Source organism: Pseudophryne corroboree, chromosome 9 (genome assembly GCF_028390025.1).
Source record: "Pseudophryne corroboree isolate aPseCor3 chromosome 9, aPseCor3.hap2, whole genome shotgun sequence".
Classification (NCBI taxonomy): domain Eukaryota; kingdom Metazoa; phylum Chordata; class Amphibia; order Anura; family Myobatrachidae; genus Pseudophryne; species Pseudophryne corroboree.
The window spans coordinates 160,805,732-161,094,089 of NC_086452.1; the positions used below are offsets into that span (position 1 = coordinate 160,805,732).

The window sequence follows — 288,358 nt, forward strand, 5'->3', positions numbered from 1 at the left end:
GCCAGTGTACATTTATTTTCACTGCACCCCAGTTATTTTTACAGCATACAAGACAGGGCCAGTGTACATTTATTTTAACAGCAGCACCCCAGATTTTTTTACAGCATACAAGATAGGGCCACAGTACATTTATTTTCACTGCACCCCAGATTGTTTACAGCATATAAGACAGGGCCAGTGTACATTTACTTTAAAAGCAGCACCCCAGATTTTTTACAGCATACAAGACAGGGCCAGTGTACATTTATTGGCACTGCACCCCAGATTTTTTACAGCCAGCACTCTTGTATTTTCACAGCATTCAGGAGGACAGTGCCCCTGCCCTCTGTACAACACAGTGAAAGCCAGGACAGAAACACCCATGTACAGCTGCAGAACCGCTAACAGCACATGAAACACCAGTGACAGCCATGACAGCACCCCTAATAGCACAGGTACACCGATCTGAGAACCGATCCCGCTCATTTCAAATTTAAATACAGCTGGGTGGGTGGGCTGTGGGTGAGTCACATCTCCTTTTTTTCCCTTTTTGTTCAAACTGAAATCTAAATTGCAGTCTAAATAAAAACACAGCCAGTATTTGTGGGGTATATGCAGAAGCAGCCAGTATTTACACTACACAGAAAATATATATATAAAAAAAAATATATATATATATATGTATGTATGTATGTATGTATGTATGTATGTATGTATGTATGTATGTGCTCCCCTTGCATGGCAATATGGTTTGTTCCAGACACAAGTTACTTGCTTTTTTTGCTTTACTTACAAACATGAATCAGGCCCAAAATGTGTATGTGTGCCTGTATGCAGAGTTGCACGTATTACTGCATTAGACCGTCCCTATTCAAATTCCTGGTCACATCATTGTTAGTGCGCATTAGCTCCAGCCATATCCTTGCTGCAAAAAATGTGTCTGAAAACAGTAATATTTATTTATATGCTCAACTCTGCATAACCACAATTCTACTGACAGGCCATCACTGAATTTAACCTACAGTACTGTATGTTCGAAATAGACGCACAAAAGTGTTGAAATATGACTTTTTTACATTACAAAATGGAGTCATACAAACGAGGCTATAACCATTGGGTGATGGCGGGATGCATGGACTACAGTATCATTAAAGAAAAATAAAGGAACTTTTGTAATATCTTTGCATGATTTTATTATCTTGTGCCAACTACATATGTATATAATTTTTTGCTTATTCCTTCTGGGATTCTGATAGCGCCTAATGCTCCCTTACATGAGCTCAATGCCTACATCTGCAAGGAATTAAATACTGATTTGTACTAAGACTACTTACTGAGTACAGTACCCCGCCTACAGAGCATACTTATTATATTTGGTAGAACAAAGATGGTGTACCATGGGCTGCACAGCGTGTAATGATTATTTCTGATTACTTTTGTGCTATATTGGTTTACAAAATGTTATGTTGTTGATTGTTATTTAGCATGTTAATGAGATTAAGTTTCTTAAATGAAAATAAATCTGTGTGCAATCTTTAGTACAAGTATTTAACAGTGTTAATATCATGGCTTCTGTGAATTTTGTTATAGGAAAATGTTTTTATTTCTTGGTTATACTTTGTGAGTGGATTATTACTGATATCAGTTCTAAGTAGTTAAATAGACATTGTTATATTGTCTACACTTTTATAAACAGTCAAAGCCTGATTCAGAGATGTACGTGATCTCCGATGGTGGGGCACCCCAAGCCGCAGCCTGATTGACAGGGTACTGATGTTTGGGGGGTGGCAGGTGGGACATGCCCCCGTTTTTTTTTTGAGCCCCGTTTTTTTTTTGAGTGCTGAGACATCATCGGACACAGATTACCTGGCCCCAGCAGTGTGAACAGCCCGGCCATCACGCAAATGATCCAACGCTGAGTCTTTGGACGTAACAGCAGAACACACAAGCATGCAGGAGTCATCTATTTACACAAGACACCTTCAGCTGCTTTTGCATATTTTTGTACAGCAACTGCATCCAAAGAATTAGCTAGAAATGCAGAGATTGATAAAGGGTGAGAGAGAGATGGAAAGAGACAGAAGGCCTGAAGGATAGAATGCTCTTTGGAGAAATCTGTCCATTCAATGTGATTTCTTTTTTCTTTCCCGTGTGTTTGCCTTCTTTCTACTGGATTATGGTTGATCAAGACTGAAACTGTAGGTTAGTAATTATATGGAGATTTTTTTTTTGTTTGGTGGCAAGCACAAATTACAGTATTACTTATGGGTATCTTATTATATATTTAGAAACTTGGACCACATTATTTACTTCCAAGGTCACCTGATGGATTAATCTACTCTTGGTAGCTTTGAAGGCCTCAGGAATAGTTACAAAGCCCAGAAATGGCTGAAGCCTTATTCCCCACAGGGTGAATTGGCTCCTGGCCACAGAGAGACATACACATTGCCTCCAGATTGGGCAGTATGCTTGATAGCTGGCCTACCACCTAGATATGCATTGAGGCCTCCTGTCACTTTGCCACATATCCCTCCATCAGCTGCTAAAACCTTGTAACAGTGTTTTTACTCTAACTTACCAATGTCAGCATCAGTCCTTGCAAATAGAGTCTGTGGCTCTAGCCTAGTCATTGCGTGGTTGCTCAACATCCCTACTCAGGCACAGAGCTTTCTGCAAGAGGCACCATTAATTGAGCAGCTCAGAATACCCAGTAGCTTTAGCCACTCTGCCCAATTCTGTTCTTGAGCCTCCCCTAACTTCATCTGGAACACTGCTTCAGCTGACTTTCACATCAACTAGTCCTCTGCTTCATTAAGGCTGGCATAATATCCTGGCAATCATGAAACAAGGCTCCTGCTCCATACAGGACTCCACAGCACACTGGTCCTCACACCTTCTTGGCAGACTGTCACATTTTTCTGTTATATTTTGTTCTATTAATTTCAATGTGTATGATACTTCTACAAATTGCTTATCCTGCTCACTGTAACCTCTGTAGATGGCTGCCCTACCTGGTACCTTCATGAGTTAAATTACCAACATAAGATAATATAGATTCAGTAGGTATCTTCTTGTTAGTTGCTGTTCATATTTATCCAGTGTGAGTCCTGTCTGTACTATGGCCTCATTCCGAGTTGATCGCACGCTGCCGATTTTCGCAGCGCAACGATCAGGTTACTACTACGCATGCGTATCCGCCACAATGCGCATGCGCGTCGTACGGGTACAAACAGCATTGTTGCTGTGCAATGCTTCTAGCAATGATTCCATTCGCACAGCTGTTCGCAAGAAGATTGACAAAAAGAGGGCGTTTATGGTTGTCAACTGACCGTTTACTGGGACTGGTAGGGAAAACGCAGCATTTGCAGGGCGGGTGTCCGACGTCAATTCCAGTACCATACAGGCTGAAGTGATTGCAAGGGCTGAGTAAGTTCAGACCTACTCAGAAACTTTTTCGCTCCGCTCCGCTGCACATGCGATCGCACACTTGCAAAGCAAAAATACACTCCCTGTGGGCAGCGATTATACGTTTGCATGGCTATAAAAAGTAGCTAGTGAGCGATCAACTCGGAATGAGTGCCCGTATGCACTTCTTATGTACTGTGTACATTTTAATAACCTGTGAGATGCAGACATACTGTAGTTGAGATCCCAGCAAGTCTGACCATTTGTTTTAAAGCGGCAGTAGTTCAAAAGGCTAAAACAAACCTATATTAGATATTCCATGAAAAGTAACATCGCTTATGGCCACTACTGAGACGTTGGATAAATTATCCTTATGGTGATCCTAGGATGACTGTTCTGATAAGCAGCAGTCCTGACAAATGCTAAAAGCTCTACTTATTATTATGCCATTGATGAATGCAGCAAAAGAATAGTTTGCTGAGTTCTGTCCCGGCAGTGTTACAGCACCTTTGGTCATAAGTGTGAGTGGAGTGATCCGAAGGAGTCTGCACTCTGAAAACTCTTTCCATAGTTACAGTAGCTATCAGAGTCATACTCCAAAAAATTTATTTTTCTACAAAAGTGCACACACAAGACAAACTGCACCTGCTCATCGTATGTTTCCACACTGCCTACTTTGGGGTTTATAGATGTGGCATCAATTATTTCAAACTGTACTTTTATGTCAGCATGTTTGATCATACAATTATAATTAACATGTACTTAGCAAGTAACATTTTTTTGAACAAAACAAATTAGGGAACTTTGAGGAAGACATTATGGAGACATCCCACGTAAAACTCTAAATAGACTTCACAGATGAGTGTCCTTCAAAGGGTCAGTCTCTTACTGCATGTGCCGTGCATGTGGAACCATCTGCTCCTGAGAACAAAACATTTAATACTCTCATAAACTCTTACAGAAGATTTGCTTGTATAAAATCCTTTTAATAATTGTGGAAACCATATTTAGCCTTAACTGTTTAAAGCCCCCTATCCCATCCAGCCTAAGAGTAGACCTTAGACAGTGGTGGCATTCACTATAATGTCCCACCCTTGTGCTTATCAAAAATGTTGCATATATATCACCCTTAATTTTGATTTTCCACCTAAATTTGTTTTCAGCATTGCACATAGTCTGTGTCCAGTTAAATGTATGCATATTGGACCGGATTCATGTTTGTAAGTAAACCAAAAAAAAGCAAGTACTGTAACTTTGTGTCTGAAACAAACCAGGTTGCCATGCAAAGGGAGCAAGTTACTACACTTACATTTTTTTCTGTGCAGGGTGAATACTCGCTGCTTTTGCATGTAGCCCACAGATTTTAGGCAGCTTTATTTTTATGCTGCAATTTAGATTTCAATTTGAACACCCCACACCCCAAGGCTGACTTTATAGTTAGCAGTCAGCGAGGGTGGACTGGTACATGTTGCTATGTGGGGGGCTGCAGCTGAGCTACGCTTGGTTGAGATTGTGGCTGGGAGAATATGCTGTAGAATATGCTCCCGGGATCACAGGCAGCCGGCCACTGATTTCAAACCTGCTGCAGCTGTCTGGGATTAACCAGCCCCTTTACCCAGTAGTACTTTGCTTTACAGTGGCTGCCTGTGCCCCCCGGCCACCAATAAGATGCACTCCTTTCCAGGCTGCCCACTCCTCTTCTGTCTCCCATTCTTCTTCCCTCTATCCCACAGTATCCTCTACTCTCCTCTCAGTCCAATTCTTAGATCACCTCCTATTTTCTCAACCCCTCTACTCTGTACCCATGGATGGCTTCCTCCATCAGCTCCAGAAAGTGGAACCAGGTAAGTGCTGTGGCTTGAGGGGCAACACTGCTAAAGTTCTGGGGGTGGGGGGTCAGCAGTGGTGTATCCAGAATAAAATGACTGGGCGGGGTGGGGGGCGGAGACACGCATGCTCCTGGAAAAGTGAGTGCCTTCACAATAAGGGGAGTGGCCTCAAAGGGAATGCCATATCCACGAGCTATGCCCTCATTTTCGTCACGCTTCATCACCCACTCCCCTTATGCCAGCCTCCTCACCCACTTCCCAGCTCATGCCAACCTTTTCCTCCTCAGTCCCCATCCAATCCCCTCAGCAGTCACAGCCATGCTCCTCTTCCCAGAATCTGGGCTCCAAGTGACCGGTTTCTCTTCCCCCTCCTGGCACACAGCAATGCTCAGCTCCTCCCTTTAGTCTTAACTAGGGGTCTATTTACTAAGCCTTGTATGGAGATAAAGTCACTGGAGATATAGCACCAGCCAATCAGCTCCTAACTGTCATTTTTCAAACACAGCATGTAACATGACAGTTAGGAACCGATTGGCTGGTACTTTATCTCCAGCAACTTTATCTCCATCCAAAGCTTAGTAAATAGACCCCTAAGACTGCTTTTCTGAAAACAGGGAGAAGCAGTTGGTGACGCCGGGGATTGGGTGACCTGGGGATGCAGTGGGTGATGCCAGGGAATGGGTGACTGGGGGAGGCAGTGGGTGACATAGAGGATGATGGGTAGAGGCAGTGGGTGTCATGGAGAGGGTAACAGGAGTGAGAGGTGATGGAGAAAGATAGTAGGAGACAGAGAGGCAGTGGGTGACTGATTTTATTGACTGGCAACAAAGAAACATGAGAAACAAGACCCACAGAGAATATTATTGTCATCTAGGTGAATACAGAATAAAACATCAGAGGAGCATCTACTGAGGCAAGGGAAAAGTGACTTTGTTTGCATGAAGCCACAGAACCATGATTTAGTGGTCTGTTCATGAAACAGTGAAAAGAGCGGAGAAATAAGCCTGTGGAGAAGTTGCCCATGGTAACCAATCAGCTGCTCTACACAATTGTATAGTATGCAAATTATAAATGTTACTTCAATGCTGATTGGCTGTCATGGGCAACTACTCCACTGGCTCACTTCTCCACACTTTTCACTGCTTCATGAATAGACCCATTGACCCCTTATGCTAAGGTGAGAAACCGTAGTGCTAATGCGAGGATCAGGAAGCTGTTATGCCCACTCTTTTTACTCCAACTGCATCAACTGTTATTACTATCTGCACCTGCATTAGTCCCATACTAGATGAAAGGCAACCGCCTGAGACAAGATTCCCTTCTCTATATGTATGAATCAGAATCGCACAGAACTCAAGCTTCATGCCTATGACACTAGCACAAGACAGAGCTGTTCTGTGCGATTGCATTGTCATTCCCCAGTTTCCACTCTGAAATGCCCCTTTCATGGCAAGACATATTTGTCAAAGATTTCTCCAACTCAAAATAGAATGGTCATGCCAGGGCTTAGGTTTCCTGGAGTCTTTTGGCTCGACTCAATGTCTTCTGTCTTCTGTTGCCTCTTCTGGTCTTTAGTCTTAAGACAACTTTAATCTTCTTCCCGCAGGCTTGCATACTCTGTGCGCTGCCTTCCATGCCTCTTCCACATATGCTCCCCCTCCACTGTTGTATTGACTTTTTGCTGCTCATGCAGACTAATTAATAGGCAGACCTATCCTATGCCCAGGGACGGCCCTGAATAATAGGCATAAGTTGAGTTCATAGTAAACCACAAAATATAACCAAATAACAAGTAGTAATTTACTTTATTCTTCATGGACATACAGTGTGTGGATTGTTAAACAAATATGTAATTTACAGGTATTTACAGAATGTAAGCATCATTATGTTTCTTGTCTAGCAACAGTATGGGCAATCACAGTATTTTTATGGGGGAGTTTCCATAACACACACACACACACACACACACACACACACACACACACACACACACACACACACACACACACACACACACATATATGTTACAAATTTATCACACACACACTCTCCATCCTCACTCACCAAGCACCAACTGCATGAACCAGGCACCATTCATTAGGCTGCAGGAAAAAACTGCTATTCGTGGGTTCCCCCGGACGGGGCAGGGCCAATAAGACATCATTCCTTTGGAATCACGTCTCATTGGCCCCTCCACATCGACACGCAAATTTTGCATTTTCCTGAGAGGGGGCAGGGATTAACAACAGTGGCCGATGTATAAAAAGAAAATGTCAGTCAGGGTGGGTTTCTGGATATTCAGATCCCCCCATCCCCCGCGTACACCACTGAACAGTTATTCATATAGTGCACACATATTACACAATGCTCTACATATTTTTATTTCAGAACTCAATTAATCTATAGCGCCAGTATATTAATCCAGATAAATCAGGTGGTGGAGAAAATTATGTTGCTGGTGAAAGTTAGGATGTAGGAGGGTTTAGTTAGGCTGCAGGATGATTTAGTTAGGCTGCGGGAGAGATTATTTAGGCTGTGAGTGGGAGTTAGGCTGTAGAAGGGCATAGTTAGGCTGCGTGTGGTTGTTAGGCTGTGGGAGGGCTTTGTTAGGCTGCGTAAGGGCTTAGTTAGGCTGCGGGTTGGAGTTACATCAGGTGGTGGAGAAAGTTAGGTTGCTGGTGGGAGTTAGGCTGTGGGAGGGTTTAGTTAGGCTGTGGGAGGGTTTATGTAGGCTGCGGGTGGTTGTTAGGCTGCAGGAGGGCTTTTGTTAGGCTGCGTAAGGCCTTAGTTAGGCTGCATAAGGGCTTAGTTAGATTGCAGGAGGATTTAGGCTATGGAAGGGCTCAATTAGGCTGCATGGGTGAGTCAGGCTGCGTGGGGGAGGTGGGCTGAGGGAGGTTTAGGTGCTGTGGGGAGGGGGGAGTTAGACTACAGGAAGGCTGCAGGGTAGAATTAGGTTGCGAGGGGTGAGTCAGGATGCCACTGATACCACTGCCATCGAAGCCACCAATAATCCGGCAAAAACAGGTAATCCAGAGCACTGGCAGGGCCGGTGCTAGGGTGTTTGGTGTCCCCCTGCAAACTATAAATTTGTGCCCTCCCATACTTTACAAAGGGACAGCATGCGTCAAAAAAGGGATGTGGTCTCACAAAGAAGGGCACTGACATACTATAGTACCCCCATTTAAAACGCCCCCAGTAGTGGCGCTGCTTACACATAACACCCTTGTTATAGCACAGCTTACACATAACGCCCTAGTAGTGGTGCCGCTTACACATAACAACCCCAGTAGTAGCGCCGCTTACACATAACAACCCCAGTAGTAGCGCCGCTTACACATAACAACCCCAGTAATAGCGCCGCTTACACATAACGACCCCAGTAGTAGTGCCGCTTACACCAAACGCCCAAGTAGTAGTGCCGCTTACACGTAACGCCCACAGTAGTAGTGCAGCTTACACGTAACGCCCACAGTAGTAGTAGTAGCTTACGCATGACGACCCCAGTAGCAGAGCAGCTTACACGTAGTGACCCCAGTAGTAGCGCATCTTATGCATTACGCCCCCAGTAGTAGCACAGCTTACATGTAATGCTCCAGTAGTAGCGCAGCTTACACATAAAGCCCATAGAAATGCAGTTTTTTCACATCCCCCCAGGCACACATACATGAATACACACACACACATACATACACATACACACACACACACACACACACACGCAGACTCTCTCACTCACTCTCCCTTCACTTACTTATCACAGTCTGGATGGCAGGATCTGGAGCAGCATGTCCTACTCTGTGGTATTGCAGTCTGCTGGTCCCGTGTAGCTCCTCCCCTCTACCCATGTAGCTCCACCCCTCTACCCATGTAACTCCACCCCTTTTGTCCAATCGGTTACTGTCACAGGAGGAGGCTTTAAGCTGTCGGCGCCGCTGCCTGACATACAGTGACAGGGACCGTAGCCACCAGCAGCAGAGGGACAGGTGCAGCAGTGGGGATGCAGAGCAGGGAGAGCGCCTCTCCAGCCTGGCACCTACCTGCCCTGCATCTCTTTGCTGAGCTGGTAGCTCCGGGCCTGTGGCACAGTGCTGGAACCAACTGTGCCGGATTATTGGTGTTGTACCTGTATTGTCTTATATTAACCATTTCCTTTATAAATAATGCGCCCATTACTTGATATAATGGAGAACCATGAAGTTTAGACTTATTATGCTCAATTAAATAAACAAAATTGTTCACATTTACTGCAACCTTTTCATCTCATGTTTGCTGCTACTTACAGTATTCCTAGACCCTTTAGTATGGGAGCACAGTTTTTTTTATCTTGCAGATAAACTCAGGCATGCCATTTTAACATTGTGTTGAAACTTCCACCCAAGCTAAACTTCTCAGGAGAGAGATAAATTAAGTGGGCCTGGGGGACACACAGGACTGACCAGCTGCAGACAGCTTATTCCAGCTGGGAAACCACTTGGAACAAACACAATTTTATTTTTCACAAATTATTTATTTCTGTTATGGCAGAAAATCTGAGGCAGGACAGTTGGGGGTAAAGTACTGAACTGCAACATTCTAACCATGGAAGTACTAACTGCTTATACCGCTGCGTTTCTTTAACATTTTAAAAATTGTGCTTATTAATGGGTCAGTGTCTGGGCAGCTAAGTACGCAATGCAACACAGTAGATGGAATAAAAGTCACTGATTAGGGACCATGTGTTTTATGTTAACCTTTGCTTCTAAAGTGCTTTCTCTATTAATTTTGTATACTTGTTATATTTAATAAAACCACAGTTGTGCTGTATTTAATTACTAATACACAATACTGAAACCTAAAGAATCACTATCTTTTAACTGTTTCCCTGCCAGAGAAGTTTAGTTCAACAATATCTGAAAAGTAGACTGGGGGTTGCAGTTTCCAAACAGCTGGAGAGCTCTGATCTACTAAGTCTAAACTTCTGAAAATAGAGGTTGATGCTATAACTAAACTACCACTTAATAAGAACAAATTGATACCCAGGGCTATCTTAACGAATTGGCTATTGAAATCAATAGAACATTTCCATGCATTAAAAATAATAAATTAAATAGAGGAGTGTGTCTACCCCAGATTCCAGCAACGTGGGATCCCCTGCTGGATCATAACCAGTTATGACTTCCGAACATTTTGCTGAAACTTATATGGAATGGGAAGGGGGAGACAAAGATTGCCAGCGCTTTCCGAAAACATCTGGGACTTATCAAAGTGTTACCTTGTGGGTAATAAAAATAACCCAAAACCTTCTGCGCCATTTTATAATATATTTGTTTTATTCCAAGGTGATCATTTTCTCATATTCCAAAGAGAAAATTCACTTCATGCAATACAAAGGAAAAAAGGCCATACTGTAAATGTAATCAAAATTAAACATTTTCTTTTTGCAATCTAAAGATAAATGTTTTTACATTTTTTATTCTATAGGGACTTTTTCTAAAGTCCAATGTTCCATATTTGTAATCCAAAAAATAAAGTTCCTTCTTTTAAAACCACTTTACTGGCATGGTCAGATTTCATGCAACTGCGCCGTCCCACCCTGTCCCCCCGTTTTTGATGAGGAGATCCGTTCTGCAGATGTGCATAATATAATGTTTAAATATTAAAAAAAAAATACTTTTTCAACTTTATTAAATAAAATAAATTTTAAAAAACAATGTTGTTAACACTTTTGAAGGGAAAAATCGTCAATTAAGTGGTTAATTCAAAGGGATATGCTTTGTTTTTCAATGGAAAAATTGCTTCCTTGAAACCCAAATTTAATATTTGTAATTCAATTGGAAAATATTTTTATACACTGGAAAATCTTCTGTTTATCCACTAGACATAAAAATAAAACATAAGAACTTCTATCACAGGCACTGTCATGCTATAGTTACAGAGCGATTGGCTGACAGTGTGGGGGATCCCCAGAAACTCCCTGGTTTGATCACACATGAAGGGCCAGATGTAATGATGCTCGAGTTCTGTAGCAGTGCAGGATGCCGGACGAACTTGGAACATTTTTTAAAGGGTCAGTCACTTACAAGGCATAGTTTTACCTTGTAAGTGATTGCCCCTTTAAAAAAAAGTCAGAGTTTATCCGGCATCCCACATGACTGCCGAACTTGGGAGTCACTGCCTCTGGCCCGAAGTCTCTTTTGAAGTGGTGGAAAAACATAATCCAATTCTAATTGATATCAATGGGCAATTAATTTCAATGGTGTTTCTACACGTAACACACCACCTCATTGGAGCAGAAACATCACATGATCATTTATATGTTTCATGGCTCCAGCTCTTCCACTGTCTCCCACTGTCACTGTAAGAGAGGCAGCTCTCACAATGCAAAAAAAATTATAAAAAACCCAGAGAAATGCGGTGAGGGGATTCACAGGCACAGATCTTTCTCACAAGCTCTGTCCTGGGATGCAAATTATAATACATTCATGTTTGCAAATATCTCATTGCAAATGTCAAAATGATCACATCACAATCACATCTGAGATGCAGATTGTGATAAATATGCCCCTAAGACATCAAATGCAGTTCGCCACAGCTGCAAGAACAGTTAGGAGAGAGCCTCATAGCCTCCCAACTGTCTTTTCTACTGTAAGTATCTGGCTGGTACTATAAATCTGCTGGCAGTTAGTAAGTTTTAAAGTGTCTTCCAAATCAGTGAATAGTAAACAATCTGTGAGGTGCTGCAGTTTTAAACCACAATGCAAAATTATCTCTAGTAAATTTAGCCCCTCAACTTTAAAACCAACAACAACAACACAACAACTTAACTTATTAAGTTGCTTATACTAAGAGAATTACAGGTGGTCAGAAATACAGACACATAAATATTACAATACGATGTTGTAATTGTGTCTGGAATCTAAAAAGTTGAGAACTACTGATGTCATTCATAAACAAATTTGAACATTGACCTAACTATGCTCTGTGCACAAAATGGGTTTTGTTAAACAAAAGTATCTAGTCTCGAATAACACTCAAATACAGTCCTACAACGTGAAGCTGCAATTGCTTTGAATAGTTCCAAACACAGTTGAATGTGTCAGGCAAGGCACAATTGAATTATAGTAGCATAACATAATCAGTGAGACATTTTAGCATGGCAAATTTTAGTGGTTTATATTAACCATTTTATACACATAAATCAAAGCATGGATATTTTTATTTCCTGAACCTTTCAGTAGGAATTTATACTATAACTTTGTAAATGTTTTATCTGGCAAGTCTCCTTATCCTAACAATCACCAAGTCTCATTTAAATTCCAAAACATTGAGGAACATTTTATAAAAGTGTTGTAGTGGATAAGTTGATTAATGTTTACAATGGTGTTAACAATTTTAACTTTTTTATATAATGCACAGGTTAAGGGTGTTAAAAAAGTTTTACTTACCTTTGGTAGAAGTCCTCTTTCAGCTGCATTCAGCAAGGCTCCTTTGGTGGCCATAAAGGAGGGAAAAAAGCATGCCGGAACAAAGTGCAGGCTGAGGCACCCTCAGGATCTTCACAATAATATATAATATAAATGTAGAGGTCTTGTACTACAGTGCAAGTCTCTTGCTGCACAATCAACTTTAAGAAGTTAAAGATTTAAAACAACTCTTTAATGTACTTTTTATTTTTAACATTTGTAATATATTTTAAAATAAGTACTAAGGAAGTACCAATAAATAAAAGATTAATGATGAACTACTTCAATAGCTGATGATATTTTACTGCTCTATCAGTATACTATGTACACCTTTCAATGACTCAAACGCCATTAGATTAGGAATTATTTTCAGTATTTACTGAGATGTTTGTCTAGACCTGTTGAAATACGCATACACGGAAAAACATATACAGTGGTGGATTCCCTGAATTTCCCACTAGGCACATGTCTAGTGGCATCCCATGCATGGGGTTGCACATCAGTGCTCTCTTAGGACACTGACCTGATGGGGCCATTCAAAGTCCAGGAGATGCCTCTTTCTTTTTTCTTTTTTTTTGTCATTAGGGCAAAACCAGCCAGGGGAATGGTCTCACAGACAGCTTAATTTGGTGCTGGAGGTGAGTGGAAGAGGTGTGGGCTGTATATTTATTATTTCTGACTGATTATGGGACCTAGGGTTGCAGCGATCATGCTTTGGAAGGTTACAAAGAAATAAAACATACATTCTTTCTCCATGTTTCACCATATTGACCCGTCACTTCAAAACATGTAATTTTTGTCAAGGAAAATCTTTAGAATAGACTTGCAAGGACTAAACCTGTACAGTTTGAGAGGTGAATCCATATACTGTACAAAAAGTCCTAACTCTGAAGCCCCAGTGTAGAGTTCTGCAGGGATGTTTTTCTAAAAAATGTGAAACTTCAAATCTGGAGCAAGTATTGGGAGGTGGAGGGGCAGTCATTAATCCTCCAATATGCCCAAATAAGAGAGTGAAGATGTATAGCCATTGGCTGTGCAAGCTCTGATAAAAGTATAAACCTGCTGGTAGTTGGTGATATGCTGAACCAGTGCTTCCAAGAGCCTGCATGAGAATAGGCTGCATCCAGAATGGGGTATAAATGTGTGTTATGGGTTGCCTTGTTACAGTGCCGTTTCTTGCAGCGGGCGAGCCGTGCAACCGCACGGGGTGCCCGCTGCGGCACTTCTTAAGGACTTTGAACCCCCCTCCCCTCTCCTCCCGAGTGCCCAGCTCGGGGGGCGGGGATTTGTGGAATGACGCTATTGCGCAGTGACGTCACGACGCAATCGCGTCATTCCGCGAAACCCCGCCCCCCGAGCTGGGCACTCGGGAGGAGGGAGAAGGGGGAGCCAAGCCGGCCGGCGGCGGCGCCGCGCAGACGAGGGAGAGGCAGCTGAAGAGCGGGAAGAACCGCTTCAAATGTAAGTCAGTCTCTCTCTCTCTCTCTCTCTCCCTCCCTCCCCCCACCACCTGCCGGAATGTGTAAAATAGGGACACTTGCCTGCCGGAATGTGTAAAATGGGGACGCAGTCTGCTGTAATGTGTAAAATGGGGGCACGTGCCTGCCGTAATGTGTAAAATGGGGGCACGTGCCTGCTGCAATGTGTAAAATGGGGACTCTTGCCTGCCGTACTGTGTAAAATGGGGACGCAGTCTGCCGGAATGTGTAAAATGGGGACTCTTGCCTGCCTTAATGTGTAAAATAGGGACACCTGTCTGCCGGAATGTGTAAAATGGGGGCAAGTGCCTGCCGGAATGTTTAAAATGGGGACTCTTGCCTGCCTTAATGTGTAAAATAGGGACACCTGTCTGCCGGAATGTGTAAAATGGGGGCACGTGCCTGCCGAAATGTGTAAAATGGGGACTCTTGCCTGCCGTAATGTGTAAAATAGGGACACCTGTCTGCCAGAATGTGTAAAATGGGGACTCTTGCCTGCCTTAATGTGTAAAATAAGGACACCTGTCTGCCGGAATGTGTAAAATGGGGACACTTGCCTGCCGGAATGTGTAAAATGGGGACACTTGCCTGCCGGAATGTGTAAAATGGGGACGCAGTCTGCCGTAATGCGTAAAATGGGGGCACGTGCCTGCCGTACTGTGTAAAATGGGGGCACGTGCCTGCCGCAATGTGTAAAATGGGGACACTTTCCTGCCGCAATGTGTAAAATGGGGGCACGTGCCTGCCGCAATGTGTAAAATGGGGACACTTTCCTGCCGCAATGTGTAAAATGGGGACACTTGCCTACCGTGCTGTGTAAAATGGGGACACTTGCCTGCTGTACTGTGTAAAATGGGGACGCAGTCTGCCGTAATGTGTAAAATGGGGGCACGTGCCTGCCGTACTGTGTAAAATTGGGGCACGTGCCTGCCGCAATGTGTAAAATGGGGACACTTTCCTGCCGTACTGTGTAAAATGGGGGCACGTGCCTGCCGCAATGTGTAAAATGGGGACACTTTCCTGCCGCAATGTGTAAAATGGGGACACTTGCCTACCGTGCTGTGTAAAATGGGGACACTTGCCTGCTGTGCTGTGTAAAATGGGGTCGCGTGCCTGCTGTACTGTGTAAAATGAGGACTTTTTTTTTTTTATCCTGTGGTGGCCGTGATGAGATCAGATGAGGCCACGCCCATCTTAACAAAGCCACACCCATTTTAAAGAGGCCACGCCCCCTTGTCGGAAGCGCACTTTTACTCTTTATATCTATGGGGGGGGGGCGTTTTTTTTATGTGAATGGGGGGGGGGCGCGCATTTTTAAATCTCGCACTGGGAGCCAAATTGGCTAGAAACGGCCATGCCTTGTTATTTTGTAGGGCCTGGATGATGGTTCTCACAATTAGAGAGCTAAGTGAATGGAGATTCAAAGGGTGTTGATGATTTCTGTTTCATCACGTGATGTTGTTACCAGGTTAACATATCTTGTTTTTGATCTCAACACAAATCTGAATGATGCTATCGGCTTACTGCATTGAGAGCCAGAGGGAGATGCATCCTGGTGTCTTCCCCTTATAGAAGTATCCTGTGCCACAAGGGTGCCTAGTTTGTGAACAAAGTATTCTACCTCTCAGGGGACATACTGTATGAATGGAAAGAGATATTTTGTGCCAGCACTCAACTAAGTGGGCAGGGAGACTAAAATGTATACCTCCAATCTGAAGCCCATTCTATGTATTAAAACTCAAATTTGTCTTAGGTGAGATAAGAGTAAGATGTAACTGGAGGTCTTGGCCGTTTGCCTGTTGTTCAACTGTTTAATTCTTCTATCTTGTTGTCTTCCTATTATTATATCAATATCAATTATTCGTAGTACTCCAAAATTCTCTATATGTACTATGTCTAACATTACACATTATATTTATTCATTACTTACTTAAAAGAATGCATACAAGTGGATCAGAAGACCTTACAATCAAAATGGAACAGGGAATAAATGTGATATAAGGTACGGGCTCACAAGCAGGTTAAAAGTGTTGTGAGTATAATGCAATAAGTTAGGATAGTGGACTACTATGAGAAATGGGTGTGATATATTATGTTGACATTCATCATGTCAACATGGCTGTAGTGTTGAAATGCTAGGCATGTCAAAATTAATAATGTCGACATTAATATTTTGACATGATTAGAATGTCAACAAAATGACCCCGGTGGGCTAGTGGTGACTTACCTGGTATGGCGGGTCCAGCCTGACTCTCTGCTGCTGGTCTTTGAATAATGTCGGCATTTCACATGTCGACATTAAGATGTTGATGTTGTGAATATGTCATGATGACATAGTCCATGTCCACATTTCACTACATCCCTTGAAAAAACCAAGGATAGTATAATAGAGCAAATTAGAGTTCCAGGTTATTCAAGCCCACCAGATAAATCCAAGTACATGTGAGAAAGTAACATGTGAGGTGGTGAGTAACAGCTGTTAGGACAATGGCCCTCATTCCGAGTTGTTCGCTCTCTAGCTGTTTTTAGCAGCATTGCAAACGCTAGGCCGCCGCCCTCTGGGAGTGTATGTTAGCATAGCAGAATAGCAAACGAAAGATTAGCAGAATTGCTACTAAATAATTCCCTGCAGTTTCTGAGTAGCTCCAGACCTACTCCTAGATTGCGATCACCTCAGTCAGTTTAGTTCCTGGTTTGACGTCACAAACACACCCTGCGTTTGGCCAGCCACTCCCCCGTTTCCCCAGCCACTCCTGCGTTTTTACCTGGCACGCCTGCGTTTTTTAGCACACTCCCTGAAAACGGCCAGTTTCCACCCAGAAACGCCCACTTCCTGTCAATCACACTACGATCACTCGAGCGTTGAAAAAACGTCGCTTGAGCTTGTGTAAATCTACAAAGTTTTGTGTGAAAGTACTTAGCGCATGCGCGCTGCGTACCATGCGCATGCGTATTTTTGCCATTTTTTCACTTGATCGCTGCACTGCGAAAATCGGCAACGAGCGAACAACTCGGAATGACCACCAATAGTAGTGGGATTGTTGGGAGATTGCTTTGAGCTGAGGTTGCATTTGTATTGATTTTGTACAATTATATAAAAAACTGTAAATAAATAATGATATTGCTGCTTATATGCCTTGTAATTATATTTCAGTTTTCAAGTTTATTATCAATTGAATCGTGTTTGTTGAAGTATGTACAGATGGAGCCCTGCTCATCTATGCCTTTAATAGGATTAATTGAGACAGGACAGTCGGACTTAATCCCCTGCTGTAAAGACTTAATCCCCTGCTGTAATGACTTAATCCCCTGATGTATTGTTCTCTGTATTGTATTGCAGATGAGAACAATAGATGAAAGGCTTATGCTAATAAGCCTTGGTGCACCTAGGCGCAGCAGCAGAGAATGCTAGATGAACAAGGCTCCATCTGTAAGAGTATTGTGCAGGGTTATCTGGAAGAAATATCTCTAGATACTGTAATGGGTTTGACACACAATATTCCTAAACACTTACTACCACTGTCCAGCAGAGGTTCACAATTTAGAGTCTCATGTAAAGTTGGATGGAATTTTGCAATACTGTAAACCACAGTTGTAAAATATGCCCCACCCCACATAAAGGTCACGTAGTTGAGCGATTATTTGCTACTGCACATGTACAATAAATTCAGAAAACCCAGATAGCGCACACGTTGCCCTAAGTATATGCAGAAAAGTGATGTTGCGTACAGCTCAGATGGTGTCAGAAATGGAATGACAAAGTGATGAGTGTTCCTGGGCAGTAACTGGGAGATGACCTGAAGTAAATGAAATAAAGTCTGTCTCCAGCGCATGTTATGGGAGTGTCACAGGCATGTTACAGCTCACAGAGATGCAGAAAGTGGGCATCTCAGGGCTTTCACATTCAGACCCATTGTAATCGTACAGGTTTTGGATACCTGCGCTCACCCTCTATTTGGTGTTTGTATGTGAGAAATGATGTATCTCTATGATCTGTAAATACCTTTATAAGTCACAATGCTTAGTATAACAGATGGTACAATAATTCATATATAATTGATGATTTCTCTAACGTCCTAGTGGATGCTGGGGACTCCGTAAGGACCATGGGGAATAGACGGGCTCCGCAGGAGACTGGGCACTCTAAGAAAGATTTAGTACTACTGGTGTGCACTGGCTCCTCCCTCTATGCCCCTCCTCCAGACCTCAGTTAGAATCTGTGCCCGGTCAGAGCTGGGTGCTTTTAGTGGGCTCTCCTGAGCTTGCTAATAAGAAAGTATTTTAGTTAGGTTTTTTATTTTCAGAGAGCTTCTGCTGGCAACAGACTCTCTGCTACGAGGGACTGAGGGGAGAGAAGCAAACCTACTAACTGCGGCTAGGTTGCGCTTCTTAGGCTACTGGACACCATTAGCTCCAGAGGGATCGAACACAGGAACCTAACCTTGTCGTCCGTTCCCGGAGCCGCGCCGCCGTCCCCCTCGCAGAGCCAGAAGACAGAAGCCGGCAGAAGCAAGAAGACATCGAAATCGGCGGCAGAAGACTCCTGTCTTCACATGAGGTAGCGCACAGCACTGCAGCTGTGCGCCATTGCTCCCGCATTACACCCACACACTCCAGTCACTATAGGGTGCAGGGCGCAGGGGGGGGCGCCCTGGGCAGCAATTAAGTACCTCCTGGCAAAAGCAACATATATACAGTTGGACACTGTTATATGCATGAGCCCCCGCCATTAATTTTACACAAAATCGCGGGAGAAGCCCGCCGCTGAGGGGGCGGGGCCTTCTTCCTCAGCACTCACCAGCGCCATTTTCTCTCCACAGATCCGCTGAGAGGAAGCTCCCCAGGCTCTCCCCTGCACGATAGAGAGGGTGTAAAAGAGAGGGGGGCACATAAATTTGGCGTAAAAACAATATATACAGCAGCTACTGGATTAACACTAAGTTACTGTGTGATTCCTGGGTCATATAGCGCTGGGGTGTGTGCTGGCATACTCTCTCTCTGTCTCTCCAAAGGGCCTTGTGGGGGAACTGTCTTCAAATAGAGCATCCCCTGTGTGTGTGGTGTGTCGGTACGTGTGTGTCGACATGTCTGAGGTAAAAGGCTCCCCTAAGGAGGAGATAGAGAAAATATGGCCCTCATTCCGAGTTGTTCGCTCGTTCTTTTTCATCGCATCGCAGTGAAAATCCGCTTAGTACGCATGCGCAAAGTTCGCACTGCGACTGCGCCAAGTAACTTTACTATGAAGAAAGTATTTTTACTCACGGCTTTTTCTTCGCTCCGGCGATCGTAATGTGATTGACAGGAAATGGGTGTTACTGGGCGGAAACACGGCGTTTCAGGGGCGTGTGGCTGAAAACGCTACCGTTTCCGGAAAAAACGCAGGAGTGGCCGGAGAAACGGTGGGAGTGCCTGGGCGAACGCTGGGTGTGTTTGTGACGTCAACCAGGAACGACAAGCACTGAACTGATCGCACAGGCAGAGTAAGTCTGGAGCTACTCTGAAACTGCTAAGTAGTTAGTAATCGCAATATTGCGAATACATCGGTCGCAATTTTAAGAAGCTAAGATTCACTCCCAGTAGGCGGCGGCTTAGCGTGTGTAACTCTGCTAAATTCGCCTTGCGACCGATCAACTCGGAATGAGGGCCTATGTGTGTGAGAGGGTGTCTCCGTCGACAACGCCGACACCTGTTTGGATATGTGTAAGAGCTGAAGTGAATTTATTGCACAAAAGATTAGAGAACAGACAGGAAATCTACCCTTGTCTGTCCCTGTGTCACAGAGACCTTCAGAGTCTCACAATGCTCACTATCCAAAATTATAAACACTGATATCGACACGGAGTTTGACTCCAGTGTCGACTACGATAATGCAAAGTTACAGCCAAGATGGCTGAAAGGTATTCAATATATGATTATTGTAATAAAAGATGATTTGCATATCACTGATGACTCATTTGTCCCTGACACAAGGGTACACATGTTAAGGGGAAGAAAGCTGAGGTAAATTTCCCTCCTCTCATGAGGAAAAAGAGCGGGAAACTCCAGACAAGAGACTGCAGCTTCCCACATAAAATTCTCAAGCAGTATCCTTTCCCCACTAGGGCCAGGATGTGATGGGAATCTTCCCCTAGGGTGTCCCGTTTGCCCAGAAGGTTGCACTAGCTATTCTCAGGGATCCTGCAGATAGCGTGCACATTCTAGTATACTACTCAGACCGGCGATTGTGTCGGCATGGGTTTATAGCGCTGTGGCAGCGTGGACAGGTACCTTATCAGCAGAGATTGAGACCCTAGTATGCATATATATTGTGACAAGAACACTGGGATAGTGTTTGAGGGCAGGTATATTTGTCCCAGGTTCTTGTCTTACATGTTTTAGAAAATGTTAACTTCTAGGAAAAATGCTTTTTGTTTTGTCTGAACCTTTTCAGTTTGCTGTAAAAGCTGGGAAAAGGCTCTGAGAGAGAGATAAGGCGAGTTCTAGACATTGGGCCCAGTTCGGGTCTTTGGCCTCACAGAGGGCTAATCAGGGTTTCAGCTGTGTAAGAGTGATATAGTGCTTCTAACCTGATTAGTATGGGCAGACTGCCTGGGAAGGCTGCAGGATCTGTGTGTGAGAGACACGCTTTCTGATGCAAGTAAGCTATACAGTATGTACTGAAGAACTCTGTGTTTTGTTTAGTGACAGTTAGGAACATCTTATGTTTAGTTAGTGCCGGACAGGCAAGGTATTTTTATTTTGGGGTTTGTTTTATTTTCTGTTTCAATAAAACTGGCCGGGGTCAGTTGTACCAGAAACTGGACTTGTGTTGTTCCTCAGCTGCTGCAGGCTGCCATATTCCCCAGGAAAAGGCACCTTGCACCCCTACAGTGTTACAACTTGGTGGAGTATGCGAGCAGGCCGTTCTGCGCATAAGTGAAAGCAGCAGCTTTGTGAGGCCTGCAGAAAACGGTGGTTTATGCAGATACAGCCCAGTGTGAAGTTACTGAGACTCACCCCTGAGGGTTTGATATATGTCCTGGGTGAAAGCAGCTGCAAAGCCGCCTGAAAAATCTGTCGACATGGAGGATCTGCTTAAAGCCTTGCTGCAAGCTACAGCGGCTCAGCAGGAGGCCAACCGACAGCAGCAGGTGGCAATGGAGGAAAATTGGAGACTACAGCAGGTGGCAATGGAGGAAAATAAGAGACAACAGCAGGCAGTTGTTGATGAACTTTACAGGCAACAGCGTCAGGATAGAGAGGCCTTAACAGAAGTGGTGCAGAGACTTGCAGCTCGGGTTGGAGATGTGGCCGTCAGTGCTCCAACCAGCTCTAGTTCTATACGAGCCAGTCACTTCCTGCAGAAAATGACAGAGGCTGATGATGTGGAGGCCTATCTGACCACGTTTGAAAGGACTGCCGAGCGTGAGAACTGGCCGAAAGCACAGTGGGCCAGTCTGCTGGCACCTTTCCTGTCAGGTGAGCCCCAAAAAGCTTACTTTGATTTAAGCCCTGCTGAGGCTCGGGACTATGATAAACTAAAGACTGAGATCCTGACCCGCCTGGGAGTCACGCTGTCAGTACGAGCACAACGGGTGCACCGTTGGCTGTACGCCATGGAGAAGCCTCCGCGCTCCCAGATGCACGACCTTATTCAGCTAACAAAAAAATGGCTGCAGCCAGAGACATTAACTGGTCCCCAGATGGTGGAAAGAGTCGTCATGGACCGCTACTTGAGATCTTTGCCCATGGTCCTGCGCAAGTGGGTGAGCCATGGAAACCCGGGTACTGCTGACCAATTAGTGGACATGGTAGAGAGGTATTTGGCAGCAGAGGAACTACTGATGACCACCCAGCAACCCATAGGTCCTCGACAGCGCCCTTCAGTAAAGACTGGTAAGACTGTTCCGTGGGAAAACGTTGCTGGGCGGTTAAGAGAACGCAAGGCTGGAGAGACTGTAAACACTGGCCCTGGAAACAGGCCAATGGGGCTAGAACGGTCTATGCTGCCCAAATGGGTTGATAATCGTGTGGTTAAATGTTTTAGGTGTGGTATGCCAGGTCATGTTATTGCCAATTGCCCAGTCACGCAAGAACCCATGCAATGTGATGCTGCCTTTGAATGTCGCAGAATGTCTTTCTTTGCTAGGTTAGCTTGTACTGTGGTACCTTCACCTGAGCTGGAAAAACAAATGTGTGATGTGTTCTTAGAAGGTAACCGGGTAGAGGCCTTGCTAGATTCAGGAAGTTTAATTACCCTCGTGAAAGCTGGGTTAGTGAACCCCTTAAAGGTCCAGCAAATACCTATTGGGGTAACTTGCATACATGGGGATACCCAACATTATGCCACTGCTGAGGTGAATATAGAAACTTGTTGTGGGTCAGCAATGGTTAAAGTGGGACTGGTCCCTACCTTGGTGCATGAGGCCATAATAGGGAGGGATTTTCCTCATTTTTGGAAACTGTGGGAATCACGGTTATCAACAGATGTGAGAAGTAAAAAGCCAGTTGATAATACCGGTGATTTTATGGATGTACGTGGGTCTTCGGAACTTTCTGGCCCTTTGCCTTTTGCTAGTTTGGCTGGGGAAGTGACAGATGGGGAGTCCAGTGAGGACCCTCTTGCCGGGAACAGAGACATAGTAGTTAGAACTGAAAGCGTGCCTGACCTGGAGGTAAAGAAGGATCTGTTTGCGTCTGAACAGTTAAAGGATCCTACCTTAATAAAGGCTAGAGAGAATGTTAAGATTGTTAATGGGGAACCTGTGGTACCAGGTGACAGGGTTACGTATCCCCACATGGCCATCTGTAATGAGCTTTTGTACCACATTGTCAAAAGGGGTGAGGATGTGGTGGAACAGCTGGTAGTTCCCCAGCCTTATCGGAGAACGGTACTAGATTTAGCTCATAGTCACGTTACCGCAGGACATTTAGGGGCAGAAGAAACCACTGAAAGAGTTTTACAAAGGTTCTTTTGGCCAGGGGTTTATAAAGAAGTGTCTGAATATTGTTCTTCCTGTCCTGAATGCCAGTATCATGCCCCTAGACCCCATTTCAGGAGCCCACTAGTTCCCATGCCTATTATAGAGGTCCCGTTTGACAGAATAGCCATGGATCTCGTGGGGCCCTTGTTAAAGTCTGCTCGGGGCCATCAGTATATCCTGGTAATTATGGACTATGCCACTCGATATCCTGAGGCTGTCCCTTTACGCACTATCACAACCAAGGCGATAGCTAGGGAGCTGGTGCAGGTATTTAGTAGAGTGGGAATACCAAAAGAAATTTTGACTGACCAAGGTACTCCATTTATGTCAAGGATCATGAAAGAATTGTGCAAGTTATTTAAGGTCACTCACCTCAGGACGTCCATCTACCATCCCCAAACTGACGGGTTGGTGGAAAGGTTTAATAAAACATTAAAAAGTATGTTAAAAAAGGTTGTTGAGAGAGATGGGAAAAACTGGGATTGTTTGTTGCCCTACTTGTTAATGGCCATCAGAGAAGTCCCTCAGTCCTCTACGGGGTTTTCTCCATTTGATTTGTTGTATGGTAGACACCCCAGAGGGCTGTTGGATATTGCCAAAGAGACGTGGGAAGGACAGCCCACTCCTTATAGAAGCGTTATTGAGCATGTAACACAAATGCAGGATAGGATTGCAGCCGTGGTACCTGTTGTCAGAGAGCACATGGAACAGGCCCAAAGTGCTCAACAGAGGGTCTATAACCGGAGTGCCAAGATACGGGAATTTGCTCCTGGAGATAGAGTTCTTGTTTTGGTACCCACTGTGGAAAGCAAATTCCTAGCTAAATGGCAGGGTCCATTTGAGATTAGGGAAAAAGTGAATGAGGTTAATTACAAAGTATACCAGCCGGGAAAGAGAAAACCCGAACAGATCTACCATGTTAACTTAATCAAACCCTGGAAAGATAGGTTGTCTCTGTCAGCGGAGCCTTGCCCTTCGGTGTCTTCACCCCGGTTGCTTCCCGCAGTGAAGGTGTCAGAGACATTATCAGCTGATCAGAACAATCAGGTTAAAGAATTTCTCATCCAAAATAGGGAGGTATTTTCAGAGCTGCCTGGCCGAACGACCATAATAAAACATGACATTGTCACAGAACCAGGGGTCAGGGTTCATTTAAAGCCATATAGGATTCCTGAAGCTCAGCGAGAAGCTATTTCTAAGGAAGTTAAAACCATGTTAGAACTTGGAGTCATAGAGGAGTCTAACAGTGAGTGGTCCAGTCCCATAGTGCTCATCCCGAAGCCCGACGGTAGCATACGCTTCTGTAATGACTTTCGTAAGTTAAATGAGGTGTCCAAGTTTGACGCATACCCCATGCCCCGTGTGGATGAGCTTGTAGAAAGGCTGGGAACAGCCTGGTTTCTCACCACATTGGACCTGACCAAAGGTTACTGGCAAATACCTTTATCTGATAGCGCCAAAGAAAAAACAGCCTTTTCGGTTCCGGAGGGGCTGTACCAGTATAAGATGTTACCCTTTGGGTTGCATGGGGCTCCAGCAACCTTTCAACGGGCGATGGATAAAATTTTGAGGCCCCATAGAAAATATGCAGCTGCCTATTTGGATGATGTGGTAATTCACAGTACAGACTGGGGGTCCCATTTGGTTAAAGTACAAGCAGTACTGGACTCAATCAGAGAGGCAGGGTTAACTGCTAACCCAAAGAAGTGCTGCCTCGCAATGGAGGAGGTCAAATACTTGGGCTTCACCATAGGCAGAGGTCTGATTAGGCCCCAATTGAATAAAGTTGATGCTATTCAAAACTGGCCTCGTCCAGTGAATAAAAAACAGGTAAGGGCTTTTTTGGGAATTACTGGGTACTATAGACGGTTTATTCCTAATTTTGCGACCACAGCGGTGCCGTTGTCAGACCTTACCAAAGGGAAGCAGTCAAAGGTGGTGAAATGGAACCCTGATGCAGAAAAGGCGTTCCAAGCATTAAAAGTGGCTTTGTGTTCACAACCGGTGTTGATAACACCAGATTTTTCAAAAGAATTTGTGGTACAGACAGATGCCTCAGAGGTAGGGATAGGTGCTGTGCTGTCCCAAACCAGAGATGGGGACGAACACCCTATCATTTATTTGAGTAGGAAACTCAATGAGCATGAAAAAAGGTATGCCATTGTGGAAAAGGAGGCTTTGGCCATTAAGTGGGCACTAGATACCTTGAGATATTACCTCTTGGGTAGACAATTCAGACTAGTGACAGACCATGCCCCTTTAAAATGGATGTATGTAAATAGAGGCAAGAATGCTCGTGTAACTAGATGGTTTCTAGCGTTGCAGGACTTTAAGTTTACTGTCGAACATAGACCGGGAACACAATTGGCCAACGCAGATGCATTGTCTCGCATCTTCTGTTTGGGGGCTACAAGTGTTCCGGCCCCTAGGTCGAAACAGGGGAGGGGGATATGTGACAAGAACACTGGGATAGTGTTTGAGGGCAGGTATATTTGTCCCAGGTTCTTGTCTTACATGTTTTAGAAAATGTTAACTTCTAGGAAAAATGCTTTTTGTTTTGTCTGAACCTTTTCAGTTTGCTGTAAAAGCTGGGAAAAGGCTCTGAGAGAGAGATAAGGCGAGTTCTAGACATTAGGCCCAGTTCGGGTCTTTGGCCTCACAGAGGGCTAATCAGCGTTTCAGCTGTGTAAGAGTGATATAGTGCTTCTAACCTGATTAGTATGGGCAGACTGCCTGGGAAGGCTGCAGGATCTGTGTGTGAGAGACACGCTTTCTGATGCAAGTAAGCTATACAGTATGTACTGAAGAACTCTGTGTTTTGTTTAGTGACAGTTAGGAACATCTTATGTTTAGTTAGTGCCGGACAGGCAAGGTATTTTTATTTTGGGGTTTGTTTTATTTTCTGTTTCAATAAAACTGGCCGGGGTCAGTTGTACCAGAAACTGGACTTGTGTTGTTCCTCAGCTGCTGCAGGCTGCCATATTCCCCAGGAAAAGGCACCTTGCACCCCTACAGTGTTACAATATATATATATATATATATATATATATATATAGAAATATATATATATTAAAGATGCTGTCTTAAGTGATAGGTATATATATATATATATATATATATATATTAAACATGCCCAAAGAGACATGAGTATACTGGGTCCTAGAGTCAAAGCTATGTCGATTTCTGCTTGACGTGTCCTGTAGAATATGCAATGGACAGATGATGCCGACTTAAGAGGCATGTGGAAGGCTGAGGATTGTGTGGAGAAGTGTTCTCGGACCTGGTCTCCACAGCTATAGCTGGTAATTCTGATATTTTGCCTTATATTCCTGCACAGCCTAGGAAAGCACGACATTATCAAATGCAGCTTTTCGAATAAAGAAACAAGAAAGTCCGAGGTGCGTCCTTTCTTGCCAGAGGCGGGGGCAGAGGAAAGAAGCTGCACAACACAGCTAGTTCCTAGGAACAGAAGTCCTCCCCGGCCTCTACAAAAATCCACTGCATGTCGCTGGGGCTCCACAGGCTGAGCTAGACCCGGTGGGGGCACGCCTTCGTAAGTTCAGCCACAAGTGGGTTCACTCCCTGTTAGATCCCTGGGCAATAGATATTGTGTCTCAGGGATACAAGCTGGACTTTGAGAAGATGCCCCCTCACCGACGGCCCTGCCGGCTTCCCCCCACGAGAGGGAAACAGTGTTAACTGCAATTCATAAATTGTATCTTCAACAGGTGGTGGTCAAGGTTCCCCTCCTTCAACAAGGAGGGGGTTATTATTCGACCATGTTGTAGTCCCGAAACCAGACGGTTCGGTCGGACCCATATTGAATTTAAAATCCCTGAATATATACCTGAAAGGGTTCAAGTTCAAGTTGGAATCGCTAAGAGCGGTGATTGCAAGCCTGGAAGGGGGAGATTTTATGGTGACTCGGGACATAAAGGATGCATTCCTTCATGTCCCCATTTATCCACCTCATCAGGCGTACCTCAGAATTGCGGTACGGGATGGTCATTACCAATTTCAAACGTTGCCGTTTGGTCTCTCCACGGCCTTGAGAATATTCACCAAGGTAATGGCGGAAATGATGGTGCTCCTGCGGAAGCAAGGTGTCACTATTATCACGTACTTGGACGATCTCCTCATAAAAGCGAGATCAAGAGAGCAGTTGCTGAACAGCGTATCGCTTTCTCCGGAAGTGAAACGGCAACACGGCTGGATTCTATATATTCCAAAGTCGCAGTTGGTTCTTACAGCTCATCTGCCTCTCCTAGGCATGATCCTAGACACAGACCAGAAAAAGGTTTATCTCCCGATAGAGAGAGCTCAGGAGCTCGTGACACTGGTCAGGAATCTATTAAAACTAAAACAGGTGTCAGTGCATCACTGCACTCGAGTCCTGGGAAGGAGGGTGGCATCATACGAAGCCATTCCCTTCGGCAGGTTCCATACCTTCCAATGGGACTTACAGGACAAGTGGTCCGGATCACATCTTCGGATGCATCGGTTAATCACCCTATCCCCAGAGCAAGGGTGTCTCTCCTGTGGTGACTGCAGAGTGCTCACCTTCTCGAAGGTCGCAGATTCGGCATTTAGGACTGGGTCCTGGTGACCACGGATGCAAGCCTCCGAGGGTGGGGGGCAGTCACACAGGGAAGAAATTTCCAAGGGCTGTGGTCAAGGCAGGAGACTTGCCTTCACATCAATATCCTGGAACTAAGGGCCATATACAACGCCCTAAGTCAAGCGGAGACCCTGCTTCGCGACCAACCGGTTCTGATCCAGTCAGACAATATCACCGCAGTGGCTCATGTAAACCCCCAAGGCGGCACAAGGAGCAGGGTGGCGATGGTAGAAGCCACCAGAATTCTTCGCTGGGCGGAGAATCACGTAAGCACACTGTCAGCAGTGTTCATTTCGGGAGTGGACAACCGGGAAGCAGACTTCCTCAGCAGGCACGACCTCCACCCTGGAGAGTGGGGACTTCACCAAGAAGTCTTCACGCAGATTGCAAATCGACGGGAACTGCCACAGGTGGACACGATGGCGTCCCGCCTCGACAAAAAGCTAAAATGGTATTGCGCCAGGTCAAGGGACCCTCAGGCGATAGCTGTGGACGCACTAGTAACATCGTGGGTGTTCCAGTCGGTCTATGTGTTTCCTCCTCTTCCTCTCATACCAAAGGTGCTGAGAATTGTAAGAAAAAGAGGAGTGAGAACAATACTCATTGTCCGGATTGGCCATGAAGGACTTGGTACCCGGAACTGCAAGAAATGCTCACAGAGGACCCATGGCCTCTGCTTCTCAGACAGGACCTGTTGCAACAAGGGCCCTGTCTGTTCCAAGACTTACCGCGGCTGCGTTTGACGGCATGGCGGTTGAACGCCGGATCCTAGCGGAAAAAGGCATTCCGGATGAAGTTATTCCTACGCTGATAAAGGCTAGGAAGGACGTGACAGCAAAGCATTATCACCGTATATGGCGAAAATATGTTGCTTGGTGTGAGGCCAGGAAGGCCCTACAGAAGAATTCCAGCTGGGTCGATTCCTGCACTTCCTACAGTCAGGAGTGACTATGGGCCTAAAATTAGGGTCCATAAAGGTCCAGATTTCGGCCCTATCCATTTTCTTTCAAAAAGAACTGGCTTCACTGCCTGAGGTTCAGACGTTTGTTAAGGGAGTGCTGCATATTCAGCCCCCTTTTATGCCACCAGTGGCACCTTGGGATCTTAACGTGGTGTTGGGTTTCCTGAAATCCCACTGGTTTGAGCCACTTAAGACTGTGGAGCTAAAGTATCTCACGTGGAAAGTGGTCATGCTGTTGGCCTTAGCTTCGGCTAGGCGTGTGTCAAAATTGGCGGCTTTGTCATGTAAAAGCCCCTATCTGGTTTTCCAGATGGACAGGGCAGAATTACGGACTCGTCCGCAATTTCTGCCAAAGGTGGTGTTATCTTTTCATTTGAACCAACCTATTGTGGTGCCTGCGGCTACTTGTGACTTGGAGGATTCCAAGTTGCTTGACGTAGTCCGGGCTTTGAAGATTTATGTAACCAGAACGGCTAGAGTCAGGAAGACTGACTCGCTGTTTATCCTGTATGCATCCAACAAACTGGGTGCTCCTGCTTCAAAGCAAACTATTGCTCGCTGGATCTGTAACACGATTCAGCAGGCTCATTCTGTGGCTGGATTGCCGCATCCAAAATCAGTGAAAGCCCATTCCACAAGGAAGGTGGGCTCTTCTTGGGCGGCTGCCCGAGGGGTCTCGGCATTACAGCTTTGCCGAGCTGCTACTTGGTCGGGTTCAAACACTTTTGCAAGAGTCTACAAGTTTGATACCCTGGCTGAGGAGGACCTTGTGTTTGCCCATTCGGTGCTGCAGAGTCATCCGCACTCTCCCGCCCGTTTGGGAGCTTTGGTATAATCCCCATGGTCCTTACGGAGTCCCCAGAATCCACTAGGACGTTAGAGAAAATAAGATTTTACTCACCGGTAAATCTATTTCTCGTAGTCCGTAGTGGATGCTGGGCGCCCGTCCCAAGTGCGGACTTTCTGCAATACGTGTATATAGTTATTGCTTAATAAAGGGTTATGTTTTGTTGGCATCCATTGGTTGATGCTCTGTTGTTTGTTCATACTGTTAACTGGGTAAGTTTATCACAAGTTATACGGTGTGATTGGTGTGGCTGGTATGAGTCTTACCCTGGATTCCAAAATCCTTTCCTTGTAATGTCAGCTCTTCCGGGCACAGTTTCCTTAACTGAGGTCTGGAGGAGGGGCATAGAGGGAGGAGCCAGTGCACACCAGTAGTACTAAATCTTTCTTAGAGTGCCCAGTCTCCTGCGGAGCCCGTCTATTCCCCATGGTCCTTACGGAGTCCCCAGCATCCACTACGGACTACGAGAAATAGATTTACCGGTGAGTAAAATCTTATTATTGTGATTACACATAAATGCCCTTATTTGCAAATAGTAACATGCATATTGTGTGAACATCCGATGTATAGGGAAATTAGACACAAGATGAAATAAATTATGGTATTGCCGCTTGATGAATATACACAATAATTGCACACAACCAAGGGCTTGAAAGCATAAAACATTTTCTACAGACAGACGGTACTCTGGATCCAGAACAAACTGATTTTATTGTCACAGCCACCGAATTCATACTGAACCATAACTATGTGTGGTTCAACGACACCTACTACCTGCAGATGACCGGGACCGCTATGGGATCGAGGGTGCGCCAAGTTATGCCAACCTATTCATGGGCAAATGGGAGAAACAGAACATATGGAGAGGGCATGACTTTGGCGCCAGCCTCGTCCTATGGCGGCGCTACATCGATGACATAATTTTCATCTGGAAAGGGACACAGGACTCCCTGAATTCATTCATCCAACACATGAATAACAATGACAGGAATCTCACATTCACAACTCACACTAGCAAGGAGAAGGTTGAATTTCTAGATTTGGAGATCTTCATTAAAGACAATTCATTACAGACAAAAACATTCAGGAAGGATGTGGATGTCAACAGTTACATCCTAGCAACCAGTGGACACCACAACACATGGCTTCAAAACATACCTAAGGGGCAATTCATGAGAATTAGGAGAAATTGCTCAGATGTGGGTGATTTCAAGACACAAGGGAAACAGCTGGGGGACCAATTCTTGGAAAAGAAATACGCCCCCCGAACTGGTAGACAAAGCATTTGCAGAAACATTACACTTAGACAGACAAACACTACTACAGGACAAAACTAAACCTTGAAAAGGTCAAATGGGAAGCTGTTTTTCTGCTGCAGACTGATTACACATATAATGTAATATTATGAATAAATCGCTGCGTATTTTGCACCAGGCACATAAGTGTCTCTGTTGTGTGTCTGTTACTATACTTTGCTTGTGTGACCTTTATATCCATACCACCTCTCCACCCAAGTGTAAAGATCTGTAAGCACAAAATGCTTACCACTTGCCATAGGGGCAGATGAACATACATCCAAAAGGGGAAAAGTCAATGTACGTTGATGTACTGGTGCAATTATTTCTCAGTATAAAAATATACCTTTAATATATATATATATATATATATATATATATTTGTATAATGTTCATATGTCATCTACTATTAATTAATTTATTTGAAAGCTAGTCCAATTACATATTTGTATTTTTCTGTTATATGGACAGATAAGAATTTTGGTGAACATGCACAGTAGAAAAAAACAAGCACAAATTGCGTTTATAGCCAATGATACAGGAGCGCCTTAGATTCCAAGTAAGAAAGAGCCAAGCACTGCTAACAGCTGTTACCAATTCGCCAGCAGATAACAGGACCATTTGGGGATATAGGAGTCATAGCAAGGTGACAATGTGCCATGGGCCGTGCCTGCCCCCTGCATTGTGACATCATAATATCATGGAAAGAGGGCCGGACAGCCTCTAGGACCGGGAAGCTGAGCTCCTAGAGGTGCACAGAGCATCTCTCAGGCAGATCTGCAAGCTAAATACAGGCACCATAGGGCAATGGTGCTGCCCCCAAGTGGCAAACGCAGGATTTCTAGAGGGGGGTTTCCAAATGCAGTCCACAATCTCCCACTCTGCAGAACATTGGAGCAAGTGTGAGAGTCTGAGAGAGAGGTAGAAGTATCTAGTAACGACTCTGGTTATTAATGTAAACATTGGTCTTTTTATACAATGGATACTGTATGGAATACAGTATTTAACACAACAAAGATGGTCTATAGCAGGGGTGGCCAACCAGTCAGAGTCAAAGAGCCAAAAAATCTTGTTAGGTACGTCAAAGAGCCGAAGGCGAGCATGCAAAAATGGGGTGTGGCCTTGTGCTTACTAGGCACCGCCCATGGTATAAAATACATTGAAAAGGCCAAATCCACATAAAATCAATTTTTAAAGCCAGATTCAACATAAAATACATTGAAGAAGTCACTTCAGCATAAAATAATTAAAAAAGCCAGAACCACATAAAATATAATGAAAGACGATTCACATAGTACACTTCAGCTCTCCCATGTGTCATTTCAGCCAGCACCCTGCTGTCTCACTCCAGTCAGCTCCCCCACTTGTCACTCCTGCTAGCATGCTCCTATGTCACTTCATCCAGCTCTCCCATGTGTCACTCCTGCTAGAACCCTTGTGTGTCACTTCAGAGCCCCCCAACTCATGCCATTGTAGCAGCTCCTTATTACCCCTTTCACACCGCGCAAATATCCCGGTATCGACCCGGCATATTGCCGAGTCGACACGGGTTGTTGTGCGGTGTGAATGGGTCATGGTCGAATTCCTTGGTCACCTGACCCGGTAATTCAACCCAGGTTATAAGAAGGGTTATTCCTGGGTTGAATACAGGGTCAGTGGCAGCGTAAAAATGGGTTCCCGGGTCGATGCGACCCAGGACCTGTTTACTACTTAGGGAGAGGCTGCGCGGAGATGAGCTCATCTCCCAGCGCCGCCTCCATCCATGCTGCCCCCCCCTGTAGCTATGGCAACTGACCCAGCAAATTACGCGTTAAGGCACTGCTGTGGAATCCCAACCTTTGTCCAGTTTGATCCAGATAAGGACTCTTTTGCACACTTGGATTTCCAAGGGCTTTACCTGCAAACCACTCCTTTTCAGCACAACCAGCAAGATTATGGAAACCCCTTGAATATCTGCACAGACGAGCAATCATCACCATCTTTATATGGAACTGTGTGAGAGGTACTATTAAGGGTATTACCAGCTGACTGCACAAATAATTCTAAGGAGGAGGAAATCTGCACTTTACTAAGTCCGGGATCACTAAAATAATGGTTGGGTCCTTTCCAGCAATTTGAATCAATATCACCTCAGAGCCAATTCTTATTTTTGATTTTATCTTATTGTATTTTATATTTTAATTGTATGGTTAACTCCTAAATACCTTTATCTTCACGTTTTTAATTCATGTGATAATTATGTTTATTAAAATTTATAACTGATCCAGTGGTAATTGATTTATTGAATGATTGGCGATACAACTCCTAGCGCTGGTAACCCATTGCATATGACCCAGCAAATTGCCAGGTCAGGAAGCCACCTGTTAGGGTCCAATGCCGGATCCCACCCGGGAAGGTCCGTTTCTAATTCCCAGGTGGGATCCTGCATTGGCGATGTGAAAGGGGCTTAAGGATCCTCTGTTTGACGGTGGGTGTTTTATCTCTAGTATCTGGCTCCCTCAGTCCACAGCCCTCGTAGTGCTTCCGCGTGTCTTTCTGGAGTGTAGTGGTTACCAGAACTGTTGTGGTAATGTGACTTCAAGTGTCGGGAGCCACATTTAAAGAAAGAAAGAGCCACATGCGGCTCAAGAGCCACAGGTTGGCCACCGCTGGTCTATAGTATAGGCTGTAGCAAACATTTCAATAATAAATATATACACAAACATAATAGAACCAGTACTGCACTTCCAAGCACACATTCTTCCACCACATGGTAAGGCTCTTGTCTCTTCTTCCTGGTAGCTACTCTCTGGTCCAGTGCACCGATCTAGGAATCAGATCCACACGCACAGCAAACTTGGTAGAAGAAGCTTCATTATGTGGTGGCAGCTTTGTATTGTTGTCATAATTTGAGCCACTTGCCAAAAGGAGGGGGGGGGGGGATTCCGGGCAACCAGAACCCCCCTTGCATTTGCCTATGGCCCCCTCATCACTGTGATCATGGCGGGATCATTTGCGCACTTCAATCAATGGCCCTGAATGATATAGATTTATCATAATGTACACCTTTCCACAAATTAATTTTAAAACCATATCTACATTTCTGAAATTCCATTTGATGGTTGAAGCAATTTGTCATTCTGGAATGGCAAATGGCGTCCATCTATATCACAAGTTTTGCCTCGTTCCCCCCATAGAGGTATGCAAGACAATGTGCAATGGTGTAGAAACACACCACGCTGAACCAAATTCCAAGTCTGTGAAATATATATGTGTGTGTGTGTTTCATGAATCTTTTATGTACAAGATAACATATGTATTTCCTTTCCCTTTGTGTTGCATTTACTGTGCATACAGACTGGAAGTGAGTCGCTGTGTTCTGCTGGGTAGTTTCATTCAATGATTTACCTTATTATCTTAATGAGGACCCCCAGTGTAATCCCCAGTGTTTAACATTTTGTCCGTTTCCATGTGTGCTTTAAGTGGGGATGACATCATGCTTTCTGTAGCCATTGTTCCGTCATCTCATCCAAGCTGTATTGAAGCCAAGCACGAAATGAAGGAAGAATAAAAGAAAAATACATTATTGAGTACAGACATAAAACATACTGTTTCATCACACTTTACACATGATTGGTTAAAATGAAAAATAATTCTTCATTAAGCATTAATGTGTTTATTGTTGTAATGGAACAATTTATAAATGCAGTCTGAGTGTCTTTTGTACTTTTACATAAACAATGGAATTTCATTTGTGTTTTCTCTGACTTAAAACTCATATAGAATTTTAATGGATCCATTTAGACATGGTTATTTATTTATTTATTACCAGTTATTTATATAGCACACACATATTCCGCAGCGCTTTACAGAGAATATTTGGCCATTCACATCGGTCCCTGCCCCAGTGGAGCTTACAATCTATATTCCCTACCACATGTTCACGCGCACACATTCATACTAGGGTTAATTTTGTTGAGATCCAATTAACCTACCAGTATTTACAAACTCTGCACAGGTAGTGTCATGGTTGGAATTGAACCCATGACCTCAGTGCAGTGAGGCAGTAATGCTAACCATTACACCATCCGTACTGCCCAGGTTAATATGACCACTGGGAATATCTTAACTTTACACATTGTATTTAGGTCATTCATTTCATTTAAAGGTATGTATGTCACTTCCGAACAGCCCTCATTCCTGCCCTAGGACAACTGTCTTTTACTTGATCAAAGTGGATCCCTGCTGTATAAACAATGCACTCATGTCAATGTCAATTGTCCCTAATTTCCAGCAACTATTCCAAGAAATGAAATAATGTCCCTCTTTTTAGGTTGACCAGCTGCACATCTATTATGTGTGCATAATGCAATCTAATTTTCTGTTTTTCCTCTGTGTGATGCATTAATGGTTGAAAGACATTACGAAAACATTATACATTTATAATGCTACTATCAAACCTTGGAGTATATGTACTAAAGGTCGATTTTATTTTTGTTTGTTTGATGTTAGACCAATATTTTTTTTTTTTATAATCGCTTTTAATCGATGTTGGGCTTCCAAGGTTAAAACACACATTTACTAGCAGATGCTTTTTATATTAATTTTTAAATGTTAGTAAATGTGTGTTCTAACCCTGGAACCCCAACATCAATTAAAATCGATCTAACATCGAATAAAAACAAACAAAATCGACCTTTAGTAAATATACCCCCTTGTATGCATGTCATGGTATTGTAGTATTGTAATATCTGTATCTAGTGTGCCATACATAATGTATACCTGATGTACAGATCTTGCCCTTTCAAAATTACAATTATCAGTTTACTGGAGGTCTGGAAGACTCAAGCCACAGAGATGTATTGATAATGAGGAATGCAATACATGTAATGTCTGTGGCTACCAACTAAGCATGTTAAGCATGAATTAAAAATGTAGACAGGCATGAGATACTGTATACCATATTTTTACAAACAGTGTTAGGGGTCTATTTAAAAAGATATTTCCATTGGTAGTGAAAAATAACAAATCTTAATGGCATACTATCAATGCAATAAAATAGCAACATTCATGTTCACTCACCTCTTCAGTGTGATGAGTCGCAAAACAATCCATCTTTATAGTAGAGATGTGCGGCGGGCACTTTTCGTGTGTTGGTTCTAATTCCCCGCTCGGGTTTTGGTTTTGGGTTGGTTTTGCCAAAACCACCCTTTCGGGTTTTGGTTTTGGTTTTGGAGCTGGATGATTTTTGAAAAACCCCCCATAAAAAACGCTAAAATCACAGAATTTGGGGGTAATTTTGATCCTACGGTATTATTAACCTCAATAACATTAATTTCCACTCATTTCCAGTCTATTCTGAACACCTCACAATATTGTTTTTAGGCCTAAAAGTTGCCCTGAGGTCGCTGTATGACTAAGCTAAGCGACAAAAGTGTGCGGCACAAACACCTGGCCCATCTAGGAGTGGCATTGCAGTGGCAGACAGGATGGCAGATTTAAAAAAATAGGCCCCAAACAGCACATCATGCAAAGAAGAAAAAGAGGTGCAATGATGGATGACTAAGATAAGCGACACAAGTGTGCGGCACAAACATCTGGCCCATCTAGGAGTGGCACTGCAGTTGCAGACAGGATGGCACTTTAAAAAACTAGGCCCCAAACAGCACAACATGCAAAGAAGAAAAAGAGGTGCAATGAGGTAGCTAGATGACTAAGCTAAGCGACACCAGTGTGTAGCACAAACATGGGACGTGCTGGAATTTGCCCAGATGTAATACACGCACAATATTGGTGGCACTGGATAGTGTACCCCTAAACCAAACACACACACGGCAAAGCCTGTAAAATTAATTTGGATAATAATAACCCTTTTATTTGAAGCTATTATAATAATATGCAGCACAGGCGAGTGTACCCCTACACCACACAGGGGAAACCCTGTAAAAAAAAATTGGATAATAATATAAGTAATGTATATAACCCTTTTATTTGGAGTAAATAATATACAGCACAGGACATCACCACTGGACTTATGGCAGCACAGGACACCACCACTGGACTGAAGCAGGACAACACAGCACCACTGCAATGGACTGGACTTATACAGCAGCACTGGACATATGGCTTCAGAGGACACCACTGTGACTGGTCACTGGACTGACTGATTCACAGGACACTACCACTGGTCTGATGCAGGACAACACAGCAACACTGTAAGGGACTTATTATACAGCAGCACTGGACATATGGCTTCAGAGGACACCACTGTGACTGGTCACTGGACTGACTGATGGCCAGGACACTACCACCGGTCTGATGCAGGACAACACAGCAACACTGTAAGGGACTTATTATACAGCAGCACTGGACATATGGCAGCAGAGGACACCACCAATGTGACTGGTCACTAGACTGACTGATGCACAGGACACTACCACTGGTCTAATGCAGGACAACACATTGACACTGTAAGGGACTTATTATACAGCAGCACTGGACATATGGCAGCAGAGGACACCACTGTGACTGGTCACTGGAGGGACTGATGCACAGGACACTACCACTGGTCTGATGCAGGACAACACAGCAACACTGTAAGGGACTTATTATACAGCAGCACTGGACATATGGCAGCAGAGGACACCACCACTGTGACTGGTCACTGGACTGACTGATGCACAGGACACTACCACTGGTCTGATGCAGGACAACACAGCAACACTGTAAGGGACTTATTATACAGCAGCACTGGACATATGGCTTCAGAGGACACCACTGTGACTGGTCACTGGACTGACTGATGGCCAGGACACTACCACCGGTCTGATGCAGGACAACACAGCAACACTGTAAGGGACTTATTATAAAGCAGCACTGGACATATGGCAGCAGAGGACACCACTGTGACTGGTCACTGGTCTGATTGATGCACAGGACACTACCACTGGTCTGAGGCAGGACAACACAGCAATACTGTAAGGGACTTATTATACAGCAGCACTGGACATATGGCAGCAGAGGACACCGCCACTGTGACTGGTCACTGGACTGACTGATGCACAGGACACTACCACTGGTCTGATGCAGGACAACACAGCAACACTGTAAGGGACTTATTATTCAGCAGCACTGGACATATGGCAGCATAGGACACCACCACTGTGACTGGACTGATGCAGCACAATGCACCACCACTGAACTGATGCAGCACAACACAGCACCCTATACAGCAGCACTGGACATATGGCAGCAGAGGACACAACCACTGTGACTGGACAGATGCAGCACAAGACACGGACACTGAGGACACTGAAAGAACGGAGACACGTCATCTCTCTATACTCTCCAATGCCGGAGGGAAAATGGCGGTGATGCGCGGCTCCTTATATGGTATCCAAACCCCACGAGAATCCAACAGCGGGATGATGACATTTTGCCTTGTTCTGGTTTCTGAGTCAGGCAGAAAAACCCGAGCCTGACTCGGATCCGGGCTTGGAGCGTGAAGTCCTGTAGGGTTTGGTTCTCTGAGAACCGAACCCGCTCATCTCTACTTTATAGGAATGAGAATCGATGAAAAAAAACTATCATTCCTATTGATCGCTCTGACCCGATAGTAGAAAAAAATATTTGTCGATGGGGAAGTATTGATAGTTCCTCACCATCGTTTTGTTGTCTACATTTATGTCTAAATATTCTCTCTAGAAGGCAACAGTGTGGCTGTTGCCAGTGGCTGCTGAAGGTGACAGAGTGAGTGGCAGAACAAAGTCCTCATTAACTTGCAACCATTCTCCTTGGCTTCCTAACATCGATTAGCTAACCTGATTTTTCCTGATCTCAAAAATCAATGTTATATAAACATTGTTTGAGCTCCTTCTATAAAAAAATAAAAAAAATCAATAGAGGAAAGTTTTCAAGTATCGATTCTTCTCCTTAATTCCCCATCCCTACTTCCTGGGACTGGATTCTTGTATTCCAATTTAGTATTCAAATGTTTATGCATAATGGGAATGGGGAAGTGACAGGTGGGGACGTGGAGGAGATGGTGAATCTAGATGTTGGGAAAATGAGGTGGGGAAACAACAGGTCAGGAGGAGGAGGAGATTAGAAAATAACTGGTTAGGAGGAGGCAATGAGGAAGGGACAGGTTGTGAGAAGGAGATGGAGAAGTGAAAGGTCGGGAGGAGGAGGATATGGGAAAGTGACACATTGAGAGGATGAGATGGGAAAATGTCAGGATGGAAGGAGGAGATGGGGATGCAACAGGTCGGGAGGAGATGGGGAAGTTGTAGGTTGGGTGGAGGAGATGGGGAAGCCACAGGTCAGAAGGAGGAGGAGATACTGAAACAACAGGCCTGGAGGAGAAGGAGAGGGGGAAGCGACAGGTCAGATGGAGTAAGAGATAGGGAAGCAACAGGTCTGGAGGAGGAGAAAGGAAAGCAACAAGTTAGGAATAAGTGATGGGGAAGCAACAGATCTAAAGGAATAGATGGGGTAGCAATAGGTCAGGAGCAGGAGGAGATGGGGAAGCAACAGGCCAAGAGGAGAATGAGATTGGGAAACAAAAGGTTGGAAGGAGGAAGAGATGACAAATCGACAGGTCGGGAAGAGGAGGAGATGAGGAAGCTACAGTTTGGGGCAATTGTTAACTTGAATCACTTATATTAGCAAGTAAGGGGAAGGACCAAAATGTAAAGACAAGGAGCTTCACTGCTATTCTCCCCCAATGAGGCTGATTTCAGTTTTGTTTGCTTACCACAGATGGCATTAGAATTTTGCTATAAGATTTGGTAAGTGGAGCTGACCAAAGAAAAGCGGTTTGCTCACTTTCCCAATACTTGTGTACAGGGAAGAGAAAGTACACAGAGACCACAGAGGACATGGCAGCTACATGAATAGTGAGAATGTGTCAAAAAGTTTTCTTTATCATTGATAAATGGCTTTTCACAACTTTTAAAATAGACCTCTTAGTATATTGGTTGGGCAATTTAGGAAGCTTGTGGCTCTATACTATACTATACTATACTATACTATACTATACTATACTATACTTATACTATACTATACTCAGTGGTGGATTTCCCACTAGGCACATGCCTAGGGTCTCCACCTAGCTGGAGGCGGGGGGGAGGGGATTGCACATCAGGCTCCCTTACAGGAGAGACCTGCTAGGCTGCTGGTCAGATGAGGCCATATGATTCTTTTGCCGTTACAACTTATGTTTTTATTTTGCAACTGGTGGAGGGAGGACAACGGGCAGTAAATTGTGGTGCAAGAGGTGATGGAAGAGTAGGGTAGGGGCTGCCTTATCGGCTGGAGGCATCGGGACTGCCCCCGACATGAAGGGGGTAAAGAGGCAGTGACATAAGGGGGAGAGGGGCAACAAATAATGTTGTGCCTTGGGGCGGCCTGACCCCTAACTTCGCCCCTGCCTATACTATACTATACTGTACTGAAGCTCATTCTAAAGTGCAACTATGACACTATGACAGATGGAATGCCATGGACTGCATGCCATGGTTATCAGCAACTCTCTTTAATTCCTTTTGTAATATTTTGGTAGATTATGTCGACATAAATACCTTATCCATCTAATGATCAAGAGCATCAGATAATTGATATAAGATTTTAAGACTGTATCGAAATCTTTATCCAGGTTCTGAGTAATGACATTTCTATTTGAGACACTGGTCTAGGTTTTGAGATGAGAATGTAATAGCCCCTAGTATTTCCATGGTCAAAAAGTGAATACTTTAGATAACATAAATATGCAATAATCTACACCAGCGGTTCTCTGCCAGAGGTATGTATACCACTGGCATTATAATTAAGAAGGCTAGGGATTACCAAGATGTCAACCACAATCTACCACGGTGACATCTGGAGTTGCTTGCATTGGGGCGGCGGTACAACATCACTAACCAATGGAAGAGTCAGAGGTGGGAACAGAAGCTGAAGCATGAAGAGGAGCAAGCAGGCCAGGTACACTAGCTATAACATCAAACAGAAGATAAAAATGAGGATGAAGACAGCCAGGAGGGTTTGAGGCTGGAGACAGCAAATTCTGATCTCCAGAAGCCTGGTAATCTGTGGAGGGTCATAAGGATGTTTTAGGAGATGGTTAGGTGCAATGAATGTCAAAAATGTTTACATCTTTACAGATGTATACCTGCAAAAAAGTGGTTCTTGAAAGCTCCCCATAGTTGCTATATAGTACTTGCCAGAAAAATGGTTGTGAATCCCTTATGTACACCATATACAGTACTGTAGCTATTTTTTATATGATCTTCAGTCTTCTAACATGCCAACATACTTTATTTTATTTAAGCATATTTGAATATTCTTAATGTGTTTTAAATGAATAGCTAACAAATTTTATTCTGCCAAATACATGTCTCCAAGTCTTAATATTATGGTTTACTTATGAATGTATTAGTTATATGGTGTGTACATGGGGCAGATGATTGATGGTTTATGGTCGTCGCTATCCATTTCCTTTATTGATTTAAATATAAATAAATAAATAGCTGACCATTATTAATGCCAAATCAGTGTGTCCGAGTCTTAATTTTATTAAGGTTATTTTAGTGTTAAAATATTACTGCGTGGCTGGTGCAGGGGAAACTCTTCAGTTGATAAGAGGTTAAGTCCTATTAATATTTAAAATATATATATATATATATATATATATATAGTATATCCAATTGTCCGGCACTCCCTCCCGGATTGGAATTATTCTTGCTGCGGTGCCATCTTAAGCTCCATAGAGCTATTGTAGTATGTGCAAATAAGCGGCACTCACCAGGCTTCTTATAAAAAATAAAACGGTCCTTTATTAGATCCTACGTTTCGGGGATACCCCCGTCGTCAGGGACAGCATGAATATAAACACAGTGCCAAAAGACATACATTTATACCCACCCCCAAACGCAATCAAGCAGTCTTACCTATCCCACCTGGAGGACGCCAGCCTTCTGCATCGCGGGTCTTCCCGCCGGTCACACAACCTCGCACGGCCGAACGGAGCCCATGACGTCATTAGGCGGCGCCCTCCGGCGCAGACAGCACACTCTGCGTGGTTGCTATGCAACATACAAACAATCCATGATATTGCATTTGTTATTGCTGTTGCCACTGTTAACATGATTAATCGGATACACTGTATATTTATTAGAGATGAGCGGGTTCGGTTCCTCGGAATCCGAACCCGCCCGAACTTCAGGTTTTTTTACACGGGGCCGAGCGACTCGGATCTTCCCGCCTTGCTCGGTTAACCCGAGCGCGCCCGAACGTCATCATCCCGCTGTCGGATTCTCGCGAGGCTCGTATTCTATCGCGAGACTCGGATTCTATATAAGGAGCCGCGCGTCGCCGCCATTTTCACACGTGCATTGAGATTGATAGGGAGAGGACGTGGCTGGCGTCCTCTCCGTTTAGACTAGAGTACTAGAGAGAGACACAAATTTTGGGGAGCAAATTATTAGGAGGAGTACTACTTGCTGCTGATAGTGTGACCAGTGACCACCAGTTTAATTAATCCGTTCTCTGCCTGAAAAAAAACGATACACAGTGTGACACAGTCACATACCATATCTGTGCTCAGCCCAGTGTGCTGCATCATATGTAATACTGTATATCATTATCTGACTGTGCTGAGTGCTCACTGCTCACACAGCTTAATTGTGGGGGAGACTGGGGAGCAGTTATAGCAGGAGTACATATTTTAAGTACAGTGCACACTTTTGCTGCCAGAGTGCCACTGCCAGTGTGACTGACCAGTGACCACTGACCACCAGTATTGTGATTGTCTGCTGACCACCAGTATATTGTGATTGTCTGCCTGAAAAAGTTAAACACTCGTCGTGTGGTGTTTTTTTTTATAAACGCATTCTGCAGACAGTGTCCAGCAGGTCCGTCATTACATAATATATACCTGTCCGGCTGCAGTACTAGTGTGATATATATATATATATATATATTTTAATTTTATCTCATTATCATCCAGTCTATATTAGCAGCAGACACAGTACGGTAGTCCACGGCTGTTGCTACCTCTGTGTCGGCAGTCGCTGGTCCATCCATAATTGTATACCACCTACCCGTGGTTTTTTTTTCTATCTTCTTGATACTAGTAGCTTACTTTAGGAGTCTGCAGTGCTGACAGACAGTGTCCAGCAGGTCCGTCATTACATAATATATATATACCTGTCCGGCTGCAGTACTAGTGTGATATATATATATATTTTATTTTTATCTCATTATCATCCAGTCTATATTAGCAGCAGACACAGTACGGTAGTCCACGGCTGTAGCTACCTCTGTGTCGGCAGTCGCTGGTCCATCCATAATTGTATACCACCTACCCGTGGTTTTTTTTTCTATCTTCTTGATACTAGTAGCTTACTTTAGGAGTCTGCAGTGCTGACAGACAGTGTCCAGCAGGTCCGTCATTACATAATATATATATACCTGTCCGGCTGCAGTTCTAGTGTGATATATATATATATTTTATTTTTATCTCATTATCATCCAGTCTATATTAGCAGCAGACACAGTACGGTAGTCCACGGCTGTAGCTACCTCTGTGTCGGCAGTCGCTGGTCCATCCATAATTGTATACCACCTACCCGTGGTTTTTTTTTTTATCTTCTTGATACTAGTAGCTTACTTTAGGAGTCTGCAGTGCTGACAGACAGTGTCCAGCAGGTCCGTCATTACATAATATATATATACCTGTCCGGCTGCAGTACTAGTGTGATATATATATATATTTTATTTTTATCTCATTATCATCCAGTCTATATTAGCAGCAGACACAGTACGGTAGTCCACGGCTGTAGCTACCTCTGTGTCGGCAGTCGCTGGTCCATCCATAATTGTATACCACCTACCCGTGGTTTTTTTTTTCTATCTTCTTGATACTAGTAGCTTACTTTAGGAGTCTGCAGTGCTGACAGACAGTGTCCAGCAGGTCCGTCATTACATAATATATATATACCTGTCCGGCTGCAGTACTAGTGTGATATATATATATATTTTATTTTTATCTCATTATCATCCAGTCTATATTAGCAGCAGACACAGTACGGTAGTCCACGGCTGTAGCTACCTCTGTGTCGGCAGTCGCTGGTCCATCCATAATTGTATACCACCTACCCGTGGGTTTTTTTTCTATCTTCTTGATACTAGTAGCTTACTTTAGGAGTCTGCAGTGCTGACAGACAGTGTCCAGCAGGTCCGTCATTACATAATATGTATATACCTGTCCGGCTGCAGTACTAGTGTGATATATATATATATTTTATTTTTATCTCATTATCATCCAGTCTATACAAGCAGCAGACACAGTACGGTAGTCCACGGCTGTAGCTACCTCTGTGTCGGCAGTCGCTGGTCCATCCATAATTGTATACCACCTACCCGTGGTTTTTTTTTTCTATCTTCTTGATACTAGTAGCTTACTTTAGGAGTCTGCAGTGCTGACAGACAGTGTCCAGCAGGTCCGTCATTACATAATATATATATACCTGTCCGGCTGCAGTACTAGTGTGATATATATATATATATTATTTTTATCTCATTATCATCCAGTCTATATTAGCAGCAGACAGTACGGTAGTCCACGGCTGTAGCTACCTCTGTGTCGGCAGTCGCTGGTCCATCCATAATTGTATACCACCTACCCGTGGTTTTTTTTTCTATCTTCTTGATACTAGTAGCTTACTTTAGGAGTCTGCAGTGCTGACAGACAGTGTCCAGCAGGTCCGTCATTACATAATATATATATACCTGTCCGGCTGCAGTACTAGTGTGATATATATATATATATTATTTTTATCTCATTATCATCCAGTCTATATTAGCAGCAGACACAGTACGGTAGTCCACGGCTGTAGCTACTTCTGTGTCGGCAGTCGCTGGTCCATCCATAATTGTATACCACCTACCCGTGGTTTTTTTTTCTATCTTCTTGATACTAGTAGCTTACTTTAGGAGTCTGCAGTGCTGACAGACAGTGTCCAGCAGGTCCGTCATTACATAATATATATATACCTGTCCGGCTGCAGTACTAGTGTGATATATATATATATTTTATTTTTATCTCATTATCATCCAGTCTATATTAGCAACAGACACAGTACGGTAGTCCACGGCTGTAGCTACCTCTGTGTCGGCAGTCGCTGGTCCATCCATAATTGTATACCACCTACCCGTGGGTTTTTTTTCTATCTTCTTGATACTAGTAGCTTACTTTAGGAGTCTGCAGTGCTGACAGACAGTGTCCAGCAGGTCCGTCATTACATAATATATATATACCTGTCCGGCTGCAGTACTAGTGTGATATATATATATATATATATATTTTATTTTTATCTCATTATCATCCAGTCTATATTAGCAGCAGACACAGTACGGTAGTCCACGGCTGTAGCTACCTCTGTGTCGGCAGTCGCTCGTCCATCCATAAGTATACTAGTATCCATCCATCTCCATTGTTTACCTGAGGTGCCTTTTAGTTGTGCCTATTAAAATATGGAGAACAAAAATGTTGAGGTTCCAAAAATAGGGAAAGATCAAGATCCACTTCCACCTCGTGCTGAAGCTGCTGCCACTAGTCATGGCCGAGACGATGAAATGCCAGCAACGTCGTCTGCCAAGGCCGATGCCCAATGTCATAGTACAGAGCATGTAAAATCCAAAACACCAAATATCAGTAAAAAAAAGGACTCAAAAATCTAAAATAAAATTGTCGGAGGAGAAGCGTAAACTTGCCAATATGCCATTTACCACACGGAGTGGCAAGGAACGGCTGAGGCCCTGGCCTATGTTCATGGCTAGTGGTTCAGCTTCACATGAGGATGGAAGCACTCAGCCTCTCGCTAGAAAAAAGAAAAGACTCAAGCTGGCAAAAGCACAGCAAAGAACTGTGCGTTCTTCGAAATCCCAAATCCACAAGGAGAGTCCAATTGTGTCGGTTGCGATGCCTGACCTTCCCAACACTGGACGTGAAGAGCATGCGCCTTCCACCATTTGCACGCCCCCTGCAAGTGCTGGAAGGAGCACCCGCAGTCCAGTTCCTGATAGTCAGATTGAAGATGTCAGTGTTGAAGTACACCAGGATGAGGAGGATATGGGTGTTGCTGGCGCTGGGGAGGAAATTGACAAGGAGGATTCTGATGGTGAGGTGGTTTGTTTAAGTCAGGCACCCGGGGAGACACCTGTTGTCCGTGGGAGGAATATGGCCATTGACATGCCTGGTGAAAATACCAAAAAAATCAGCTCTTCGGTGTGGAAGTATTTCACCAGAAATGCGGACAACATTTGTCAAGCCGTGTGTTGCCTTTGTCAAGCTGTAATAAGTAGGGGTAAGGACGTTAACCACCTCGGAACATCCTCCCTTATACGTCACCTGCAGCGCATTCATAATAAGTCAGTGACAAGTTCAAAAACTTTGGGCGACAGCGGAAGCAGTCCACTGACCAGTAAATCCCTTCCTCTTGTAACCAAGCTCACGCAAACCACCCCACCAACTCCCTCAGTGTCAATTTCCTCCTTCCCCAGGAATGCCAATAGTCCTGCAGGCCATGTCACTGGCAATTCTGACGAGTCCTCTCCTGCCTGGGATTCCTCCGATGCATCCTTGCGTGTAACGCCTACTGCTGCTGGCGCTGCTGTTGTTGCTGCTGGGAGTCGATGGTCATCCCAGAGGGGAAGTCGTAAGCCCACTTTTACTACTTCCACCAAGCAATTGACTGTCCAACAGTCCTTTGCGAGGAAGATGAAATATCACAGCAGTCATCCTGTTGCAAAGCGGATAACTGAGGCCTTGACAACTATGTTGGTGTTAGACGTGCGTCCGGTATCCGCCGTTAGTTCACAGGGAACTAGACAATTTCTTGAGGTAGTGTGCCCCCGTTACCAAATACCATCTAGGTTCCACTTCTCTAGGCAGGCGATACCGAGAATGTACACGGACGTCAGAAAAAGACTCACCAGTGTCCTAAAAAATGCAGTTGTACCCAATGTCCACTTAACCACGGACATGTGGACAAGTGGAGCAGGGCAGGGTCAGGACTATATGACTGTGACAGCCCACTGGGTAGATGTATGGACTCCCGCCGCAAGAACAGCACCGGCGGCACCAGTAGCAGCATCTCGCAAACGCCAACTCTTTCCTAAGCAGGCTACGCTTTGTATCACCGGTTTCCAGAATACGCACACAGCTGAAAACCTCTTACGGCAACTGAAGAAGATCATCGCGGAATGGCTTACCCCAATTGGACTCTCCTGTGGATTTGTGGCATCGGACAACGCCAGCAATATTGTGTGTGCATTAAATATGGGCAAATTTCAGCACGTCCCATGTTTTGCACATACATTGAATTTGGTGGTGCAGAATTTTTTAAAAAACGAGAGGGGCGTGCAAGAGATGCTGTCGGTGGCCAGAAGAATTGCGGGACACTTTCGGCGTACAGGCACCACGTACAGAAGACTGGAGCACCACCAAAAACGCCTGAACCTGCCCTGCCATCATCTGAAGCAAGAAGTGGTAACGAGGTGGAATTCAACCCTATATATGCTTCAGAGGTTGGAGGAGCAGCAAAAGGCCATTCAAGCCTATACAATTGAGCACGATATAGGAGGTGGAATGCACCTGTCTCAAGCGCAGTGGAGAATGATTTCAACGTTGTGCAAGGTTCTGCAACCTTTTGAACTTGCCACACGTGAAGTCAGTTCAGACACTGCCAGCCTGAGTCAGGTCATTCCCCTCATCAGGCTTTTGCAGAAGAAGCTGGAGACATTGAAGGAGGAGCTAACACAGAGCGATTCCGCTAGGCATGTGGGACTTGTGGATGGAGCCCTTAATTCGCTTAACAAGGATTCACGGGTGGTCAATCTGTTGAAATCAGAGCACTACATTTTGGCCACCGTGCTCGATCCTAGATTTAAAACCTACCTTGGATCTCTCTTTCCGGCACACACAAGTCTGCTGGGGTTCAAAGACCTGCTGGTGAGAAAATTGTCAAGTCAAGCGGAACGCGACCTGTCAACATCTCCTCCTTCACATTCTCCCGCAACTGGGGGTGCGAGGAAAAGGCTCAGAATTCCGAGCCCACCCGCTGGCGGTGATGCAGGGCAGTCTGGAGCGACTGCTGATGCTGACATCTGGTCCGGACTGAAGGACCTGACAACGATTACGGACATGTCGTCTACTGTCACTGCATATGATTCTCTCCCCATTGAAAGAATGGTGGAGGATTATATGAGTGACCGCATCCAAGTAGGCACGTCAGACAGTCCGTACTTATACTGGCAGGAAAAAGAGACAATTTGGAGGCCCTTGCACAAACTGGCTTTATTCTACCTAAGTTGCCCTCCCACAAGTGTGTACTCCGAAAGAGTGTTTAGTGCCGCCGCTCACCTTGTCAGCAATCGGCGTACGAGGTTACTTCCAGAAAATGTGGAGAAGATGATGTTCATTAAAATGAATTATAATCAATTCCTCCGTGGAGACATTGACCAGCAGCAATTGCCTCCACAAAGTACACAGGGAGCTGATATGGTGGATTCCAGTGGGGACGAATTGATAATCTGTGAGGAGGGGGATGTACACGGTGATATATCGGAGGATGATGATGAGGTGGACATCTTGCCTCTGTAGAGCCAGTTTGTGCAAGGAGAGATTAATTGCTTCTTTTTTGGTGGGGGTCCAAACCAACCCGTCATTTCAGTCACAGTCGTGTGGCAGACCCTGTCACTGAAATGATGGGTTGGTTAAAGTGTGCATGTCCTGTTTATACAACATAAGGGTGGGTGGGAGGGCCCAAGGACAATTCCATCTTGCACCTCTTTTTTCTTTCATTTTTTTTTGCGTCATGTGCTGTTTGGGGACAATTTTTTTGAAGGGCCATCCTGCGTGACACTGCAGTGCCACTCCTAGATGGGTCAGGTGTTTGTGTCGGCCACTAGGGTCGCTTAGCTTACTCACACAGCTACCTCATTGCGCCTCTTTTTTTCTTTGCGTCATGTGCTGTTTGGGGAGTGTTTTTTGGAAGGGCCATCCTGCGTGACACTGCAGTGCCACTCCTAGATGGGCCAGGTGTTTGTGTCGGCCACTAGGGTCGCTTATCTTACTCACACAGCTACCTCATTGCGCCTCTTTTTTTCTTTGCGTCATGTGCTGTTTGGGGAGTGTTTTTTGGAAGGGCCATCCTGCGTGACACTGCAGTGCCACTCCTAGATGGGCCAGGTGTTTGTGTCGGCCACTAGGGTCGCTTAGCTTACTCACACAGCTACCTCATTGCGCCTCTTTTTTTCTTTGCGTCATGTGCTGTTTGGGGAGTGTTTTTTGGAAGGGCCATCCTGCGTGACACTGCAGTGACACTCCTAGATGGGCCAGGTGTTTGTGTCGGCCACTAGGGTCGCTTAGCTTACTCACACAGCTACCTCATTGCGCCTCTTTTTTTCTTTGCGTCATGTGCTGTTTGGGGAGTGTTTTTTGGAAGGGCCATCCTGCGTGACACTGCAGTGACACTCCTAGATGGGCCAGGTGTTTGTGTCGGCCACTAGGGTCGCTTAGCTTACTCACACAGCTACCTCATTGCGCCTCTTTTTTTCTTTGCGTCATGTGCTGTTTGGGGAGTGTTTTTTGGAAGGGCCATCCTGCGTGACACTGCAGTGCCACTCCTAGATGGGCCAGGTGTTTGTGTCGGCCACTAGGGTCGCTTAGCTTAGTCATCCAGCGACCTCGGTGCAAATTTTAGGACTAAAAATAATATTGTGAGGTGTGAGGTGTTCAGAATAGACTGAAAATGAGTGGAAATTATGGTTTTTGAGGTTAATAATACTTTGGGATCAAAATGACCCCCAAATTCTATGATTTAAGCTGTTTTTTAGTGTTTTTTGAAAAAAACACCCGAATCCAAAACACAACCGAATCCGACAAAAAAAATTCGGTGAGGTTTTGCCAAAACGCGGTCGAACCCAAAACACGGCCGCGGAACCGAACCCAAAACCAAAACACAAAACCCGAAAAATTTCAAGTGCACATCTCTAATATTTATAAGTGTCATTTGCTGTGTTACTTTGTTTTTAACATGGATTGTTTGTATGTTGCATAGCAACCACGCAGAGTGTGCCGTCTGTGCCGGAGGGCGCCACCTGATGACGTCATGGGCTCCGTTCGGCCGTGCGAGGTTGTGTGACCGGCGGGAAGACTGCGATGCAGAAGGCTGGCGCCCTCCAGGTGCGATAGGTAAGACTGCTTGATTGCGTTTGGGGGTGGGTATAAATGTATGTCTTTTGGCACTATGTGTTTATGTTCATGCTGTCCCTGACGACAGGGGTATCCCCGAAACGTAGGATCTAATAAAGGACCATTTTATTTTTTATAAGAAGCCTGGTGAGTGCCGCTTATTTGCACATACTATATATATATATATATATATATATAAAGTGTAAGAATGCCCGGCACTCCCAGTGTACTGTGGCAAAAACCGGGTGCCCTCCGCAGTCGGCAGTAATGCAGGAAAGGAAAAAAGCAGCGGCACTCCGTCGGTATAAACCATCAAATGTGTATTCAAGTCAAGCACATAACAGTGGTCACATACAAAACCAACGTTTCGGGGTCCTGAGACCCCTTTGTGAAGGCGTGGAGTGCTGCTCCTCCATCCTCTGAAGCATATAGAGGGTTGAATTCCACCTCATTACCACCTCTTCCTTCAGATGATGGCAGGGCAGGTTCAGGAGTGTTTGCTGGTGCTCCAGTCTTCGGCACGTGGTGGCTGAATGCCGAAAGTGGCCCGCAATTCTTCGGGCCACCGACAGCATCTCTTGCACGCCCCTGTCGTTTTTTAAATATTTCTGCACCACCAAATTCAATGTATGTGCAAAACATGGGACGTGCTGGAATTTGCCCAGATGTAATGCACGCATAATATTGCTGGCGCTTTCCGATGTCACAAATCCCCAGGAGAGTCCAATTGGGGTAAGCCATTCTGTGATGATGTTCCTCAGTTTCCATAAGAGGTTGTCAGCTGTGTGCCTCTTATGGAAAGCGGTGATACAAAGCGTAGCCTGCCTAGGAACGAGTTGGCGTTTGCGAAATGCTGCTACTGGTGCCGCCGCTGCTGTTCTTGCTGCGGGAGGCAATACATCTACCCAGTGGGCTGTCACAGTCATATAGTCCTGAGTTTGCCCTGCTCCACTTGTCCACATGTCCGTGGTTAAGTGTACATTGGGTACAACTGCATTTTTTAGGACACTCATTTTCTGAGGTCTGTGTACATTTTCGGTATCGCCTGCCTAGAGAAATGGAACCTAGATGGTATTTGGTACCGGGGACACAGTACCTCAATCAAGTCTCTAGTTGCCTGTGAATTAACGGTGGATACCGGAACCACGTTTCTCACCACCCAGGCTGACAAGACCTGAGTTATCCACTTTGCAGCAGGATGACTGCTGTGATATTTCATCTTCCTCGCAAAGGACTGTTGGACAGTCAATTGCTTACTGGAAGTAGTACAAGTGGTCTTCCGACTTCCCCTCTGGGATGCCGATCGACTCCAAGCAGCAACAACAGCAGCACCAGCAGCAGTAGGTGTTACACTCAAGGATGCATCGAAGGAATCCCAGGCAGGAGAGGACTCGTCAGACTTGCCAGTGACATGGCCTGCAGGACTATTGGCTTTCCTGTGTAAGGTGGAAATTGACACTGAGGGAGTTGGTGGTGTGGTTTGCAGGAGCTTGGTTACAAGAGGAAGGGATTTAGTGGTCAGTGGACTGCTTCCGCTGTCATCCAAAGTTTTTGACGTATAAGGGAGGATGTTCCTAGGTGGTTAACGTCCTTACCCCTACTTATTACAGCTTGACAAAGGCAACACACGGCTTGACACCTGTTGTCCGCATTTGTGTTGAAATAATTCCACACCGAAGAGGTGATTTTTTTTTGTATTTTGACCAGGCATGTCAATGGCCATATTCGTCCCACGGACAACAGGTGTCTCCCCGGGTGCCTGACTTAAACAAACCACCTCACCATCAGAATCCTCCTTGTCAATTTCCTCCCCAGCGCCAGCAACACCCATATGCTCATCCTGGTGTACTTCAACAGTGACATCTTCAATTTGACTATCAGGAACTGGACTGCGGGTGCTCCTTCCAGCACTTGCAGGGGGCGTGCAAATGGTGGAAGGCGCAAGCTCTTCCCGTCCAGTGTTGGGAAGGTCAGGCATCGCAACCGACACAATTGGACTCTCCTTGGGGATTTGTGATTTAGAAGAACGCACAGTTCTCTGCTGTGCTTTTGCCAGCTTAAGTCTTTTCATTTTTCTAGCGAGAGGATGAGTGCTTCCATCCTCATGTGAATCTGAACCACTAGCCATGAACATATGCCAGGGCCTCAGCCGTTCCTTGCCACTCCGTGTCGTAAATGGCATATTGGCAAGTTTACGCTTTTCATCAGACGCTTTCAATTTTGATTTTTGGGTCATTTTACTGAACTTTTGTTTTTTGGATTTTACATGCTAATGACATTGGGCATCGGCCTTGGCAGACGACGTTGATGGCATTTCATCGTCTCGGCCATGACTAGTGGCAGCAGCTTCAGCACGAGGTGGAAGTGGATCTTGACCTTTCCCTATTTTAACCTCCACATTTTTGTTCTCCATTTTTTAATGTGTGGAATTATATGCCAGTATCAATAGCAATGGCCTACTACTATATATACTGCACACAACTGAAATGCACCACAGGTATGGATGGATAGTATACTTGACGACACAGAGGTAGGTAGAGCAGTGGCCTTCCGTACCGTACTGCTATATATACTGGTGGTCACTGTCAGCAAACTGCAAAACTAAAACGCACCACAGGTATAGAATCTAGATGGATAGTATACTTGACGACACAGAGGTAGGTAGAGCAGTGGCCTTCCGTACCGTACTGCTATATATACTGGTGGTCACTGTCAGCAACACTCTGCACTGTACTCCTCCTATATAATACTGCTGGTCCCCAGTCCCCACAATAAAGCAGTGTGAGCACAGATATATGCAGCACACTGAGCACAGATATGGAGTGTTTTTCAGGCAGACAACGTATACTGGTGGTCACTGTCAGCAAAACTCTGCACTGTACTCCTCCTATATAATACTGCTGCTCCCCAGTCCCCACAATTAAGCAATAAGCACAAATATTTTTGCATCAAGAATTCAAGATTAATAAACGGAGAGGACGCCAGCCACGTCCTCTCCCTAACATTTCCAATGCACGAGTGAAAATGGCGGCGACGCACGGCTGCTTATATAGAATCCGAATCTCGCGAGAATCCAACAGCGGGATGATGACGTTCGGGCGCGCTCGGGTTAACCGAGCCATACGGGAGAATCCGAGTATGCCTCGGACCCGTGTAAAATGGGTGAAGTTCGGGGGGGTTCAGTTTCGAGGAACCGAACCCACTCATCACTAAGCGGGATATGCATAAAATCACAGACACAAAATAGTACACACACATAGGCATTGCAGCGTCCCACTCAGATTCAGACCCTTAGTCCTGTCACATGCAGTGAGGTAAATGGCTGAGGAGCCACTGACTAGTACCAGAGCCAGATTTACACTCAATGGGGGTCATTCCGAGTTGTTCGCTCGCAAGCTGCTTTTAGCAGCTTTGCACACGCTAAGCCGCCGCCTACTGGGAGTGAATCTTAGCTTATCAAAATTGCGAACGAAAGATTCGCAATATTGCGAAAATACTTCTCTGTGCATTTTCTGAGTAGCTCGAGACTTACTCTGCCAGTGCGATCAGTTCAGTGCTTGTCGTTCCTGGTTTGACGTCACAAACACACCCAGCGTTCGCCCAGACACTCCTCCGTTTCTCCAGCCACTCCCGCGTTTTTCCCAGAAACGGTTGCGTTTTTTCACACACTCCCATAAAACGGCCAGTTTCCGCCCAGAAACACCCACTTCCTGTCAATCACATTACGATCACCAGAACAAAGAAAAAACCTCGTAATGCCGTGAGTAAAAAACCTAACTGCATAGCAAATTTACTTGGCGCAGTCGCACTGCGGACATTGCGCATGCGCATTAGCGACTAATCGCTCCGTTGCGACAAAAAAATAACGAGCGAACAACTCGGAATGACCTCCAATATGCGAGCGCAAGGGTTCATGTGGGCATTGGGGGTCATTCCGAGTTGTTTGCTCGCAAGCTGCTTTTAGCAGATTTGCACACGCTAAGCCGCCGCCTACTGGGAGTGAATCTTAGCATAGTAAAATTGCGAACGAAAGATTCTCAAAATTGCGATTACACACCTCTTAGCAGTTTCTGAGTAGCTTCAAACTTACTCGGCATCTGCGATCAGTTCAGTGCTTGTCGTTCCTGGTTTGACGTCACAAACACATCCAGCATTCGCCCAGACACTCCTCCGTTTCTTCAGCCACTCCCGCGTTTTTCCCAGAAACGGTAGCATTTTTTCGCACACACCCATAAAATGGCCAGTTTCCGCCCAGAAACACCCACTTCCTGTCAATCACATTACGATCACCAGAACGAAGAAAAAAACGTGAGTAAAATTCCTAACTGCATAGCAAATTTACTTGGCGCAGTCGCACTGCGGACATTGCGCATGCGCGACTAATCGCTCCGTTGCGAAAAAAAAATAACGAGCGAACAACTCGGAATGACTCCCATTATACACAGGTGCAGCCTCATATACTGCTGGAAATTTGGTGAGTTTTGATCAGAGATGTGCGGGTAAGGTAGGCAGGGGAGTCACTGCCTCACTTGTCATAAACTTTTTACTCCAAAGTTTTGGCTATAAAAGTGATTAGAATAATACAAAGAAAAATAAGATTTTACTCACCGGTAAATCTATTTCTCGTGGTCCGTAGTGGATGCTGGGTACTCCGTAAGGACCATGGGGAATAGACGGGCTCCGCAGGAGACTGGGCACTCTAAAGAAAGATTTAGGTCTACCTGGTGTGCACTGGCTCCTCCCCCTATGACCCTCCTCCAAGCCTCAGTTAGGACACTGTGCCCGGAAGAGCTGACACAATAAGGAAGGATTTTGAATCCCGGGTAAGACTCATACCAGCCACACCAATCACACCATATAACTCGTGATAGGAACCCCGGTTAATAGTATGATAACAATGGAGCCTCTGAACAGATGGCTCGCAATAACAACCCGATTTTTGTAACAATAACTATTTACAAGTATTGCAGACAATCCGCACTTGGGATGGGCGCCCAGCATCCACTACGGACTACGAGAAATAGATTTACCGGTGAGTAAAATCTTATTTTCTCTGACGTCCTAGTGGATGCTGGGTACTCCGTAAGGACCATGGGGATTATACCAAAGCTCCCAAACGGGCGGGAGAGTGCGGATGACTCTGCAGCACCGAATGAGAGAACTCCAGGTCCTCCTCAGCCAGGGTATCAAATTTATAAAATTTTGCAAACGTGTTTGCCCCTGACCAAGTAGCAGCTCGGCAAAGTTGTAAAGCCGAGACCGCTCGGGCAGCCGCCCAAGATGAGCCCACCTTCCTTGTGGAATGGGCTTTCACATTTTTAGGCTGCGGTAGTCCCACCGTAGAATGCGCCAGCTGAATAGTGCTACAAATCCAGCGCGCGATAGACTGCTTAGAAGCAGGTGCACCCAGCTTGTTGGGTGCATTTAGAACAAACAGCGAGTCAGTTTTCCTGACTCCAGCCGTCCTGGAAACATAAATTTTCAGGGCCCTGACTACGTCCAGAAACTTGGAATCCTCCAAGTCCCTAGTAGCCGCAGGCACCACAATAGGTTGGTTCAAGTGAAAAGCTGACACCACCTTCGGGAGAAACTGAGGACGAGTCCTCAACTCTGCCCTATCCATATGGAAAATCAGATAGGGGCTTTTACAGGACAAAGCCGCCAATTCTGACACCCGTCTGGCTGAAGCCAGAGCCAACAACATAACCACTTTCCACGTGAGATTTTAAATCCACAGTCTTAAGTGGCTCAAACCAATGTGATTTTAGAAATTCCAAGACCACATTGAGATCCCAAGGTGCCACTGGGGGCACAAAAGGAGGCTGAATATGCAGGACTCCCTTGACAAAAGTCTGAACTTCAGGCAGTGAAGCCAGTTCTTTCTGGAAGAAAATCGACAGGGCCGAGATCTGGACCTTAATGGACCCCAATTTGAGGCCCAAAGTCACACCTGCTTGCAGGAAGTGTAAGAAACGACCCAGTTGAAATTCCTCCGTTGGGGCCTTCTTGGCCTCACACCAAGCAACATATTTCCGCCAAATGCGGTGATAATGCTTTGCGGTGACAACCTTCCTGGCTTTGATCAGGGTAGGGATGAATTCCTCCGGAATACCTTTTTCCTTCAGGATCCGGCGTTCAACCGCCATGCCGTCAAACGCAGCCGCGGTAAGTCTTGGAACAGACAGGGTCCCTGCTGCAGCAGGTCTTGTCTGAGCGGCAGAGGCCAAGGGTCCTCTGCAAGCATCTCTCGAAGTTCCGGGTACCAAGTCCTTCTTGGCCAATCCGGAGCCACGAGAATAGTTCTCACTCCTCGCCTTCTTATTATTCTCAGTACCTAGGGTATGAGGGGCAGAGGAGGAAACACATAAACCGACTGGTACACCCACGGTGTCACTAGAGCGTCCACAGCGATCGCCTGAGGGTCCCTTGACCTGGCGCAATACCTTTTTAGCTTTTTGTTTAGGCGGGACGCCATCATGTCCACCTGTGGTTTTTCCCAACGGTTGACCAGCATTCGGAAAACTTCTGGATGAAGTCCCCATTCTCCCGGGTGGAGGTCGTGCCTGCTGAGGAAGTCTGCTTCCCAGTTGTCCACTCCCGGAATGAATACTGCTGTCAGTGCTAACACATGATTCTCTGCCCATCGGAGAATCCTTGTGGCTTCTGCCATTGCCCTCCTGCTTCTTGTGCCGCCCTATCTGTTTACATGGGCGACCGCCGTGATGTTGTCTGACTGGATCAGCACCGGCCGGTTCTGAAGCAGGGGTCTTGCTTGACTTAGGGCATTGTAAATGGCCCTTAGCTCCAGAATATTTATGTGAAGTGAAATCTCCTGATTTGACCATAGTCCTTGGAAATTTCTTCCCTGTGTGACTGCCCCCCAGCCCCGAAGGCTGGCGTCCGTGGTCACCAGGACCCAGTCCTGTATTCCGAATCTGCGGCCCTCTAGTAGATGAGCCGTCTGCAGCCACCACAGCAGCGACACCCTGGTTCTTGCCGATAGGGTTATCCGCTGTTTTATCTGGAGATGGGACCCGGACCATTTGACCAACAGGTCCCACTGGAAAGTCCTTGCGTGGAACCTTCCGAATGGAATTGCCTCGTACGAAGCTACCATTTTTCCCCGGACTCGTGTGCATTGATGTACCGACACCTGTCCCGGTTTTAGGATGTCTCTGACTAGAGATGACAACTCCTCGGCTTTTTCCACTGGAAGAAACACTCTTTTCTGGTCTGTGTCCAGAATCATTCCCAGGAACAGAAGACGTGTTGTCAGGACCAGCTGTGACTTTGGAATATTGAGAATCCAGCCGTGCTGTTGTAGCACGTCCCGAGCAAGTGCTACCCCTACTATCAACTGTTCCTTGGACCTCGCCTTTATCAGGAGATCGTCCAAGTACGGGATAATTGAAACTCCTTTTTTGTAAAGGAGTATCATCATTTCGGCCATTACCTTGGTAAAGACCCTCGGTGCCGTGGATAACCCAAACGGCAGCGTCTGGAACTGATAGTGACAGTCCTGTACCACAAATCTGAGGTACTCCTGGTGAGGAGGGTAAATGGGGACATGTAGGTACGCATCCTTGATGTCCAGGGAGACCATGTAGTCCCCCTCCTCCAGGCTCGCAATAACCGCCCTGAGCGATTCCATCTTGAACTTGAACCTTTTGATATAAGTGTTCAAGGATTTTAAATTTAAGATGGGTCTCACCGAACCGTCCGGTTTCGGTACCACAAACATTGTGGAATAGTAACCCTTTCCTTGCTGAAGGAGGGGTACCTTGACAATCACTTGCTGTGAATACAGTTTTTGAATAGCCACCAACACTGCCTCCCTGGCAGAGGGAGTAGCCGGTAAGGCAGATTTTAGGAAACGGCGGGGGGGAGACGTCTCGAATTCCAGTCTGTACCCCTGAAGTACTACTTGAAGGACCCAGGGATCCACCTGTGAGAGAGCCCACTGTGTGCTGAAATTTTTGAGACGGGCCCCCACCGTACCCGGGTCCGCCTGAGCAGCCCCAGCGTCATGCTGTGGACTTACCGGACGCAGGGGAGGACTTCTGCTCTTGGGAACTAGCTGTGTGTTGCAGCTTTTTTCCTCTACCTTTGCTTCTCGGCAGAAAGGATGAGCCTCTAGCCATCTTGCTTTTCTGGGGCCGAAAGGACTGTACCTGATAATACGGTGCTTTCTTTTGCTGTGGGGCAGCCTGTGGCAAAAAGGTCGATTTCCCAGCAGTAGCTGTGGACACGAGGTCCGAAAGACCATCCCCAAACAGTTCCACCCCCTTATAGGGCAAAACCTCCATGTGCCGCTTTGAGTCGGCATCGCCAGCCCATTGCCGAGTCCATAACCCCCTTCTGGCGGCAATGGACATAGCGCTTATTCTTGATGCCAGCCGGCAAATATCCCTCTGTGCATCACGCATGTATAAGACTGCATCTTTTATATGCTCAATCGTCAGCAAAATATTGTCCCTATCCATGGTATCGATATTATCTGACAGGGAATCTGACCACGCAGCAGCAGCACTGCACATCCAAGCTGATGCAATCGCTGGTCGTAATATAATGCCCGTGTGTGTGTAAATAGCTTTTAGGGTAGTCTCCTGCTTTCTATCAGCAGGTTCCTTCAGGGTGGCCGTATCCGGAGACGGTAGTGCCACCTTCTTTGATAAGCGTGTCAGCGCCTTATCTACCCTAGGGGGTGTTTCCCAACGTGACCTATCCTCTAACGGGAAAGGGTACGCTGCCAATAATCGTTTTGAAATTATCAATTTCTTATCAGGGGAAGTCCACGCTTCCTCACACACCTCATTTAATTCCTCAGATGCAGGAAAAACTACTGGTAGTTTTTTCTCACCAAACATAATACCCTTTTTTGTGGTACCTGGGGTATTATCAGAAATGCGTAAAACATTTTTCATTGCCTCAATCATGTAACGGGTGGACCTATTGGAGGGTACACTTGTCTCATCATCGTCGACACTGGAGTCGGTATCCGTGTCGACGTCTGTATCTGTCACCTGAGTTAGCGGGCGTTTTAAAGCCCCTGATGACATTTGAGACGCTGGAACAGGCACAAGCTGTGTAGCCGGCTGTCCTATGTCGTCAAACCTTTTGTGTAAAGAGTTGACACTTTCACGCAATTCCTTCCATAAGTCCAGCCACACAGGTGTCGACCCCGCAGGGGGTGACATCACATTCACAGGCATTTGCTCCGCCTCCACATCATTTTCCTCCTCATACATGTCGACACAGCAGTACCGACACACAGCAGACACACAGGGAATGCTCTTACAGAAGACAGGACCCCACAAAGCCCTTTGGGGAGACAGAAGGAGAGTATGCCAGCACACACCAGAGCGCTATATATCACAGGGATATCACCTATAGAAGTGTGTTTTCCCTTTATAGCTGCATAAATATAGTTATACTGCGCCTAATTTGTGCCCCCCCTCTCTTTTTTACCCTTTTCTGTAGTGCAGGACTGCAGGGGAGAGCCAGGGAGCTTCCTTCCAGCGAAGCTGTGAGGGAAAAATGGCGCCAGTGTGCTGAGGGAGATGGCTCCGCCCCTTTTTCGGCGGGCTTTCTCCCGCTAATGTAAAAGTTCTGGCAGGGGTTAAAAAGCACCTATATAGCCCCTGGGGATATATATGGTGCCAGTTTGCCAGCCAAGGTGTTAGTATTGCTGCTTAGGGCGCCCCCCCCAGCGCCCTGCACCCATCAGTGACCGCAGTGTGTGGTGTGCATGAGGAGCAATGGCGCACAGCTGCAGTGCTGTGCGCTACCTTGGAGAAGACAGAAGTCTTCAGCCGCCGATTTTCTGGACCACCTTCTTGCTTCTGGCTCTGTAAGGGGGACGGCAGCGCGGCTCCGGGAACGGACGACGAGGTCGGGTCCTGTGTTCGATCCCTCTGGAGCTAATGGTGTCCAGTAGCCTAAGAAGCCCAAGCTACCACCACTTAGGTAGGTTCGCTTCTTCTCCCCTTAGTCCCTCGATGCAGTGAGCCTGTTGCCAGCAGGTCTCACTGAAAATAAAAAACCTAAACTATACTTTCTTTCTAGGAGCTCAGGAGAGCCCCTAGTGTGCATCCAGCTCAGCCGGGCACAGAAATCTAACTGGAGGAGGGTCATAGGGGGAGGAGCCAGTGCACACCAGGTAGACCTAAATCTTTCTTTAGAGTGCCCAGTCTCCTGCGGAGCCCGTCTATTCCCCATGGTCCTTACAGAGTACCCAGCATCCACTAGGACGTCAGAGAAATATTGATATATTTTTCATGCAATTTATATAGTTAAATCCAGACCTATTTTTGAGCAGGAATGGTCTGGAACGCCATTCCTGAAGGTCTTTTGTAAAATTACGTCACCAGAAATGGCATTCCAGAACCTTCTGCGGACTGCCCACAGCTGTTCTATGATGAAGGGGGGGGAGAGCGGGGAGAAGCAGGATGCTGTTGTCCTCTGATGGGTGGGGGAGAGAGGGGGAAGAAGTGAAGTCTGCAAACTGCTGTCCTCCGACAGGGGTGGGGGCGGGGGGTAGATGTCTGGAGAGGGGAAGAGGGGTTGTCAGTGTGCTGGCAACGGGGATTTGTCAGATGGCTGCTGTGTGCTGAGGGCTTTGGGGGCAGTCCTGAAATCTACTGTGTGCTGGTGGGAGGGGGGGTGCTGCTGCTGTGTGCTTACTATACTGTGCACTCCTCCCAGCCTCTGCTATACACACACACCATAAATTTATATAATGATACTTCTGTGCCCTCCCATAAAATTCTATCTATCCATCTATCTATCTATCTATATCTATAGAGTAGATATATAATTTTACAGTGCTATTTTTGAGCTGGAACGCTGTTCCTGAAGGTCTTTTAGAAAATGGCGTCACAAGGAACGGCGTTCCGAATCCTAGGGGTAAATGTATTACCCGTCGTTATGGGGGAGAAATGGTATCAGCGCACTTTATGTGTGCTATACCACTTCTCCCCCATGTAAGATACTGGCGGTGACAGCACATAGCACCGCTGCTCAAATAGGCTCTGCTATCTAAAAGATAGCAGGCCAATATTCTTGGGCAATGTATGACTGACCGTTCCAACACCTACAGCTGTTGATTTCGACAGCTACATGGTGTCGATACCCATACACATCAGCAGGGACAGAGCTGTCCCTGGCTGTAGCGGGTGCCTGCTTCGGACTGCGCTGGGGATCTCTCGTGAGTAACGAGATCCCGCACATGCACAGATGAGCCGGCCAGGAAGGAGACACAGCGCATCAGCACTGAGCTGATGCGTTGTACGCTCAGGGGGGCATCGTCGAAGGGAGGAGCTTTTGCGCGCCCACTTCGGAAGACAAGATATTAATACATCTTGTTGATGTCCCTCCCTGCTTTGCCTCGGTAATGAGGTAAAGCAGGAAGTGTTACAGTGTCACGATGCGTATATCCCATCAAGGGATAAAAAAAAAAAAACAAGTTTATGCACTAATTTATGTCCCGCCGCTTTGAAATCTCCACCCACATTGCCGTCCACATCTACCCCGCCCCCAGTTCCTGAACCTATTTTCCTTTAAAAAATAGCCCTGGTTGTAACTGGAATATACTGGAGTATGACAGGAAAGGCTCTACCTCATCTCACCGCACATCACTGCTTTAGTCATGTCTCTCTCCGGTACCTCACTATTACTCTAGTACCTCACTATTATCACTTGTGTGATCCTAGCTAGGATAGGATTTCTGCTGTGTATTTAGTTTCTGATTTGATTGACCATGGCAATAGACCAAGCATTCCCAACCACGGTCCTCAAGGCACACTAACAGTCCAAGTTTTAGTGATATCCAAGCTTCAGCACAAGTGACTTAATTAGTAGCTCAGTTATTTTGATTTAACCATCTGTGCTGCAGCCTGGATATCACTAAAACCTGCACTGTTGGTGTGCCTTGAGGACCGTGGTTGGGAATGCCTGCAATAGACCAATTAAGTGTACATATGTAGCCCGGCTAAGTAGCTATTGTTATTGTTGATATATATAGATTGTATATTTAATATGGAGCAGGTATTGATAAGTGTGTATGTGGTGGTTTGATTTCACACTGTTGCAAGTCAGAGGAGGAGTGAGTACGGATGAATTTGACCTGCAGCGATGAATGGCTAAAGAAGTTTCTGGAGCCCTTCGTGGGAGAGAAGGGAGCCACGCGCCGGGCAAAGGGGGACTGGTGAGCGAGAACAGAAAAAGAGGATCCACGAGCCACAGGAGGAGCAGCTATAAGAGGCACCCGCAGGCGGCCGGTGAGGAGAGCCGTTGGTCGTTGGTAGAAGAGGAGATCGGGAGACGGAGCGGGTAAGAGCGGAGCCCTGTTCATCCCCGCGGTCATCCAGAAGGGACTGAAGAAGGAGGCAGCCGCCGGTCGGAGATCCGTGACAGAGGTCTCCGTCACACAGCTCTGCCAATACCGCCGGGGAGAAGGGGAGACGGAGAGCGAGCGGAGACAGAGCAGATTACAGAGCGGTGCAGCAGCCCAGCCTGAATTGCCGGAGAGAGAGAGAGAGCAGTGACGCAGGGGGACGAGAAGAAGAAGCGAGTATACACTACGCTACGGACGGAAAGAAGAGTAGGATGGAGTACCGGAGAGGGGACGGTGATTCCGGAGACGGTGACGCTGAAGACACGGCGTTTTGGCAGTGCAGTGGTAAGAAAAACCAGTACGCAGTAATTACCACTGTAGAGAGAGACCCACTCACCGAGGAAGAAACAGCTGGGGGACACAGGGTTTTGATGGAGAGCATTAATTCTGCTCCAGAGGGACAATCAATAATTAGGTAATAATTGTCCGACCCATCATTCACGGAGCAACTGATGTTGAACATCCCATTAAATACCAGAGGGATGTCAGAAAGAGAAAATGACGCATCATCTTATTCCCCTCCTAGCACATTGATAGGATCAGAAGTTTGTAACTGAAAAGGGAGAGCGCCCTATAACCTGTACTGAAGAGTAGGGGGAGCATAGGAAGAGCACAGTATTTCATTCAGTATTAATGAGAAGATAACGCACAGAAGTGAACTCTCACTGCAGACTTTTGATACAATTGATATGTTACAGTAGAGAGAGAGAAGGATATTAAGTTGCAACTTATAGTAAAATCACACAAAGCTAGTTCATTCAGCCTTTGAAGGAGATTTAATGGATACAAGAAAGTGTTATTGAAAGGAAAGATTGACTACTTTGTTCATACTATTGGAAAACTCTATATTACCCTAAGACTCAGCCATTTCAGTTATGTCTAAATAAGGAAGACTCCTGGACTACTATTTAACAAGCTGATGTTGGGACAGGAAAGAGAGAGACCAGTTCCCCCTAACTGCCCGAAAGACTCTAGGAATAGTAAAAGTATAATTGCAGTATTGCAATAATCTGAACTTTGTGTCTTAGCCATTACCTCAATGGGTAGGGAGTGTTATTATTACTAAACTAAAAGTATATTGCATATGCATGATCAGAAAAGTGCACTGAAGTATATAGTATAATATAGCAAGAGTACCCGGGTCACTCAGGCACCTCAGGTGCCCCTTTTTGAGAGGAGTGTGTTTTTGTATATTGCATGCAAGATACAGTATTTGTAAAGTAGAGTTTAAGTAATATAAATTATTCAATTTAACTGTTATGTTTACAATACATTAAAGTACCCTATATATAATACTTACCGTCTATGTTGGGTCATATTGAGGATACCAATCCGAAGACTCTGGAAGGAAGAAGGAACAAGTACTTGATTAAAGGTATTTGCATATTTCATATTATTCCAAAAGCAACTACACTAACTATATACTAGGTTTAGGCTTACTCAAGCGAGCCTTACATATATACTATCTAAAGAGAGAAAGCTTGAGTGGAGGCACAACTATAGCACATAATTACCCTTTGATACTATAGGAGATCAACTCCAACACACTCAGTGTTGAAGGAAGGGTTACAACTGGAGGCACTGCTGAGATCCTAAGATCTCACTACTCAGGAAATAGCAATGGAGAGATTTACTGAGGAAGACATAAGTGATTGGTGTTGTAGGAAAGGGAAAGATCCCAAGAAGTGTTTAGGTCTAGGGGGAAATTTTATAGAGTTTTCTGATGAAGAAATCATAGAGACATTGACAAAGCTATATGGAGTATTTAGACCCAAAATCGTCGACAAGTGGATTGGAGGATTGGGAAGAACTGCGGCTGTATTGATAGAAACAGATAGAGAGTTGGACGCAGAAGTGATACCATCAGTACTGGAAGGAGATGGAGTGTCATGTGGCCTAATACGCAAGATAAGGAAGCTACTAGTGCGCCTGTATCAGCTGCTATCGGCCCTCCACTGAGCAACGCTATTAGAGGTGAAGAAAGTGGTGAAGGGGGAGATGCTCATAATAGTAATGCTAATACGAATGAAACCAACCAGTTTGAAGCTGTCATGGATAGAGTAGTAACCCAACTGGAGAGGTGGCATTACGAAGGAAGTTACCGACGGTTTCGGATATTTTCTGGAATTTCCCCAGTGCCAGTAGGAGAAGAAACATATGAGGCTTGGAAAGAAGCTGCGGTGCAACAAACAGAAGAGTGGCAGTGCCCGGATCGCATCAAAAGACAACGGGTAGTAGTAAGCCTGAGGGGACCAGCAATGGGAATTATACAAGCCGCCAGGCGTAGCAATCCCATGCCACCTTAGATACCTACTTTGAGTCATTAGACTATGCATACGGGACGCTCGAAGATATAGGAGATCTTACTTCCAGACTTCATCATACATTTCAGGAATCAGGGGAGAAGCTGAGCGTATTTTTAATAAGATTAGACAAACTATTATATAAAATAGTAGATAAAGGAGGCATAGCTAAAGAAGATGTTGACAAAAGCAGGATGAAACAACTACTGCGGGGTGCTTCCACTATGGATCCTGTTGCCCAAAAATTGAGGTGTTCAAGTGTTAGGGAACCCTCTCCCACCTTTAATGAATTATTGAAGGAGATAAAGCAGGACGAGGTGTTAATAGACATGAGGGAGAAGGTGGTGAAAAAGGTTAAAGTGGTTATGCCAGTGGCCGAAATCAATACCTTTGAAGATAAAATACTAAAAATGATGGACGAACAAAATAAAAAAATTGAACAGTTTATTACAATGCAAAGTACCAACGCCGCAGTTTCTTCACAAAGGTCTTCTAGTGATAACACTCTAGTGAGGGGCCTAGGTCAAGGAAACAGTAATTATGGGAGAGGATGCTTTAGGTGTGGAAGAACCGGACACAGGGCCTTTGAGTGTAATGCAACAAGAAGTATGAGCCGGAATAATTCTAGAACCACCTCGAATGAGAATCAAGACCGAGATCCAGGGCCGGGAAATGGTCGGGGGCGGTCTGTGGACCCCGCACAGGCCCCCTAGAAGTCAGTAGTTGTGCCATGGGGAATTCCTGGTGGAGTGGAAGATTACCCGAAGGGTTGGTTGGACCCGCTCCATTATTAACAGCAACAATAAATGGGTGTCCCTGCAAAATTTTAATAGACAGCGGTTCTCAAGTCTCTATTATATTCAAAAACTGGTACGACAACAACATCCCTAATATACCCATTCAACCGTTGAGTGGTTTGGTAATATGGGGTTTAAGTGTTGAGAAATACCCATATTTGGGGTATGTACAGGTTACCCTGGAGTTTAATAGAAATGCCCATGATGGAGTAGGATTACAAGTGCCTCTCCTTGCTTTGGTGTGTCCTGAGATTCCCGAAGGGAGGGACGAACCCCCTGCGATAATCGGGACCAACACCAGGATTTATCACATCCTCACTGAATGGCACAAGAAAGAAGATGGACATTCGGCAGCGACTTATTGGGTATCATCTGAAGAGGGAAAAGGGAGTTCTCTTGGATGGGTGGACAAATTCGATTCATGTTTTCAGGGGAGCGATATCGCCCAGGGGGAGAAGTCTCTATTAATTAAAGAACTGGAGTCCAGAAGCCAGGCTTTCTCCAACGGAGAATGGGACCTTGGAAAAGCAAAAGGAGTGGAACACAGCATTAGATTGACAGATGAAGCACCCTTCTGTGAACGATCTCGAAGAATTGCCCCTGCTGACTTCGAAGATGTGAGACAACACCTCAAAGGTCTACTAGAAAATCAAGTAATTATAGAATCTAGAAGTCCCTATGCCTCCCCTATAGTGATTGCTCGAAAGAAAAATGGAAATTTAAGAATGTGCGTCGACTATCGGACGTTAAATTTGAGAACTGTATCGGATCAATACACAGTACCGAAAGTGGATGAAGCGCTTGATTGCTTGCAAGGGAGTTCATGGTTTTCAGTATTGGACCTAAGAAGTGGATTTTATCAAATTCCTATGAGACCAGAAGATCGGGAAAAGACCGCGTTTATATGCCCTCTAGGGTTCTTTGAGTTCATACAAATGCCACAAGGAGTAAAAGGAGCCCCCGCTACTTTCTAGAGGGCAATGGAAAAAATGGTAGGGGACATGAACTACCGTGAGGTCATCGTATACCTAGATGATATTATTGTTTTTGGGGCTACATTACAAGAGCATAATAACCGACTCCTCAAGGTTCTAGAGAGGCTGATGGAAGCAGGACTAAAATTATCCTTGGAGAAATGTCATCTATGCCAGTCCAAGGTGAAATACCTTGGTCATATAGTTAGTAGAGAAGGGGTGGCTACGGACCCTGATAAAGTGGAAGCTGTCAAGAATTGGCCTCGTCCAGCTAAACTCAAAGAGCTGAGATCTTTTTTGGGATTTTGCGGGTATTACCGCCGATTTGTCCCGAGTTACTCTAATATTGCCAAGCCTTTAACGGAACTTACGAAAGGATATCCCACCTCTAACAGGAAGAGGAATATAGGACAGAAGCCGGAAGTACCGGGGGTACTAAGATATAAACTTAGTGAACCTTTTGGAGAGCGATGGACACCCGAGTGTGAGACTGCCTTTGTGACATTAAAACAAAAACTAACTACTGCTCCTGTTTTAGCTTATATCAACCCTGAGCTACCTTACGTTCTGCATATAGATGCATCGCTAGATGGACTAGGAGGAGTTTTGTATCAAATGCATCAAAAAGAATTATAGCCAGTATCTTTCATCAGTAGAGGGCTCACTAGCAGCGAAAGACGATATCCGGTTCACAAATTAGAATTTCTCGCTTTGAAATGGAGTGTAGTTGACAAGTTTCACGACTATCTGTATGGGACGACTTTCGAAGTCCATACGGATAACAATCCATTGACATATGTACAAACAACGGCTAAATTAGACGCAACTGGTCACCGCTGGCTAGCTGCTCTAGCTTTGTATAATTTCTCACTAAAATATCGGCCCGGCGTCAATAACGTAGACGCAGATTCTCTCTCTAGGATCCCAAGTCAGCAACAATCGGAAGAAAGTGAGGATGAAGATGCATGGATTGAAGTACCAGCTGGCGAGGTCAAGAGTATGTGTCACAATATATTTGTGGATGTTACTACTGGGAGCAAATATGTTGGAGCATTAGGTATGATGCCTACAGCATTACCTTTGTCCTATTGTTGGATTAGCCATGTGGAAGTTGAAGGCCTCCCCAGAGTAAAACGGAGCCAATTATGGCTAGAACAACGACATGACCCAGGGATCAAATATGTGGTTCAGGAGAATGTGGATCAAGTCATCACACCTGAGTTGAAGGAAGAAGTCACTTTATTAAGGAGACAAGAGAAGAACTTGATTTTCAAGAAAGGAATCTTGTATCGTTGCATAAAGCAAAGAAACGGGCAACAACGATTTCAATTGGTGTTACCACGGAAGTACCGCTCTTCAGTACTGCATGCTCTGCACGATGAACATGGTCACTTGGGATTCGGGAAAACCCTGAATTTAATAACTGATAGATTTTATTGGCCCAACATGAGGAAAGAGATTCGCAATATTGCCAAACCTGTGGGAATTGCGTTATACGAAAAACCTTACCTGTTAGAACAGCACCATTAGTGACATTTAAAAGCTGTGGACCCATGGACCTTGTTTGTATGGATTATCTTACGCTGGAAGTAGAGCCGGGGAGAAAATGTAACATACTGATAGTAACGGACCACTTTACAAGATACGCCCAAGCGTATGTTACCCCGAATCAGAAATCATCTACTATAGCAGACACTCTGTGGGATAAATTTTTCATCCACTACGGCTTACCCAACAGGTTACATACTGATCAAGGGAGAGACTTTGAAAGCCGATTGATAAAAGAACTGTGTCGAAGTTGTGGGATTGCTAAGTCCAGGACTACCCCCTATCACCCGCAGGGTGACCCGCAGCCTGAAAGGTTCAATCGGACTTTGTTGGACATGTTGGGAACCCTGAATCCATTGAACAAACAACACTGGAAAAAACACATAAATCGTCTGGTCCATGCGTACAATTGTACCCGTAATGAATCAACTGGGTTCTTACCGTACTACCTGATGTTTGGAAGAGAGGCTAAACTCCCTATTGATGTATGTATGGGAACTTCATCTGACGGGTGTCCTTTCAGATCACATATAAAATATGTAGAAAAATTGAGAAAGGAATTAGAGGAAGCTTACATCTTAGCTGAACAAGCTGCCAAGCGGTCAGGAGCAAAGAACAAAGTTTACTATGATCGGAAAGTTCGCGATCAAGTATTATCCCCTGGGGATAGAGTACTATTGAAGCAACTGGGAACATCAAAGAAGTTCAAGATTGCTACTCGTTGGAAAGAAGAACCGTATATAGTGATTGAAAAGTTCGAAAATTTACCTGTGTATAGGATACAACTAGAAAATGGAAAGGGAGCTGTTCTGACACATCATAGACAGAATTTACTCCATATAGGAAGAGAAGTACGGATAGAGAGTCAAAATCTAGTAAGAAAGGAAATCAATTTAGCGGAAAAGGAAACAACAGGTGGCTTGCATAAACAATTATTACAAAATGGAGACATAGAAGATGACCAAGATATGGAAGATGGAAGAAGTTGGGGATATTACTATATTGATCAAGATACTGAGCTCAAAGAAGTTAACGGAGTGAGGAATGATGAAGAGAAACCTAGGCCTTTGGGGATTCAGACAGGGCCCGATCAAGAAATTACTTATACTTTTAACACGGACGATAGTATTTCGGGTAATGAGAGCTGTAGTTTAAGGGGAGGTATGGATACTTATTCTTATTTCCCCAATAGTGAGGAACATACAGAGAGTGAATCTATGAGTAGGCCTCAAAGACAGAGACGACCCCCGTTAATACTCACCTATGATCACCTGGGATCACCACAAACAGTCCCCAGGGTAATACACCCCAATCCTATACTCACCTGGCCCTATTTTGATAGTTATTACCAAATGGTTAGTGACACGCCAGAAAATAATATTTATTCATGGTGATCAAGTTCAAGTGAATTTATCATGATCACCAGGGGGAGAGTGTAGCCCGGCTAAGTAGCTATTGTTATTGTTGATATATATAGATTGTATATTTAATATGGAGCAGGTATTGATAAGTGTGTATGTGGTGGTTTGATTTCACACTGTTGCAAGTCAGAGGAGGAGTGAGTACGGATTAATTTGACCTGCAGCGATGAATGGCTAAAGAAGTTTCTGGAGCCCTTCGTGGGAGAGAAGGGAGCCACGCGCCGGGCAAAGGGGGACTGGTGAGCGAGAACAGAAAAAGAGGATCCACGAGCCGCAGGAGGAGCAGCTATAAGAGGCACCCGCAGGCGGCCGGTGAGGAGAGCCGTTGGTCGTTGGTAGAAGAGGAGATCGGGAGACGGAGCGGGTAAGAGCGGAGCCCTGTTCATCCCCGCGGTCATCCAGAAGGGACTGAAGAAGGAGGCAGCCGCCGGTCGGAGATCCGTGACAGAGGTCTCCGTCACACAGCTCTGCCAATACCGCCGGGGAGAAGGGGAGACGGAGAGCGAGCGGAGACAGAGCAGATTACAGAGCGGTGCAGCAGCCCAGCCTGAATTGCCGGAGAGAGAGAGAGAGCCGTGACGCAGGGGGACGAGAAGAAGAAGCGAGTATACACTACGCTACGGACGGCAAGAAGAGGAGGACGGAGTACCGGAGAGGGGACGGTGATTCCGGAGACGGTGACGCTGAAGACACCGCGTTTTGGCAGTGCAGTGGTAAGAAAAACCAGTACGCAGTAATTACCACTGTAGAGAGAGACCCACTCACCGAGGAAGAAACAGCTGGGGGACACAGGGTTTTGATGGAGAGCATTAATTCTGCTCCAGAGGGACAATCAATAATTAGGTAATAATTGTCCGACCCATCATTCACGGAGCAACTGATGTTGAACATCCCATTAAATACCAGAGGGATGTCAGAAAGAGAAAATGACGCATCATCTTATTCCCCTCCTAGCACATTGATAGGATCAGAAGTTTGTAACTGAAAAGGGGGAGCGCCCTATAACCTGTACTGAAGAGTAGGGGGAGCATAGGAAGAGCACAGTATTTCATTCAGTATTAATGAGAAGATAACGCACAAAAGTGAACTCTCACTGCAGACTTTTGATACAATTGATATGTTACAGTAGAGAGAGAGAAGGATATTAAGTTGCAACTTATAGTAAAATCACACAAAGCTAGTTCATTCAGCCTTTGAAGGAGATTTAATGGATACAAGAAAGTGTTATTGAAAGGAAAGATTGACTACTTTGGTCATACTATTGGAAAACTCTATATTACCCTAAGACTCAGCCATTTCAGTTATGTCTAAATAAGGAAGACTCCTGGACTACTATTTAACAAGCTGATGTTGGGACAGGAAAGAGAGAGACCAGTTCCCCCTAACTGCCCGAAAGACTCTAGGAATAGTAAAAGTATAATTGCAGTATTGCAATAATCTGAACTTTGTGTCTTAGCCATTACCTCAATGGGTAGGGAGTGTTATTATTACTAAACTAAAAGTATATTGCATATGCATGATCAGAAAAGTGCACTGAAGTATATAGTATAATATAGCAAGAGTACCCGGGTCACTCAGGCACCTCAGGTGCCCCTTTTTGAGAGGAGTGTGTTTTTGTATATTGCATGCAAGATACAGTATTTGTAAAGTAGAGTTTAAGTAATATAAATTATTCAATTTAACTGTTATGTTTACAATACATTAAAGTACCCTATATATAATACTTACCGTCTATGTTGGGTCATATTGAGGATACCAATCCGAAGACTCTGGAAGGAAGAAGGAACAAGTACTTGATTAAAGGTATTTGCATATTTCATATTATTCCTAAAGCAACTACACTAACTATATACTAGGTTTAGGCTTACTCAAGCGAGCCTTACATATATACTATCTAAAGAGAGAAAGCTTGAGTGGAGGCACAACTATAGCACATAATTACCCTTTGATACTATAGGAGATCAACTCCAACACACTCAGTGTTGAAGGAAGGGTTACAACTGGAGGCACTGCTGAGATCCTAAGATCTCACTACTCAGGAAATAGCAATGGAGAGATTTACTGAGGAAGACATAAGTGATTGGTGTTGTAGGAAAGGGAAAGATCCCAAGAAGTGTTTAAGTCTAGGGGGAAATTTTATAGAGTTTTCTGATGAAGAAATCATAGAGACATTGACAAAGCTATATGGAGTATTTAGACCCAAAATCGTCGACAAGTGGATTGGAGGATTGGGAAGAACTGCGGCTGTATTGATAGAAACAGATAGAGAGTTGGACGCAGAAGTGATACCATCAGTACTGGAAGGAGATGGAGTGTCATGTGGCCTAATACGCAAGATAAGGAAGCTACTAGTGCGCCTGTATCAGCTGCTATCGGCCCTCCACTGAGCACGCTATTAGAGGTGAAGAGAGTGGTGAAGGGGGAGATGCTCATAATAGTAATGCTAATACGAATGAAACCAACCAGTTTGAAGCTGTCATGGATAGAGTAGTAACCCAACTGGAGAGGTGGCATTACGAAGGAAGTTACCGACGGTTTCGGATATTTTCTGGAATTTCCCCAGTGCCAGTAGGAGAAGAAACATATGAGGCTTGGAAAGAAGCTGCGGTGCAACAAACAGAAGAGTGGCAGTGCCCGGATCGCATCAAAAGACAACGGGTAGTAGTAAGCCTGAGGGGACCAGCAATGGGAATTATACAAGCCGCCAGGCGTAGCAATCCCATGCCACCTTAGATACCTACTTTGAGTCATTAGACTATGCATACGGGACGCTCGAAGATATAGGAGATCTTACTTCCAGACTTCATCATACATTTCAGGAATCAGGGGAGAAGCTGAGCGTATTTTTAATAAGATTAGACAAACTGTTATATAAAATAGTAGATAAAGGAGGCATAGCTAAAGAAGATGTTGACAAAAGCAGGATGAAACAACTACTGCGGGGTGCTTCCACTATGGATCCTGTTGCCCAAAAATTGAGGTGTTCAAGTGTTAGGGAACCCTCTCCCACCTTTAATGAATTATTGAAGGAGATAAAGCAGGACGAGGTGTTAATAGACATGAGGGAGAAGGTGGTGAAAAAGGTTAAAGTGGTTATGCCAGTGGGCGAAATCAATACCTTTGAAGATAAAATACTAAAAATAATGGACGAACAAAATAAAAAAATTGAACAGTTTATTACAATGCAAAGTACCAACGCCGCAGTTTCTTCACAAAGGTCTTCTAGTGATAACACTCTAGTGAGGGGCCTAGGTCGAGGAAATAGTAATTATGGGAGAGGATGCTTTAGGTGTGGAAGAACCGGACACAGGGCCTTTGAGTGTAATGCAACAAGAAGTATGAGCCGGAATAATTCTAGAACCACCTCGAATGAGAATCAAGACCGAGATCCAGGGCCGGGAAACGGTCGGGGGCGGTCTGTGGACCCCGCACAGGCCCCCTAGAAGTCAGTAGTTGTGCCATGGGGAATTCCTGGTGGAGTGGAAGATTACCCGAAGGGTTGGTTGGACCCGCTCCATTATTAACAGCAACAATAAATGGGTGTCCCTGCAAAATTTTAATAGACAGCGGTTCTCAAGTCTCTATTATATTCAAAAACTGGTACGACAACAACATCCCTAATATACCCATTCAACCGTTGAGTGGTTTGGTAATATGGGGTTTAAGTGTTGAGAAATACCCATATTTGGGGTATGTACAGGTTACCCTGGAGTTTAATAGAAATGCCCATGATGGAGTAGGATTACAAGTGCCTCTCCTTGCTTTGGTGTGTCCTGAGATTCCCGAAGGGAGGGACGAACCCCCTGCGATAATCGGGACCAACACCAGGATTTATCACATCCTCACTGAATGGCACAAGAAAGAAGATGGACATTCGGCAGCGACTTATTGGGTATCATCTGAAGAGGGAAAAGGGAGTTCTCTTGGATGGGTGGACAAATTCGATTCATGTTTTCAGGGGAGCGATATCGCCCAGGGGGAGAAGTCTCTATTAATTAAAGAACTGGAGTCCAGAAGCCAGGCTTTCTCCAACGGAGAATGGGACCTTGGAAAAGCAAAAGGAGTGGAACACAGCATTAGATTGACAGATGAAGCACCCTTCTGTGAACGATCTCGAAGAATTGCCCCTGCTGACTTCGAAGATGTGAGACAACACCTCAAAGGTCTACTAGAAAATCAAGTAATTATAGAATCTAGAAGTCCCTATGCCTCCCCTATAGTGATTGCTCGAAAGAAAAATGGAAATTTAAGAATGTGCGTCGACTATCGGACGTTAAATTTGAGAACTGTATCGGATCAATACACAGTACCGAAAGTGGATGAAGCGCTTGATTGCTTGCAAGGGAGTTCATGGTTTTCAGTATTGGACCTAAGAAGTGGATTTTATCAAATTCCTATGAGACCAGAAGATCGGGAAAAGACCGCGTTTATATGCCCTCTAGGGTTCTTTGAGTTCATACAAATGCCACAAGGAGTAAAAGGAGCCCCCGCTACTTTCTAGAGGGCAATGGAAAAAATGGTAGGGGACATGAACTACCGTGAGGTCATCGTATACCTAGATGATATTATTGTTTTTGGCGCTACATTACAAGAGCATAATAACCGACTCCTCAAGGTTCTAGAGAGGCTGATGGAAGCAGGACTAAAATTATCCTTGGAGAAATGTCATCTATGCCAGTCCAAGGTGAAATACCTTGGTCATATAGTTAGTAGAGAAGGGGTGGCTACGGACCCTGATAAAGTGGAAGCTGTCAAGAATTGGCCTCGTCCAGCTAAACTCAAAGAGCTGAGATCTTTTTTGGGATTTTGCGGGTATTACCGCCGATTTGTCCCGAGTTACTCTAATATTGCCAAGCCTTTAACGGAACTTACGAAAGGATATCCCACCTCTAACAGGAAGAGGAATATAGGACAGAAGCCGGAAGTACCGGGGGTACTAAGATATAAACTTAGTGAACCTTTTGGAGAGCGATGGACACCCGAGTGTGAGACTGCCTTTGTGACATTAAAACAAAAACTAACTACTGCTCCTGTTTTAGCTTATATCAACCCTGAGCTACCTTACGTTCTGCATATAGATGCATCGCTAGATGGACTAGGAGGAGTTTTGTATCAAATGCATCAAAAAGAATTATAGCCAGTATCTTTCATCAGTAGAGGGCTCACTAGCAGCGAAAGACGATATCCGGTTCACAAATTAGAATTTCTCGCTTTGAAATGGAGTGTAGTTGACAAGTTTCACGACTATCTGTATGGGACGACTTTCGAAGTCCATACGGATAACAATCCATTGACATATGTACAAACAACGGCTAAATTAGACGCAACTGGTCACCGCTGGCTAGCTGCTCTAGCTTTGTATAATTTCTCACTAAAATATCGGCCCGGCGTCAATAACGTAGACGCAGATTCTCTCTCTAGGATCCCAAGTCAGCAACAATCGGAAGAAAGTGAGGATGAAGATGCATGGATTGAAGTACCAGCTGGCGAGGTCAAGAGTATGTGTCACAATATATTTGTGGATGTTACTACTGGGAGCAAATATGTTGGAGCATTAGGTATGATGCCTACAGCATTACCTTTGTCCTATTGTTGGATTAGCCATGTGGAAGTTGAAGGCCTCCCCAGAGTAAAACGGAGCCAATTATGGCTAGAACAACGACATGACCCAGGGATCAAATATGTGGTTCAGGAGAATGTGGATCAAGTCATCACACCTGAGTTGAAGGAAGAAGTCACTTTATTAAGGAGACAAGAGAAGAACTTGATTTTCAAGAAAGGAATCTTGTATCGTTGCATAAAGCAAAGAAACGGGCAACAACGATTTCAATTGGTGTTACCACGGAAGTACCGCTCTTCAGTACTGCATGCTCTGCACGATGAACATGGTCACTTGGGATTCGGGAAAACCCTGAATTTAATAACTGATAGATTTTATTGGCCCAACATGAGGAAAGAGATTCGCAATATTGCCAAACCTGTGGGAATTGCGTTATACGAAAAACCTTACCTGTTAGAACAGCACCATTAGTGACATTTAAAAGCTGTGGACCCATGGACCTTGTTTGTATGGATTATCTTACGCTGGAAGTAGAGCCGGGGAGAAAATGTAACATACTGATAGTAACGGACCACTTTACAAGATACGCCCAAGCGTATGTTACCCCGAATCAGAAATCATCTACTATAGCAGACACTCTGTGGGATAAATTTTTCATCCACTACGGCTTACCCAACAGGTTACATACTGATCAAGGGAGAGACTTTGAAAGCCGATTGATAAAAGAACTGTGTCGAAGTTGTGGGATTGCTAAGTCCAGGACTACCCCCTATCACCCGCAGGGTGACCCGCAGCCTGAAAGGTTCAATCGGACTTTGTTGGACATGTTGGGAACCCTGAATCCATTGAACAAACAACACTGGAAAAAACACATAAATCGTCTGGTCCATGCGTACAATTGTACCCGTAATGAATCAACTGGGTTCTTACCGTACTACCTGATGTTTGGAAGAGAGGCTAAACTCCCTATTGATGTATGTATGGGAACTTCATCTGACGGGTGTCCTTTCAGATCACATATAAAATATGTAGAAAAATTGAGAAAGGAATTAGAGGAAGCTTACATCTTAGCTGAACAAGCTGCCAAGCGGTCAGGAGCAAAGAACAAAGTTTACTATGATCGGAAAGTTCGCGATCAAGTATTATCCCCTGGGGATAGAGTACTATTGAAGCGACTGGGAACATCAAAGAAGTTCAAGATTGCTACTCGTTGGAAAGAAGAACCGTATATAGTGATTGAAAAGTTCGAAAATTTACCTGTGTATAGGATACAACTAGAAAATGGAAAGGGAGCTGTTCTGACACATCATAGACAGAATTTACTCCATATAGGAAGAGAAGTACGGATAGAGAGTCAAAATCTAGTAAGAAAGGAAATCAATTTAGCGGAAAAGGAAACAACAGGTGGCTTGCATAAACAATTATTACAAAATGGAGACATAGAAGATGACCAAGATATGGAAGATGGAAGAAGTTGGGGATATTACTATATTGATCAAGATACTGAGCTCAAAGAAGTTAACGGAGTGAGGAATGATGAAGAGAAACCTAGGCCTTTGGGGATTCAGACAGGGCCCGATCAAGAAATTACTTATACTTTTAACACGGACGATAGTATTTCGGGTAATGAGAGCTGTAGTTTAAGGGGAGGTATGGATACTTATTCTTATTTCCCCAATAGTGAGGAACATACAGAGAGTGAATCTATGAGTAGGCCTCAAAGACAGAGACGACCCCCGTTAATACTCACCTATGATTACCTGGGATCACCACAAACAGTCCCCAGGGTAATACACCCCAATCCTATACTCACCTGGCCCTATTTTGATAGTTATTACCAAATGGTTAGTGACACGCCAGAAAATAATATTTATTCATGGTGATCAAGTTCAAGTGAATTTATCATGATCACCAGGGGGAGAGTGTAGCCCGGCTAAGTAGCTATTGTTATTGTTGATATATATAGATTGTATATTTAATATGGAGCAGGTATTGATAAGTGTGTATGTGGTGGTTTGATTTCACACTGTTGCAAGTCAGAGGAGGAGTGAGTACGGATTAATTTGACCTGCAGCGATGAATGGCTAAAGAAGTTTCTGGAGCCCTTCGTGGGAGAGAAGGGAGCCACGCGCCGGGCAAAGGGGGACTGGTGAGCGAGAACAGAAAAAGAGGATCCACGAGCCGCAGGAGGAGCAGCTATAAGAGGCACCCGCAGGCGGCCGGTGAGGAGAGCCGTTGGTCGTTGGTAGAAGAGGAGATCGGGAGACGGAGCGGGTAAGAGCGGAGCCCTGTTCATCCCCGAGGTCATCCAGAAGGGACTGAAGAAGGAGGCAGCCGCCGGTTGGAGATCCGTGACAGAGGTCTCCGTCACACAGCTCTGCCAATACCGCCGGGGAGAAGGGGAGACGGAGAGCGAGCGGAGACAGAGCAGATTACAGAGCGGTGCAGCAGCCCAGCCTGAATTGCCGGAGAGAGAGAGAGAGCCGTGACGCAGGGGGACGAGAAGAAGAAGCGAGTATACACTACGCTACGGACGGCAAGAAGAGGAGGACGGAGTACCGGAGAGGGGACGGTGATTCCGGAGACGGTGACGCTGAAGACACCGCGTTTTGGCAGTGCAGTGGTAAGAAAAACCAGTACGCAGTAATTACCACTGTAGAGAGAGACCCACTCACCGAGGAAGAAACAGCTGGGGGACACAGGGTTTTGATGGAGAGCATTAATTCTGCTCCAGAGGGACAATCAATAATTAGGTAATAATTGTCCGACCCATCATTCACGGAGCAACTGATGTTGAACATCCCATTAAATACCAGAGGGATGTCAGAAAGAGAAAATGACGCATCATCTTATTCCCCTCCTAGCACATTGATAGGATCAGAAGTTTGTAACTGAAAATGGGGAGCGCCCTATAACCTGTACTGAAGAGTAGGGGGAGCATAGGAAGAGCACAGTATTTCATTCAGTATTAATGAGAAGATAACGCACAAAAGTGAACTCTCACTGCAGACTTTTGATACAATTGATATGTTACAGTAGAGAGAGAGAAGGATATTAAGTTGCAACTTATAGTAAAATCACACAAAGCTAGTTCATTCAGCCTTTGAAGGAGATTTAATGGATACAAGAAAGTGTTATTGAAAGGAAAGATTGACTACTTTGTTCATACTATTGGAAAACTCTATATTACCCTAAGACTCAGCCATTTCAGTTATGTCTAAATAAGGAAGACTCCTGGACTACTATTTAACAAGCTGATGTTGGGACAGGAAAGAGAGAGACCAGTTCCCCCTAACTGCCCGAAAGACTCTAGGAATAGTAAAAGTATAATTGCAGTATTGCAATAATCTGAACTTTGTGTCTTAGCCATTACCTCAATGGGTAGGGAGTGTTATTATTACTAAACTAAAAGTATATTGCATATGCATGATCAGAAAAGTGCACTGAAGTATATAGTATAATATAGCAAGAGTACCCGGGTCACTCAGGCACCTCAGGTGCCCCTTTTTGAGAGGAGTGTGTTTTTGTATATTGCATGCAAGATACAGTATTTGTAAAGTAGAGTTTAAGTAATATAAATTATTCAATTTAACTGTTATGTTTACAATACATTAAAGTACCCTATATATAATACTTACCGTCTATGTTGGGTCATATTGAGGATACCAATCCGAAGACTCTGGAAGGAAGAAGGAACAAGTACTTGATTAAAGGTATTTGCATATTTCATATTATTCCTAAAGCAACTACACTAACTATATACTAGGTTTAGGCTTACTCAAGCGAGCCTTACATATATACTATCTAAAGAGAGAAAGCTTGAGTGGAGGCACAACTATAGCACATAATTACCCTTTGATACTATAGGAGATCAACTCCAACACACTCAGTGTTGAAGGAAGGGTTACAACTGGAGGCACTGCTGAGATCCTAAGATCTCACTACTCCGGAAATAGCAATGGAGAGATTTACTGAGGAAGACATAAGTGATTGGTGTTGTAGGAAAGGGAAAGATCCCAAGAAGTGTTTAAGTCTAGGGGGAAATTTTATAGAGTTTTCTGATGAAGAAATCATAGAGACATTGACAAAGCTATATGGAGTATTTAGACCCAAAATCGTCGACAAGTGGATTGGAGGATTGGGAAGAACTGCGGCTGTATTGATAGAAACAGATAGAGAGTTGGACGCAGAAGTGATACCATCAGTACTGGAAGGAGATGGAGTGTCATGTGGCCTAATACGCAAGATAAGGAAGCTACTAGTGCGCCTGTATCAGCTGCTATCGGCCCTCCACTGAGCACGCTATTAGAGGTGAAGAGAGTGGTGAAGGGGGAGATGCTCATAATAGTAATGCTAATACGAATGAAACCAACCAGTTTGAAGCTGTCATGGATAGAGTAGTAACCCAACTGGAGAGGTGGCATTACGAAGGAAGTTACCGACGGTTTCGGATATTTTCTGGAATTTCCCCAGTGCCAGTAGGAGAAGAAACATATGAGGCTTGGAAAGAAGCTGCGGTGCAACAAACAGAAGAGTGGCAGTGCCCGGATCGCATCAAAAGACAACGGGTAGTAGTAAGCCTGAGGGGACCAGCAATGGGAATTATACAAGCCGCCAGGCGTAGCAATCCCATGCCACCTTAGATACCTACTTTGAGTCATTAGACTATGCATACGGGACGCTCGAAGATATAGGAGATCTTACTTCCAGACTTCATCATACATTTCAGGAATCAGGGGAGAAGCTGAGCGTATTTTTAATAAGATTAGACAAACTGTTATATAAAATAGTAGATAAAGGAGGCATAGCTAAAGAAGATGTTGACAAAAGCAGGATGAAACAACTACTGCGGGGTGCTTCCACTATGGATCCTGTTGCCCAAAAATTGAGGTGTTCAAGTGTTAGGGAACCCTCTCCCACCTTTAATGAATTATTGAAGGAGATAAAGCAGGACGAGGTGTTAATAGACATGAGGGAGAAGGTGGTGAAAAAGGTTAAAGTGGTTATGCCAGTGGGCGAAATCAATACCTTTGAAGATAAAATACTAAAAATGATGGACGAACAAAATAAAAAAATTGAACAGTTTATTACAATGCAAAGTACCAACGCCGCAGTTTCTTCACAAAGGTCTTCTAGTGATAACACTCTAGTGAGGGGCCTAGGTCGAGGAAATAGTAATTATGGGAGAGGATGCTTTAGGTGTGGAAGAACCGGACACAGGGCCTTTGAGTGTAATGCAACAAGAAGTATGAGCCGGAATAATTCTAGAACCACCTCGAATGAGAATCAAGACCGAGATCCAGGGCCGGGAAACGGTCGGGGGCGGTCTGTGGACCCCGCACAGGCCCCCTAGAAGTCAGTAGTTGTGCCATGGGGAATTCCTGGTGGAGTGGAAGATTACCCGAAGGGTTGGTTGGACCCGCTCCATTATTAACAGCAACAATAAATGGGTGTCCCTGCAAAATTTTAATAGACAGCGGTTCTCAAGTCTCTATTATATTCAAAAACTGGTACGACAACAACATCCCTAATATACCCATTCAACCGTTGAGTGGTTTGGTAATATGGGGTTTAAGTGTTGAGAAATACCCATATTTGGGGTATGTACAGGTTACCCTGGAGTTTAATAGAAATGCCCATGATGGAGTAGGATTACAAGTGCCTCTCCTTGCTTTGGTGTGTCCTGAGATTCCCGAAGGGAGGGACGAACCCCCTGCGATAATCGGGACCAACACCAGGATTTATCACATCCTCACTGAATGGCACAAGAAAGAAGATGGACATTCGGCAGCGACTTATTGGGTATCATCTGAAGAGGGAAAAGGGAGTTCTCTTGGATGGGTGGACAAATTCGATTCATGTTTTCAGGGGAGCGATATCGCCCAGGGGGAGAAGTCTCTATTAATTAAAGAACTGGAGTCCAGAAGCCAGGCTTTCTCCAACGGAGAATGGGACCTTGGAAAAGCAAAAGGAGTGGAACACAGCATTAGATTGACAGATGAAGCACCCTTCTGTGAACGATCTCGAAGAATTGCCCCTGCTGACTTCGAAGATGTGAGACAACACCTCAAAGGTCTACTAGAAAATCAAGTAATTATAGAATCTAGAAGTCCCTATGCCTCCCCTATAGTGATTGCTCGAAAGAAAAATGGAAATTTAAGAATGTGCGTCGACTATCGGACGTTAAATTTGAGAACTGTATCGGATCAATACACAGTACCGAAAGTGGATGAAGCGCTTGATTGCTTGCAAGGGAGTTCATGGTTTTCAGTATTGGACCTAAGAAGTGGATTTTATCAAATTCCTATGAGACCAGAAGATCGGGAAAAGACCGCGTTTATATGCCCCCTAGGGTTCTTTGAGTTCATACAAATGCCACAAGGAGTAAAAGGAGCCCCCGCTACTTTCTAGAGGGCAATGGAAAAAATGGTAGGGGACATGAACTACCGTGAGGTCATCGTATACCTAGATGATATTATTGTTTTTGGCGCTACATTACAAGAGCATAATAACCGACTCCTCAAGGTTCTAGAGAGGCTGATGGAAGCAGGACTAAAATTATCCTTGGAGAAATGTCATCTATGCCAGTCCAAGGTGAAATACCTTGGTCATATAGTTAGTAGAGAAGGGGTGGCTACGGACCCTGATAAAGTGGAAGCTGTCAAGAATTGGCCTCGTCCAGCTAAACTCAAAGAGCTGAGATCTTTTTTGGGATTTTGCGGGTATTACCGCCGATTTGTCCCGAGTTACTCTAATATTGCCAAGCCTTTAACGGAACTTACGAAAGGATATCCCCCCTCTAACAGGAAGAGGAATATAGGACAGAAGCCGGAAGTACCGGGGGTACTAAGATATAAACTTAGTGAACCTTTTGGAGAGCGATGGACACCCGAGTGTGAGACTGCCTTTGTGACATTAAAACAAAAACTAACTACTGCTCCTGTTTTAGCTTATATCAACCCTGAGCTACCTTACGTTCTGCATATAGATGCATCGCTAGATGGACTAGGAGGAGTTTTGTATCAAATGCATCAAAAAGAATTATAGCCAGTATCTTTCATCAGTAGAGGGCTCACTAGCAGCGAAAGACGATATCCGGTTCACAAATTAGAATTTCTCGCTTTGAAATGGAGTGTAGTTGACAAGTTTCACGACTATCTGTATGGGACGACTTTCGAAGTCCATACGGATAACAATCCATTGACATATGTACAAACAACGGCTAAATTAGACGCAACTGGTCACCGCTGGCTAGCTGCTCTAGCTTTGTATAATTTCTCACTAAAATATCGGCCCGGCGTCAATAACGTAGACGCAGATTCTCTCTCTAGGATCCCAAGTCAGCAACAATCGGAAGAAAGTGAGGATGAAGATGCATGGATTGAAGTACCAGCTGGCGAGGTCAAGAGTATGTGTCACAATATATTTGTGGATGTTACTACTGGGAGCAAATATGTTGGAGCATTAGGTATGATGCCTACAGCATTACCTTTGTCCTATTGTTGGATTAGCCATGTGGAAGTTGAAGGCCTCCCCAGAGTAAAACGGAGCCAATTATGGCTAGAACAACGACATGACCCAGGGATCAAATATGTGGTTCAGGAGAATGTGGATCAAGTCATCACACCTGAGTTGAAGGAAGAAGTCACTTTATTAAGGAGACAAGAGAAGAACTTGATTTTCAAGAAAGGAATCTTGTATCGTTGCATAAAGCAAAGAAACGGGCAACAACGATTTCAATTGGTGTTACCACGGAAGTACCGCTCTTCAGTACTGCATGCTCTGCACGATGAACATGGTCACTTGGGATTCGAGAAAACCCTGAATTTAATAACTGATAGATTTTATTGGCCCAACATGAGGAAAGAGATTCGCCAATATTGCCAAACCTGTGGGAATTGCGTTATACGAAAAACCCTACCTGTTAGAACAGCACCATTAGTGACATTTAAAAGCTGTGGACCCATGGACCTTGTTTGTATGGATTATCTTACGCTGGAAGTAGAGCCGGGGAGAAAATGTAACATACTGATAGTAACGGACCACTTTACAAGATACGCCCAAGCGTATGTTACCCCGAATCAGAAATCATCTACTATAGCAGACACTCTGTGGGATAAATTTTTCATCCACTACGGCTTACCCAACAGGTTACATACTGATCAAGGGAGAGACTTTGAAAGCCGATTAATAAAAGAACTGTGTCGAAGTTGTGGGATTGCTAAGTCCAGGACTACCCCCTATCACCCGCAGGGTGACCCGCAGCCTGAAAGGTTCAATCGGACTTTGTTGGACATGTTGGGAACCCTGAATCCATTGAACAAACAACACTGGAAAAAACACATAAATCGTCTGGTCCATGCGTACAATTGTACCCGTAATGAATCAACTGGGTTCTTACCGTACTACCTGATGTTTGGAAGAGAGGCTAAACTCCCTATTGATGTATGTATGGGAACTTCATCTGACGGGTGTCTTTTCAGATCATATATAAAATATGTAGAAAAATTGAGAAAGGAATTAGAGGAAGCTTACATCTTAGCTGAACAAGCTGCCAAGCGGTCAGGAGCAAAGAACAAAGTTTACTATGATCGGAAAGTTCGCGATCAAGTATTATCCCCTGGGGATAGAGTACTATTGAAGCGACTGGGAACATCAAAGAAGTTCAAGATTGCTACTCGTTGGAAAGAAGAACCGTATATAGTGATTGAAAAGTTCGAAAATTTACCTGTGTATAGGATACAACTAGAAAATGGAAAGGGAGCTGTTCTGACACATCATAGACAGAATTTACTCCATATAGGAAGAGAAGTACGGATAGAGAGTCAAAATCTAGTAAGAAAGGAAATCAATTTAGCGGAAAAGGAAACAACAGGTGGCTTGCATAAACAATTATTACAAAATGGAGACATAGAAGATGACCAAGATATGGAAGATGGAAGAAGTTGGGGATATTACTATATTGATCAAGATACTGAGCTCAAAGAAGTTAACGGAGTGAGGAATGATGAAGAGAAACCTAGGCCTTTGGGGATTCAGACAGGGCCCGATCAAGAAATTACTTATACTTTTAACACGGACGATAGTATTTCGGGTAATGAGAGCTGTAGTTTAAGGGGAGGTATGGATACTTATTCTTATTTCCCCAATAGTGAGGAACATACAGAGAGTGAATCTATGAGTAGGCCTCAAAGACAGAGACGACCCCCGTTAATACTCACCTATGATCACCTGGGATCACCACAAACAGTCCCCAGGGTAATACACCCCAATCCTATACTCACCTGGCCCTATTTTGATAGTTATTACCAAATGGTTAGTGACATGCCAGAAAATAATATTTATTCATGGTGATCAAGTTCAAGTGAATTTATCATGATCACCAGGGGGAGAGTGTAGCCCGGCTAAGTAGCTATTGTTATTGTTGATATATATAGATTGTATATTTAATATGGAGCAGGTATTGATAAGTGTGTATGTGGTGGTTTGATTTCACACTGTTGCAAGTCAGAGGAGGAGTGAGTACGGATGAATTTGACCTGCAGCGATGAATGGCTAAAGAAGTTTCTGGAGCCCTTCGTGGGAGAGAAGGGAGCCACGCGCCGGGCAAAGGGGGACTGGTGAGCGAGAACAGAAAAAGAGGATCCACGAGCCGCAGGAGGAGCAGCTATAAGAGGCACCCGCAGGCGGCCGGTGAGGAGAGCCGTTGGTCGTTGGTAGAAGAGGAGATCGGGAGACGGAGCGGGTAAGAGCGGAGCCCTGTTCATCCCCGCGGTCATCCAGAAGGGACTGAAGAAGGAGGCAGCCGCCGGTCGGAGATCCGTGACAGAGGTCTCCGTCACACAGCTCTGCCAATACCGCCGGGGAGAAGGGGAGACGGAGAGCGAGCGGAGACAGAGCAGATTACAGAGCGGTGCAGCAGCCCAGCCTGAATTGCCGGAGAGAGAGAGAGAGCCGTGACGCAGGGGGACGAGAAGAAGAAGCGAGTATACACTACGCTACGGACGGCAAGAAGAGGAGGACGGAGTACCAGAGAGGGGACGGTGATTCCGGAGACGGTGACGCTGAAGACACAGCGTTTTGGCAGTGCAGTGGTAAGAAAAACCAGTACGCAGTAATTACCACTGTAGAGAGAGACCCACTCACCGAGGAAGAAACAGCTGGGGGACACAGGGTTTTGATGGAGAGCATTAATTCTGCTCCAGAGGGACAATCAATAATTAGGTAATAATTGTCCGACCCATCATTCACGGAGCAACTGATGTTGAACATCCCATTAAATACCAGAGGGATGTCAGAAAGAGAAAATGACGCATCATCTTATTCCCCTCCTAGCACATTGATAGGATCAGAAGTTTGTAACTGAAAAGGGGGAGCGCCCTATAACCTGTACTGAAGAGTAGGGGGAGCATAGGAAGAGCACAGTATTTCATTCAGTATTAATGAGAAGATAACGCACAAAAGTGAACTCTCACTGCAGACTTTTGATACAATTGATATGTTACAGTAGAGAGAGAGAAGGATATTAAGTTGCAACTTATAGTAAAATCACACAAAGCTAGTTCATTCAGCCTTTGAAGGAGATTTAATGGATACAAGAAAGTGTTATTGAAAGGAAAGATTGACTACTTTGTTCATACTATTGGAAAACTCTATATTACCCTAAGACTCAGCCATTTCAGTTATGTCTAAATAAGGAAGACTCCTGGACTACTATTTAACAAGCTGATGTTGGGACAGGAAAGAGAGAGACCAGTTCCCCCTAACTGCCCGAAAGACTCTAGGAATAGTAAAAGTATAATTGCAGTATTGCAATAATCTGAACTTTGTGTCTTAGCCATTACCTCAATGGGTAGGGAGTGTTATTATTACTAAACTAAAAGTATATTGCATATGCATGATCAGAAAAGTGCACTGAAGTATATAGTATAATATAGCAAGAGTACCCGGGTCACTCAGGCACCTCAGGTGCCCCTTTTTGAGAGGAGTGTGTTTTTGTATATTGCATGCAAGATACAGTATTTGTAAAGTAGAGTTTAAGTAATATAAATTATTCAATTTAACTGTTATGTTTACAATACATTAAAGTACCCTATATATAATACTTACCGTCTATGTTGGGTCATATTGAGGATACCAATCTGAAGACTCTGGAAGGAAGAAGGAACAAGTACTTGATTAAAGGTATTTGCATATTTCATATTATTCCAAAAGCAACTACACTAACTATATACTAGGTTTAGGCTTACTCAAGCGAGCCTTACATATATACTATCTAAAGAGAGAAAGCTTGAGTGGAGGCACAACTATAGCACATAATTACCCTTTGATACTATAGGAGATCAACTCCAACACACTCAGTGTTGAAGGAAGGGTTACAACTGGAGGCACTGCTGAGATCCTAAGATCTCACTACTCAGGAAATAGCAATGGAGAGATTTACTGAGGAAGACATAAGTGATTGGTGTTGTAGGAAAGGGAAAGATCCCAAGAAGTGCTTAAGTCTAGGGGGAAATTTTATAGAGTTTTCTGATGAAGAAATCATAGAGAAATTGACAAAGCTATATGGAGTATTTAGACCCAAAATCGTCGACAAGTGGATTGGAGGATTGGGAAGAACTGCGGCTGTATTGATAGAAACAGATAGAGAGTTGGACGCAGAAGTGATACCATCAGTACTGGAAGGAGATGGAGTGTCATGTGGCCTAATACGCAAGATAAGGAAGCTACTAGTGCGCCTGTATCAGCTGCTATCGGCCCTCCACTGAGCAACGCTATTAGAGGTGAAGAAAGTGGTGAAGGGGGAGATGCTCATAATAGTAATGCTAATACGAATGAAACCAACCAGTTTGAAGCTGTCATGGATAGAGTAGTAACCCAACTGGAGAGGTGGCATTACGAAGGAAGTTACCGACGGTTTCGGATATTTTCTGGAATTTCCCCAGTGCCAGTAGGAGAAGAAACATATGAGGCTTGGAAAGAAGCTGCGGTGCAACAAACAGAAGAGTGGCAGTGCCCGGATCGCATCAAAAGACAACGGGTAGTAGTAAGCCTGAGGGGACCAGCAATGGGAATTATACAAGCCGCCAGGCGTAGCAATCCCATGCCACCTTAGATACCTACTTTGAGTCATTAGACTATGCATACGTGACGCTCGAAGATATAGGAGATCTTACTTCCAGACTTCATCATACATTTCAGGAATCAGGGGAGAAGCTGAGCGTATTTTTAATAAGATTAGACAAACTATTATATAAAATAGTAGATAAAGGAGGCATAGCTAAAGAAGATGTTGACAAAAGCAGGATGAAACAACTACTGCGGGGTGCTTCCACTATGGATCCTGTTGCCCAAAAATTGAGGTGTTCAAGTGTTAGGGAACCCTCTCCCACCTTTAATGAATTATTGAAGGAGATAAAGCAGGACGAGGTGTTAATAGACATGAGGGAGAAGGTGGTGAAAAAGGTTAAAGTGGTTATGCCAGTGGCCGAAATCAATACCTTTGAAGATAAAATACTAAAAATGATGGACGAACAAAATAAAAAAATTGAACAGTTTATTACAATGCAAAGTACCAACGCCGCAGTTTCTTCACAAAGGTCTTCTAGTGATAACACTCTAGTGAGGGGCCTAGGTCGAGGAAATAGTAATTATGGGAGAGGATGCTTTAGGTGTGGAAGAACCGGACACAGGGCCTTTGAGTGTAATGCAACAAGAAGTATGAGCCGGAATAATTCTAGAACCACCTCGAATGAGAATCAAGACCGAGATCCAGGGCCGGGAAACGGTCGGGGGCGGTCTGTGGACCCCGCACAGGCCCCCTAGAAGTCAGTAGTTGTGCCATGGGGAATTCCTGGTGGAGTGGAAGATTACCCGAAGGGTTGGTTGGACCCGCTCCATTATTAACAGCAACAATAAATGGGTGTCCCTGCAAAATTTTAATAGACAGCGGTTCTCAAGTCTCTATTATATTCAAAAACTGGTACGACAACAACATCCCTAATATACCCATTCAACCGTTGAGTGGTTTGGTAATATGGGGTTTAAGTGTTGAGAAATACCCATATTTGGGGTATGTACAGGTTACCCTGGAGTTTAATAGAAATGCCCATGATGGAGTAGGATTACAAGTGCCTCTCCTTGCTTTGGTGTGTCCTGAGATTCCCGAAGGGAGGGACGAACCCCCTGCGATAATCGGGACCAACACCAGGATTTATCACATCCTCACTGAATGGCACAAGAAAGAAGATGGACATTCGGCAGCGACTTATTGGGTATCATCTGCAGAGGGAAAAGGGAGTTCTCTTGGATGGGTGGACAAATTCGATTCATGTTTTCAGGGGAACGATATCGCCCAGGGGGAGAAGTCTCTATTAATTAAAGAACTGGAGTCCAGAAGCCAGGCTTTCTCCAACGGAGAATGGGACCTTGGAAAAGCAAAAGGAGTGGAACACAGCATTAGATTGACAGATGAAGCACCCTTCTGTGAACGATCTCGAAGAATTGCCCCTGCTGACTTCGAAGATGTGAGACAACACCTCAAAGGTATACTAGAAAATCAAGTAATTATAGAATCTAGAAGTCCCTATGCCTCCCCTATAGTGATTGCTCGAAAGAAAAATGGAAATTTAAGAATGTGCGTCGACTATCGGACGTTAAATTTGAGAACTGTATCGGATCAATACACAGTACCGAAAGTGGATGAAGCGCTTGATTGCTTGCAAGGGAGTTCATGGTTTTCAGTATTGGACCTAAGAAGTGGATTTTATCAAATTCCTATGAGACCAGAAGATCGGGAAAAGACCGCGTTTATATGCCCTCTAGGGTTCTTTGAGTTCATACAAATGCCACAAGGAGTAAAAGGAGCCCCCGCTACTTTCTAGAGGGCAATGGAAAAAATGGTAGGGGACATGAACTACCATGAGGTCATCGTATACCTAGATGATATTATTGTTTTTGGGGCTACATTACAAGAGCATAATAACTGACTCCTCAAGGTTCTAGAGAGGCTGATGGAAGCAGGACTAAAATTATCCTTGGAGAAATGTCATCTATGCCAGTCCAAGGTGAAATACCTTGGTCATATAGTTAGTAGAGAAGGGGTGGCTACGGACCCTGATAAAGTGGAAGCTGTCAAGAATTGGCCTCGTCCAGCTAAACTCAAAGAGCTGAGATCTTTTTTGGGATTTTGCGGGTATTACCGCCGATTTGTCCCGAGTTACTCTAATATTGCCAAGCCTTTAACGGAACTTACGAAAGGATATCCCCCCTCTAACAGGAAGAGGAATATAGGACAGAAGCCGGAAGTACCGGGGGTACTAAGATATAAACTTAGTGAACCTTTTGGAGAGCGATGGACACCCGAGTGTGAGACTGCCTTTGTGACATTAAAACAAAAACTAACTACTGCTCCTGTTTTAGCTTATATCAACCCTGAGCTACCTTACGTTCTGCATATAGATGCATCGCTAGATGGACTAGGAGGAGTTTTGTATCAAATGCATCAAAAAGAATTATAGCCAGTATCTTTCATCAGTAGAGGGCTCACTAGCAGCGAAAGACGATATCCGGTTCACAAATTAGAATTTCTCGCTTTGAAATGGAGTGTAGTTGACAAGTTTCACGACTATCTGTATGGGACGACTTTCGAAGTCCATACGGATAACAATCCATTGACATATGTACAAACAACGGCTAAATTAGACGCAACTGGTCACCGCTGGCTAGCTGCTCTAGCTTTGTATAATTTCTCACTAAAATATCGGCCCGGCGTCAATAACGTAGACGCAGATTCTCTCTCTAGGATCCCAAGTCAGCAACAATCGGAAGAAAGTGAGGATGAAGATGCATGGATTGAAGTACCAGCTGGCGAGGTCAAGAGTATGTGTCACAATATATTTGTGGATGTTACTACTGGGAGCAAATATGTTGGAGCATTAGGTATGATGCCTACAGCATTACCTTTGTCCTATTGTTGGATTAGCCATGTGGAAGTTGAAGGCCTCCCCAGAGTAAAACGGAGCCAATTATGGCTAGAACAACGACATGACCCAGGGATCAAATATGTGGTTCAGGAGAATGTGGATCAAGTCATCACACCTGAGTTGAAGGAAGAAGTCACTTTATTAAGGAGACAAGAGAAGAACTTGATTTTCAAGAAAGGAATCTTGTATCGTTGCATAAAGCAAAGAAACGGGCAACAACGATTTCAATTGGTGTTACCACGGAAGTACCGCTCTTCAGTACTGCATGCTCTGCACGATGAACATGGTCACTTGGGATTCGAGAAAACCCTGAATTTAATAACTGATAGATTTTATTGGCCCAACATGAGGAAAGAGATTCGCCAATATTGCCAAACCTGTGGGAATTGCGTTATACGAAAAACCTTACCTGTTAGAACAGCACCATTAGTGACATTTAAAAGCTGTGGACCCATGGACCTTGTTTGTATGGATTATCTTACGCTGGAAGTAGAGCCGGGGAGAAAATGTAACATACTGATAGTAACGGACCACTTTACAAGATACGCCCAAGCATATGTTACCCCGAATCAGAAATCATCTACTATAGCAGACACTCTGTGGGATAAATTTTTCATCCACTACGGCTTACCCAACAGGTTACATACTGATCAAGGGAGAGACTTTGAAAGCCGATTGATAAAAGAACTGTGTCGAAGTTGTGGGATTGCTAAGTCCAGGACTACCCCCTATCACCCGCAGGGTGACCCGCAGCCTGAAAGGTTCAATCGGACTTTGTTGGACATGTTGGGAACCCTGAATCCATTGAACAAACAACACTGGAAAAAACACATAAATCGTCTGGTCCATGCGTACAATTGTACCCGTAATGAATCAACTGGGTTCTTACCGTACTACCTGATGTTTGGAAGAGAGGCTAAACTCCCTATTGATGTATGTATGGGAACTTCATCTGACGGGTGTCCTTTCAGATCACATATAAAATATGTAGAAAAATTGAGAAAGGAATTAGAGGAAGCTTACATCTTAGCTGAACAAGCTGCCAAGCGGTCAGGAGCAAAGAACAAAGTTTACTATGATCGGAAAGTTCGCGATCAAGTATTATCCCCTGGGGATAGAGTACTATTGAAGCGACTGGGAACATCAAAGAAGTTCAAGATTGCTACTCGTTGGAAAGAAGAACCGTATATAGTGATTGAAAAGTTCGAAAATTTACCTGTGTATAGGATACAACTAGAAAATGGAAAGGGAGCTGTTCTGACACATCATAGACAGAATTTACTCCATATAGGAAGAGAAGTACGGATAGAGAGTCAAAATCTAGTAAGAAAGGAAATCAATTTAGCGGAAAAGGAAACAACAGGTGGCTTGCATAAACAATTATTACAAAATGGAGACATAGAAGATGACCAAGATATGGAAGATGGAAGAAGTTGGGGATATTACTATATTGATCAAGATACTGAGCTCAAAGAAGTTAACGGAGTGAGGAATGATGAAGAGAAACCTAGGCCTTTGGGGATTCAGACAGGGCCCGATCAAGAAATTACTTATACTTTTAACACGGACGATAGTATTTCGGGTAATGAGAGCTGTAGTTTAAGGGGAGGTATGGATACTTATTCTTATTTCCCCAATAGTGAGGAACATACAGAGAGTGAATCTATGAGTAGGCCTCAAAGACAGAGACGACCCCCGTTAATACTCACCTATGATCACCTGGGATCACCACAAACAGTCCCCAGGGTAATACACCCCAATCCTATACTCACCTGGCCCTATTTTGATAGTTATTACCAAATGGTTAGTGACACGCCAGAAAATAATATTTATTCATGGTGATCAAGTTCAAGTGAATTTATCATGATCACCAGGGGGAGAGTGTAGCCCGGCTAAGTAGCTATTGTTATTGTTGATATATATAGATTGTATATTTAATATGGAGCAGGTATTGATAAGTGTGTATGTGGTGGTTTGATTTCACACTGTTGCAAGTCAGAGGAGGAGTGAGTACGGATGAATTTGACCTGCAGCGATGAATGGCTAAAGAAGTTTCTGGAGCCCTTCGTGGGAGAGAAGGGAGCCACGCGCCGGGCAAAGGGGGACTGGTGAGCGAGAACAGAAAAAGAGGATCCACGAGCCGCAGGAGGAGCAGCTATAAGAGGCACCCGCAGGCGGCCGGTGAGGAGAGCCGTTGGTCGTTGGTAGAAGAGGAGATCGGGAGACGGAGCGGGTAAGAGCGGAGCCCTGTTCATCCCCGCGGTCATCCAGAAGGGACTGAAGAAGGAGGCAGCCGCCGGTCGGAGATCCGTGACAGAGGTCTCCGTCACACAGCTCTGCCAATACCGCCGGGGAGAAGGGGAGACGGAGAGCGAGCGGAGACAGAGCAGATTACAGACCGGTGCAGCAGCCCAGCCTGAATTGCCGGAGAGAGAGAGAGAGCCGTGACGCAGGGGGACGAGAAGAAGAAGCGAGTATACACTACGCTACGGACGGCAAGAAGAGGAGGACGGAGTACCGGAGAGGGGACGGTGATTCCGGAGACGGTGACGCTGAAGACACAGCGTTTTGGCAGTGCAGTGGTAAGAAAAACCAGTACGCAGTAATTACCACTGTAGAGAGAGACCCACTCACCGAGGAAGAAACAGCTGGGGGACACAGGGTTTTGATGGAGAGCATTAATTCTGCTCCAGAGGGACAATCAATAATTAGGTAATAATTGTCCGACCCATCATTCACGGAGCAACTGATGTTGAACATCCCATTAAATACCAGAGGGATGTCAGAAAGAGAAAATGACGCATCATCTTATTCCCCTCCTAGCACATTGATAGGATCAGAAGTTTGTAACTGAAAAGGGGGAGCGCCCTATAACCTGTACTGAAGAGTAGGGGGAGCATAGGAAGAGCACAGTATTTCATTCAGTATTAATGAGAAGATAACGCACAAAAGTGAACTCTCACTGCAGACTTTTGATACAATTGATATGTTACAGTAGAGAGAGAGAAGGATATTAAGTTGCAACTTATAGTAAAATCACACAAAGCTAGTTCATTCAGCCTTTGAAGGAGATTTAATGGATACAAGAAAGTGTTATTGAAAGGAAAGATTGACTACTTTGTTCATACTATTGGAAAACTCTATATTACCCTAAGACTCAGCCATTTCAGTTATGTCTAAATAAGGAAGACTCCTGGACTACTATTTAACAAGCTGATGTTGGAACAGGAAAGAGAGAGACCAGTTCCCCCTAACTGCCCGAAAGACTCTAGGAATAGTAAAAGTATAATTGCAGTATTGCAATAATCTGAACTTTGTGTCTTAGCCATTACCTCAATGGGTAGGGAGTGTTATTATTACTAAACTAAAAGTATATTGCATATGCATGATCAGAAAAGTGCACTGAAGTATATAGTATAATATAGCAAGAGTACCCGGGTCACTCAGGCACCTCAGGTGCCCCTTTTTGAGAGGAGTGTGTTTTTGTATATTGCATGCAAGATACAGTATTTGTAAAGTAGAGTTTAAGTAATATAAATTATTCAATTTAACTGTTATGTTTACAATACATTAAAGTACCCTATATATAATACTTACCGTCTATGTTGGGTCATATTGAGGATACCAATCCGAAGACTCTGGAAGGAAGAAGGAACAAGTACTTGATTAAAGGTATTTGCATATTTCATATTATTCCAAAAGCAACTACACTAACTATATACTAGGTTTAGGTTTACTCAAGCGAGCCTTACATATATACTATCTAAAGAGAGAAAGCTTGAGTGGAGGCACAACTGTAGCACATAATTACCCTTTGATACTATAGGAGATCAACTCCAACACACTCGGTGTTGAAGGAAGGGTTACACATATATTACACAACCAATGTGCAAAGTAATCTGAGCCACTGACATGAAGTACATCCGCCCCGAATCTCAGACCGCCTGATGCCCTACATCAGGTAGACTACGAGGTTAAGTGGGGCCAACCACAAGAGTGACCCCACTTAACCTCGCGGTCTACCGCAGACCACAAAGTTCCCACCATTGGATATAATGTAGCGCCGCTACGCTACATTCTATCCACAGTACTCCGCCTGACTGACAGTGCAGGAGCGCACATCCAATCAGGAGAGTGCCATGACGTGGCGCTCCCTGATTGGCTGAAGGGACCCTCTTTGACAGGAGTCACGGGGTGTCCCGACATTCGGGGAAAGGGGTTCCATGTGTAAACATGGAACCCCTTTCAGTTCGTGGACCGGGTATTTTGTTTTTTTATTTTAACAAGTACGTGGATTATAACTTTTAAGAAGTGGACCAATCTATACCGGATTGTTCGTAAGTATATATTTTATTTACAGGCACCCCATGGATTCTACTGGAGAAGAGGACCGAGGGGCTCCGTGTCAACATAGGTAAGTATGTATGTAACTGTGCATGTATGTTCATTAAACTTTTACTTTTTGTAGTAGAACTACAGGTACCAGTGGTTCTCCAAGTACCAGCTTGCGGGGGAGGCTTGCTGGGACTTGTAGTTCTGCTACAAAAACAATATTCTTTCTCATACGTCCTAGAGGATGCTGGGGTCACCATTAGAACCATGGGGTATAGATGGGATCCGCAGGAGACATGAGCACTTTAAGACTTTGAAAGGGTGTGAACTGGCTCCTCCCTCTATGCCCCTCCTCCAGACTCCAGTTTTAGAATTGTGCCCAGTGAGACTGGACGCACTACAGGGAGCTCTACTGAGTTTCTCTGAAAAGACTTTGTGTTAGGTTTTTTATGTTCAGGGAGGCTTCTGGCAACAACCTCCCTGCTTCGTGGGACTGAGGGGAGAGAAGTATGACCAACTTCTAGTGAGTTTAATGGCTCTGCTTCTGGCTACAGGACACCATTAGCTCCTGAGGGTTTGATCGCTGGGTACGCTCAGATGCTCGCTCCCACAGCCGGCCGTCACCCCCCTTAAAGAGCCAGAAGTCAGCAGACAGGTGAGTAGAAGAAGAAAGAAGACTTCAGTAATGGCATTTCCCTGAGGTACCGCACAGCGAGCGGATGCTGCGTGCCAAGCTCCCACTCACACCCACAGCACTACTGGGTGCAGGGCGCGGGGGTGAGGGGGGTGCCCTGGGCAGCTAAAAATCCTCAGCATAAACTGCCAAGAGAGGACATTAGTGCAAAGGCACTGTCCTAACCCCCGCCAGTATAATCAGTATTACAAAGAGCGGGACGGAAGCGCGCCATTAAGGGGGTGGAGCTTCGTCCCCACAGCTCACTCGGCGCCATTTCATCTCTGCTGGCTGCAGAGACGCTGGTCCTTCCTCACACTACTGAACAAGTATCAGGGTGCAAAACGGGGGGGGGGGGGGGGCGGGAGCCCAGGTTATTTGGTGCAATAATATAATATAAAAAGCGCTACAGGTCTGGGGCATTTTGGTAATCGCTTCAGACCCATTGATTTGGCACTGGGGTGTGAGCTGGCAAATTCCCTGTGTCTCTGACAGGTTTTTCTGTGGGTGTGTCGCCTATAAGCCCGGTGTGTCTGTGGGTGTTTCTTACATGTGTGTCGGCATGTCTGAGGCTGAGTGCTCTTCACAGGAGGAGGCTGTATTAGAGACACAAAAGGCGGTGGAGGTGACCATGTTGGCATCGCCGACTCCTGATTGGGTAAATGTGTTGAATGCTTTGAATGCTAATGTAGCTCATATTAGTAAGAGATTAGACAAGTCTGAGTCTCAGACCCAGGCATGGAAGAAATCTGTGGAAGATATGTTATTACAAGTTCAGGTCCCCTCGGGGTCACAGAAACGTACGTTTACCCAGTTGGCTGACACTGATACCGACACGGACACTGATTCCAGTGTCGACTATAGTGATTCCAGATTAGATCCGAAATTGGCAAAGAGCATTCAGTAAATGATTGTGGCTATTAAAGAGGTATTGCATATCACTGAGGACCCTGCTGTTCCAGATAAAAAGAGTCTGTATGTATAAGGAGAAGAAACCTGAGATAACGTTTCCTCCCTCTCATGAACTGAACACGCTATTTGAAAAAGTCTGGGAAAGTCCTGACAAAAAGTTTCAGATTCCCAAAAGAATTACGGTAGCTTATCCGTTTCCCTCAGCAGATAGGGAAAAGTGGGAGTCGTCCCCCCCCCCCCACCGTGGACAAGGCCCTGTCCCGTTTGTCTAAAAAGGTGGCTCTCCTGTCACCTGACATGGCGGCCCTTAAGGATCCTGCGGATCGTAAACAAAAAACTACGGTAATGTCCATTTATGCGACCACAGGTACGCTACTCAGACCTGTCATTGCGTCTGCGTGGGTAAGTACGTAGTGCTATCGAAAAGTGGTCAGACAACTTGTCTTCTGAAATAGATACCCTAGATAGGGATAGCATCCTCTTGACCATGGGTTATATCAAGGACGCTGCAGCATACCTTAAGGAAGCTGCAAGAGATATTGGTCTTTTGGGATCAAAGGCCAATGCCATGGCAGTCTCAGCTAGACAAGCATTATGAATTCACCAATGGAATGCTGATGCTGACTCCAAGAAAAGTATGGAATCTGTACCATATAAAGGTAAGGCCTTACTTGGTGACTGCCTTGATGATTTGGTATCTACAGCTACCGCGGGTAAGTCATCCTTTTTGCCTTATGTTCCTCCACAACAAAAGAAAACGCATCACTATCAGATGCAGTCCTTTCGGCCCAATAAATACAGAAAGGGCTGAGGTTCTTCCTTCCTTGCTACTAGAGGAAGGGAAAGAGGTAAACGATCACTAGCCTTGTCAGGCTCCCAGGAGCAGTAGTCCTCCCAGGCTTCTGCTAATTTCACCGCATGACGTTGGGGCTCCTATGTGGGAGTCCGCACCAGTGGGGGCGCGTCTCAAACTCTTCAGTCAGTTTTGGGTTAGTTCGGACCTAGACCCATGGGTTTTACAAATAGTATCCCAAGGGTACAAGCTGGAGTTTCAAGACGTACCCCCTCGCCGTTTTTTTCAAATCAGCCTTACCAGCTTCTCTTCCGGACAGGGAGGTAGTTTGCGACGCAATACAAAAGTTGTGTCAAATTCAAGTTATCGTCAGGCTTCCCCAGTCACAACAGGGGGAAGGTTTTTATTCGAGCCTGTTTGTGGTCCCGAAGCCGGATGGCTCGGTCAGACCAATCCTAAACCTGAAATCCCTAAATTTCTACCTAAAGAAATTCAAATTCAAGATGGAGTCTCTCCGAGCAGTGATCTCCAGTCTGGAGGAAGGGGATTTTATGGTCTCGGTGGACATAAAGGATGCCTACTTACATGTTCCCATTTATCCTACACATCAGGCTTACCTGAGGTTTGCAATTCAGGATTGTCATTACCAATTTCAAACGTTGCCCTTTTGGTCTGTCCACGGCTCCGAGAATTTTCAATAAAGTGATGGCGGAGATGATGGTTCTCCTTCGCAAGCAAGGAGTCACGATTATCCCATACTTGGATGATCTCCTGATAAAGGCGAGATCCAGGGACCAGTTGGTGCAAAAAGTTGCACTCTCCCTGACAGTTCTTCAGCAACATGGGTGGCTCCTAAACTTGCCAAAATCACAGTTGATTCCAACGACGCGGTTGTCGTTTTTGGGAACGATATTGGACACAGAACTACAGAGAATCTTTCTTCCAGTGGAAAAGGCTCTGGAACTTCAGAGTCTGGTCAAACAAATTCTGAAACCAGCAAGAGTGTCAATCCATCAATGCATTCGGTTGCTGGGGAAGATGGTTGCGGCCTACGAGGCCATTCAGTTTGGCAGGTTCCATGCCAGAGTGTTCCAGTGGGACCTGTTGGACAAGTGGTCCGGGTCCCACCTACACATGCACTGGAGGATAATCCTGTCTTCCAAGACCAGGGTATCACTCCTGTGGTGGCTGCACAGCTCTCACCTCCTAGAGGGGCGCAGGTTCGGGATACAGGTCTGGATTCTAGTGACCACGGATGCAAGCCTCCGAGGCTGGGGGGCAGTCACAAGTGGAGAAAACTTCCAAGGAAGATGGTCAAGTCAGGAAACTTGTCTCCACATAAATGTTCTGGAGTTAAGGGCCATTTACAACGGTCTTCTGCAAGCGGAACATCTTCTTCGAGATCTACTGTACTGATCCAGTAGGACAATGTAACAGCAGTAGCGTACATAAACCGTCAGGGCGGAACGAAAAGCAGAGTGGCAATGACAGAAACCACAAGGATTTTCCGCTGGGCAGAAAAGCATACAAGCGCTCTGTCAGCGATCTTTATTCCAGGAGTGGACAACTGGGAAGCAGACTTCCTCAGCAGACACGATCTCCATCCAGGACAGTGAGGCCTCCACCAAGAAGTCTTCGCAGAGGTGACAAGTCGTTGGGGAGTTCCTCAAGTAGACATGATGGCATCTCGTCTCAACAAGAAGCTTCAGAGATATTGTTCCAGGTCAAGGGACACTCAAGCAATTGCAGTGGATGCACTGGTGACACCGTGGGTGTTTCAGTCGGTGTATGTATTTACTCCACTTCCTCTCATTCCAAAGGTTCTAAAGATCATAAGAAGAACAAAGATCCAGGCGATCCTCATTGTCCCAGACTGGTCAAGGAGGGCTTGGTATCCAGATCTTCAGGAATTACTCATAGGAGATCCCTGGCCTCTTCCTCTGCGCAAGGACCTGTTACAACAGGGGCTGTGTGTGTATCAGAACTTACCGCAACTACGTTTGACGGCATGGTGGTTGAGCGCAAAATCCTAGCCCATAAGGGTATTCCCAGTGAAGTCATTCCCACACTTATTCAGGCCAGAAAAGGGGTAACATCTAAACATTACCACCGTATTTGGAGAAAATATGTTTCTTGGTGTGAATCCAAGGGGGCTCCTATGGAAGAGTTTAGGCTAGGATGGTTTCTCCATTTTCTACAAGCAGGTGTGGATGCGGGCCTAAAATTGGGCTCAATTAAGGTACAGATTTCGGCTTTATCGGTTTTCTTTCAGAAACAATTGGCCACCCTTCCAGAAGTTCAGACTTTCGTGAAAGGTGTGTTGCACATCCAACCTCCATTTGTGCCTCCAGTGGCACCATGGGATCTTAATGTGGTGTTGCAGTTCCTTCAATCCCATTGGTTTGAACCTTTACGGAAGGTGGAGTTGAAATTCCTCACTTGGAAAGTGGTAATCCTGTTGGTCTTGGCATCTGCAAGGCGGGTGTCTGAGTTAGCGGCCTTGTCTCACAAGAGCCCTTATTTGATCTTCCATGAAGATAGAGCTGAATTGAGGACACGTCAACAATTTTTACCGAAGGTGGTTTCCTCTTTCCACATGAACCAACCTATTGTGGTGCCTGTGGCTACTGACGCCTTAGCTGAGTCAAAATATCTGGATGTGGTCAGAGCTTTGAAGATTTATGTCGCCAGAACGGCTCAGATTAGGAAAACAGAGGCTCTGTTTGTCCTGTTTGCTCCCAACAGGGTTGGGTGTCCTGCTTCCAAGCAGACCATTGCACGCTGGATCTGTAACATGATTCAGCATGCTCATTCCACGGCTGGATTGCCATTACCGGAATCGGTGAAGGCCCATTCTACAAGAAAGGTGGGATCATCCTGGGCGGCTGCCTGGGGGGTCTCGGCATTGCAACTTTGCCGAGCAGCTACTTGGTCGGGGTCAAACACATTTGCAAAGTTCTACAAGTTTAACACCTTGGCCGATGAAGACCTTAAGTTTGGTCAATCGGTGCTGCAGAGTCATCCGCACTCTCCCGCCTGTTCTAGAGCTTTAGTATAACCCAATGGTTCTAATGGTGACCAAGCATCCTCTAGGACGTACGAGAAAATAGGATTTTAATACCTACCGGTAAATCCTTTTCTCTTAGGGGGTAATTCCAAGTTGATCGCAGCAGGAATTTTGTTAGCAGTTGGGTAAAACCATGTGCACTGCAGGGGAGGCAGATATAACATGTGCAGAAAGAGTTAGATTTGGGTGGGTTATTTTATTTCTGTGCAGGGTAAATACTGGCTGCTTTATTTTTACACTGCAAATTAGATTGCAGATTGAACACACCACACCCAAATCTAACTCTCTCTGCACATGTTAAATCTGCCTCCCCTGCAGTGCACATGGTTTTGCCCAACTGCTAACAAAATTCCTGCTGCGATCAACTTGGAATTAACCCCTTAGTCCGTAGAAGATGCTGGGCACCCGTCCCAGTGCGTACTGTATCTGCAGTTATTAGTTGTGGTTACACACATGTTGTGTTACGTTTTTGTCAGCATGTTGCTGCATTTGTTCATGCCATTGGCTTGTGTTCTGTTGAATGCCACGTTGTACATGCCGCTTGAGGTGTGAGCTGGTATGAATCTCACCTTAGTTTAACAATAAATCCTTTCCTCGAAATGTCCGTCTCCCTGGGCACAGTTCCTATAACGAGTCTGGAGGAGGGGCATAGAGGGAGGAGCCAGTTCACACCCTTTCAAAGTCTTAAAGTGCCCATGTCTCCTGCAGATCCCGTCTATACCCCATGGTTCTAATGGTGACCCCAGCATCCTCTACGGACTAAGAGAAAAGGATTTACCGGTAGGTATTAAAATCCTATTTTTTTTACACAAAAGGCTATCAGCCTCCCATCCACCGTCCACGGATGGGGTGGACAGCCTCGGGCTTCACCCCTGGTCCTTGGGTGGCTGGAGGGGGGGGACCCCTTGATATAAGGGGTCCCCACTCCTCCAGGGTACCCCGGCCAGGGGTGACTAGTTGGTGATTTAATGCCAGGGCCACAGGGACCAATATAAAAGTGTCCCCCGGCTGTGGCATTATCTTTCTGACTAGTGGAGCCCGGTGCTGGTGTTAAAAATATGGGGGACCCCTATGTTTTTTTTCCCCGTATTTTTTGCACCAGGACCAGGCGCAGAGCCTTGTGCTGGTTGTTTAAATATGGGGGGACCCCAGTGAATTTTCCCCCCGTATTTTTACAACCAGAACCGGCTCAAAGAGCCTGAGGTTGGTTATGCTTAGGAGGGGGGGACCCCACGCAAAAAAAAAATTCTGATTTTTAACTCTTTCACACCCCTTCCCACTGAGAAATATGCACGGATCTCACTGATCCGTGCATGCCTATCAGAATACGATTTAAAAAAAAGCAGGTCTATTTGAAAACTGCTTTTTTTTTTACGATTTGTACTTTTTCACGGCAGTGTTTGGCTATTGCCGGCAGTGATTGTGAATACGAATTTTTAGTAAATTACAGTGTTGTGTAAAATAACAGGTGTGTTTGACCGATGGTGTATTAATTCGTATTTTTTTCTTTGCCTTAAAAAAAAATACGAATGCCCTCATCACTGCCGAGATTTTAGTTTAGTAAATTCCAGAGATGACACTTTGAAGGAAAAACTCAAAATCAGTCATAATCGGGAGCTTAGAAAATATACCCCTATATGTAATAACAAGTAAGAATATTGATGAATTGGAACAACAACAATTATTTCAATATACCTTAGCAACAAACAAATAATGTACTACACATACCCCAACAACTGATCAAAATAGTGTACACCTTATATTGGTAAAATAAACAATACTTTTTTATCATTTAAAGTCAGACAACAGGCCTGACACCCCTCTCTTACCTAAACTACAATCATTCACCAAATCCGATAGCCAGTCACCAATAAATTACAATCATACCCCAGATTTGACACCCTCTTCCCTAAATTACAATCATACCCCAAATCTGACATCCCTCTTATCCTTAAATTAAAATCCGACCACATATCTGACAGTCCTTATTCTATCTGAGTTAAAAATCATACCCCAGATCTGGCAACCGCCTCTCACAAGTATAATCATGAACCAGAACTGACACCCCCCACAATAATAACTATGTTCCAGTACAGCCCCTCCTCCCACAATTATGTTCCATAACTGACCCCCCTTTTCCCACAATAATGACCTATAACTACCCCGTCTCCTCCCACAATAGCAATGACCCATAACTGCCCCTACTACTCCTACAATAATAATGGCCCATAACTGACCCCCTCCTCCCACAATAATAACAACACATAACTGCCCCCCTCCTCCAGCAATAATAATACCAACACATAACTACCCCTCTCCTCCCACAATAATAACGCATAACTGCCCCATCCTCCCACAATAATAATGACCCATAACTGCCACCACTTCTCCCACAAAAATAACAATACATAACTTCCCCCCTCCTCCAACAATAATAATACATAACTGCCCCCTCCTCTCATAATATTAATAATAGCTAGAGATGAGTGTGTCCTGTTCTCTGAGAATTGGACCCTTTCCCAACTTCACGATCCGAGCCGGGATTCGAGTCCGCCTGACTCTGGTCCCAAAATGAGGCAAAACATTATCTTCCCGCTGTCAGATTCTCACAGGTTTTGGATTCTATAAAGTAGGGTGACCATATTATCCCTTTAATCTGGGACACCTATGATTTACACAGGTTCTGTGGCTGGCTAAACTCTAGCTTGAATTTCACCTGGTTGTAGCCAGCCACAGAACCTGTGTAAATCATGGGTGTCCCAGATTAAAGGGATATTATGGTCACCCTATATAAAGGTCCCCAGTGATCGCACCACTTTCACTCCAGCTGTGGAACTTGCATAGTGCAGACATGCTGTGTCCATCCAGGGTGCAGTGTTGGTGCTGTGTCCATCCAGGGTGCTGTGTTGTTCACCCAGGAGTGCTCTGTCCGTCCATCAAGGGGCTGCTGTGTCCTCCAGGGGTGCTCTGTCCGTCTATGGGTGCTCTGTCTGTCCATCAGTGGACTGCTGTGTCCTCCAGGGTTACTCTGTCCATTTAGGGGCGCTCTGTTCATCCATCAAGGGTCTGCTGTATCCTCCAGGGGTACCCTGTCCATATAGGGGTGCTCAGTCCATCTATCAAGGGTCTGCTGTGTCCTCCAGGGGTGCTCTGTCTGTCCAAGGGTTCTCTGTCCGTCCATCCAGAGGCTTTGTCACAGTGTAAAAATATAAAAGCTAAAAATATAATTCTGGTCAGACCGCAATGCACTATTCATACAAGTATTGTTACACTGCAGCACCTCCTTGGCGACTCCTGGGTCAAGGTATGCGTGATAATGTGAGGCCCCCAGCAGGAACAGCAGCAGGAGAAGTGGTGTCTGAGGGAATAATCCAGGTTTCTGTAATTGCAACGAGATGCAGGGAATTGGAGATGAAAAGGTCATGGGTAGGGATCAGTTTGCTACAAACAGATCTGGTATTCCAGAGGGCACAGGATAGGGGGGGTGAGTTTGTGGGAGAGATGCGAATTAGATTATCAGGGCTGCTATAGTATTTAGGTGAGATTTATTTGGATGGCAGGGATAAATCAGGTGTAGTGTTGGTGCGGGCTTCTAAACTAGGAGGTGAAACTGCAGGAGGAGGGCAGTGAGGGCAGGGTCGGACTGGCCCACAGGTGTACAGGGGAAACCACCGGTAGACCCCACTGCCTGAGGGCCCACTCCTTCCTCTAAGGATCAGGTTCCAGACTGTGCACTTGTATTATACATGGTAGATTAGAGATGGGCAACTCGGCTGTTTTCCATGAGCGGCTCTGAACGGTTCAGCTCATCGAAAAGAGACGGTTCTTTTTAACGGCTCATGGCTCACGGCTCACGCTCTGTCTGTGTGTAACTGTGATGAGATGATTCATGACTCATGAGAAGAACTGACTCGCTCCCAGCTCCAGGCAGGAATTAGAACAGAGCCGGCGCAGTGAGCGGTTCTTCACATACACTGACTCAGTGAAGAACCGCCGCTCACTGCGCCGGCTCTGTTCCACTTCCTGCCTGGAGCCAGGAGCGAGTCAGTTCTTCTCATGAGTCATGAATCATCTCATTACAGTTACACACAGACAGAGGGAGCTGACACAGGTGAACCGCCGCTGAAGACCCGCCGCTCACTTGAAACGGCTCACGGCTCACCCGGCTCACTTAGTAGAGCCGGCTCAAAAGAGCGGCTCAAGAGTGAGCTACACATCTCTATGGTAGATATGTTGCTGTTATGATTCCAGCACTCTGGTCTGAGGAGGTCTTATTGCAAGGACCGGAGCACTGGAACGTAATGCTGGGGAAGAGAGCGGGAATAGAAAATAGCCCCTGGCGCCCTAACTCCGTTGTCTCGCCCGTGCTGTCAGAAATCCCCTGCGAGACTATGGTTGCTTGAGCCCATGGCAGCCGCGTTTGAAGGGCGGATTATGTCTGCCCAACTCTGATGCCCCCTCAGGTCTTAATGGGAGACAAAGGGAAATCCGAGACAGGGTGATAACAAGGGGCCCTCTGACTAAACAACCAGGCCAGGGGCTACAAGCTAACTGACAAAACCTGAAGTATGTGCGGAAACCCGCCAGGGAAAAGGACAACCAAAATCCACTTGTCCAATACTCCTACCCGGCACCGCCGGATACCAGAGTGGACCTGTGGAAGCGGAACCCTCCGCGAAATGCACCAAAACACAAATAATAAATAATAAAGCGGACAAGCCGCAACACACGGCAAGGCCGCGACTCACGAACACCACTGGATGTTATAAGGTGATTAGTCAGGACTCCAGGAACAAGATGACAAACTTCCGAGTTCAGAACTTCCAATACTGGAATGACCGGATACAGCAAGACTGGAACAGACTCTCAGCAAACAGAGACAGCATGCAGGAAGCTATTACCGGCGTCTGTGAGAAGCCCTGGGAGTGTATTTAACAAGGAGTCCTCCAATCAGCTGCAAAAAGGCTGATTAGAATAAATGCCGTGCAGCTGCCTTGCTGCCCGGCCAGAGAGCAGGAGAATACATTAACCCTTAAAGCCTAGCAACGGGGAACATGGTCCGCCAGTGGCGTCCCCGTTGCTAGGGTCCGTGCGGCTCAGCGCGCCCGGCGTCCAGCGTTGCCAGGGAGCCGGTGGCTGTTCGCGTACGGCGTCCCTGGTTGCTAGGCGCCGGGCCGCACCGACGAGCGGACCCCGGCGCCTAACAGTACCCCCCCTTGAGGAGGGGTCAAGGAACCCCTAAAGCCAGGCTTCCAAGGAAACTCCCGAAAAAATGCCCTCTTGAGCCTTGGGGCATGAAGATCCTTATCCAGGACCCAGGACCTTTCCTCTGGACCATAACCTCTCCAGTGAACCAGAAAATAGAGCCGGCCCCTGGACAACTTGGAATCGAGAACCTTCTCCACCAGGAACTCCTGTTGTCCCTCTACATCCACTGGAGATCTTCCGAGGAAATTTATTGGAAGAAATGTATGGCTTCAACAGGGAGCAATGAAACGTATTACCAATCCGAAGAGATTTTGGTAAACGTAACCGGAAAGCAACTGGGTTAACTTTTTTAATGATATGAAATGGTCCAATAAATTTGGGTCCCAACCTAGCTGAAGATTGTCGAAGTCTAATGTTACGAGTCGACAACCATACCCTATCTCCCACCTTAAAATTGCAAGGACGTCGGAGCCGGTCAGGAAATTTTTTCTCTCGAAAGGCCGCTTTTCTGAGAGCAAGGTGCACTTTTTTCCAAATGGCTCTGAGATGGGAGGTTAAGGTTAGCGAGGAAACTGAGGAATGTTGAAAAAAAGAATTAGCTCTAGGGTGAAAACCAAAAACTGAAAAGAATGGAGACACGTTGGTGGAGGAATGACAAGAATTATTGTAAGCAAACTCCGCCAATGGAAGAAACTCGGACCAATCATTCTGGAGTTTAGCTGAATACAAACGCAAATACTGTTTCAATGATTGGTTAACTCGCTCGGTTTGCCCGTTGGACTGTGGGTGGTAACCAGATGTTAATGACAATCTCATCTTTAATGATGCACAGAAACACTTCCAGAATTGTGCAATGAATTGTGGACCCCGATCAGAAACAATATCAGTGAGCAACCCATGAAGTCTGAAAACATGGCGGAGAAACAACACTGCCAATCCTTGGGCAGATGGCAGTCGGGGAAGGGCAATGAAATGAGCCATCTTGCTAAAACGGTCTACTACCACCCAAATGACTCTGCATCCAGCTGAAAGGGGAAGGTCCACCACAAAATCCATGGAAATATGAGACCATGGCCTGAGAGGGACATTCAAGGGCATAAGTTGCCCGTAACAAAGCTAAATTCTTATCTTATTAAAAACACGTTAAAGGTTAAAGAACACAGTACGCAATTGGCGCAAAAAGTACCGCAAGGGTACTCCCTTAACTATACCTTAAGGAATGTACTTATACTGTAAACCTCTGTGTAGTGGTAGAGTGTAAATGCAACACAGAATAACCTTATTACCTTTAAAGCTGTTCGAGCGTCACCGACGCTCTGAGAATACTTAACACTATAAGGAATACACAGATACCGTGCTCAGGGTCCAACGCCTAATATATATATTATGAATGATATACTTGCAAAAGAATTAATACAAATACAAATCATACACTACAATATAACATAGACTACCTAACCAGATAACTACACAGGAAATACAATACAATACAATACAATACAATACTATTTAAGGGAAAATAAGAGAGAAAGAGGGGAAGAGAGAGAGAGAGAGAAATGGCTCATAATAACAAGAAGATCAATATGATTTCAGAGAAGCTTACACATGTGAGGAACAATCGCTGCGCAGTTATTCAATGCTGAGAATCTTTGTGGAGAAAATACTTGACCTTACCCATACTGGCTGTCCCTATATACAACACAACCCTACAATACCGCATGGGACAGAAGCTAGACTCCATTTTGAGAAAACTCCCATGAAGACTGCAACACATGGTTGAAAGGGGGAGGGGAAAACACCCGGCAGCAGCCATTTTAGATTTGCAGGTCCAAACACATGGCACTCTCTACTACACCACAATCACATAGCAGAAGACACAAGACTCCATTTTATTCCAAAATGTCCAAGCCTCAGAACAATGCATATGTTCTGATTTTACAATTCCAAACCATCTAAATCACCTTTCACAATTTCAATCCAACTTCCTAGAACCATCTTATCCACTTTCACATTCCAAACAACTTCAGTATCTCAATAACCAGAGCATATTCATCACAAGACCAGATCACAATGTAACCACACATCTCAGCCTGCCATTGCTACCAGCACATGTTCAAACGTAACTGCATGGTGGTATTTATGATTAACAAGATATATTATAACTAACCAGCACAATCTATTTTAAATCACCATAGGCAAACAAATACCACAAATACTATGCTACAGATTGTCTACTGTTCCAATTCATCACAGACTTCACAGAGTGTCAACACAAACACCCAACAATCACACAACCAAGTTACAATATCCTATTTAATCCAGCACCATTGACCTTAAAGCAATCTATCTAGATTTCCTTATCTAGCCATGTGAATTCAATACTTAGCCTTTAGTTTGTAGGTCAGTCCCGGGGATGTAGCCTCCATGCTGCTGGGTGCCAGGTAGCTGTGTGAGTGAGTGAGTGAGCCCTGTGATCTCCAGTGGGTATATCATACCCTCATTCCAGCTCTGGGGGTGTGTCAACAACAAGATGTGTGTGTGTGTCCCTCACAGCATGTGAGCCAGCTGCATCAGTGGCCTTGGTTATGCAAAACAATGGGTGATGACCAACACATTCCTGTCTTGTGGGAAGCTATTGTTTGGCGAATACTATCTCACTGTCTACTCTCAGTTGAGACAATGACATCTCAGCAATCATTCTTCTGGAGACAAATCCTAACCCATTGGTAAACACAGGTGTTGGCCCTCCTCATTGAGTCTCAAAGCTCAGTGTAATTAAAGGCTATTGTACTCCGTCTGCGGGAAAGATACTGATTTGGAATACAATTAATCTTCAATTACTATTCCTGTGCTTACCTATGCATAACACCATGTGAAGCCCTCACAACATGCAAACTATTGTTTGGGGGATCTCTAAGGTCAAAGAGCCATTTGAAACCCACTGATACCTGTTGGACTCAGGGGGATATTAACTTATAAAATACATTATATGGTTGAATTATGTAACGATTGAGTCGCACGCTGGGCACACAGAAACTCTACCGTAAATGCGCATACAGTGCGCCTGCGGGTGCACGTAACAGCGGGTATGCGCACGCACGGGAGAGCGCTCGCATGCGCAGCGCGGACATGTATGAGGTGCAAATATGGCAGTGTGCATAGTGATATTTTTCTGACTTTGACAGTCCACCCTTTGGCAGTCAACAATAACTGCCACTTCCTAAAACATTTCAAAAGGAGAAAAATATATGTCAAGTGTAAATACATTTCCATGGTTGGGTTGGGGAGGAGAAAGAGAAGGTGTGAAAAGGGTATGACCTAGTGAGATAGCAAAAGCATGTGTGTATGAATCCATGTTTGGGGGGTCATGTATCATCGTGCCGTACGTGTTTTAAATCAAGCTTCGAGGTATTGCGAAGTATACATTTTGAATTCCTTCTTATCCCGTGGTACGGGTCTGTCGATGGGCTGTCAAACTTTACCAAGCTCTTTTCGGCTTTGGTTGTAACAAAATGGGGGAGCACATTTTAGTTGATGATACATGAATGGGGGAGATATGTGATTGCTGATATCTGTGCCTGTATTCCCTATCGACTATGTGTATAATTACCTGAGGGTTGTAGAGATGAAGATAAGACATAATTACGGTAAATGCAGTGGTATTCTATGTCAGGTTAATGAACATTCGTCGATTGAGGTCTTGTTCGGTGTCTGTTGAATGCAGTCTTCTTTGTGCTTTTGCCCATTAGGTGCGAGCAAAAAGCTTTGTCAATGTCCATAGATTTACAAAAATGTTGGGCTAGCGTAATTTTAAAATTTCTAGGGAAACTGGGGATCTATGGCAAAGTTCATCAAATCTCTGGGTATAAGGTTGTCAAAACTTCTTCTTTAATCCATCCGTTGTCTGTATACAGGATCATCAAACTCCTCGTCAAAAGTGGGTCTTTTTACCTAGGAGAAACCGGAAAAACAGGTGAAAGAAACGGACCGTATAATCGCATTTTCATTACATCATTGTTTCTACCGTTGGGTCGTAAATCAAGTCCATTGGAATTACAGTTTCCTCACTCCTCAAACTCATTACCCTTGTACGATGTTTGCACTTCATTAAAGCCTGACCGCATCTAAATATCAATCCAATCGATATGACAACACCTAAGATACATAGGAGAAACTTCCCAACATCCATTATGACTCCTTGAGCCCATTCTCCTAAACCAGAAAACCAATTTCGCGGGTTCAACCATGACACCCAACCAGTCAGCTCATTACCTACAGCAGCAAGAGTGAGATTGTGTCTCCTGCGAAATTCCCACTTCAATTGGAGAATATCGTCCATCTTTTGGTCTATGACCTCGACCGGATCCTCGGTGCTATTCGTAATATATGTGCAACATTTCACGCCGTATTGTGTTGCCAGTGTGACACAATATCCGCCTGTCACTGCTGTGAGGTAATTGAGAACCATTCTATGCTGTACCAGTTCTGTTTTGTAAGCTTGAAGTTCCCTTCCAGTATACCTAAATGTGTCATCATACATTTCAGTGATATTATCTAACAAATTTGCGAGCGCCGATATGTATTTATAATTCAGCACTCCTCTAGCGGTGCGGGTGAAATCTAACGCGATTAAGAATTGAATCCCGGTGGATTCACTTATCAGATCAGAGGCCGGATGCTCTGTCTTCTCTATCAGGTGCCTTTTAACAACGTGCTCGTAATGGGTGTGAGTATAAGGAGCTTGGGCACCACGGTGTATGTCTTTCATTTTGTCATGTGATACAGTCATTACTTCAGGCAGTACTTTTCCAATATAACACAATCCTTCAGAGTTTGGGGCAAGCCACTTGTACGCCTTTCTCCCGCATATGAAATATGCATCATCGGGGAGAACATATGGGACGGAGTAGGACATAACCATATTACACACCTTCCATGTGAAATCTCCTAACCCTAATTCTTCCATCTGCTTAGTACACGTATCAGGTTGTACGATATGTGCACAGTATCCTGGTGATACCTCTCCAACTCTAGTAATCCTATTTCCTAAGGTATACCTATACCGGAAAGATTTTCCTCTACTGGCTATGTGGCGTATAAGCTCTGTATCTGTGGGCATTCTATCTGCTCTATGCGAAAAGGTCATGGTTTGGTTACTCCATGACACTTCCCAATTTCCCGGCTTTCGGGGATTGGAGATGTTAAAACATAATAGGGACCTATCCACATGGTATTGGTGGAGCTTCAAACTAGGAGGGCTGGAGATATTAAACCTCCTGTCCACCGGTCTCCCACCACTTAACTCAAGTACCTCCCCTAACGTTAAAGGAAATGGTACTAGCCCTGGTTTGCTATGACCTCGAGGTACTTGAGAGCATACCCAACAATCTGTTTTATTTAACACACTACCCACTAAGGAGTGATAGTCACTCAATGGATGCCGGTCCATATGGATATTAAAACTGGATTGGCATTTCTTAATGCACCCATCCTCCACTACGTTGTCACAGAGCCTACAGATACAGTTTTCTTCAACTAACAATCCTTCACAATGTTTACAAATAACATGGCTGCTAGATTGTTTCCGGTACTCGCCTTTGCTTGGTGGTTGTGTTGCTATTGGAAATTTACACCTCCGTCTCAGTCATCGGAACCTTTCTGGATCCTTTCTCGACCTCACTGGTACTCTCGCCGGAACAGACTGTTCTGGTTAACATCATGGTCAACAGGAAAATCCGGGTCACAGTCTCTTGGGGCAAGTCCATCTTACAGGAGGAGAAAAGAAGAAATTTGTAATGGGGGTACAGGAAAACAGTTTGAGGGGGAGAGAAACTTGTCACGATAATTAAGTTCTCTAGTCTTGTTGTTCTTCTTGTTCTGCTGTCATCTCAAAGGTGCTGTCTCTCAGTCTTCCAAACGAACATTCCGATGATGCAATATTCCTTCCAAATCAGCGATCTCTCTGTAAGGAGCAAAAATCTTGCATTACCATTTGTCTAACTGATGTGTGACATACCATCTTTTAAACATGAAAACATGAGTGAGAAGAGAGAGGAAACAAAAAAAAACAAAAGAGAGAGAGAACAATTTATATGCATATATAACATAACACATCAATAAACAACAGAAAAAAAAAAGAAAAATTTTTCAAACAAACATTTTCTAAAACATTGTCAGATCATCAGGCTGTCATATCTACATGTCCCATGGTTTCCTTGCGCAGTCCCTCCCCCCAGCACTTCCATATTCCATTGTCTGTATCTGGCCAGAATACATTGGTGCGGATAGGTCATGCTGGGGTTTGGTAGACTTCTGCAAAGATCAAGTATATATGCAATGTTTGAATCCTACCAATAATCGTCAGAGGTGGGGAGAGAGAAAAAGAAAACATTTCACAGATACATTTACAACGTTTCACCTGGTCATTCCTGTGTCTTCAGGGAATGACCTCCCAATTTATTAACCGTTACCTCAGGCTTACCATCAGTTCTAATGATCACCTTTCCTGACCACATATCATGGGTGTGGCCCAAAATTCTTCCTATATGGTCCCTGTTTATAATTGTGTGTGTTTTAATTTTGCTCATTTCTGGGTCTAGGGGGTCTGACTTTATGTGGGTTATTACAGCTGCTGGCATAATGCCCTTCTCCTTTACAAAGATAACAAACCCGGGGCTTCTTCCAAGTGTCAGTGACCTGAGGTTTTGGTTGATTTGATGCCTCCTCAAACGCTCGGATGCTCATCACCATCAACCGCTTTCCCTGTGCTTCCCTGCTTCCTTGGATATCATGGTTATGTTGTTGTCTAGGGGATTGATATGACTTTTGTATTCCTCTTGATCTACAATCTCTCGCAAAGTGTCCTTTTTTTTTTTTGACAATTGTAACAGACTTCCACATTTAAATTTCTCGCAGGGGTTTGGGGCTTATGCTGGAGTGGTCTTGTGGTTAGGGCCTGTATACTTGCGGCCATTAATTTATCACTTTGTGACTCTCTGTATCTGGTGATATTTTGATCAATATCAATAGCGGCCTCTCTTAATGCGGCCACCGAGATATTTCTCCAGTTTGGGTTGGTGGTCTGTACCCTTGTACTCAATACCTCCTTTAAACCATTCATTAATACCTTAACCGCTATTTCTCTATGCTGTGCGCATGTTTTGATGTCTGTGATCCCAGTGTTCCTAGCCATTACTTGCAGTGCTCGATTGAAATAACTGGAGATACTTTCCCTTTCGTTTTGTCTTATGGAGAAGATTTCATTCCACTTGACAACGGCAGGGAAATATACTTCCAACTGTTGGTTTATCTGCTTAATACATTCCTGATTGTGTTCCTCCGTTTGAGGTACTTCTGTGTCTAATTGACAATCAGTAATAAATGTCGCAGAGTCAACACCGGAGGGCAAACATGCCCTCAGCACTGTCCGCCAATCTTTGTTGGTGGGTTCTGTTGAGTTTCCTAGTTCTTTAATGAACCTTTGACATGCGACTAGATTTTTCCGTGGATCGGGAAATTCGGACATAATTGATCTCAATTCGGTCCGGGACCAGGGACAGCGCATTGCACTGTCCTGGACGGGAATGGTTCCCTGATCGTCAGTCTTCCCATTGGGGACTGTGATCACCCTGACAGGACTAAACTCAATTACATCACCTTGTTTTGGTCTTACAATATGGGGTACATTTGTTTGTGCGTGATATAAAACATTGTGCGTACCTGTGGACACGACCTCACCTCACCCTCCGTTAGGGGGTTTGATTATTGCCTTTACCAATTTGGTCGCGTCCACCTGGATGTCTTGTAGGATGGCTGCTGGAAGTGGTGCCGACATCGTGTTGAGTTCACTTTCTTGCTCGTATTCCTGAGGGAAGTTTGACATGGGGTGCAACTTGCACGGGTTAATAGTTGTACATTTAACAGCATTACAATTATCATTGTTATGTTTATTACACTTATTCTTATCATCTATACTACAGTTGCTAAGTGCGTTTTTATTGTTCAACATTGTGCCTTTTCTCTGCAACCATAATCCTCTCCATTGCCATGTCTCTCCTCTCAAGATGAAAGTTAGGTATGTAAGTTACATTTCTTTGCATTTCACTTTCCTGTTGCCATAACTGCAAACAATCATAATGCTTGATTCGTCTCTTTGCTGATTTAATGAGACATATCCTTCTCCTTAAATTCGTTAACACTTCTGTGCTGAAGCTACCTACTCTTGGGAATTTCTCCCCGTCATGTACTGTCATTCTCTCCCATTCATCACATAAAGCTTCTGTGTGACTTCCGTATTTCTCACACATTACATACCTTGCCGACCCGACTGGTCGGTTCACTGAATCAACCCGAACCGAGGTTGATCGCCCCCTACCTGAACAAGTGGCCCCCATAGTTCGAAGGTGTTGCTTTATTCAGCCAACCCTTACGCAAACCAAAATGTTCAAAATAGGCTGACGGTGGCGGTTTACCGAGTACCCCACTCACTCGCCCACGCCGACCAATACGACCTGATCACACCGATATGGTGCTGGCGTACTCGACCCAGGGCCCCTGCGACCTGAACCTCTATTTACTGGAACCTGTGAGGGTGATCTAAAGAACACTTACTCTTTCCAGTAACTATTGGTTGTTGGATAGTTCCTGAGTGAGCAGCGAACCTCCCTTAAAATAAAAAAATTTACACAAATCACGTTAGAATGTACAAATAGCGTTTATGACCTTCGTACACAAATAGTACCGGTCAGGTTTACTAATGCACACAATTACGTGCGGTACAATCGTTTAGTACACAAGCAACTAATCTTATGTACTGAGCGACCAACGGAATCGAAAATTTCGGCTGCGAATTCCTTCAGCCAGAGCTTATATGGCCTATATGGGTGTTGCACCAACCCTTTCTTGGTGTTGTGCCTGTGGACTGTATAGCGGACTTCCTTGTCTGCTGTACCTGAACCTGCTGGTCTGTTATGACCTCCTGGTCTGTTACAGTATGACCTCCTGGTCTGCTACACTCTAATGCTCAAATTGTATATTTAACCAGGGATGCCTCCCTAGCCACCATGTACGTCACTTACACGCATGTACCTTACGAGAACTCGACTTTTCTTGTGGTTCAACCTCAAAAATTGTAAAAACAAACACTCACTCACCACAAATACACTTTTGTTTCTATTTCTATTTCTGCGCAGAAATTTCTCTTTAGACCAGATGTGTTACCAATTAGGAGAAGGATCTGTTAATTTAAATTTCGAATGTTAGAATAGATTTGCGCGATTTATCGCCTTGCGTTATTTACCGCGTTGCGCTATTTATCGCGTTGAAAAAAATTAACACTTGTGATTTGAGTTACGTGGGCATACCCGTACGCTCCGTTGCGTAATATACTGCGTGCGTCGGCCTTTGTGTTGCGTTCGCGAGTCTCAGTCTTTTGTTAGAGACACGTGTACGCTGGCCACAAAAATACAATTAGCACGTTTATCAATGTAGATGATCTTTAACTGTAATCATCTACCAAGCACCACACAGGTCTTTCCTTGTATCTCAGGTAAAGCTGTGCGTGTGTCTTACAATTTACCCCTCAATGTATTACTTTTACACTTTAACTATTTAAATAGCGACAAATCTCTCTTAGCACGTTTATCAATTCAAATGGCAAACAGGAAGGTGAGATATGTGAAAGTACACAGATGAAAATGCAATTCTAAATTTAATCTAATAACATACATTGATGTAAGCACGCGCATATAGATTTTACATATAAGTACCAATCACTATTACTTATGATTGACTATGATATAGATTAAATAAATGCATTAAAAAACTCATTAAATGATGATTTCTTTTTGACAATGGATGGCTGATTATTTCCTGAGTCAACTGAAAATCAGCCGTTCAAAAAAAAAAATTTGACCTTCCCAAAATGGCCGCTGCTCCTCCCCCTTCCACCTCCATGAGGGTCACACAAAATGGTGGACAGACCATGCGGCCTCTCCTGCCATAAAGAAAATCACCATGCTAGCTCCCAAAGTAACTTTTAAATGTACTTTTAAACCTACTTAAACAGATAAACAATCTAATCTTAATCAAACACGATATGATCCATTTGAACCTGGTTTTGCGACAATAAAAATACATTTTAGCATCTTAAATATTATGAGAAACGCCTTGTCCCTTAAAATTTCCTATCAGCGTCTTACTGATACCACAATACATTAACGTGGATGTTTTTTTTTTTTTTCAGCATTTTGCGAGATGTCCATCATTAGCCGGTCAATTACAGCTGCGTTTGTAATGTACAGTGCATCATTAAGATCGTGATATCCCGGACCAGAGCCCCCATCTAACAAAGCTAAATTCTTATCTTATTAAAAACACGTTAAAGGTTAAAGAACACAGTACGCAATTGGCGCAAAAAGTACCGCAAGGGTACTCCCTTAACTATACCTTAAGGAATGTACTTATACTGTAAACCTCTGTGTAGTGGTAGAGTGTAAATGCAACACAGAATAACCTTATGACCTTTAAAGCTGTTCGAGCGTCACCGACGCTCTGAGAATACTTAACACTATAAGGAATACACAGATACCGTGCTCAGGGTCCAACGCCTAATATATATATTATGAATGATATACTTGCAAAAGAATTAATACAAATACAAATCATACACTACAATATAACATAGACTACCTAACCAGATAACTATACAGGAAATACAATACAATACAATACTATTTAAGGGAAAATAAGAGAGAAAGAGGGGAAGAGAGAGAGAGAGAGAAATGGCTCATAATAACAAGAAGATCAATATGATTTCAGAGAAGCTTACACATGTGAGGAACAATCGCTGCGCAGTTATTCAATGCTGAGAATCTTTGTGGAGAAAATACTTGACCTTACCCATACTGGCTGTCCCTATATACAACACAACCCTACAATACCGCATGGGACAGAAGCTAGACTCCATTTTGAGAAAACTCCCATGAAGACTGCAACACATGGTTGAAAGGGGGAGGGGAAAACACCCGGCAGCAGCCATTTTAGATTTGCAGGTCCAAACACATGGCACTCTCTACTACACCACAATCACATAGCAGAAGACACAAGACTCCATTTTATTCCAAAATGTCCAAGCCTCAGAACAATGCATATGTTCTGATTTTACAATTCCAAACCATCTAAATCACCTTTCACAATTTCAATCCAACTTCCTAGAACCATCTTATCCACTTTCACATTCCAAACAACTTCAGTATCTCAATAACCAGAGCATATTCATCACAAGACCAGATCACAATGTAACCACACATCTCAGCCTGCCATTGCTACCAGCACATGTTCAAACGTAACTGCATGGTGGTATTTATGATTAACAAGATATATTATAACTAACCAGCACAATCTATTTTAAATCACCATAGGCAAACAAATACCACAAATACTATGCTACAGATTGTCTACTGTTCCAATTCATCACAGACTTCACAGAGTGTCAACACAAACACCCAACAATCACACAACCAAGTTACAATATCCTATTTAATCCAGCACCATTGACCTTAAAGCAATCTATCTAGATTTCCTTATCTAGCCATGTGAATTCAATACTTAGCCTTTAGTTTGTAGGTCAGTCCCGGGGATGTAGCCTCCATGCTGCTGGGTGCCAGGTAGCTGTGTGAGTGAGTGAGTGAGCCCTGTGATCTCCAGTGGGTATATCATACCCTCATTCCAGCTCTGGGGGTGTGTCAACAACAAGATGTGTGTGTGTGTCCCTCACAGCATGTGAGCCAGCTGCATCAGTGGCCTTGGTTATGCAAAACAATGGGTGATGACCAACACATTCCTGTCTTGTGGGAAGCTATTGTTTGGCGAATACTATCTCACTGTCTACTCTCAGTTGAGACAATGACATCTCAGCAATCATTCTTCTGGAGACAAATCCTAACCCATTGGTAAACACAGGTGTTGGCCCTCCTCATTGAGTCTCAAAGCTCAGTGTAATTAAAGGCTATTGTACTCCGTCTGCGGGAAAGATACTGATTTGGAATACAATTAATCTTCAATTACTATTCCTGTGCTTACCTATGCATAACACCATGTGAAGCCCTCACAACATGCAAACTATTGTTTGGGGGATCTCTAAGGTCAAAGAGCCATTTGAGACCCACTGATACCTGTTGGACTCAGGGGGATATTAACTTATAAAATACATTATATGGTTGAATTATGTAACGATTGCGTCGCACGCTGGGCACACAGATACTCTACCGTAAATGCGCATACAGTGCGCCTGCGGGTGCACGTAACAGCGGGTATGCGCACGCACGGGAGAGCGCTCGCATGCGCAGCGCGGACATGTATGAGGTGCAAATATGGCAGTGTGCATAGTGATATTTTTCTGACTTTGACACCCGATAGGCAAGGAACGGGGAACCTTATGCTGTGCACAAACCTGACATGAAGAAACAAACTCCTTAACGTCTTTAGAAAGACCAGGCCACCATACTGAGCGGGAGACTAACTCCAATGTCTTAGAGATCCCCGGATGCCCGGAAACTTTGTTATCATGGAACTCAGTCAAAACAGTAGCTCTCAAGAACTCAGGGACGTAAAGACGACCAGCAGGAGTATTTCCAGGAGCTTGGTGTTGAAGCTGTTTTAACTGGGTAAATAAATCTTGTGTGAGGCCTGCCCAAATGACTGAAGATGGAAGTATGGGAGTAACAGGACTGTTATCATGAACCGGAAGAAAACTGCGTGACAGAGCATCTGCCTTGGTATTCTTGGAACCTGGCCTAAAAGTTATAATAAATTTGAAACGAGTAAAGAACAAAGCCCAACGAGCCTGCCGGGCATTCAGCCGCTTAGCTGATTCGATGTATTGCAGATTCTTATGGTCAGTCAATACTGAAATGGTATGTGTTGCTCCCTCCAGCCAATGCCTCCACTCCTCGAAAGCCCATTTTATTGCCAGTAATTCCCGGTTACCAACGTCATAGTTGGATTCAGCGGAGGAGAATTTCCTGGACATAAAGGCACAAGGATGTAGTTCCTGAGACTCTGGATCCTTTTGAGATAGTATAGCCCCTACTCCAACCTCCGAGGCATCAACCTCCACAACGAAGGGCAATCCTGGATTGGGATGTCTAAGGACTGGAGCCGAGACAAAGGCTTGTTTCAAGGCCCGAAAGGACAACTCCGCTTTACGCGACCAGTTGGTAGGATCCGCTCCTTTCTTTGTCAGGGCCACAATGGGAGCAACCAGGTCGGAAAAAGAATGAATGAACCTCCTGTAATAATTCGCAAACCCTAAAAAGCGCTGAATTGCTTTTAAATTGGTGGGTTGCGCCCAACTAAGGATGGCCTGGAGCTTCTTTGGTTCCATGAAAAATCCCCGAGGGGAAATAATGTATCCTAAAAAAGATACCTCCGTGACATGAAACTCGCATTTCTCCAGTTTGGCATATAGATGATTCTCACGTAACTTTTGAAGAACCTGACGCACCTGGGTAACATGTTGTTCAACAGAGTCAGAATAAATCAGGATGTCGTCTAAGTAAACGACCACGAATTTCCCTAGGAAGTCACGGAGCACATCGTTAATGAGGTCCTGGAAAACTGCTGGAGCGTTAGACAAGCCGAACGGCATCACTAGGTACTCGTAGTGACCCGACTGAGTACTGAAGGCTGTCTTCCACTCATCTCCGGACCTGATTCGGATGAGGTTATACGCTCCCCTTAGATCAATTTTGGAAAAAATCACAGCCGAACGCAGCTGATCAAAGAGGACAGAAATCAGCGGCAGAGGATAAGTATTTTTAACTGAGATTTTATTTAGGGCTCTATAGTCAATGCAAGGTCTGAGCGAGCCATCCTTTTTCTCCACAAAGAAGAAGCCTGCACTTAAAGGAGATTTAGATGGCCTAATAAATCCTTTCCCTAGGCTCTCTTTAACATAGTCATTCATGGCCGCAGTTTCTGGCCCGGATAAAGCATATAACAGTCCTAAAGACCCAAAAAAAGCGTCTACTGACAACAACACCGGATCATCTGCTTGTAAACCAAATGCCCAAGTCTGGGGATCTCCCTGGAGCAAAGAAATAATAAACCCAAACCGCTGAGATTCAATACCCGAGGAGATCGGTCTTAAACGAAAATAAAGTTTACAGGATTCTTTAAAATTAAAAAACTCTTTTCTATCACCAGAAAAACGGTCAGGCAAATGCATTTTTGGTTCAGGAACTACCCTCGGGGAAGTTCGTAAAAGATCTTCCTGCGACTTCACCCGAAGGGAAAGATCCTGAACCATCTGAGTAAGTTCTTGAATCTGACTGACTAAGAGCTGACCAGGATTTGATCCTAACCCTGTCGGATTCATGAGGCCGACAATTTCTTACAAAACTGAATAAGAAAAAATTAAACTCCGTTTAATTTTAAGTTTTGGTATGGCCGGTAATAATGTTATGATTCCAGCACTCTGGTCTGAGGAGGTCTTATTGCAAGGACCGGAGCACTGGAACGTAATGCTGGGGAAGGGAGCGGGAATAGAAAATAGCCCCTGGCGCCCTAACTCCGTTGTCTCGCCCGTGCTGTCAGAAATCCCCTGCGAGACTATGGTTGCTTGAGCCCATGGCAGCCGCGTTTGAAGGGCGGATTATGTCTGCCCAACTCCGATGCCCCCTCAGGTCTTAATGGGAGACAAAGGGAAATCCGAGACAGGGTGATAACAAGGGGCCCTCTGACTAAACAACCAGGCCAGGGGCTACAAGCTAACTGACAAAACCTGAAGTATGTGCGGAAACCCGCCAGGGAAAAGGACAACCAAAATCCACTTGTCCAATACTCCTACCCGGCACCGCCGGATACCAGAGTGGACCTGTGGAAGCGGAACCCTCCGCGAAATGCACCAAAACACAAATAATAAATAATAAAGCGGACAAGCCGCAACACACGGCAAGGCCGCGACTCACGAACACCACTGGATGTTATAAGGTGATTAGTCAGGACTCCAGGAACAAGATGACAAACTTCCGAGTTCAGAACTTCCAATACTGGAATGACCGGATACAGCAAGACTGGAACAGACTCTCAGCAAACAGAGACAGCATGCAGGAAGCTATTACCGGCGTCTGTGAGAAGCCCTGGGAGTGTATTTAACAAGGAGTCCTCCAATCAGCTGCAAAAAGGCTGATTAGAATAAATGCCGTGCAGCTGCCTTGCTGCACGGCCAGAGAGCAGGAGAATACATTAACCCTTAAAGCCTAGCAACGGGGAACACGGTCCGCCAGTGGCGTCCCCGTTGCTAGGGTCCGTGCGGCTCAGCGCGCCCGGCGTCCAGCGTTGCCAGGGAGCCGGCGGCTGTTCGCGTACGGCGTCCCTGGTTGCTAGGCGCCGGGCCGCACCGACGAGCGGACCCCGGCGCCTAACAGTTGCATTACACTGCACTAAACTATTGTGTATTTCAAGCCTCTGTGGGGGCTGGCCACACCCCCTTTGTAGGCTGGCCACACCCCTAAGTATGGGCCCCTATCACTGCATTCCCCCGGTGGGCCCTTCATGCCCCAGTCCGACACTGAGTGAGGGAGTGCAGTGTGATGCAGATGGAGATGAAGTGAAGTGACAGAGAAATGAAAAAGGGAGCTGGGATGAGTGGTGGAGTAGTAGGACCATGGTGTGACAGAAGTGACTGAAAGTGGGGTGACAGGAAGAGAAGTGGGGAAGGAAAGCAGATGAATGGATGGGAAAGAGAGGAGGAGAGAGAGTAGGAGATGTAGGAGACTGGGGGGGGAGGATAGAGGTGGGGAATAGGGGGCAAAATAAAGGATTAAGTAGAGTCATGGGGAGGTTTGATGAAAGGTAAATGATTGTAAAGAAAATCAGAAAAAGGACTGGAGATTGTATGATAGAGACAGAATGGTAGAATTGCCGGAGTACAGGTAAAAGTACAGTGTTGGCAAATGTGTATGTTTGATGACAATAATAAAGTTTCAAGTGAAAATTAAAGTGAAGTTTATAAAGTTGCACAAGTTGAGTTTTAAAGTAGACTTTTAGAATTGAGAGTGGTTGTGAGAGTAGGGAAAAAGCAAAGTTAATTCAGACAGGACTTTCAAAAATGTGTAAAGGCAAAATGACATTGGTACAGCTAAGAATTCAGATTGTAAGACACAAAAATAAATGAGTAGTTTCAGATGAAGTGGCTTGTAGCGTTCCTAACACAGATTTAAGTTATAAGTGTCCAGGTTCCCCAGATTGGAGCTGTTTGATGTGTAGAGTAAGTGCTAATGCATAATGTGGTAGGTAGCGCCATAGCCAAAGTTGCAGCTGCGAGTGCTTATTGCTATGGGATGGCGAAAGCTGGGACAATGGAGATGTGTCCCGTTCAGGGCTGGGTCTTGGTGGTAACTGCCTCCACTATCTCCTGCAGTTCTGCTACTGAACCAATTAGTTTCTAAAGCTGGGTACACACTAGGCGATATATCGGGAGTCAGTTGGCGGGTGTGTACAACCAAATTGGACAGTACAGATGGTGTAATGGTTAGCATTACTGTCTCACAGCGCTGAGGTCATGGGTTCAATTCCTACTATGGCCCTAACTGTGTGTAGTTTGTATATCCAAAAATATACTGTTAGGTTAATTGGCTCCAGACAAAAAAAAAAACCCTAGGGTGTAAGTGTGTGCTTGCATATGGGCAGACTAGATGGGCCAAGTGGTTTTTTATATGCCTTGATATGTCTGTGAATTATGTCCAGGAGTGGATTGGGATTGAAAACCAGCCCAGGAAATCTATGGAAGCAGCCCTAATGGGGTGTGGTCTGATGAGGGGGTGGGGTCTGTTGAGGGGACCTCAGGGCCTGATTGTATGAAATTGTGGCCTTCCTTGCGTCTTTTGCTGCAGTTGTGTTTGAGACCATGGGCGGATTGGGAACTGAAAGTGGCCCTGTAAATTTTTGTAGAAGTGGCCCGACATGGGCAGCTCAAGAGGTATAACATACCGTGTAGCCATGGCAGCATCACTGGATGGCAGAGTTGCTGTACTGCAGAGATGGAATAACAGAATGAATGGGGACAGTGGAATGTGCTGAGTGCGGTGGATTGCCTGTCATGTGGGGGGTGGGGCCACGGGACAACATATATAAAACAGGCCCACAGACACATGTTCCTGGTGAGCCCTATGGCCAATCCGCCCCTGATTATGTCATTCACAGACATACTGCATCAGCTGTGCAGCACATCCGATGGTCGATATAGTTAGAGATATATCGGCGTATCTGGCTGTGTGTAAAGACCGCTCCACCGAACGCCCATAGACTTGCTGCCGGGGCTGATGTCACAGCTAGGTAAGTGTATATACTTACCTGAATTGGCTGCTCTCTGGCGTGTACCCAGCCTAACTGTAATTTTGCAGGCTGTTTTAAAAAATTACAGGAGCTGATTGCTTGGTACTTTACTTCTCTCTACTTTATCTCTCCCCAAGCGTTAATAAATCTCCCCTCATGGACCCCATAATATTTTGTTGCTATTTTAGCTTTGCTCATCTATCTGCAAAACGTTTCAGCGCAAAATAGAATTTATTTCTGTTTTTCCTCTTAGATTAACGTACTTTAAAGGATTATTTTACTGTTTGCAGAGAACCTGTGTTCCCAATCCCAGCAGAGCAAGAGTTGCCATTCCTCTTACCTCACTCATCAGAGGTAGAACCTATTTATAGGCAGCAACAGTGCCACACGGTGTTACCTTGGGAGATTTTTGTATGTTGCCATAACATTTAAATAAGATATCTATTAACAATGAGACAACCTTGGTTTCATTCTGAAACAATATAAACCCACTTCTCGTTCCAGATGATGCTCTGTGAAAGTAAATCTTCTCACCTGTTCTCATATTCTGCATCAGCTAATACTTAAAGCCCACTGCTATTGCCTCTGCTTTCCCCCCGAGAGCCATTACAGCCCCTCTGAGCATTACTGGCGTGAATTGTCTGGTTTTCATCTGTGGCTGCTCTGTGCTGTAATACATTTTGTGAAAGCTGTTTCATTGTGAGTCATTATCCTTGGAGAGCTTAATAAGACCTGCTGTTACCAGACCAGTATCCCTAGACAGGGAATATGTGGAACTGAGCAGAATTTATCCCTAGCATAGTCCTATAACTGTGATCCATATTTTGGACATTTAAAAGTCTTCTATACAACTTGGCATCACTCCATGATGTTTCCCATTAACACCTGTTTTTCCTGTTAACCACAGGTCAATGTTGCTGCCCATTTGGGTATTTAACAGTCCGGAGAGAATGGCTGTGTTTCTTTCTTCATTTTCATTCTGTTTTACAGCTTTTGGTACGAGCACAGCTGTTCTCAGATGGCCCCACTGCTAAATATCCACATAAAATGTGCCAAACGATCACTGCAAACACAACCAATAAAAACGTCACTGAGTAAATATTAATTTGGGTTTATCAGAATGTTTTCCCCATGATAATTGCCTAGTTTATGTGGTCTTTATATAATAAATATGCTGTATATTTTTTGCTCAGTTGTCCTTCCTGGTGTTTCATAATATACAGTATTTATTATTTAGTATGTATAACTGATGCTACCCTAACACACAGCGGGACTGATCCGGTCATACGCTGCAAGTGTTGCGCCTGCAACTTTATGCTATTGCTGGTATAAACCCCTCCTGTGATGTACAACCTTGACTCTGAATGCGCAAGGGCTTGCCACTCACTTTGAGCGGCTGCAGTTGCAACCATTGGAAGTACTATGGAGAATTGCCCCAGGCCCACTTCACTTTGGGGAAAAGGGTGATTGGATACAGATCTTGACATGCCCAGGGCAGACTGGGGGTGCTGTTGGGTGGATCAGGGGCATTGTTGCATGAATTGGGGCATGGTCAAAGTAGATTGGTTGTTTATCTCCATTTGTAAATGGGAAGTATTGGTAAACATGCAATGTGCTGAGTTCTATAAGCAATCTTTATTAATTGCTTTTATATAGTGTATAAATTAGATTATATAGGATATAAGCAGTATTTAATTTCAATAAATGTAATTTTTGTATGTCCAGTTTGATTGTTAATATAGTAAGGCCTAATCATGAAACATTAGTGACAATGCATAATAGTCTGCATCAACTCCAATCAAATTGTCGACAAGCAGTATGTGGACTGCGGAATGCCGGCACAGAGAGGTAGGTATAGTGCTACTTATAGCACTGTATGTGTGTCGCACTACATTTGTACACATGGTGGTAAATTATTATTTTTACAGTTGTACTGCCGGTGGGCGTAAAATGCTATAAGTATAATTTGACACTTGTCAGCCTAACGGTGTCAGCTTTTCAAGGTCACATAATGTTTGTCAACATTCTGATTGTTGACATGAAGACTACTTCCCTGGCGTATAGCTTTGCCTCACCAGCGTACTAAGGCTAGGCATATGCGCAAAATGGATAAAAGTAGAAAATGGAAATGAAGTGCCGAAGGTGACACAGACCTACAGTATCTTCAGGTTCCTGGTAGTAAAGGTAATTAGAGTATGGCTTATTTACATATAAAGTTTTACCAGTAAAATGTACTGGAACTAGATTATGAAACACACTGGGTTTTTCACCAGCATGCATAGTTGGTCCATGACCAGCTGTATCATACTATACACTATAGGGACACGACTATGAGCTTCATGCCTTTAATCATAGAAAACTTTGATGTTTGCTTATTTTAGATACTTCTCAGTTTTGCTACATTATGCCATAACGTAATCCTGAGAATGAGAGGACATCAGGACTGCCATTACTATATTTGACACTTTACTGCAAGGTGAAAAATGTCCATGAAAGTATAGCACAATAACTAATCTCCAACACTTCTGAGCTTGTGTAAAAATTAAGTTCTTTTGTGGAACCAAAGGGCTTAAGTCAGGGCCGCATACAATCCCCAAACAATACTGATGTTCATGTACTGCAGTTCCAATTGTGCATGTGTGAGAAAATGGTGCATGCATTACCCTGGGCAGGATGTATCGTGCATCGTATATGGCATGTGCTACATCCCACCACTTATCACATGTATGGCAGCATTTATTAACGCCATATGCATGTAGTATTTCAAATATAGAAAGGACAGTCTACAAACTACTCACCACTATACTAGTGTATTCAATATAGTAGATATTCAATTGTGGTGAGTAGTTTGTAGGCTATCCCTTTCTGCCACCCACCACCTTGTAGTGGAACACATTCATTGCACAAAGCACAAGGGAAAGAAGAAGCTGAGGATGAGGAGTACGTTAAGTAGGAGCCTGCGTATGTGAGCTGGGCCACTGTTGCATAATTTTAACTGTGCGACACTGTGGCACAATGTGAACTGGAGGCATTGTGTGGTACAATGTAAACTGGAGTGCTGTGTGGCATAATGTGAACTGAAGGTATCTCAGTGTAGAATAATGTGGACTGAAGCATTGTGTGGCGTAATGTGATCGGGAGCACTACAATGTGGCATAATGTAAACTGTGGGCACCATGTGACATAATGTAAAACTGGGACACTACGTGGCAAAATACAAATTGAGGCACTACAATGTTACACAATATAAACTTGGGCACTTCAATGTGGCATCATATGAACTGGGTGCACTGTCTGGTGCAGAGTGAACTCGAAACACTACATTGTGGCATAATGGCAACTGGGTCACTAGAGTGTGGCATAATATGAACCTGACACTGCAGTGTGGCATAATATAAACCAAGGGCACTATGTGGCATAATGTGATCTGGATCAATGTTTTATAATGTGAACTGGAAGCACTGTATACGCGTAATGTGAACTGTGAGCACTACAATATGGCATAATATGAACTGAGGGCACTACAATATGGCATAATATGAACTGGGGGCACTACAATGGGGCATAATATGAACTGGGGGCACTACAATGGGGCATAATATGAACTGGGGGCACTACAATGTGGCATAATATGAACTGGGGGCACTACAATATGGCATAATATGAACTGGGGGCACTACAATGTGGCATAATATGAACTGGGGCACTACAGTGTTGCACAATATGATTTATGGGGACTGGGGGGCATATTATGGGGTATATAATACTGCAGAGTTTTGCTATGGGGCCCACAAAGTTATCGTTATACCACTACTACTTCTTTTGAATTTACAATAATTGATTTTATTTCAGGGATAAGCTCTAGCCAGCAAATGTAGCTGCAGTGTTGTCTTTGGTAAATGGTCATGTACACAGTGTGTGGAATGCAACAGCTGTGATATTGAATCTTGGGAAAAACCTTTAACAGCCAAGATATGATCTGTCATTCCTTTTTCTCATCTGACTTGATAGATACATATTTCTATAAACATTTCATTAAAAATCAATTCAGTAGCCCACTAATGGGCTCAACATTATTAAAGGTCATATCCTTTACATTTAATATAAGTTAAACTTGACATTGTTGAAATACTGTATCTCATTCCCCACAATAAATAATAACAAACTATATAATAAAAACATATAAATAATAAATAGCAATAAATATATTGGGGCATATGTAATAGGGTCCAAGTTTGCCGGAAGTGCTGGATGCCGGCTGATCTCAGACATTTTTTTAAAAGGGCAATCATTTACAAGGCAAAGCAATGCCTTGTAAATTATTGTCGCTTTAAAAAAGTCCAAGATCGTCCATCATCCTGAACTATCCGGCAAAATCAGACCCTATTACACATGCCTTATTTTGTTTTTGATATTTTTACTTTCATGTTCTTACTATTTTGTTGTGGTTACTGTGCTCACCCGTCTGCATTTCTGGACAGAGCAAAATTGCATAAATTAGAAGGGATTTGCTTCACTACCTCTGGTCCCATCCACCACTACACTAATCACCAGACTGAAGTACCAGGATTGGCAATAGAAATGTTGGGGCCAGTTTTTGCTAACATAAACTTTTTTATTTCATCTCCAGCAGTTTTACATTTACCGTTGTACTGCTTCAGGTTATTCACTGGACTTAAAATTGCTTACAATTCAATAAAAACTGGAAAAATGGGAGTGCTCTAACACTTTTGACCAGTAGTGTAAATGTTTCAGGCAAGCGTCATTTGTCTTTTTGGTTACTTTGTGCATATGTACAATATGGGTGTATTGTACTAAAATTATAATTCAGCTGTACTCCACAAGCTAGACTCTTTCTAACGCATTCATTCTTAATTGAATCAGTATCTTTGTTCTGTCCTCCACACCCCAATCTCTGTTTCTAATCACTTTCTAAAGGAGAATCACTCAACTGGGAACAAAAAAGTATATAATAAAATTAGGTTCACTGTGTGGTATAAGTGAGATATCAGCTCCCTGGTGACTGCAGCAACAGCTCTGTCTCTTCAGCACATCGGGGTCTTATTATGTTTGTAAAACTTATCATAAATTAAGTTTCCATAGGGAAAATCCGCCTCAGCTGAAGGCAAAATGAGGCTGTTATGTCAAAGTGCACTTAAATCAAGATTATCCAAAATTTATTTATTTTCTTTGCGTTTCTTAAAGCATTTTTGTGGGAGAAAAGCATAGATCAAAATATAAGTTCTCTGCATGACGTATTTCATTTAGTCAGTACTTCATCTTTCATTGTCATATGTGATATATGTTAATAATGGTACGCTCCACACAATAGGCCTGATTCTAAAACGTACATTAATGCCACCGCAGCTGTGAATTTGTATGCAGTTACTCTGCTAAAATATGGAAATGTCACAGACGCCAGGATTTGTATTGGGACGGATAATGGCGGCATCTCTGAACTGCCGCTTGGATACAAAGATGCAGTCATCAGGCACACATGGGACAAACATCAATCCTACGGTCGCGTAGCATGGACGGTGGCAGTAAGAGGCCATCGCAAGCTGTGACACGTCTCAGAAACACTTTGAATCACCTGCGTTTGAGTTGCCACCTTTAGGATCCACTTTGTGAACAATTCCTCACTGCGTTCACCATTGTGGAAAATGCGCAGTGCAATTTATACACAAGTACAGCGGTGACAAATCATTCCACTGCATCCAAAATCTTTTTTTAATTAATTGGTGCAACAAGCCTTTTACATTTGTTAATGAACAGGTCAATTCTGGAATATAGATCCTGATTCAGGCAAAGACAAATATCATTCAGATTAAATGCCTCAGGTTCACTTAATTGTAAAAGTACATCTATGGCCACACTGCTTTGCTGTTTACATAAAATATGGTCTAACCGAAAATAGGCATATAGCATTTTGTTGTAAAATTGAGGTATGTATACAGTACATAATTTTCTTCTTACTAAAGGTGCATACACACGGTGAGATTCAGGCTGACCCCGATTCTCACTGTGCGATAGGGACTAGGTCGGTATCGCAAGCACATAATGACTGTGCTTGCGATATTGACTATGGCCCTCATTCCGAGTTGATCGCTCGCTGCCGATTTTCGCATCACAGCGATCAAGTGAAAAAGCGGCAATTCTGCGCATGCACATGGTACGCAGCGCGCATGCGCTCAGTATTTTCACACAAAACTTTGTAGTTTTACCCAAGCTCGAGCGACGTTTTTCAGTCGCTCGAGTGATCGTAGTATGATTGACCGGAAGTGGGTGTTTCTGGGCGGCAACTCTGCGTTTTCGGGGAGTGTGCTAAAAAACGCAGGCGTGCCAGGCAAAAACGCAGGGGTGGCTGGGGAAACGGGGGAGTGGCTGTCCGAACGTAGGGCGTGTTTGTGACGTCCAACCAGGAACTAAACAGACTGCAGTCATCGCAAGATAGGAGTAGGTCTGGAGCTACTCAGAAATGGCATGGAATTGTTCCTGTGCAGTTCTGCTAATCTTTCGTTCGCACTTCTGCTAAGCTAAGATACACTCCCAGAGGGCGTCAGCTTAGTGTTTGCACTGCTGCTAAAACCAGCTAGCGAGCGATCAACTCGGAATGAGGGCCCATGTGCGATTTTGGCTAAGTGTCAATTTTGACTATCTTTTCTACGAGATGGTCAAAATTGACTTGCCTGCACAGTCTATCTAGGCTTGCGATGCCGACCGCGCATCGGCATCGCATCGGGATCGCAAGGTGACTTTCACCTTGCGATCTGCACTAACTTTTCTTACAATTTTGACTATATAGTCAAAATCGTGGAAAAAAAATCTCACTGTGTGTACACACCATTACTGTTTTGTTTGTTTATTTTAAAAACTGTTTATTAGATTTTCAAATAAACAATATGAACATTGGACAAACGGTCTCATGTCTAATTTCTTGTAGTATGACAGTTCACTTATAAAAGCATCTGAGTCAAATCTAAAGTATAGGAATGCAAAATGACATACAAGTGATAAAGAACATTACAATTACCCAATAAGGGGAAGGAAAAGACACTGTATCTATTCCAGAAAGGAAGCATTATATGTATGTGACTAAATCATACCTCCCAACTTTTAATTTTCATAAAGAGGGACACACGCGCTGCGAAGCCGCGCGCTCCCGAAAATGGGGCGTGGCCTATGGAAATGGGGCATGGCTTCGCAGGAGGACCCGCTGTCACGAGCCACGCCCCGTTTTCGTCACGCTGGCATGCCCTGTCTGACTCCAGTGAATAGACGCTGTGCGCATGCGCACAGCGTCTATTCACCGCTGCTCTGCTAAGCAGGGCAGCGCGTGCAGGAGCCTCCCAACTGCCCCCCCTCCCCACCGCGGGACACTGCGGCCCACGGGAGGGACAGCGGGACAGTCCCCAAAAAACGGGACTGTCCCGCGAAAATCGGGACAGTTGGGAGGTATGCTAAATTGAATCAGATAGAGACAGAGCATACATCAAACAAAGAAATACAAAAGTAACAGATACAAATAAAAAATATGATAATAGTGCAAATAGTGAAAATAAAGAGGGGGAAGGGAATGACACAACGGGAGAAGGAGGGTCATACAAGACAGGGTCATACATTCAAAATATAACAATACGATCAGAGAAGGTTCGACAAGTAATCTATGGTTTATATGAGGCAGATATATAAACCACTAATCTGGGAAGTGAAGGGTAGGCAAGACTGTTTTTTTTATGCAAATGCAACGGAGATGATTCGAAAAAGTGCATATATATGAGACTGGGTATCAACATCTAAACTTGCAATGTACATTCATAATTTCTTATAAAAACAAGATATTCCTCTCTCTACATCAGAGATAGTAGCACGTCTCTCAAAATAAATGGTGCGTACTAGCATATTTTGGACCTCAGTCAGTGAAGGAGACACCCTCTTTGTCCAATATTTACATTTTTTTTTTTGCCACAGTAAATATAACCGAAAGAACCAGAATCAGTTCCTTCTGTTTATTATCAAAATCCCAAATAGAACATTTTTTTCTTACTTACTGTTTAATAGAAGTTGTACTGTGCAGTTGTATGGACATCCAGAATAAAAAACATACATTGAGAACTACTTACTAAGCAGTAGAATTTGTCAACATTTTCAAAATCGTTGCACCAAATATACTGTAGGCCTCATCCTGCATTTTATAAAACACACTGTGCATGTTTTACTGGATGAATTTGGCTTTGCTCCCAGTCCATACACAACCACATAAAATAAATGTTAAGGGGGCACTCATGGAGAGATCCATGCTTAAAATCTAAGCAATCTGAGGGGAAGCACCATACTTTGCAAGGGGCCCTCAGGAGAAGTCCCTTGTTGCTAAGAGCGAGGGATACATCTGAAGTGATTAAAAGGAGTATGAGAGGGAGTTCAGCAGTGCCACCACAGTAGAGTGAGTGTAACAAGAGATAGGAGCCACATAAGAAATGTAAATAATAAGTAATTATATATACTGTACTCACTGGCGTGCGCAGCACATTTTATTAGGGGGTGCACCGTCGGAGGGGTGTGTCTAGCACCGCCTTTTGGGCGGGTCTAGCACCATCTATTGATGGTCAACACAATATAAATATCCACCTTTGTACCAATCCTAATAAAGCAGATACATTGTCAGATGTTGTGGTGTGCACCAAACAAACACCCCTGATGGCACTCACTGCAATTACACTGCTCCTCCTCAGCCTGGTCTGGCTCCCCCTCTCTTTCCCCTGCAAGCTGCAGCAGCTTACTTACAAGTCAGTCACTCAATGACACGGACAGTCGCAGACTAGTACTGCTGCTGCTGCTGGAAAAACGAGTGACGTGTCAATGCTGCTGCCGACCGCCTGCCAGTACTGAATTTGTCTTCCTAAGAGGAACGCTGGCTGCATGCTGATCCTCATCAGTGGCTGGCGTTGGCATAGCATAGAAGCAGAGATGTGTGTATGTGGCGGGTGTGACAGGTGGGCATGCAAGCAGCATGATGTAATCACATCACACTGTTTTTGTACATGGAGGTGGAGCTGGGAATTTGAAAGCCGGTGGCAGTGGCACCCTTGATTAACCCAGGTGTCCGGTCAGTAATACAGTCCTGACAGGGTGCAGCGCAGAGGGGACAGTAATCAGCCTCCTCGGCGATCGCTGCATTAGGCATGTGAGATCAGGGTGCCAGATATTAGGGGGTGCCTGTGCGCACCAGGCACCCCCCCTGCGCACACCTATGACTGTACTGTACTTGTGAGAGAGACCACTAGTAACAGAATCCCTGGAAGAATGTCAATGTAGAGAGACTCAATACTTAAGACTGTGCTGGAGGTGTGAGTAAATTGTGATTTGCAACCGTGACAAATATTCTGTAGGTGGTTAAGGAAATTGTGCAATCTATCGCAAATGACATCTGCTGAAAAAAAACACTTGTGGAAATCAATTACCCCTTTCACACTTGTGGAAATCTATTAGCCCTTTCACATCGCCAAAATAACCCGGGTTATTGCCATGTTGTTGCTGGGTCAGCCCGGGTCGAGGTGCAGTGTGAAAGCTCCAAAGTGAATAAGCCGGTTTGAGCAACCCGGCCTTTTTTTAAGCCGGGTTAAACACGGGTCGGACCTGGGTCGTTGTGCAGTGTGAAAGTCTCTGACCCTGAATATTCAACCCAGGTCTCAGAAAAAGGTGCTGATTGGCTGTTTATGTGTCTGCTCAGAGCAGTCCCCAGCCCCTCCTATTATTTCCTTTGAAACCTCATCAATGTGAACCAGAATAGTCCATTTTAAATCACATCACAGTGTTTAACGAGTATCCCTGTTTAACATTGGCGACCCGGGTTGGGGATGGAATCTCGGCGGTCGAGATCCCGGAGGTCAGAATAACGGCACCCGGGATCCCGGCCGCCAGAGTGTCGGCAGCGGGGCAAGCGCTAGAAGGACCCTTGCCGGCTCGGTGGCTAGCTGTGCTCGTCACAGATTCTATTCCCACTCTATGGGTGTCATGGACACCCGCTATTGGAAACAGTCCTGGCGCAGCTGTCGGCATTCTCAGCAGTAGGGATCCCAACATTGGTATTCTGACCGCCAGGATGTAGATAATTATTAACTACATCCCGGTGACCCGGGTTCAGTGTGAAAGGCACCCACCCGGGAATAACCCAGGTTGAAACTGCAATGTGAAAGGCTCTAAGCCTGCTCGGACCCGGATTCAAAAGCCGCGTCCAACCTAGGTTTGTGATCTGAAAGTGGTATAAAGTGGAGCCCTGGGCAAAAGTTTCCTTTGGGTGCCCACCATGTTTAAAATAAGATCAGTGCATGCCGAAGGCTTGCAACAACACTATAGGGACATGGCAATACAGGGTGTAATGGTTAGCATTACTGCCTCACAGCACTGAGGTAATGGGTTCGATTCTCACCATGACCCTAACTGTGTGGAGTTTGAATATTCTGTGCATGCTTGCGTGGGTTTCATCTGGGTACTCCAGTTACCTTCCACAATCTAAAAATATACTGGTAGGTTAATTGACTCCCGACAAAAATTGTGTGTGTGTGTGTGTGTGTGTGTGTGTGTGTGTGTGTGTGTGTGTGTGTGTGTGTGTGTGTGTGTGTGTTACAAGGAATATAATAAGATTTTACTTACCGATAAATCTATTTCTCGTAGTCCGTAGTGGATGCTGGGACTCCGTAAGGACCATGGGGAATAGCGGCTCCGCAGGAGACAGGGCACAAAATAAAAGCTTGAGATATCAGGTGGTGTGCACTGGCTCCTCCCCCTATGACCCTCCTCCAAGCCAGTTAGGATACTGTGCCCGGACGAGCGTACATAATAAGGAAGGATATTGAATCCCGGGTAAGACTCATACCAGCCACACCAATCACACCGTACAACTCGTGATCTGAACCCAGTTAACAGTATGATAAATTTAAAGGAGCCTCTGAAAAGATGGCTCAACAATAATAACCCGAATTTTTTGTAACAATAACTATATACAAGTATTGCAGACAATCCGCACTAGGGATGGGCGCCCAGCATCCACTACGGACTACGAGAAATAGATTTATCGGTAAGTAAAATCTTATTTTCTCTAACGTCCTAAGTGGATGCTGGGACTCCGTAAGGACCATGGGGATTATACCAAAGCTCCCAAACGGGCGGGAGAGTGCGGATGACTCTGCAGCACCGAATGAGAGAACTCCAGGTCCTCCTCAGCCAGGGTATCAAATTTGTAGAATTTAGCAAACGTGTTTGCCCCTGACCAAGTAGCTGCTCGGCAAAGTTGTAAAGCCGAGACCCCTCGGGCAGCCGCCCAAGATGAGCCCACTTTCCTTGTGGAATGGGCTTTTACTGATTTTGGCTGTGGCAATCCTGCCACGGAATGTGCAAGCTGAATTGTACTACAAATCCAACGAGCAATCGTCTGCTTTGAAGCAGGAGCACCCAGCTTGTTGGGTGCATACAGGATAAACAGCGAGTCAGTTTTCCTGACTCCAGCCGTCCTGGAAACATATATTTTCAAGGCCCTGACAACGTCCAGCAACTTAGAGTCCTCTAAGTCCCTAGTAGCCGCAGGTACCACAATAGGTTGGTTCATGTGAAATGCAGAAACCACCTTAGGTAGAAATTGAGGACGAGTCCTCAATTCCGCCCTGTCAGAATGAAAATTTAGGTAAGGGCTTTTACATGATAAAGCCGCCAATTCTGACACACGCCTAGCTGAAGCCAAGGCCAACAGCATCGACACCTTCCACGTGAGATATTTTAAATCTACCGTAGACAATGGTTCAAACCAGTGTGATTTTAGAAATCTCAACACAACATTGAGATCCCAAGGTGCCACTGGAGGCACAAAAGGAGGCTGTATGTGCAGCACCCCTTTCACAAATGTCTGAACTTCAGGTACTGAAGCCAGTTCTTTCTGGAAGAATATCGACAGGGCCGAAATTTGAACCTTAATGGACCCTAATTTTAGGCCCATAGACAGTCCTGTTTGCAGGAAATGCAAGAAACGACCCAGTTGAAATTCCTGTGTAGGGGCCTTCTTGGCCTCACACCACGCAACATATTTACGCCAAATGCGGTGATAATGTTTTGCGGTTACTTCCTTTCTGGCTTTTACCAGAGTAGGGATGACTTCTTCTGGAATGCCCTTGTCCTTCAGGATCCAGCGTTCAACCGCCATGCCGTCAAACGCAGCCGCGGTAAGTCTTGGAACAGACAAGGCCCCTGCAGTAGCAGGTCCTGTCTTAGAGGTAGAGGCCACGGTTCGTCCGTGAGCATCTCTTGAAGTTCCGGGTACCAAGACCTTCATGGCCAATCCGGAACCACGAGTATAGTTCTTACTCCTCTCCTTCTTATGATTCTCAATACTTTCGGTATGAGGGGCAGAGGAGGGAATACATACACTGACTGGTACACCCACGGCGTTACCAGAGCGTCCACTGCTATTGCCTGAGGGTCCCTTGACCTGGCGCAATATCTGTCCAGTTTTTTGTTTAGACGTGACGCCATCATGTCCACCTTTGGTCTTTCCCAACGGTTTACAATTTGGTGGAAGACTTCTGGGTGAAGTCCCCACTCTCCCGGGTGAAGGTCGTGTCTGCTGAGGAAGTCTGCTTCCCAGTTGTCCACTCCCGGAATGAACACTGCTGACAGTGCTATCACATGATTTTCCGCCCAGCGAAGAATCCTTGCAGTTTCTGCCATTGCCCTCTGAATTAAGGCATTGTAAATGGCCCTTAGTTCTAGAATGTTTATATGAAGAGATGTTTCCATGCTTGACCACAAGCCCTGGAAATTCCTTCCCTGTGTGACTGCTCCCCAGCCTCTCAGGCTGGCATCCGTGGTTACCAGGATCCAATCCTGAATGCCAAATCTGCGGCCCTCTAGTAGATGAGCCCTCTGAAGCCACCACAGGAGAGACACCCTTGTCCTTGGCGACAGGGTTATCTGTTGATGCATCTGAAGATGCGATCCGGACCATTTTCCCAGTAGATCCCACTGAAAAGTTCTTGCATGGAATCTTCCGAATGGAATCGCTTCGTAAGAAGCCACCATTTTTCCCAGGACCCTTGTGCACTGATGCACTGAGACCTGTCCTGGTTTTAGGAGGTTCCTGACTAGCTCGGATAACTCCCTGGCCTTCTCCTCCGGGAGAAACACCTTCTTCTGGACTGTGTCCAGAATCATTCCTAAGAACAGTAGACGTGTCGTTGGAATCAGCTGCGATTTTGGAATATTTAGAATCCATCCGTGCTGACTTAGCACTACCTGAGATAGTGCCACTCCGACTTCTAACTGTTCCTTGGTTCTTGCCCTTATCAGGAGATCGTCCAAGTAAGGGATAATTAAGATGCCTTTTCTTCGTAGAAGAATCATCATTTCGGCCATTACCTTGGTAAAGACCCGAGGCGCCGTGGACAATTCAAACGGCAGCGTCTGAAACTGATAATGACAGTTTTGTACTACAAACCTGAGGTACCCTTGGTGAGAAGGATATATTGGGACGTGGAGATAAGCATCCTTGATGTCCAGCGACACCATATAGTCCCCCTCTTCCAGGTTCGCTATCACCGCTCTGAGTGACTCCATCTTGAATTTGAACCTTTTTATGTAAGTGTTCAAAGATTTTAGATTTAATATTGGTCTCACCGAGCCGTCCGGCTTCGGTACCACAAATAGTGTGGAATAATACCCCTTCCCCTGTTGTAAGAGGGGTACCTTGATTATCACCTGCTGGGAGTACAGCTTGTGAATGGCTTCCAGAACTGCCTCCCTGTCGGAGGGAGACTTTGGTAAAGCAGACTTCAGGAACCGATGAGGAGGAAACGCCTCGAATTCCAGTTTGTACCCCTGTGATACTACCTGTAGAATCCAGGGATCCACTTGCGAGTGAGCCCACTGCGCGTTGAAATTCTTGAGACGGGCCCCCACCGTGTCTGAGTCTGCTTGTAAAGCCCCAGCGTCATGCTGAAGACTTGGCAGAAGCAGGGGAGGGCTTCTGCTCCTGGGAAGCGGCTGCATGGTGCTGCCTTTTTCCTCTTCCTCTGCCCTTGGGCAGAAAAGAGTGACCTTTTGCTCGCTTGTACTTATGGGAACGAAAGGACTGAGTTTGAAAAGACTGTGTCTTTTTCTGTTGATGTGAAGTAACCTGGGGTAAAAAGGTGGATTTTCCAGCCGTTGCCGTGGCCACCAGGTCTGTTAGACCAGCCCCAAATAACTCCTCCCCCTTATACGGCAATACTTCCATGTGCCGTTTGGAATCTGCGTCCCCTGACCACTGTCTGGTCCATAATGCTCTTCTGGCAGAGATGGACATTGCGCTTACTCTTGATGCCAGGGTACAAATATCCCTCTGCGCATCACGCATATATAGCAATGCATCCTTTAAATGTTCTATAGTTAACAGAATATTGTCCCTATCCAGGGTATCAATATTCTCAGTCAGGGAATCCGCCCATGCGACTCCAGCACTGCACATCCAGGCTGATGCGATTGCTGGTCGCAGTATAACACCAGTATGTGTGTATATACTTTTCAGGATATTTTCCAGCCTCCTATCAGCTGGTTCTTTGAGGGTGGCCGTATCAGGGGACGGTAACGCTACTTGTTTAGATAAACGTGTGAGCGCCTTATCTACCCTAGGGGGTGTTTCCCACCGTGCCCTAACCTCTGGCGGGAAAGGGTATAGTGCTAATAACTTTTTAGAAATTAGCTGTTTTTTATCGGGGAAAACCCACGCTTTATCACACACCTCATTTATTTCCTCAGACTCAGGAAAAACTATTGGCAGTTTTTTCACACCCCACATAATACCCGCCTTTGAGGTATTTGTAGTGTCAGAAAGGTTCAATGCCCCTTTCATTGCCGTGATCATGTAACGTGTGGCCCTACTGGACATTACGTTTGTCTCGTCACCGTCGACACTAGATTCAGTATCTGTATCTGGATCCGTGTCGACCCACTGAGGTAGCGGCCGTTTTAGGGCCCCTGAGGGTGTCTGAGACGCCTGAACAGGCACTAATTGATTTGCCGGCTTTCTCATGTCGTCAACAGTTTTTTGTAAATTGCTGACATTATCACTTAATTGCTTAAACACAATCATCCAGTCAGGTGTCGACTCCCTAGGGGGTGACATCACTAACACAGGCAACTGCTCCGCCTCCACCTCATTTTCCTCCTCATACATGTCGACACACGCGTACCGACACACAGCACACACACCGGGAATGCTCTGATAGAGGACAGGACCCTACTTAGCCCTTTGGAGAGACAGAGGGAGAGTCTGCCAGCACACACCCAGCGCTATATATATACAGGGATAACCTTATATAAGTGTTAATCCCTTATAGCTGCTGTTAATCTAGTTATTTGCTGCCAAAATGCCCCCCCTTCTCTTTTTTACCCTGAATCAGATGCAGTACTGCAGGGGAGAATCAGGGAGCCGTCCTTCGAAAGAATACATCCATATAGCCCTGGAGCTATATGTGATGTATTCCTTTTGCCAGCTAAGGTATATGTGTGTTATATTGCGTCTCAGGGCGCTCCCCCCCAGCGCCCTGCACCCTCAGTGACCGGAGTGTGAAGTGTGCTGAGAGCAATGGCGCACAGCTGCGGTGCTGTGCGCTACCTTAGTCTTGAAGACAGGATGTCTTCTGCCGCCGCTTTCACCGGACCTTCGTCTCTTCTGGCTCTGTAAGGGGGACGGCGGCGCGGCTCCGGTGACCCATCCAGGCTGAACCTGTGATCGTCCCTCTGGAGCTAACGTCCAGTAGCCTAAGAAGCCCAATCCACTCTGCACTCAGGTGAGTTCGCTTCTTCTCCCCTTAGTCCCACGATGCAGTGAGCCTGTTGCCAGCAGGACGCACTGAAAATAAAAAAACCTAACTAAACTTTTATTCTAAGCAGCTCTGGAGAGCTACCTAGTTTGCACCCTTCTCGGCCGGGTACAAAAATCTAACTGGCTTGGAGGAGGGTCATAGGGGGAGGAGCCAGTGCACACCACCTGATATCTCAAGCTTTTATTTTGTGCCCTGTCTCCTGCGGAGCCGCTATTTCCCATGGTCCTTACGGAGTCCCAGCATCCACTTAGGACGTTAGAGAAAGATTGTAAGCTCCCATGGGACAGACTGATGTGAATGGCAAAATATTCTCTGTAAAGTGCTACGGAATATGTGTGCGCTATATAAACAACTGGTAATAATAAATAAATAGCTTGATTGCAAAGGTGCGTCGCCACAGAATAGTACCAATTCACATTACATCGCCCAGTAGTGTTCGTTATTCACATTACACCATAAAGTAGTACCTCTTATGCACGTTATGCCACACAGTAGAGCCCCTTATACACGTTACACTATGGTTGAGCCCTTTATACACATTACACCATGGTAGAGCTGCTATGGAAGTAGCTATTTACTTGTTTAATTCAAATAAATTAAAAACACTATATATGCCCCGACTGACCTGACCTCACAACCCCCCAATTCCTTAATGAAAATAAAGCCCCAAATGTTATCTTCCACAGACCTGATAACCCCCCAAAAGGCCTGAATGACAGACAGAAGTAAACCTGCTGCAGAGCTACAAGCAGACAGTAATAAATATAAAGAGGGCGGGCAGAGCTCCGATATATATATATATATATAAATATTTAAAAAGGGCACTCACTAGTATCATGTAAAAAAATAACCAACATATTTTATTTTCACCCAAAGAGGGCACTCCAAGAGGTATCAAATAGGTGGCTCAGCATAAAATATCCAAAGGTGTTCTATGGACAAACAACATGGCAATCACTGTACCCAACATATCCAGCTTGAAAACCAATTGAAAAAAGGTAGGAATATCACTTATCCGTCTTGTCGACTTCGGTCAATACATGACTGTTAAAAGACCTTTGCATCCAGTCATCACCACCCTCATAGTCAGGAGCCATCTGAGCAGACCATCACCTGGATCCACATTTATATAGTACAGCTACAAAAATGCAAATACTTACAGCTGTGCTGACCTGTTGCTGCCATCCCTCTGGCATGCGTGTCACATCCCTGCGCCTGCGCTAGCCCCCAGAGGCACTTCCTGCCTCCTGAACACAGCGCAATGCCCGTTGAGCAGGAAGTGCTGTGCGTTCCACAGGCTCCTGCATTTCCAGGTAATGTGTTCCTCCGGGTACACGTCACTTCCTGTGACTGCTCTTAGCCGATACCCCGGTGTTGTAGCCATTGCTCTGGAGACCAGACGCCGCGAGCCACAGGTGTCAACCCATGAAACGCTGCCCCCACATCAACCACAGCGCAGGGCCAATAGTCAACAGTTTAACAATAGTCTACTATGGGGGGCGCCGGAGCGATCAATCAAGCACGACAGGGGATAATGGCATATACCAGTCAACCAGCTACTATTAAATAAGTAATATTAAATAAATCATTACTCTTTTAAGATAATATTTTACATATTATTAATAAAGGGATCCAGTACAGCCAATCTCACCCAGCTCCCGATAAACCCTTTGAGCGTTCCAAAGTGCAATACTTAAGTTAAAAAAGTGATTCAACAAGATATGTGCTGTCAGGCTACACATGTAGACTTGTACCACTCCATTATCACTTTTACAAACAATATAAATCAGTACATAACTTACTATGAAACATTAATAAAAAAATATATGCAAAATGAATAAACATAAAAAATAAAGAATAAAAAATGAAAAGTGCTCTTTAGAAATGATGCAAACCAATGTCATGAACCTTGCTCTATGGAGCTGTCATAAAAAAGCAACGGTAATTTAAATTCTTATTAAGGCCCTTAGTGTCCAATGTAAAAATCCACCTTGCCTCCTTTTGAAGCAACATACGACCTCTGTTGCCTCCCCTAGTGTTCTCAGGTATATGATCAATGATCATGCTCCTGAGAGATGCTAATTGATGTTCAGTTGTAAAATATATATATATATATATATATATATATATATATATAAACTTGTATGAGCCGCACTCGTTGTCAACTTATTGTGGGTGCCGGTTAGGAAATTACTATAGCAAAGTCCATGTCCACCTGAGCCGTTGGGGGTACAGAGGAGCACTTGTGGCCAGCACACCAATTGATATGCAATTAATAAGCTTTTAATTCCATTTATAGCAGCAATGCTTAGACATACTGTAGTGTTCAAAAAGGTCACAAAAATGCAGTCAGTAATCCGGGAATAGCATATTCATCCATTCCTTCAAGATATAGTTTAGAAAACCATCAGTCAACGAATTTGTTTCGGTGGTAACAGCAGTCCTGTATGAAGGTGGCTGTTACCACCGAAACAAATTCAAATTGAAGGAATGGGTGAATATGCTATACCCGGATTACTGACTGCAATTTTGTGACCTTTTTGAACACTATGTCTAATCATTGATGCTATTAATGGAATTTAAAGCTTATTAATTGCATATTAATTGGTGTGTTGGCTACCCGTGCTCTTCTGTACCCCCAATGGCTCACAAAGTCACATGGACTTTGCTTTTATATATATATATATATATACACTGCTCAAAAAAATAAAGGGAACACTTAAACAACACAATGTAACTCCAAGTCAATCACACTTCTGTGAAATCAAACTGTCCACTTAGGAAGCAACACAATCAATTGTTGATTGACAATCAATTTCACATGCTGTTGTGCAAATGGATTAGACAACAGGTGGAAATTATAGGCAATTAGCAAGACACTCCCAATAAAGGAGTTGTTCTGCAGGTGGTGACCACAGACCACTTCTCAGCTCCTATGCTTTCTGGCTGATGTTTTGGTCACTTTTGAAAGCTGGCGGTGCTTTCACTCTAGTGGTAGCATGAGACGGAGTCTACAACCCACACAAGTGGCTCAGGTAGTGCAGCTCATCCAGGATGGCACATCAATGCGAGCTGTGGCAAGAAGGTTTGCTGTGTCTGTCAGCGTAGTGTCCAGAGCATGGAGGCGCTACCAGGAGACAGGCCAGTACATCAGGAGACGTGGAGGAGGCCGTAGGAGGGCAACAACCCAGCAGCAGGACCACTACCTCCGCCTTTGTGCAAGGAGGAACAGGAGGAGCACTGCCAGAGCCCATGACCTCCAGCAAGCCACAAATGTGCATGTGTCTACTCAAACGATCTGAAACAGACTCCATGAGGGTGGTATGAGGGCCCGACGTCCACAGGTGGGGGTTGTGCTTACAGCCCAACACCGCATTTGCCAGAGAACACCAAGATTGGCAAATTCGCCACTGGCGCCCTGTGCTCTTCACAGATGAAAGCAGGTTCTCACTGAGCACATGTGACAGACTTGACAGAGTCTGGAAATGTCAAGGAGAACGTTCTGCTGCCTGCAACATCCTCCAGCATGACCGGTTTGGCAGTGGGTCACTAATGGTGTGGGGTGGCATTTCTTTGGGGTGCCGCACAGCCCTCCATGTGCTCGCCAGAGGTAGCCTGACTGCCATTAGGTACCGAGATGAGATCCTCAGACCCCTTGTGAGACCATATGCTGGTGCAGTTGGCCTTGGGTTCCTCCTAATGCAAGACAATGCTAGACCTCATGTGGCTGGAGTGTGTCAGCAGTTCCTGCAAGACGAAGGCATTGATGCTATGGACTGGCCCGCCCGTTCCCCAGACCTGAATCCAATTGAGCACATCTGGGACATCATGTCTCGCTCCACCAATGCCACATTGCACCACAGACTGTCCAGGAGTTGGCGGATGCTTTAGTCCAGGCCTGGGAGGAGATCCCTCAGGAGACCATCCGCCACCTCATCAGGAGCATGCCCAGGCGTTGTAAGGAGGTCATACAGGCACGTGGAGGCCACACAAACTACTGAGCCTCATTTTGACTTGTTTTAAGGACATTACATCAAAGTTGGATCAGCCTGTAGTGTGTTTTTCCACTTTCATTTTGAGTGTGACTCCAAATCCAGACCTCCATGAGTTAATAAATTTGATTTCCATTGATCATTTTTGTGTGATTTTGTTACAGCACATTCAACTATGTAAAGAACAAAATATTTAATAAGAATATTTCATTCATTCAGATCTAAGATGTGTTAAGTGTTCCCTTTATTTTTTTGAGCAGTGTATATATATATATACTTGTAAAGTGTCATGTGCTGATTACCTGTGGAAGTGCCAATTACCTTTAATACTCGCTAAGCATCCAACCCCCCTGAAGTGTATTGAAGCCTATATAGGACCTGTGCTGTTATGTTATGCAGACAAAGTTGCATGTGGACAGAACTTGTAGGGGACATGGAGTTAGAGTAAAGCGATGCTACTAAGAATATATGTTCATATACATACATCATGTAGCCGGTGATTTACATTCTGTACTTATCCTAAGGATCGTTTATGGGTGGTGCATTGTAAGCTATACTAGGCTTAGGTGGGACACTGGTATTTCTATTATTCCAGCCACTGTCAATGTCTTGATTATTAAACAGATAGCCTTGGGATATATTTATCAACTTTAAACATTTCTGTACGTGAATCTCCATTCTGTATCAGACATTTATCAATTTCTAATCAGTTGGAGAGGTTCTGAACAGACCACACTCTCTAGGACGACGTTTATTCTAGAGATGTGCACTTGAAATTTTTCGGGTTTTGTGTTTTGGTTTTGGGTTTGGTTCCGCGGCCGTGTTTTGGGTTCGACCGCGTTTTGGCAAAACCTCACCGAATTTTTTTTGTCGGATTCGGGTGTGTTTTGGATTCGGGTGTTTTTTTCAAAAAACACTAAAAAACAGCTTAAATCATAGAATTTGGGGGTCATTTTGATCCCAAAGTATTATTAACCTCAAAAACCATAATTTCCACTCATTTTCAGTCTATTCTGAATACCTCACACCTCACAATATTATTTTTAGTCCTAAAATTTGCACCGAGGTCGCTGGATGACTAAGCTAAGCGACCCTAGTGGCCGACACAAACACCGGGCCCATCTAGGAGTGGCACTGCAGTGTCACGCAGGATGGCCCTTCCAAAAAACACTCCCCAAACAGCACATGACGCAAAGAAAAAAAGAGGCGCAATGAGGTAGCTGTGTGAGTAAGCTAAGCGACCCTAGTGGCCGACACAAACACCTGGCCCATCTAGGAGTGGCACTGCAGTGTCACGCAGGATGGCCCTTCCAAAAAACACTCCCCAAACAGCACATGACGCAAAGAAAAAAAGAGGCGCAATGAGGTAGCTGTGTGAGTAAGATAAGCGACCCTAGTGGCCGACACAAACACCGGGCCCATCTAGGAGTGGCACTGCAGTGTCACGCAGGATGGCCCTTCCAAAAAACACTCCCCAAACAGCACATGACGCAAAGAAAAAAAGAGGCGCAATGAGGTAGCTGTGTGAGTAAGATAAGCGACCCTAGTGGCCGACACAAACACCGGGCCCATCTAGGAGTGGCACTGCAGTGTCACGCAGGATGGCCCTTCCAAAAAACACTCCCCAAACAGCACATGACGCAAAGAAAAAAAGAGGCGCAATGAGGTAGCTGTGTGAGTAAGCTAAGCGACCCTAGTGGCTGACACAAACACCTGGCCCATCTAGGAGTGGCACTGCAGTGTCACGCAGGATGGCCCTTCCAAAAAACACTCCCCAAACAGCACATGACGCAAAGAAAAAAAGAGGCGCAATGAGGTAGCTGTGTGAGTAAGATAAGCGACCCTAGTGGCCGACACAAACACCTGGCCCATCTAGGAGTGGCACTGCAGTGTCACGCAGGATGGCCCTTCCAAAAAACACTCCCCAAACAGCACATGACGCAAAGAAAAATTAAAGAAAAAAAGAGGTGCAAGATGGAATTGTCCTTGGGCCCTCCCACCCACCCTTATGTTGTATAAACAGGACATGCACACTTTAACCAACCCATCATTTCAGTGACAGGGTCTGCCACACGACTGTGACTGAAATGACGGGTTGGTTTGGACCCCCACCAAAAAAGAAGCAATTAATCTCTCCTTGCACAAACTGGCTCTACAGAGGCAAGATGTCCACCTCATCATCATCCTCCGATATATCACCGTGTACATCCCCCTCCTCACAGATTATCAATTCGTCCCCACTGGAATCCACCATCTCAGCTCCCTGTGTACTTTGTGGAGGCAATTGCTGCTGGTCAATGTCTCCACGGAGGAATTGATTATAATTCATTTTAATGAACATCATCTTCTCCACATTTTCTGGAAGTAACCTCGTACGCCGATTGCTGACAAGGTGAGCGGCGGCACTAAACACTCTTTCGGAGTACACACTTGTGGGAGGGCAACTTAGGTAAAATAAAGCCAGTTTGTGCAAGGGCCTCCAAATTGCCTCTTTTTCCTGCCAGTATAAGTACGGACTGTGTGACGTGCCTACTTGGATGCGGTCACTCATATAATCCTCCACCATTCTTTCAATGGGGAGAGAATCATATGCAGTGACAGTAGACGACATGTCCGTAATCGTTGACAGGTCCTTCAGTCCGGACCAGATGTCAGCATCAGCAGTCGCTCCAGACTGCCCTGCATCACCGCCAGCGGGTGGGCTCGGAATTCTGAGCCTTTTCCTCGCACCCCCAGTTGCGGGAGAATGTGAAGGAGGAGATGTTGACAGGTCGCGTTCCGCTTGACTTGACAATTTTCTCACCAGCAGGTCTTTGAACCCCAGCAGTCTTGTGTCTGCCGGAAAGAGAGATCCAAGGTAGGTTTTAAATCTAGGATCGAGCACGGTGGCCAAAATGTAGTGCTCTGATTTCAACAGATTGACCACCCGTGAATCCTTGTTAAGCGAATTAAGGGCTCCATCCACAAGTCCCACATGCCTAGCGGAATCGCTCCGTGTTAGCTCCTCCTTCAATGTCTCCAGCTTCTTCTGCAAAAGCCTGATGAGGGGAATGACCTGACTCAGGCTGGCAGTGTCTGAACTGACTTCACGTGTGGCAAGTTCAAAGGGCAGCAGAACCTTGCACAACGTTGAAATCATTCTCCACTGCGCTTGAGACAGGTGCATTCCACCTCCTATATCGTGCTGAATTGTATAGGCTTGAATGGCCTTTTGCTGCTCCTCCAACCTCTGAAGCATATATAGGGTTGAATTCCACCTCGTTACCACTTCTTGCTTCAGATGATGGCAGGGCAGGTTCAGGCGTTTTTGGTGTTGCTCCAGTCTTCTGTACGTGGTGCCTGTACGCCGAAAGTGTCCCGCAATTCTTCTGGCCACCGACAGCATCTCTTGCACGCCCCTGTCGTTTTTTAAAAAATTCTGCACCACCAAATTCAAGGTATGTGCAAAACATGGGACGTGCTGGAATTTGCCCAGATTTAATGCACACACAATATTGCTGGCGTTGTCCGATGCCACAAATCCACAGGAGAGTCCAATTGGGGTAAGCCATTCCGCGATGATCTTCCTCAGTTGCCGTAAGAGGTTTTCAGCTGTGTGCGTATTCTGGAAACCGGTGATACAAAGCGTAGCCTGCCTAGGAAAGAGTTGGCATTTGCGAGATGCTGCTACTGGTGCCGCCGCTGCTGTTCTTGCGGCGGGAGTCCATACATCTACCCAGTGGGCTGTCACAGTCATATAGTCCTGACCCTGCCCTGCTCCACTTGTCCACATGTCCGTGGTTAAGTGGACATTGGGTACAGCTGCATTTTTTAGGACACTGGTGACTCTTTTTCTGAGGTCTGTGTACATTTTCGGTATCGCCTGCCTAAAGAAATGGAACCTAGATGGTATTTGGTACCGGGGACACAGTACCTCCAACAAGTCTCTAGTTGGCTCTGCAGTAATGATGGATACCGGAACCACGTTTCTCACCACCCAGGATGCCAAGGCCTCAGTTATCCGCTTTGCAGCAGGATGACTGCTGTGATATTTCATCTTCCTCGCAAAGGACTGTTGGACAGTCAATTGCTTGGTGGAAGTAGTAAAAGTGGTCTTACGATTTCCCCTCTGGGATGACCATCGACTCCCAGCAGCAACAACAGCAGCGCCAGCAGCAGTAGGCGTTACACGCAAGGATGCATCGGAGGAATCCCAGGCAGGAGAGGAATCGTCAGAATTGCCAGTGACATGGCCTGCAGGACTATTGGCATTCCTGGGGAAGGAGGAAATTGACACTGAGGGAGTTGGTGGGGTGGTTTGCGTGAGCTTGGTTAAAAGAGGAAGGGATTTACTGGTCAGTGGACTGCTTCCGCTGTCGCCCAAAGTTTTTGAACTTGTCACTGACTTATTATGAATGCGCTGCAGGTGACGTATAAGGGAGGATGTTCCGAGGTGGTTAACGTCCTTACCCCTACTTATTACAGCTTGACAAAGGCAACACACGGCTTGACAAATGTTGTCCGCATTTCTGTTGAAATACTTCCACACCGAAGAGCTGATTTTTTTGGTATTTTCACCAGGCATGTCAACGGCCATATTCCTCCCACGGACAACAGGTGTCTCCCCGGGTGCCTGACTTAAACAAACCACCTCACCATCAGAATCCTCCTTGTCAATTTCCTCCCCAGCGCCAGCAACACCCATATCCTCCTCATCCTGGTGTACTTCAACACTGACATCTTCAATCTGACTATCAGGAACTGGACTGCGGGTGCTCCTTCCAGCACTTGCAGGGGGCGTGCAAATGGTGGAAGGCGCATGCTCTTCACGTCCAGTGTTGGGAAGGTCAGGCATCGCAACCGACACAATTGGACTCTCCTTGTGGATTTGGGATTTCGAAGAACGCACAGTTCTTTGCGGTGCTTTTGCCAGCTTGAGTCTTTTCATTTTTCTAGCGAGAGGCTGAGTGCTTCCATCCTCATGTGAAGCTGAACCACTAGCCATGAACATAGGCCAGGGCCTCAGCCGTTCCTTGCCACTCCGTGTGGTAAATGGCATATTGGCAAGTTTACGCTTCTCCTCCGACAATTTTATTTTAGATTTTGGAGTCCTTTTTTACTGATATTTGGTGTTTTGGATTTTACATGCTCTGTACTATGACATTGGGCATCGGCCTTGGCAGACGACGTTGCTGGCATTTCATCGTCTCGGCCATGACTAGTGGCAGCAGCTTCAGCACGAGGTGGAAGTGGATCTTGATCTTTCCCTAATTTTGGAACCTCAACATTTTTGTTCTCCATATTTTAATAGGCACAACTAAAAGGCACCTCAGGTAAACAATGGAGATGGATGGATACTAGTATACTTATGGATGGACGAGCGACTGCCGACACAGAGGTAGCTACAGCCATGGACTACCGTACTGTGTCTGCTGCTAATATAGACTGGATGATAATGAGATGAAATATATATATATATATATATATATATATATATATATATAATATCACTAGTACTGCAGCCGGACAGGTATATATATTTATTATGTAATGACTGATGACGGACCTGCTGGACACTGTCAGCTCAGCAGCACCGCAGACTGCTACAGTAAGCTACTATAGTAGTATGTATAAAGAAGAAGAAAGAAAGAAAAAAATGGGTAGGTGGTATACAATATTATATATATATTATATACAATTATATATATATATATATATATATATTAAACTGGTGGTGATTATTAAACTGGTGGTCAGGTCACTGGTCACACTATCAGCAACTTGCAAGTAGTACTCCTAAGCAGACAATCACAATATATATTATACTGGTGGTCAGTGTGGTCACAATGGCAGTGTGGCACTCTGGCAGCAAAAGTGTGCACTGTACGTTATATGTACTCCTGAGTCCTGCTCTCAGACTCTAACTGCTCCCCACTGTCAGTGTCTCCCCCACAAGTCAGATATACATTACAGTCACACTATCTATCTATCACTTCAGCAAGTAGTAGTACTCCTCCTAATGCTCCCCAAAATTACTACTGTGTCTCTCGCTACTCTAGTCTCACTCTCTTCTCTATAAACGGAGAGGACGCCAGCCACGTCCTCTCCCTATGAGTCTCAATGCACGTGTGAAAATGGCGGCGACGCGCGGCTCCTTATATAGAATCCGAGTCTCGCGATAGAATCCGAGCCTCGCGAGAATCCGACAGCGGGATGATGACGTTCGGGCGCGCTCGGGTTAACCGAGCAAGGCGGGAAGATCTGAGTCGCTCGGCCCCGTGTAAAAAAAAAATGAAGTTCGGGCGGGTTCGGATTCCGAGGAACCGAACCCGCTCATCTCTAGTTTATTCAGCTTTCCCTTCTTTTTCAGTTCCACGCTTGCCCAGTAGGGGCACTTCTGTAATCTGCCCACCATACAGCAGCAGGGGAAGGAGTGGCAGCCTGAAAGGGACTGCGCGTTTTGAGCAGTAAAGTGGTGTTATGTTTTAACGACAAACTAGGGAGAGTTACACTTTTTGCAGCTGCATAGATTGCCACAGTTCCCTGGCGTGATATCTATAGGGAAGGCGGTAAGATTTGTGATTTCTCCTGTGTTTAGCATTTAATACTGACAAGCAGTGAGTAAGCCAAAGCTGTTTTCAGTGGAAATTTTGCTTATCACTGCTTGATAAATAGACTTCTTATACATCATCTTTTAGCTGTGTAGATTAGAAGTTTCCTTCATATGTTTTTCTATCATATAGGGGGAGATTCAAATGTTCGAAAAGTCAGTTGGGAGTCTGTTTTTTCCTATCTAATAGACAGGAAAAACCAGACACCCAACCGACTTTTCAAACATTTGAATTCCACCCATAGTTTATGCAATTGTTCCTTTAAGAAACCTGTATCACAACAAATCACTACATAAACCTAAATAAAGAATACATAAACAGTGGACAAAATAAATTAATTCATATTCCAGAGAAGAGTAGTAGTTTCATCTGTTTTTGAGATATACAGTATATGGATGAAAGCAGACGACATTACAGGCACTTCTGGAAGTAAACACAACGATATTTCAAAAGAGAAGAATCTATTTAGCATTGTCCTGGGAGACTATTATAGTGCCTACGTTCTCCATAACTGTATTTGTCATCAGATGGAGAGAGAATTGACTAACATAGGAGAGGAATGGGTTAAACATCCTGTGAGGGGTGGACCTAGCTGTGAGGTAGTACAGCCTTAGGAAAGGGGGAGGGTTAAGGTATATATAGGCTGGAGTGGCCATTTTAGGTCTCTTTGCTTGCTGAAATTTCTTGTGAGTACTGCTTGGCAGATTTTCATTTAAATTCATTCGAATTTAATTTCATTCGTTTAAATTTACAAGTTTATTTAACTTGAAAGCATGGCCTCCAGCCGCCCACGCCGGTTCGCTGGCGCCCCAGCCCGTTACCTGTCTGGTGAGGCTGGCCCCGGGGCAGGGGTGCCCGGCTCCGATGTGGCCATTTCTTCCCCTGGGGCCCCTCTGAGAGCTAGGGGTACGGAGCGTAGAACCCGCTCCGCTGGGGAGATGGATGGGTCCCCCTCTACGAGAGGGCGCACTCGGCGGTCCAGGGCGGCTGGGCAGTCTGGCCACACGGAGTGGGGCGACCAACAGCCCTCACCTCCGGGGTCGGCCAGGGGTGCCGGGTACACGGGCGCTTGCGGGCGCGCGTCGGCGCGCCCTGCCGGGCGCCTTTCGGCATCCGCTCTGGTAGCTCCCGCACCCGCTCTCTTGCCGGGGCCGGGTAGAGGCCTCAGGCGGGGGGCGGGAACTGGTCGGGAGAACGCTACGATCCGGGCTGGGCCTGTTGCGGTGCCCAGCACGCGATCGACCAGGAGCCTGGGCCTGCCGGCGGGTGCTCTGGGAGAGACCGCAGCTGTGGGCGCTCAGGCAGCAAGTGGTGGGGCGCGCGCACAGCGTGCGCGCGCGCCCACACGAGGCTCTGGCGGCGTCTCTCGCGCACGAGTGCGCGCAGCGGCGCCGCAGCCCTCCGTGTCCCCCCAGCCCTCTTCGTTACGGCCGGAGTCCGGCGCGACGAGGGGGGGGAGGAGGCCTGGCAGGGATCAACCAGGTAGTGGGGTGATCTATAACAGTGGTGCTGGGGACCCAGTACCACGGGCAATTATTTCCTCACGGCGCGGGGCCAACCCTGCTGGCGGTGCTGGCTCCGTCAGGCGGGGGGTGGGCCTCAGTGAGGGGTTAGAGCAGAGGTCAGGCATCACTCCAGGGGGGCGGGGTGGGTCCGGAAGTATACCCATTTTTAGAGACCCTGGCGTTATTTGCCCCCCCCCCCCCGGGGCCGGCCTGGCCGCGGGCCAGATGGGTCTGGGTTGCCTATGCCCAGCGGTGGCTCTAATCGCCGCGTGCCCCCGGCAAGGCAGTCATCAGGTGACGACGCGGCGTTACAAGGTCACGCTGAACCGCCCGGGGCGTTCGCGGCGGCCCTTGCCACGGTGGTGGCGGCATTGGGTCCGCTCGCCGCGGCCCCGGAGCTCGAGGGCGGGTCCAGGGAGGCGGCGGACGGCGCGGGCGCAGGTGCCTTTTCAGCCGCCCAGAGGGTTGCACGCGCGTGCCGGGAGCTGGGGGCGGCCGCAGCGCAGCTGCATTTACAGCCAAGGCGGGACGAGAGTTTGCAGTCACCTCGCACGCCGGCCTTAGGTCGGGCTGGGCGCACGCCATTTTTGTTGTCCGGGTCCCCTCCCCCTTTTCTGCCCACAGATGTTCAAGCGGATGCAAGGGTGTCGGAATCGGAGGACGAGGATGTTACATATGTCGCGACTGAGGAGTCTGGATCTGACCAATCTACGGCTTCAGGTGAGGCGGAGCAATGGGGGTCGGTTTCTAGTACGCCCTCGGGTTCGCGCAGCTCTTCCCCTTCCTCCTCCTCTTCCTCTTCTTCCTCTGCTTCCTCCTCTTCCCTTTCTTCGGCAAAGTCCGACGTCAGTAGTGCGACAAAGGCGAAGAAAAGGGCGATTAAATACGCCAAGAAGGCGGCTGGGCAACAGGAGAGGCGTAAGAGGCGAAGGCGGCTTAGCAAAGAATCTCGCAAGGCCAGGAAGCGACGCGACTTGCCAGGCATGGTCCGCTGCGAATATACCGCTGTCATGCGGGGGCTTAGGGATAGCTGCAGCAAGAGTATTCGCAGGGGGGACTACGTAGATGTCTTCGTCTTGACTAAAGACGCTAAAAAAGAGTTTAAGGCGGCAACCGCTAAGAAGGGCATAGGGGCCGAGGCGTTCCGCACGTTTGATAACTGGCTGGCGGGGTTTTGGGTTTTCGCGGCTTGCTACCTTGAAGACAGGCCAGACGAACATATGAATGTCATTCGGTACCTGCATCTCGTGCACGATATGCAACGCACGTCGGCGGGTGACGAATGGCGTAGGTATGATGAGGAATTCAGAGAGAAGCAGGACGGGTTACACGTTATGGACTTCGGTTTCAAGGACGTGGAGGTATGGCTTAAGGTCACCAGGGCCTCGCAGCAGGCCAAGGAGCCCCGGAGCGCAGGGGCGGACGGACACCGTGCTGGGCCGTCCGCCCATGCGCCCGGCGCGGACGGCGGGTCGGCCAAGCCGGGTAAGTCGGCCGTCCGGGCTGGGAAACAGCCCGCAACGAAAGGATTATGTTTCGCGTTTAACAACGCTGCATGTTCCTACGGCAAGCAGTGTCGGTTCCGTCACGCTTGCCTCCATTGCGGGGGTTCCCACCCTGCCTCCTCCTGCTTCAAGAATACTCGGCAGGGTCCCCGTTCTAAGCAATCCTACTCGAGAGGGGCACCCGGCGGGGGCGCCCCACAGGGCGCCAACGCCAATTAGGTTAAAGGCTATGAGTAAATGGTTGGATTGGTATCCGAATAGGGAGGATGCCAGGTTTTTATACGAAGGTTTTAGTTTTGGTTTCCGCTTGCCTGTTGCGAGCGATGTTACAGTTCGGGCACAGAGGAACCTCCAGTCTGCTCGGGCCTTGCCTTTAGTGTTGCGGGAAAAGGTCGATAAGGAGGTCAGGCTGGGCAGGATGGAGGGGCCGTTTGCAACACCCCCAGTGGCGGGTCTCGTCATCTCCCCGGTGGGGGTGGTCCCCAAGAAAACACCCGGTTCCTTCCGACTGATCCAACACCTTTCCTACCCAGCGGGGTCCTCGGTCAACGACGCTATACCTCCGGGTCATTGCTCGGTAGTGTATCAGTCATTTGACGAGGCGCTTAATTTGGTCCGCAGCTACGGCGCTGGGGCCCTCATAGCAAAGATTGACGTCGAATCCGCTTTTCGGTTGCTACCCCTCCATCCGGACTCATTCCGTTTTATGGGTTTCCGGATTGGATCGGAATATTTCATTGACAAATGTTTGCCGATGGGATGTTCTGTTTCATGCTCGTATTTTGAACGTTTTAGCACCTTCCTGCATTGGTGCGTGGAGTCTTCGTCGGGTGGGCACGGGGTTGCCCACTACCTCGACGATTTCCTTTGTACAGGGCCGGCGGATTCGCCACGGTGCGGCAACTTGCTTTTCAGTATACGAGCTTTGTTTTGTCACTTCGGAGTGCCAGTGGCCGAGGACAAAACGGAGGGACCGGTGTCTTGCCTCTCATTTCTGGGAATCGAGATCGACACGGTGGCAGGCGAATGTCGCCTTCCTTTGGACAAAGTGGCTAAGCTTCGCGAAGCCATTGGCCAATTCATGGGTTCGCGCAAGGTTAAGCTGCGGCAGGCACAATCCTTGCTGGGCATGTTTAACTTTGCTTGTCGGGTCATCCCGATGGGCAGGGTTTTCTGCCGGAAGTTAGAAAGAGCGACCGCGGGGTGTGCTAGGCCGCACCACTTTGTACGCTTGCCCGCTGAGTTAAAAAGGGATCTGGCTGTATGGGCCTCGTTCCTGGAGGATTTCAACGGTGTGCGCATATGGCAGGCACCAACGGTCGACAGCGCCAGATTGCAGCTTTTCACCGACGCGGCAGGAGCCTCCGGTTTTGGTTGCTATCTTGAGGGATCTTGGTGCGCGGCATCATGGCCGGCGGGCTGGCACCAGGCGGGTTTGACTAAGGACCTTCTGCTCCTGGAACTCTTTCCCATCATGGTTGCGCTGGAAATCTGGGGCGAGCGGCTAGCGCATCGCCGCATCCTGTTCAGATGCGACAATCTGGGCGTGGTGCACGCGATTAACAACCAGAGGGCAAAATCGCTGGTAGTGCTTCGGGTGCTAGGGCAGTTGCTGCTTACTTGCCTGCGCAGGAACGTGTGGTTCCGGGCACAACACGTACCGGGTTTAGAGAATGGGGTCGCTGACGCGCTATCACGAGGGCAATGGGAGAGGTTTTACTGGTTGGCTCCTGAAGCCGAGGAACAAGGTTTTCATTGTCCCGGTTATGTCTGGCAGGTCATCGAGCCGGACTGGAAGGTCTAGCACTACGTTCGGTAGCGCCATCCACGCTTAAGGCTTACAAGCAGGCCTGGGGCGAATGGGAAGAATTTGCTAGAGGACGGAAGCAACGAGGTAAGAGCGGGCATCGGATGATGCTTTCTTTTATTTGGCAGCTTTATGTTTCGGGTAGGTCTAGAGCGGTGGTGTCCCGGTACTTGGCTGGCATTGCATTCTTCTGCAGAATTAAGGGTGTTCCCGATTTGACGAAAAGTGGCATTCTGCTTAAGGCTATGAAAGGATAAGCGCGCGTGGCGCCTACGCCGCCTGACAGAAGGCGGCCCATTGATGCGGCGTTGCTGCCAGGCATCATTGGGTCGGTTGGAGCCATCGCATCATCTATGTTTGAATCGCTGCTTTTTAGATTGGCGTTCTCTATGGCTTACCACGGCGCCTTTAGGATATCGGAGTTGGTAGCGCCTTCTAAGCAAACTGATTCGCGCATGCTAGTAGAGGACGTAGTGGTGAGTGGGAGGTCCTTGCTGTGCAGATTGCGACGCTCTAAGACGGACCAGGTGGGGAAGGGCCGATGGGTCACCCTGGTTCCGGCACTTGAGGAGAGCATATGCCCAGTACGGTTGGCAGTACAATATGAGGCAGTGAGGCCCGACTGTCGGGGGTCGTGGTTGCTGCACTATGACGGGCTGCCAGTAACGAAGTTCCAATTTCGGTGGATGATGGGTCGCTGTCTGACGAGCATGGGCCTTTCCCCCTCCCACTTCGGTACACACTCCTTCCGCATTGGGGCTGCTACGGCGGCAGCGGCCGCGGGTTTTTCGGGAGCCCAAATCCAGGCGGTGGGACGATGGAAGTCGTCCTGTTATAAGCGGTACATTCGCCCCGTCGCCTGAGATACTTTGCTTAAGCGTAGCTTGCATCAATAAGTTAGAGTAAGATAATGTTTTGCTTGGTGTTATGCATATGTTATGTTCGCTGTATGTTGGTTCGTTTACCCGTGTGTGATCCTACTCAGGGATTAGCCACTTGCCGCTGCGGGCGTGAGCCGGCAGCGGGGGTCTGGAGTTATTTTGCGATTTTTGCCTGACTTGACGGACTGAATTCTAATCTTTAATTCGGCTAATCTGTTCTAATCAAAGTCCCTCAGCAGGTTTTTATGCTTTCACCTCCAGCTGAGTTATTTCATGTTTTACCCCTTTTTATACCCCCCCCCCCCCCTTGTTAATTTCGTTTTGATTCTTTTGCCTTTCCCTTAATGTCTTAATGCTTTTACTTCAAATTGGCTAGGAGCTCGGGAGATCGGCTAGGCCGTGACTACTGCGACATTAGGAAACAATAAAAAAAAAAAATTTCTTTTGGCAGATCCTTCAGGTTAACATAATACATGCTAGGGCGTAGAATTATAGTAACACATTTTACCCCTTTTTCCTTCCATTCAGGTTGTTTCGCTGATGGCTTGTCCGTTTGGGTGGTCGGCCACTCGTATGTCTTCTGGGCAGCAAGGTTTTTGGCCTCTGATACTTCTCAGAGGTTTCCTAGAGGTCAGGGAATCAGATGGCTTGGTTGGCGAGGTATGATGTGGACAGATCTATTGAGTAGACTAGTCAGTCAGGCCAGGAAGCATGGAGTTCCCAAGGTTTTGGTTGTCCACTTAGGTGGCAACGACCTAGGGAAGAGGACTTCCTTGGAGCTACGGTGGGCCATGATACAAGATCTGGCAAAGGTGGCCGCAGCATGGACCAATTGTATATTGGTATTTTCCCTGATGGTGCCAAGGTTGAGTTGGCGAGGTGTGGAGGACGGACGCGTAATAGATGAGGCCAGGATAAAGGTGAATGGGGCGGTGGCGAAGTGGGTCTTGGCCCACGGAGGTAAAGTCGTTCGCCACCCTAAGATTCGGTTCCGAGACAAACACCTTTTTCGGCCTGATGGTGTGCATCTATCCAATGAGGGGATGATGTTTTTCCTGGAGGATCTGTTCCTAGTGTTGCAGGAGTTAGGGTAGTTTATGGTGGCGGTGCGAGGACTCTGGGATGGAGTCCTTCGCTGTTGGCGGAAAAGAACGGCAGTTTGTAGTTGTATGGTTTTTTATAGGTAGTAAGTTTCAGTGTTATATGGTTTAGGTGCACTCACCTCCATCGACTTAATGGCCGCTCGACCACCCATCCGGGAGGCAGCGGCAGGGCACCCAGGAGCGGTGGGAAGTCACTGTGGGGGTTGTGTTGACACCTATTACCGGTTTGGATAGGGTGCTGGACGGTTCCGGTCAGTTTACCAATTTAAGTTTACCAATAGTTTAATAGAGCCGTTCTTTTTTCTGCCACCATTATGCCGGCTGATTCGGCATCTTAACAAAATTTTCCCAATTACAGGTTTTGCTATGGTTAGGGTCAAATAAATAGCTAGCAATTTTTCTGCCAAAATCATGTCTCCGTGTCTTTATTTACTGGTATAGAAGGTAACTAAGGTTTACTTCAATAAAAGGGGTCCACCAAATATCACTAGGATGTTTAGGAGAGAGAATTGACTAACATAGGAGAGGAATGGGTTAAACATCCTGTGAGGGGTGGACCTAGCTGTGAGGTAGTACAGCCTTAGGAAAGGGGGAGGGTTAAGGTATATATAGGCTGGAGTGGCCATTTTAGGTCTCTTTGCTTGCTGAAATTTCTTCCCGCCCTCCCGCCCTAAGGGTAGAGGTTGTTTTGTTTGACGCGGAGTGCATTGGCGGTTAATTGATTAGCTGTTTTCATTCGTTGGCTATTTATAGGCGGAAAAGAACGGCAGTTTGTAGTTGTATGGTTTTTTATAGGTAGTAAGTTTCAGTGTTATATGGTTTAGGTGCACTCACCTCCATCGACTTAATGGCCGCTCGACCACCCATCCGGGAGGCAGCGGCAGGGCACCCAGGAGCGGTGGGAAGTCACTGTGGGGGTTGTGTTGACACCTATTACCGGTTTGGATAGGGTGCTGGACGGTTCCGGTCAGTTTACCAATTTAAGTTTACCAATAGTTTAATAGAGCCGTTCTTTTTTCTGCCACCATTATGCCGGCTGATTCGGCATCTTAACAAAATTTTCCCAATTACAGGTTTTGCTATGGTTAGGGTCAAATAAATAGCTAGCAATTTTTCTGCCAAAATCATGTCTCCGTGTCTTTATTTACTGGTATAGAAGGTAACTAAGGTTTACTTCAATAAAAGGGGTCCACCAAATATCACTAGGATGTTTAGGGCATTTCCCTTTACACTTTAAGAATGTCTTCCTTACTACTGCTTACTTTTCCAGAAGGCTTTAAGACTCTGAAGTGATATATGGCGATTACATAATATTGTGTGTTACTGAAGCTTTGTTTTTTTAATATAAAAAATCATGAAGCATATGAGAATAAGCTCTCTCCTATATCTGCAGAGGTACCTTGGAAGACAGTAGATAATAAGAGACTGAGGGGGTAATTTTAGACCTGTTCGATAGGATGCATTTTCGTACAGCGGGCGATCAGGTCTAAACTGCGCATGCGTATGCACCGCAATGCGCAGGTGTGTCGCACGGGTACAAAGTGGATCACCGCCCAGCGATAGGTTTGTGCGAAGGATCCATTCACACGGGTGTTCGCAATGAGATTGACAGGAAGATTGTGGGTGTCAACTGACCGTTTTCTGGGAGTGGTTGGAAAAACGCAGGCGTGTTCAACCGTTTGCAGGGAGGGTTCCGGACATCAATTCTGGTCCCGGACAGGCTGAAGTGATCGCTGCGGCTAAGTAAGTCCTGGGCTCCGCAGAGACTGTACAAAATGTAATAGAAAAAGTACAACCTCACTTTCTGCGCTCCAAATGTCCCCTTGATTGAATGGTTCTCACCAAGATAATAAGATTTTACTTACCGATAAATCTATTTCTCGTAGTCCGTAGTGGATGCTGGGGACTCCGTCAGGACCATGGGATTAGCGGCTCCGCAGGAGACAGGGCACAAAAATAAAGCTTTAGGATCAGGTGGTGTGCACTGGCTCCTCCCCCTATGACCCTCCTCCAAGCCTCAGTTAGGATACTGTGCCCGGACGAGCGTACACAATAAGGAAGGATTTTGAATCCCGGGTAAGACTCATACCAGCCACACCAATCACACCGTACAACTTGTGATCTGAACCCAGTTAACAGTATGACAAACGTAGGAGCCTCTGAACAGACGGCTCACAACAATAACAACCCGATTTTTTTGTAACAATAACTATGTACAAGTATTGCAGACAATCCGCACTTGGGATGGGCGCCCAGCATCCACTACGGACTACGAGAAATAGATTTATCGGTAAGTAAAATCTTATTTTCTCTAACGTCCTAGTGGATGCTGGGGACTCCGTCAGGACCATGGGGATTATACCAAAGCTCCCAAACGGGCGGGAGAGTGCGGATGACTCTGCAGCACCGAATGAGAGAACTCCAGGGCCTCTTTAGCCAGGGTATCAAATTTGTAGAATTTTACAAACGTGTTCTCCCCCGACCACGTAGCTGCTCGGCAGAGTTGTAATGCCGAGACCCCTCGGGCAGCCGCCCAGGATGAGCCCACCTTCCTTGTGGAATGGGCCTTGACAGATTTAGGCTGTGGCAGGCCTGCCACAGAATGTGCAAGTTGAATTGTGCTACAAATCCAACGAGCAATCGTCTGCTTAGAAGCAGGAGCACCCAGCTTGTTGGGTGCATACAGTATAAACAGCGAGTCAGATTTTCTGACTCCAGCCGTCCTTGAAATATATATTTTCAATGCCCTGACAACGTCCAGCAACTTGGAATCCTCCAATTCGCTAGTAGCCGCAGGCACCACAATAGGCTGGTTCAGGTGAAACGCTGACACCACCTTAGGCAGAAAATGAGGACGCGTCCGCAGTTCTGCCCTGTCCGAATGGAAAATCAGATATGGGCTTTTATAGGATAAAGCCGCCAATTCTGACACTCTCCTGGCTGAAGCCAGGGCCAGTAACATGGTTACTTTCCATGTAAGATATTTCAAATCCGCCGATTTGAGTGGCTCAAACCAATGGGATTTGAGAAAATCCAAAACTACATTAAGGTCCCACGGAGCCACTGGGGGCACAACCGGGGGCTGTATATGTAGTACTCCTTTTACAAAAGTCTGGACTTCAGGAACTGAAGCCAATTCTTTCTGGAAGAAAATCGACAGGGCCGAAATTTGAACCTTAATGGACCCCAATTTGAGGCCCATAGACAATCCTGTTTGCAGGAAATGTAGGAATCGACCCAATTGAAATTCCTCCGTGGGGCCCTTCCTGGCCTCACACCACGCAACATATTTTCTCCAAATGCGGTGATAATGTTGTGCAGTCACCTCCTTCCTGGCTTTTACCAGTGTAGGAATGACCTCTTCCGGAATGCCTTTTTCCCTTAGAATTCGGCGTTCAACCGCCATGCCGTCAAACGCAGCCGCGGTAAGTCTTGGAATAGACACGGTCCCTGCTGAATCAGGTCCCGTCTTAGAGGTAGAGGCCACGGATTTTCCGTGAGCATCTCCTGAAGTTCCGGGTACCAAGTTCTTCTTGGCCAATCCGGAGCCACGAGTATCGTTCTTATTCCCCTTTGCCGTATAATTCTCAGTACTTTGGGTATGAGAGGCAGAGGAGGAAACACATACACTGACTGGAACACCCACGGTGTTACCAGAGCGTCCACAGCTATTGCCTGAGGGTCTCTTGACCTGGCGCAATACCTGTCCAGTTTTTTGTTGAGGCGAGACGCCATCATATCCACCTTTGGTTTTTCCCAACGGTTCACAATCATGTGGAAGACTTCTGGATGAAGTCCCCACTCTCCCGGGTGTAGATCGTGTCTGCTGAGGAAGTCTGCTTCCCAGTTGTCCACTCCCGGAATGAACACTGCTGACAGTGCTATCACATGATCTTCCGCCCAGCGAAGAATCCTTGCAGCTTCTGCCATTGCTCTCCTGCTTCTTGTGCCGCCCTGTCTGTTTACGTGGGCGACTGCCGTGATGTTGTCCGACTGGATCAACACCGGCTGACCCTGAAGCAGGGGTTTTGCCAGGCTTAGAGCATTGTAAATCGCTCTTAGCTCCAGTATATTTATGTGAAGAGACATCTCCAGGCTTGACCATACTCCCTGGAAGTTTCTTCCCTGTGTGACCGCTCCCCAGCCTCTCAGACTGGCATCCGTGGTCACCAGGACCCAGTCCTGTATGCCGAATCTGCGGCCTTCTAACAGATGAGCACTCTGCAACCACCACAGAAGAGACACCCTTGTCCGTGGCGATAAGGTTATCCGCTGATGCATCTGCAGATGCGATCCGGACCATTTGTCCAGCAGATCCCACTGAAAAGTTCGTGCGTGGAATCTGCCGAATGGGATTGCTTCGTAAGAAGCCACCATCTTTCCCAGGACTCTTGTGCATTGATGCACAGACACTTTTCCTGGTTTTAGGAGGTTCCTGACAAGTTCGGATAACTCCTTGGCTTTCTCCTCCGGAAGAAACACCTTTTTCTGAACCGTGTCCAGAATCATTCCCAGGAACAGCAGACGTGTTGTCGGGGTCAACTGAGATTTTGGAAAATTCAGAATCCACCCGTGTTGTTGCAGCACTACTTGGGTTAGTGCTACTCCGTCCTCCCGCTGTTCTCTGGACCTTGCCCTTATCAGGAGATCGTCCAAGTAAGGGATAATTAATACGCCTCTTCTTCGCAGAAGAATCATCATTTCGGCCATTACCTTGGTAAAGACCCGAGGTGCCGTGGACAATCCAAACGGCAGCGTCTGAAACTGATAATGACAGTTTTGTACCACGAACCTGAGGTACCCTTGATGTGAAGGGCAAATTGGGACATGCAGGTAAGCATCTTTTATGTCCAGGGACACCATAAAGTCCCCTTCTTCCAGATTCGCTATCACTGCTCTGAGTGATTCCATCTTGAACTTGAATTTTTGTATGTACAGGTTCAAAGATTTCAGATTTAGAATAGGTCTTACCGAGCCGTCCGGCTTTGGTACCACAAATAGCGTGGAGTAATACCCCTTTCCCTGTTGTAGGAGGGGTACCTTGACTATCACCTGCTGAGAAAACAGCTTGTGAATGGCTTCCAATACCGCCGCCCTGTCTGAGGGAGACGTTGGCAAAGCAGACTTTAGGAACCGGCGAGGGGGAGACTTCTCGAATTCCAACCTGTAACCCTGAGATACTACCTGCAGGATCCAGGGGTCCACCTGTGAGCAAGCCCACTGCGCGCTGAAATTCTTGAGTCGACCCCCCACCGTTCCTGAGTCCGCTTGTAAAGCCCCAGCGTCATGCTGAGGGCTTTGCAGAACCCGCGGAGGGCTTCTGTTCCTGGGAAGGAGCTGCTTGCTGCCCTCTCTTACCCTTTCCTCTGCCTCGGGGCAGATATGACTGTCCTTTTGCCCGCTTGTTCTTATAGGACCGAAAGGACTGCGGCTGAAAAGACGGTGTCTTTTTCTGTTGGGAGGGGGTCTGAGGTAAAAAGGTGGATTTCCCGGCAGTTGCCGTGGCCACCAGATCCGATAGACCGACGCCAAATAATTCCTCCCCTTTATACGGCAATACTTCCATATGCCGTTTGGAATCCGCATCACCTGACCACTGTCGTGTCCATAAACTTCTTCTGGCAGATATGGACATCGCACTTACTCTCGATGCCAGAGTGCAAATATCCCTCTGAGCATCTCGCATATAAAGAAAAGCATCCTTTAATTGCTCTAGAGTCTGTAAAATACTGTCCCTATCCAGGGTATCAATATTTTCAGTCAGGGAATCCGACCAGACCACCCCAGCACTGCACATCCAGGCTGAGGCGATGGCTGGTCGCAGTATAACACCAGTATGTGTGTATATACTTTTTAGGGTAGTTTCCAGCCTCCTATCAGCTGGATCCTTGAGGGCGGCCGTATCAGGAGACGGTAACGCCACTTGTTTTGATAAGCGTGTGAGCGCCTTATCCACCTTAGGGGGTGTTTCCCAGCGCGCCCTAACCTCTGGCGGGAAAGGGTATAATGCCAATAACTTTTTTGAAATTAGCACTTTTCTATCTGGGTTAACCCACGCTTCATCACATACATCATTCAATTCCTCTGATTCAGGAAAAACTACAGGTAGTTTTTTCACCCCCCACATAATACCCCTTTTTGTGGTACTTGTAGTATCAGAGATATGCAAAGCCTCCTTCATTGCCGTGATCATATAACGTGTGGCCCTACTGGAAAATACGTTTGTTTCTTCACCGTCGACACTAGATTCAGTGTCCGTGTCTGGATCTGTGTCGACCGACTGAGGTAAAGGGCGTTTTACAGCCCCTGACGGTGTCTGAGACGCCTGGGCAGGTACTAACTGGTTTGCCGGCCGTCTCATGTCGTCAACTGATTTTTGTAATGTGCTGACATTATCACGTAATTCCATAAACAAAGCCATCCATTCCGGTGTCGACTCCCTGGGGGGTGACATCACCATTACCGGCAATTGCTCTGCCTCCACACCAACATCGTCCTCATACATGTCGACACACACGTACCGACACACAGCAGACACACAGGGAATGCTCTATTGAAGACAGGACCCCACTAGCCCTTTGGGGAGACAGAGGGAGAGTTTGCCAGCACACACCCAAGCGCTATAATATATATGGGAACAACCCTATATAAGTGTTGTATCCTTATAGCAGCTTAAATATAGTAATATCGCCAAAAAAAGTGCCCCCCCTCTCTGTTTTACCCTGTTTCTGTAGTGCAGTGCAGGGGAGAGTCCTGGGAGCCTTCCTCACAGCGGAGCTGAGCAGGAAAATGGCGCTGTGTGCTGAGGAAAATAAGCCCCGCCCCCTATTTCGGCGGGCTCTTCTCCGGAGTTTGTGAGATCTGGCAGGGGTTAAATACATCCATATAGCCTCAAGGGCTATATGTGATGTATTTTTAGCCATAAAAAGGTATTATACATTGCTGCCCAGGGCGCCCCCCCAGCGCCCTGCACCCTCCGTGACCGCTGTGTGAAGTGTGCTGACAACAATGGCGCACAGCTGCAGTGCTGTGCGCTACCTCAGGAAGACTGAAAAGTCTTCTGCCGCCTGCTTCTGGAACTCTTCCATCTTCGGCATCTGCAAGGGGGGTCGGCGGCGCGGCTCCGGGACCGGACTCCATGGCTGGGCCTGTGTTCGATCCCTCTGGAGCTAATGGTGTCCAGTAGCCTAAGAAGCCAATCCATCCTGCACGCAGGTGAGTTGACTTCTCTCCCCTAAGTCCCTCGATGCAGTGAGCCTGTTGCCAGCAGGACTCACTGAAAATAAAAAACCTAAAAACTTTTTCTAAGCAGCTCTTTAGGAGAGCCACCTAGATTGCACCCTGCTCGGACGGGCACAAAAACCTAACTGAGGCTTGGAGGAGGGTCATAGGGGGAGGAGCCAGTGCACACCACCTGATCCTAAAGCTTTATTTTTGTGCCCTGTCTCCTGCGGAGCCGCTAATCCCATGGTCCTGACGGAGTCCCCAGCATCCACTAGGACGTTAGAGAAAATGGTATTACATGAAACAGAAAAACATAGAACACAACATAGTGTAATACTGTCTATGCAAAATAGTTCTTTCCACTGTGTAGGGGGGAGGAATAGGTGATATGCAGCCTCTCCTGTATAGTCAGCTGAATACAGGAGAGGCTGCATATCAGTTTCACAAACACTGTTAAATCTTGATAAAGACGCCGTTGAGCGTCGAAATGCATTGATACAGTGCCATATTGATGTCTAAACCTGTCATATCCATAGAGGGGAACATATGACATATTGATACCCGGGTCATATTGTGTCAGCTGATTTCCATCTCAGTTTCCTTTTATGGTATGGCTGGTCGTCTATTTGTATTTTATTCCAAATAAAGGGGTTTGCTTTGCCCTAATTGGCTCCCTTTTTAAATTTTTCTCATTCATTATACGAGTGATATCCATCCTCACCATATTGGTTGAAGAAAAAGACAGCACTTCTAATAAAGAAACCTTTGTGTGTTTTCTACTTCGCTTATACAAGTAAGCATACATGTACGGATTCCCTGTTCCGTTGGCATGACATTACTTTGGGTGATCCTATAAGAAGGTGGACGTTTGAATTCTCTTGGGACAATTCTCCATCACCTATTCTTCCCCCCTACACAGTGGAAAGAACTATTTTGCATAGACAGTATTACACTATGTTGTGTTCTATGTTTTTCTGTTTCATGTAATACCATTATCTTGGTGAGAACCATTCAATCAAGGGGACATTTGGAGAGCAGAAAGTGAGGTTGTCTATTGCATATTGTTGTATAGGTTGGTGACCTATTTTTGTACCACCCATTGCTGCTCCATTTTGCAGCGCCATAAGAGGAATTTCTTTTCTATTTACTACTGTACAAAATGTGTTTGTACAGCTCTGCTGCACATGTGTTCGTACACTTGCACAGCTAAAATACACTCCCCCTGTAGGCGGCGACTATCTGATTGCAGCAGTGCAAAAATTGCTTGCTATCGATCAAGTCTGAATTACCCCCTGAGGGCTAGATGAATCATTGCTTGGAAAGTGATAAAATGGAAAGTGAAAAAGTACCAGCCAATCAGCTCCTAACTGCCATTTTTCAACTCACAGCCTCTGACATGGCAGTTAGGAGCTGATTGACTGGCACTTTTTCTTTCTCCATTTTATCACTTTCCAAGCAATGATGCATCTAGCCCTGAAGCTGAGTTGGACTTCCTGTATGCTAATCTGCATAGCACAAAAGTCCGCAGATTGCTTCTGTGCAAATCCTCAAACTGATCACATGAAAATGTGCGTAGGCAGACTTCCATCAGGCTGACACAGGGCGCCTTCTTGCGCCTGGAGAGAACGGTACAGGGGAGGGAAGAGGCTTTCTACATACAGTAGGCTGAGAACAGAAAGGGCAAATACTGCATTCTCTTTGGCTGAACACATAGGCATACCTCCCGTTCCTTGGGTGTGTCCCGCTGTCCCTCCGCGGGCCGTAGTGTCCCGCGGTGTGTGTGGGGGGAGGGAAGGTGGGAGGCTCCCTATCACTCGCTGCTCTGCTTAGTTCCGAAGGACTGGTGGTATGGCCGTGCCCCCACTGTGTCGAAAATGGGAGGCGTGGCTCGCGAAGGGGTCCCTACTGCAAACCTCCGGAGGTTGAGAGGTATGCATAGGGCTCCATTTAACAATGAGTCATAACCCCTTTAGCATTAGTTTCAAACACATTACGCGGGATACAGCTAGCATCGCATTTTGCTTACGATGCATCCCGCCACTCTCCGCATGCATATTGGTGTTTACTAACGCTGTATGCATGAAGAAAATCACAAAGGATAGCTCTTGCGGTAAGAGCTGTCCTTTGCGATGATAGGACCTCTGGGGTTCTTTAGGGCTCGGAGTCTTATCTGCGCATGCGTCAAGTGACGCAAGGTGTGCTGGAAGGGATCCGGTTGGATCCTTCTCAGCAAAGAGGTGCGATAGAAGCCCATAGGCTTCAATATTGCAACACCATCTGAAGATGGCATTGCCCACCGCATCCAAGCACCAGAACCTATCGCATTCCAGCAGTCCAGGGCTTGGTGCATATGCAGTACGCTGCCAACCTCTGGAAACGCCATTTTCTGATATTAGACGGATGAGGAGTTATGAACGCTAGCCTATATTTAGCAAACGACAGTAATCTTAATTTATCGCTGCCTGTAAAGATATCAGTGTTAAATGCATTGTTGCCAGCAATGAGGATTCAGCTAATCCTTTCTAGCTTTAGCGAAGCCTTCCAAGCTTTGCTGAGCCCCCATTGGGGTGAAGCGGTATATACATGCGTAGACGGCTGTCATGCATGTACAATTGTCAGTAACCCGTTGCCGGCAGCTGCAGAGGAGTAAGATTTCAATTTGGATTATTGTTATTCCTGCCGCTTCCCACATCCAAGGCCAGAATGAAGCAGACAGTGCTCCTTTCTCAAGCTAGCTGGGGCTGGTTTGGTTGCCATTATGGCAGGGGATCCCCTCACTGTGTGTCCCCCTGCTATAATGTCAGCCTCCTGGCTAATTCACCCTAGTTCTGGTTATTTGAAAATAGAGGGCTTCTATTATCCACTAAAAACCCCCTATTTTCAAATAACCAGTACTAGGGTGAATAAGCCAGTACTGGTTATTTGAAAATAGGGGGCTTTTAGTGGATAATAGAAGCCCATATTTTCAAATAACCAGTACTAGGGGGTGGCGGGGGGATGGCGGGGCACTGGTGACACGGCAAATATTGACTATGATTGTGATTATCCTGATTTTTGTTCAAATATAGTATGTGCATATGTATACACATATATAATACCCCATTATTGGGACATGATATCATTTAACAGTATGAAGAGGTTTCATATTTCATGTTGATGCATATTGATTTCCTGTAGTCCCGAAAAATTACGATTTGTCACAATGATTTGAAAGTGGATTATTGATGCTTCAATCCAAAATTAAAAAAGAAAAGAAAAAGAAAATAAGGGGGATGGGGGGGGGGGGGGGGGCACATCATTTCTTTCCTCTGCTTTCCAATACCAGCATAGGTTCAGAAGCCTAAGGCTGGTTATGGATTTTGCGGTGTTCTATTTAGTGTCGGTTTTGAGCAAAAAGCAGCAAATACAGATCAACATCGATATTTGCTTTCAAATGAAACTGATACCTGACGGTTAGTTAATACACATTTTTTAGACACAGACATGCCATCTATACATGTCAATTTTGTACATTTCCCCCCACTATCAGCTAATTCAACAGATGCAGATAGCTACATAGAAAGTTAAGGCCCATATAGCATACTTGCCTACTTTTGAAAACTTGTTTCAGGGAGATTTCAGGTGGTACCAGAATGCTTTGCGCGGTGCGCTGTTGAGGGTGTGCCACGCTCCGCCCAAAGAGCGTGTCTAGCGCCACCTTTGGGCGTATTTATTGCCACTCAGGCAGTGGTGCAAGCAGAAAACAACTCTTGGTGGTATAGTGTGCGCGCAAGGGGCGTGACTACGGAAAACTGGAGTGTGTGAACATGAGGGGGGAGAGTGAGGCCACAGTGGGGAGAGTAGAGTCACAGGGGGTAGAGTAGGGGACACAGGGGGAAGAGTAGTGAACACAGGGAGCAGAGTGGGGCCACAGACGGTAGAGTAAGGGACATAGTAGGGAGAGTGGGGCCACAGGGGGAAGAGTAGGGGACACAGTAGGGAGTGTGGGGTCACGGGGGAGTGGAGGACACAGGGAGCAGAGTGGGGGACACAAGGGGGAAGAGTGAGGCCACAAGGGGGAGTGTGGGGGAACAGCGAGAAGAGTAGGGGACACAGTAGGGAAAGTGAAGCCACAGGGGGGAGAGTAGGGGACACAGTGGGGAGGAAGGCCACAGGGGGAAGAGTGGGGGACACAGTGGGGAGAGTGAGTCCACAAGGGGAGAGTGGGGCCACAGAGGGGAGTGTGGGACCAGGTGCAGGCACTCACCTTCAACACTAGGCGTGCACCGTGGGAAGCAGCAGCAGCACCATCCCCGCAGACAAATCCCCAGAGCTTCGGAGCCAGAAGGATCACACCAGGGGAGCTAGTAGACCGAGCCGTGCCATCACCACGGAGAGCCGGGAACCATAGCACATGCAGCAGGGGAAGGAGAGAGCACGCCGAGCGTGTAGGACAGACAAAGCTAGGAACAGCGCTGCTTCCTCGCCTCGTTAGCGGCCGTTACCATGGTAACAGGCCGCTGGTTGGCTGAGAGACAGACATTCTCAGCCAACCAGCGTCCTGTTATGACATGGGTACTTTAATACAAAAGCTTTCACAGCAGCTGCGGGACGGGCGGTACGGAGTACCAGCTGCCAATCTCTTAACGGCCCGTACCGCCATACTTTCACCTCTGCTCAGGTGTGTGTCCTGCAATGGCAGGTGAAAACTATAGTACTACAAGTGGAAGAAAAAAACATTTGTGAGAAGAGACGGACACTGTACTGTACACTAGTGCAGGACTCTGTAAATTTATATTATATATATATATTTCTAAAAACAAGGATGAAGAGAAATTGCGCTCATAGTGCAGATCAATTTTTATTAAGTAAAACAATATCACAGGACAGGTCAGACAATGATGGTAAGACTCGTACCTTGATCATCCACACTGTGGGCTGGTTACTACATGGTAGAATGTACTCCACAAGGCTAATGCTGCATACCGCCGTCCGCTACCCGGGACCATACACCGCGCCGCCGGCTGTGGATAACAGCCGTGACCCGTCAGGACACCGCGCTACGGGACCTTTTGGAATGAACAATTCAAATGGAGAATAGAGCGTCTAGCAGTCCACGCCCCAACGCGTTATCCACAGCTGGCGGCACGGTGTATGGTCCCGGGTAGCGGACGGCAGTATGCAGCATTAGCCTTGTGGAGTACATTCTACCCAGTGCACACTACCACATACAGCCCCCCTCCCCCATAACAGACACAGTACACATAGCACCATATATATTGTATTATACACAACCCCCTCTTATATTATACCCAGTGCACCCAGCACCATATTACATAACACATGCCCCCCCTCCCCCATAATATATCCAGTACACACAATATATATTGTATTATACACTACCATTCTTCCCCTCATATTATACCTAGTACACAGTGCACCATATTACACACACACATATTGATTATAACCCCCCCGCCCCCTGCCATTTGACACACATCACCACATTAAAGTACTTAATACAAAGCCCCCCTCCCCTGTTTTAACCCCAGTACACACACACCCCCACTTACTGTAGCTTTGTTGCCCAGGGACAGTGTGGGAAGGCAGGTCAGGGCAGCCACATCCATCTAGGATCAGGAAGAGGGAGGCTGGGGCTGGGCCGTTACATGCTGTGCACTCAGAGTGTGGTGGGCGGGGCCAGCCACAGTGAATCAGAGCCCTGCCTGTAGGCTCATTGTGCTTCACTGTACGAGCTGCACCGCTGGGTATTCCCCCGGCACTACCTCCGCTCAGACTACACGGCTCTACCGCACAGCAGAACGGCTACCACGTCTCCTGTGCAGACCCCGCCCCCAGCATTTTCATGGAGGTAATGCTAGAATCCAGGAGGGCTGGCAAGGTTTGCGGGGCAGCGGGCGGCTCCTTTAAAAATCGGGAGCCTCCCGCTGAATGCGGGAGGGTAGGCAAGCCTGCCATATAGACGGGCCAATGCGGGAGAGATGTGTGCTGAGTTCAAAACTTTGAAGATTTTACCAGAGGTGTCACTTGCCTAAATTGCACCTGGTGTGCAGCGGACGCAAAAGGGGCATGGCTTTGTGGGTGAGGGCGGGACTAAGCATCCTGACTCATGCTTTCATCACTCTGGGGTCCGTTAGATACGGCCTGCCCCCGGAGACTGGCGGCATGCTGTGCTGGCTTCCACAGGGTGACAGTAGCCGGGTTGCAGCATATAATGTTACAGTGCAGCACCCAGCTCCTGTCACTGAGCAGGAGCCGGCACTTTGGTGTCACCCCGCAAGGGCGGCACCCCCCTTTGCGATGCCACTGGATTTCACACACATCATACTTCCCAACATCGAGGAAGGCGAAGTCGGGACTCTTGCATGGTGAGGGGCAAGGCCTCTGGGAAAGAGGGCGTGGCTTAGTGAGGATGTTGCGTCCGCAAGCCAAGCCTCCCAAATTCGTCACTTAGGGGGCATGGCCAGCACTCTGTGAGCTGCTGGCCATGCCCCCAGCACCTCTGTCTTCTGTGAATAGCCATTGTGCGCATGCGCACAGCGTATTCACCACTGCAATACTTCTCTGCTAGGCAGAGCAGAGTGCCAGGAGCCTCCCAACTGCCCCCCCCCCCCACCACCACCACCACCACCCACTGTGGGTCACTGCGGCCCGCAGGTGGGACAGCAGGAAAGTCCCCCAAAAACTGAACTGTCCCGCGAAAATCTGGATAGTTGGGAGGTATGCAAACATGAGAGCTCACACAGGTGGCTATTCAGCAGCTTGTAACACAGATTGCAGCTAAGCAAACCTCTCAGACAACAAACACAGCCAAACAGGATTTATTAGAACTGGTAAGCTGGGTTATATCCAGTATGCACTATGCAGGAACACTGGACTGCAGACTGTTGGCAGAGGTAAGTCATGATAAGCTCATAACTCCCAACTGTCCCGATTTTCGCGGGACAGTCAAATTTTTAGGGACTGTCCCGCTATCCCACCTGCGGTGGGTGGGGTGGGGGGTGGGGGTTTAGGCAGTTGGGAGGCTCCTGCACTCGATAGACACTGTGCACTTGCGCACAGCGGGCCAGATGCACCATCGCTTGGAAGGTGATAAAATGGAGAGTGAAAAAGTACCAGCCAATCAGCTCCTAACTGTCATTTTTCAAACACAGACTGTGACATGAAAGTTAGGAGGTGATTGGCTGGTGCTTTTTCACTCTCCGTTTTATCACTTTCTAAGCGATGATGCATCTAGCCCTGTGTCTATTCAGTTGAGACAGTGGGAGAGGGGGCATGCCAGCAGCTCACAGAGCACTGGGCATGCCCCCTTAGTGACAAAAACAGGGGCGTGGCTCGCGATTGTTGTACTACTGAAAAGCCATGCCCCCTTTCACACAGGCCACACCCATTTTCAAAATCAGTCGTGGCTTCACCGTGCAAGTGTCCCTCCTCCACTCTACAAAATGTTGGGAGGTATGATAAGCTACTAAGACAAGAGGAAGAAAGTCAGGATCATGACATACTGTATGCTGGTGTTTGCTGATTGGCCTGCTTGTAAAGTGGATGTATTTAGCAAAGTTTTGGTGATAACCAATTCATTCACTGGTTGCACATGTTTGACATTCAGACACATTTTCAAATCAGATGAATAGATGGACAGACCTCTAACCTTTCCTACTGAATTGGGTTTTTAGTGCTGCTATATATTTTAGAGACGTAAACAAAGGGGGTAATTCAGACCTGATAGTAGATGTGCTAAATTTAGCACATCTACGATCAGCTTTCCTGACATGAGAGGGGATATCCAGCACAGGGCTAGTCTGCCCCGCACGTCAGGCCCGACCCAGCGCACAAGTACAAAAGCATCTCGTCGCTGTGAGGGTCGCACTGGCTGCGTGTGATGTCACGCAACCGCCGCCTCTCCCCCCAATGGTTCGGGCACGCCTGCGTTGGCCGGACCGTATCCCCTAAACGGCGGTGTCCGCCCAGCGACCGCCTCTGCCTGTCAATCAGGCATAGGAGATCTCTGCGCTGAAACAGCCGTCGGCAGTCTGGCATGCGCCGGCACACTGCGGCGCCGGCGCATGCGCAGTTCAGACCTAAGTGCTGCTGTCCGAAAACGCACAGCAGCGATCAGGTCTGAATTAGCCCCAAAATTATTACACAATTCTATCAGTTTAACACATAAATGATAAAGGTGTTGTATTAAAGGAACATAGGGGGTCATTCCGAGTTGATCGCTAGCTGCTTTCGTTCGCTGCGCAGCGATCAGGCAAAAAAAGGCACTTCTACGCATGCGTATGCGGCGCAATGCACACGAGCGTCGTACTATTACAAAGAACGATGTAGTTTTACACAAGGTCTAATGAAGCTTTTCAGTCGCACTGCTGGCCGCAGAGTGATTGACAGGAAGAGGGCGTTTCTGGGGGTCAACTGACCGTTTTCAGGGAGTGTTCGAAAAAACGCAGGCGTGGCTGGGCGAACGCAGGGCGTGTTCGTGACGTCAAAACAGGAACTGAATAGTCTGAAGTGATCGCAAGCGCTGAGTAGGTCTGAAGCTACTCTGAAACCGCACAAAATTATTTTGTAGCCGCTCTGCGAATCTTTCGTTCGCACTTCTGCTAAGCGAAAATACACTCCCAGTGGGAGGCGGCATAGCGTGTGCACGGCTGCTAATGACCACCATAGCCTTTGTCTAGCTATGGAGTATAATCATCTTCTTGTGTAATGACTAATATTACTGTGTAACCTTACCAGTGGCTACTGCTATCCCCACACCAAGAATTTGCTTGATCATGGTCTCTGGTATTTAGTGTTGTGAAATTGTCACAACAGGAATGAGGCACCATGTATGCTTGGGGTCTGTGTCCTCATACAAACTCTTAGTTTTGTGTCTGGCATTGAAATAAAGAAAATAAACTCTATTGAAGTTTTATAGTGTAAATATGTTGTTAAAAGATTATTTAATTTTTCCTACATTCAGTCAGCTGTTCCGCTTTTTGATGGGAGCAGTCTGGTGAGGAAAGCAGATTTTGCAGGAAGCAGTCCGTTATATGTAGAGATGTGCGGCGGGCACTTTTCGTGTTTTTTGTTTTGGCTTTGGTTCTGGTTCCTTCCTCGTGTTTTGGATCTGGATTGTTTTTGCCAAAACCACCCTTTCATGTTTTGGTTTTGGTTTTGGATCTGGATGATTTTTTGGGGGGGAAATAAAAACAGCTAAAATCACAGAATTTGGGGGTAATTTTGATCCTACGGTATTATTAACCTCAATAACATTCATTTCCACTCATTTCCAGTCTATTCTGAATACCTCACACATCACAATATTGTTTTTAGGCCTAAAAGTTGCACCGAGGTAGCTGTATGACTAAGGTAAGTAACACGAGTGTGCGGCACAAACACCTGGCCCATCTAGAAGTGGCACTGCAGTGGCAGACAGGATGGCAGATTTAAAAAATAGGCCCCAAACAGCACATGATGCAAAGAAGAAAAAGAGGTGCAATGAGGTAGCTGTATGACTAAGCTAAGCAACACAAGTGTGCGGCACAAACACTTGGCCCATCTAGGAGTGGCACTGCAGTGGCAGACAGGATGACAGATTTAAAAACTAGACCCCAAACAGCACAACATGCAAAGAAGAAAAAGAGGTGCAATGAGGTAGCTGTATGACTAAGCTAAGCGACACAAGTGTGCAACACAAACAACATGGAACGTGCTTGAATTTGCCCAGATGTGCCACCAATATACAATATTGGTGGCACAGGAGAGCACACCCCTAAGCCCCACACACACACTGCAAAGCCTATAAAATTAATTTGGATAATAATAACCTTTTTATTTGGAGCTATTATAATAATATGCAGCACAGGCGAGTGTACCCCTACACCACACAGGGCAAACCCTGTAAAAATGATTTGGATAATAATATAAGTAATGTATATAAGTCTTTTATTTGGAGTAAATAATATACAGCACAGGACACCACCACTGGACTTATGGCAGCACAAGACACCACCACTGGACTGATGCAGCACAAGACAGCACCATTGGACTGGACTTATACGGCAGTACCCCTGGAGTTGTACGGCAGTACCCCTGGAGTTGTACAGCAGTGTCAGACAGGATGGCACTTTAAAAAACTAGTCCCCAAACAGCACATGATGCAAAGAAGAAAAGAGGTGCAAGATGGAATTGTCCTTGGGCCCTCCAAACCACCCTTATGTTGTATAAACAAGACATGCACACTTTAACAAACCAATCATTTCAATGACAGGGTCTGCCTTACGACTTTGGCTGAAATGACTGGTTTGTTTGGGCCCGCACCAAAAAAGAAGCAATCAATTTCTCCTTGCACAAACTGGCTCTACAGAGGCAAGATGTTGACCTCATCCTCATCCTCTGATTCCTCTCCCCTTTCAGTGTGTACATCCTCCTCCTTACAGAGTATTAATTCGTCCCCACTGGAATCCACCATCATAGGTCCCTGTGTACTTTCTGTAGGCAATTGCTGGTAAAGGTCTTCCCGTAGGAATTTCTAATTCATTTTGATGAACATCATCTTCTCCACATTTTGTGGAAGTAACCTTCTACGCCGATCGCTGACAAGGTTACCGGCTGCACTAAACACTCTTTCAAAGTACACACTAGAGGGTGGGCAACTTAGGTAAAATAAAGCCAGTTTGTGCAAGGGCATCCAAATTGCCTCTTTTTCCTACCAGTATACTTACGGACTGTCTGACATGCCTACTTGGATGCTGTCACTCATATAATCCTCCACCATTCTTTCAATGGTGACAGAATCATATGCAGTGACAGTAGACATGTCAGTAATCATTGGCAGGTCCTTCAGTCCAGACCAGATGTCAGCACTCGCTCCTGACTGCCCTGTATCACCGCCAGTGGGTGGGCTAGGAAAGCTTATCCTTTTCCTCGCAGCCCCAGTTGTGCGAGAAAGTGAAGGAGGAGCTGTTGACTCTTGAGCTGACAATTTTCTCACCAGCAGGTCTTTGAACCTCTGCACACTTGTGTCTGCTGGAAAGAGAGATACAATATAGGCTTTAAACCTAGGATCGAGCACGGTGGCCAAAATGTAGTGCTCTGATTTCAACAGATTGACCACCCTTGAATTCTGGCAAAGCGAATGAAGGGCTACATTCACAAGTCCCACATACTTTGCGGAATCGCTCTGTCTTAGCTCCTCCTCCAATTTATCCAGCTTCTTCTGCAAAAGCCTGATGAGGGGAATGACCTGACTCAAGCTGGCAGTGTCTGAACTGACTTCACGTGTGGCAAGTTCAAAGGCTTGGAGAACCTTGCACAAGATGGAAATCATTCTCCACTGCGCTTGAGTCAGGTGCATTCCCCCTCCTTTGCCTATATCGTAGGTGGATGTATTGGCTTGAATGGCCTTTTGCTGCTCCTCCATCCTCTGAAGAATACAGAGTGTTGAATTCCACCTCGTTACCACCTCTTTGTTCAGTTGATGGCGGGGCAGGTTCAGGAGTGTTTGCTGGCGCTCCAGTTCTTGGCACACAGTGGCAGAATGCCGAAAGTGGCCCGCAATTTTTCGGGCCACTGACAGCATTACCTGCACACCCCTCTCATTTTTCAAAAAATTCTGCACCACCAAATTAATTGTATGTGCAAAACATGGGACGTGCTGGAATTTGCTCAGATGTAATGCACGCACAATATTGGTGGCGTTGTCCGATATCACAAATCCCCAGGAGAGTCTAATTGGGATAAGCCATTATGCGATACTGTCCCTCAGTTTCCGTAATAGGTTGTCAGCGGTGTGCCTCTTACGGAAAGCGGTGATACATAGCGCAGCCTGCCTAGGAATGTGTTGGCATTTGTGAGATGTCTGGTCCAGACTGAAGGACCTGCCAAAGATTACTGACATGTCTACTGTCACTGCATATGATTCTGTCACCATTGAAAGAATGGTGGAGGATTATATGAGTGACAGCATCCAAGTAGGCGTGTCAGACAGTCCGTATATATACTGGCAGGAAAAAGAGGCAATTTGGAGGCCCTTGCACAAACTGGCTTTATTTTACCTAAGTTGCCCCCCTTCCAGTGTGTACTCCGAAAGAGTGTTTGGTGCAGCCAGTAACCCTGTAAGCGATCGGCGTAGGAGGTTACTTCCACTAAATGTGGAGAAGATGATGTTCATCAAAATGAATTATAAAGTCCTCCAGGAAAACCTTTACCAGCAATCGCTTTCAGAAAGTACACAGGGACCTGTGATGGTGGATTCCAGTGGGGACGAATTAATACTCAGTGAGGAGTATGTACACTGTGAAAGGGGTGAGGAATTGGAGGATGATGATGATGTGGACATCTTGCCTCTGTAGAGCCAGTTTGTGCAAGGAGAGATTGATTGCTTCTTTTTTTGGGGGGGCCCAAACAAACCAGTCATTTCAGCCACAGTCCTGTGGCAGACCCTGTCACTGAAATGATTGCATTGTTAAAGTGTGCATGTCCTGTTTATACAACATACCAAGGACAATTCCATCTTGCACCTCTTTTTCTTCTTTGCATCATATGCTGTTTGGGGCCTATTTTATAAATCTGCCATCCTGTCTGTAACTGCAGTTCCACTCCTAGATGGGCCAAGTGTTTATGCCGCATACTTGTGTCGCTTAGCTTAGTCATCCAGCTACCTAATTGCACCTCTTTTTCTTCTTTGCATCATGTGCTGTTTGGGGACTAGTTTTTGAATAGTGCCATCCTGTCTGCAGCTGCAGTGCCACTCCTAGATGGGCCAGATGTTTGTGCCGCACACTTGTGTCGCTTTGCTTAGTCATACAGCCACCTCGGTGCAACTTTTAGGCCTAAAAACAATATTGTGAGGTGTGAGGTGTTCAGAATAGACTGAAAATAAGTGAAAATGATTGTTATTGAGGTTAATAATACTATAGGAGAAAAATTACCCCCAAATTCTGTGATTTTAGCTGTTTATATGTTTTCCCCAAAAAAATCATCCAGATCCAAAACCAAAACCAAAACACGAAAGGGTGGTTTTGGCAAAACCAAGCGAAAACCAAAATAGGAAAATGGAATTAGAACACAAAACACGAAAAGTCCCCGCCGCACATCTCTAATAATAATATGCGGTACAGGAGAGCATACCTGTACACCACATAGGGCAAACCCTGTGAAAATTATTTGGATCAAATATTAATGATCCCTTTATTTGGAGTAAATAATATACAGCACAGGACAGCACCACCGAACTTATATGGCAGCACCACTGGACTGGACTTATACGGCAGTACCACTGGAATTATACGACAGGATCACTGGACTTAGATTCCAGTACCACTAGAATTATATGGCAGGATCACTGGACTTATACGGCAGTACCACTGGACTTATACGGCAGTACCTCTGAACATATACGGCAGTATCACTGGACTGGATTTATACACCAGTAACACTGGAATTATACGACAGGATCACTTAAATTATATGGCAGTACCACTGGACTTATACAGCAGTACCACTGGACATATACGGCAGTATCACTGGACTGGACTTATACGGCAGTACCACTGGAATTATACGGCAGGATCACTGGACTTATACGCCAGTACCACTGGAATTATACAGCAGGATCACTGGATTTATACGACAGTACCACTGGAATTATACAGCAGGATCACTGGAATTATACGGCAATACCACTGGACTTATATGACAGTACCACTGGACATATATACGGCAGTATCACCGGACTGGACTTATACACCAGTACCACTGGAATTATACAGCAGAATCACTGGAATTATACGGCAGTACCACTGGACTTGTATGGCAGTACCACTGGACATGTCACGATCCGGGTAATTAGTCACCACTTCTTACCATCTAAGTGTCTCCTGAGACTGGCCCAGTGCTCCAAGTCTGGATTCCACCTGCGCTGTCTGCGTGCAGCGCGCTGTACAACTTTGCCTCAGTCTCCTCTCCGTGATCCCGGTAGCGCTGTCATGGCAACTACACAGTTAATCCCTCCGCCGCCATTACCACTGATTTCCACGTGCTATAGTTCAAACAGACTTTCCCTCCAGATTCAAACATGGGCGCAGCCATGTTTGGATTCATCACATGTCATTCTACAGCCTATCCGCTGCACTCTGGACTCTGCCTGATTGCTCAGCCAATACCTGCTTCCCAGCTGGTATAAATATCCTGCATCAAGGCTGCCTACTCGTCAGTGCTTTGGTTGTCTGTCCTAGTGATACATGTCTCTCCTGTCTGTGGATGTTCCAGCTTGTGCTTCCAGGTATTCCAGCTCCTGCGACCTTGCTCCACTGAAAGAGACCCCGCACCAGTTAGCATCTTGCGGTGCTGCCTGACTCCAGCAGTGTTCCTATATTGCATCCTGTGTCCTGCAGTGATCCATCACCGGCTTCCAACTTTCAGCGTTGTTCCAGAATTACTTCCAGCTTCCAGCGGTGTTCCAGTATTACTCCTAGCTCTCATTGCCTACCAACATCGCTTTCTGTGATTCACAGTGAGTTCATCACCGGCTTCCAGCGTTGTTCCAGTCTCGCTTCCAGCAGTGTTCCTGTGTCACTACCAGCTCTACAGTGAATTCATCCCTGGCTTCCAGCTTTCAGCATTGCTCCAGCCTTGCTTCCAGCTTCCAGCGGTGTTCCTGTGTCACTACCAGCTCTCAGCAGTGTTCTGTATCACTCCCAGTATCGCTCTCCATCTCCAGCGGTGTTCCAGCATCGATCCGTTCATCATCTACCACACAACATCGAACCACAGTTCACCATCAATACTCACCATCGGACTCTATCTTCTGCAGTGAGTTCAATACACCCTCTGTCTGCACTGGTTCCATCCGGCATCCTCGGCAATTCTTCCAAGTACCCTTCAATATCTGTGCACTTGTGCCAACCCAGCTTCCAGTCTGTCATCTGCTGGGCAGTACCAGCTAGTTCCCTGTTACAGCAGTTAGCTGTGGCCTACGGACATTCCAACTCCAGGTCTTACAAGGACTTTGTTACATCTTATCCTGCATTGCCACAGTATTCATTACCACTGCGCTCGCAGGAACTGTACTGCTATTCATCTGCACAAGTTACTGTTGAAAGTTATCTGATTTGCCAAGGTGTCTAAACTGTGTGTTCAATAAACAGACTTTGGGGGTCATTCCGAGTTGATCGCTAGCTGAATTTGTTCGCAGCGCAGCGATCTGCTAAAAATCAGCAGTTCTGCGCACGCGCACAACGAACGGTGTTGTTTTGCACAGGGTCTAGTGATGCATTTCAGTCGCACTGCTTGCCGCAGAGTGATTGACATGAAGTGGGCGTTTCTGGGTGGCAACTGACCGTTTTCAGGGAGTGTGCAAAAAAAAGCAGGCATGCCAGGAAAAACGCAGGCGTGGCTGGGCTAACGCTGTGTGGGTTTGTGACGTCAAATCCGGAACTGAATAGTCTGAAGTGATCGCAAGCGCTGAGTAGGTTTTGAGCTACTCTGAAACTACACAAAAAATTTTTGCTGGCGCTCTGCGATACAACCGTTCGCACTTCTGTTACGCTAAATTACACTCCCAGTGGGCGGCGGCATAGTGTTTGCACGGCTGCTAAAACTAGCTAGTGAGCGATCAACTCGGAATGACCCCCTTTGTTTTATATACTCCGTTGTTGTGGTTATGCCATCGGGCAATCGGTGCTTAACCTCCTGCATGTCCAAGAACCCTATTCTACCTCCACGGTTCACATACACGCCAGCCCCTACGTCTGAGGCTTCCCCAGGTCAGCCTCAGCCCTCAGTTGTGACAGGACATATACGGCAGGATCACTGGAATTATACGGCAGTACCAGGGACGTGCGGTGAGCTAAATGGCTCAGGAGGCACTGGCTAACCCCAGAGCCAGATTTACATGCAATATATGAGCCAAAGGGTACATGTGGGCATTATACCCAGGTGCAGCATTATAAACTCCTGGAAATCTGGTGAGTTTTGATCAGAGATGTGTGGAAAGGATAAACAGGTGAGGCACTGCCTCACCTACCATAGACTTTTTACTCCAGAGTTTGGGCTATAAAAATGATTAGAATAATGCAAAGAAGATATTTCAAACAAATTATCAGTATTTTTCATATATTTTATTCAGTCAAAACTCGTTTAAACGTAAGTATGACAGGAAAGGCTTTGCCTTACCTGCCTCACCCCACCGCACGTCACTGGGCAGTACCACTGGACATATACGGCAGTATCACTGGACTGGACTTATACGCCAGTACCACTGGAATTATACGGCAGGATCACTGGATTTATACGCCAGTACCACTGGACTTATATGGCAGTACCACTGGACATATACGTCAGTAACACTGGACTGATTTATATACCAGTACCACTGGAATTAAACGGCAGGATCACTGGAATTATACGGCATTACCACTGGATTTATACGGCAGTACCACTGGACATATACGGCAATATCACTGGACTGGAATTATACATCAGGATCACTGGAATTTTACGGCAAGATCACTGGAATTAACCGGCAGGATCACTGGAATTAACCGGCAGGATCACTGGGCTTATACGCCAGTACCACTGGAATTATACGGCAGGATCACTGGATTTATACGCCAGTACCACTGGAATTATACGGCAGGATCACTGGAATTATACGGCAGTACAACTGGACTTATACGGCAGTACAACTAGTGATGAGCACCGGAAATTTTTCGGGTTTTGTGTTTTGGTTTTGGGTTCGGTTCCGCTGCCGTGTTTTGGGTTCGAACGCGTTTTGGCAAAACCTCACCGAATTTTTTTTGTCGGATTCGGGTGTGTTTTGGATTCGGGTGTTTTTTTCAAAAAACCCTAAAAAACAGCTTAAATCATAGAATTTGGGGGTCATTTTGATCCCAAAGTATTATTAACCTCAATAACCATAATTTCCACTCATTTTCAGTCTATTCTGAACACCTCACACCTCACAATATTATTTTTAGTCCTAAAATTTGCACCGAGGTCGCTGGATGGCTAAGCTAAGCGACCCAAGTGGCCGACACAAACACCTGGCCCATCTAGGAGTGGCACTGCAGTGTCACGCAGGATGGCCCTTCCAAAAAACACTCCCCAAACAGCACATGACGCAAAGAAAAAAAGAGGCGCAATGAGGTAGCTGTGTGAGTAAGCTAAGCGACCCTAGTGGCCGACACAAACACCTGGCCCATCTAGGAGTGGCACTGCAGTGTCACGCAGGATGGCCCTTCCAAAAAACACTCCCCAAACAGCACATGACGCAAAGAAAAAAAGAGGCGCAATGAGGTAGCTGTGTGAGTAAGCTAAGCGACCCTAGTGGCCGACACAAACACCTGGCCCATCTAGGAGTGGCACTGCAGTGTCACGCAGGATGGCCCTTCCAAAAAACACTCCCCAAACAGCACATGACGCAAAGAAAAAAAGAGGCGCAATGAGGTAGCTGTGTGAGTAAGCTAAGCGACCCTAGTGGCCGACACAAACACCTGGCCCATCTAGGAGTGGCACTGCAGTGTCACGCAGGATGGCCCTTCCAAAAAACACCCCCCAAACAGCACATGACGCAAAGAAAAATGAAAGAAAAAAGAGGTGCAAGATGGAATTGTCCTTGGGCCCTCCCACCCACCCTTATGTTGTATAAACAGGACATGCACACTTTAACCAACCCATCATTTCAGTGACAGGGTCTGCCACACGACTGTGACTGAAATGACGGGTTGGTTTGGGCCCCCACCAAAAAAGAAGCAATTAATCTCTCCTTGCACAAACTGGCTCTACAGAGGCAAGATGTCCACCTCATCATCATCCTCCGATATATCACCGTGTACATCCCCCTCCTCACAGATTATCAATTCGTCCCCACTGGAATCCACCATCTCAGCTCCCTGTGTACTTTGTGGAGGCAATTGCTGCTGGTCAACGTCTCCACGGAGGAATTGATTATAATTCATTTTAATGAACATCATCTTCTCCACATTTTCTGGATGTAACCTCGTACGCCGATTGCTGACAAGGTGAGCGGCGGCAATAAACACTCTTTCGGAGTACACACTTGTGGGAGGGCAACTTAGGTAGAATAAAGCCAGTTTGTGCAAGGGCCTCCAAATTGTCTCTTTTTCCTGCCAGTATAAGTACGGACTGTCTGACGTGCCTACTTGGATGCGGTCACTCATATAATCCTCCACCATTCTTTCAATGGGGAGAGAATCATATGCAGTGACAGTAGACGACATGTCCGTAATCGTTGGCAGGTCCTTCTGTCCGGACCAGATGTCAGCATCAGCAGTCGCTCCAGACTGCCCTGCATCACCGCCAGCGGGTGGGCTCGGAATTCTGAGCCTTTTCCTCGCACCCCCAGTTGCGGGAGAATGTGAAGGAGGAGATTTTGACAGGTCGCGTTCCGCTTGACTTGACAATTTTGTCACCAGCAGTTCTTTGAACCCCAGCAGACTTGTGTCTGCCGGAAAGAGAGATCCAAGGTAGGTTTTAAATCTAGGATCGAGCACGGTGGCCAAAATGTAGTGCTCTGATTTCAACAGATTGACCACCCGTGAATCCTTGTTAAGCGAATTAAGGGCTCCATCCACAAGTCCCACATGCCTAGCGGAATCGCTCTGTGTTAGCTCCTCCTTCAATGTCTCCAGCTTCTTCTGCAAAAGTCTGATGAGGGGAATGACCTGACTCAGGCTGGCAGTGTCTGAACTGACTTCACGTGTGGCAAGTTCAAAAGGTTGCAGAACCTTGCACAACGTTGAAATCATTCTCCACTGCGCTTGAGACAGGTGCATTCCACCTCCTATATCGTGCTCAGTTGTATAGGCTTGAATGGCCTTTTGCTGCTCCTCCAACCTCTGAAGCATATAGAGGGTTGAATTCCACCTCGTTACCACTTCTTGCTTCAGATGATGGCAGGGCAGGTTCAGGCGTTTTTGGTGGTGCTCCAGTCTTCTGTACGTGGTGCCTGTACGCCGAAAGTGTCCCGCAATTCTTCTGGCCACCGACAGCATCTCTTGCACGCCCCTCTCGTTTTTTAAATAATTCTGCACCACCAAATTCAAGGTATGTGCAAAACAGGGGACGTGCTGGAATTTGCCCAGATTTAATGCACACACAATATTGCTGGCGTTGTCCGATGCCACAAATCCACAGGAGAGTCCAATTGGGGTAAGCCATTCTGCGATGATCTTCCTCAGTTGCCGTAAGAGGTTTTTAGCTGTGTGCGTATTCTGGAAAGCGGTGATACAAAGCGTTGCCTGCCTAGGAAAGAGTTGGCGTTTGCGAGATGCTGCTACTGGTGCCGCCGCTGCTGTTCTTGCGGCGGGAGTCCATACATCTACCCAGTGGGCTGTCACAGTCATATAGTCCTGACCCTGCCCTGCTCCACTTGTCCACATGTCCGTGGTTAAGTGGACATTGGGTACAGCTGCATTTTTTAGGACACTGGTGAGTCTTTTTCTGAGGTCTGTGTACATTTTCGGTATCGCCTGCCTAGAGAAATGGAACCTAGATGGTATTTGGTACCGGGGACACAGTACCTCCAACAAGTCTCTAGTTGCCTCTGCAGTAATGATGGATACCGGAACCACGTTTCTCACCGCCCAGGATGCCAAGGCCTCAGTTATCCTCTTTGCAGCAGGATGACTGCTGTGATATTTCATCTTCCTCGCAAAGGACTGTTGGACAGTCAATTGCTTGGTGGAAGTAGTAAAAGTGGTCTTACGAGTACGACTTCCCCTCTGGGATGACCATCGACTCCCAGCAGCAACAACAGCAGCGCCAGCAGCAGTAGGCGTTACACGCAAGGATGCATTGGAGGAATCCCAGGCAGGAGAGGACTCGTCAGAATTGCCAGTGACATGGCCTGCAGGACTATTGGCATTCCTGGGGAAGGAGGAAATTGACACTGAGGGAGTTGGTGGGGTGGTTTGCGTGAGCTTGGTTACAAGAGGAAGGGATTTACTGGTCAGTGGACTGCTTCCGCTGTCGCCCAAAGTTTTTGAACTTGTCACTGACTTATGATGAATGCGCTGCAGGTGACGTATAAGGGAGGATGTTCCGAGGTGGTTAACGTCCTTACCCCTACTTATTACAGCTTGACAAAGGCAACACACGGCTTGACAAATGTTGTCCGCATTTCTGTTGAAATACTTCCACACCGAAGAGCTGATTTTTTTGGTATTTTCACCAGGCATGTCAATGGCCCTATTCCTCCCACGGACAGGCATCGCAAACGACACAATTGGACTCTCCTTGTGGATTTGTGATTTCGAAGAACGCACAGTTCTTTGCTGTGCTTTTGCCAGCTTGAGTCTTTTCATTTTTCTAGCGAGAGGCTGAGTGCTTCCATCCTCATGTGAAGCTGAACCACTAGCCATGAACATAGGCCAGGGCCTCAGCCGTTCCTTGCCACTCCGTGTGGTAAATGGCATATTGGCAAGTTTACGCTTCTCCTCCGACAATTTTATTTTAGATTTTTGAGTCCTTTTTTTACTGATATTTGGTGTTTTGGATTTTACATGCTCTGTACTATGACATTGGGCATCGGCCTTGGCAGACGACGTTGCTGGCATTTCATCGTCTCGGCCATGACTAGTGGCAGCAGCTTCAGCACGAGGTGGAAGTCGATCTTGATCTTTCCCTATTTTTGGAACCTCAACATTTTTGTTCTCCATATTTTAATAGGCACAACTAAAAGGCACCTCAGGTAAACAATGGAGATGGATGGATACTAGTATACTTATGGATTGACGAGCGACTGCCAACACAGAGGTAGCTACAGCCGTGGACTACCGTACTGCGTCTGCTGCTAATATAGACTGGATGATAATGATATAAAATATATATATATATATATCACTACTGCAGCCGGACAGGTATATATTATATAATGACGGACCTGCTGGACACTGTCAGCTCAGCACTGCAGACTCCTAAAGTAAGCTACTAGTAGTATCAAGAAGATAGAAAAAAAAAAAAAAAACACCACAAGTAGGTGGTATACAATTATGGATGGACTAGCGACTGCCGACACAGAGGTAGCTACAGCCGTGGACTACCGTACTGCGTCTGCTGCTAATATAGACTGGATGATAATGAGATATAAAATATATATATATCACTACTGCAGCCGGACAGGTATATATTATATAATGACGGACCTGCTGGACACTGTCAGCTCAGCACTGCAGACTCCTAAAGTAAGCTACTAGTAGTATCAAGAAGATAGAAAAAAAAAAAAACACCACAGGTAGGTGGTATACAATTATGGATGGACTAGCGACTGCCGACACAGAGGTAGCTACAGCCGTGGACTACCGTACTGCGTCTGCTGCTAATATAGACTGGATGATAATGATATAATATATATATATATATATATCACTACTGCAGCCGGACAGGTATATATTATATAATGACGGACCTGCTGGACACTGTCAGCTCAGCACTGCAGACTCCTAAAGTAAGCTACTAGTAGTATCAAGAAGATAGAAAAAAAAAAACACCACAGGTAGGTGGTATACAATTATGGATGGACTAGCGACTGCCGACACAGAGGTAGCTACAGCCGTGGACTACCGTACTGCGTCTGCTGCTAATATAGACTGGATGATAATGATATAAAAAATATATATATATATCACTACTGCAGCCGGACAGGTGTATATTATATAATGACGGACCTGCTGGACACTGTCAGCTCAGCACTGCAGACTCCTAAAGTAAGCTACTAGTAGTATCAAGAAGATAGAAAAAAAAAAAACACCACAGGTAGGTGGTATACAATTATGGATGGACTAGCGACTGCCGACACAGAGGTAGCTACAGCCGTGGACTACCGTACTGCGTCTGCTGCTAATATAGACTGGATGATAATGAGATATAAAATATATATATATCACTACTGCAGCCGGACAGGTATATATTATATAATGACGGACCTGCTGGACACTGTCAGCTCAGCACTGCAGACTCCTAAAGTAAGCTACTAGTATCAAGAAGATAGAAAAAAAACAAAACACCACAGGTAGGTGGTATACAATTATGGATGGACGAGCGACTGCCGACACAGAGGTAGCTACAGCCGTGGACTACCGTACTGCGTCTGCTGCTAATATAGACTGGATGATAATGATATAAAAAATATATATATATATCACTACTGCAGCCGGACAGGTATATATTATATAATGACGGACCTGCTGGACACTGTCAGCTCAGCACTGCAGACTCCTAAAGTAAGCTACTAGTAGTATCAAGAAGATAGAAAAAAAACAAACACCACAGGTAGGTGGTATACAATTATGGATGGACTAGCGACTGCCGACACAGAGGTAGCTACAGCCGTGGACTACAGTACTGCGTCTGCTGCTAATATAGACTGGATGATAATGAGATATAAAATATATATATATCACTACTGCAGCCGGACAGGTATATATTATATAATGACGGACCTGCTGGACACTGTCAGCTCAGCACTGCAGACTCCTAAAGTAAGCTACTAGTATCAAGAAGATAGAAAAAAAAAAAACACCACGGGTAGGTGGTATACAATTATGGATGGACTAGCGACTGCCGACACAGAGGTAGCTACAGCCGTGGACTACCGTACTGCGTCTGCTGCTAATATAGACTGGATGATAATGATATAAAAAATATATATATATATCACTACTGCAGCCGGACAGGTATATATTATATAATGACGGACCTGCTGGACACTGTCAGCTCAGCACTGCAGACTCCTAAAGTAAGCTACTAGTATCAAGAAGATAGAAAAAAAAAAACACCACGGGTAGGTGGTATACAATTATGGATGGACGAGCGACTGCCGACACAGAGGTAGCTACAGCCGTGGACTACCGTACTGCGTCTGCTGCAGTGCTAATATAGACTGGATGATAATGATATAAAAAATATATATATATCACTACTGCAGCCGGACAGGTATATATTATATAATGACGGACCTGCTGGACACTGTCAGCAGAATGCGTTTATAGAATAAAAACACCACACGACGAGTGTTTAACTTTTTCAGGCAGACAATCACAATATACTGGTGGTCAGTGGTCACTGGTCAGTCACACTGGCACTGGCAGTGGCACTCTGGCAGCAAAAGTGTGCACTGTTAAAATATGTACTCCTGCTATAACTGCTCCCCAGTCTCCCCCACAATTAAGCTGTGTAAGCAGTGAGCACTCAGCACAGTCAGATATACAGTATTACATAGATGATGCAGCACACTGAGGGCACACTGAGGCTGAGCACAGATATGGTATGTGACTGTGTCACACTGTGTATCGTTTTTTTTCAGGCAGAGAACGGATTAATTAAACTGGTGGTCACTGGTCACACTATCAGCAAGTAGTACTCCGTCCTAATATGCTCCCCAAAATTAGTAAATCAAGTGTCTCTACTCTCTACTACTCTCTAGTCTACTCTAAACGGAGAGGACGCCAGCCACGTCCTCTCCCTATCAATCTCAATGCACGTGTGAAAATGGCGGCGACGCGCGGCTCCTTATATAGAATCCGAGTCTCGCGATAGAATACGAGCCTCGCGAGAATCCGACAGCGGGATGATGACGTTCGGGCGCGCTCGGGTTAGCCGAGCAAGGCGGGAAGATCCGAGTCTGCCTCGGACCCGTGTAAAAAGCGTGAAGTTCGGGGGGGTTCGGTTTCCGAGAAACCGAACCCGCTCATCACTAAGTACAACCTGACATATATGGCAGTATCACTGGACTGGACTTATACACCAGTACCACTGGAATTATACGGCAGTACTGCTGGACATATACAGCAGTATCAATGGACATATACGGCAGTACCACTGGACAGATACGGCAGTACCACTGGACATATACAGCAGCACAGGGACACCACCACTGTGACTGGACTGATGCAGCACAAGACACTACCACTGTACTGATGCAGCACAACACAGCACCACTGTACTGGACTTATACAGCAGCACTGGACATATGGCAGCAGAGGACACAACCACAGTGACTGGACTGATGCAGCACAATACACCACCACTGAACTGATGCAGTACAACACAGCACCACTGTACTGGACTTATACAGCAGCACTGGACATATGGCAGCAGAGGACACAACCACAGTGACTGGACTGATGCAGCACAATACACCACCACTGAACTGATGCAGTACAACACAGCACCACTGTACTGGACTTATACAGCAGCACTGGACATATGGCAGCAGAGGACACAACCACAGTGACTGGACTGATGCAGCACAAGACACTAACACTGAACTAAAGCAGGACACTGAGGACGGAGACATGTCCTCTCTCTACACTCTCCAATGCCGGAGTGAAGATGACGGCGACGCGCGGCTCCTTATATGGAATCCAAACCCCACGAGAAACCAACGGCGGGACTATGACGTTTTGCCTCGTTCTGGTTTCCGAGTCAGGCGGGAAAACCCGAGCATGACTCGGATCCGGTCTCAGCTGGTGAAGTTCGGGCGGGTTCGGTTCTCAGGGAACCAAACCTGCTCAACTCTAGTTATATGTATTGAATGGTTCTTTAAGAAGTGTTAAATAACATACACGCTGCAGCAGTCCCTCTCCTTCCGCATTGGCTGCCCGGCGCTGCTGTGAATGCTGGGATGCGCTTCCCTCATCCCAGCATTCACAGCGGCGTTGGCCAGCCAATGCGGAAGGAGAGGGACAGCTGCAGCGCCGCCATTACCAATTACATAGCGCTGCGGCGGCTCCAGCCCCCCTCCCTCCTCCTCCTTCTCCCCTGCCCGGGATCTGCTGCCTGAAGCCTGTACCGAGGAGCCTTACTGCCTGAGCTAACGGGGAGAGATGGTATCTATCTATCTATCTATCTCTCTATCTATTCTGTCTGCCGCAATGTGTAAAAAGGGGGACTGACTGCCGTAATGTGTAAAAGGGGGGACGCTGTCTGCCGTAATGTGTAAAAAGGGGACGCTGTCTGCCGTACAGTGTAAAAAGGGGACGCTGTCTGCCGTACAGTGTAAAAAGGGGATGCTGTCTGCCGTAATGTGTAAAAAGGGGATGCTGTCTGCCATAATGTGTAAAAAAGGGACGCTGTCTGCCGTAATGTGTAAAAAGGGGGACGCTGTCTGCCGTAATGTGTAAAAAGGGCACGCTGTCTGCCGTAATGTGCAAAAAGGGGGGCGCTGTCTGCCGTAATGTGTAAAAAGGGGACGCTGTCTGCTGTACAGTGTAAAAAGGGGACGGTGTCTGCCGTTATGTTTAAAAAGGGGACGCTGTCTGCCATAATGTGTAAAAAGAGCACGCTGTGTGCCGTAATGTGTAAAAAGGGCAAGCTGTCTGCCGTAATGTGTAAAAACGGGACGCTGTCTGCTGTAATGTGTAAAAAGGGCACGCTGTCTGCCGTAATGTGTAAAAAGGGGACGCTGTCTGCTGTACAGTGTAAAAAGGGGACGATGTCTGCCATTATGTTTAAAAAGGGGACGCTGTCTGCCATAATGTGTAAAAAGGGGATGCTGTCTTCCGTAATGTGTAAAAAGGGCACGCTGTCTGCCGTAATGTGTAAAAAGGGCACGCTGTCTGCCGTAATATGTAAAAAGGGGGGCGCTGTCTGTCGTAATGTGTAAAAAGGGGATGCTGTCTGCCGTAATGTATAAAAAGGGGGACGCTGTCTGCTGTAATGTGTAAAAAGGGCATGCTGTCTGCCGTAATGTTTAAAAAGGGGGCTGTCTGCCGTAATGTGTAAAAAGGGCATGCTGTCTGTCATAATGTGTAAAAAGGGGACGCTGTCTGCCATAATGTGTAAAAAGGGGGACTGGCTGCCGTAATGTGTAAAAGGGGGCTCTACCTAGCTACCTAGTGTAGTGGCGCTACTGTGCGGCGTAATTTGAATAATAGAGACTAATGTGCACCGTAGTATGAATTGGTATTATTTTGTGGCCACACCCCTTCCCCATGAAGCCACGCCCCTATATATATTTTGCACGCCTACGCCGCGCACTGCCCCTATCTTGCATGGGGGGCGCCAATGCCGTTTCTTGCACACAGCGCTAAAATGCCTAGTTACGGCAGTGTCCACAAATTAATGATTTGGGGGCTAATTTAGTAGGGATAGTAGATTCTGCTAATCAGCAGAATTTGCTATCCTTTTCCTAGCATGCTGGGGGCAGCCCAGCGCTGGGCAAGGCCGCCCAGCATATTGACCAGCGCCTCCCCCCCTTCGACAAGCAGAAAATTGCTATCACTTCGCAATTTCTGCTTGTCAGCAGAAACTAAAGATGACTCCTGCCGGCGCAACTTAGCTGCAGCCGCAGGAGTCCCGGCACCATTTTACCTGTTGCGGCGGCTGTGTGTGACATCACGCAGCTACCGCAACCACGCCCCCGATACACCTCTACTCGCGCTGTACCGTTCACTGTTCGGGTAGCCCTGTCCCCGCAATGCTCTGTCTCATCCCTGGAAATGGAGCATTGCCCGCCTCCCCCCCCCCACGACCATCTCTGCTTGATTGACAGGCAGAGGCGATCGCATTTTCTGTGGACACCCTGCAGAAAATGCAGGCGCATGCGCAGGACGGGTGCTGCGCATGCGCCTGCATCTTTTCAGCAAAAATTCCAGTTGGATCGCGTAGTGCGATTCAACCTGAATTAGCTTCTTAGGGGTATATGCAATTCACGGCGAATCGCGGCAATTTTTCGCCGTTTTTTAATTCGACTAAATTCGCCAGGTGAATTCCGGAAGGTGGCTTCCGGAATTCACCATATTCAATGAAAAACGGATTCGCCAGAGTCGCGGGCAAAAATCGTCCGATTTGGCGGATTTTGCCGCGATTTTAAAAAACGGTAAAAAACGGGAAAAACCCGGAAAAAAAATGGCGTGGGGTCCCCCCTCCAAAGCATAACCAGCCTCGGGCTCATCGAGCTGGTCCTGGTTCTAAAAATCCGGGGGGAAATTGGCCAGGGATCCCCCGTATTTTTAAAACCAGCACCGGGCTCTGCGCCTGGTGCTGGTGCCAAAAATACGGGGGACAAAAAGAGTAGGGGTCCCCCGTATTTTTAACACCAGCATCGGGCTCCACTAGCTGGACAGATAATGCCACAGCCGGGGGTCACTTTTATGCCGTGCCCTGCGGCCGTGGCATTAACTACCCAACTAGTCACCCCTGGCCGGGGTACCCTGGGGGAGTGGGGACCCCTACAATCAAGGGGTCCCCCCCCCCAGCCACCCAAGGGCCAGGGGTGAAGCCCGAGGCTGTCCCCCCCCATCCAATGGGCTGCGGATGGGGGGGCTGATAGCCTTTTGTGATAATAAAAAGATATTGTTTTTTCCAGTTGTACTACAAGTCCCAGCAAGCCTCCCCCGCAAGCTGGTACTTGGAGAACCACAAGTACCAGCATGCGGGAGAAAAACGGGCCCGCTGGTACCTGTAGTACTACTGGGGAAAAAATACCCCAAAAAAAACAGGACACACACACTGTGACAGTAAAACTTTATTACACACTACCGACACACACATACTTACCTATGTTGACACGCCGACTGCCACGGTCTCCGACGATCCGAGGGTACCTGTGAAAAAATGATACTCACCTTCCAGCGTCCAGAGATAAATCCACGTCCAGAGAGATAAATCCACGTACTTGTAAAAAAAAAAAGAACACGCAAATACCGCTCCATACCGGACTAGAAAGGGGTCCAATGCTTTCACATCAGACCCCTTTCTCCCGAATGCCGGGACATCACGTGACTCCTGTCACTGAAGTCCCTTCAGCCAATCAGGAAGCGCTACTTCCGTGGCGCTCACCTGATTGGCTGTGCGCTGTCTGTACTGTGACAGCACATCGCAAAGCCGCTCCATTACTTTCAATGGTGGGAACTTTGCGGGTAGCGGTGGGGTCACCCGCCGGTCAGCCGCTGACCGGCGGGTGACCTTACCGCTAGCCGCTAAGTTCCCACCATTGAAAGTAATGGAGCGGCTTTGCGATGTGCTGTCACAGTACAGACAGCGCACAGCCAATCAGGTGAGCGCAACGAAGTTGCGCTTCCTGATTGGCTTAGAGACCTTTCTGTGACAGCTGTCACCGACAGGTCTCATTCGTGGAAAGGTGTCCCATGTGTCAGCATGGGACCCCTTTCAGTCCGGCATGGAGCGGGTGTTCGGTTTGTTTTTTTGCCAAGTACGTGGATTTATCTCTGGACCATGGCTGGGGTGAGTATATTGATCTTTTCTTTTCAGGTATCCGTGGATTCTACATGGAGAAGAGGACCGATGTCGGCGTGTGAACATAGGTAAGTATGTGTGTGTCGACGTATGAAATAAAGTTTTACTGTCGACGGTGTGTGTGTCCTGTTTTTATTTGGGTATTTTTTTCCCAGTAGTACTACAGGTACCAGCGGGCCCGTTTTTCTCCCGCATGCTGGTACTTGTGGTTCTCCAAGTACCAGCTTGCGGGGGAGGCTTGCTGGGACTTGTAGTACTACTGGAAAAAACAATATCTTTTTATTATCACAAAAGGCTATCAGCCCCCCCATCCGCAGCCCATTGGATGGGGGGGGACAGCCTCGGGCTTCACCCCTGGCCCTTGGGTGGCTGGGGGGGGGACCCCTTGATTGAAGGGGTCCCCACTCCCCCAGGGTACCCCGGCCAGGGGTGACTAGTTGGATATTTAATGCCACGGCCGCAGGGCACGGCATAAAAGTGACCCCCGGCTGTGGCATTATCTGTCCAGCTAGTGGAGCCCGATGCTGGTGTTAAAAATACGGGGGACCCCTACTCTTTTTGTCCCCCGTATTTTTGGCACCAGCACCAGGCGCAGAGCCCGGTGCTGGTTTTAAAAATACGGGGGATCCCCTGTCAATTTTTTCCCAGCATTTTTAGAACCAGGACCAGCTCGAAGAGCCCGAGGCTGGTTATGCTTTGGAGGGGGGACCCCACGCCATTTTTTTTTATGATTTCACCGTTCCAGCATAAAAAAATAAAAAATAAAAATTAATATTTTAAAAAAATATATAAATAATATTTGTGCCTCCAAAAATAAAAAAAGTACCTAATCCCTTCTAATATAAATAGATCTGCTATTCCCCAAAAAAAACAAACAAAAAAAAACATGTTTAAAATTTTTTTATTTGTTTTCACCCTCCAAAGTGTGGCGGATTGAAAATGACGAATTTGCTGTCTAAAAGCACTGCTGTCGAATTTCCAAACTTGAATTGAATATGCTTTGGTCGAATTGCAGCACTTGTATCATTGCAGAAAAGTCGAATTTGCAAAAATTCGAATTTCAAAAAGTCGAATTTTGAAAGTCCGTTTTTTGGTCGGAAAGCACTGAATTGCATAGGCGATTTTTTTTTTGGGTCGAAAATGACCCGAAATTCGACAATTTCGGGAATTCGACCGCAATTGCATATACCCCTTAATCTGTAGCCCTCTGCCAGTCTGTATGGTGGTATAGGCAGGGCCTCATGCTGATGTGTGGAGTGTGGCCAATCTCTGAATACAGTAGCATACCTCCCAACTCCCGCATTCAGTGGGACTGCCCTGTTTTCCTGGGACTGTCCCACCCACGGACGGGGAGTTGGTGGGGCTCACACATCACTGTTCTGCATGGCAGCAGGAGATGAGGAGAATAGATGCCGAAGGGTAAGCCCAGTATCTCAGAGAGTGCTGGGCACGCCCACACAGTGAAGTGATTGGGGGGAGGGGGTGTTTCAGTGAGGATTCACCCCTTTTCTTGAGTTCCCACCCCTTTTTATGAAGTTCCACCCCCTTACGGAAATGTGGATGCCTTCGGCGCCTAAAGGGTCCTTCATCAGACATCTGCAAAGCTGGGAGGTATGATATCAGCACAATGGGCAGGGCCCCACAATTATAGGCTCCAAGCAGGGGTGGGTGGTGGTCATACAATCTGTATCTGGGCTCTAGGTCGATCACTAATGGTCGACATTCATTAGGTCAACAAAGGGCCGTCTTTTTATATGGGCTCAATGGGCAGTTGCCCAAGGGCCCCAGGAGTATAAGGGCCCTAGCTAAGGGTCCCTTTTTCCAGGGGTACCAGATTTTTTTAAATCGTTCCTGGGGAACTAGATATCCGACTTCAAAGCAGTGGTCCCCATCTGAGCCTGTTAATTGCTCTTCCCAGCCTGATATCTCAGGTTCTGTCTGACTTAGAGTTTTTCTGAGGGTATACTACAAAAGCTGTGACTCTCCCCTTTCAGTGGACATTGGCAACTTGTCTCTACTATGCCCAGAACCAGAGATATCAGCCTTCCAGTAGCCAGTCCCTGTTCCAGCTCCACATGCCTGGTACCCAGTTTATATTTTCATTGGTGGATTGCTCTGCCTCCTGAACGCTGATCCTCAAGTTCCCAGTACCTCCTGAAAGGTGGGACTCTCTTGTTTTTTATCCCATTGAAATCTATTTCCAGTAACTGAAGATATCTGCAGTCTAGCAAGATGATGAATATTAACCCCATTCCACTATCCACCCCTCCACTGCATATTAAACTCCCCCCACCACTCTGGAAGTCATGTACCGGGGCATCTTCATTCAGCACAATGCTTTCTTCTACAGTTTAGTGTTCTCCCTCCCGCCCCATCTCCCACCATCTGTGCAGTAAAGGAGTAATTAGCAGAAATAACTGCTCCAGGTCCTACATGCTGAGTGGAAGATAGAACACCCCCTATCACCCGCAAGACATCAAAGCTGCCACTGATAGCACCCACCACCTCTACTGCTGGAGGAAGGGTAGGTGACCCAGTGCATTGCTTTGCTCAGGGGCCTACACTGCTGTTAAGATGGCCCTGGGTCAACATGGCCAAAAGTGGACAATAGGTTGACATGAAAAAGATTGACAATGCTTACTGTCAACAGGTATAAAAGGTTGACAGGTTGAATGGTTGCCACACACAGGGCTGGACTGCCCATCTGGCAATGCCAGAAGGGCTGATGGACTGGTGGGACAGTCCGGTCAACAGACAGTAGGGAACGCGCAGTGCAGATTCCGACTCTCTGGTTTGTCCCCCACTGCCTTCAAAGCATGGTGAGAGACGTGAACCATGTGAGGGGACGTGATACACTAATTGGGGTTCAACGTGTTTTGACGGTGAAACTCCCAAAAACTTACAAATATTGTGTTTACCTTTTTTTTGTGTTGACATTTTGTCATGTCAAGTTTTTCATGTGTCGAGCTTTTGATCCCTTTGTCCTTTCCTACTGTCTACCTTTTGTCATGTTAGCCTTTTCATGTGTTGACCTTTTGACCCTGTGGACCTACTGCATGTCGACCATTAGTGGTCGACTTAATGACTGTAGACTTTTTCATGTAGATCTGATGATCCATACCCCACAGAATCATAGTGGCAAGGCAGCATTCTCTATCTGACTTTCACCCTGCAGCCAGACAGTGAACGGCTGTCAGCATGTTGATTGGCGGATGGCTGGAGCTATCCACCAATCAGAGTGCAGACAGCCATTCACTGTATGGAAGCATGTGGAGAGATGGCACAGAACTGCAGGAGGGGCGTGTTATAATTTTTTTCTTATTGGTTCCTGTGAATGGATGTGTAGGGGCCCCTATGCATTGCTTTGCCCAGGGCCTACAATGCTATAAAGATGGCCCTGGCCAATCTGCTGACCACTCGTGTGAGTGGAGAGGTACGTTTTGTGGACTGTAGTCTTGCATATTGGAATTTGTTATTCTTTTCAATAGTTTAATTAAAGATATTTTGCAAATAAAAATAGAATGGCTCATGATACATACAATTTTTTTTAAAGTGCGCTTAAAAACTAATACTACAGACAGGTGTAAAAGTATAAAATCAATTCATACAATTTATTAAAACACAATTTAACGTACTCTTTGTATAGCACATCATATATTATCACACTAGCAATAAATTGAAAAGGGAGCTGTGTATATCCAGTCTCTGGTAAATAATATTGAAATGTTCGTTAGGACATTAAAGTTCAGATCCTATATGAGGGTGGATATTATAGCTAGATGTTTTCAGGGACTAATGTCCAATAATTTAGAATAGTTACCAATCCTGTGTGGCTATACTGGGTTTCCTGTTAGCGATGATCCAAAAAGCAATGGAATCCAGCGCACAAATAGGGGTCCCTTAAATATTACCTCCACGGTGGTCTTTGTTTCATTTGTCCCAAAAATGGCTTAGCAGAGTCCACACATAGGTATCTGAGTCATGCGATAGTGTCCAAAGTACAGAGGTAGGTAGTGTTGACGCGTTTCGCTGTCTTATGGCAGCTTTATCAAAGGCTCATGATACACGGTGTTTTCAATTGCTTCAATGCTGTGTGATGAATGGTTCTGCTAATTAAAAAAAAACAAGAGATCATGTGGAAATGAGTGGGTCATTGAAGGAATAGAGGTGAAGAGGACCTACCACTATGAAAAACCAAGACAACTCAAAATAAAGTGGACTGGTCCCAGAAGGTGAACTGAAGAACAAGCACAGAGCAAATACAGTTGTCATCTGATTTGTGAAACAATCTTTAATGACAGACTCTAATAACAATTTTGTGCATGATAAAATATATTAGAGTCATTATATGTAACAGAGTAGACCAAGAAAGTTCATACCAATTATGTTATTAGGTATTAACCAGAAGACTTAAATAATTCATTAAAAATGTCCAGTAAGTTTCAGAATAGTAATAATATGGATATGCAAGGATTAGTCCCAATTTAGACAGTAGCCCCTGATTCAGCAGTGGCAGGTGGGGGTAAATAATGACAGTAGTTACACATAATTAAAGATAAAGGTAGCATACTATAGCCTACTTGTTTCAACAACTGACAGCTTCCTGTCTGACATGTGAGAGAGATCACACTGCCCATGACCAGTCTTGTATATGCACGATTCTGCCACTGGGACTATAACCCAAACACTAAAAAAATAAACATGCAATGAAAATTCCAAAATTGGTGAAATGTCTTAATACTTACTGTAACCTAAAGCCCAAACTGAAACCCTGTGATAAACCTAATAGTACTTATATATTAGCCAGTAATCATTTGAAAAGAGAAAAAGACGCATTATTATCATTATAACACTGTATAATAGGAATTGCAGGGGTACACATGTACAGGTATTGTTGCTGTGACATATTAAGAAACCTAAGTGCACTAAATAGAGTAACTGTATGTAGTGATAGCAGACCCTCCAACATGACCCGTTTCTCCAGGTACAAAATGCTCTGATCCTGGAGTTTCCTCTTAATTTGTGATCGCCGCAGGGCTAGATTGTCCCACAGGGGTATAGGGGAAATTCCAGATAGGCCCCAGTGCCTGAGGGCCCCACCCATTTCCTCTAGAGCACAGGTTCTCAAACTCGGTCCTCAGGACCCCACACGGTTCATGTTTTGCAGGTCACCTGTAGATTTTTAAAATGTGACAGTTGGTTATACACAGTGCACCTGCTGGGTGATATGGAAAACGTGGACCGTGTGGGGTCCTGAGGACCGAGTTTGAGAACCACTGCTCTAGAGTCAAATTTCAGAAAGTGCACTCACATTATGCACTGTTACTCCATTAGATGGCTCTAATGGCTGTACAAGCCACTGTAGGGGCTGGTCTCACCCCGTAGTAACTGACTACAACCCTTAAGCACTTTACCACTGAATTCCCCTGGTGAACCCATCATGCCCCAGTCTGACACTGCATTGCCGTCACCTGTGTTGAACTAGTTAATTGATGAGAAGGGAGTTTCAATACAGGCAGATGCAATCATAAATTAAGAAGGAAGTCCATGAGCAGAGCATTTTGTACCTGGTGGAATGGGTCATGTTGGATGATCTGTGATAGCAGAGAATGCTTTCCATAGGATGCCACTCCCCTGTTATAACACCAACCCTACTCAGCTGATGCAGTCCCTAGAAGCTGTCCAGCTTATTAATTTTTGCACATGTGCCGGCACGCCATTCACAAACATTTATGCACATTTTCAGACCCCAAGCCAGCCCAGGTAGGCACTGCGGCTGGTATTGAGAAGCAGAAGTGAAAGTGAAATTGGCAGTAAACAGGTTTGGACATCACTACACAACACAATGAATAGCCTGGAGCAAAGCTATCCAGAAGTTAAAAACTATATGGTAACTATAAAACCTTTCAGAAATATCACTGTACATCTTAAGACATGTTTTTCACATCATGCATAACCTTCTGTCCTTTTTCCATCCAATTTACATCTTGCATGTTGAGGTATGTAGATGGATATCAATGATAAAACTTGTAATTTGGATCAGCCTAGAACTCTTGTCAAATCTGTTTTCGATCAACATAAATGTGAGTGATGTCACATCATGCTACAATGACTAAGGAGATAAATAGAAGACCACTGTAGCATAACCCTTGGAGGATATTTACATCTTGAGATACTGTAAATTTCCACTGGAAAATACTCCAAAATGATAAATCATATTGTTCAGCTCAATTTGAAGGGAAATAGCTACAACTGAAGCCATAGTTTATCTGTACCTCATTTTTATACATCTTTAGTAAAGTATGTGAATTTCATTTATTTTACAAAAATAATCTTGGTTTTCTGAACATATGCATTAACCAATTAATGAAAGTGATAAGTAATAGGGATAAGATTTAATTGCCAATAATAAATTAAATAACATCAATATACAGTACATCAACAGAACAGTGTAAGCCTATAGTGTGGTGAAGAATCATCATGGAATAATCTTTGAACTAATGATCTTTTAGAAGCAGCCATGGTCGGGTTCTGGTGACCCCAGAGTTTACAGTATGTTTAATGACTTCTAATTTCCTATATGGTAACAGCTAGTAAATATCACTGCTTTACTAAGAAATGTGATTCACTGACTTTCTCCAGACTGGCACAGACATGAGCAAATAGTATGTGGCACCATTAGGATCCAGTCTCTATGCACATGCCCAAGAAGAAAGAATTGTTCACACACAAAAGAAAAATGCAGACAGACTACACTGGAGTTTGTCGTAGATGGAGTGAGTGTGGGGACTGTGGTACTATCCGGAGAACATGTACCTTATGAATATTCCTGGCATACGTCCAGTTTAGACTGCCATCCACTATATGCAGAAAGCCAATACCTTGACTCCTGGGGCATAGAAGTGTGGCAGCCAATTGCCTAAACTGCCAGATTACTATGCCTGGTGTCTTAATCCAGCAGTACTGTGTCTCTGCTTGAACTCTTGTACACAGATTTTTACTCTATATGATGAATCTACTGACTCTACTACTCTGGCTCATACAACTACTCTATCTGGATCGGAGTCATTGGCTTTGTCTCCTGTAATACTTTTGGCTCCAATTGAGATTCAATCCAGTTTACCATCAATCAGCAGATCTGAAGCATTACTAAAATAATGTAGCCCACACACACACACACACACACACACACACACACACACACACACACACACCACTTTACGCCACCAACAAGTAACTACAATATTCCAAAATAAAACGTTAATACAAAACCCCATAATGGTTCTTCATCCCCACCACACATAATATTGCTGCAAAACCCACCTACCCAGATTATATTAATACACCCCAAGATTATATTAATAGAAGAAGTGACATAGAGAAAGCTGCACATTGGTGGTCGGTCCCAGGGGTGTAGCCAATAGAACAAACACAATTATGATGACATATCTGTGAATATTACTGTAAACATTTGAGGATTAGGTAAAAACCGGAATGGTCCAGACCCTGGTACACCGGACCAGATACCTGCAGCAAACTCTGTCATTTTGGAGCTTGCAGTGCCCATCCCTGTCTGCCAGGGTTGGACTGGCCCACAGGGGTACAGGGGAAACCACCGGCGGGCCCTACTGCCTGGGGGCCCACGCCCTCCTCTAGGGATCAGGTTCCAGACTGTGCTGTTACTAATCTGATACATTATCTTGCATGCACTACAGTATTTACTGTATATATTTATCTAGGGGACCAACAATTGCAAAATGGTTAGGCAAACCAATGTGGTGGCTGGGCACACCCCCTCTAGAGACTGGCCATACCCCTAAACATGGGCCCCTACCACTGCATTCCCCCCAGTGGGCCCTACATGCCCCAGTCCGACACTGCCAGGGGGTGTACTGTCCGGGTGGGGTGCCTGTGACAGCTGTCACCGGGAAGGAGGGGAGGGAGAGATTACAGCCTCCCTGTATGGAACGGACCATTGCCTTTATACCATCACTGAAATATCTCCCTCCCCACCACCCCGGTGACTGCTGTCACTGACACCACCTAGACAGGACACCAGCCAGACATGGACGAGCACCACAAGCTCCAGAGCAGCAGGATTTGTTGCAGGGAGCCAGTCCAAAATATTTGCACTGACAATGTGACACATTTCTTACACAATGTTCATATACACACTGTCATGTCTGGCCATCCAAAGCTCTCCTCACAGATGCATTGGGTGGGGGTTTGTGGCACTTCAACATTTTCAATGCAAAACTGAAAATTCTTTGGCATAGTTTGTGAGTCTAGCATGAATATCACTTTAGATTAGTTGAAGGCTGCATAAGCCTGAGGCCATATAAGAGCCCAATTTTTTGTGATTGGTTGTCTATGACTAAGCAGTTGCTAGGTAGTTTGTTGGTTTCTGTTGAAATTTTCCTATAGGATTGTTGGGCTGTCTGTCAAGGTTTTAGGGGGCGTGGGTTTAGGCCAGTATATAATCCCAGTCATGTGACTCAGACTTCCTCTTGCCATTTTGGAATGCCCCAGGAAGGCTGAGTACTGTGACAGTATTTTATACTGTCCTGATTATTTCATTTGGTCATAGTGGGTGCTATTTTTTGCCCCCCCCCCCTCTACTTGCTTTCTATTTAATTCATTATTATCCTTGGCTCCTGCTCCCCCCGCTGCTATGCCGTGTCCACGCAGGTCCGCTCCCCCCCCCTTCGCTTAGCGGAGGCCGCGGGTGTCCGGCGCTCCCATTCCTGGAGCGCGGCCTCCCCTGCATCTGTCCCCGTGGCTTATAGGTTGCGGCAGGGTCGGGACGCTGCGGCCCGCGACCCTGCTGCTGCTGCTAGTCCGGGCGGTGGGCGCGTGGTCCCTGCTGTGGCGGGCGCTGGCGCTGTGCAGCCACGGTCGCGGGGGTCATCCCCGGTGGTCTTGGGGCAGCGGGCGGCTCCCTCCTCCGGCTGTGTGTCTTCCGGCGTGTCCCCCGCCTCCTCCCCATTGGCGGCTCCTGCCAGCGGCTCTGGCGCCCATGTGGTGCCTGGCAGCCTGGGGCGGGCTGTGGGAGGGGAGGTTGGGCCGCGGGTCCTGGGGGACGGTGTAGTGCTGGGGCAGCAGGTGTTTCCTGTGCCCTAGGCTTCTACTGCGCAGGGTGTGCTCCACCAAGCAGGGGGGCCGTTTTTGGGTCCCTTTATTGATGTGGGTGGGGGTGATGGCCCAGGTGCCCCTGGATTTGGAGACGTTTTTCCTCGTGGGGATGCCGGGGTGCAGGTTCCACGGGCGGCTCCTGTACTGGGGTCTCCGGCTGTGGTGCCCTCGGCTGGATCTCTCCTGCGCGGCCCCCTTTCCCCCATCGGGGTATTCCGTCCTGCGTCCTTCTCTTTAACCGGTGCGCGGGTGCCCCCAGCTGGTCAGGTTGGGGCGGTGCAGATTATAGCGACGCAGTCGTCTGTGGCTGCTGCGTTTCACCTGCATGGCCCTCCTTCTTCGTTTTCGGCTGGGTTTGCCGGGGTCAGTTTTTCCCCGGGGCTCATCCCTGGCCCGTTGCGCAGTCGTTTCCTGCATCCTCCATGGCGCCTTACCCGGGTCTCCCGGTTTCCTCCTCCCCACAGTTCTCGCCCTATTTCTCAAGTGTGGCCCCTGGGGTCCAGCCCACGTGGTCTGTCGGCGGCCCTCGGGTCGCAATCCTTCCCCCCCCGGCTTTTGCGGGTTCGTATCTCGGGTCTTCTCCCGCAGCTATGGCCCCGTATGCCCAGTTTTGGCACCCATCCCCCGCTCCCACTCAGTTCCCTCCCATTTTGCCGGGATTTCCCTGGTCAGCTGGGTATCTTCCCCCGCCCTTGTGGCTCCCTGCCTACACCATCGGTGGCGCGCCTTGGTTGGGTCAGCCCTTCCTCCCGATGGGTCTTCCTCCTACTCGGGGTGCCCCCCCGCCGCTGCCCACTGGCCCCCCTCCATCTAGCGATGGTGCTTTGCCCCCCTCTCCTGCCTGTCCCTCCCATTTCTGTTGATGCGCAGGTTTCCCCTGCGCCTGTTGTCCCTTCTGTTTCCTCCTCTCAGGTGTTGGCGAGTCCAGGGGCATCGGTGGCTTCGTTGTGGAGGGGTCGGAGGTCGAGGAGAGCAGCGGCTGCGGCGACGACAGAAGATGCTCCGCCACGGCCGGTGGCGGTTGAAGCGACTGACGCCGTTCCGGGTCCTTCGGGCGATGGTGAGCATGCTGTTCCTTCTCCCTGTTCTTCTAGCACTTCTTCTACCTCTTCCAGTAGTGTTTCTTCCGGTTCTCCTCGGCGCCCACGTAAGCTGGCTAGGCTCATTGCGCGGCGAGTAGCTAAGGAATCTAGGAAGGTGAAGGCGCCGGCGGCTTCGGTTCCCTCTGACCCCCACGGAGATGGTTCATTGCGCCAATACGGCCGTTACACGGGGGTTCACAAGAGGATGAGGGAGAAAATTAGGAAAGGGAAGTACGTAGACATTTTCACCCTTACGGATGACATGTGGCAGGCTTTTGATGTGGCCAAGAAAACGGGAGGCATTGGGGAGAATGCTTTCCGTAATTTCCATCAGTGGTTGCGGGGTTTCTTAGTTTTTATGGCTTGTTACACCGAATCGTGGCCTGCGGAGTATCCCAACATGGTTAAGTATCTGTCTCTAGTACATGACATGCATTTGAAATCCAAAGGCTACGCTTGGCAGGATTACGATGAGAAATTCCGCCGTAATCAGGATGGTAACGCCATTTTGCCTTCGGGTTTCAAAGATGTGGAGGTGTGGTTGGAGATCACCCAGCAGGTTAAGCCCCACGGGGAGGTCCTGGGTAAGAAGCCTCTTGCGGTTGGCGCTTCCAGTTCACGCTCCTTAGTGAAGGACAGGTGTTTTGCTTACAATGAGGGTAAGTGCACCAGGGGCGTTAACTGCCGTTTTCGTCACTCATGTAAAGGGTGTGGGGTCGATCACCCATCCAAGGACTGCTCCTCGGCCTCGAGCAGTAAACCCTCCGCTCCAGCCGGGGCTGCTGGAAGTGGTAAGTAAGGTTCATTCCCCTGTTCAGGTTCCCGTGCTGCGGTACTGGCTTAGTTTGTACCCCGACAGGTCGGGCGCGCTGTTCCTCTTGGATGGTTTTAGTCAGGGTTTCCACCAGTCCATTTCGGATTCCGTGTATCTGGTGGCGCGTCAGAATTTGAAATCGGCTCAGGACCACTGATAGGATACACGTGATTCGCAACATGACTCTGACGCAAACTCAACAACAGATCCGCACGTTCCTCGGAATGTGTGGGTACTGTCGGAACTGGATTCCGGGGTTCTCTATACTGGCATTATCTTGCAGGAGATGGTCTCTTCGAACAAACCAGAATGGATCTCCCACACAGAGGAGTCCGAACTGGAGTTTGAGAGACTAAAACAGTGCTTATCACAAGCACCTACATTGGGTATGCCAGATTATGAGAAGCCCTTTGAATTGTACGGTACTGAAAGTGCAGGGTGCGCGGCAGGCGTTTTAACACAGAGACATGGTGATGCCAGCAGACCGGTAGCCTACTACAGTGCACAGTTGGACACTGTAGCACGGTCTCTCCCCACTTGCTTGGGAAGTGTTGCAGTGATAGCTTTGCTGGTAAGTAAAAGCAAAGACGTAGTGTTAGGACACAACTTGACCATTCATACACCTCATGCAGTATCAGCTTTGCTAAACTCTGCCCAAACCAGACATGTCTCATCTGCTCGGTTTACAAAGTGGGAATTAGAACTGATGGTCCCTGTAAACATCACCATTAAGAGATGCAGCTCACTAAATCCTGCAACTTACTTGCCAAGTGTGCCTGGACAGGCACAAAGGGTAGAGGATGAGAAAGATGGTGAAGGAGGATTTAGTGCAGATACTGATACGCATGATTGTATGGAATACTTGAACCAAACTTTCACTGTGAGACCTGACATTAGTGACAGCCCACTGGAAGGAGTAGACTTTACCTTCTACACTGAAGGTAGTTGCCACAGACAGAGGGAATCGGGAGACCTGTGCACTGGATATGCAGTTGTAGATGATGAAGGTATCATAGAGGCTGAACCCCTTGGCCCACCACACTCAGCACAAATTGCTGAGTTGGTCACCCTGACCAGAGCATGTGAGTTGGCCAAAGGTAAATCAGCTAATATATACACGGACTCTAGGTACGCCTTTGGAGTGGTGCATGATTTTGGGGCCCTGACAGCAATACAGGAACCAGACAGAGTGGCTGTTATCAAGTGTAAAGCACACACTTACAACCAAGACCCAATCTCACTTGGTAACAGCCGAGCAGACGAAGCTGCTAAATCAGCAGCAAGCACAACCACACAAACTAACATCACATCACTGATGACATTTGAAACAGTTAACATGCAACAGTTAATTGAAATGCAAAATTTGTGTTCCCTACAGGAAAAGGCAGTCTGGAAGGTGAAGGGGTATGGTCAGGAGTCCTCAGGACTTTGGACAGATGAACACGGTAAGCCAGTGGCCCCCAGAGCATATCTCCCAAACCTAGCTGAGGCGGCACACAGTCTGACTCATCTAGGAAAAGAAGGTATGTGCAAGCTGGTAAGAGCCTACTGGAGTGCACCAGGATTCTCTTCTCATGCAGGTGGGAAAACAATGACATGTCTTACTTGCTTGAGGAAGAATATTGCTAAGGCAATACCAACAGAGCCATCCCATATCCCTCCTACAGACGGACCTTTCAGGTAATACAAATCGACTTCATACAGTTACCACCCTGTAGGAATTTGAAATATGTGTTAGTGTGTATTGATGTGTTTTCCAACTGGGTAGAAGCATTCCCCACTGCCACAAATACTGCTGTGTTCATTGCACAGAAAATCATGCAGGAATTTGTGTGCAGATATGGTATCCCTAGAATGATTGAAAGTGATAGGGGTACCCATTTTACAGGTTAAGTCTTTCAGGTCATGTGCAAACTGATGGGAATTAATAGCAAGCAGCACACTCCGTACCGACCACAGGCGAGTGCGAAGGTAGAGAGAGTGAACAGCACTATTAAGAATAAGCTGAGCAAAGTGGTGGCTGAAACTGGACTGCTGTGGCCAGAAGCTTTGCCACTAGAGTTGTACAGCATCAGAACCACTCCCAGGTCACCGCTTAACTTATCACCCTTTGAAATTCTTTTTGGTCTACAACCCCATGTAATGATAGACCCCCAGGATGATTTGAAATGCAATAATGAAATAACTGTGCAATACTTGGTTAGGATGAGCCAGCAGCTGAGAAATCAACAAAGAAATTTAAAGCTGGTGATTCCTGACCTACCGAACAGTAATTGTCATGACATTGAGCCTGGGGATTGTGATGATTTGAATTTTTTTACGCTCAGGTTGCCTCATAGACAGGTGGGAAGGACCGTACCAAGTCTTGTTAACCAGCATGACAGCACTAAAGGTCGCCGAAAGAGAGACTTGGGTCCAGAGAAAACTCGTGACAAAGAGCAAGGTGAAGAGAACCTCGTATCAATAGAGTGTTTGTTCCGGGAAAGCTGAGAGGCAGGACTGTTGAGACGGCACCTGAGCGCGGAGAACAACAAGCTCAAAGGCGGTTGATGTACCAGTTTTCTTTTTTCACCTCCCACTGTATTTCCCCCTTTCTCCTCCTTCTTATCTCCCTTCTCTCCCCCTAACAAAATGGATCTACCCCAAGAGACTGCATTTCGGGATCTGCTAGTAATTCTGTTTTTAACCAGGACAATCTATTTTGGTGAGGGTCCCAGAGAGGTCGAGCAAGGATCTGGAATGGGTTCTGATGGCGAGTATGGATTTGTAGGGTCTCAGGAGCAGCACATCACTCAAGTAAAGGCTGGTATCAGTAAGCACTCTGGTAGTCATGGAGCTCGGAGGCAATGTGAGGGGTTATTGTCTGATGAATATTGTATTTGTAGAAATTGTGAGAACATAGTCGAAGATGGGTGCATCCGGAGATGCCAGTCCAACATTAATATCGACATTGACCGCCATCCGTTGTTGAGTGATTACCACTCACTAGTGGGTAAGGTCTTAAACCAGACAGAATGCTGGGTGTGCTCACAGGTACCTCAAGGACAGAGTAAATAAGGATTAGTACCATACCCTTTAGCAATAGATGAGGTACCTGAATTACGGGGTGGGAGACCGGTGGACAAGAAATTCAATATATCTAGGCCCCCTAGCTTGAAGCTCCACCAGTATCATGTAGATAGGTCCCTGTTGTGTTTTAAATAATATTTCCAATGTCCGAAAACAAGGAAATTGGGAAGTGACATGGAATAACCAGACAATTACCTTTTCGCACAGAGCTGATGGGATACCTATTGACTCTGAACTTGTAAGCAAGATAGTCAACAGTGGGAGGTATTTTTGGTATCGGTATACACGTGGAAGCAAGACCATGTGGGTTGGAAAAGTATCGCAGGGGTATTGTGCCCATATCATCCAGCCCGATACTTGTACTGAGCAAATGAGAGAACTAGGGATTGGTTTCTTTACATGGAAAGTTTGCAATATGGTGATGTTACATTTTGTCCCCTACGTTCTCCCAGATGATGCCTATTTTATATGTGGTAGGAAAGCGTACAAGTGGCTCACTCCGAGCTCTGAGGGATTGTGTTATATTGGAAGAGTACTACCAGAGGTCATGACCATAACCCACGACAAAATGAAAGACGTTCACCGCGGCGCTCAGACTCCTTATACTCATACTCACTATGAACACATCATCAAGAGACACCTCATAGATAGGGCAGGGCACGCAGCCTCTGATTTGATCCATGAATCCACCAGGATACAGTTCCTCTTCTATTAGATATCACCCATACTGCCAGAGGAACTATAAATTATAGGTACATCCATGCGCTAGCGAACTTGATTGATAATATCACTGAGATGTATGCTGACACCTTCAGGTATACGGGAAGGGAGTTACAAGCCTACAAGAAGGAACTGATCCAGCACAGGATGGTCCTTAATTACGTTACAGCCATGACTGGTGGGTACTGTCTTACCCTGGCAACTCAATATGGCATGAAGTGTTGTACGTATATCACGAATAGCACTGACGACCCCACAGAGATCATCGATCACAAGATGGATGAGATCTTACAGTTGAAGTTGGAGTTCAGGAGGAAGCACAACCTTACCTTAGCGACTGTGGGTAATGAACTGACCGGCTGGGTCTCATGGTTGAACCCACACAAATGGTTCTCAGGGTTAGGAGAGTGGGCTCAAAATGTCATTATGAGTGTGGGAAAGTTTCTCCTTTGTATCCTGGGAGTCATCATAATTATTGGTCTGATATTCAGGTGTGTCCGAATTCTAGCGCGGCGCAAACATGGCACAAATTTGATGAGTCTAATGAGTGAGAGCACTGTTACAGCAGCAGATTTAATTTATGACCCCTCTATAGAAACTGTGATATGATAAGGATTGTAAAATGAATTTCATGGCCTGTTTCTTTCACCAGTTTTTCTATGTCTCCCCCTCTGCCCAGATACATCCAACTGGAAAAGACGTCAACCCTACCCAAATGTTTATGTGAATGTATTTTTATATACAGGTTGAGTATCCCATATCCAAATATTCCGAAATACGGATTTTTTTGAGTGAGAGTGAGATAGTGAAACCTTTGTTTTTTGATGGCTCAATGTACACAAACTTTGTTTAATACACAAAGTTATTATAAATATTGTATTAAATTACCTTCAGGCTGTGTGTATAAGGTGTATATGAAACAAATGAATTGTGTGAATGTACACACACTTTGTTTAATGCACAAATTATAAAAAATATTGGCTAAAATGGCCTTCAGGCTGTGTGTATACGGTGTATATGTAACATAAATGCATTCTGTGCTTAGATTTAGGTCCGATCACCATGATATCCCATTATGGTATGCAATTATTCCAAAATACGGAAAAATCCCATATCCAAAATACCTCTGGTCCCAAGCATTTTGAATAAGGGATACTCAACCTGTATATATATGTATTTTCTTCATCTCTGCAACCCTCAGTTAAATGGCACACATAGTCGACAGGTGTTATCCACATATAATAGCATTCACATATGTTCCCCCTCCATGTATCATCAACTAAATGTGCTCCCCATTTGTTGGCATAAGAAGCCGAAAAGAGCTTGGTAGTGTTTGTTTGCCCATTTACAGACCCTTAATATGGGATACAAAGGATTTAATGTATACTTCGCAATACCTCGAAGCTTACTTAGAACATATACGGCACAATGATACATGCCCCTCAGACATTGGTTCATACATACATGCTTTTTACTATCCCACTAGGCTATACATTTCCCACCTACAACTCTCCCCCGATCATCCAAGCTTTTGTATATATTGTATTAGGTAATATTTTTCTGTTTATTAGTTAAGAGTGGCAGTTTTTGATGACTGCCAAAGGGTGGACTGTCGAAGTCAGAAAATATTACAGTACACACACCATGTACAAACACCACACAGATGGTCTCCATGCGCGTACTTGTTCTGCCGTGCGTGCACATATTCGCAAATTGCGTACGACCGCTGGCGCGGTCATGCGTGTTAGAGCGTGGTATGAGTAATTACGGTAGCATTTGTACTCGCATGGAAAAGCCACAAAAACTTATCATATATTAAATCCACATAGTGCACAATGTACACATAGCCCACATGGACCGCACCAGCAATTTATACTTGTTTAAATGGAACACCAACAAAGAGATTCACCTTTACAGGATATGAGGGGACAGCATTAGGTTATAAGGTGGTGTTTGGTATCCAACTGTAGGGTATTTTAAGGGCAACATTCCGGTAGCAGTTTGCAGAAGATAGCGTGCTCATAATTATGCGCAGGAACAGAATATTACTATTATACTGTATTTACTGTATTCTGATATTCGGCGGGAACCCACTGGAGACCAACTGCAATCACACCTGGAACGGACATCGCCCACCTTTTCAAATCAACCTATGACCCCTCCTGTACTGTAAACGACCAACCCTTTGACCTATGGATGAAGAGGTTACAGTTTCTATTGTATTGTGTTTTGACCAAATGTATAAAAGCCAAAGCAGCCTAGCCGGTCACTCTCTCTCTTAATGGTCATCATGCCTGATTGATCTGAGCACCGGGCCCGCGTGGCGCTGGCGAAACCAAACGTATGTACCATTGCATTGTAGCTTCTTTTCTGTTTGTATGATTGTATTGTTGTTGTAACCCCCTTTTATCAATTATATGTTGGTGGGTCAGATCCCAACATCTTAAATACAATTGGTGTAGTGTCTCCTCCCTGCTAAGGATATAAGTGTACTTCAGGCACACGTGTAGCTGCATTGTGCTCACGGCGTGTCGCTGTGTGTGTACGCTAAGTTAGTAAAAAGTATGTATGTTAAAGATTACATCCAGCAGCCACAGCTGCTCGAATTTCAGTGTAAAAGGTATTGTTTTTTCTGTCCTGTATCCAGCAGCCACAGCTGCTCGAATTTCAGTGTAAAAGGTATAGCTTTTTGTCCTGTATGCAAATCAGCATTCACAGTACTACTATATATATACTGGTCACAACAATGCAACAGATATTGAGCACTGGTCAGGATACTAGAACTGAGTCTGACACGGAGCTGCAAGATACAGCAACGGCCTACTGTACTGTACTACTATAATATACTGGTGGTCACGACAATGCAGCACACTGAGCACAGATATTACCAGGTGTATCTCACACATTGCTCAGTACAGATTACAGGATGTATAATCCCCAGGTGTATAACACACGTCGCACAGTACAGTATACAGGGAGTATAATTAATTACCAGGTGTATCACACACATCGCACAGTACAGTATATAGGGTGTATAATCCCCAGGTGTATCTCACACATCGCTCAGTACAGATTACAGGATGTATAATCACCAGGTGTATAACACACGTCGCACAGTACAGTATACAGGGTGTATAATTAAAAAACAGGTGTATCACACACATCGCACAGTACAGTATATAGGGTGTATAATCCCCAGGTGTATCACACACATCGCACAGTACAGTATATAGGGTGTATTATCCCAAGGTGTATCTCACACATCGCACAGTACAGTATATGGGGTGTATAATCCCCAGGTGTTTCACACACATCACTCAGTGCAGTATATAGGGTGTATAATCCCCAGGTGTACCTCACACATCGCACAGTACAGTATATAGAGTGTATAATCCCCAGGTGTATCTCACACATCACACAGTACAGTATATAGGGTGTATAATCCCCAGGTGTATCTCACACATCGCTCAGTACAGTATATAGGGTGTATAATCCCCAGGTGTATCTCACACATCGCTCAGTACAGTATATAGGGTGTATAATCCCCAGGTGTATCTCACACATCGCTCAGTACAGTATACAGGGTGTATAATTAATTACCAGGTGTATCACACACATTGCACAGTACAGTATATAGGGTGTATAATCCCCAGGTGTATCTCACACATCACACAGTACAGTATATAGGGTGTATAATCCCCAGGTGTATCTCATACATCGCTCAGTACAGTATACAGGGTGTATAATCACCAGGTGTATCACAAACGTTGCACAGTACAGTATAAAGGGTGTATAATCACCATTTGTATCACACGCCGCACAGTACAGTATACAGGGTGTATAATCCCCAGGTGTATCTCATACATCGCTCAGTACAGATTACAGGATGTATAAAATCAGGTGTATAACACGTCGCACAGTACAGTATACATACTGGTCACTACAATGCAGCAGATATTGAGCACTGATCAGGATACTAGAAGTGACACAGAGCTGCAAGATACAGCAATGGCCTACTGTACTGTACTATATGTATACTGCTGGTCACCAAAATGCTGCACTGTCCTACTATATACTGCTCACAATAATGCAGCACAGATATGGATAGTATACTTGACACAGAGCTGCAAGATACAGCAATGGCCTACTGTACTGTACTATATGTATACTGCTGGTCACCAAAATGCTGCACTGTCCTACTATATACTGCTCACAATAATGCAGCACAGATATGGATAGTATACTTGACACAGAGCTGCAAGATACAGCAATGGCCTACTGTACTGTACTATATGTATACTGCTGGTCACCAAAATGCTGCACTGTCCTACTATATACTGCTCACAATAATGCAGCACAGATATGGATAGTATACTTGACACAGAGCTGCAAGATACAGCAATGGCCTACTGTACTGTACTACTTTAATTATATACTGGTGGTCCCCACGATGCAGCACACTGAGCACAGATATTTGCAGCACACTGAGCACAGGTATAAAGCGTTTTCAGGCATAGAATGTAGATATTTTCAGCAAACTGAGCACACATATTTGCAGCACACTGAGCACAGATACAGAGCTTTTCAGGGAGAGAACGCAGCCACGTCCTCTCCGTTGACTCTCCAATGCACGAGTGAAAATGGCGGCGGCGACGCGCGGCTCTTTCTATAGAATACGAATCTTGCGAGAATCCGACAGCGGGATGATGACGTTCGGGCACGTTCGGGTTAACCGAGCAAGGCGGGAAGAACCAAGGCTGCCTCGGAACCGTGTAAAATAGGTGAAGTTCGGGGTGGTTCGGATCTCAACGAACCGAACCCACTCATCTCTAGTTAGAACCGATTACTGACTTGATAATCGATTTGAAGCACCCAAATAATGAAGCCCTTTAGCAGGTCCTGTAATATGAAAAACATGGCCACCCACATCCTAGGATTTACAATCCCATCCAACCACCTGCTCCTATTAGGAGATGCTAAATTTATCACCACTGAAGATGGCGCTATCTTGACATGTCTGTAATGTATCCATGTATGCATGACCCCACTGTGACGACATGTGATGACACAGCTGGCGCGTCATGTCGCTCAGTTGTAAAAGACACGTGGTTACTTTCCTAGCCCTGGTCCTACACATGGACTTCACCAATTGCCAATATGTTATTAGTTATATGTTAGGCAATATTGTATTATATTGTATGATATTATTGTTACAAGGGTACAGTTATGTTTTCAATGTATATATATGAATGTATTGGTTATTCTGCTATAGTTTGTAAAATAATGTTTGCCCCATATGACTGCGCAGATAACCTGTGTGTTTGCTGTTGTGTAGATACAGCCAGTCTCAGATGTCAGGCCATACACCCCCCCTCATTCTTCCCCACACAATGGATTCCAGGCCACACAATCAGATTAAGTAAGGTTACTTTAGTTAACATCTATTGTGGCCTAGGGGACATGCCTGGGCATGTGAAAGTACGTTTGCTCTGAAACTGTTCTGGGGGTGTCGCCTTATTGTAGGAAAGACAAAGGTTTGAGAATAGTAAAGAGGGGACGTAAGAGAGAAGTTGAGAGAGTGGCAGGAGACTGACTAAGAAGTAATGTTCTGTCAGGAGTTCCAGGAGGGATTGTCGTGTAGAATTGGATCACAGAAGTGTGCTGAGCTGTTTATAACCCATTCTGTTCAATAAACCACTGTTGGTTTTTCATCTACCACCGTGACTGAGTGATTTTGAACCCAATATCCTCACATTTGGTGGCAAGCAGAGGGATCACTCAGGTTACAAGCATGGATGCAAGATATTACAGCAGATTGGAGGCAGCAGCACAATATTACAAAGACATCAAGAAGGGAGTCCTGCAAGGACTGTGTCATGGAAGAAAAATTGTAATCAACACAGTGGATACCAAGGAATCCCTAATTGGAAAACTGGCTCAATGGGACGTTGAGCACCCTTGTGATAAGGATGAAGAAGAGGATATGGTCCAGGCCTCAGCGGAGGAGACCAGTAATGGAACCAGGGCAGTGGAGCTTGTGGTTGGAAGTTTGTCAGCATATCGGCAGGCTGGGAAGCCGGATCTTTTATTTATAGTTTCCAAAATGCAGTACATTTGGGAGTACTGGAATGAAGCTCAGTGGGAAATCAGCAGGTGGAGAGTATCCAGCATACAGGACAAGTTGTGTCATCTGGGGAATGCGTTCATGCACTGCAGAAGTGAAGCAGCCACATGGAATCTGCTGGGGGAGCCAGAGTTTGAGGAATTCAGGGAGGAAGTGATCGCCACAGTGGCCCAAATGACACAAAGGATACAATATACAGAGACGGAAGGGCAAGTGCAGAGTAAATTGCCTTCCCGGACAGAGCCAAAGGAAGTGGCATTGGATCGGGGGCCCCTGGATACCCCAGCATGGCGAGACCAGTGTTACAGGGTGGATGCGGAAAGGCACCACCTGCAACAGCTTCTCCCATACCCAAGGGAAGAAGTTGCCCAGTGGTCTACACAGAAGGAAGCACACGAAGTGAAGACAGCAGTGAGCACAATCCAGGCACCCCAGGAGGAACTGCACTACATCTTCCCTTTTGCTGAGATGGAGGATGAGGACTTAGTGAGAGAGTGTCAAGAACTGTCTGCCCAGTATGTTACACTGGAAAAGAACGACCTTGACCAGGTGGATGCAAGGAAGCACTGTCTGCAACCCGTTCTCTTCTCCCTGGGGGAATGTCACAGTGAAACACTCAGTGACCGGCCTGAGCTGTGTTACAACTGGCCATTTGCAGGCTTGGAGGATATAGAAACCATCCCAGAGTGCCAGCGAGACATTGAGGAAGAAGTTGCCACTATCACCCGACCACCACTCGAGCAACAGAGCCTCCAAGGGAATCCTTCAGGTGAGCACCAACCAGTCCTGGCTACTGAGCCATTTACAGTGTTGTGTTTGGGGGAGGCTACTGACAATGAGAAGGAAGTGGGGTCTGTCATCCAAACACCCCAGGAGAAGATGCACTATGCCTTCCCATTGGCAGAGGTGGAAGAGGAGATCTCTGCGAGGGCAGCAGTAGGTGGTAATGTCCCATCTATAAGCATGGTTAGTGCAGACAGTGTCTCACTTCAGGCTGATCAGCATATTCGGCTGAGGGAGGCCTATTGTGAAGCTATGTTCATGGCTGCCCCAGTTATTTTATCAGAAAAGGATGATCAGGAAGGGCCCAGTGTATCCCCAGCTACTGCATCTCTCCCAGAAGATTCTGGAGGTCTGTTCCCATTCAGTGAACTTGATGGTAAGGAGCTGCAGTCTGAATGCCAGAATCTTCCCTCTGACTCAGAGAAAATCCAGGTATCAGACATGGTAACAATAGCATCAGCTCAGGAACTGGAAGGGAACATGTTGCTCTACTCTAGGGCACCTGAATGTGTTTTGGACTGGCATTGTGTGCAAGGTGAAATGACTGACTCTAACCAGGACAATGGTGTTCAGCCAGGACATGTAGCAGTGAATGGAGAAGGTAATGCCACTGTCCCTGTGAACCTACATCCATGTTCCAGTACAACCATGGTCGAGTTGGTGGCTACACACAAGGAAGCTGAGCAGAGTGTACTCCAGGCCAAAGCATACAAGACTCAGAGCAGGATCCTACAAGTTACCCAGCCAGCCAGGCTGGAGGAAGCATTTACCCAGGAGAGCACAGAAGAAATTTCTAGCATGAAGGAATCCCCATTGTGCCCTGACAATTACCATACCCGTGATTCATCTTTGGGGGAGGGAAGCCACTGTCCTGATGCACCAGAGGTGATGGAAGTGGGGTTCCCAGGGAATACATTGTTGGGGAGGGAGAGTGAGGGCCCCAGAGATCAGATTTTGTTTATGGAGGAAAACTGTGACTATCTGCAATGTGAGGTTACCCAGTTGGGTGTAGGGGAATTATTAAGTCCCCAGGTGCAGTTATTGGACTTACTGAATTATACTGTTGCACATGCTGTTACCCCAACCCAGCGGCTGTCTACAAAGGGGACTTTGATTAATGTATTTGGATGGGACACCAGGGGGAAATACAAGAACTATGGACTGCTGATCACGTTTCCACCGGACCCTGGTAAGACTGTATTGATTTATGTACGGTGGGCCACACACCCACCAGACCGGGGAAAGAAATTCCCACACAAGCCTCATGACAATTACCACAGACTTTGGACCTGGGACGCTGGTGGGCTCCGTACAAACTGTAAAATGCTATTCACAAAAACCACCAGACCCACAAGAGAAACCAGCCAGTCATTGTTATGATGGGGCACAGACTGTCTGATGTAGAAGAGCATCACTGCGCTCAGCAAGCTTAAGCTACTTAGGACACAGGGCGAGAAAGTAGGGGAAGGTAATGTGACGACATGTGATGACACAGCTGGCGCGTCGTGTCGCTCAGTTGTAAAAGACACGTGGTTACTTTCCTAGCCCTGGTCCTACACATGGACTTCACCAATATGTTATTAGTTATATGTTAGGCAATATTGTATTATATTGTATGATATTATTGTTACAAGGGTACAGTTATGTTTTCAATGTATATATATGAATGTATTGGTTATTCTGCTATAGTTTGTAAAATAATGTTTGCCCCATATGACTGCGCAGATAACCTGTGTGTTTGCTGTTGTGTAGATACAGCCAGTCTCAGATGTCAGGCCATACACCCCCCCTCATTCTTCCCCACACAATGGATTCCAGGCCACACAATCAGATTAAGTAAGGTTACTTTAGTTAACATCTATTGTGGCCTAGGGGACATGCCTGGGCATGTGAAAGTACGTTTGCTCTGAAACTGTTCTGGGGGTGTCACCTTATTGTAGGAAAGACAAAGGTTTGAGAATAGCAAAGAGGGGACGTGAGAGAGAAGTTGAGAGAGTGGCAGGAGACTGACTAAGAAGTAATGTTCTGTCAGGAGTTCCAGGAGGGATTGTCGTGTAGAATTGGATCACAGAAGTGTGCTGAGCTGTTTATAACCCATTCTGTTCAATAAACCACTGTTGGTTTTTCATCTACCACCGTGACTGAGTGATTTTGAACCCAATATCCTCACACCCACCAAAAGAGAAATGTTATATATGACTGGGCATTATTACATGTATGGAAAACGCCCTTTAATGGATTTCTACTTTTTGACTTTAGTTTTGCTTTTTTACTATTACTATATGTATAATGACAAGGTGTTAATTAATTAATAAAGTAATATCCACTGAAATGTTCATACCATTCACTTAAAATAATTTGTATCACATGGCCAGTCACAAGTCTCATTTAGTCAATCTTCTGCGGAGGGGGCATATAGATTGTTGTTTACTCGATTAACAACTTGTACCATCCAGAACCTCATAGTTTTTATTTTTATTTTCTTTGATTCCTTTCAGATTTTGTTCTAATACATTGCACATTGTTTATTCAGTTATCTAAGGATTTACAGAACACTGTACTGTTCCAGATAACACATTGCAATTACATATGGTTACATTTTGTAGAGCTTCTTATATTTAGCAATCAAGAACAGCTTCCAAACTGAATTCATTAGTTTGAAATGTTTCTGAACATCTGCAGTGCAGTATTCCAGGAATATGGCCGATTCTAGACAAATTTTCTCAATTCACTAAAATGTGAAATCCCCCCTCATGCATCACCCATGGAGAAAACTCAGTGTTTGTCTACATATTTTTATAATCACAACAGTGACGAATATCTTGACAAATTACCCTGTTTTTAGCCACTTAGCACACTTTTATGCTACTCCAGTGCATTCAAATAATATACTTTGTCCAACATATAATACAGAATCACTGAACAGCCAGTTTAAGAGTTTCCCAAACAACCAAGTTTGAAAAAGACCAAAGGGTTAGAATAACTCCTACTGTTGATATTGCTTTTAGCCTCATTAAGGGTCCGATTTATCACCATCCGCATCTGAGGATGCGGATGTGAGGTGATAACATCGTCCCAATCCGCATTGCGATAATTGATTACATCGCATGGATGTATCAATTATCGCATGCAGGGACAGAGGTTGCGAGAAAGCTCTGTCCTGCGATAGTACACCTGAGCCTTACAAGTAATGGCTGTGTATGAGCTACCGACACCGACGCTACTGCCACCAAATGCGCACCTGCATTGCTACTACCTCCCTGTTCCGCTACCCCCTCTTCCTCGCATACTTACCAGGTGATCGGTGCTCCGGTGATCTGGCTCCAGTCATGTGATCTCTAACTTATGTTCCCGACGCGATGCTGTTAGCGCACACTGTAAGCCTACAACCAGTATAGCGGCACCAGTTTAGTCAGATTTCTGCTCATACCTCAAGAGGTTGAGAGCAGTAATCCTTTAGTTGTAGATTTACAGCACGGCTAATTGAATAGCTCCGGGAACTCAACCCAGTGCTATTCCACATTGCGCTGAATTGAACTACCCCCAATGAGATGTCTGTAGCTGTCAACTGGTAGTTTGGCCTACTCTTCCTTAGAAAACTGCTGCAGCTGTCTCAGTTTGATGAACGCATGTTTCAGCTTTTTCCATAGATGTTCGATAGGATTCAAATCAGGGCTCATAGATGGCCACTTCAGAACAGTCCAATGTTCTGTTCTTATGCATTCTTAGGTGTTTTATGCTATGTGTTTAGGGTCATTATCCTGTTGGAGAACCGATGACCTGTGACACTGGGCAGTATGTTTCACTCTAAAGTGCCTTTATAGTCTTGATATTTAATTGTGCCCTCCACAGATTAAAGGCACCCCGTGATAAACGCAGCAAAGCTGCCTCAAAATATAACTAAGCCTCATCCATGTTTCCCGGTAGGTATGGCGTTCTTTTCTTTTACAGCTTTATTTTTTCATCTGTGAACTTAGAGCTAATGTGACTTGCCAAAAAGCTAAATTTTTGACTCATCTGTCCAAATCTCTTTTTCTCAGAAGCACTGTCAATATGCATTTTAGAAGATTCCAGTTTGTGTTTTTTATGTTGTTTTTTTAAAAGTGAAGTTGTCCTGGGTCTTCTTCCATGGAGCCCATTGTCACTCAAAAAGCATTGGATGGATGTTAGCAACCATCTCTGGTGCCAGAGGCTCTATAAAAAAAAAAAAAAAGAATCCCATCCTTGTGCTGGAGACCCTCAACATCTTGTTCCCTGGGCTGTCGCACAACCTACACTGCCTTAAGGTGGGTACACACTGATAGATATATCTGCAGATCAAATGATCTGCAGATATATCTATGGACGGATCGGGCAGTGTGCTGTGCATACACACTGCCCGATCCGTCGGGGACTGATGTCATGAACTGAGCGGGCGTGTACACATGCCCACCCAGTTCAGCTGTCAGTCACCGCCGGCCGCCGCAGCATGTGTACGGGCGGCCGGCTGGTCGCCCGTACACACACAGCGATGCGCCAGTATATCGGAAGATATATTGGCCGATGGCTGTGCTGCAGTGCCGACGCAATATGTCTGTGAACGATGGAGTTCACAGACATATCGTCCGTACACACTGGTCGATGGACCTGCGATATATCGGCCGGTCAATACAACGGCCGACATATCGGCCAGTGTGTACCCACCTTTAGTTACAGCCTGGTTTCATATAGATGAAATGCAGATGAGGCTAGACAGTACTGATAATGAATACTAAAGTTGAATTGTAAACAATAATAATGTAATGAAGCGTTACAAGAGGAATAATATTATTGTCGCTTATTATTGTCTGTACAGTTATTAATAAATGCGAGGCACATTTTCAATGCTAATTATAAACAAACATCTGTTGTTCTCCCATTTAAAAGGCCTTTCCTTCAATAATCCAGATGTCAATTTAAATAGAGTTTATTTATTCAAAAAAGGATCACCAATACAGACATACCATTAGACATGGGAAATCGAATAATTCAGTACAAGCAATGCAGCAGTTTATAGCATACATGATCTCGAAAAATAAGGTACATTACGTCACATGTACAATTTTTACCATACTATTACTAAGCTCACGGTGCAAAGAAAATCTAATGTCTGTAAACAGGTCATAACTCACATATTAAACATTTTTAATTTTCTCCCCAGTTATTTACCAATTGTAACTCCAACTAGTAGGCCGTAACATAGCCTACAGAAATTTCTAGAACATAAAAAAAGAAAGAAAGAAAGAAAGAAAGAAAGAAAGAAAGAAAGAAAGAAAGAAAGAAAGAAAGAAAGAAAGAAAGAAAGAAAGAAAGAAAGAAAGAAAGAAAGAAAAAGAAAGAGAGAGAAAGAAAAAAGAAAAAACATCAGGGAGCAGTATTACAATACAATAGGTGGGGCATATGAAGTAATGATTAATATCACGACCTGGCCTTGTATGAACCTAGTACCCACACTGCCCCCAGGGCGCGGTACTCTCATAGCGCAAGAGCAGGGGAGGAGTATACAGAAGTAGTCCAAGGGGACCATATTTTCTCGTATTTGGAAATGGCATTATTTTTCATGTATACATAGCGGTCTTTTAGGAGAGTGCCATTAACCAGAGCCTTAAAGGCTGATACAGAAGGGCAACACGGGGCCATCCATGACCGCGCAATGCACACTTTGGCCAGGGCACAAATACTACGAGCATAAAGGCCCTCCCACTTGGACCCCGAAGCAGGAGCCCACTTGGACCCCCATTCCCAGTACACAGAATCTCGAGGTCAACATACTCCCAGGCATCCCATCCAGATGTCAATTTAATTTAAATAATAAAAAAAGTTTGCTACTACTTGATATGATATAACCATAATACCTATGGTTTAAGTGCTATCAGCTGGAATGGTAAACTCGCAATCAGTCAATCAGAAGCTTCTAGAAAGTGCAGCTGATAGTTATCACCATCATCATTGTATGTGCAGTGCAAAATGCCAAGATTTTGTACTGCTGTGAATAAATGGTCCACTGTGCAACCATGAAGGTGATTTCTCCTTCGGGAATGGTATCTTCGCTTTGCACCTCTCTACGCTTTAAGACATGGGGCATGGAAGGAAAGAGGCAGGCTGACAGTTTTTTTAGGCCATAAGTTACATATTTTTTCTGTGCATGCATATGATAAAGGGGATGGGATCGGGAATGGGATGAGGTGCTCTGACAGTGGCATAGGTGTAATGAATGATGATGATAACTGTGGGCCTGATTCAGAGATGGACAGAGTGAGCAATGCTGCTCCATCTTTGGCTTCAGCAGTGATGCTCCAATATGCTAATGCGGCAGAAGGTGTCTATTATGAAGAGGCCTCCTGTCAGCATCTGAGGTCTGAGTTCTGCATCCAAAGATGCAGTGTCAGTTCAACATCGTGACCATTGGTTGTGACCATGGGCGGATCCAGAAAAAAATGACAGGGGGGGCACCATGACTTGGGGGGTACTTTGTGCGCCAAAGGCAAGCACGCTCCTGGGAAAGTGGGTGTGGCCCACAATAATAAGCGTGGCTTCAAAGGGAATGCTGTATCCATGAGCTAGTGGGTGACAGGAATGGTAGACACTGAGACACAGTGGGTGACAGGGAAAAGTTGACATGGAGAGGAAGAGGGTGATGCTTTGAAGAGGGTAACAGGAGAGAGAGGCGGATGTCGAGATAGTAATGAAGGGGAAAGGCTGTGTGTGAAAGGAAAGGGGGACAGGGAGAGGAAGTGGATGATGAGAGGGAGAAGGTGACGGCAGAGGCAGTAGGAGACAGGGAGAGGTAGTGGGTGACATTAAAAGGGTGACAGGGAGAGACAATGGATGACACCAGATAGAGGTTGACGGGGAGAGGCAGTGGATGATATATAGGGGGGCACTGGGCTGAATGGGAAATAGGCACTGACATGGTGGGAAGGGGTGGCACTATGTTGGAGAAGGGGGTACACTGGGCTTAATAATGGAGGGAATACCCAGGGCTGGTAGGGTGGGAGACATTGGGACGGGAGGGGGGCCAGTGAGATGGTGGGGGACGCTAGGCAGGATGGGAAGGGGGCAGGGGGATCCCTGTGACTGAACTGGCAGGTAGGTTCTAGGTGGGGGTGCAATGACATCGATGGGCGCAGTGGGCTGGTGGGGGGCACACAAAGAATTACCCCTACCCACTGATATACCACCCCTGTACCCCCACACTAACACTGTTGATGGCCCCCTGCTATGGAAACTGTTCCCTGGTACTGGCATTGAGAAGAGTGGATGGAAGGTACCAGGGTTAGGATGGGGAGCGGACCTTTACCTGATGTCAGATATGGAGATCTGGCTGCAGGCAGGGAGCAGCAGGATGCTGGCCGCAGTCACACTCTGCAGCCGGATGGCGGGAGGAGCTGGAGACCTGGGTGCAGGCGTGGATTAAGACGTCGGCCACAGTCACAGCAGCAGGATGCCGGCCGCAGTCACATTCAGGACGGGCGGAGGAGCTGGAGATCTGGTGCAGGCAGAGAGCAGGACGCCAGCAGCACTCACAGCAGCAGGACGCGGACCGAACAGGGGGGGGACTTCAGCGCAGTCTAGCAACAGGACTGCACCATCTCCCCTCGTACTGCAGGGGCCGCCGTCGCGGAGATTGGAGCATCCCATTTTCCCCTTCAGTGTGCTGCACTATCAATGAAAAAAAAACTCTTCTTCTAAACAACAGGGGGGGCACGTGCCTTGGTGCCCCCCCCCCCCCTGGATCCGCCACTGGTTGTGACGTTGGCAGCATCAGTCATCAGATTAAGCGGGTTGGGTTCGAGTGACTGGCGGTTGGGAGACCGCCGGTCACCATATAATGATGCCAGGATCCTGACTGTCAGCTGACCGGCGGGGGGGAAGGGGGGGTGTCGAGTGCAACGAAGCCCCTTGCAGGCTTGCTGCGCTTGTCATTCTATTCCCACTCTATAAGTGTTGTGGACACCCACGAGTGGGAATAGTCCCTGTTGGTTGGCATGCCGACTGGCAGGCTCTTCAGGGTTCGGCATCCTGGTGTCGGTATTGTGACCGGCAGTCTCCCGACCACCTGTCACATCCCGAGTAAGCCAAAGCTTACTTAGAATGAGCTCCGGAACTGCACAGCAGAGACCAGGAATCTTTGTACAAAGATGAATATCCTTGGCTCGGTGTGCCTACAAAATGGGAGTGACACACCCCTGTTTTGTAGAATGGTCCCAATCCACCGCAAACAAATGGCTAAGCAGGGACTGAGAGTGATCTCGCAGAAGGAGACCAGTGAATACCCAGTACAGACACTGCATGTGCCAATCTCTAACAATCAGAGATCGGTTTTGTGCACATCTCTGAATCAGGCCCTATGTCTAATTGGTCATAAACAGCAATAATTATAAAAAACACACCCCTTTATACAGACAGACAGACAGACAGGAACTGTTACTCCAGCCACATTGGACCCAGGTACATCAAGGGCAGGGAGCCGCAGCTACAGACTTGCATATGTGACCAACTCTGAATAAGTCATAAAGATAATTTTTATGAAAGCAAGTTCCAAATGCATTTACAACCCTGAAGGCTCTATCTATCCAAAAATGTAACTGTCTGTAATTAAAATATAAATTTCCCAAATTCGCTCAAAAAAATATTCTCTGAAAAAAAATTGTAATTTCAATTTACCTACAATCAAAATCCCGACAACCATTGACCGACAGTCAAAATCCAGACAGGGTCAAAATACCGACATTTAAAATGTCGACAGGTCAAAAAGTCGACATGAGTATTTCATGATTTTTTTTATTAAAACCGACTTGTTCATACTTTACCATCCCAGTGGACCTGGAGGGGGAATATAATAGAGTGCCAAGCGCAGTGAGGCACCGTGCCATGCGAGGGGACGCGGTACACCTACACAGTGTCCATGTCGACCTTTGTCGACATACACACCAAAGAAAACCAATGAAAAACTTGTGTCAACTTTTTGACCTGTCAACATTTGAAATTTTGGTATTTTGACCTTGTCTGTATTTTAAATGTCGTATTTTGACCTTGTCAGGATTTTGACTGACGGTCAATGGGTGTTGGGATTTTGGTTGTAGGTATTTCATACTAAACCTGTTTTCTATATTCTGGTTTAGAAAGCTTCCTATAACAAACTGTGATGATGATTCTAAAGTCACAAAACGTGAAAAACACTGAAGGGAGGTTTCTGCTTGAGTATGGATCACAGCTTGGCCCGTAGGCATACCTCCCAACTTTACAGTATCCTGAAGAGGGACACCATGCGTGGCATCACTGCGCCCGCCGATGAAAGGGGGTATGGCTATGGGAAATGGGTGTGGCTTCATAGAAAGGGGCATGGCTGCACGGCAATGCCGCGATCACGAGCCACGGCCCCCGTTCTCGTCACTATGGGGGCATGGCCAGCACTCAGTGAGCTGCTGGCATGCCCCCAGTACCTCTGTCTCCGTGAATAGACGCTGTGTGCGCCTGCGCACAGTGTCTATTCACCCTCCTCTGCAGCGAGTGCAAGAGCCTCCCAACTGTCCCCCCCTTCCCCCACCATGGGACACTGCTGCCCGCGGGTGGGACAGCGGGACAGTCCCAAAAAAACAGGACTGTCCCGCGAAAATCGGGATAGTTGGGAGGTATGCCATAGGGCATCTGGTCCCTTTTACCTACTGTAAATGCCCTCTTCTTTATATCTATTACATTTCTGTTGTACCTGTTCCTTTAGGAATAATATAGTTGCCAACTGTCTTTAATTTCCAGGGGAACTCAGCTTTAATAGCGTTGTTCCTGGAAATGGCCTTGTATTTTGGCAAAATTCAGAATACAATTTCTATATGTTTATACAATGTTATAGGAAAATGCAGTAAGTATTATATGAAGGCAGTTGCGCGTTTCACATGCTTAGGTGCACTGGGTCAGTAGTAATATGCCCTATTTGATAGTTGCCAACTATGTTGGCAGCTATCAAATAAATTGCCGGAGGTTTTGCAAATTGAATTTATTCCACAGACATTACCGAAAACAGTTTACAGTGAGACTGATAAATCCAGCTCATAAAATCCATGCTAACTTTCTGGAAAATTGCATACATAATAATGACATCTTTTCATGGTCGTAGTCTGTGTAGCGAGCAGGTAAATGGTTTCCAACATCTAAGTTTGTCCTCTGACATGATGCTGGATATAATTTTCTTATTTACAAACACGTCTGGGTTTTCTCATCCTACAAAAGGTCATGCTGAGAAGAATATGTTATTTATTGAGGTAGGGAAAAGTTATGCAATTTAATTAACAGTACAGTACAGCCTGCACTTAGTTATGGACAAGTTATGGACAAATGATTGGGTGATAATAGATATTCGGAAAACCTGGATGTCCAGATGAGTAATGCAGTGAGTGAGATAAGCAGGAATGAGGCAGTTGGGTAAGCACCAGCCATGTTTGCTGTTGGGGGATGGTTGGGATGATTCTATGTTTTAAATGCTTTATTTTCTCTGAAAGAGAAAATCATGCAGACATTTTCAGAAGCTAAGTATAGCACAATTCCATTGATTTCTGTCAGTTGTTCAAAGCTCTATACCAAATGTATATTTATATTAGAGATGAGCGGGTTCGGTTCTCAGAGAACCGAACCCTACCGTACTTCATGTTTCGAGCCCGGATCAGAGTCCAGCTCGGTTTTCCCGCCTGACTCAGAAACCAGAACGAGCAAAACGTCATCATCCTCCTGTCGGATTCACGCGGGGTTTGGATTCAATATAAGGACCCGCGCGTCAGGGGCAAATGCAGGATTTTTAGTGGGGGGACTCCATATTTTATTTTTATATATATATATATATATATATATATATATATATATATATATATAGTCAAATTATAAAGCAGCAGGTGAGAATAAATATATGTACTGTAAATAGCAAAGGCAGGTGAGGTGGCACTCGCAGGACTTTCCAAGCAACAGATATATTTATGCGACTTGCACCAAATGCTTAATCTTTGCATCAAATGCTTATTTTGATTAAGCTTTTGGTGCAAGTCGCCTAAATATATTTGTTGCTTGGAAAGTCCTGTGAATGCCACCTCACCTGCCTTCCCTGCATGGATAGGAAGGCACCTAGGCAATATCTAACATTGGGGAGGAGTGCCGGCATCTTTGGTTTAATAAATAGCTATATATATATATATATATATATATATATATATATATATATATATATATATATATATATAGCTATCTATATATATATATATATATAATGTATACACACATATACAGAGACAAGGGAGGCACGGGCAGCAACACAGAGAGAGAGAGGCATCGGGTTAGAGAGAGGGGGGGCATGAGGAGAGAGAGAAGCATGGGGAGGGGGAGAGGTGCATGGAGAGAGGGGGCATGGGGAGGGTTATGAGAGAGAGGAACATGCAGGGGCGTAGCCAGAACTTTGTGGGCCCCATAGCAACATTTTGAAGGGGCCCCCATCCCAATGCTTCTAGAGAGACACAACAGCAGTTGTTCATTTTATGCCCCATAATAGTGCCCTAGTTCATTTTCTGAAATATAGTAAAGCCTTATTTAATGTTATGCCCCATAGTAGTGCCCTAGTTTCTTTTATGAATCCCAGTAGTGCCTAAGTTCACCCTAGGTCACATTTCAGAGCTGCCAGAACACATTATGCCGCACAGTACCCCCAATTCACATTATGATATATAGTGCTCCCCATTCATATTGTGCCTCATTACAGTGCCCCGGGTCATATTATATAACATTAAAATGCCCTCCAGTTCATTTTATACAACACTACAATGAGCAGGTCCAGGGGCATACCTAGACATATTGCAGGCCCCAAGGAAATAGTTTGAAAGGACCCCTACATACCACCCAATGTCGAAAAATGTATATAACACATGTAACTGTGACAGGGAAGGTGGAGCCTCTCAGCTCTGGGCCCCATAGCAGCTGCACTGCCTGCACCTATGGTAGCTATGCCCTTGGCAACAAGGAGCGTGGGGTTAATGGGGAGAGAGAGAGGGAGGGGGCATAGGGAGAGAGATAGTGGCATGGGGGAGAGAAAGAGTCAGCATCAGCGGCAGAATGAGGTGAGGTGCAGTTACCTGAGGTCGGAAGAAGGCTGCCCATAATGTGCAGTGGCTACGGCGGGCTCCTGCAACCCGGCAAGACTTATGCTGGGTGGCCACTGAAGGACAGGCAGATGCGCGGGAGGAGAGAAGAGGATGCGATAGGCACTGACGTGGGAGGCGGCAGGCGGAAGAATAGGCTGCAGAGGGTTGCGGCTGATGATGGCGGCAGGACAGTGTAAGGGAGGAGCGCTGCCGCATTACAGGCACACTGTTGCCTGAGCTCCCCATCTTCGAAAAAAAAAATATGTATATTGGTCAGCTGCGCTGAGTGATTGGCGGGCAGAGGGGGTTTCCAGGTACTCGGGATCCCCCCTTTCGTGCACGTATGCGCGTAGCCCCCTTTTTCACTCCAGCATTGGAGAGTGTAGAGAGAGGACGTGTCTCCGTTCTCTCAATGTCCTCAGTGTTCGTGTCTTGTGCTGCATCTGTCCAGTCACAGTGGTTGTGTCCTCTGCTGCCATATGTCCGGTGCTGTGTCAGTTCAGTGGTGGTGTGTTGTGCTGCATCAGTCCAGTCACAGTGGTGGTGTCCTCTGCTGCCATATGTCCAGTACTGCTGTATAATAAGTCCCTTACAGTGTTGCTGTGTTGTCCTGCATCAGACCAGTGGTAGTGTCCTGTGCAATCAGTCAGTCCAGTGACCAGTCACAGTGGTGTCCTCTGCTGCCATATGTCCAGTGCTGCTATATAATAACAAGTCCCTTACAGTGTTGCTGTGTTGTCCTGCATTAGACCAGTGGTAGTGTCCTGTGCATCAGACAGTCCAGTGACCAGTCACAGTGGTGTCCTCTGCTGCCATATGTCCAGTGCTGCTGTATAAGGTGCTGTGTTGTTCTGCATCAGTTCAGTGGTGGTGCATTGTGCTGCATCAGTCCAGTCGCAGTGGTGGTGTCCTCTTCTGCCATATGTCCAGTGCTGCTGTGTAATAAATCCCTTACAGTGTCTCTGTGTTGTCCTACATTAGATCAGTGGTAGTGTCCTGTGCATCAGTCAGTCTAGTGACCAGTCACAGTGGTGGTGTCCTCTGCTGCCATATGTCCAGTGCTGCTGTATAAATCCATTCCATTGCAGTGGTGCTGTGTTGTCCTGCATCAGTCCAGTGGTGGTGTCCCTGTGCTGCCATATATGTCCAGTGGTACTGCCGTATATGTCCAGTGATCCTGACGTATAATTCCAGTAATCCTGCCGTATAATTCCAGAAATCCTGCCGTATAATTCCAGTAATCCTGACGTATAATTACAGTGGTACTGCCGTATAATTCCAGTAATCCTGACGTATAATTACAGTGGTACTGTCGTATAATTCCAGTAATCCTGACGTATAATTCCAGTGATCTTGCCGTATAATTCCAGTGATCCTGCCGTATAATTCCAGTAACCCTGTCGTATAATTACAGTAATCCTGCCGTATAATTCCAGTAATCCTGCTGTATAATTCCAGTGATCCTGCCGTATAATTCCAGTAACCCTGCCGTATAATTCCAGTAATCCTGCCGCGTAATTACTGTGGTACTGGCGTATTATTTCAGTGATCCTGCCGTATAATTCCATATAAATCCATATCATTCCGTATAAATCCAGTCCAGTGGTGCTGCCATATAAGTTCAGTGGTGCTGTCCTGTGCTGTATATTATATACTCCAAATAAAAGGGTTATATACATTACTTATATTATTATCCCAATAATTTTTACAGGGTTTGCCCTGTGTGGTGTAGGGGTCGCCTGTGCTGCATATTATTATAATAGCTTCAAATAAAAGGGTGTGTGTGTTTGGTTTAGGGGTACGCTATCCTGTGTCACCAATATTGTGTATGTATTACATCTGGGCAAATTCCAGCACGTCCCATGTTGTTTGTCCCGCACACTTGTGTTGCTTAGCTTAGTCATACAGCTACGTCATTGCTAGTTGAAAAAATAAGAAATACCCTAAGGTATTACTACTCCCAGGCACTAGATGAGAGGTTCACCACAGCAGCTAGGTAAAAACAAGGGTTGGTCAGATCCCTAAACAATATTGTCATATAGAAAAGATACAGCGCTTGACGGTCACAAATGCAAGACAGGTCACACAAAAAAAAATCACAATTTATTATAAAAAATAAGATTTTACTCACCGGTAAATCTATTTCTCGTAGTCCGTAGTGGATGCTGGGGACTCCGTAAGGACCATGGGGAATAGACGAGCTCCGCAGGAGACTGGGCAGTCTAAGAAAGATTTAGTACTACTGGTGTGCACTGGCTCCTCACTCTATGCCCCTCCTCCAGACCTCAGTTAAGGAAACTGTGCCCGGAAGAGCTGACATTACAAGGAAAGGATTTTGGAATCCAGGGTAAGACTCATACCAGCCACACCAATCACACCGTATAACTTGTGAAAACATACCCAGTCAACAGTATGAACTACAACAGAGCATCAGACAAACCTGATGCAACCATAACATAACCCTTATTTAAGCAATAAATATATACAAGTATTGCAGAAGAAGTCTGCACTTGGGACGGGCGCCCAGCATCCACTACGGACTACGAGAAATAGATTTACCGGTGAGTAAAATCTTATTTTCTCTAACGTCCTAGTGGATGCTGGGGACTCCGTAAGGACCATGGGGATTATACCAAAGCTCCCAAACGGGCGGGAGAGTGCAGATGACTCTGCAGCACCGAATGAGCAAACACAAGGTCCTCCTCAGCCAGGGTATCAAACTTGTAGAACTTTGCAAAAGTGTTTGAACCCGACCAAGTAGCTGCTCGGCAAAGCTGTAATGCCAAGACCCCTCGGGCAGCCGCCCAAGAAGAGCCCACCTTCCTTGTGGAATGGGCTTTTACTGATTTTGGAGGTGGCAAGCCAGCCGCAGAATGAGCCTGCTGAATCGTGTTACAGATCCAGCGAGCAATAGTTTGCTTTGAAGCAGGAGCACCCAGCTTGTTGGATGCATACAGGATAAACAGCAAGTCAGATTTCCTGACTCCAGCCGTTCTGGCTACATAATCTTCAAAGCCCTGACTACATCTAGTAACTTGGAATCCTCCAAGTCACGAGTAGCCGCAGGCACCACAATAGGCTGGTTCAAATGAAAAGATGACACCACCTTTGGCAGAAATTACGGACGAGTCCGTAATTCTGCCCTGTCCATATGGAAAACCAGATAGGGGCCTTTACATGACAAAGCCGCCAATTCTTGACCACTTTCCACGTGAGATATTTTAACTCCACGGTCTTAAGCGGCTCAAACCAGTGAGGAAACTCAACACCACGTTAAGATCCCAATGTGCCACTGGTGGCACAACAAAGGGGCTGAATATGCAGCACTCCCTTTACAAACGTCTGAACTTCAGGTAGAGAAGTTAGTTTTTGTATGAAAGAAAATGGATAGGGCCGCAATCTGGACCTTAATGGACCCCAATTCTAGGCCCAAAGTCACTCCCGACTGTAGGAAGTGAAGGAAACAGCCCAGCTGGATTTTCTCTGTAGATGCATTCCTGGCCTCACACCCAGCAACATATTTTCGCCATATATGGTGATAATGTTTAGCCGTCACGTCCTTCCTAGCCTTTATCAGCGTAGGAATAACCTCATCCGGAATCCCTTTTTTCTACTAGGATCCGGCGTCCAACCGCCATGCCGTCAAACGCAGCTGCGGTAAGTGTTGGAACATACAAGGTCCCTGCTGCAACAGATCCTGCCCTAGAGGCAGAGGCCCTGGGTCCTCTGTGAGCATTTCTTGCAGCTCTGGATACCAAGTCCTTCTTGGCCAATCCAGAACAATGAATTTTGTTCTCACTCCTCTTTTCCTTATGATTCTCAGCACCTTGGGTAAGAGAGGAAAAGGAGGAAACACATAAACCGACTGGAACATCCACGGTGTCACCAGTGCGTCTACAGCTATCGCCTGAGAGTCTCATGATCTGGCGCAATACCTCTGTAGCTTTTTGTTGAGGCGGGATGCCATCATGTCCCCCTGTGGCAGTTCCCACCGACCTACAATCTGCGCAAAGACTTCTTGATGAAGTCTCCACTCTCCCGGGTGGAGGTCGTGCCTGCTGAGGAAGTCTGCTTCCCAGTTGTCCACTCCCGGAATGAACACTGCTGACAGTGCGCTTACGTGATTCTCCGCCCAGCGAAGAATTCTGGTGGTTTCTTCCATCGCCACCCTGCTCCTTGTGCCGCCTTGGCGGTTTACATGAGCCACTGCGGTGATATTGTCTGACTGAATCAGAACCGGTTGGTCGCTTGACTTAGGGCGTTGTATATGGCCCTTAGTTCCAGGATAATGATGTGAAGGCAAGTCTCCTGCCTTGACCACAGCCCCTGGAAATTTCTTCCCTGTGTGACTGCCCCCCACCCTCGGAGGCTTGCATCCGTTGTCACCAGGACCCAGTCCTGAATGCCGAATGTGCGACCTTCAAGGAGGTGAGCACTCTGCAGCCACCACAGGAGAGACACCCTGGCTCTGGGGGATAGGGTGATTAACCGATACATCTTGAAGATGTGATCCGGACCACTTGTCCAGTAAATCCCATTGGAAGGTTCTCATATGGAACCTGCCGAAGGGAATGGCCTCGTATGATGCCACCCTCCTTCCCAGGACTCGAGTGCAGTGATGCACTGACACCTGTTTTGGTTTTAATAGATTCCTGACCAGTGTCACGAGCTCCTGAGCTCTCTCTATCGGGAGATAAACCCCTTTCTGGTCTGTGTCTAGGATCATGCCTAGGAGAGGCAGATGAGCTGTAAGAACCCACTGCGATTTTGGAATATATAGAATCCAGCCGTGTTGCCGTTACACTTCCAGAGAAAGTGATACGCTGTTCAGCAACTGCTCTCTTGATCTCGCTTTTATGAGGAGATCGTCCAAGTACGTGATAATAGTGACACCTTGCTTCCGCAGGAGCACCATCATTTCCGCCATTACCGTGGTGAATATTCTCAAGGCCGTGGAGAGACCAAACGGCAACGTCTGAAATTGGTAATGACAATCCCGTACCGCAATTCTGAGGTACGCCTGATGAGGTGGATAAATGGGGACATGAAGGTATGCATCCTTTATGTCCTGAGTCACCATAAAATCTCCCCCTTTCAGGCTTGCAATGACCGCTCTTAGCGATTCCATCTTGAACTTGAACCTTTTCAGGTATATGTTCAGGGATTTCAAATTCAATATGGGTCCGACCGAACAGTCTGGTTTCGGGACTACAACATGGTCGAATAATAACCCCCTCTTTGCTGAAGGAGGGGAACCTTGACCGCCACCTGGTGAAGATACAATTTGTGAATTGCAGTTAAGACTGTTTCCCTCTCGTGGGGGGAAGCCGGCAGGGCCGTCGGTGAGGGGGCATCTTCTCAAAGTCCAGCTTGTATCCCTGAGACACAATATCTATTGCCCAGGGATCTAACAGGGAGTGAACCCACTTGTGGCTGAACTTACGAAGGCGTGCCCCCACCAGGCCCAGCTCCGCCTGTGGAGCCCCAGCGACATGGGTTTTTGTAGAGGCCGGGGAGGACTTCTGTTCCTGGGAACTAGCTGTGTTGTGCAGCTTTTTTCCTCTGCCCCCGCCTCTGGCAAGAAAGGACGTACCTCGGACTTTCTTGTTTCTTTATTTGAAAGGCTGCATTTGATAATGTCGTGCTTTCCTAGGCTGTGCAGGAATATAAGGCAAAATATCAGAATTACCAGCTATAGCTGTGGAGACCAGGTCCGAGAACCCTTCTCCACACAATCCTCAGCCGTCCATATGCCTCTTAAGTCGGCATCATCTGTCCATTGCATATTCTACAGGACACGTCAAGCAGAAATCGACATAGCTTTGACTCTAGGACCCAGTATACTCATGTCTCTTTGGGCATGTTTTATATATATATATATATATATATATATATATATATATATATATATATATATATATATACATATCTCTTAAGACAGCATCTATATATATATATATATATATCTATATATATATATATATATCTCTATATATACATATATATATATATCTATATATATCTCTATATATACATATATATATGTATATGCATACTAGGGTCTCAATCTCTGCTGATAAGGTACCTGTCCACGCTGCCACAGCGCTATAAACCCATGCCGATGCAATCGCCGGTCTGAGTAGTGTACCAGAATGTGCACGCTATCTGCAGGATCCCTGAGAATAGCTAGTGCTACCTTCTGGGCAAACGTGACACCCTAGGGGAAGATTCCCATCACATCCTGGCCCTAGTGGGGAAAGGATACTGCCTAAGAATTCTTTGTGGGAAGCTGCAGTCTCTTGTCTGGAGATTCCCGCTCTTTTTCCTCATGAGAGGAGGGAAATTTACCTCAGCTTTCTTCCCCTTAAACATGTGTACCCTTGTGTCAGGGACAGATGAGTCATCAGTGATATGCAAATCATCTTTTATTACAATAATCATATATTGAATACTTTTCTGCCATTTTGGCTGTAACTTTGCATTATCGTAGTCGACACTGGAGTCAAACTCCGTGTCGATATCAGTGTTTATTATTTTGGATAGTGAGCATTGTGAGACTCTGAAGGTCTCTGTGACATAGGGACAGACATGGGTAGATTTCCTGTCTGTTCTCTAATCTTTCGTGCAACAAATTCACCTTAGCACTTACACATATCCAAACAGGTGTCGGCGTTGTCGACGGAGACACCCTCTCACACACATATTTGCTCTATCTCCTCCTTAGGGGAGCCTTTTATCAGACATGTCGACACACACGTACCGACACACCACACACACAGGGGATGCTCTATTTGAAGACAGTTCCCCCACAAGGCCCTTTGGAGAGGCAGAGAGAGAGAGTATGCCAGCACACACCCCAGCGCTATATGACCCAGGAATCACACAGTAACTTAGTGTTAACCCAGTAGCTGCTGTATATATTGTTTTTACGCCAAATTTATGTGCCCCCCCTCTCTTTTCCACCCTCTCTATTTGCAGGGGAGAGCCTGGAGAGCTTCCTCTCAGCGGAGCTGTGGAGAGAAAATGGCGCTGGTGAGTGCTGAGGAAGAAGGCCCCGCCCCCTCAGCGGCGGCCTTCTGTCCCGCGATTTTGTGTAAAATGAATGGCGGGGGCTCATGCATATAACAGTGTCCAACTGTATATATGCTGCTTTTGCCAGGAGGTACTTAATTGCTGCCCAGGGCGCGCCCCCCTGCGCCCTGCACCCTACAGTGACCGGAGTGTGTGGGTTAGTGTGGGCGCAATGGCACACAGCTGCAGTGCTGTGCGCTACCTCATATGAAGACAGGAGTCTTCTGCCGCCGATTTTGACGTCTTCTTGCTTCAACCCGCCGGCTTCTGTCTTCTGGCTCTGCGAGGGGGACGGCGGCGCGGCTCCGGGAACGGACGACAAGGTCAGATTCCTGTGTTCGATCCCTCTGGAGCTAATGGTGTCCAGTAGCCTAAGAAGCGCAACCTAGCCGCAGTTAGTAGGTTTGCTTCTCTCCCATCAGTCCCACGTAGCAGAGAGTCTGTTGCCAGCAGAAGCTCTCTGAAAATAAAAAACCTAACTAAAATACTTTCTTATTAGCAAGCTCAGGAGAGCTCACTAAAATGCACCCAGCTCTGTCCGGGCACAGAGGTCTGGAGGAGGGGCATAGAGGGAGGAGCCAGTGCACACCAGTAGTACTAAATCTTTCTTAGAGTGCCCATTCTCCTGCGGAGCCCGTCTATTCCCCATGGTCCTTATGGAGTCCCCAGCATCCACTAGGACGTTAGAGAAATATACTTTGAGCTTGATAAAAATTGAGTGCAATGCACATAGGTGGCCATTGCCACATAAAAACAAAAAGAAAATTAATGAATAGTGTTACTCCCAATAGTAAATATTCTTAATGGAAAATTGATGATGCAATGAACCTGTTTCTATGAGAGTCCCCTTGGTTTCTAGGGCCCAATGTCCTATCCGTGGGTTATAGTTACCACCAACATCTCTCGAGGTGATCAGGCGAATCTGCGTCCGCAAAGTAGCTGTTCCTCGGCGGGTGATATGTTGTAATTTTCCACGGTGTAGTGAGGAATGTCCTTATATGGTCCAATAGTAGATAGTCAGCGGGGGCTTGGTCCAGGTCCAATATTTCCAAAGAATGGGAGGTAAACACTGTAAACACCACAAAAGAGGGTTTATTCCAAGCGCTTTCAATAACTGCAGCTGCGCTCTCCAAACAGCTGATCAGCTAATCAGCAAACACCATTCACATACAAAAAAAACTTTGAAATAATCACAGAGTCGTTCTTAATAGATCATATTAATGATCATAAAAAAGTTCTCATTCATATGTCCTCTTTTCAGAGATCGTAATATTATTATAATACAGTCCCAACTTTATCTGACTAAACGTTATTTATGGGTCTAATTAGCACTCTGATGTTTCTAGATGTAATAAACATTCAGGATTCCACTTGGAAAAAACATAGGTCACCAGCATATAACTATGGATCCCGTATCCTTATTAAAAAGAAACAGTTTATATCTCCAAGTCGCAAATAATTAAAAAAGGGTTTATTAAAAGTCCAAAAAAAGTTTAAAAACACACAGCACTTTACCGGTTACTAACAGGCTCAGATGAATTATCCAAATCGGTACTTTAAACAGTAGGGGTACTCCTCACCGGACTTCCAGCACGCCAGAAATTTTGAATGATATTCTCCCTTTATTCTGGGCTTAGCTACCAGATGCTTTTCACTGCAGGGTCATCGCGTTTCGTCAAGTGACCCGTGACTTTTTCCAGGACTCCTCCCCTTTTCTTTCACTGAACACCTGAACACCTGCATCTTCCAGGACACAGCTTCTCTACCTGTTATTTACCGGCGGCAGAGACGGGCGTCTATCATCTGGCATGGTATCGAGCCGTGGGCTCTGTGCGGCAGTTGTGACCGGCCTCAGCATCCTCCATCCCGCTGACCACCGGCGGACGGTGCACGTCCAGGTAGTCTGGGAGGAGGCTTTCCAGTGCAGCCGGTTTTCTGTGGCGGTGTCTTGTCCAGCAGCCTCACGCCTGCTTCCCGTACCTGTCTACACAGCATTAATTGGGTGAATATCTGCAGGTTAATTGAGCTCAACCCAGCGGTGGTTCATACACCCAGACACGCCACGTACCCTCCAGCTCCACACTTCATTGGGCAAGTTCTGGACTCACCCGGGGACGCTCGGGTCCATCAGCCCACATGGAGAGGTAATTTCTTTCATATACAACCTACATATGCCGATCATCTGCATTGAAGTTGCACTTCTCAAACGTCCAGTAACTGTGTCTTATCCAGGAATCATATTCAGCAGCTGTGGCAACAGTGTTTCCCAAGGATTGTAACAATTAGTTACATTTGAACTTTCAATCAGCCAGTTCAGTGAAGTTTTATTGTTACTAACAATAATTGCAATAGCTTAGATAATTCATGTGTTTTATTCAAATTTATGCAAGTGGCAAATCAGAAAGCTACGATTAATATTACTTATGAATTGTCTTTATTAAATGGTATTTTTACTAAGATTATTGTGAATATTAAATATATATACTTTTTACAAATTCATTTGACTCTTTGGTTGTTATAGAACCTGTGAAATTATGGTGTGTGGATTTCATGAGCGCTTCTATTAATTTCTTTAGTTAATTAAATTACTTGATCACCAGCATTACGGAGTCTGTCTGAGTGCCGCCTTCTTTGCACGACTTATACAGTGACCTAGAGTCACCTGGAGGGCACCACAGCATCTTAATTTGGAGGAATACAGGAGTGCCGGGCCTTTGCAATTTGTCTTTATTTGGAACACGCATTCGGTATTGCCATATACCCCCGCAGTGCTCTCCTTTCCAAGGCACCCATCTGACCTCATCCAGAGACCATCCAGGACTTGCACAACCTGCAGCACATAGCTGTTTTATTCTGTTTGTATTTGGTCTGTTTTACATGCTTGCACCACTCACACTGAGGTCCAGCTTGTCGTAGTTGCGACATAAGTAATCCCTCAGTAAAATGACAGAGCTTAATCTGCACCTGGAGGCTGCTTTGGACCTGGTCTATAAGGATGCCAGTGATCGCCTCAGCTTTTCTGACGTTGAGGCTCAAGCTATACTAGTGAAACGCAGTATGACCGATGAACCACCAAAGGATACCAATGATGAACTGTTTAAAATCTGGCTGAAACTTAAGCAAAAGGAATGTGATTACACATACCATGGGATCTCACTGTCCGACTACTACCGTAATAACTTGATACCTCGAGGCTTTAGGGTACGCAACTCACCTACCATAGGCAGATACAATGTACAGTTTTGCCGTAGGTGGGTTGCTATCCTAAATAAATGCTCCATGGACTTGATCCTACTTGTTGTGGAGGAATCTACAAGGGAGCTAGGCCTCATTACGGAGCAATTAACTGCGTTTGAAAACCAACATAAGACGACCCTTGGACAGGACACACAGACCGACTGGATGAGTAAATTAACCACTCAGATGGATCAATACCGACAGGACCTTTTGCGATTTAAAAACGATAAACTCATTAAAGTCAGAAAGGACTATGAACAGAGATTGGTTTATCTATGGCTAGGTAACACTAGATCTCATCAGGATCAGTATGTGCCCAATAGACGCTTCCAGACGCGTCGAAGAAGGGAACAACTTATTAATAGAAGTACATCAGCAAGTTATACTGATTTTTCGACACCGCAGGCATCCACTAGCACTGAGGGGGCTGTCCCTTTAGGACACCCACCCTCAGGAATACAGACACGGTCCAACCGGACCCCAGGTTCCACTCGCGGAAGAGGACGCGGCGGGCGCGCCAAAACCAAAGGATCTTACACAAAAAGACAGTAGCGTCCTTCAAAGAACTAGTGTTTAATTTATCATCAGTACCATTGACAGACTTTTAGCGAAGGGGTTGTCCTATGTTCCAACAAATCCTATAGATAACCTTGAGTGGAAAATTGATGTATATCGTCTTAATAGAACCCTTAGAAGAAAAGAGTTCTTCAATGGTAAATCCTCTGTCACAGCTGCCAATGATGTCCCTCCTCAATTGCGGAGCATCACCCCCAAATCACAGTTTGACCCCCCCCTACGTTAAATCCATCTGTACGTACGTTTACTAGAATGTTGGAATTAGAAGGGTTACAAGCATCAAAAGAACAGATTCGCTTTAATCTTTCCAAGGCTGAACAAAAGACGCTCCAAGACCTGTCTAAAAGAACTGACATAGTAATACGTAAGGCGGACAAAGGTGGGGCGGTGGTCATTCAGGATCTGACCAAATATGTTGATGAATGTAACTGCCAGTTAAGGGATATAACTACCTATAAACTATTTACCCAAGGATCCTACCAAGGAGTACAAGGATGAACTTGCTTCTATATTGGCTACTGCTCGTGAGGCAAAAGTTATCTCTGTTGAGACGTGTACAGCCCTTACGGTCGAGTTCCCTAGGGCGCCACTGTTTTATGTGGTTCCGAAGTTGCATAAAACCTTAATTGATCCTCCCGGGCGCCCGATTGTATCAGCTAGGGATTCCCTGTATCACCCCATATCGGTCTATCTGGACTCATTTTTAAATCCTTGTAATCAGGCTCTGCCTCTTACCTAAAGGACACGACAACCCTGTTAGTCCAATTAGAACAACTGACCTCTGTGCCTGATGCCCTTTTGCTCTGTAGTGCGGACGTCACCAGCCTCTACACCTGCATCCCTCATGATGCAGTTGTAGAGGCAGTTAGACTTTTGATAGATGATAATGAAAATTATACAGGCCCTGACATTAGTCTATACTTACAGTTGCTGAACAAAGTGTTGTACAGAAATTATTTTTTTCATGATGGGCATTTCTATCTTCAAGTGGCAGGCTGTGCAATGGGGTCAGCAGTGGCCCCATCGTACGCTAATGCATTTATGTATTTTGTCGAGAAACAGATGTTCTATATGGACCCAGCAATAACCACATGCTTGTGGTATTATAGGCGTTACACAGATGACCTTTTGGTCCTATGGCAGGGTCCACAAGATGAACTGATGAGTGTGTTGGAGCAATTCAACTCTAGTGATCACCCAGTGAAATTTACGTATGCTATTAACCCTAACTGTATTAATTTCTTGGATGTAACGATTAGACATGTTGAGGACAGGCTGTCCACTTCCATGTACATCAAGCCCACTGACAGAAATAGTTTGCTCAACTACCATAGCTTTCACCCTTTGTCACTACGTAAGAGTTTACCCTATTCACAATTTTTACGAGTCAGGCGCATTACGTCTGACCCGGGGGAGACAATTTCAGCACTCAATACTATGGTAGAAAAGTTTGCACAGCGCGGTTATCCTTTGGGCGAATTGGAGATAGCTAAAAATAAGGTTTTGAAATTAACCAGGACCCAGACTTTAAAAACCAGGGTGAGACGACGAGATGAAAATTCCTTACCTTGGGTTAATAAGTACACCACGGCTTCTTCTAAAATCATTAAAAAGGCCAAACAACTTTGGCCCATTATCCAAACCGATAAGGCCCTGTCGGATCTAATGGATACCCGACTACTGCCTAGCTTTACACGTAGCAGTAATATTGGGGATAAGATTATGAAGTTAGACATCTCTCAGAATACAAAAACACAAACCATGCACTTTCTGAGACCTAAAAATGGATGTTACAAATGTTTGGGATGTGCCACATGTAATACCCTTGTCCCAGGCATGACCTTTAATCACCCACATGCTGGGAAAAAGTTAAGGATAATGCACAGACTAACTTGTACCTCCACGCATGTGGTTTACGTACTAACTTGCCTGTGTGGTCTTGCCTATGTAGGCAATACCATCAGGCAATTTAGGGAAAGGATGGCACTGCATCGCAGTGCCATCAAAAAAGCATTTGAAAAAGGCACTAGTGAACAACCGTTCGCACGCCATTGTTTACAAGCCAAACATGGGGTGGCTAATATACGGGCCACCCTTATTGACCATGTACCCATTACACCCAGGGGGGGGTAATAGAGCTAGGCGCCTACTACAAAAAGAGACACGGTGGATATTTTCCTTGGGTACCCTTGCACCAAGAGGTCTAAACGAAAATATGAGCCTTCAGTGTTTCCTTTAATGTTATTATTACCTAGGGAGGGCTCTGACTAATTAAGTGATTGTTTTTATCATATTGGCTCGAGTTAGGTTTGAACTTAGGTTCATTATTAGCCTTGGTTACCAGCATTTAAGTATGGCCTGTTGATTGGTAAAGCTTACATTATTTGGTGTTTTTAAATGTCTATATGTTTTGCATTGTTTTTCCTTTTTAATGCATAACCTTTTTTGTTTCACAGCTCGGCTGCTGCAGCGGCACCCGCAAGGACGCTCCGGCGGTTGCCATGGATACTCCCCTGTTCATCCGGCGCACCCGACAGGTCATCACCCTGCAATGCGGAAGACAGCAGAGCGGAGTGGCTGGTGGTGGCGCCGTTGAACAGGTGAGTATGTTCAGGTTTAATGGATGTATTGGTATATATGTATGATGTTTTGCACATTGTCTTCACTTGCTGCTTTGGCCCTGAGGATGGGGATTTACCCCGAAACATGTCGGCCACCCTGGTCTAATTAAATTACTTGATCACCAGCATTACGGAGTCTGTCTGAGTGCCGCCTTCTTTGCACGACTTATATAGTGACCTAGAGGCACCACAGCATCTTAATTTGGAGGAATACAGGAGTGCCGGGCCTTTGCAATTTGTATGTGTGTATATATATATATATATATCAGGTGGAGGGGTGTTCGGCACTCCTTGTAATAAGAAGTATATAGTGCTCGGTGCCCTCCAAAGCAAAAATGCAAAGATAATGTATAGCGGTTGGTAGGCGGCACTCGTGGGACTTCAAACCAATCATGTACTGGAAACCAGGTAAAGCTACGTTTCGATTTAATGAAAATCGTCGTCAGGCATAAAATACATACATGTATGTCACACGTCTATCATGGGAGGAACGGAATTGATGACGTGATGGCAGCTTCCGGCGGCCGCCCGGCTAGCACGGTGTCTTCTCTGTCTATAAAGGTATGTTTCACATGTACAGTATGTATTTTATGCCTGACGACGATTTTCATTAAATCGAAACGTAGCTTTACCTGGTTTCCAGTATATGATTGATTTGAAGTCCCACGAGTGCCGCCTACCAACCGCTATACATTATATATATATATATATATATATATATATATATATATATATATATATATATATATATATATACAGGTTGAGTATCCCTTATCCGAAATTTAAAATCACACATTTTTTGTCCTCCTACTGAGGTAATTGCACGCACACACACACACACACACACACACACATATATACATATTATATTATATATCTATATAATATACTGTGTATATATATATATATATATATATATATATATATATATATATATATATAATATACACTGCTCAAAAAAATAAAGGGAACACTTAAACAACACAATGTAACTCCAAGTCAATCACACTTCTGTGAAATCAAACTGTCCACTTAGGAAGCAACACAATCAATTGTTGATTGACAATCAATTTCACATGCTGTTGTGCAAATGGAATAGACAACAGGTGGAAATTATAGGCAATTAGCAAGACACCCCCAATAAAGGAGTTTTTCTGCAGGTGGTGACCACAGACCACTTCTCAGATCCTATGCTTTCTGGCTGATGTTTTGGTCACTTTTGAAAGCTGGCGGTGCTTTCACTCTAGTGGTAGCATGAGACGGAGTCTACAACCCACACAAGTGGCTCAGGTAGTGCAGCTCATCCAGGATGGCACATCAATGCGAGCTGTGGCAAGAAGGTTTGCTGTGTCTGTCAGCGTAGTGTCCAGAGCATGGAGGCGCTACCAGGAGACAGGCCAGTACATCAGGAGACGTGGAGGAGGCCTTAGGAGGGCAACAACCCAGCAGCAGGACCACTACCTCCGCCTCTGTGCAAGGAGGAACAGGAGGAACACTGCCAGAGCCCTGCAAAATGACCTCCAGCAAGCCAAAAATGTGCATGTGTCTACTCAAACGATCAGAAACAGACTCCATGAGGGTGGTATGAGGGCCCGACGTCAACAGGTGGGGGTTGTGCTTACAACCCAACACCGTGCAGGACGTTTGGCATTTGCCAGAGAACACCAAGATTGGCAAATTTGCCACTGGCGCCCTGTGCTCTTCACAGATGAAAGCAGGTTCTCACTGAGCACATGTGACAAACGTGACAGAGTCTGGAGAACGTTCTGCTGCCTGCAAGATCCTCCTGCATGACCAGTTTGGCAGTGGGTCAGTAATGGTGTGGGGTGGCATTTCTTGGGGGGGCCGCACAGCCCTCCATGTGCTCGCCAGAGGCAGTCTGACTGCCATTAGGTACTGAGATGAGATCCTCAGACCCCTTGTGAGACCATATGCTGGTGCGGTTGGCCCTGGGTTCCTCCTAATGCAAGACAATGCTAGACCTCATGTGGCTGGAGTGTGTCAGCAGTTCCTGCAAGACGAAGGCATTGATGCTATGGATTGGCCCGCCCGTTCCCCAGACCTGAATCCAATTGAGCACATCTGGGACATCATGTCTCGCTCCATCCACCAACGCCACGTTGCACCACAGACTGTCCAGGAGTTGGCGGATGCTTTAGTCCAGGTCTGGGAGGAGATCCCTCAGGAGACCATCCATCACCTCATCAGGAGCATGCCCAGGCATTGTAGGGAGGTCATACAGGCACGTGGAGGCCGCACACACTACTAAGCCTCATTTTGACTTGTTTTAAGGACATTACATCAAAGTTGGATCAGCCTGTAGTGTGTTTTTCCACTTTAATTTTGAGTGTGACTCCAAATCCAGACCTCCATGGGTTAATAAATGTTATTTCCATTGATAATTTTTGTGTGATTTTGTTGTCAGCACATTCAACTATGTAAAGAACAAAGTATTTAATAAGAATATTTCATTCATTCAGATCTAGGATGTGTTATTTAAGTGTTCCCTTTATTTATTTGAGCAGTGTGTGTGTGTATATATATATATATATATATATATATATATATATATATATATAAGAGATGTACGGGGGGGGGCACTTTTTGTGTTTTGGTTCTAATTCCATTTTCGTGTTGTGGTTTTGGCTTGGTTCTGCCAAAACCACCCTTTCGAGTTTTGGTTTTGGTTTTGGATCTGGATGATTTGAAACAAAACAAAACATAATAACAGCTAAAATCACAGAATTTGGGGGTAATTTTGCTCCTACAGTATTATTAACCTCAATAACAATAATTTCCACTCATTTCCAGTCTATTCTGAACACCTCACACCTCACAATATTGTTTTTAGGCCTAAAAGTATCCCTGAGGTGGCTGTATGACTAAGCTAAGCGACACAAATGTGCGGCACAAACACCTGGCCAATCTAGGAGTGGCACTGCAGTAGCAGAAAAGATGGCACTATTCAAAAACTAGTCCCCAAACAGCACATGATGCAAAGTAGAAAAGAGGTGCAATTAGGTAGCTGGATGGCCAAGCTAAGCGGCACAAACACCTGGCCCATCTAGGAGTGGATCTGCAGTTACAGACAGGATGGCAGATTTAAAAACTAGTCCCCAAACAGCACATGGTGCAATGAAGTAGCTGGATGGCCAAGATAAGCGACACAAGTGTGCGGCACAAACACCTGGCCCATCTAGGAGTAGCGCTGCAGTTACAGACAGGATGGCACTTAAAAAACTAGTCCCAAAACAGCACATGATGCAAAGAAGAAAAAGAGGTGCAAGTTGGAATTGTTTTTGGGCCACCGACAGCATCTCCTGCACACCCCTCTCATTTTCAAAAAATTCGACACCACCAAATTAATTGTATGTGCAAAACATGGGACATGCTGGAATTTGCCCAGATGTAATGCACGCACAATATTGGTGGCGTTGTCCGATATCACAAATCCCCAGGAGAGTCCAATTGGGGTAAGCCATTCTGCGATGATGTTCCTCAGTTTCCGTAAGAGGTTGTCAGCTGTGTGCCTCTTATGGAAAGCGGTGATACATAGCGTAGCCTGCGTAGGAACGAGTTGACGTTTGCAAGATGCTGCTACTGGTGCAGCTGTGGGAGGCCATACATCTACCCAGTGGGCTGTTACAGTCATATAGTCCTTAATCTGCCCTCTTCCACTTGACCACATGTCCATGGTTAAGTGGACACTGGATACAACTGCATTTTGTAGGACACTGGTGACTCTTTTTCTGACGTCTGTGTACATTCTTGGTATCGTCTGCCTAGAGAAGTGGAACCAGGATGGGATTTGATACCGGGGACACACTATCTCCATCAAATCTTTAAGTGACTCTGAACTAATGGTGGATACAGGACGCACGTCTAACACCAACATAGCTGTCAAGGCTTCAGTTATCCGCTTTGCAAAAGGATGACTGCTGTCATATTTCATCTTCCTCACAAAGGACTGTTGGACAGTCAATTGCTTACTGGAAGTAGTACAAGTGGTCTTCCGACTTCCCCTCTGGGATGACAATCGATTCCCAGCAGCAACAACAGCAGCGGAAGCAACAGCAGGCGTAACACTCAAGGATCCTACGGAGGAATCCCGGTTAGGAGAGGACTTCTCAGTCTTGACAGTGACATGGCTTGCAGGACTACGGACGTTGCTGACTGAGGAGGAAGTTGACGTTGAGGGAGTTGGTGGTGTGGCTTGCAGGAGCTTGGGCACAGGAGGAAGAAGGAATTTAGGTGTCAGTGGACTGCTTACGCTCTTACCCAAAGTTTCTGAACTTGACACTGACGTCTGATGAATGCGCAGCAGGTGACGTATAAGGGAGGATGTTCCTAGGTGGATAACATCCTTACCCCTACTTATTACAGATTGACAGAGGCAACAGATGGCTTGACACCTGTTGTCCGGATTTGTGGAGAAATAATTCCACACCGAAGAGGTGGCTTTTTTGGTATTTTGCCCAGGCATCACACTGGGCTTCTTCGTCCCAAGGACAACAGATGTCTCCCCCAGTGCCTGACTTAAACAAACCACCTCTCCATCAGAATCCTCATAGTCAACTTCCTCCTCAGCGACAGCAACACCCATATCCTCATCCTGGTGTACTTCAACAGTGACATCTTCAATTTGAATATCAGGAACTGGACTATGAATGCTCCTTCCAGCACTTGCAGGGGGTGTGCAATTAGTGGAAGGGGCCACCTCTACCCGTCCAGTGTTGGGGTGGTCAGGCATCGCAACCGCCGACACACTTGGACTCTCCTTGGGGATTTGTGATACGATCTCAGAGCGCACAGTTCTTTTCTGTGCTCTTTCCAGCTTAACTCTCTTAATTTTTCTAGCGGGAGGATGAGGGCTTCCATTGTCATGTAAAGCTGAACCACTAGTCATGAACAGTGGCGGATTTAGCGGGTGGCGATTAGGGCGAACGCCCCCCCTACATGTACCGGCACCGGGATGGAGGCCGGGTCCCGCTGCGGTGGTGGGAACGGGGTGGATAGCGGTGCAGCGCGGCGGGGGAAGGGGAGAGAGAGAGCGTCCTGACACGCGTACAGCGGCCTCTGTTTTTACCACGCCCCCTCCTCCCTGTACGCGCGTCAGGACGCTCTCTCTCTCTCCTCGTCCCCCGCCGCGCTGCATTGCTCTCTGCCCCGTTCCCAATACCGCGGCGGGACCTGGCCTCCATTCACTGTCAGGTGTGTGTGTGTGTGTGACTGTCAGGTGTGCGTGTGTGTGTGTGTGTGTGTGTGTGTGTGTGTGTGTGTGTGTGTGTGTGTGTGTGTGAATTTCGCCTCATACATTGTGCTATAATGGGCATTTAGAATCATTCTGCGTGCTATAATGTGCATTTAGGATCATTCAGTGTGCTATAATGTGCATTTAGGATCATTCTGCGTGCTATAATGTGCATTTAGGATCATTCAGTGTGCTATAATGTGCATTTAGGATCATTCAGTGTGCTATAATGTGCATTTAGGATCATTCTGCGTGCCATGATGTGCATTTAGGATCATTCAGTGTGCTATGATGTGCATTTAGGATCATTCAGTGTGCTATAATGTGCATTTAGGATCATTCAGTGTGCTATAATGTGCATTTAGGATCATTCAGTGTGCTATAATGTGCATTTAGGATCATTCAGTGTGCTATAATGTGCATTTAGGATCATTCTGCGTGCTATAATGTGCATTTAGGATCATTCAGTGTGCTATAATGTGCATTTAGGATCATTCAGTGTGCTATAATGTGCATTTAGGATCATTCTGCGTGCTATAATGTGCATTTAGGATCATTCAGCGTGCTATAATGTGCATTTCGGATCATTCTGCGTGCTATGTGCATTTCGGATCATTCAGTGTGCTATAATGTGCATTTCGGATCATTCTGCGTGCTATGATGTGCATTTTGGATCATTCTGCGTGCTATGTGCATTTCGGATCATTCAGTGTGCTATAATGTGCATTTAGGATCATTCAGTGTGCTATAATGTGCATTTAGGATCATTCTGCGTGCTATGATGTGCATTTCGGATCATTCTGCGTGCTATGATGTGTATTTCGGATAATTCTGCGTGCTATGATGTGCATTCGGATCATTCTGCGTGCTATGATGTGCATTTAGGATCATTCTGCGTGCTATGTGCATTTCGGATCATTCAGTGTGCTATGATGTGCATTTTGGATCATTCTGCGTGCTATGATGTGAATTTCGGCTCATTCTGCGTGCTATAATGTGAATTTCGGATCATACTGTGTGCTACATTATGAATTTCAGCTCATACAGTGTGCTATAATGTAAATTTCGGCTCATTCTGTGTGCTGTAGAAACAGAATTTGTTGACAGATAAGAACCACTTGGCCCATCTAGTCTGCCCCTTTTTTTTTTTTTTTTTTTTTTTTTTACATTATTTTTATCTCTAACCTTATCTGATCCTTATTTCTTTGTAAGAATATCCTTATGTCTATCCCATGCATGTTTAAATTGCCCTACTGTCTTAGCCTCTACTACCTCTGATGGAAGGAATGGTGATTCGCCAGTCTGTATCACCAGTGTGCAGGGTTCTCTCCACTAACTGGCAACATTTTATTAGTAATGGCAACAATAGGAAATTTTAGAAGCGAACGGGAAGGGCATTACTAAGTGGGAGGGGCTATGATTAGGGGGAGGAGTCATAATTCTTAAACCGCCCCCCCTAAAAGTTAAGTCTAGATCCGCCACTGGTCATGAACATAGGCCAGGGCCTCAGCCGTTCCTTGCCACTCCGTGTCGTAAATGGCATATTGGCAAGTTTACGTTTCTCCTCAGACCATTTAAATTTCTTTTTTTGGTTCTTTTTACTGAACTTTGGCTTGTTGGATTTTACACGCCCTCTACGATCACATTGGGCATTTGCCTTGGCAGACGACATTGATGGCATTTCATTGTCTATGTCATGGCTAGTGGCAGCAGCTTCAGCACTAGGAGGAAGTGGTTCTTCTTGATCTTTCCCTATTTTCTCCTCAACATTTTTGTTCTCCATTATTTTTTGGGAGTTATATGAGACAATATGCAGGAATGACTGGAATTACTGATGACACAGGGCACTACCACTGGTCTGATGCAGCACAACACGTTGTTGTTATGATTATTATACTGCAGCAGTGGACATATAGCAGCAGCGTATATCGTCACTGGAATTACTGATGACATATATATATATATATATATATATACATATACATACATACATACATACATACATACATACATACATACATACATACATACTGCTCAAAAAAATAAAGGGAACACTAAAATAACACATCCTAGATCTGAATGAATGAAATATTCTTATTAAATACTTTGTGGAAATATACAACCACGCCTGATTCAATTATGTTAAGGAATGCATACCCCAATGATTATCATAAATATATTGTCAATTCTGAATTGTTAGTATAGATCCCAATTACCAATGAAAATGATAACCTACACAATGTGTTCTTTTGGGAATTTTAACGTGCTTTTAATCAGAAAAAAATGATGTATTAAAATTCAGCTAATGCATACATATGAAGATATGATGCAAAGTGTAAAAGAAAAAAGGGGGGGGAAGAGGGGAAGGGAGGAGGAAAACAAACAAGGGAAACGAATTAATGGGAGAAATGAAATCAGTTGCTGCAGTGTTTAAGGGGAGAAAAGTAATAATAACAGAGATGTGATAGTTTGTTTTGAAAGATGATAAACACTGCAGTATTAGGTCTGTAATACACTCAGATCGGTGGCGTCCCACCTCTGTAGTGTTAATGTCCTTCTGAATGTCTTATAAGCTCAGTGCCGATGAGGTAGTGTGTACAAATGTCCTTTGGAGGTTTCAGAATATGGGGTACCCCTGGTGACCTGCTGGCAATATGGGATAAGACTGGGGCTGGTACTGTGGTAATTAGGACTCCGGACGCACCGTTATCCCTTGCACCCCGATCAGCCGCGGTGTCGCTTGTTCTCAGGGCAGCTGGGATGCGGTCACCATCTTGGAGAGAGAGAGAAGGGAAATGCTTCTAGCCCTGTTCGGCTGTCCACTTTGCCTTCTCCTCTCCTACGGGGTCCCTTACCTCGTTCTCTCAGCTCCGTCCTCGTTCCCGCTCCCACGTGGGAGCGCAGAGCTTTGAGAGTCTGAGACAGCACATCTGCACTGCAGGCCACCCAGGGGGCAGAGCTTGGTACGACCCTGGGTCTGAGGCAGAGCTTCAGATAGAGCCGTGGAGAAGGAGAGGAAGCAGAGGACGAGCGAGGGGACAGCATACTGAGAGAGCAGCTGCTGTGGTCACGTGACCGGACCGACCCGGAAGGAAGAGAGGTTACCAAGGAGAAGCGAGACGCTGCGGGCAAGAAGAGGACAGACGGAGCTGAGGGAACGAGGTAAGGGACCCCGTAGGAGAGGAGAAGGCAAAGCGGACAGCTGAACAGGGCTAGAAGCATTTCCCTTCTCTCTCTCTCCAAGACGGTGAACGCATCCCAGCTGCCCTGAGAACCACGGTGCGCTTGTCAGAGCGACACCGCGGCTGATCGGGGCGCAAGGGATAACGGTGCGTCCGGAGTCCTAATTACCACAGTACCAGCCCCAGTCTTATCCCATATTGCCAGCAGGTCACCAGGGGTACCCCATATTCTGAAACCTCCAAAGGACATTTGTACACACTACCTCATCGGCACTGAGCTTATAAGACATTCAGAAGGACATTAACACTACAGAGGTGGGACGCCACCGATCTGAGTGTATTACAGACCTAATACTGCAGTGTTTATCATCTTTCAAAACAAACTATCACATCTCTGTTATTATTACTTTTCTCCCCTTAAACACTGCAGCAACTGATTTCATTTCTCCCATTAATTCGTTTCCCTTGTTTGTTTTCCTCCTCCCTTCCCCTCTTCCCCACCCTTTTTTCTTTTACACTTTGCATCATATCTTCATATGTATGCATTAGCTGAATTTTAATACATCATTTTTTTCTGATTAAAAGCACGTTAAAATTCCCAAAAGAACACATTGTGTAGGTTATCATTTTCATTGGTAATTGGGATCTATACTAACAATTCAGAATTGACAATATATTTATGATAATCATTGGGGTATGCATTCCTTAACATAATTGAATCAGGCGTGGTTGTATATTTCCATTTTGTATACCCTTAGAGGTTTGGGTTTTACCTCTTTCACAACCTTGCTGCCGTAACAGATATCCAGACAAGCAGGGCGCTAGATACCAACTTTACTGTTATTAAATACTTTGTTCTTTACATAGTTGAATGTGCTGACCACAAAATCACACAAAAATTATCAATGGAAATCAAATTTATTAACCCATGGAGGTCTGGATATGGAGTCACCCTCAAAATGAAAGTGGAAAAACACACTACAGGCTGATCCAACTTTGATTGGAAGTCAAAATGAGGCTCAGTAGTGTGTGTGGCCTCCACGTGCCTGTATGACCTCCCTACAACCCACACAAGTGACTCAGGTAGTGCAGCTCATCCAGGATGGCACATCAATGCGAGCTGTGGCAAGAAGGTTTGCTGTGTCTGTCAGCGTAGTGTCCAGAGCATGGAGGCGCTACCAGGAGACAGGCCAGTACATCAGGAGACGTGGAGGAGGCCGTAGGAGGGCAACGACCCAGCAGCAGGACCGCTACCTCCAACTTTGTGCAAGGAGGAACAGGAGGAGCACTGCCAGAGCCCTGCAAAATGACCTCCAGCAAGCCACAAATGTGCATGTGTCTACTCAAATGGTCAGAAACAGACTCCATGAGGGTGGTATGAGGGCCCGACATCCACAGGTGGGGGTTGTGCTTACAGCCCAACACCGTGTAGGACGTTTGGCATTTGCCAGAGAACACCAAGATTGGCAAATTCACTACTGGCGCCCTGTGCTCTTCACAGATGAAAGCAGGTTCTCACTGAGCACATGTGACAGACGTGACAGAGTCTGGAGACGCCAAGGAGAATGTTCTGCTGCCTGCAACATCCTCCAGCATGACTGGTTTGGCAGTGGGTCAGTAATGGTGTGGGGTGGCATTTCTATGGGGGGCCGCACAGCCCTCCATGTGCTCGCCAGAGGTAGCCTGACTGCCATTAGGTACCGAGATGAGATCCTCAGACCCCTTGTGAGACCATATGCTGGTGTGGTTGGCCCTGGGTTCCTCCTAATGCAAGACAATGCTAGACCTCATGTGGCTGGAGTGTGTCAGGAGTTCCTGCAAGACGAAGGCATTGATGCTATGGACTGGCCCGCCCGTTCCCCAGACCTGAATCCAATTGAGCACATCTGGGACATCATGTCTCGCTCCATCCACTAACGCCACGTTGCACCACAGACTGTCCAGGAGTTGGCGGATGCTTTAGTCCAGGTCTGGGAGGAGATCCCTCAGGAGACCATCCGCCACCTCATCAGGAGCATGCCCAGGAGTTGTAGGGAGGTCATACAAGCACGTGGAGGCCACACACACTACTAAGCCTCATTTTGACTTGTTTTAAGGACATTACATCAAAGTTGGATCAGCCTGTAGTGTGTTTTTCCACTTTGATTTTGAGGGTGACTCCAAATCCAGACCTCCATGGGTTAATAAATTTGATTTCCATTGATAATTTTTGTGTGATTTTGTTGTCAGCACATTCAACTATGTAAAGAACAAAGTATTTAATAAGAATATTTCATTCATTCAGATCTAGGATGTGTTGTTTAAGTGTTCCCTTTATTTTTTTGAGCAGTGTATATACATATATATACCGTTCAGGTACTTATCCATCATGCAGTATCATCTGATTGGCTCCAAATGTATTCTGCGGCAGGATAATGATGCCAAACATACAGCCAATGGCATTAAGATCTATCTTCGGCGTAAAGAAGTGACAATATGTCCCCCACAGAGCCCTTATCTCAACATCATTGAGTCTGTTTGGGATTACATAAAGAGACAGAAGGATTTGAGCAAGCCTACATCCACAGAAGATCTGTGGTTACTTCTCCAAGATGTTTGGAACAACCCTGCACAGTTCCTTCAAAAACTGTGTGCAATTGATGCTGTTTTGAAGGCAAAGGGTTGTCACACAAAATATTGATTTGATTTAGATTTATCTTCTGTTCATTTACTTTGAATTTTGAAAGCATTCTTACTTTGCAGATTTTTTTCCACACCTGCCTGAAACTTTTGCACAGTATTATATACAGATGTGTCCTTATACATCTTTGACTGCGATGCCTTTGCACCACAGGCTGGTGTTCCCGGCTTAGTGTACCACAGTGGGGAGCAAGCATCTGCTACTCAGTATGGGAAAAAAAGAATTGCAGCCGCAGGCAGCAGGGGAACAATGCTCCAGCTGCAATAGGGGTAGGCAGCGACACTCAATAAGAATGGGCAGCAAGGAGCTATGCTCCAGCAACCCTTTTCCTGTAGTCAATATTTGTCAGCGGCAATAGTAGCAGAACAATATTTCGGCAAAGATGTGTCCTTTGAAAAAAACTGTTTCTGTGTGGGGCCCAAACAAAGCAAGCACTTTAGCCACAAAAGTGTCAGTCCCTGTCACTGAAGTTCTTGGTTTGTTACACTGTGTATGTCCTTTTTAATATCCAAAATAAAGGTGGGATGGAGGGCTCAAGGACAATTCCATCTTGCACCACTTTTCATTTTTGCACTGACGTGTGGTAATGTTTCATAGAAATGCTATGAATTGCCATATATTTGTGCCGCTGCTCTGACAGTTAGTAACCAGCCAACTCACTGCAGCCTTTGGCCTAAACTGGATGAAAACAATATTGTGAGCTGTAAGGTGGTCAAAATTGACTGGAAATTAGTGTCATTAAACTAATAATACTTTAGGAACAAAAACAGGCCAAAATTCTGTGATTTTAGCTATTTTTTAATACAGATCCAAAACCAAAAACCACAAGGGTGGTTGGGGCAAAACCAATGCAGATCCAAAACACAAAGGAGATATAGATCCAAAACCCAAGATTTGGGCTGGCCCACATCTCTAATTTTAATGGGACATCCGTTACACCTCATGTTGCACTTTGGTGGAGAAGTGTATTTCCAGAGCAATCACAGCAATGAAACCACACTCACAAAATTGATACATGTAAGAAACACAGGCTCCAATTTCTCTTCATCTTCTGTTTAAGCAATATGTGATTTGAAGAGGAGCAGTAGCTCAGGAAAGAAGTGGATCGGTTTGAAAGGATTTGCACTAAAGATGGGCATCGGGTTGGTCTTTGAGGAGACTTTTACACTTTTTCACAAAGTGGTTCTCGCGGTTGTTCTGCACACCTGGGATTCAGGACCGTAACTAGGTGTGTGCTAGCGCATCTGCACTGTAGGCGCATCTGCTGGCACACACATAGGGCTGTATCATACACGTATTGAAGTGCCCGTATACCATGTTAGCGTGTCACATAGAGTCATAGCCGGGTGCTGCAGCTTGCCGGCTGCATGCTCAGTCTCTGCTGGTCTTCCCCGCTGTGGCACTATGTCACTGGCATGTTTCCCCGCAGATGCTCTGGGCTCTCCCTGCAAGGTAATTAGAGACACTGTTATGCACACCAGTGCCTGCAGGAAAGTACTGGTGTCAGAACTGTTATGCACTCCAGTGTCTGCAGGAATGTACTGGTGTTTGAACTGTTATGCAAAACAAATGGACTCACAGACAAACTGGGGAATATGACATAACATACACAGAAGGTAATAGGGTAACAAAATACACACAAAGTGAACAGAGAAGCCCAGAGGCTAAGGAACTGGGTATCTCCTTTGTATTAGAACTGCACAGATGGAAAAAGCAAGATGTTGTGTTTTAATACATAGAGAACCCGAAATGCTGTTGCTAAGGGCAACAGCAAAACCCTAAAGGGTTACCAACGGGTGTGGCAGTAAACTCCTTGGTCAGAGATGGAATGATAGACACAAGGAGAGTCTCCACAATCCTATTTCTCACTTGCAGTGCACAGGTTTTAGCTTACTGCCACTAAACTGACCCCTGACACCTAGCACAGTGAGACAGGATTAGACAGGCAAGTCTTAGAATACAGCCGCAAACTTGCTAAGTTCACAGAGTGGTAACAGAACCCCAGCAAGCTAAACGACTGACTCCAGTCTTACTGCTAGGTCTGGATTGGCAGAGTGTAATACCAAATCCCCAGGCCTATTTGCAGTAAGCAACAAACAAATACAAAGCTACACAGTACTGGCTAACTTTCATGAACTGACTAACCAACAAAGATTCAGCAGCATCTGCTTACCCTGAAAAGAGGCCTTATAAAGCAGGTGCTGTCCTCGCCCCACTCAGACCTCACAGACTGTGAGCACAAAAACCAGCACCGGATCCCCTGCCGTGCACAGAGCCTATAACCACTGCACAGCAAAAGACCCGAACCGGAGTATCAGCTGCGCTCAGGTTACTCCACTAGCACTTGTCTCCCGGTTGCCATGACGACGTGGCAGCACAGGGCAGGAGACCCTAACAGACACACACACACATTTATTGATCATTCTCTCTCTCTCTCTCTCTCACTACCTGGTGCAGTGTGTCTAAGGAACTCTATATGGTGCAGTGTCTAAGGGGGTCTACCTGGCACAGTGTGTCTAAGGGGCTCTACCTGGCACAATGTGTACAAGTGGCAGTACTGTGTGGTGTAATGTAAATAACGAACACTGCTGTGTGGTGTAATGTGAATTAGTACTATTATGTGGCTGCGCCCCTTCCCCATGAAGTCATGCCCCAGATTTTTTTGTCACACGTCTTCGCCACGCACTGTCCCTATTTTACACACGAGGAGGCATAATTTCCCTTTCTAGCATAGGGCACCAAAATGTCTACTAACAGCTCTCCTGGGTATACCTGTGGTTTGCAGAAGCATCTTCCAACAGGAAACAATAGATAAGCACTTTCATACTCTTTATTAATGACGTCTAAATGATTTGTATTTCTGTTACGTTTCCAGTTTATACCACAGGTTGTGTAGCCAAAGAGTATCAATACCTTATCATTGAGGTAACATAGTAACATACTGTAGGGGGTCTATTTACTAAGTCTTGGATGGAGATAAAGTCGACGAAGATAAAGTACCAGCCAATCAGCTCCTAACTGCCATGCCACAGGCCGTGTTTGAAAAGTGGCAGTTAGGAGCTGATTGGTTGGTACTTTATCTCCAGCGACTTTATCTCCATCCAAGACTTAGTAAATAGACCCCATAGCCGGTGAGGTTGAAAAAAGACTAGTAGTCCATCGAGTTCAACCTGAATGATATTGCATTCCCTAATCTATTTAGGTTAAAGGCTATATCCTCGTATATCTTTTTCTGTTAGAAATTTGTCTAACCTATTTTTAAATGCATTGACTGAGTCCACCATTATAACCTTCTCTGGCAGTGTATTCCATATTTGTATATTGCCCTTACAGTGAAGAATCCCTGCGCTGAGTATGAAATTTCCTCTCCTCAAGCCTTAGCGGGTGTCTGCGCGTTTTTTATGTGGAGGTCTCTTACTAAACAACTCACATGATAGCTCTGCATATTGCCTCTTTATATATTTGTAAATATTAATCATATCTCCTCTTAGTCGGCTCATTTCAATTGTAAACATATCTAACCTAGAAAGGATCTCCTCATAGTCCATTGTCTCCAACCTCTTAATCAATTTGGTTGCTCGCCTCTGAACCTTTTCAAGTTCTAATATGTCTCTTTTATAGTGTGGTGCCCAGAACTGTACACAATACTCAAGTTGCGGCCATCTGGAGACTGGTGTAGGAAGGAAGGGTTTGTGTTCTTGGAACACTGGCCGGACTTCTCAGTCAGGCGCCATCTTTTTTGTCGTGATGGATTGTACCTGAATGAGGAGGGGGCTGCGGTGCTGGGGGGCAGGATGGTTAGAAGGTTGGAGGAGCTTTCTGACTAGGTGACACCGGGGGTGGGGGGTTAGCTAGATGCTACAGGTCAAACAGTGAAAACAGGATGACAGTAGTGAACAAATTGAGGGTGGAGAAGTGGGAAGCGAAAGATCAGTCGGCAAGGGCAGGGGTATTTGCATGGATATTGATACCGGAAATACTGACACTGGTATTGCCCAAGATATTCCCAATTTATCACCTAATGACGAATATGGCTCAGCAATACTGTATATAGAAAATTATGTCCATAGCATAAGGGAAGATACTAACATAAGGGGGGAAGGGGGTTTAGAAAGTCTTAAGGGGTCAAATAGAGATGGGAGTGAGGAAGGCTGTATTATTATTATTTTTTAATTCACTTTTTATTGAAGCATTGTACAAAAGTAACATTCAGTATCCAAAGGGAAAATACAGATATTGTATTCAAAAGTAAGAAGAAATAAATTCAAAAAGTGAGCAATATCACTAGTCTTGTACATGTGTAGCTGTCAAATATATAATGCAAGTATACTGAGTCAGAAACAAAGTAATACAATAGATACAATATCGTAAAGAATTAAAAACAAAAAAGAAAATATGGGTAGTCTCCCCCCCCCCCCCTCCCCCATCAAATCAATCGACCTTCATTTAGAAGGAGGGCGTGTCTAGAATTATAGGTGGGTCATTATCTACAAGACGTTGTAGATACCAAGTAGTATGTTTTAAACTAGAATATATTTGACCTCTCATTTCTACGGACAGTGTAGCGATATATGTTTCCCACATATCAAAAAACATTCCCACTTTTTTCTCCTTTTCCAAGGAGACCTCCACCCAGACCATTCGGAATAGATTAAAGAGTTTTGATTTAAAAAGTGACATAGATGGCGAGGCAGTAGAAATCCACTCATGAAGGATTGTTTTTTTTGCTGCAGCACTGATAGCTATCAGTAAGCGTTTACAGCCTGTAGTAACCTTCGTTCCGGAAGGAATTATACCAAATACCGCCCAAGCCGCAGTGAAGGGTACATAGTTGACTAAGTAGGATTCAGCATATCTCTTAATTTGAAGCCAATATCCACGAACTATAGGGCATGACCATAGACAGTGAAACAGGTCTGCCTGGTCCATTCCACATCTATAACAGTAGTGGGAAGTAGATCTGCCCATCAAAAAGCATCGATGAGGAGATAAGTAAGCTCTATCTAGGAGGTTTAGGAACATCTCCCTATATATGGTGGAGGTAAGCAACCTGCAGGAGATCTCAAAGGCTTTCAGTAGATCCCGAACAGTAAGTTCAGGAAACCTCTGAAGCCACTGAACCATACCACTTTCAGTAGACTCATGGCTCAAATCTTTCTTAAAACATCTATAGTAAAATGAAATAGCCTTTTTCATGGTTGGTGGATCAGATAACAAAGAATCAATCTGGTTATTCCAGTCTTTCGCTGAAAGGGATCGGATTACCTGATCAATATAATGTTTCATTTGCAGGAAGGCCAGAGGGTAACCCTCGATTAAAGCATATTTCTCCCGTGCCTCATCGAAAGTTAATGCTCTACGATTAGCTCTGTCTATCAGACAGCCTATATTTTGTACACCCCCCATGCGCCAAATATTGAATGGATATGAAGCTCTACCCTGTTGAAAATTTGGATTGTTAAGTAAAGGCAAAAACAAGGAGACATGTGCAGAGCTGTCTTAACAGCAGTGTAGGCCCCTGGGCACAGCAATGCACTGGGGCCCCTACCCACCCATCAGCGATAGGGGTGGGGGGTGCTATCAGAGGCAGCTTCAATATCCCGCAGGGGGTAGGGGGGGTTCTATCTTTCGCTCAGCATGTTGGACCTGGAGCACAGTCATTTCTGCTAATTACTCCTTTACTGCACAAATGGGACGGGAGGGAGAACACTAAACTGTAGAAGGGGACAGGAGGTACTGGGGACAACTTTCAGGAGGTACTGGGGACACCTGTCAGGAGGTGCTGGGGACTTGGGGATCAGATTTCAGGAGCCAGTGCAATCCACCAACGAAAATATAAAACTGCATCCCAGGCGTGTGGAGCTGGAGCAGGGACCAGCTGCTGGAAGGCTTATATCTCTGGTTATGGGCATAGTAGAGACAAGCTGCCAGTGTTCACTGAAAGGGAAGAGTCCCAGCTTTTGGAGTATACCCTCAGAAAAACTCTAAGTCAGATAGAACCCGAGATATCTGGTTGGGAAGAACAATTAACAGGCTTGGATGGGGACCACTGCTTTAAAGTCGGATATCTCCGGTTCATCAGGGCCGATTTTCAAAAATATGGTACCCCTGGAAAGAGGGGACCCTCAGCTATGAGCCTAGGGCCCTTATACTCCTGGGGCCCTTGGGCAAGAGCCCATTGAGCCCATACGAAAAGACGGCCCTGGACATGTGACTGAATACCCGCTAGGTGTCTAACAATATACCAAATTTTTCTCGTGTTCCATAGCAGGGGATTGTCCTTCATCTGATCTGAAATCTCGTGATCTTGGAGGTGGAGAAAGTAAATCGCCATTCTCCAGGAAGCCTCGTTCTAAAGAGGTTAGCATAAATTTCACTTTCATGTGTCCAGTCGGAAAGGTATCGGAACATTGCGGCCCTATTATACAATTGTATATCTGGAAATCCTATCCCTCCATTTAACTTATCTTGTTGTAATTTTAATAAGCTTATTTTGTGTCTTTTCTTTTTCTAAATAAATTGTCTAAAAAGCCTGTTCAGAGTCTGTATATCTTTTATAGTAATAAATAGGGGAAGGGCCTGAATTAAATACATAATTCTAGGGAAGGTGACCATTTTAATTAGAGAAGCCCTACCTAAATAAGATAAAGGTAAGTCTTTCCAACTATCCAACTCATCTGAAACTGTCTTGAATGCCGGTTTATAATTTAATAAATATAAATTTGCCAGACGACGAGGTATTTGTATTCCCAAGTAAGTGAAATCATCCCTAGCCCACCGCAATTCCATCTGCGCAAGAGCACGTGGGAAAGCATGATGGGGGCCAAGATATACAGCAGGAGATTTAGCCTTGTTTACCATAAATCCAGAAATTTCCCCAAATATGTCTAGCATCTCAAAAATATGTGTTAAAGAGTCTTCAGGGTTGACGATGTACAGTAAAATATCATCGGCGAATGCCGTTAATTTGATGGACCTAGTACCAATGCAAATACACTGAAATACCCTATCCCACAGGTTCTCAAACTCGGTCCTCAGGACCCCACACAGTGCATGTTTTGCAGGTCTCCTTACAGAATCACAAGTGAAATAATTTGCTCCACCTGTGGACCTTTTAAAACGTGTCAGTGAATAATTAATACACCTGTGCACTTGCTGGGTTACCTGCAAAACATGCATTGTGTGGGGTCCTGAGTACCCAGTTTGAGAACCACTGCCCTATCCGCTTCCAATTTGCGAATAAGGGGGTCGATGGCTATATTAAAAAGTAGGGGGGACAGGGGACATCCCTGTCTAGTTCCCCTATGCATCTCAATGGGGGCACTTACGAATCCATTAATAACAAGATTAGTTTTGGGAGAAGTATATAAGTACCTGACAAAATTAATAAAAAAAAGGGTTGAATCCTCTCATCCGAAGGACTGCAAACAAGTGAGGCCAGAGCACCGTATCGATGCCCACGAGGTATCAAGACTCAACAGAGTATTATGATTTGGGTGGGAGTGCGAGGACGTGGCAACTGCCGCTATGGCCGCTCTGATTCCTTTAACGGACTGGCGCCCTTTGACAAAACCCAATTGATGAGGAGTAAGTATGTCAGGTAAGATACACTGAAGCCTATCCGCAAGGATCTTAGCAAAAAGTTTAGCATCTGTATTAAGTAGACTAATAGGTCGATATGAATCAAGTAGTTGGTGATCTCTGTTCGGCTTAGGGATCAAAATTGTGTGTGTCTGCGTGAAATAGGGAAATGGAGTATGATTAGACAAGAGATCATTGAAGAGTTCAGTTAACGCAGGGGCAAGCTCCTGTTGGAGAAGCTTATAAAATTCATTAGAATAGCCATCGGGCCCTGGTGATTTATTTAGTTTCAGTTTCTGAATGGCATTTAAAACCTCAGGAACAGTTATTGCCCCTCCCAAAATCTCTTTTTGATCAGTTGTTAATGGTGGAAGGATAATATCTTGCATGTATTCTGAATGTGCAACTTCGTCAAATGGAAGATCTGCATAGAGAGCAGTATAATGCTCCTCAAAGATCCTTACTATATCTTCTGTAACCGTGATTACCTTATTATCAGATGTGGAGTTAATCGATGTAATATAATGTCTTCTATGTCTAGGTCTAGACATAGTGGCCAAAAGTTTACCCACTTTGTTTCCCCATCTATAGAACCTGTGCTTTGTGAATAAGAGATCTTTTTTCGCTTGGGCAAGCAAGTGTGCATCCAATAATTGTTTAGATTGTAAGTAGTGTTCTCGATTTTGAGGTGTTGGGTCATCAATATACATTCGTAATGATGTGGACAGTGCCTGTGACAAAGATTCGTATAGCGCAGTGGTCGCCTTTTTTTGTCTAGCTAGATACTCCGTAATGTGGCCCCGAAAACGGCCTTGGACGCCCCCGAGATAATTGTTGGAGTCTCCCAATAATCAATATTATCATCTTGGTAGTTCATCCATTGATTTAACAAAAATTCCCTAAAGTTGTCAGATTTATATAAATAGGCCGGAAAGCGCCAGGAGCCAGTAGGTTTCATCTTACATGAAGTTATTAAGGATATTGAGATTGGAGCATGGTCAGATATTAATATTGAATGAATATCTGTTTTATTAATTTTAGGGACCAAGTGGTCAGAAATAAAAAAGGCATCTATGCGAGACCAGGATTTGTGGGCAGCTGAGTAAAATGTAAAGGATTTATCAGTAGGGTTAAACAATCTCCAAACATCAGTCAACCGCATAGTGGATTTAAAAGCTTGGAACTGAGTCCAACTAGCCGATACCCTAGAAACTAGAGCAGGATGTCTATCAAGCGACGGGTTCTCAACCGCATTAAAATCACCAGCTATTATCAGAGGGTAATTAGAGCGTTGTGCCAATATACTGGTCACATGTCTCAAAAAATCAGAAGGAGCAACATTGGGCGCATAGAGGTTAGCCAAAGTATATCTAGTCCCCCAAATTTCCACGTCTACAATCAAGGAAGGCTGTATTATTAAGTATGATGCTGGTGTAAAGGGAGGGAGGAGAATAACAGTCGGTAGGGGAAATTCTAGAAAGGCACTTGTAAATATAGGTAAGATACCATTAAAACAAATGGGCAAGGGAAATATTAAGCTAAAATGTATGCTTGTGAACGCAAGAAGCCTATCAGGTAAAATGGGGTAATTGGAATGGCTTGTATCAAAATCTCAGTATGATATTATAGGTATTACAGAAACATGGTGGGACAACTCCCATGGTTGCGAATTTGGAGGGACATTCTCTTTTCAGGAGGGATAGGGCTACCAAAAGGGGGGGGAGGGGTATATCTCTTTGTTAAACCATCTCTAAAACCAAACTTAATAGATGGTATTTACGAGGGGACAGGAGATAACGTGGAGTCACTATGGGTTGAGATCACAAGTGGGGGCACAGAAGCAAAGAAACTAGTCATTGGCACATGCTACAAGCAGCCGGATATTAGCGTACATGACGAGGATCAACTCTTACAGCAAATAGAAAAAGCTGCGGGAATGGGGGACATCCTAGTGTTAGGGAATTTTAACTATCCGGATATAAATTGGAGTAATGATGCATGTGTAAAAACTAGGAGCAGCAGGTTCTTAAATACATTAAAGGATCAATACTTGACTCAATTAGTTGAGGAGCCAACTAGAGGTAAAACTATTCTGGACCTAGTTATTACCAATAATGTGGACATTATATCAAACAATAAAGTTGGGGAAACCTTGGGAAACAGTGACCACTATATGATCACATTCAACATCAGTTTCAAGAAACACAGCTATAAGGGAACAACTAAAACATTTAACTTTAGAAAAGCTAACTTCAATATCCTGAGACAGATACTAAACGACATTGACTGGGAAGTGTTGTTTCATTGTAAAGACACATCGGAAATGTGGTTGCTTTTAAAAGGGTTGCTTGATCGCAATATTCACAAATTAATTCCCATGAGCAGTAAACGCAGTAGTATTAAGCACAAGCCAATGTGGCTTAATAAGGAGGTCAAAGAAGCAATGGCTAAAAAGAGGTGTGCTTTCAAAACATTTAAATCTAATGAAGGGGAGGAGTCATTCCAGTATTATAAGGATTGCAATAAAAAATGCAAAAAACAGTAAATGGTTAAAGAAGGAGAATGTTGGCCCATTAAAAGATGAATTGGGAGCTTTGATAAATGATGATAAAATAAAAGCTGAAATAATGAAAAAAAAATTTCCCCTCATTATTCACCAGGGAGGATCAGACGGTGAGAGTAGAGCATAAAGATAGTGACGGTAATGACTCTTGGCTTGATGCTTGTTTAAGTGAGGAAGTAGTCATGGAGAGACTAAGCAACATAAAGATTAATAAATCACCAGGCCCAGATGGTTTTCATCCGAGGGTTATTATGGAGCTTAGGTCGCAGCTAGCAAAACCCCTATACTTGATTTTCCATAGTTCAATTACATCAGGCATGGTACCAAAGGATTGGCGCATAGCTGAGGTAATGCCTTTATTTAAAAAGGGAACTAAAAATCATCCTGGGAACTATAGACTAATTAGTATAACCTCTATAGTGGGTAAAATATTGGAAGGAATTTTGAGTGAAAGCATAGAGGAGTATCTGCAGACTACTAAGATAATTAGCAAGAGTCAGCATGGTTTGTAAGGGACAGATCATGTCAAACCAACTTAATTAGCTTCTACGAGGAAGTGAGCGAGAATCTTGACCAGGGAAAAGCAGTGGATGTGGTGTATTTAAATTTTGCAAAAGCCTTCGATACAGTGCCTCACGGGAGACTGATCATCAAATTAAGGGAACTTGGCCTAGTATATACTATTTGTACATGGATAGGTAATTGGCTGGCTAATAGAGTACATCGAGTAGTGGTCAACAGGATGTACTCCATCTGGGCACCAGTAGTCAGCGGAATACCACAAGGGTCCGTACTTGGCCCGCTACTGTTCAATCTATTTATCAATGATCTAGGAATAGGCCTGGAAAGCACTGTGTCAAACTTTCCAGATGATACTAAACTGTGTAAGGTAATTAATTCAGAAAGCGATGTGGAGTCTCTACAGGATGACTTATTTAAACTTGAAACCTTGGCGTCTAAATGGGAAATGAGGTTCAATATAGAAACATTCAAAGTTATGCATTTTGGGACAAAAAACACACATGCATCCTACAGTCTAAATGGGGAAAATATAGGGGTAACTGTAGTCAAAAAAAGATTTGGGGGTGCTCATAGATATATATATTTTTTTTATTTATTAGCAGTTTCTTATATAGCACAGTATATTCCGTTGCGCTTTACAATTAGAATAATAGATAATAATAATAATAATAATAATAATAATAATAATAATTAGATAATAGGCTTAATAACAGTACACAATGTCAAAATGCAGCAAAAAAGGCAAGTAAAGTGCTTGCGTGAATAAAACGGGGCATTGAGACAAGGGACGAGGATGTAATCTTGCCACTGTACAAATCATTGGTACATCCGCACCTGGAATATTGTGTTCAATTTTGGGCACCATATTATAAAAAAGATATCGGGAACTAGAAAGAGTTCAAAGGCGAGCTACTAAATTGATTAAAGGGCTAGAGGGACTAGAGTATGAGGAAAGGCTTACTAGGTTAAATATGTATACACTAGAAAAGATGCATCTAAGAGGAGACATTATTAATATCTTCAAATATGTAAAGGGCCATTACAAGGAGTTAGCAGGGATTTGTTTATTAAAAGAACTCTGTATATTACACGTGGGCACTCGCTGAGGCTAGAGGAGAGAAAATTCCGTACACAACGTAGGAAAGGGTTCTTCACGGTAAGGTCAATAAAGATTTGGAACTCCCTGCCAGAGAATGTAATAATGGCAGACTCTGAAAATGCATTTAAAAACCGACTGGACAAATTTCTAACTGGAAAAAGTATCCAGGGTTATGGCATTTAACATAGAGACATTAATATCTGGGAGTGGTAAGAATCATAGTTGTCAAATGGTACTAAACAATTACTTCAGCAGGTACATTAAAATATGAACAACATAACACAGAATACAGGTTGAACCCGATGGGCATTTTGCCTCTTTTCAACCTCACTAACTATGTAACCAATGTTTTGTACAGTGGCAGGATTACGCTCTCATCCCTTGTCTCAGTTCCCCTTTTAATGCATGCTAACACCTTATTTGTCTTTGTTGCTGCACTTTGACATTGTGTATTGCTGCTAAATCTATTATCAATGAACACCCCAAATCCTTTTCTAACAGTTTCCCCTATTTTTTCCCCATGTAATTTGTAGGTTGCCTGTTTATTTTTAGTCCCAAAGTGCATAACTGTACATTTTTCCACATCAATCCTCATACACCATGTCATTGCCCAAATCGGTTGAAGTCTCGCAACTATTGTAAGCATTTATAACTATTTGTGTTGAAGGTAATGATGATACGTAATTCATATTGTTCATTAAAGTAGGGGTGGAAAACATCATAGAAAGAAAAATAAGATTTTACTTACCGGTAGATCTATTTCTCGTAGTCCGTAGTGGATGCTGGGGACTCCGTAAGGACCATGGGGGATAGACGGGCTCCGCAGGAGACATGGGCACTTTAAGAAAGAATTTAGGTTCTGGTGTGCTCTGGCTCCTCCCTCGATGCCCCTCCTCCAAACCTCAGTTAGAGAAACTGTGCCCAGAAAAGCTGACAGTACAAGGAAAGGATTTTGGTAATCCAGGGCAAGATTTATACCAGCCACACCAATCACACCGTATAACTTGTGATAAACATACCCAGTTAACAGTATGAACAATAACAGAGCATCAGGTCAACCCTGATGCAACCATAACATAACTCTTATTGAAGCAATAACTATATACAAGTATTGCAGAAGAATTCCGCACTTGGGACGGGCGCCCAGCATCCACTACGGACTATGAGAAATAGATTTACCGGTAAGTAAAATCTTATTTTCTCTAACGTCCTAGTGGATGCTGGGGACTCCGTAAGGACCATAGGGATTATACCAAAGCTCCCAAATGGGCGGGAGAGTGCGGATGACTCTGCAGCACCGATTGAGCAAACACAAGGTCCTCCTCAGCCAGGGTATCAAACTTGTAGAACTTTGCAAAAGTATTTGAACCTGACCAAGTAGCCGCTCGGCAAAGCTGTAATGCCGAGACCCCTCGGGCAGCCACCCAAGAAGAGCCCACCTTCCTAGTGGAATGGGCCTTAACTGATTTTGGCAGCGGCAATCCAGGCGCAGAATGAGCCTGCTGAATCGTGTTACAGATCCAGCGAGCAATAGTTTGCTTTGAAGCAGGAGCACCAAGCTTGTTGGAAGCATACAGGATAAACAAAGACTGTTTTCCTGACCCTAGCCGTTCTGGCTACATAATCCTTCAAAGCCCTGACCACATCAAGCAACTCGGAATCCTCCAAGTCAGTAGAAGCCACAGGCACCACAATAGGTTGGTTTATATGAAAGGATGAAACCACTTTCCGCAGAAATTGTGGACGGGTCCGCAATTCTGCTCTATCCGCATGGAAAACCAGATAGGGGCTTTTATGTGACAAAGCCGCCAACTCTGACACACGCCTAGCCGAAGCCAAGGCTAATAGCATGACCACCTTCCACGTGAGATATTTCAACTCCACCGTTTTGAGTGGTTCAAACCAGTGGGATTTCAGGAAACTCAACACCACGTTAAGATCCCAAGGTGCCACTGGAGGCACAAAAGGGGGCTGAATATGCAGCACTCCCTTCACAAACGTCTGAACTTCAGGTAGAGAAGTCAACTCCTTTTGAAAGAAAATGGATAGGGCCGAAATCTAGACCTTAATGGAACCCAATTTTAGGCCCAAATTCACTCCTGACTGTAGGAAGTGAAGGAACCGGCCCAGCTTGAATTCCTCCATAGGGGCATTCCTGGCCTCACACCAAGCAACATATTTTCGCCATATACGGTGATAATGTTGAGCTGTCACGTACTTCCTAGCCTTTATCAGCGTAGGAATGACCTTATCCGGAATGCCTTTCTCTGTTAGGATCCGGCGTTCAACCGCCATGCCGTCAAACGCAGCCGCGGTAAATCTTGGAACAGACAGGGCCCCTGCTGCAACAAGTCCTGTCTTAGAGGAAGAGGCCACGGGTCCTCTGTGAGCATTTCTTGCAGATCTGGATACCAAGTCCTTCGTGGCCAATCTGGAACAATGAGAATTTGTTCTCACTCCTCTTTTTCTTATTATTCTCAGCACCTTGGGTATGAGAGGAAGAGGAGGAAATACATAGACCGCCTGGATCACCCACGATGTCACCAGGGCATCTACAGCTATCGCCTGAGGGTCTCTTGACCTGGTGCAATACCTCTGTAGTTTTTTGTTGAGGCGGGATGCCATCATGTCCACCTGTGGCAGTTCCCACCGACTTGCAATCTGTGCGAAGACTTCCTGATGAAGTCCCCACTCTCCCGGGTGGAGGTCGTGTCTGCTGAGGAAGTCTGCTTCCCAGTTGTCCACTCCCGGGATGAACACTGCTGACAGTGCACTTACGTGATTTTCCGCCCAGCGAAGAATTCTGGCGGCTTCCGCCATCGCCACCCTGCTCCTTGTGCCACCTTGTCGGTTTACATGAGCCACTGCGGTGATGTTGTCTGACTGAATCAGAACCGGTTGGTCGCGAAGCAGGGTCTCCGCTTGACGTAGGGCGTTGTATATGGCCCTTAGTTCCAGGATGTTGATGTGAAGGCAAGTCTCCTGACTTGACCACAGACCTTGGAAATTTCTTCCCTGTGTGACTGCTCCCCACCCTCGGAGGCTTGCATCCGTGGTCACCAGGACCCAGTCCTGAATGCCGAATCTGCGGCCCTCGAGAAGGTGAGCACTCTGCAGCCACCACAGGAGAGACATCCTGGCCCTGGGGGATAGGGTGATTAACCGATGCATCTGAAGATGTGATCCGCACCACTTGTCCAGTAAGTCCCATTGAAAGGTCCTCGCATGGAACCTGCCGAAGGGAATGGCCTCGTATGATGCCACCATCTTTCCCAGGACTCGAGTGCAGTGATGCACTGACACCTGTTTTGGTTTTAATAGGTTCCTGACCAGTGTCATGAGTTCCTGAGCTTTCTCTATCGGGAGATAAACCCTTTTCTGGTCTGTGTCTAGAATCATACCTAGGAAAGGCAGACGAGTCGTAGGAACCAACTGCGACTATGGAATATTTAGAATCCAGCCGTGTTGCCGTAACACTTTCAGAGAAAGTGCTACGCTGATCAGCAACTGCTCTCTTGATCTCGCTTTTATGAGGAGATCGTCCAAGTATGGGATAATTGTGACCCCTTGCTTCCGCAGGAGCTCCATCATTTCTGCCATTACCTTGGCAAATATTCTCGGAGCCGTGGAGAGACCAAACGGCAACGTCTGAAATTGGTAATGACAATCCTGTACCACAAATCTGAGGTACGCCTGATGAGGTGGATAAATGGGGACATGAAGGTATGCATCCTTTATGTCCAGAGACACCAAAAAATCCCCCCCTTCCAGGCTTGCGATGACCGCTCTCAGCGATTCCATCTTGAACTTGAACCTTTTCAGGTACATGTTCAGGGATTTTAAATTCAATATGGGTCTGACCGAACCGTCCGGTTTCGGGACTACAAACATGGTCGAATAATAACCCCTTCCTTGTTGAAGGAGGGGAACCTTGACCACCACCTGTTGAAGATACAATTTGTGAATTGCAGTTAACACTATTTCCCTCTCGTGGGGGGAAGCTGGCAGGGCCGATTTGAGGTATCGGTGAGGGGGCATCTCTTCGAATTCCAGCTTGTATCCCTGAGACACAATATCTATTGCCCAGGGATCCAACTTGCCCAGGGATCCAACTGGGAGTGAACCCACCTGTGGCTGAAATTCCGAAGACGTGCCCCCACCGGGCCTTGCTCCGCCTGTGGAGCCCCAGCGTCATGCGGTGGATTTTGTGGAAGCAGGGGATGACTTCTGTTCCTGGGAACTAGCTGTGTTGTGCAGCTTCTTTCCTCTGCCCCTGCCTCTGGCAAGAAAGGACGCACCTCGGACTTTCTTGTTTTTCTGTGATCGAAAGGACTGCATTTGATAATACGGTGCTCTCTTAGGCTGTGAGGAAACATATGGCAAAAAATTTGACTTTCCAGCAGTAGCTGTGGAGACCAGGTCCGAGAGACCCTCCCCAAACAATTCCTCACCCTTGTAAGGTAAAACCTCCATATGCCTTTTTGAGTCGGCATCACCTGTCCATTGCCGAGTCCACAGGACCATTCTGGCAGAAATTGACATAGCATTTATTCTAGAACCCAGTAGACTAATGTCTCTTTGAGCATCTCTCATATATAGGACAGCGTCTTTAATATGCCCCAAGGTCAACAATATAGTATCCTTGTCTAAGGTCTCAATTTCCTCAGATAAGGTATCCGTCCATGCTGCTACAGCACTACACACCCAGGCCGACGCGATCGCCGGCCTCAGCAAGGTACCCGAATGTGTATAAATGGACTTCAGGGTAACCTCCTGTTTGTGATCCGCAGCATCTTTGAGGGTAGCCGTATCCTGTGACGGCAGGGCTACTTTCTTGGATAAGCGTGTTAAAGCTTTGTCCACCTTAGGGGAGGATTCCCAGCGTAACCTGTCCGTTGGCAAGAAAGGATACGCCATAAGAATCCTTTTGGAAATCTGCAGTTTTTTTATCTGGAGATTCCCAAGCCTTTTCACATAACTAATTTAGCTCGTGTGAGGGGGGAAAGGTTACCTCCGGTTTCTTTTCCCCATACATATGTACCCTCTTGTCAGGGACTGGGGTTTCCTCTGTGATGTGCAACACATCCTTAATTGCTATAATCATATAACGGATGGATTTAGCCAATTTAGGCTGTAACTTTGCATCATCGTAATCGACACTGGAGTCAGAATCCATGTCGGTATCTGTGTGAACAATTTGGGATAGTGGGCGCTTCTGAGACCCTGACGGCCTCTGCGACATAGGATCAGGCACGGGTTGAGACCCTGACTGTTCTGAGGCTTCAGCTTTTTCTAACCTTTTATGCAAGGAATTAACATTATCATTTAAAACCTTCCACATATCCATCCAATCAGGTGTCGGCGCCGTCGGCAGAGACACCACATTCATTTGCTCCCGCTCTGCTTCCACATAGCCTTCCTCGTCAAACATGTCGACACAAGCGTACCGACACACCACACACACAGGGAATGCCCTTTTTGAAGACAGTTCCCCCACAAGGCCCTTTGGGGAGACAGAGAGAGAGTAGGCCAGCACACACCCCAGCGCTATAAACCCAGGAATAACACAGTAACTTTAACAGTAACAGTAATGTTAACCCAGTAGCTGCTGTTTATATTGATTTTTGCACCTAATTATGTGCCCCCCCTCTCTTTTTTACCCTCTTCTACCGTGTATCTGCAGGGGAGAGCCTGGGGAGATTCCTCTCAGCGGAGCTGTGGAGAAAAAATGGCGCTGGTGAGTGCTGAGGAAGAAGTCCCGCCCCCTCAGCGGCGGGCTTCTGTCCCGCTTAAATGTACAATTGTTGGCGGGGGCTCATACATATATACAGTGCCCAACTGTATATATGCTAAACTTTTGCCAAAGAGGTCCCAATTGCTGCCCAGGGCGCCCCCCCCCCCTCCCCCTGCACCCTTACAGTGACCGGAGTATGTGAGGTGTGTGGGAGCAATGGCGCACAGCTGCAGTGCTGTGCGTTACCTCAGTGAAAAACGGAGTCTTCTGCCGCCGATTTGAAGTCTTCTTGCTTCTCATACTCACCCGGCTTCTGTCTTCCGGCTCTGCGAGGGGGACGGCGGCGCGGCTCTGGGATCGGACGGCGAGGGTGTAATCCTGCGTACGATCCCTCTGGAGCTAATGGTGTCCAGTAGCCTAAGAAGCAGGACCTAGCTTCAGAGAGTAGGGCTGCTTCTCTCCCCTCTGTCCCACGATGCAGGGAGTCTGTTGCCAGCAGGGCTCCCTGAAAATAAAAAACCTAACAAAATACTTTCTCTCAGCAAACTCAGGAGAGCTCACTGAAAAGCACCCAGCTCGTCTGGGCACAGTATCAAACTGAGGTCTGGAGGAGGGGCATAGAGGGAGGAGCCAGAGCACACCAGAACCTAAATTCTTTCTTAAAGTGCCCATGTCTCCTGCGGAGCCCGTCTATCCCCCATGGTCCTTACGGAGTCCCCAGCACCCACTAGGACGTTAGAGAAACATAATTTATGTATACTATTAATAAAATTGTTTGTATGTTCGCTATCCAGAGGCGCTTTAAAAGAGGGGGGAGGAGTGAAGTCTCCAATTGGGCCCCCTCCTTTCCGTCTTTGCAGAAAACTTTGAAATTGTGCCAGAATCTACTGCGTATATACACAGGTCTCTGGGAACATGGCGCCGTGCCGCATTCCTGGGAACATCTCTATTACTCATCCGAGGTGTCCATTGCATGGGTGCAGAGTGTGCGGAGTGTGGGCCCACTCACCTTGCACCTGTCATAGATATGCCAGTGTCACATTAAGTGGATAATTATCTAACAAAACCATCAACGTATGGAATCGTCTCTGTGTCGGGCCCCAGAGCAGGTAATGTGGGGGTCAAAGCCACACATGGGTAATGGGAGAAAGGGGGATGGGTGTCAGAGGCACACATGGGTAATGGGGGGGTCAGAGGCAAATATGGATAATGGAGCACATAATAATGGGGCACATCCCCTGTCATGTAGAAAGAAAATTATTTTATTCAAATGTAACAACACAGTGTGCAATGTCGCATGCCAATACGGGGGGTAGGGGGGCGAGGGTACGCCAACCAACTATATGGAGTGCAGTCTTGTGTGAAGACCCTGAGAAGCCACAAGATGGCCACTGCAGACAGGGACATGTAAGCGACGGCCAAATGGTATTAGTTCTATCAATGTACTGCATCCCACAACACTGACTGGCGCCCCATTGCCCCCCTTCCCTCGTACTGGTGCCTAGTGTGTTTTTGCACACCTTTGCTACACTTGAATAACATTGTCCTAAATGATAGGCGGAGGGGGGGCATGTGCCTTGGTGTCGCCCCTCCCCCCCCCCCGAATCCAGTGATGTGCGGTGGGGTGAGGCAGAGCCTTTCCTGTCATACTTACGTTTGTTAACTAAGGAAAGAGGGGCGACCCGGCACTGGTCGTAATTAAGTCAAAATTTAATCAGGTGGAACCAATATTTGGACAATTATGATTTTTTACATATCAAATCTCCGTCCAGTTTAGTGGTGCGCCCAGAGCCAGGTAGAACATATGTCAATGGTGAGAGAGAGAAAGAAGGCTCTTGTGTGGGCGCACTCTTGGTTAATTGAAATAAATTTCAATAGATATCAATTGACCATGAACAATAGTATTAAAACATAACTTTTAATAAATATTAAGTAAAAATTTCATATGATTACCCCTTGGAGAACATAGGATCCAAAATAAATATAGTGAAAAAATTAAATACATATTAAAAAATGTAGAGATGTTCTGGTCCTGTCTTACGAGAATGTGATAAGAAAGGCTGTAGACACTTCACAGTCCTACACCCATTTCAGCCCGACCAGTACAGAAAATCTGTGTTAATGAGACCACAGTGTGGTCAATTGTATATTAAGCCTGTATTGAACAGGTCAAAATTATATATATTTAATGAGACATTAACCAGTTCATGCCGGTCACCAAGAAAATGCACGAGTGTGTTATAACTGTGGAAGACTTGAAAAGTCCTGAATAATTAGTATGCAGTAACAGGATAAAGTTATTGAAAAATAGAAACAAGTGATGATACTGCTGTTGGTGTTATATAACGCACATCATATAGAATAATTCCTGTTCTACAACACTGGGTATTCCCTGTGAGTCTCCTCCTCAGGTACTGACGCAGCCCAACACTATTTGGCTTCCAAGATCGGACGAGATCGGGCACTGGCAGTGTGGTTTGATAGTAGAAAGGTGGGTGAGTTGGACACCAATGAGAGTGCACCTATGTAGGAGAGTGTGACAGTCTGTCACAAAAGATGTGGATCTGCTTTCTACGTTAGGCTGGATGCATCACATCCCACACCTGTGGTATTGTGCACCCTGGATCGTAGATGAGAGTCCACAGAAATAAGAACAGGATGAAAACAGAAATCACCAATAATTATACATAATGTATATTGAAGTAGTCCTAATAGAAAAAGTTACTGCAATGAAGCATATAGATATATGCAAACAATATTGGTTATAAACACTTGTGACAAATAATTAATTGTGACCCCAGAAACGAAAAACAGACTGTAAGCTGGTATAGAACTCATATGTCAATTAGACAAGATAACTCTGGGTGCAGTATTTTTTTCTATTAGGACTACTTCAATATACATTATATATAATTATTGGTGATTTCTGTTTTCATCTTGTTCTTATTTCTGCATGACTCTCTGACTCTCCGCAGAAATTATTTTCTGTACGACAGTCAGTTCTTTTTGCAACTGAGGGGATGTGCCATGGGGTCGGCTGTGGCCCCCTCATATGCAAATGTGTTTATGTTCACACAGGAAGAACAGCTGTTCCTGAATTGTCCGGAAGTGAGTCAACATCTTCTACTCTACTCCCGGTACATAGATGATATTTTCATTCTATGGACCGGGGGTCAGGATAGTTTGGATGCACTGATGTTGAAGGCCAATCAACTTGACTCTTCCATCAAATATACCTATTCTTGTAGTGCCACGATGATGTACTTTCTGGATGTGAAAGTCATGATCAGGGAAGGCACTATCAGCACTGATATTTATCACAAGGATGTTGACCGCAACACTTTTCTTAGAGCAGAGAGCCATCATCCTTTAGCCCTTAAGAAAGGCTTACCGCTATCCCAAATGATGAGAATCGCCAGGATAGTGAGTGATCCGACTATACTACCTGATAGATTGGATGAATTGATCTTGAAGTTTATAGCCCGAGGTTATGATTGAAAGCACTTATATATACAGAAAGAGCAAGTATTACAAACATCACGCGCCTGCCTTTTACAACCAAAAGTAAGGGCCCAGGATAACTGTATTCCGTGGGTTAGTCAGTTTACGACAGCCAGCCCTATTATTCAGCAAGCATCAGTAGCTATGTGGCCTATTATTAAATCAGACAGTGAACTGCCATCCTTTAAAGATACCAGACCTTTAGCAGCTTTTAAGCGAGGCCGCAACCTTCACGATAGGTTAGTGAAAACGGATATCTCTGGCATAGGGAAAGGTGTGATTCCAAATGTGTATTATAAACCTCCGGGCTGCTATAGCTGCCACAATTGCACTACCTGTAAATATATGCAACCTTGTCGCAAGTTCAAACATCCACATTCTGATAAAATGTACGAGATTAGACATGTCCTAACATGTAGGTCAGATTTCGTGGTATATATTATTTGTTGTCCTTGCGGGTTGTACTACGTAGGACAAACTTCTAGACCGTTCAGGGACCGGATGGCCCTCCACCGGTCAGCCATCCATTTATCTGGTAGGAATCTAGAACAACCAGTGGCCCGTCATTTTAGAGAAAAGGGCCACACTCTTTCTATGCTCCGTTACCTTATGATCGATCACATCCCATTATCATTAAGGGGTGGTGATCGTCATAAAGCACTCCTTCTGGCAGAATCCCGGTGGATTTTTCGTCTCAATACTATGTCCCCTTTGGGCTTGAACAATAAGATCAACTGGAATAGTATAATGTAATGTAGTATAGTCTAGGTTATATCTCAGCTAAAAGCTTTATCTTTGCCAATGCAGTACTTGCACTAATGTCAGCTGATCTTTGTTAATGTGGTATGCTCTGTAATCAACTGTGCTGCTTAGTATGCTCTTCATATGCTCTGACTTGGTCGCTATGTTTTTAACTTATTTTTGCATTGTTTATATGTGTGTTTTATGTTTCAGGGCCTGTTAGAGGTGCATGTCCTCTCCGCCCCCCCCTGGCCGGCGCTACGTGACGTGAACCGCACGCAGCATCCTCTGTGGAACGCATGCAGCCTCGGTTACTATGGTAACCAGGTCAAGCTCGGACCCGGAAGCAGTAGGCGGCAGTAAGCAGAGACGGAGACGCGGCGGGAGACGTGGAGGACGGCGCACCGGGCCCGGTGGGGTACTTTAGTGGGTAAGTGTCTGTGGTTCACTGTGTATTGGTATGCCTTGAGGAAGGAGCTCCGCTCCGAAACGTCGCTTCTTGTCAATACAGTCTACTGTTTATATGAAGCCTCTGGAGTGCCTTATTGTCCGCTATTGGAGCTGTATATATATATATATATATATATATATATATATATATATATATATGTAAGGCAGGGGAAAAGAACAGGCGCCATATGGTGTAGTATTTAGGAATAAATGGAGTGATATGTATGTGAATAAAATATAAGTACCGGATAGATTCTTGAGATTAAGCCTGTATATCTCAGATAATTCTTTGTGGCTTTTTCCCCACCAGATAAATTCTTGGGATTTAAGCCTGTATATCTCGGACAATTCTTTGTGGCTGTTCCCCACTGTTGATTCACTGCTCCTTCCTGAAGAGGCAGTCACAAGGCCTCTTCCTGCTCCCTTACTGGTCCTCATTGTGACTGCCCTGGGCTGCCTGCTCCCACCTCACTGTCTCAGGGTCGGCTCCTGCTCTTCAGGAAGGAGCAGTGAATCAACAGTGGGGAACAGCCACAAAGAATTGTCCGAGATATACAGGCTTAAATCCCAAGAATTTATCTGGTGGGGAAAAAGCCACAAAGAATTATCTGAGATATACAGGCTTAATCTCAAGAATCTATCCGGTACTTATATTTTATTCACATACATATCACTCCATTTATTCCTAAATACTACACCATATGGCGCCTGTTCTTTTCCCCTGCCTTACAGAATTGCATGACTGAACATACCCAAGTCATTTTTGAAGAACGGTGCAGCCTCCAAAGAAGCTTGGGAGGTGTCCTCTAACGGAGTGTCTACGACTGACTTAACCTAAGAAATAGCAGAACTTTCTGACGACCAATTACTCTACAGTAAACATTTGAACGTTTGATTAAGCGCACCGACCTAAAAAAACTCTTTTCATATATATATATATATATATATATATATATATATATATATATATATATATATATATATATAAAAAACATGCCCAAAGAGACATTAGTCTACTGGGTTCTAGAGTCAACGCTATGTCGATTTCTGCTTGACGTGTCCTGTGGAACATGCAATGGACAGGTGATGCCGACTTAAGAGGCATATGGAAGGTTTACCTTACAAGGCTGAGGATAATGTGGAGAAGGGATCTCGGACCTGGTCTCCACAGCTATGGCTGGTAATTCTGATCTTTTGCCTTATATTCCCGCACAGCCTAGGAAAGCACGACATTATCAAATGCAGTCCTTTCGGTCACAAAGAAACAAGAAAGTCCGAGGTGCGTCCTTTCTTGCCAGAGGCAGAGGAAAGAAGCTGCACAACACAGCTAGTTCCCAGGAACAGAAGTTCTCCACCGGCCTCTACAAAATCCACCGCATGTCGCTGAGGCTCCACAGGCGGAGCTAGGCCCGGTGGGGGCACGCCTTCGAAATTTCAGCCACAAGTGGGTTCACTCCCTGTTGGATCCCTGGGCAATAGATATTGTGTCTCAGGGATACAAGCTGGACTTCGAGGAGATGCCCCCTCACCGACGGCCCTGCCGGCTTCCCCCCACGAGGGGGAAATAGTGTTAACTGCAATTCACAAATTGTATCTTCAACAGGTGGTGGTCAAGGTTCCCCTCCTTCAACGAGGAGGGGGTTATTATGCGACCATGTTGTAGTCCCGAAACCGGACGGTTCGGTCAGACCCATATTGAATTTAAAATCCCTGAACATATACCTGAAAAGGTTCAAGTTCAAGATGGAATCGCTGAGAGCGGTCGTCGCAAGCCTGGAAGGGGGGGGGGGATTTTATGGTGTCTCTGGACATAAAGGATGCATACCTTCATGTCCCCATTTATCCACCTCATCAGGCGTACCTCAGATTTGTGGTACAGGATTGTCATTACCAATTTCAGACGTTGCTGTTTGGTCTCTCCACGGCACCGAGAATATTTACCAAGGTAATGGCGGAAATGATGGTACTCCTGCGGAAGCAAGGGGTCGCAATTATCCCATACTTGGACGATCTCCTCATAAAAGCGGGATCAAGAGAGCAGTTGCTGATCAGTGTACACTTTCTCTGGAATTGTAACGGCAACACAGCTGGATTCTAAATATTCCAAAGTCGTAGTTGGTTCCTACGACTCGTCTGCCTTTCCTAGGCATGATTCTAGACACAGACCAGAAAAGGGTTTATCTCCCGATAGAGAAAGCTCAGGAACTCATGACACTGGTCAGGAACCTATTAAAACCAACACCACCAAAAAATTGTCCCCAAACAGCACATGATGCAAAGAAAAAAAGAGGCGCACCAAGGTCGCTGTGTGACTAAGCTAAGCGACACAAGTGGCCGACACAAACACCTGGCCCATCTAGGAGTGGCACTGCAGTGTCAATTAAGACAGGATGGCACTTCAAAAAAATTGTCCCCAAACAGCACATGATGCAAAGAAAAAAAGAGGCGCACCAAGGTCGCTGTGTGACTAAGCTAAGCGACACAAGTGGCCGACACAAACACCTGGCCCATCTAGGAGTGGCACTGCAGTGTCAATCAAGACAGGATGACACTTCAAAAAAATTGTCCCCAAACCGCACATGATGCAAAGAAAAAAAGAGGCGCACCACAGGTATAGAATGTAGATGGATAGTATACTTAATGAATGACGACACAGAGGTAGGTACAGCAGTGGCCTACCGTACTGCTATATATAGTATACTGGTGGTCACTGTGTCAGCAAACTGCAAAACGAAAATGCACCACAGGTATAGAATGTAGATGGATAGTATACTTAGCGAATGACGACACAGAGGTAGGTACAGCAGTGGCCTACCGTACTGCTATATATAGTATACTGGTGGTCACTGTGTCAGCAAACTGGAAAACTAAAATGCACCACAGGTATAGAATGTAGATGGATAGTATACTTAATGAATGACGACACAGAGGTAGGTACAGCAGTGGCCTACCGTACTGCTATATATAGTATACTGGTGGTCACTGTGTCAGCAAACTGGAAAACTAAAATGCACCACAGGTATAGAATGTAGATGGATAGTATACTTAATGAATGACGACACAGAGGTAGGTACAGCAGTGGCCTACCGTACTGCTATATATAGTATACTGGTGGTCACTGGTCAGCAAAACTCTGCACTGTACTCCTCCTATATAATATTAATTATACTGGTGGTCCCCAGTCCCCACAATAAAGCAGCACACTGAGCACAGATATGGAGTGTTTTTCAGGCAGACAACGTATACTGGTGGTCACTGTCAGCAAAACTCTGCACTGTACACCTGCTATATAATACAGCTGCTCCCCAGTCCCCACAATTAAGCAGTGTGAGCACAGATATATTATGCAGCACACTGAGCACAGATATGGTATGGAGCGTTTTTTTCAGGCAGAGAACGGATAAAAACTGGTGGTCACTTATCAGCAAAACTCTGCACTGTACTCCTCCTAACAGCTGCTCCCCAGTCCTCCCCACAATTAAGCAATAAAGCAATCAAGTTCAACAATAAACGGAGAGGACGCCAGCCACGTCCTCTCCCTATCATCTCCAATGCACGAGTGAAAATGGCGACGACGCGCGGCTGCTTATATAGAATCCGAATCTCGCGAGAATCCGACAGCGGGATGATGACGTTCGGGCGCGCTCGGGTTAGCCGAGCAAGGCGGGAAGGTTCGAACCTGCCTCGGACCCGTGTAAAAAGGGTGAAGTTCGGGGGGGTTCGGTTTCCGAGAAACCGAACCCGCTCATCTCTAGTTTACACTTTACCAAACATTCTGCGTTTGCTCAGAATATCCGGAACATGAGAGCCACTGCATCTTTGGACGCAGATACTGTACATACAGTAACACACACGCAACATGTGTGTCTGAGTAGCCACGCCATTACCTTTCAGAAAAGCCCAACAAAATTGCCTCTGTCTACGTTTTGAATCCTTTCTGCAACTGCCGGAATCATTTGGCTCAGATGCATGCACAGACTTCATAACATCGGCTGTTTATGACTGCCATTGAGTCCACATAAGAATCAGCCCCTGTCTGGCCTTCAGGGGGATTCTAGACACCTGGAATATGAGCCTGCACTTGTCTATAATCATCTTGATGCCATAGAAACAAACCTAATATATTTTTGTATGAAGTACATTAATCTTTATGAAATTAAACATTTATGACACAAACGTTTAAATGCACCATTTATGCCAATGTACTGTCCTTGGCACTGTTGTTTGTTTCTTACTTGGTGTAGTGACAAATGTTATCATTTCTGGCTAAAAGCTCATAAGTACAGTAACTTGCCATTTGCATTAGAAATCAGGCAGGTTCTCACGGTTCCAACAAATTCTTGGAAGTGTAGGCCCTAGAGAAATTGTTTCACAGAGCACATATGTCCTGGCACTGTTATTAATGAGATGTTTGATTGGGGAGCCTGTGAATAACACCAAAAACAATGCATTCCCTTCTGTGTCCATAGGGAAAAATCCTTACAGAAAACAAATTTACTTATTTTAAGTGCAGCATTTTCAGCTTATCAGAAAAAAAAGCATAATACAATGTCTGTTGACAACTTATATTTTGTGTTATACGTGAGATATAATGTGTGAAAATATTGTAATTTGAAGTGGAAAGAGCCTCCTCAGCTAATTGTAGAACTGGTATATTTCTCTGGGGACCTGTAGACCACTATTCCTAGATATGGCTCCAAAGAAAGAAGATGGTGGGGCTCATCAGACCCAGTGACATCTATGCATAAATATAAATAAAATCAGTTTAGAATGTTCTCATACATACAGTACATATACAGTACAGTATAATGTTAAAGGATAACTTCATCCAAAACAAGTTATAAGATGAAAATATAAATGGACCCCAATCTTCTACAACATAGAATTTCCTGCTCAGAGAGGGCTTTTCTTAAATAGCTGATTTGTCTTAGAGAGGGTACTAAGCTTGGACTGGCAGATATGAACCAGTGGGTTGGAGGATTGGGTCAGAGTCAGGCCCGGACTGGCCATCTGGCATATGCCAGAAGGACCGATGGGCAGGTCCGGCACATAAAGGCTGGTGGGCTGGTCTGTATTGGTCCACATCCCTCCCCCAGCCCGAAGTGTCTGGGGGAGGGATGTGGTCTACACCCCCCTGATTTCTGGAACGCCCCCATGAGCGGTGTCCCCCCATCCTGAACTGCCACCTTAAATGAAATATGGGGGCGTGCCGCAAGTCCATGCCCCCTGACTCGTGGCACACCCCTGTGAAGTGTGTGTACACCCCCTTTCACATGCGTGCACAAATGCCAGGGCCGGAAAGCAGTACCAGTCCATGCCTGGTCAGAGTAGATAAAAATTAGCTTTTTTTTTATCTCAACCAACTGCACAAAAAATGCCATGTTTGTTATTAGATGTTCTTTTTTTACCATGTACCTGTCATACGCAGATATTTTCGTGTGGACCATTATTCATGAGACTGCAGCCTATCAATGATATAGGACAGGGGTGATGAAAGTGTCAGTCGTGATCTACCTGATAATGTCGATATTATCTTACACCATAAAGCTATACCTTTAAACACACTTACCATGGAGCCGCTACGGCCGCTAAACTTAAGATACACGCTACGCACTTTGTACGCTATTTGCGTACAGAGTCCCGTACGTTGTGCGGACTTAGCATACACACGCCGCGCTGGGTGTACAAAGTACGCACAGCGTGCGCACACACTCTTGATAAACTTTAAACCTTGTTAGTAATACAATGCAATGATGTTAACCTTAAACCTTACGCAGCGCTGATGGTATAAAGTACCCGCAGTGCGTACACACCTTATCAATACCCTCTTAAACCTTATATAGTTAAATACACTTTAAACCTTAGCAGGGAAATGAGGACACAACACCGATATGTAGTTAACTGCTGGGTTCTAACACCACAGTGGATTAATTGACAGGGGATAACAGTACAAGTTATACACTACAAGGCTATCAAGATAAATCTACAACAGAATAATGGCTACAGTCAATGTACATACGTGAGAATGTTTGCTTGCGCAACCTGGACCAGTCCTCCACTCATCAGGTAGATAGCGTTCAGAGTCTTCTGACCGGCCAGGCAGCAATGGGCTTTTTATACACAACTTGCATATACAATACAATGGTCACTGTAATCCCTTTGTCTATTGGACACAGAGATGCATCTTTACATTACAGGAAAGGTCATAGGTTGATTTGAAAAGGTGGGCGATGTCTTTCCCAACTGCTCTTGTGGGTGGTCTCCTCTGGATTCCCGCCGCATACATAATATACAGTAAATACAGTTTATCTATATTCTACTTCTGCACATAACTATACGCAGGAACATGCAATCTTTCTCTAACCAACACCGGAATGTTACCCTTAAAATACCCTACAGCTGGATACTAAACATCACCTTATAACCTTTGTCTGTCCCTTCCTATCATGCAAAGGTGAATCCCCTAGTCCTGGAATAATTTAAACTGTTGGTACTTGATGGTGTGGTGCAGGGGAGCTATGTGTAAAATGTGCACTATTTAGGTTAAAAATGTAATGTTCTGATAACCCTCTATGCGCTCACAAACTCCGCCGTAAATACCCATACCACGCGCAGGAACGCGGGAGCAATCATACGCAAATTGTGGATATGTGCAATCACGGCGGAACAAGCGCACGCGCAGAGGGCATGTGTGTGTGGTTAGTACATGATGTATGCATTACAATATTTTTCGACTTTGAAGTCCACCCTCTGGCAGTCAACAATAACTGCCACTATCTAAACATTAAACAGAAAAATATACAATACAATATCTACAGATGATTGGATGGTAGGAGAGGTGTAGGTGGGAAACGAATGACCTAATATATATGGATATCACCTGTCGACTATGGGTGTCACTAACTGAAGGTTGTAGAGATGAAGATAAGACACATATCAAAAATACATTCACATAACATTTGCGTAATCATTCTTGGGTGTTGATTGAAGTCTTTTTCCGGATGGGTGTATTTTTGGCTGAGGGGGAAACAAAGGAAAAACGGGTGAAAAACAGGTCGTGGAATTCATTTGCAATCCTCATCACAACATTGTCTCTATGGATGGTCGTAAATTAAATCTGCTGCTGTAACAATGCCCCCGCTCCTTAAACTCATCAATTTTGTGACGTGCTTGCGCCGCGTTAAAATTCGAACACACCTAAATACCAAACCAATAATTATGATGACTCCCAGGATACAAAGGAGAAACTTTCCTACACTCATAATAACATTTTGAGCCCATTCTCCTAAGCCTGAGAACCAATTACGTGGGTTCAACCATGAGACCCAGCCGGTCAGTTCATTACTCACAGCAGTCAGAGTAAGGTTGTCTCCCCTTCGGAACTCCCACTTCAACTGCAAGATATCGTCCATCTTTTGATCAATGATCTCGGTTGGGTCATCAGTGCTGTTTGTAATATACGTGCAGCACTTCACACCATATTGAGTTGCCAGTGTGACACAGTACCCACCCATCACGGCTGTGATATAATTGAGGACCATCCTGTGCTGGATCAGTTCTGTTTTGTAAGCTTGCAACTCCCTTCCCGTATACCTGAAGGTGTCGTCATACATCTCAGTGATATTATCAGGTTCGCTAGCGCATGGATATACCTAGAATTTATAATTCCTCTGGCAGTACGGGTGATGTCTAATGCGAGAAGGAATTGAATCCCGGTGGATTCGTGGATCAAATCAGAGGCTACGTGCTCTGTCCTGTCTATGAGGTGTCTCTTAACGATGTGTTCATAATGAGTATGAGTATAAGGAGCTTGAGCACTGCGGTGAACGTCTTTCATCTTATCATGGGTTATGGTCATGACCTCTGGCAACACTCTTCCAATGTAACACAATCCTTCTGAGTTTGGGGCAAGCCACTTATATGCCTTCCTCCCACATATGAAATAGGCATCATCTGGGAGAACATATGGGACAGAATATGACATTACCATATTGCAAACTTTCCATGTGAAAAACCCAATTCCTAGTTCTCTCATCTGTTCAGTACACGTATCAGGCTGTATGATATGCGCACAGTACCCTGGTGATACTTCTCCAACCATTTGGCGTATAAGTTCTGAGTCTACGGGTATCCTATCAGCTCTGTGAGAAAATGCCATGGTTTGGTTATTCCATGTCACCTCCCAATTTCCCGGCTTTCGGTAATTGGAAATGTTGAAACACACTAAGGATCTATCTACATGATACTGGTGGAGCTTCAAACTAGGGGGCGTAGAAATATTAAATTTCTTGTCCACCGGTCTCCCACCCCGTAATTCGAGTACCTCATCTATTGCTAAAGGGTACGGTACTAATCCTGACTTGCTCTGACCTTGAGGTACTTGTGAGCACACCCAGCATTCTGTCTGATTTAAGACCTTACCCACTAGTGAGTGGTAATCACTCAATGGATGACGGTCCATGTTGATATTAAGGCTGGACTGACATCTCTGGATGCACCCATCCTCAACTATGTTTTCACAATTCATACAAATGCAATTTTCCTCAGCCAATAACCCTTCACAGTGCCTCCTAGTTTCCTGACTACCAGATCGTTTTCTGATACTCGCCTTTGCTCGATGGATGTGTTGCTCTTGGAATTCTACAAATCCGTCCTTGCCATCAGAACCCATTCCAGATCCTTTCTCGACCTCTCTGGTACTCTCACCGAAACAGACTGTCCTCGTCAACAGGATTAACAGGAAAACCCGGAACGCAGTCTCTTGGGGTAAGTCCATCTTGTTAAGGGGAGAGAAAGGGAACAAGAAGGGGAGGAAAGGAGGGTAATGGGAGATGGAGAAAATAACAAAAAGGAAAAAGAAAACTGGTGCGACAACCGCCTCTGGTCTTGTTGTTCTCCGTGCTCAGGTGCCGTTTCAACAGTACTGCCTCTCAGCCTTCCCGGAACAGACACTCCAGTGATACGATGTTCTCGACACTCTGCTCTTTGTCACGGGTTCTCTCTGGGTCAGCGACCTTCTTACAGTGGGACGAGTGGACCCAAATCTCTTTCGGCAACCTTTAATGCCGTCGTGCTGGTTAGTAAGACTTGGTACGGTCCTTCCCACCTGTCAATGAGGCAACCTGAGCGTAGAAAATTTCGAATCATTACATAATCCCCAGGTTCAATGTCATGACAATTACTGTTCGGTAGGTCAGGAATCACCAGCTTTAGATTTCTGTTTTGATTCCTCAGCTGCTGGCTCATCTTAACCAAATATTTTACAGTAACTTCGTTATTGCATTTCAAATCATCCTGGGGGTCAATCATTACATGGGGTTGTCGACCAAAAAGAATCTCAAAGGGAGATAGGTTAAGTGGGGACCTGGGAGTGGTTCTGATGCTGTACAATACAAGTGGCAAAGCTTCCGGCCACAACAATCCAGTTTCAGCCATCACTTTGCTCAGCTTGTTCTTAATAGTGCTGTTTACTCTCTCCACCTTCGCACTCGCCTGTGGGCGGTACGGAGTATGCAGCTTGCTATTAATTCCCATCAGTTTACACATAACCTGAAAGACTTCACCTGTAAAATGGGTACCCCTATCGCTTTCAATTATTCTAGGGATACCATATCTGCACACGAATTCCTGCACAATTTTCTTTGCAGTGAACGTAGCAGTATTTGTGGCCGCAGGGAACGCTTCTACCCAGTTAGAAAACACATCAATACAGACTAACACATATTTTAAATTTCTGCAGGGTGGTAACTGTATGAAATCAATCTGTATTACCTGGAAAGGGCCGTCTGTCGACGGGATATGGGATGGTTCTGTTGGTATTGACTTTCCAATATTCTTCCTCAAGCAAATAAGACATGTCATTGCTCTCTTACCCGCATAAGAGAATCCTGGCGCACACCAGTAGGCTCTCACCAGCTTACACATACCCTCTTTACCCAGATGAGTCAGACCGTGTGCCGCCTCAGCTAAGCTTGGAAGATATGCTCTGGGGGCTACTGGCTTACCCTGTCCATCTGTCCAGAGTCCTGAGGACTCCTGGCCATATCCATTTGACCTCCAGACTGCCTTTTCCTGTGGAGAACACAAATTTTGCATTTCACTTAATTTTTGTGTGTTGACGGTGTTGAATATCATCAATGATGTGATATCTGTTTGTATGGGGGTGCTGGCTGCTGATTTAGCAGCTTCGTCTGCCCGGCTGTTACCAAGTGACACTGGGTCTTGACTGTAAGTGTGTGCTTTGCACTTGATAACAGCCACTCTGTCTGGTTCTTGTATCGCTGTTAGAAGCCTTTTTATATGGGATGCATGCGCTACAGGTGTGCCAGCTGCTGTCATGAAATTTCTGAAGCGCCATAGGGCCCCGAAATCATGCACTACTCCAAAGGCATACCTAGAATCTGTATATATATTGGCTGACTTTCCCTTGGCCAATTTACACGCTCTGGTTAGGGCGACCAGCTCAGCAACTTGTGCTGAGTGCGGTGGGCCCAGGGTCTCAGCTTCTATGATACCTCTGTCATCTACGACTGCGTATCCAGTACACAAGTCTCCCGAGTCCGTCTGTCTGTGGCAACTACAGTCAGTGTAAAAAGTAAAATCTACGCCTTCCAGTGGGTTGTCACTAATGTCGGGTCTTGCAGTGAAAGTTTGGTTCAGATATTCCATACAATCATGTGTGTCAGTGTCTGTACTAAATCCTCCTTCACCATCATTCTCATCCTCCAACCTTTGTGCCTGTCCAGGCACACCTGGCAGATAAGTTGCAGGATTTAGTGCGCTGCATCTCTTTATGGTTATGTTTACAGGGGCCATTAGTGCTAATTCCCACCTTGTAAACCGTGCAGATGAGGCATGTCTGGTTTGGGCAGAGTTCAGTAAGGCCGACACTGCATGAGGTGTATGGATGGTCAGGTTGTGTCCTAACACTACGTCTTCGCTTTTACTCACTAGCAAGGCTATCGCTGCAACACTTCGCAAGCATCTGGGGAGAGACCGTGCTACGGTGTCCAACTGTGCACTGTAGTAAGCTACCGGCCTGCTGGCATCACCATGTCTCTGGGTTAGGACACCTGTTGCGCACCCAGCACTTTCCGTACCATACAACTCAAAGGGTTTCCCATAATCTGGCATGCCTAATGCAGGTGCCTGTGATAGGCACTGTTTAAGTCTCTCAAATGCCAGTTCGGACTTATCTGTGTGAGAGATCCGATCTGGTTTGTTCGAGGAGACCATTTCCTGCAAAGGTAAAGCCAGTATGGAGAACCCTGGGATCCAGTTTCGGCAGTACCCACACATTCCAAGGAAAGTGCGGATCTATTGCTGGGTTTGTGGCAGAGTCATGTCGCGAATCGCTTGTATTCTATCAGCGGTGAGGTGTCTAAGTCCTTGTGTCAAGCAATGTCCCAAATATTTTACCTTGGTCTGGCACAACTGCAACTTGTCCTTTGAAACCTTGTGTCCCGTATGAAACAGAAGCTGTTTCGTGTCTTTAAAGGACGATTCGAGTGAATCAGAACACAGCAGTAAGTCATCTACATACTGTATTAATACTGACCCGCTCTCAGGTTGAAAGGATTGTAAACAGTCATGCAAAGCCTGGGAGAAAATACTTGGGCTGTCAATGAAACCTTGGGGTAGGCGAGTTCATGTGTACTGTACTCCCCTGTATGTGAATGCAAACAAGTATTGGCTGTCAGGGTGCAGAGGGACCGAAAAGAAAGCAGAACAGAGGTCAATGACAGTGAAAAATGTTGCAGTAGGGGGAATTTGCATGAGAATGACAGCTGGATTTGGCACTACGGGGAATTGGCTCTCAACTATCTTGTTTATCCCCCTTAGATCCTGCACTAGCCTGTAATCCCTCCCCCCACTCTTTTTCACAGGGAAGATGGGACTATTGGCAGTGCTGGACGTCCTAACTAGGATGCCCTGTTGTAGCAAACGCTCTATGACTGGGTACACTCCTAATTCCACCTCTGGCTTCAGAGGATACTGTGGGATTTTTGGAGCTATTCTACCATCTTTTACTTGCACTACTACAGGAGCTACATTTGCCATCAATCCAGTGTCTTGTCCATCTTTGGTCCAGAGGGATTCCGGTATCTGGGAGATCATTTCCTCTACCTTGGACGGACACTTGTCTATAACAGCAGAGTGTGACATGAACCTTTGTGGGGAGTCTAACATATCCTGCACTTCCTGAACGTGATTCTCGGGTATATCCAAGAAGACACCCTCAGGAGTACAATATATGACACACCTCATTTTACACAATAAATCTCTCCCAAGTAGATTAGTCGGAGCCGATGTTTCCCCTGCATGCGGCTCATAACTCCTCCTATGCGATCCCTGGTCCCAATTATGTGTATCATAATGTGGTTCATATCCTGGTCTAGGGGGTCAGTATACCTTATGTGTGTCCTTATACCTACAATTCCGTGCATAGTGTCCTTCCTTCTTACAGTTATAACATACTACTACATGCGACTTACCATCAGGGGTCTGGGGTTTTGGCTGATGTGATTTGGTTGTAAGGGCACTTATACTTACTGTCATCAGCTTATCCCCCTGTGCTTAACGATGTTCCGATCGTGCTCGATAGCGGATTCTCTTAATGCAGCCACCGAGATACCTCTCCAGTTGGGTAGGGAGGTTTGTACCCTGGTTCTTAGTGTGTCTTTTAACCCGTCCATTAATACCGACAGCTACCTCCCTGTGATGTACATTTTCCTTAATGTCCTCGACCCCAGTGTATCTAGCCATTTCCTGCAGTGCTCGATGGAAATATTCAGACGCCGTTTCACCTTCTTTTTGTCTTATGGAAAAGATTTTATTCCATTTGACAACAGTAGGGAAATATACTCCTAATTGCAGATTGATCTGTCGTACATTCTCCTGAGTGTATTCATCAGTGAGAGGTACTTCTACGTCCAATTTACAATCAGTAATGAATTTCACCAGGTCAATATTGGAGGGTAAACATGCCCGTAGCACTGTTCGCCAATCTTTGTTTGTGGGTTCGGTGGCATTACCTACTTCTTTAATAAACCTCTGACATGCGGCTAGATCCTTTCTGGGATCGGGAAATTCAGACATAATTGTCCTCAATTCTGTCCGGGACCAGGGACAATGCATGGCAATGTTTCTGATGGGAGTGATTCCCTGAGCGTCAGTCCTCCCATTGGGGACTGCGATCACCCTGACAGGATTTAGTTCAATTACATCGTTTTGAGTTGACTCTACAATCTGAGGTGCTATTGTCTCTGCATAATGTACAGTACCGTACTTACCTGTGGACACGACCTCACCTATCCCTCCGCTAGGGGCCTTTGCTACTGCTCTTACTGGTTGGGCCGTGCCCACCTGGGTGTCTTGTATGGGGCTGCTAGAGAGAGTGCCGATATCGTGCTGGGCTCATCTTCTTGCTCGCAGTCCTGAGGGAAGTTTAAAATGGGATACAACTTGCACGGGTTAGCATTAGTACATTTATCAACTTTACTGTTATCATATACCAGTATGCCATTGTCTGTAGCCATTTCCTCCTTTTTAATATACGGTGGTGGTGGTGCGGTTGCCATCAGTTTCCTGCTAGGTTTGGAACCGGCTGCGTGAGCTAGTTCCCTCTGCATATCGCCCTCTTGCTGCCATAAATTTAAACAGTTTGTGTGTCTGACCCTTTGTTTTCGGAATTTTATCAGACATATCCTAAACCTTAAATTCTGCAACACCTCTGGTTCAAAACTGCCTACTTAGGGAATGGTTCCCTATCTTCCGCAGTCATACGTTCCCATTCATTGCATAAAACCTGTGTGTGTGATCCATACTACTCACACATTATGTACCTCACTGACCCCCTGGGCCGCGGAATATCAACCTGAACCCTGGTTGAGCGTCCCTTACTTGAGCAACTGGCCCCTATATTTTGCAGGTATTGCCTTCTCAGCTAATTCCCACAAAAAAACAAAATACTCAATATAAGGCAACGGTGAAAGTTCAACGAGTGATCTCAACCACGCACACCCACGTTGGCTAATACCCCCAAACACTGTCGTCAGCGCCGGTACGTACCCAACCTAGGGCCCCTATGTAACCTCTATTCACTGGAAGTACATGGGAGTGACTTACCATTTTCAGTAAATATTGGTTGTTGGAGATTTCCTGAGTGACCAGCGAAACTCCCTTAAAATAATTTTTTTTTTACACAAATCACGCTTGCATATGCTACACCCAGCGCTAATGATCCAGCAATTTTACGCAAAGCTCGTAAAAAGGGTATCACCTTGCGCTAAGTATTGCACTCACGAACGCGCGGTCCAATCGCACAGCGTATAGGTAACTGTTACTTATCCGCCGTACGACCAATGGAATCGATTTTTCAGGCTGCGAAACCTCAGCCGGAGCGTATCAATCAAATGGCCTATATGGGTATCTTCGCTAACCCCTTGGGCTGCGGCACCTAAACAAAAACCTCGCTGACCTTTTGGTCTGCGGTACTCTAAACCTTCGCTGACCTTCTGGCCTGAGGTATCTCCTACCTTGCTCCTTTGTACTTTAATCTATGTTAACGTGAGCAAGCCACTCTCACGCCACCAAGTTTTCACTCACCTGGTGTGGTCTCCTACGGGATCCCAAATTCCCTGGGTCCACAAAACCTTTATTGTTTGCACACTCACACTCGTTCACTCAAATACACTTTGGTTTTTCTGTACAGAAAATTAATTTTCATTCAGATAAAACAGCCTTAGTACCAGAGGTAATACAGTAAAAAAGGTTATATTTAAACTAAATCTTAGACACAGAGCAATTTGTGCTATTATCGCGTGGCTACCGTCCCGCGCCTAAACTAAACAATGCTATTGTGTAATTTGTACTTAGTGGCCGTACCCTTTACGCACATTGCGTAAACACGCGACCGTGCATATGTCTTTACGTTGCGTACGCAGTCCTGTACTTTGTCCGAGACATGTGTACAAAGACCGTACGTCCGCAATAGCACAAATCCCACACTTCTATAAATGTAAGCGATATTACCTATAATCGTTTACTTAACACAACACAGTATCTTTCTGTATAAACCTGTTTAACTAAGCCAGACTGTATTTGTGTTTTACGTTTTACTCCCTTAATATCTAGTCTATGTTTTAACTAAATAGCAACAAATTTCTCAGCACAGGTCAAAATGAACCTAATAATCACTACTTATGGCAACAATGCGAGCAGGTATACAAAGTACAAAATACAGGTGTATGCGTGTGTTGTGTGCGCATTTGGTGCCAAACAGAAATTCACAGACTTTTAAAATAGCTTTACGTATTTACCTTACGTATCCCACCAGCATCCCTACAAACCATGCAGAGCAGACGCTTATCTTATCAGCAATTGAGATAGGGTTTACCAGTGTATCCACCAACCAGTAGAAGGCTTACGTGGATACCTGTCCGCCCTTTGCTGATAGATAAAGTCTGCTTTCACCTGCTAGGCTGCGGGTATGAGGAAAAATCCCGGACGAACTCCCAATTGATAATGTCGATATTATCTTACACCATAAAGCTATACCTTTAAACACACTTACCATGGAGCCGCTACGGCCGCTATACTTAAGATACACGCTATGCACTTTGTACGCTATTTGCGTACAGAGTCCCGTACGTTGTGCGGACTTAGCATACACACGCCGCGCTGGGTGTACAAAGTACGCACAGCGTGCGCACACGCTCTTGATAAACTTTAAACCTTGTTAGTAATACAATGCAATTATGTTAACCTTAAACCTTACGCAACGCTGATGGTATAAAGTACCCGCAGTGCGTACACACCTTATCAATACCCTCTTTAACCTTATATAGTTAAACACACTTTAAACCTTAGCAGGGAAATGAGGACACAACACCGATATGTAGTTAACCGCTGGGTTCTAACACCACAGTGGATTAATTGAAAGGGGATAACAGTACAAGTTATACACTACAAGGCTAACAAGATAAATCTACAACAGAATAATGGCTACAGTCAATGTACATACGTGAGAATGTTCGCTTGTGCAACCTGGACCAGTCCTCCGCTCATCAGGTAGATAGCGTTCAGAGTCTTCTGACCGGCCAGGCAGCAATGGGCTTTTTATACACAACTTCCATATACAATACAATGGTCACTGTAATCCCTTTGTCTATTGGACACAGAGATGCATCTTTACATTACAGGAGAGGTCATAGGTTGATTTGAAAAGGTGGGCGATGTCTTTCCCAACTGCTCTTGTGGGTGGTCTCCTCTGGATTCCCGCCGCATACATAATATACAGTAAATAGTTTATATCTATATTCTACTTCTGCACATAACTATACGCAGGAACATGCAATCTTTCTCTAACCAACACCGGAATGTTACCCTTAAAATACCCTACAGCTGGATACTAAACATCACCTTATAACCTTTGTCTGTCCCTTCCTATCATGCAAAGGTGAATCCCCTAGTCCTGGAATCATTTAAACTGTTGGTACTTGCTGGTGTGGTGCAGGGGAGCTATGTGTAAAATGTGCACTATTTGGGTTAAATATGTGATGTTCTGATAACCCTCTATGCGCTCACAAACTCCGCCGTAAATACCCACACCACGCGCAGGAACGCGGGAGCGATCATACGCAAATTGCGGATATGTGCACGCACGG

General features: G+C 45.6%; 3 long non-coding RNA genes across 7 annotated transcripts; 1 reads left to right on the forward strand and 2 right to left on the reverse strand.

Annotated features, from left to right (window-relative positions):
• Positions 1-12,646: 12,646 nt before the first annotated feature.
• Positions 12,647-168,586, reverse strand: LOC134957768 (uncharacterized). 3 transcript variants are annotated; one of them, XR_010186739.1, is made up of 6 exons: positions 168,368-168,586; positions 93,633-93,673; positions 63,749-63,789; positions 34,208-34,333; positions 16,364-16,498; positions 12,647-12,749 (listed from the first exon to the last, which is right to left on the reverse strand). It is a non-coding gene; the product is annotated as an uncharacterized LOC134957768 (long non-coding RNA). The 3 variants fall into 3 exon arrangements; XR_010186741.1 differs by lacking the exons at positions 93,633-93,673; positions 168,368-168,586 and adding an exon at positions 71,220-71,261; XR_010186740.1 differs by lacking the exons at positions 12,647-12,749; positions 16,364-16,498 and having other exon boundaries at positions 34,177-34,333.
• LOC134957769 (uncharacterized) lies at positions 168,492-217,789 on the forward strand. The gene is made up of 3 exons (XR_010186742.1): positions 168,492-168,666; positions 196,768-196,911; positions 217,651-217,789. It is a non-coding gene; the product is annotated as an uncharacterized LOC134957769 (long non-coding RNA).
• Positions 194,604-233,692, reverse strand: LOC134957767 (uncharacterized). 3 transcript variants are annotated; one of them, XR_010186738.1, is made up of 4 exons: positions 233,469-233,692; positions 232,782-233,022; positions 195,602-195,708; positions 194,604-195,130 (listed from the first exon to the last, which is right to left on the reverse strand). It is a non-coding gene; the product is annotated as an uncharacterized LOC134957767 (long non-coding RNA). The 3 variants fall into 3 exon arrangements; XR_010186737.1 differs by lacking the exon at positions 195,602-195,708 and having other exon boundaries at positions 194,605-195,127; positions 233,469-233,639; XR_010186736.1 differs by lacking the exon at positions 195,602-195,708 and having other exon boundaries at positions 194,606-195,130; positions 233,469-233,636.
• Between the last annotated feature and the right edge of the window lie 54,666 nt (positions 233,693-288,358).